Source organism: Falco cherrug, chromosome 3, assembly GCF_023634085.1.
Source record: "Falco cherrug isolate bFalChe1 chromosome 3, bFalChe1.pri, whole genome shotgun sequence".
NCBI classification, from domain to species: Eukaryota; Metazoa; Chordata; class Aves; order Falconiformes; family Falconidae; genus Falco; species Falco cherrug.
The window spans coordinates 92643121-92931478 of NC_073699.1; the positions used below are offsets into that span (position 1 = coordinate 92643121).

At 40.7% G+C, this 288358-nt stretch overlaps 2 protein-coding genes across 3 annotated transcripts; one reads left to right on the plus strand and one right to left on the minus strand.

Annotated features, from left to right (window-relative positions):
• The first annotated feature begins 91318 nt into the window (after window positions 1-91318).
• On the plus strand, window positions 91319-224919 carry EXOC2 (exocyst complex component 2). 2 transcript variants are annotated; one of them, XM_055704147.1, is made up of 28 exons: window positions 91319-91430; window positions 105724-105879; window positions 111169-111345; window positions 112723-112849; window positions 122701-122814; window positions 127729-127853; window positions 140468-140548; window positions 144440-144585; window positions 144683-144764; window positions 145243-145345; window positions 148274-148392; window positions 160031-160156; window positions 164022-164146; window positions 168137-168205; window positions 168461-168618; window positions 171667-171788; window positions 175472-175533; window positions 178226-178306; window positions 179279-179338; window positions 180211-180272; window positions 181163-181229; window positions 183160-183276; window positions 186784-186925; window positions 213414-213469; window positions 216560-216682; window positions 219022-219083; window positions 220851-220910; window positions 223148-224919. In XM_055704147.1, the coding sequence occupies exons 2-28, from the start codon at window positions 105762-105764 to the stop codon at window positions 223239-223241; spliced, it is 2778 nt and encodes a 925-aa protein (XP_055560122.1). In that variant the 5' UTR covers window positions 91319-91430; window positions 105724-105761; the 3' UTR covers window positions 223242-224919. The 2 variants fall into 2 exon arrangements, with proteins under 2 accessions (XP_055560122.1, XP_055560123.1); XM_055704148.1 differs by lacking the exon at window positions 91319-91430 and adding an exon at window positions 102784-102914.
• Window positions 224920-253895: 28976 nt separating this feature from the next.
• On the minus strand, window positions 253896-267822 carry IRF4 (interferon regulatory factor 4). The gene is made up of 8 exons (XM_055705821.1): window positions 267510-267822; window positions 266819-267005; window positions 265997-266085; window positions 265296-265437; window positions 263427-263534; window positions 261751-262104; window positions 257774-257886; window positions 253896-255732 (listed from the first exon to the last, which is right to left on the minus strand). The coding sequence occupies exons 1-8, from the start codon at window positions 267711-267713 to the stop codon at window positions 255589-255591; spliced, it is 1341 nt and encodes a 446-aa protein (XP_055561796.1). The 5' UTR covers window positions 267714-267822; the 3' UTR covers window positions 253896-255588.
• Between the last annotated feature and the right edge of the window lie 20536 nt (window positions 267823-288358).

A 288358-nucleotide genomic window follows, 5' to 3' on the forward strand; every position in this document is an offset into this window, starting at 1 on the left:
GGTTATGAGCTGCTGCCTTTGATAGCCCGGAGGAGAATGGATGTGAAGGGAGGGCAAGGCTGGGAAGGGCAGGGGAGCACCTGTGAAGCGGTCACAGCAGTACCAGCAGGACTGGTGAGACTGGATGGCCTTTCCTCAGAAGAGGTAGCTATCTCAGTTCACCTCTCCTTTCTGTTATTGCCCTCAGTGTGGCTTCTTAACACATCTGTCTGGTGTATCGATCATCCAAAATTCAGAGGCTCAAGTCAAACGAATGTCCATATCCAGACACTTTTCTCACACCATCAGCAAGTACTTTCAGAACTGAATGTAGCCCAGCTGGAAATAAGACGAGAACAGATTTTCTTGCGAGATTTCTCATGCAGACAGCTTTTGGCTGGGTTGGAGACGTTTTGAAAGAAGTAATTTTTCATGCTATTTCAGCATTTTTTCATCCAGTCAGAGCCAGGAAGTGCAGGGATAATAATTTTAAAAGAGAAAGAGACTGAAACCTAATTGCAAAGCTACAGTAAGTGACAAAATAAAAACATGATAAGCAGATTTTTTTATTTGGAAAAAAGTAATGGGGGTTTCAGACAATCTGTGATATTAATGAAGACTCGAGCAGGCCACTCCTCTGCAGCCTGTGGCTCATCTTCATTTAACATACAGGGGTCCAAACCAGATCCCTGCCCCTAAATATTTTTAAACTTTGAGGCTGTTTGAAATCTCCATCTGCAGTATGCTTTTCATATAGTGAGAGTATACAGCTCACCTGAAGTGAAATCTAACGAAGGGTACACCAGAATTTGGAAGCACCTTAGAAGAGCAACACTGGAAAGTGCCTCCTTGGTGAAGCCAGGTCCCAGGGACCACCTGTACTCAGGTAGAGACGCTGCCCTCTGACACCCGGCATGTAGCCTGAGCTCTGCCTTTGTACCCGCTGAGTGGAGCCTGTAGTTCAGCGTAGGTGTCTGAAACATGGATTTTGACATTGAGGCTTGTACCCCTCTCTGTTTGACTGTCACACGATAGATCTGTCTTTCTTTTTCATCTCGAGTTTGCTTTCTTCTCTTCTTGGATTGTGATACCACACTCCCCTGACTCTGCTCCTTCAGATTTCGATTTCCCACCTTACTTTTTCTAATCCCTTCCTATCTAAGCACTTTGGTCATGCAGACACTCTTTATTCGACCCTATATTTTTCTGAAAGTGGTGGGAAGAGGAGATAAATATTGTTCTTGTGTGTGAACTTGGGTAAGCATTATCGTATGTGTTCTTTAGACTGCTAAGCCATGTTTCCTGCTGGCTTTGTTACCCACAGGAGTATGTAACTTTCCTTCCTTTGTCCCATTCAAACTCTGAAATCAATTCAGAAAGCAGTTATAGGTTCACAATTCCTAAATTTTCCTCTTTCCTTCTTTTTCCTTACCTCACAAGCAGATTCTTTAACTTTATGAGAATAAACGCTCACCCTGGCTTATCCGTGCCATGACAGAGGTGCTCAATACACATCTTCAGTTTCCCAACATGAATACTCTTGTCCTTTTTGACCACGGCAGGTTAAGAGTAAAAAGTGATGCTTCTGTGCTTGTGCAGCAGGGTGCTTGACATTACCGTGGCTAGAATAGGACAAGAAACAGCTTTCCTGTCCCACAGCTTGGCTTGGAAATCATGGCCTTCATCCCAACTGCAATCAGTTGGAAATTTTTCCCCTTGGACTGTAGACTTGCTTTTTCACTATAACTACCTGGTAGCCAGGAAGATTTTTCAAACAAAAGTAATTTTGAACTGAAATTGGCACCTGTGTGAACTTTTTTTAAATACAAACAAAATATTTTGTTGCTCTGGAAACTTCTTTTTTAGCATTTTTCAAATTGTGACATTTATCTAAAGTGATTGTTTCCTGCAAAAAGAAAAACCTGTTTGTTTTTGACAAATGGGTGTTTTCGGACTGGGAAAGTTGTATCAAGAAATTCCCAAGTGGCTTCTCTACAGGCTTACGGATTTAGAATAGTGACACATTAGAGAGCTGTTTTAAAACCTTTAATTTAACAATTCAGTCAGTAGTGATACAAGTTTTACCTAAAGCCTGGTCCAAAAGTTAGTCAGCCACTCTTTGCATTTAGTGGACTTCACACCTGGAAAAATCAAAGCCAAAGACAAGAATTAGTAGCTATATGTGCCGTCTCTGTGGAGCTTGGTGAATTTTCTCAGTTTTTCAGATATTGAACCTGAAGCATGCCGAAGGCAAAGAGATTTGCTCAAGGGCATGCTTTGGGTCAGTAGTGAGATCCTGAACAGCAGCATCTTATCACTAGGCTTTGCCCTTCAGAGTATAGGACAGAAAATACACACCAGGACAGCAGTAACGATCTTGATATTCAAGGTTTTCACTCATTTGTGATTGCAATGGTGAGTGCAAGTTTAGGACGCGTTAAGTGCAAGTGGATTAATGAAGTCCTGTGCAATGCTTACTGCTGCTGCAGTTCGTGGGGGACCACGCACACTGGGCAGGAGAGCACAGCTTCAGAAGGAGCAGCACGGCCTCAGGGATCACCTGCTGCTCTGAAGGCATTTATGAAAGAACCGCTTTTTTCCATAGGCAATTCTGGCTGGCTGTGCCTAATGCTGACAACAGCTTCAGAGTCTCAACCCAGCCCCAGAGTCTCTCTCTGAGTAGCTTAAGCCTTTAAGGCACGCTTCTTGTTACTATAATTTCTTTTCAATGGAGAATTAGCAGTTAAAACCCCAGCAACCCAATAGCTGTAACACAAACTATAGACTGTTACACTCCCTCTGTGGGGTCACATCCTGAGCAGTTGTTCCAGCAAAACATATTTCATGGTCTGTAATTCATCTAGACAAGGCTTTTGAAATTAGATTGGCTCTTACCAAATTTAGTTTGTTATCCTAGTCTTTCCTCAAAGGATGAAATGCATGTGCCTTCACCATCAGCCTCGCTTAAATTTGCCTTGCAGATCATATATTTGGTAGCTGGGAAAAAATAAATGTAATTGCACTTTTTTCAAAATGTTGGCCAGGCCCTTTCTGGCAAAGACATAAAAAGTGTGCAGTCAATTCAAAGTTATAAAGACATCGAACCTTTTCAATGCATGGGTTAAAATTACGGGTGTCCTCTTTCCCTGCTAGAGCTCCTGATGTCTCAAGCCATCAGTTGTCAGTTGCTACTGTACTTTTCTGTCAGAACCTGAACTTGTAACTTCCTTGGACAATTTAAAAGTTACGTTTTCTGGAACAGTTCTGGGACATCTTAATTCCTCCCGTACTCCATCTTCTTACACTGTTCGTGCTCCATTAGACCAGCGAGCCACAAATTTCCCAATATGTATTTCATTATTCTGAGCAATATATCTATGTCTTCTTTATCAGGGGCAGAACTCAACTGAAGCATCCCTTGATGTGTTGCCTTTTTTTTCCCATAGAGGCTTTTCCCCCTTACACACGTTTTTCTTGTTATCATCAATCTAATTGTAGCACAGCATACAGCACCTCTGTTGTTTTTTCCAAAGTTTTTCCAAAGCTCTAACCATGTTCTTCCACTGGATTCCCATAGTCAGAAAATGCCGCCTCTGTTGAACTTAATCCCTATTGTAGATTTAGGGAGTCTAAACCCTTGCCTGTTCTGATGTAACTCTTGTGTCCTGAAATTAACCCAAAAGCATTTTGAGGAAACACTGTCATATCATGTGCTGCACCTGCCCAGACTTGTTGGGCATGGTCACGGTAACCATTGGTGGGCACAATGTCATGAGTTACAGGGGCCACCTCTTGCTGGGTTCTGTCTTAAACTGCCCTTCTGCCTTTTACCCCCAGTCTTTTGTCATCTATTGGCTTTCTCAGGTAGATCTATGGAGTTCCCTTACTTTGGGTACATCTGAGCACATTGTCAAGGTCTGTTTGTGAGTCCTCCAGTGTTCTGCCTCTGAGTGCTTCGCTCCAGGCATGAATGAGTCTCTCACACAGCATCCAGATTTTCCCTTCCCAAACACTGTAAGGCTCTGTAGCCCGGCTTCAGTTACAGACAGGCATTATTTTTTTTTTTTTGTTCTATTTGTATTCTCCGTTCAAGAACTGCCATCTCTCACATTTCATTTGTCCCCTGGAGTATAGCAGGCTTCATATTTTTGTAATGTGATTTCATTTTTTCTTCTTTCTGTCTGGATTAATTAAAGACTGTAAAAATCTACCAACTGCTTCAGAACCCACTGTTGTTAGAAACAAGAAGATATTCTTATTAATGTTTTTTCCTCTCAGACTCAAACAAGTTTTTATACTTTTTCCAGCTCAGCGTAATCTCAGAGAGATTCAGCTCCAGTGGAGCTTCTGGCTGTGCCATTTTGCCAGCAGCAAATTGTCTTACCTCTTTCTTACCTATAGCACTGGAAGCTCAGTGAACACTGGGTGCTTTAAATTAAGAAGCCCATTCTTCTGTGCCTGGTTCCATCTGTCCATAACAGGAGTTTGACAGAAGCCTAAACAAACCCTCTGGAAGACTCAAAGCATAAAGGCAAAAGCCTCAGTAGTAAAAAGAAATGATTTAAGCGCCACTCACTGAAGGCATGGAAATCAGTCCAGCTGATGAGGGTACCTGTGGAGTAAAAGAAATGTGGAGATGTCACCAAAAAAAAGCTCACAGGTGAGCCAGGAAGCTGTGTGGTTAGCTAGGATGTATGGTATCTCAGTTACGGATGAGGCACACTTCGGGATAACGAATTTAACGTCATTGGGAAACTATGTACGTGATCATCACAGAGTGGAGGTGGGTGTTACCTAGCCCAGTTTATTGCCTGTTTCACTCCCATGGCTGCTTCCTGCTTGTGCAGGGAACACTGTAAGAAGCATCCTTAGGTGTATGTCGGTTTTAAAAATTCCTGCAGAATTAACCCATGAAAGAACAGGAAGGACTGACTTGTTACAGTCTGTGGGCAGTCTGGTATTTAGGTAGTGCAGCACTGCGTTGCCATCTTTGCATCTTGGGACTGGGCTACCTCTTTGATCCAATCCACAAAACCCCCACCCTGTAAATTGTGTATCCTGCATAGTCCTTAGCACTGAGGAGAAGGAAGGGATTTTCTTTGCCCCTTTCCCATCTTCATACTTCAGACTTGGCCAGCTGTGGCCAGGAGCAGAGCGTGAAAGTGGGAAGTGGAGAAAGGCAGATGGGTATGAGAGGGCAAAAAATGCCACGACTCAGCGCACTGTGTGTAAAAGGGAGGTCTAACACCTCTAAAGGGGATAACTCTTTTGAACTACCTCTGGGGTAAGAGCAGCAACATGCTAGCTATCAGATAAGAGATGGAACAGTCAGATATCTGCTCCTGCACCAGCATCAGCCTCCAAGCAGTCACATGAAATCTCCAACTGGAATTTTTGCACATTGGCCCAGAAGAAACTGAAGATGATGTGCACAAGCTCTGTTGATTACCGCAGTTTAAAAAGCCATGGCTGCAAGCAAAACCTGCTAACAGGCTCTCACATTCATAGTCTCCCCCGTCTGGAAGGACAAGAGATTGTGAGGATAATGGCTTAGCGAAGCAGCTTTAGAGTTACTCTTTATGTATGACATGTCATACAGTTGTTCTTTTTTTTTCCACATACATACACTTTGACATTGACTTCATTGTCATGTGCATAATTACATACCTGTCTTGCAGGCATCTTATCCTAATTTCTAGTATAAGAAATTCTAGTACAAGAATATGCCTAATTTCTATTACCAAAGCAGCTCTGGGACTTAGTCCAATACACATCACAGTGTAACAGGCAATCCTATCTTTAATTTTATTTCCTAATCAGCATAAAGCTCTATTTCCCTCCCAGTATGGAAAAAGCGAATTGCCACACAAAGCCTTCTCTTACTTATTTAGTCCATGCATATTGCAAAACTCCCTCCAATTAGGCCTCCTGGGGCAGATATTTTTCTTCAATTTGCATTGCTGTGTTGCTAAAAGCCTGGTGTAGTGAACAATACAGCAGGGATACGATTCATGAGATTCAGAGCTGCCCGCTGTCTCTCTGCATTTCATGCCGACCCAGTTCTGGAGAGGGATAGAGTGTGACAAATAGAAAAGCCAGATCTGAAAGAAATGGTGACTGACAAAAACCCCAAGAATGAACATTTTGGGAAAACTATTCATTCATAAAAGTGTAAATGCTCTAGGACTTATTCCTTGGTTTATGTAACAATTTCTACACCATCTGTTAAGTGGTTTCTAATTTGCCAATAAAAATCAGCAGACAGAATAAGTTAACTGCCTGCATGACTCTGAAATATGGGGCAGCTTTGGAGCACGAGTGAGAAACAGCCGTAGGTTTCTGCAGGACATTATGTTTACGGTGCCACCAGCCTTCCTAACCTGCAGAGCAAAAAATGAAGTTTCAATCAAGTTAATGTAGAAAAGGCATTACTAAAAGCCTGCTTATTTGTTTATTTTGTTACTGAACTTTGTTCCTGCTTCTCTTTTAATGTGTTGATTTGATCTGTGTTTTGGTGGAAGATGCACTGTACGTGCTTTTCTGACTATTGGCACCTCACAGGCGCTCCAGCTAATGCATAGCAATCATCCGAATGGGATTCTTAAGACTGAGAGCAGAGTGCCGTGGGGCACAGGACAAAGCTTTCCCCCCAGGTTGATGAAAGGCCCACCCTCAGCTCCTGCTGGAACGCTGTAACTCTCTTGGAAAGGGGAGCGGACAAGATCAAAGGCAAAATACTGCCAAAGAACAAAACTTAACACAGATTCCTCACCCTGCCTAATTATCACATCACACTGTGAGTCAACATGTGAGGCTGCTGGTGCCAGCTGTGAAAAAGGCAATTAATAACTTTAAACCGAGCCCAGCTTCAGGCTTAGGATGAGAAGCTGTGAAGAGCTATGTACAGGTAATGGGCCTGCTCTTTTCATCCCCTGATGTGGCGCACTGCTTGTTTCGTGGTGATGTAGTAGGGGGTGGTGGAAAAAGCCTTTGAGAGACTTTGCAAAACATGGTGAAGTCTGGATAGATTTTGAACGGGCTCTGTTGATCCTAAAAAGGTAGTGATGGCATTTGAAGAGGACAAGGCAAGTGCTGCTCACATCATCCCGGCTGGAGCGCTGCACTGCAAGCGCTGCGAGGGGAGCAGCAGGTTTGTGTTCTGCTGTCCTGAGGTTGAGGTGAACTTTCCAAAGAGGAGAGGGCTCTCTACCAACCATCCCCAAAGGATGCCAGTTGTTTGCAACCAGTCTGATGCTGGTGTTCATCTGGGTTCAAAATCCTAGTTCTGAGCCTGTGCCGGGGTTGTGTCCGCCAAAAGAGGGAACTGTCTTGGCACTGAATGACTCGCCCTGACTCAAAGAGGAAGGCTGTGGCTGAGTGAAGGGTAGGAATCAGGTGTCTTCACTTCGGTGCCTGTCCTTGAAATGTGAGTTCTTTATTTCCGCTTTTTAGCATGTGAATAACCTGCTCCACATACCTTGTAATAATACCTTCGCACACCACACACCAAGCATTTGGCATCAATGGCAGCCTTGGCAGCCAGAAAAGTGTTCCCCAATACCTGATGTGTGGTTTATGGAAAGAAGGATTTCATGACCAATTTTACTACGCATTAAGGGCAAAAAAACGCTCAAGTGTGTTTTATATATACGTCTAGAAGAAATCCCTGGTATTTCTGAAGTTGTTTCTAAGCCACCTTGTTTCAATTTGAGATTTTGCTATAAAATAAACCTTCTTAAAAGCTGCATGTCGTTATGTTTTGACTTAAAATTAAAGGAACATTGTAACTCCTTTTATTTTGCTAATATTCCAAAAATAAACATTTTTACTTATAAAGCTTTTAGGAAAATTCATTCCTGTTTACAGTCCCAGCACATGCACCATGCTGGTTCCAATTCTGTCAGCCAAGCAGCTGTCCTGCCATTAACGCTCTTTAGCAGCTGTGTTCTTTCTGCTACCTGGGGACCTGTTAAAAAGCGTTTACAGAGTTTCGTGCAGACAGGTGTCCCTGCAAAGGCAATGCCGCCTGCAAAGGAATGTAATAAGAGTGACCTCTCTTCCAGCATCCTCAGATATTTTAGATATTTTATTTCAGCAATAAAAGAGAAAAGAAAATTATTAAGGTGTTTTACCCACCTACCGCTCAGGTAATTTAAACAAGGAAGTTGTAGAAGTTGTACCTTTTCAAAAGTGTCCACTGGCATGGAAAGTCTGTCTGCCTCGCTTTGTTTCTACAGCGCTTCTGAAAATGAACTAGAAAGGTGCTAATGAATAAATTAATGCAGCATAGATATTGTATGGCCCTGGCAGCTGCCTTCTTGTGCAGCCTAGCACAAGTGAGGTGTCTTCTTTCACACTCGGGTGTTTTGAGGACAGGCACCACAGAACAGTCACACCCAGGCTGGGAGACATAAACTGTCCTTTTGTTTGGCAAAGGAGTGCATCTAATTCTCTGTCCTATCATAACACCAAAATATTTTTGACTTATGTTAAAATAAATTCAGTGTCAGAACTGGACATGACTGTGGTCTTGAGAGAAATAACTTGGGTTAATTCTCAGCAGGAACTGTGAACTAAATGTCACCATTCATAAATGTATTGGTCAGGCCAGGTCACCAAATTTTCAAATTTGCAGGATTTCCAGAAGCAGCATAAAAAGAAGCTAACAGCCAATGTTTTCATTCATCAACCATCAAAGTTAGGCACCTCAGCAAAAGTCATCCGAGGTACAGGCAATGCAGAAATGAGCTTGTTTCCCTACAGTCAGTGTGGCTGGCTCCTGTGCTCTCGGCAAGTTCTCCCTTTGATACTGGGAAATGGAGCTGTGGTTGTTTTGCTTGTTGCTTAATATTACTGTAAATCTTTAAGAGACCATTGAAGTCCTCAAGGGTTCCTTGAGAGCCTGATGGACATAACTAAATCTGTGTTGCAGTGCCTCTGTGATGCTCAAGTGCATCATGACTTGTACACGTTGTGGGTGATGGGTGCCATTGTGAGTGGCCTGGCAGCAGCTGCTGGGTACAAGCAAACTGGCAAAAAGCCTTCCAGTCAGGTTTGCCTACCTGCAGCTGAGCTAAGAATGTTTTGTTATGTCTGAAATAAACAGTCTCCGAGGGAAGGTTTTGGCCCATATGTGGTCTAAGTGCCTCGTGGAAGTCCTTAGGCTAGGCAGGGATCTCTCACAAATCGGAGGGTGACCCATTGTACCTGCTGAGAGGTAGGACATGTACACATTGCCAGAGCCTTTCCGTAGAGGTGGACATGGGGTGTATTGGTGACATCTGCACCAAGTATGGACCATCCAGCATCTGGGTGAGTCCCCAGCCTGCTGGGGTAGCTGCCTCAGACCCCAGGTGCGGTGCAGCTGCGTGAGGAAGTCTTGTCCGTGGGCCCAGAAGCCCTGATTTGTAGACCACTTGTGTGAGACACGAGGACCTTTGATCCGGGCCTCTCTTCTGCACCTGCGAGAGGTTAGATCTAGACAAACATACCTGACATTGCTGAAAAAAAGTCCCTGGTTTCTGGACTGTTAGGTAAGGGAGCAGTAGATGTGGTTTAGTCTGGCTAGTCCCCCTCACATTTTCAACTTCAATTATTTGAAAAAAATCATAAGTAACTATATATCTAATTCTCTAGCCCTCTCTGCTGGAAAAAAAGAAATCAGAGGAGGACAACTTTGGCAGTCACCCAGGCAGGGGAAATGTCTTCTCATCTGTGTAAGACCATAGGACCACAGAGATGTTTGTTGAGAGCAGCCTCCAGACCTCCACTCAGACCTCACCACCAAAATCCTAAGCTTTATGTCATGGTTTAAGAAGGTAGTTTTGTACTTGTGCTGTACAATTTCTTCACATCTAGTTGTCTGCCTGACAATAAGACACCGCTGAGGAGTTGCTCTTTGCTTGTCAGAGCCTGTCCTGTTTCCATCGGCTTTACAATTTTTCTGGCTAGCTACGGTTGGATCCTCTTTTTATGCAGCTCCCTAGCATATCTGCAGTTGGCACATGGCAATGCCAAGCTGCTCTTTGCAGATGGTGGCTACAACAAAAGGAACACAGAAATTCAGGGAGAAAGGCAAAACCCATCAGTTCACTTGCTTACTGAGGCATCTGCAACTGGAAAAGGACACACACTGGCATAGCATGATACCACTTGGACCAGCTTCTTCATTTTCAACTTTACTTTCAGGGTTAAAAATTTTCAATTGAAGAAAAATAAACAAAACTGGCCAGCATTGCTCTCACAGACATGACCAAAGGGGTTTAACCAGCAAAGGAAACAAGGCTGAGAGATTATCTCAAACTTCTTCCCTATTAAAACAATTCATTTCATATATTGCCACAATGCAGCAACTTTATCTGAACTTCCTTTCAACCTCTAGAAACATGTCCTTAAAATAAACGCTCTGAATTAATATTTGAAAAATATACTCTCTCTGTGACATCGGGGAACATTTTTTGAATAGTAGTAGTAGTAGATCTTGCTTTGAAACAAAGCATTGCATTATTGGATGAAAGAGAACTTAGTTGGAAGATATGCCTAGTGTGTAAACCAGCTGTAACCTTAATGTCATTTTTTCTGTCTTCTAGTGAGCTTTGTTGCATGAAACTGAGGTTTGGATCTAACAGTTGTTATGAGCCAAAGACTCTATTGAAATAGCTTGAAAAAATCTGTGTGATAAGATGGATAAGAAAAACTATATTGTTTTACCCGTGATATACTGAAGTGAATCGTAAAATCTTCTGTTAGGGGATATCCCTTTTTCATCCTCAGTCCCATTCTTTGGAACACGCAATGTGTTTTCAGAAAGTGAGGGGAAAAGGATGAATTGAGAGTCAAAGTGCCTGTTTTAGGTACCCACTCCAAGGAGTGACAAAAACCGGTGCTGTCATTCAGCAAGGGGACATTGTGTTGTTACCGCTGAGGCTGTCTGGGAGGGCTCTGTGTAAGAAGTTATAGAAGAGGAAGTTTCAGATATGCATGACCTCAAAATGAATGAAGAAAAAGAGGATTGTGTATTTAGCCATTTTATTGCTTTAGCTTTTAAAGCTCGTAAGTTTGGATTCTGCTTTGATTCCTATTACTGTAATGTGAGAGCGTGAGTATACCTGCTGTGTTAACCAGAGAAAACTGTTCTGGGGAAGCAGCATGTACAACAGAAAACTTAAGATCGTGATTGAGGGAAAGACTATCAGGATCCCAGCCTTTCCTGTGGCTTTTGCTCTCCATCTCACAGCTTGCTGCCCCAGCCTGGCTTCCCTCCCTTCCAAAACTGTTGCAGTGCGCTCCAGGCGGATTTGACTGCATTGGGGCATTTGTAGATTTTTAACATTGTTTCCTCAAGATCCGTAGTCCAATTTCTTGCACCTTAAACGGGTATCAACTAATCAGTGCGGATGAGAAAGCACTATGGTGCGTTTCAAGTTGGGGATGGGTGGAACACCTCCGCCTCTTACCCCAGCCATGCAGGCGGGCTGTGCTTCTGCGAGGGCACCGGCATTTCCAACTGGTGAGGGTCTTTGTGTGCCCTCGCTTGGCACGCCGTCGGGCAACTAGATGCCAGGAAGGAGAATAAGAGCTGCTGCTTTAAAAAGACCTTCAGGAGGTCTCACCCCAAAGGCTCAAAACAGCAAGGAATGACCCTCAGCGCGTGAAAGCCATCCCCGTACAGGGATGCACGGGCAAGCTCAGCCAAGCCCAGTGCTCACAACAAGCTCAGCTTATTTTGAAACGAGGGCTGGGTCAGCGGGGAGACCCCTCGCCTCCCGCCCCGCTCCCCCTTCTCTTCCTGTGTGTTCCTGTTTCCCCGGAGGGGATTTTATTTTTTTCCTTTCTCTGGCAACAGCTCCTTGGTTTTACTCTGCCAACAGCAGCAGGCAGCAAATGCTTCACACACCTTGAAACAATTTCTTTTGCAGGCCACACTGCGGAACGAATCTGAGCAGCTGAGGTGCTGCTGTCAGTGTGGAGGAGCTGGGTTTCTGCGCGCTGCGGGGCCACGAATCTGCCTAAATCCCACTGACCTCAGCAGGAGATGGTTAGATGTATATTTAGGATTTGGGGGAAAGCAGTGAAAGAACCGGGAGAGAATGGAGTCCTAAGGAGTGGGGATTTGGTGCTGAATTCTGAACTCCTGTGTTTTTCTAAGTAAAAAAAAAAAAAAGAAATCACTTGGAACACTGAGGTGAAAATTGGACACGTCCAGGTTTAGGAGGAATATCTTGTGCCCCAGGAATGCCAGGTGTCCAGAGGACTGATTAGATCCCCAGAGGCAGTTAGAGGAGCCCAGATGGTGGTTCTGGGTTTCCACCCCTCACTCCAAGGACAGTTCAGCTGCTGACGGCAGTCTGGACCAATTGCGAGACCCTGCAGTGATTTCCTGTGCAGTGAAGTTTGCATTTGGGTCTGGACAAACATGAATGATGGGAACTGAAAAACAAGTTGAAAGAAATCATGTTTTGTTGCCTGTGTTATTACATAGGGCTTTGGCATGCTGGTTGCTTTTGGTGAGAGAGGAAGAGGCAGCTGCCAACACGATGGAAAAAGATCCTACAAATAACAGGACAACCTACAGGGCACAACACCTTGGATTGAAATGTGAAGATTTAAATCTAGAGTACTTGAGTATAAGCTATGTAGCACAAGGTAGAGGTATCTTAATTTTGAACAGCCATCTAAATGTCTTCCATCCAATATTTAAGTGCTGTCAAGACGTTTGTCTCGAAGTCCCTGTGGAAGGAAATGCTGCATTTATGCAACGCTACAGCCTTGCCTTGCAGATGCATTGAAACCGTGCTGTTCCTGTGCTGTCACAGAGCTGCCTTTTCTGTGTCCCCCTTCTCACTGATCTCCTCACCTGCACGCCCGCCTGCCCGCCAGGCATTCCCCCCTGGAAGATGACGGTAGCTTCATGCTTGCACTTACCTGGAGAAGCTCATTCTAATTTTCTGCTTATCTGCCAGAGGAGTGTGATCAGACACGCTGTTTGAAAGGTGCATTGGGGTTTCTAAGCCTCATGAAACAAAGCAGAGGTTAACCCAGGCAACCATCAGGCTGCAGTTGAAAATTGGCCTGCCTTCAGAGGATAAAAGAGCGGTGGGAAGGTCTCTTTAGGCAAACACAGCTATCTAGTGAATTGCTGCAAAACCTTGATCTTCAAGACAGAAAGAAGGAGCTTTCTGAACTTGGAGAAGGTTGGTAAACTGGAGGTTGACAGTGAAAGGTTGGTGCCCCCCCACATAGAGTGGATGGGGACTGTGTTGCATGGATGTGTTCCAGTTGGAGGAGAGCTTTGCTATGAGTGGATGCTCTCGGGTCAGGTGAAGACAGAGGGATTCTTGCAAACCAGATAGGTAAGTCAGCTCCTCAGAGCTGGATTTCAAATGAAACCTGGACCCGTTCATTATTCCAGGGTGGAACCAGGAATTTCCATGGCTTTGATCAAAATCCTACAAAAGTAATGGTTGTGGAGTAGGCTTGCTTTGAAGTTCTGAATATGAATTTTGAGAGAATCCAAAATGCAAACTGGAATAGAATGAAATTTGTTTCAATAAAAACATTTTGTGAAAAAATAAATAAAAAAACAAACTGTGGACTCTCATGGAAAGGAAAGTGGTTTTAAAATATTGTTTCAAACTTGATGGAAAATGTACATCATGTTTCAAATAATCTTCCTGTTGAAAAGATGTAAGGCTCTTAAAATGAGGAATGATGATGTTTTCACTGAAAAGAAGATTGGCTTTTACCCACTACGCTTTCTCTGATTTATTTTTGTTAATAATTATTTTAACCTCAGCAGAAAGAATACAATATAAACTTTCTTGTGTACCTGATAACACAGTGGTGTGAGGAGCAAGGTTAATAATTTTCTCCCTATTTTCCAACTTAAAGAAATCTTGAAAAAGATTAATAATCTTCCATTTATTCCCTGAACCTTTCTTTGGGAAAATCTTTTAACCTTTCAAACATTTTTTCTTCTGTAAAAATTCTTATGAGGAAAAATTCTAACTTGATGTTTATCTCTAGCACAAATGAAACATAAAATCACATTGTAGAAACACTGTTGTTCAGAGATGGCTGAGCTTAGCTTTGCTCTTCCTTCTAGGGAAACTGCTGTAACTGTGATTGTTGAGGAGGCAGGAGAAATGTTTTAATGGAACTCCAGATGTGGTCTGTGTCTCTCTGTGTGTGTATGTGTGTGTGTACACAAACATACATATATATATATAGGTACTATATACTAAATCAATGTGTGCGTGTATATGTATGTGGTACACAAACATACATATAAAAGTATTATATACTAAATATATGTGTGTGTGTATAAGTACATGTATATATATAAAGGACTTGGGGTTGTGTTTTCCAGATTACTGGGAACTCTTGTATCAAGACACCAACGTTTGCATCATGTGAGAAGAATAGTTTACACACAGCTGAAGAACAGAGTCACTATTTAAATTGTAAAATATTCTGTTTCACGCCACTTTCATCTTGATGGACATTAATATAACTTTCTTTTGCCAAGATGAAGATAAAGTGTTTGTCTTGCAGTCTCATTCCAAAATAGAAATGACTGTAAGTGCCTCACCCCTAAAAGGAACAGTATGTGATGAAACAGAATATGCCTGAACTTATATTTAATTTTGCTGACAAATGTCTTTTGAGTGACTGGCTGTTCCTCAGCTTCTTTTCCAGTCCTCTATTTTTGTGATATATATTTTTTTAAAAAACTGATCTTTCCACAAACTGGTGACACAATCTCAAGATTGGAATTGGTCAGAACACGTTTGATGAAATATATTTTAGCTAAAATATGCTGCTTCTTGGATGCCAAAAGATTTTGTAGAGGTGCTGGTGCTGATGAATAGGGAGTTTTCTGTATCCCAGGATGAGGTCTCTGGTTATGTCTAATCTGAAAGCCTGATTGAAAACTTTATCTCTAACTCAGAAATAGACGTTTCAACACAATTCCACACCCTTCCATTTGAAAAGTTTTTGTTTTAATTTCAAGACCATACGACAAAATTGGAAAACCTGCACATTTTTGGAATGGGTTTATTCCACTGTCACCCAGCCAGCTCTCATTGAGACCTTCTCTCCCACAAATGGCTGTGCCAGATTTCCAGAAAAGGCCATGCTTCAGCTGTAGTTTTTTTCCTCAGAAATCACCTGTCACTTAGACTGTAGCTTGAGCTTCAACGTACTTTTTCTTTTCCACTGAGACAGGCTACAGGCTGTCAGAGCAGACCACAAGCACGTGCACAGACGGAGCTGTGACTTGGCTGTTTGGCTCTGGGTTGCTGTTGCAGCCGTCCTTGCTGGTTTCGGCAGTGTGACCACTGTGGCCAGTTAAAAAACAACAACAACAACAACAAAAACCCAACAAAAGCAACCACCAAAAAAACAAATCAAAAAAGTTTATAAATGTTTGACTTCAAATTCCTGCACAAGGGTTACTTAATTGAAACCCACACCCGGTTGAACAAGGTTAGGCTGTGCCAAAGAAAGCCTCTGTGCCTGTTTCATTTGAAACCTATGGAGGCAAGGTAGATTGTTAAGTCTGCGGTCTGGAGAAATGTCTCTGATGTGGAGCTAAACATTTTTTGTTTTGAACTCTTGTTTTGTTAAATGAGTGCAATGTTAGTTGTACAGCCTGAATTTTAATGACCCATTTCTTGGTTTAAAGGGATGGAGTCACATTTTCAACCTTTGAGGCCGTGGTTGGAGATTAAGTAGATAAGCTAAAAGCCTGACCATCTCCCCTAATTAGGCTTTGGTTCTTGCAGTGTATGCTGAACATTATTGGTCATGTTTCCACTCACTGAATGCTCAGGCCATTTCCCAACATACTTTGAACTTAGAGTAAAACCTGAAATACCTTATTGGCAATGTTTTTTCTTTGGATTCCTTGAAAGTGCTAGATTTAATCTGGAGAAAAATACTTGTTAATTTTTTTATTTTTTTATTTTTTCAAATTAAGGCATTCTTTGAAATTGTGAATAGTTTTGAAAAGTGGCTCCTTGTTAGTCAAAACATTAATGGTAAATGCTATGTTCTTCTTTGCGAAGTACAATGAACAGCAGTAGGCACTTATATCAAAATTTTCTTCCATAGAGGACCTTGCATTGCCATTCTCAGAAATACATAAGGGGTGAATTCTCCAAGAGCTCATAACCTGCCAGCCGTACCAGGAATCAAATGCCTAAATGCTGCTTGAGGAGGTGGCCCTTGGAAAGTGAAGCACTGGTGTCTGACTGACAGGCTGTGGGAGGTGGGCTCCAGGTCCTTCAGACCACTTCTGAAAATGGGACCTGGGGTGACTGAAGTGCTGTAGGAAAATGGGCTGCAGACCCAAAGGTTCCTTCTCTAGACCTTTGGAAGGTGCATCTGTGGGGACGGTCTGTGCAAATGGTTTGACAGTGGTGGCTGTAAAACTGAGCCTGGCAGGTTGCATGGTTTTTACCTAGCTCAAATCACCAAACACACATGCTCTGCAGCTGGTGGGCAGAAACCAGAAAGGAGTTTATAGGGGATGTCACCAAGATGACTGCAGTCCATTATGGGGAAAACATCCAGCTCCACCTTCTCAAAGCAGGAATTTATCATGGTGCCTAGCTGTTATGGTGGGTGGTCTCTGTACTAATACTATGATGTAGCTGTTAGAAAGGTATTCCCATCCCTCATAATTTTGTAGTGTTTACTTACCCTTGCTGTGACACTGCTATTGACTCTGCAGTTGTAATTATAACTAATAATTCAGTATTCCTGGTGATATATGGCAACAAATTGACCAATGATTACATAGGAAACTGTATTGTGGCAGTCACTGGGAACTGCCTAGCATCAGACAACTTTAATTAGAGATGACTAATACCTTATCCTGCCTTCAGGGTGGAGGGGATGCTGAGTGCTAAATGCTAACATTTTTATTAATTTACATGATCTTGGGAGATGGCAGTTTGCTAATTGTTCAAATAAAGGGATGTCCTTTTGCAAAAAAGACTGTTTTTTGGGGAACGGAGGAACACCATGTCAGTTGCTGTTAGCTCAGCTGAAATCACCAGCATCCTGGGTTGCCAACATCAGTTAGTTCTGTAAGGAGAAGTGCCTTCAGAAGTGCCTGGCTCCTCCACAGCACTAGGTTGAAATCTCTTCTTCCTGTATTCAGAAAATATTTTAAAATTCAAAATATGTTTGTAGCAATTACAGTCAGTTACCCAAAGAAAATCTGTGTACCTGAACAGGAGAAGAAAGCTACCCCTTTCCACTTTGGCCTCTGCAAGAATAATGTTTCTACTTTGGTGAAATGTGTGGCATGTACACTGTTGTTTTTTTTTTTCATGTAATAGTGAGATGCAATGTGAGAAGCTCTTGGGATTCATAAGCTACTTGTAAGGGAACTGTAAACTACCAGCTAGGAAAAGATGGTCCATATATTCTGTGCACAACCTCAAAACATATCTTCACTTACTTTTGAAAATTTGTAATTGTCCACAAGGAAATCACAGTTTGCGAAAAGCATCGTAGCAGAGATGAAGATACCTACCTGCCTGTTGTGTGGAGGGCGGCCATTCAAGGTATTGCTGCGCTTTCCTCCACAGCACCCCTAATACAGGCACCGCCATCGTCCCTTTCTTCCATTTAAACTGCTTTCCCATATGCAGCTCTTACTGTGAACCAGCCCCTGTGCGGTGGCTTCAGAGCAGTGGAAGAAATGCATTCAATTCCATACACAAACATAACCATGAAAAGTTAAAATGGGTTCAGCTTCTCCCATACCTTTCTTATCTTGCTTGTTTTCTAAGCTTTGGAACCAGAGCCTTGTTTAAACATAAGTTAGCATAACACCCTAACTTTAAATACGGACCTGTAGGCAGCAGTATAACATAAGTGTTAATACAATAACTTTGACTGCAGACCTTAGCTGAACCCTAGAGCCGTAGTCATTCTGCAGTACAAATACAGTCATTCAGGGGTGATCCTTTGCTTGGATAAAATGCTTCCATTCAAAAGTAATGACAGTGTTTAAATTAATTAAGTTATAACTGAAGTTTTTCCATGATGCTATCTTAAAATAATAACCTTGCAGTTGTACCCACAGCCTAATCAAAATCAGGCTTTGTGGTTTTAGGTGATATACAAACGCTTCTGTAGACCTGAGTTTAAAAAAGTGGAGCATTTCTGAGGGAATTAAGAACCTCAAACTCACCTTCTAAAGTAATTTTGCTACTTAGGACCAGCTTTTTCAAATAGTTGATGCATTGCTCCTTTCAAGAGTAGCAAAGGGTAAATGATAAAAAGAGAGCTGCAAATTATAGGTACTGATTTTGGTAACCCAGGCACACAGCTGCTCACACCTATGTACTTTTAAAAACCTGAGCTTAGATACCTCCCTCACTTTTAAAAATGAGAATTAACATCACAAAGCCTGAGCATGAACTGAGCAATGTGAGCCAGAATAGCTTTAGAAAACAATTTTCAAAGGTATATTGTTACCTCAGGTTGTAAATAAACTGCCTGGGAGAGTTTGTTACCTGAGATTCCTTACAGAAGTAACTTGAAATATGCTAACAGGCATCTTCCTGTCTGCTTAGCTGGCACATTGTTTGGAAAACCGGTGTACTAAGCACTCCACACGTGGTAGTTGGGCTCCTAAGTCACTGCTGAAAATTGCCTTTAAAGTTTCCCTGAAGGACCTGTACTGTACCTGGGAAAAGAATGCACAAAGGAACAGAGCTGTTAAAAGCAAATACTTACAACAAAACAGATCTTTTTATGTTAAAAGAAATGGTATGTCTTGTGTAGTGTGCCTTCAAAATGTTAGAAGCTTTTCTGTCTGAAGCAGTCCTGTGAAGCGAACAGAAGGCAGAAGGCAAGCTCCTTAAAGGCTCAGGCTCACTTTGAGCTTTCACTTGTCTAAATGTTTTTTGACTGGTGTCTTTGTATAAATTAATTTAGTGTCACTTGTGTTGAAAGGACACGTTAGCTTTTGATCTCATTGCTCTCAGGCACTTTTTTCTTTATACTAGAGAGACAAGAAAGCATCCATCACACCACAGCATTTAAAAGGAAGAGGCAGAGACGTCTCTCTCCTTCCTGCCTCCACTCTTCAGCCACAGGAGTTTCTGAAAGCGCTGTCTTGCTGCTCCCCACGGCTTCCCAGCACTGTCCTACTGTTGAGATCATCCCTAGCACAACTTTGCAATAGAGGTGTACTGGGCTGAGATGAGATTTAATTAAGCTGGTGAAATCAGGAAGAGGGCTTGAGCATTGAGGGTTACGGTGCAGGATATACTTGAGGGATTTTTTACTGTGTCTGAACCAAGCTTGAGTTAATCCTGAAGCTAATTTGAGATCAAAAGCACAGAGACTGTTTGAAATCTTATCTGAATCAGACTGCCAGATCATCTAAGGCAAACCTTAAGTAAGATCGCTTCAATTAGTCCAATCAATCAATCTTGCTAACTGAGGTTGGGCTATTCAGATCAGGGGCTGATCCACTACTATTAGATTAGGGTAGTAAATAGGGTAAATTAACTGGCATCTATTTCTTAATGCTGTGGCTAGGCACCTGCAAAACTACCTCCTCCACATCTGGATGACACCATGGCACAGCTATAACGTGGGTTCACGAGTCCAGGGGTATTGTCTCCAGCATCCAAAGGGCTCAGAGTCAGGGTTTGAGTTTTGACCCACTGTCAGTTTGGGCACAAAAAAATTCTCACCTTTTGAGGGGCATTGCCTTTGCAAATAGAGTTACACTGTTAGAGAAGAAAACAGTAACACTTTGTGATAGCTGAGAGGCCATGGGAGGTTTCACTGTGATATGAGAGAGTTATTAAAAATGTTTTAACTGAACTTAGAGTACACTCTGTTGCTGGCTGAAACCTTGACAAAATCAAGCTCATTTAAAAATGCACCTGTGAGAGGAGGCTGGCTTTGTATTATCCACAGTGGTTTGTGTAAGGGGGTAGATAGTTCTGATATTGGTTTATATGTACAGAATTTTGCAGCTGGAGTTTTTTGGGGTTTGTTTTTGGGGTTTTTTTTTTCTTTCTTCTTTTCATGATTGGTTTTGGCTTGCAGTTCCTATGGTTTAGAGTTCAGGTTGGACAGTTGGAACTCTGGTCTGAAATTCTGGGGCCACATTTCAGGTCTCTACTTTCCAGTGCCTGCCTCAAGTAAGGTCCCTGGGTACATTGCTGCCTCTCTTCTCAGGCTGTAAAATGACTGTCAAAGCATTTGTCTGACTTAAAAATGAGTTGAAGCCTTTGACTGACTCCAGAAGTGAAAAGGGCTTTTGCTTTTCCCTGTTTTTAAGCTGTTTAGGACCTGTACCTCTTAGGCCAATCTTTCCTTTTGGTAATTCCCTCTCTTTCTTGGAGTAAGAAGAAAGTATAAAGAAAGTTGTTCAAGAAAACATTTGTTTCGGGGGGGGGGGGGGGGAAGTGGTTGCTCTGATTTACAGATTTTCAGCTGTTAAAAATACAAACTCCTGGTTCAAACTAGAGCGAGACATAGCTATCTTCTTGTTCCTTGCTATGCGTGCAGCTGTTTCTGCCCTTGCAGTGAGGACTATATGCATTTTAAAAGGGAACATGGGCTCAGTTCTGAGAGTTTCTTTGTGCGACTGTGGAGCTACCTCAGCCCTTTCTGCAGAGCCCACTTTTGCAGGAGCCCTGAGCATGCTGGAGGGTTTATAACATACCCGACTGGAGGCTTAGGGTAAGGCCACCAGATTCCTCAGGCAGGGTCTGAATGCAGATAAAAGGCTGAGGCCCCAACCCACCAAGTCACCCCAGTTGTAAAAAAGGATGGAGGAATCAATAACATATGTAATTTACAGCATAGCAGTTATAGTGGAATTTTATAGTGGCTTTCAATTATAGCCTTGAAATTGATTTCTTTACCTTCTGTGTATTAAATATGTGTAACACTTGCTGCAGTACAGGACTGGAGCAAGCCAAGCGATGTGCATGAGATCCTAGTACTGCAAACAAGTCTCAGAGTAATGTTGCTACCCATTTATTTTGGGTGCCTATGGCATATGGCAAGCTCCCATGGCTCAGAATGCTTACCCCTCTTTCCACATGTATTTCACAAGTTCACAAGCCATAGCTGTTAATAATACCAGCAAATTCTTGTTAAAAAAAAAAAAAAGGCAGATTCTTTTGTAAATATAAGCAACATCTGGTTGTGATTGGGGAGGAGATTGGTATTGGAAGTCATTCTGAGAGGTTTATAATGCTTCTCCTAAAACTGTCTACAAAATCCCCTCCTTCTTCTGCCCCAAGGCCTGAAAAAAAAAAAAAATCTTTCTTTTTCCCTTTGATATCTTGACACTTTTTCTAAGGAAAGCTCTAGTAGGGAACAGTGCTTAAGATCCAAGGGAGAAGTTCTTATCTGTTGCCTCAAGCTAGAGCTTTTACCTGCTTAACACCTGTACTTTGATTGATAACACTTTACAAGATGTGATAAAGACACTTAATGCCATTAGCAATATTCTCACACTAGTAATCTTTGCTCAGAGTTATAGGTTCAGTCATTACCAGTAGCAGTTTCTATTTTCTGCTGCAAGCTGATTTATCAGGGTGTGCAAACTTCACTTTGAACATGCAGTCCCGGTACAAATATGACCCAGCACATTCTTGTTTCATGATTAGATCTGTATGAAAATCAGGAGCAGTGCCTCCAGTCACTTCATATTATGGAGTAGCTGCGGACAAACTTGTTGCTGTGACAATGCGAGATAACAGTTGAGAGATTTGGCACATAAGCTCACAACTAACAAAAACATCCTCATTTCATTCTGTGAGACTCTTCTCAGATGTGAATTACAGCCTGCTGAGATCCCACATGGTTTTGCACACCAGACTTCAGACACCTTTGGGATATGACAGGTATTTTGTCAATAGCACAACCCTGTACTTCATTCTGCAGTTTTCTTGGTTCAGAGCCCCACATTTTCAGCACTGATGGAATGCCATACTGGCACAGAGAACCTGGTTTTCCCCTGATCTAGCTTCTTGTGTGGTTACTGTTTGTTTGCACAAAATGAGTGCATGCTGCTCTGTAGTGCTGTAACTGACTTTTCCCAGGTGCCAGGTAAAACATCAGAGGATCAAACTAATAAAAAATAAAAAAAAAAAAAGAAAGAAAAGAAAAGAAAAAAGAAACAAACAAAGAAAGAAAATCAGAAAGCAAGATCATCTTAATGTCCCCTGGGGCTGTACTACCATACCAGTGGGAAAAGGAAATTTCAGCTCAGTGAGTCTGGGAGAGAGGCCATGCAGGACATGCAGGAGTTGAGGGCCATCACTTGGACCGCTGATGTTTAAGGACAGTCCTGCCAGATGAGACTTGGTAGCATTTTACACCTACCATCCTACAGAGCAAGACAGGGAAGGATCAGCTCCAGGTCCTCTGAGCTTGCCAGGCTTATCTCTACTTTGATCTCCTTCCAAGGCAGCACTGCTGTCTGTGCCTCCACGGCATCAAATCCCACCCTCGGAAAAGTCCTTGCAACCACGGTGGTTGTCTGTAGAAGGCCACCCTGCTCTGACCAGCTCCTGGGGTAAAGTTACTAATGAACCAAGTGTTCCTGCTCATTCTAGGTGAAATGGTAGGTGCCAGCTGGCTGGAGCTCTGCCTGGAGAAGGAGGCAGAGGTCTCCCTCCCATCACTCTTTTGCATCCCAACTTCTCCAGTGGGACACAAAGAGGGACAATGTTTGTAAAGCTCTTCCTGAGCACTCGTTCTGCAGGGAAGTGCTCTCAATTTTTTTGTGTGTCCGTGTGATATTTTTAAATAGTAACATCAATGATCTTTGTAAACGACAGAAAGTGATGCCTTAAATACCTGTTCAAAAAGCAACTTTATTATGATCTCCTCAGCAGGACAGTTGTGCTTTTTATTTCTTCACTTCCATCGTGGAGAGTTGCTAATTAAAGATGTCATGTAGACCCACAAAGGAAGGAAAGAATGTCACAAAATATCCTGTTTCCCACCCGTCGGATGGGAATAGAGTGGGGGGAGAGAGAATGAATCAAAGGATGAGCACAAGAATATAAAGTTAAAACTGCAATAATGACAATAAGGGTTTGTTCTTTTCCACAGGAGCCTGTCCCAAGAAAGGATTCCTGATGGGACATTTCCTGTTCACATTGCCTTCTTTCTCATGAGAATCCACTCTCAGACCCCGTGCCTCCTTGTGGACTGTGACAGATGGTGGCATTCAACTGGATGCTGACTGAGCAAAGTAAGGAAGAGTCAATGACATGAGACAGTGCTGGTGGTGCTGGACTGTGAGATGTAAATCACAGCCAACACTCATGTCACAAGAACTGCAGCAAAAATAAAATATACGTGATTGCTTGTGGCTCTTCCAGGTAAAAAATAATGCAATATGTCTCAAGAATGCAAAGATACTTCAAGGGCAGCTTTATTCCATTTTGGCTAATGCGTGTCCAATTATACCTATGGGGTCCTGTTCCTATGACAAGATTTATTGAGAAGTGTTCAGCATATCTGATGCTTATCAGGAATGCTTAGGAATGATCAAGAAATATTTGGTGCTCTGTACAGTTGCCCTTGGAATAGCTGTTCCGCCAGTGGTGCCATTGGTCTAAACTCCTACTCCCATCCATTTTGAGTGAAGAACCCTTTATGAGAGGGTTTGAAAAAACAGTATTTGCTAAGTAGATATTGTCAGGATGCCACTGTTCAGCTGTGTAGTGGCACGCTGCACCTCTGTACTGGTACTCTGTGTATCCTACAGATAAACTGGAAGAAATGGGAACCTGAGAACCACTCAATCCTGCCATTAGTAAATCACGTGCTCTGGGCTTGGAAATCTCTGCCTTTAACTTGGTTACTCTTGTAGATGCCAAAAGAAACTTATTCAGACAAGACTTGACCTTATGGAAGGTATCCAAAATTACTTTTTTAAACTGTTAGCTAGGTTTTCATAGAAGGAAGGCAAAGAATCTCTTTCTTCACCTATCCTCTCACTAGTAAACCCAACTTATTAACCAGGTGTCTAACTCCAAGTTTCAGAAGTTGGGTAGACACGTAGACATGGAAGACAGGTGATTATGGAAAGCCTTGTCAAGACATCTTCCATATGGAAGCAGTCTGGGCATAAAACCATTACAGAAAGCATGTGAGGCAGAAATAAGAGACAAATTTGACAGGTCTGATATTATTGATGTTTTTAAGTACAAAAGGATGCCTCTAAATTCTAAGAAAGATGTATTTCTCTACTCAGTAGGACTCAGTTACCAGCTAGTCCTAGAGAAATAATCTATAAGCCACTGAGAAAAGAAATAAAATGCCTTTCCCCCCCAGCAAAATAACCACTTTTTGGAAGTACCTTTTATTCCCGGTAAGTTGGCAGAAACTTTACAGGGAATTGATAAGAGAATGGCAGTGCTATCCTTTAGACTAAGGAGTCTGGTGCTCTTGTCCACTGATAGTGATGCCTGCCTGGCTGAGCGCAGCCACTAAAGCCTGTCAGTGCCCCATCAGTAAATGCAAAGCCAGAGTCCTGCCCTGGCAGGGAGCACGAGGCTGTGTTGCTCCAAAGAAAGCCCTAGAGACACTCGTGGAATGTTTCTTGTGAAATTAAATGTATGTTTGAATTGCTGCTTCTGTTAAACTGATACTCTATTCCCCTACATTTCATGAAAGTTTTTATGTACTACTAATCTTAGTTGATCCCATTATTGAATAATAAATGCAGATGGTGGAAAATTGCCAGAGGCTGGATTTTGAAAAACATCATCACATGCTGAGGTTTCCAGTTCTGTCCCTAATGACACTGGCCAGAAAGCTGTGGCCTTCACAGGAGCAAAGACTTGGTCATGCGCTTTTACAACAGCAGGTGTGCATTTGCTTTTTTTTAGACCTTCAGTGGTCTCTGTGGAAGAAATTGGTAACAGTTAGAGAATACAAGTTTTCCTCAGAAAACAAAAATGAAAATACTCAAAGGCAATGTAGTACATAAAATCTTACAATTTTCTGTGTATCTGAAGGGATTGAATATACTCATTTCATAATGGCAGAAACACAGGTAAGCTGGTTAAAATACATTTAAATGCTCTCTATTGCAACTTAAAGAGCAAAGGAAAACTAACAGTTTGGTTGGAAATGGATAGAGCTAACTCAGAACAAAGGTTTCTCCTTTCAGAATTACTTTCCTGCCACTGTTGTTCAGGAATACTTGCAGAACACCTGTTCTATGATAACACCCCTTGGGGATAAACCTGCCAGTGGACAGATGAATATTTTCTTTTAATTTTCATATCATTGGTTAAAACCAGAGGGAATACACAGTTTCTTATTGCATCTGTGAGTCACACATCAAGATCAAGATCTCAAAATGCAAGAGAAGATGCCTGCAGGTTATGGGAGGTGAGAAGAAGCAAGCATTACCAAAGAGAAGTCCTAGAGACTCTGTGCTTCACGGGCATTTACGGTTATGCTCCCATATTTGCATATTTTCTGTTCCAAATCCAGCTCAGGAAATGTGGTTTTATTTGTGGGTTTTGCTCCTTTCCTATTGACCAATTGTTACTTTTTACCTGAAATCACTGTTTATATCATTCAGTAGTTTATCACCAGGAACACCTGTGTGGGAACTGAAGGTGATAAAGAAATTTTCAATACATCACTGTTTCCTATTAACAAGGTGCGAGCATGTATAGAAGTCACTATCTGTCTTCTGTTTAAGTAAGATAGGGGAATTATAAAACGGGGTGTGTTCTACCTATGGTCAATATGTAAAATCCCACCTGAAGAGATAAACACTTGGAAACTGTAAATTAAATGTAAAAACAATGTCTCAAAAACGTTCACTAAGGGATTTTATCATGCATTTGTGTTCCATAACAAATCTAGTTTTATTTTCTTTTTTCTATAACACTTGTTAATGGCCATACCACAGTGAGGTATTCACTTATATTGCACTTCTCAGGAATTGTGCTTGGGCTGCTTCTGGTTTTTATTGCAAGGATGTGTAGTTGAATACAAATGTAGAGAGAATCCTAAATATAACAGAGCGGTTCTGGACAAACTAAACTTTGTGGGCAGCAGTGGCCTGGGAATGAGGATACCTGTCATGAATTTTCACAGCTTTTCCTTTCCCTCACAGGTAAAAAGTGCCTAAATAGTGCCAAATTCAATAGCCTCAACTCCTTTGTGAATCTGTGTGTCGCCTTCTTATTTTTGAGTTCCCTGATAAATACCAATGGCACTGTTATAATCTATGTGTCTCACTTTTTTAGACCGAAAGCTTCCAAACTACTCTTGCCCTGTGCATATTACTGTGATAATGAGACTGATCTGCTCCACTTGAACTGATGTAGCCAGGTGCCTGTAGCATACCCTTCACACGAACAGCTGAAAAGTGTTATATGCATAGAAACCCTGTTGTCTGACCTGAGGTGTTCTCCTGCCTCCATATTTAGTATGCAAATACTTAGTCTGGCTTTTGGATCTGTTGAAAGTCTAGAGCATCTTACTGTTCTTTGAAGAGTTGGTTCTGCTTATCTTACTTTCTTGAAACTTCTCCACAATCTGCTTTTGTCCTGCACACAAGACTTCGCAATAGCATAACGCAGACCTTCTAGCATGCCAGCCCATCACTAGCTGGGTTTGGAAGACCTTGCCAGTCTTGCTTTGCATTGGTCAAGTTTTATCACTGTACCTCTGCTTCTTAACAGAGACTCTACAGAAGCCATGTTTCCTGGGACACAAGACGACCAAGAGACTTTTCTTCTAGGTCGGAGATCTCAACTCTGCTTCACTGGTCAGCCCCATGTCAAAAAAGCCCTGTCACTTTGCTGCTTTTTAGGGTTCTTCTCACAGCTCCCTTTGTTTCCAGTGTGAGCCACTATCTTCTAGTACCAAACCAGACAAGTCTCCCTGGGTGAGCTTAGCTCTCTCTGCCCATGTCAGGCAGCCTCCATTGCTAGCAGCTGTTTGGCTGTATGAAGTGACTGAAGTGTTGCTTTCACTGAACGCAAAGAGTGGACTTGGCAAGCTCATTGGCTTAATGAGCTCTGCAAACTGTCTTTGAATCCAAGACTCCCATGATGGCAATTGTTAGCAATTTTCAACACAGCGGTCTTTATATGGGGTAAAATATTCAAAAGTGCTTAAGTGAAGGTCAATAAGACCTAGCTATTAAAATAAATAAATAAATAAACCCCGGACCCATAATTAACAGATGTTTGTGGTCCTACAATAAGTGAAACTATTTTAACAGCACTTTGGTAGAAACCAAATGCTGAAGTAACCCTTTGGTTAAAGAGCAGCATAGCTGTGTAGCCTGATGGGAAGGATTCCTTCCCTGAGAATAAACAACCTCTGGGTTCAGGGAACATCTAATTACTCAAACAAACCAAAATAGGACCAAAATGAGGGTGCTTGGAAGCACTTCCACCCCTAGTGCTGTACCTTGGGGGAGCATCTTGCCCGTGGCTTTGGAAGCAGCTGGTTCTGGCTCTGGCACCTCACCTCACCTCATTTTCCTGTGTGTCCCTTCCATGTTTGGGACAGCACAGAACTGGCAGCGTGGAGGAATGCTGCACAGCTGGTGGGCTGCATGGCAAGTCACAATCTGGTTGTTCTCCTTAACCTAAGGGATGGTGAGTGGCATCCTCAGGGACAGGGAATAGTGGCTTCAAACACCTCAGGAAAATGAAGGATTTATCTCTTGCATCCTGGCTATTGAATACAAAGGGGGAGAACAACAATTCTTGCTTTGTGAAATCTAGCCTTTTCATTTCCTTTGCTTTTACTACATGTGTCCAAAAATGAAGTGTTTCATTTTGGGGGTCAGAAGGAGATTTTCAATGCAAAATGAGGTTATCTTTTTTTTTTTTTTTTTTTTTTTTCATTTCAAGTAAAATAAGAGAGCAGGAGAGAGAGGGGAGTTGCATCAGTTTAACCCAAGATTCCAAAAGATTTCCAATTCAGCAGCCGTGCTGAGAATAAATGCAATTAGTCATGTAGCCCTACTCACTTTGCACACGGTAGTAGTGAGATGGTACACAGCTACATATATTTCATTTTAAGGCATTGGTCTATACAGTGAAGTAGCAAGACTAAGCACGGGAATGTATATTTCAGATTCAGGGCCTGGATTTGTGAGCACATACGATGGGCATAGATGATAGAAATAGATCCCACCCAAATCTTAGTTCCTCCTCCTGGTAAAACCTGCACCTTGTGCAGCGTAGCTGATTATTACTTGCTTTAATAGCAACTACCTGGTGTGGGTTGAAATCAAAGGTTTCCACAATAAACCTCAGCTCTACTGACCTGACTAGCTTTAACACAACTATTAGACTGCTTTCTACTGCAGGCTGTGGAGGTATGGTGTAAAAAGAGAGAAGCGTTTGTCCCTAGGTTGAGCAAATGAAACCCAATTTATGGCAACAAAACCTTTGGAGGCTAACTGGCTATCCCATTTACCCTTCTAAACGTAAATGAAAATCACATGTAAAATATTATTAATAAAACAGCTGGCACCTTTGGTTATTTTAAACCTGGACTCTGCCAAATGCAAATACAATAAATAATTTTAGAGAGAAAACTGGGTAGGCTAGTCCAAAATCTGTTTTTGTATTTTTTTTATAGAGATGCCAAGACTGTTTGATCAGCATGGGAGAGCAATTTGTTGACTCATGAACCTAGCTCTCTCTGATTACTGCTTACATAGCACTTTGGAAAGGTTGGCCAAATACCTTCAAGTCAAGTACCTTGTTATTATGAACATGAGTGCCAGTAACAAAGAAAAAATAGCCTACATGTCACTGAATAATAAATCATGGAGGCAAATAAATGGCTTTTCTAAGAAATGCTCTATTTACATTTCATCATGTGACATGGCTTTGCTTATGCTCATGGATGTGATAACACTTAAAAGAATATTTCCTTTTCAGTGCAGCATCTTGGCATCCATCATCTTAGTGCAACTGCATGCTCTGGGATCTGTTTGCAATCAGGCAAACGAAGCGGCAAGGGAGATTTAGTGGTAAGACCAATTTTAGTTTAAGTGATGAAGCTGTATAGGTAAACATAGCTGGCCTTATTTAGCGGTCATAAACTACCTCCCTCACATGAGCCTTTGGCATAATTACTCATGCAGAACAGGTATTCATCCTCTCTAAGCACCACATGAATGAGGCCATGGTAAAGTTATGCAAAGGGAATATGTATCCAATCTGATAAGAAGTCCCTAATAATTGCTGGTATTTTCCATAATATTAGTTTAGGGCTAGAGCCACAAAAAAGGTTTAGGCATGTAAGCTCTGCCTAACTGCCTCATAGGCATTTGCGGCCAATATTTAGATCCTCAAAACCCCTGTTCAGCTACTGCCTAACCCTGGAGGCGTCTGAAGTCTGCAAGTGCCTAAGTTCCTGCCAGTAAAATTCCTGAGGTGCCCAAAGGTCTGCTCCTGGGCATGCCTGGGACTGCCTCTGGTTTTTTGTTTCTTCTTCCCCCCACCCCCCCCCTTCCCTTCCTGAGCTCAGCAAGTAGACACCCAGCTCATGTTTAACCCCTGATGGCACCCATGAATGAGAGCTCTGACAGATGTCCCTTGAGAAGCCTCTATTGTCCCCTGACCACAAAAAAAAAAAAAGTAGTGCAGCTGGTGGAAATAGTGGTTTAACATCAGTTCCATGATGGCAGGACACCCAACTTCAACCCCCTGCCAGAGAGGGAACGTCGTGCCCCTCATCGCTGTACTCCCAGTGGAAGGCAAGGGTGGTTGTCTAACCTGGGGCTTCATGAGGGCTCCCCAGCCAAGGCTGATGTTCTCTGTCACAGGGGCAACCTGCCTCTCTTAGCTGGGCGAGGGGACATCCCTGGAGCCCTGCCCCAGCTGGCAAGTGCCCCCATGCCCCCCCTGCCTGGCCAGCTGTGCCATTCAAGTGCCCCGGGGAACACCCTCGGGTGCCAGGCACAGCACCAGCCTCAGCAGGGAGGGCCCCGGGAGCGCTGCAGCCTCTCCTGCCTCCAGCCTGGCCATCCGGGCCTTCAGCAGGAGGTTCGGGCTGCGCTCCTGGGGCAGCCCAACCAGCACCGTCCCTCCCCGCTGCCGGAGTGCCCTGCTCCCTTGCCCCACCATCATGAGCCCTGCCCTCTCTGGTGAGGGTTCTGGCATCGCTGGCCACTGCTGAGGCAGTTCCACTTCGTAAAATGCCAGAAGGACTTTTTTCCTCTCCTCTTGGTTTTCTGCAGGTTTAGTGAGTTATGTCACCCCGCGAGGGGATCCAGCCATCCCCAGAGCTGGCTGGGAGAAAGCCACACGAGCAGCCCTGCAAGTGGTGACCAGCTGTCACCAGCTCCAGCAAAGGCTTTCTTCAGGCACGCTAGAAAGCTAAGTAAGAAATCTAACTTCTTTTCTTTTCTTTTCTTTCTTTTTCACAGAAACAGTTCAGGGGCCAATCTGCAAACTCAGCCTGTGACCATGCTGTACAGGAGCTGATATTCGTGAGAAGGGGCTGACATCGGTTCCCTGCATCAAAGGAAGGTGCAGGCCAACCTGAGACAGCTACTTGGTTCTGGCAAGATCCTTGTTCTGGTACCTTTTCAACTGCCTTCAGGTGACTTGCATGAAAGCAGGCATGGCAGCTGTGCTTCAGAGGAATAGAAATCCTGTGAATGTATGGAGGCATTTCGCCCTTCTTGCTTTCCACTCTGCCAAATGAAATCTTGGAGATGAGCAACACAACAAATGCCAAATGTAGCAGGTAGGAGACCCAGCAGAAGGAAAGTGAAATAAAGAGTCAGAGCAGAGCTAGGGTGAGGAGGGAGAAGGAAGAGCCCATGGCCTTCCAGGTGCTTCCTGGATTTAACACCTGACTGCTTTGCAGTAAGTGGCCACCTCCACTTCTCTAGTTAAAAAAGCCAGATAATCTCACAGAAGTTTTGTGTCCTTCCTGTTGGGCTTTTAGGTAGGATACCTTAGTCTGGACCTTGCCTAGCCCAGTCAGGTATAGCTGGGTACCAGCATTTAGCATGCCCAGGTGGCGTGCAAGTGCCTTGCTGACTCAGACATGGAGCTGAGATTCACCTTCCTCAGAATGCCAGGACTCCTTGGAGGCATGTTGTTGTGCACAGGTAGGTAGAGCTGCGCGATTTCAAATCTGTTACTGATCCTTCTTTTATCTTGGTGACAAAATTGTGCAAGAAATATTGTTTGTGGCTATCCAGACTTGGATGACATGCATGTATGTGTACCTGCCTGTATAGTTTCCTGTTCCTGGGTATATTCCTTGACTGTGGTTGCACTGGTAGCAGTAGGAAGTGAATCCACATCTTTCCAACAGATAGCCCCATATCAAGTACATAGCAGAGGTGATATTCAGGCAAGTGACCGGGGGAGTTGACTGGTATGGCCAATGAGGTTTAAGTTAGCAATGCCAAATGCACAGGATGCAAGTGCAATGGAAGCAGGACTTGCACCTCGCACCTGCTGCTGCCTCCTTTGTTTAATGCCAGCTCAACTATGTGATGTCTCTGATTTGGCCCCAAAAAGAAATACTTCATTGTTGTGGCTTTTCAGTTTGTGGTCCTCTCACGTAAATATTACATGTCTTCATAGATGTGCTACTGAATAGCAGGATATTTCTATCTCATGTAGGCTTACCTTAAAATTTTCTGTCAGTGGTGGGTACTGTACAGATCCTTCTGTATATCTGTGAATACCTACAGCACCTGCAAAGGCAGAGCCCTAACCATCTGGGGGGCCTTCTTGGTGCTACAGTATTGCAAAGGGTCATTAATAAGCAGCATGTTACATTGAGTGAGAAAACAAGCAAAATGCTTCGCTGCTCAAGTGTCTACTGCTTCCAGCTTCTGCAGTACAGTGGGCTTAAAATGCCTGGGATGCTTTGCTTTTTTCCGTATCTCACCCAATTTCAAGCCACAGTTTTTCTCAGTCAAAGAATTAACTTTAGGATAAATAAATAGTGTTGTCAGCTTCTACCTCTTACAAGAGTTTTAATTTGAGACGTGTATTATAGGTCTCCGGTGTTCCTCCTCTCTCCCTCTCTCCCAACGCTGCTGCTTGGTCTGTGAGAAAATGTGCCCTCCTGGTAGTGCCACATTAGAAAGAGGGGGGCGGGGGGAGTGTTTCCTGTCTAGGGGAGCTATCATCAAGTTTCAGTCCAAATAAAGCTGAAAGGGTCTGCAGATTGGGAGGCTTTTCTGGTGAGACTTGCTCTGTACATTTGTTTTTATAGTACTATAGCTGCCAATCAAAGAAGCGAGCAAGTCACCGCTTAATCCAATGCAGACTAAACAGCAAGGGGACTGGCTATGGGAATTTGCTTACAAAGAGATTTCCTGTTCTGTTTGGAGGTCGGTCCCAGCAAAAATAAGACAGTGGAGGGATTTACTTGGTCCCTCAACATATAAGTGTGGAAGTGATAATCCCAGTTTAGTATGTGAAGAACATGGGCAGGAATCTACAAAGTGCCCATGGAGAGAGACTTTTTCTGTCACATCGAGGGGGGTGTCCTTTCAAACTGACAGACAATCCATGCCTTAGTTTGGTCTTGGTTTTCTAAGTTTTTCAGACCGTAACAAGGGTGTAGATCCTTGAAAGACAAATTATGGCAGGTTAGTTCTTTTGCAATCGTATTGGCAAGTTTCTCTTATAGTGATGAGTTAAACTGTTGGTTTTACAGTCTCATTCACTTTTAGTCGTCTTAAATTTTCATGTAAATGAGGGAGTAGTCACTCAAACAAAAACTCAAATTCTAGGTGTAATTTTAGAGATTAGCTAGAACATCTAATTGCTTCATCTGATGCAATTACACTCTTCCAAATGGGTAGAATAGAGCAGGTTTGTCATTTGTGTTGCCTCAGGGGACTCCAGGGTATGTTTTATGTAATTAAAGTACCGTATGATGTTAGAGGGTTAGAGTGAAGGTGAGGTCAAAAGTGACCAATGTAGGACACTCCTGGGCAGCAGTGGTCAGTGCACAGAGAAGCACAGCCTGGGAATGCTTGAGTGCTTTCCATGAAGCAGTGAGAGTTTGCTCCTTCCATTATGCTATGAGGAAGTAGAGCTGGAGTTGCTTTTCCAAAGGGGGTCGCAATCTAACACCCTTTTCCTTCCTGCGTCATAGTAAGTCTTGCAAGAATAGCTGCCAAGGATGGTCAGATTGCATTAATAATTTTTGGTTGGAAATGTCCTCTCATTAACTCGTGATGATTTGCATGCAAGTAAGCTGTTTCATGGGAGGGGCTATTGCTAACGAACAGTATGTTTAATCAATGATAACAGTTGTTCAGCTTATGACTCATTCACGTGCCTTCCCATTCCCTCCGAGGAAGGGAGCAGAGATGAGCTTTTCCACTTCCAGGTTTGAGTAAGCATGGCCCAGATGGAAACAGCAAGGGCAAGAGCTGCAGATAAAGGGCTGGGAAAAAGTGAAAGCCACAGTTCTCAGTGGAGTTACTTCTAGCTATGAGTTAACACAGAGGAAGGAATTCGCAACACTACTCAGCAAAGTCATAAGGGCCATGATTACAGCCACAGCCCTGTTGTCTCCTTTTTACTCTCCCCTTCCATTAAAGAGCAAATGTGCCAGCAAAGGAGTTCTGAATTACGAGTTCTGTCCAGTCAGGGTTTAGCTCAGCCTGCATCACAGGTGAACCATTCCTATTACATGTGCTACTGGTATGAGCAAGACCATGAGGTCCCATCTCACTCTGGCTGCTCTCTGCTTGTCCTCTGTGTTATGAAGCCCCATGCATTTTTCTTGTGCTGAGTAGTGTTTTCTGGCCCTGCTCCCCTATATATTGCTTTCCTAGCAGATGTTCTATCTTATTCTTAACACACATCCTAGAAATTTCCTCCTACTTTTCTGGATAGCTTCAGAACCAAAAGTTATCAGATTCACCTTGATGCTTGCCAAAGGTTTGTTCCATTAAATGTGTAACTATCTGCTTTCAGAAGGAAACAGACACCTGTTTTTCTCTCTGATGTATTTCCAGCCTTCAAATCCATATATCAGCATAGAAATAATAATAAAGTTGAAAATCTGTAGTTTAGTTTTTAAGATACAGACTCTTGATGCAAAAATCTAGTTTACTGTGGTGCAGTTGTTACCATTTGTGACATTAAAATTCCTTCCATATTTCAAGATTCATTTCCCTCAACTTCTTCCACAGGCTGGAGTTGAGATCTGCCAAGGTTCTTGTTAGATTCTTCTTCTGGGGTGGGGTATGTAGAGATTATAGCAGATCATTTCTTTTCCAAACGTATATTTGAATCTTTTCTTGAACCCTGGCCAAAATTTTTGTCTGTACTTGTATGTACAACAAGTTGTCAAGCGCATGAGCTATATATTATTGCACTCACTGTTTCTGTGAGTCTCCTGGTGCAATATTGTCACATCACATGATACTTGTGTTGCATTCATCTGCACTTTGTCTTTATAGTGACATTGATGGCAAAGCCAAACAAAAGCAATGAGAGAAGGCATCCTAGTTTGACAATGGTGTCTGTGCTGCATTTCTTTAATTGGTAATTTGAATCTTGATACAAAACTTTGCTCATATCAATTAACTTTGCTTGTATACATTAACTTGGTCAGTAAGTGCCAATTTCTCCAGTCATTTATTTTACTAAATCTTCCATTTCTTTATTTGGATATAAGACATAATGCTTCATAGTTCTGAGTGTTAATCTTGTTGTCTAAATCAATCCCTTTTTATGACATTGATCTGTTTGGCATGTCTTGAAAGCTTTCAGTGGATTTCGTAGTCTTATTCATCCTCACTTTAGGTTTCCTCAGCTGAGAACAATTACACTTTTAGTGAAATACACAATGCTGTTATGTGGAAAGAGCCGTGACATATCAATATTGACTACTGGTGGTGAATCTGACTGTAGTAACTCACATTTGTTAGTCTCCTCTGTTTGAAATTACTGCCTTTATACTTTGTGCACTGTTTTTTGTTATTAGTTTCCTTGGTGTTTCTTGGGCTGGTGGATTATTTATTTATTTTTAAGTTTGATCTTCACTTTTGCCACATGCCAATTAAAGTAATTTCTCAGTTCCTCTATAAACTTAGATATCCTGGAAAGCTGATTCAAATTTCCCGATATAGCACAGGTCAGCTAATCTGGCTGGTAGCAACTCTGCCCCAGGGAATTCCACGTTCTCTGGTGGACACTGTTGTTTGGGAATGTTTCTCTTCCAATTATGAAGGGGGGCACCAGCCCTGATTTCACCAGCCTTCTGAAATTATGATAGGGCAATAAAGGTTGTGCACGTCTCTGACCTTCTCAGTGGCTTCCTGTAGGCTGATACAGAAGGTGGCTTTGAGCTCTTCAGTTTCTTGGTTTCATGGTACAGATGCCATTTTTCAGGAACTGTTTGGTACCTACCTTTGGGCAATTGATTACTGATTTGCTGTTGGTTTGCAAGTAGTTTCTTTGCTTTGGAAGATAACCAACTATGGTCCCCGAAAGATATTATTTTGAAAAAGAAATTATTATTTTAGAGTTTAAATTGTTTTCTTTCATCTCTGGCTCCCAAAATCCAGCTATCCAAAACTGAAGATTTTGAGTGTGTGTTAATTTCCTGTCATTGCTTATGCTGCTTTTATAACTTAGCAATCCATCTTATGTTCCAAAAATACATTTTCACAGTTTGTTATGGTACTGGTAAAGAACTTATTGATCATTGCTTTCTGTATGATTTTTTGCTGAGACTTTTTAAATGTGCTGGCACAAAATCCATTCCTCAGAATGGTTACATGATTTCTGTAGGGTTTTTGGATTTGGATTGTGTCTTGTTTGTTTTACTTTATATAACACTTCACTGTTGCTTCTCTGTCACTTTGAAAGGACCTCAGGGTTTCCCTTCTGTCCTCACTGCTGCTACCTTGGTCACTACCCTACCAAGCCAGGTTACATTTTCATGTTTCCCTGTCCCCACGAGTCTTGGTGCTTGCCACGGGGATTGAGGACTGTCTGAGGGTGAGCCTCCACCCAGAAGAGCTTGAGGCCCAAGAGGAGGTAAAAATGACAGTTTCAGCCCAGAGACATGGCTGGGACCTCTGCCTAACCCTGGGTTGAGAAATGGAGGCACCACCACACCTGCCTGTTCCCCAGGTGAGGAAGGCAAACCCAAGGAGCACTGGGCAGCATGTGCTCCCCGGCAAGGCCAGAGGAGGTTTCTGAGGGGGCATTTGAGGGTCACTGGCTCTTAGCAGAGGCCTGTCTGAGCCAGATCTTTGAAACAAAAGCTGGTAGAGGTAAACAGCCCTTCCGCAGGTAAGGTACCGTCTCCCCAAGTGCCAGGCATCTCACTGCCCGGCATCAGTGCTCTTTGCCGAACCTAGCCCTCCATCTTTACTTTTCCCGTATATGAAAGCCAATTAGTGTATATATTAAACGAGTTGCTTTGTTTATTTCTGCCTCACTACCCGGTTGAACTTTGTCTTAAGTAATATACAGTTCTGTGCAAACTAACAATAACACTGCAACTTCTGTACTCAATTTCTCCCCAAGTGGCATAGTCTCTAGGTCTTTACGGAATTTATTATCCTTTCTTCCATAAAGAACATTTTTACTTTCAACATTTTGTGTGCTTGAAGTAGCAAAATATTTCATGTGATGTTTGGGGGCAACAGTAGCTATGCAGTCTTTCTTAAAAAAATCTCTTTTGACAGTCTCCATAAGCTTTCCAATATACTTACTTTGAAATTATTTTGGATTCACTATGTTTCTTACAAATCATGTGTTGTATTAAGTACTTGATCTCCCCCCAAAAAATTCAGCTACTTTCTACTCAATAGCCTGTCCAAACAATGAATTAGTTTCTTCATTAACTGGATAACAAAGGCCAGCCACAACATATGTTTTTTTTCTTTTGAAGTGCTCTTTTAAAAAATACCAGCTTACATTCAGATGTTTACCAGTTTAAAAAAAAAAAAAAAGTTTCCTCTGACTGAGATGTATCTAGGGAATTTTAAAAGATTTTATTATTATTATCACTATTGTAAATTTAGTAACATGCAGAACCAGGGACCCCTGTAAAACTCTGAAATTAAGGAAACATGAAAAACAGCATGTTCTTTTGCATATAACTCTTCATCATTCCCTGAAATACACAGTTTTAAAAAGTGACTAAAATAATGGCCTTGGCTACTAATGGATGTTAGTGAGTGCCCATATTAAAGGTTTGGTTCCCTTGGGCAGAATTTTAGCTACAGAAAGAAACATGCAGACATTCATACAGAAATCCACAGAACCAACATTGTTGTTTTAAATATGGTCGTAGAATTCATAAAATGAATTCACTTTTAATTTTCAGTCTACCAGAGTGGGAAGATGTAATAACAGCACAATATACATTTTAAATATTACCTTTCATCTAAGGATTAAAAAATGTGCCACAAAAGAAACACTGTCGGTATCATAATGCCATAAGTAAGCTGCCTGTAAACAAAGGAATATTTTGTGATGTACTGTGTACCTTAAGATGATGAAGATTCAAATAAAAAATAGGAGTTATTCAAATATGGATGTTATCCCAGAATAAAATAGGATGTTAAAGGATAACAGATTTTGGAACAGCTGTTCTGTGACACACAGTTATGAAATGAGATTTTTTTTTTTTTCTTGTTTAGCTCAAAACAGTTTCAGAAATTTCCCACTGTATTGTCAGAACATGTTCTGCCATGTCTCTCCTGTAGGACTCTGTATGTGGGCAACCCCTGATCCTGCCAAAATGTTTTGAGACCTGGTTTATCTTCCACATGAGAAGGGATAGTGAAAAGGTTTTCTCTCTTGAGTTTAAAAAGGGAGCAGTTAAAGGTGTATACGTATAAGAAGAGGTAGAAAGAAATTGTCTAGTGCTCCTGTTTGGTCATTCATAACAGAAGGGTTAAAGAACAGTTGGCAGGCTTGAAAGGCAAGAAGTTTGAACTCCTAAAAGAACAACAGAAAGTCTTCTAAGTAAAATACAAAAGTTCCAGTTTAAAAAAACACAGCCCTAATGCATTATTTTCCCATTGAACTGTGAGACAGATCAGTTTTAATACTCTTAGAGCTGATCACACCACTTACCCAACTCATTTATTTTGCTTTTAAGTTATGAGTCAGACATTATCTGTTGAGCTGCTTGGATGGTAGAAAAGGACTTTGGCAACAATTTATTTGAAGAGAGACCCTGATCTTTATGGATAAACCTGCTGGAGGGAGGGGCTGTTCCACCACTAGGTAGCTGGGAAGATGGTGAGTGTAAGGGTCTCCCTCAACAGCCTCTTGTTAGCTGGGGCAGCCCAGGATGGGAAACGAGATAAAGCATGCCATATCTCACTAGCTCCTCTGTGTGTGTATCCCTCCATCAGCTTGAAACTTGGCAGGGTACATCCAAACCGCACCAAGGGCAACCCAAGGGCAGGCAGGTTTGTGGTCCCAGAAAGAAACCCCTCGCCAAACACAGCTCTGAGTCTGCCCAAAGAGGCCAGTCTGGCTCGTGCTCCAGCTCGTGTGATTGTCAGAAAGTTCCTCCTAGAAACTAAAGATCATTGAGGCAGAAAGAGGGAACAGCTCTGCCTGCAGCATCTTGCTCTGCCTCCACAAGTCGCCAGGTCCTCTTTCTGCCTGCTTGGTGATCAGAAGTGGAGAGGTGTGTCTGTACCCCCTAATGGGCCTTCTTTTGGTGCAAGTTCCCTGAAGGTGTGTTTTGCAATGTTTATGGATCTTTCTTCTTCCACGGGAGAAGTTCAGAAAGTTCAGAATTTGAAGACTCAGAAAATGTGAAGGTCAAACCACTCCAGACAGACCAGGATGAATGAAGAGAGGAGGTGTTACCCAGTCCATGTTCACGAGAAAATGATGATGTACCTCTTCTCATCTCCCTTCAGTTTAGGGGTGATAAAACTGCTGAACCATAACTCGGTCATCTCCAATGCTCCTCAAAAAAACAGACAGGCCAAACTTTTATAACTGGCTGGAGTAAAAGATATTTTTAAATAAAGAGACATAATAGTAGCCAAAGATGTACTTTTAACCACTTTGGTCAGAAAATGGTATACAAATACAGTGAAATCCTATCACATCTGGCTTAAGGGATACATTTTTTGTTCCAGTATAGCAGTTCCTCTCCTTTTCATTATTAATTTTTAAGCTTAAAAGCTATGTTATGAATGGAATACAGGACTCCTAACACTATACTTTGGCAGCACTAAGCATAATTCACCTCTGACTTCTTTTAAGAAGCTTCTGCCTTTCTGTTTCCTTATAGGTGTTATTCATTGTGAGGAATTACCCTTAATTTTAGGGAATAACTGTGGATTTAACCACAACATACAGAAATTTTATATGAAATTCTTCCTTTGTTTACAGTGGCATAACTCATACTAACCTCAGTTAATGTGGAAAAAAAAATCAAGACTTATTTTAGAACTCATCTGGGTTTGGGATCTAGGTTTAGTTGAGTGAAAATCCTAATTTTTGAAGGAATTTATTTTGAAGTCACTGCATTTGATTGGAGCTATGTGTTTAAATACCTTTCAAAACCGTTAAGCAATGAGACATGCTTTAAGTCGCACAGTCAGAATCGGTCCTCAAGGCAGCCCTGGGTCATTTTCTTCTATTGGTCTCTCTTCCCACCTGAGCTCTCAAACTTCCCTCTTCATGTTTAAACAACAACTGGTGACTAAGCAGACATTTTCACACTAAAGAGGTATAACAGAAAGCAAAGAATGGCTTTTTAGGTGAAGCAATACTGGCTCACCAGGTGTTCAAAAAAGAAATAAGGTTTGGGTGTTAGAAGATAGAGATATGCGTATAAAAAGTAGGATCAATAGAAAGTTCATCTTCTCCCTTCCTCAAGAGATGAAAGGTTGCTTCATACATGAATGCAAAAGCCAAGAGACTCTGAATTACAGGGTTTGCGGAAAGCAAACTACTATCTGTTTTAATTCTGTCCCTGATATCAAATACCAATTTAATATTAAAACCACCAGAGCTTCCTTTTTTATCACGTTATTCTTTACACCATGAAACAGTCCCAACCCCTTCTCCAATCTCTTTACAAAGGACCATCACCTGTACTTACAGGTGGAGCAGAAGATGTGTCAGGTAGCACAGAGCAGGGCAGGGGCAAAGCCAGGAATGTGTCCTGGATGGGTGGCCCCTTTCCCTCCCTTCATCCCAGAGCACGTGGCCTCCTTCACACACAACCCCTTGTGTCTTCCTTGGAGGCGGACCGTAACAGTATCAAAACTGCAAATAAAGACAAGTTTACATTCTATAAATGGTATTTTGACCATTGTTTTGGTAATCATTTGGGCTGTGTCTCCGTTGCTGAATGACACGGGTCCAGGGAGCATTTGAGCACTGACTGCCAAGCAAAAGTGTGTTCCCTGGTTGTTTTGGCCTTAGCCAAGTGGTGCTCTCTAAGGCAATGCCTAGGCCTAGCACAGGGAAAGCAAAGACCAGAAACCATATGTGATGGGGATTATAGATAAGACTGAACCAAGTTTAGGTGTCTCTTGCCAGGACAGACCTCTGAAGTCTGGAAGGCTTTGCACCTTCCAACATCTGTGTCCTCATGCAACACATGCATCAGGTTCACGTGATGAAAATACCATCCTGGTGGACCCGCATGTTATTTCAGGCATACTGAACTGAAAAAACACACCAATATTATAACTACACTTTAGGGCCACCATCACACAATGTAAAGGGTAAAGGTGAGGTGGTGGGAGGGATCAAGGCCAAGCACTGTAGATGCAGGCAGATTGGCCTGCTGGCCCAGAATGCTCCCTGGACCCGATTTATTTAGCAGTCTTGACATTGCCTTAGAATCCAGCACAAGTAAGTTCTTCCCGCTTTAAAGTTTTACTGTAGTAATTGCTACTCTTCTTCTTATCTGACTTCTTTAGTCTTTTAAAATCCCTGTGCATCATGCCCACACACCTTCATAGAAATCTGCAGGAAAATGAACCAAAGTTAATGTAAAACAACAGTTAACCTCCCCTTTTTTTCAACCATGCAGTGTAATTTTTGTTAAGGTTTAATTAAGTTCTTGCAGTACTTCATTCAATATTAAATATTAAGAATTTTCAAACATTTAAGTAATAACAATAAGTCAAATTTAATATCTTCTGAGCTTGCATGATAAAATATTTGAAGCATTTTTAAGTTTCTCTATAATTTCAGCCACCCCACCCCGGCGTTTCCAGAGTGCCTTTAAGATCTCAGTTCAGAAATATATTAAAACCTCAAGACCTCAAGAAGGCCTATAGCAATTTCACTCTATTAATATGTAATCTAGAAATAGCAATCTTCTTTCATTATTCAGGCAAAGCATAGCTGTCATAACATTGATTTATAGGTTGTAATGAATCCTTGTCTCACAATAGGAAACCAGGAGTGTTGCAGGTCTGAGGTTTTTCCCATTATCCAGAACGCATCTTAAGAAAAGCTGTTCCTGTGCTTAAAGAATAGCTGCTGTTTCCAAGATGGGAGATGTTCATCTTGCCCTGCTACCAAAAGGCAGAATTGCATCCAGCGTGTAAAAAGCTGCCACGATCTTAGTCTGGTAGTGTACTTGTAAATACTGCCCTCAAAAGCACATGCACAGGCTTGTGCATTTAAAGGTAATAGAGATTCTTTTCTGTGGGTTCGTCCTTAGGAGCCCCAAAGGTTGCATGATCTGATGGGACTTTGTAAAATAAGGCTGGTGTTAATAGAATTTCCTTATCCTTTTGTCTAAATTAGCCCTGTAGCTTCCTGAAACATGTTTTCACCATTTGGGGTTTAAACCTTGCCTTCAGCTCTGCTGCTGTACCAGAAATATAGGTTTGATTGTTCAATTTTTTTGGTGTCCCCAAATATGGCTAATGTAGCCTCAGTGAGTTGCAGATAAATGCTGAGGACATCACAGACCTGGGCCCAAAGGAACGTTAAAAAGCAGCTGTTTCAGGGTACAGTTTAAGGTTTGGCGTTCCCATGAAGAATGTTTCATGAAAACAAAGAACCTTTAATGTAAATATTTTGGAAGCTTGGAATATACTTTAATCAATTGTAGCAATTTATAAGGGAGTAAAAGTAAGTGAAGGTCTGAGTCTTACCACTGAAGATCCCAATTCCACGGAATTCAGTCCTGAAATCCGCTTAAAATCATGGGGATCCAGTTACCTCTGAGACAAACCTGGCTGACTTGAATCAATGCGTAAATTTCAGTTATATTTTTATTACTTCTGTTTGTTTATTTAAACTTGTTATTTCTATTAACTATTGTTTCAAAACACCCAGACACATCAGTTCAAGAAAGCACAACAGAAGATTTTTTTTTTTCTTTTTTTTACTCTAAATTGGTTCAATGGTAGTGTCTTTCACATGAAGGGACATGCTTAGGTCAAGATTGCTAAATCACATGAAGGATTAAAAGCAAATTGTAATTTTATGATGAACAATATTAGCATTCACAGTTTAACATCTGTGCAATATATGAATCAGATTTTATTTTTCTGTCAGAGAAAATATGCAGGAAAATTAATTTCTCTCCAAAATATCTTGGAGAGAGAGCAATTTTGAAAGAAGTAAAATGGCAAACTAGTTCTCATTTTGTTTTTTCCTTTCAAATACGAATGTTAAGGAAGAACAGGTAGAAGCAGTGTGTACATGTTTCAAAAAGATTTTGCCATATTGTGTGGCACAGTAGGTGTGTTCTTTGTCAATTTACTTTTTGATCTGGTTGATTCTAAATGTAATAAAGGTGACATGCTGAAAAAAAAGAGCATTAAGGCTCTTCGCAATCAGTAATGCAAAAGGTTTGTTTTGTAGCTTCATTTCAAGGCAAACATAAATATTTTTGTAACAGTGCAATTACTCACTGCAACGTCTTAAACTCTCTATTTCTACCACAGGTTATTACATTCCCTACAAAATTTGTGAAGTGAAATCCTAGGGTTGATGTCTTGCAGGAAGGCACTGTGGCTGATCATCGTGTTGACTCCTGGCCACAACTTTTTAAAGCCTTGAAAAGTTTCAGCTTGACAAACACAACCCAGGACGTTTGCACTCATTTGTCTGACCTGGCCTTTTTGTAAATGGCAATTTATTTACGTGTAGGGAAGGTGCTAGGTTAGATTAGGGGCCATTTTGTGATTGCAATGTTTTAGTCTGCTATGATGTACTTTTACATTAAGCCCAGATGTTATGTAGTAGATGTAATATAAATAAAATAAATGTGTTTCAGCTTGTCCAGTATTGGATTCCTTAAGCTCTGTGTAGTTGCCTCGGAATAAAGAGCAAAATCCTTTTTGTGAAACGTGGTCACAAGGAGTGGGATTTTCAGAGGGTAAAGTTCTGTTTAGCTTTGTTCAGGTGGCTCTGAAGTCTACTCCCATCGGCTTCAAGGAAGCAGAATCGGGTCAACAGAGAGTGTTCCTGATGGACTGATCTTAAAGCAGTAGCTGTTTTCTGTAACAGGTCTAACCTTTCTGCCTTTGGTCAGAACTGGCTGTCTTGCTCTGAGCTGCCCCTCAGCAGTCTAAGGGCTGCTTGTTTTGTGGGATGCTCTGCGAAACTTTAAAACAGAAAGTGCTATATCAGCTCTGTTGCTTTGCTTATGCTGTTTTTTAAACAGAACCTCTGGAATAATGACTACTGCCCATGTAACAAAGCTTTTTCTGAAAGTATTTCCCCATTTTATGGTTTGTTTACAGTTCATCCCGGTGCCTGTACAGTCCTGTTGTTGTGTATTTGGACCCATTGCAGGTGTTTGAAAACAGGAATAAGAGCAATATTTCTTTGGGTTGTTCACAGTCAATGGAGGGAATAGGTGGACGCCAAGGCCAGCAGCTCAACCGGTGATACATGTATACTCAGTTTCCTCTGAATGAGTGTGGGTTGAAAAATAAGCCTGTGCTGGAAGTGAAATATCATGAGGTTAGAGTGTGAGCATCACTCCTAATAGCAGGAGTGCTATTCACCCAGTTCACAGAATCAGATCTCAGTGTTGATCCTCCTGTCCCAAAAAGCAAAGCCAAAGTGCATATACTACCTTCTATCCTCAATAAGGATCCCAAAAGCAGGGGTCCATCGTGAATAAAGGGTCAACGCATTTTTTTCATCTGTGCTGTCAGTATCCATAAACTGGAAAGTATCAAAGCTATTCCCGAGTGTTTATGTTAGGTTCCCTCCATGCAAGCAGGGTGGCTCTTTTGCTCCCTGGGTCAAGGTTAGTGTTTTGAAAGCTGAAGGCTATTATGAGTTCTGGTTATACATGGCTGGCTTGTAAGTGTGATGTCTGCTCATACAATACGTGGCTACAGGGTGAGCCAACTGCATCTTGCCCAAAATGTTTTCCAAGCATGTATTACAGAGGCCAAAACATTTCTGAGTTAAAAAAAGAGGGCTAACCTACTTTATAGAGCCTGTTACACACCATACTTTAAAGTTGCTCTCAATTCACATTCTAATCATTTGGAACATTGATAAACATTGTGTAGAAACCATCTGCGAGGCTGAAATGTATCAAGGTCGAGGGCATAACTTGGAAAAACTCACTGCCCTTACTTTATAATTCTAAAATACTTGGAATGTCTCTGAAGGGCACTATTTTAAATTCCCCCTTCTTGCCACTCAGGCTTTCCTTGGAAGTCATATGAGTCAGAAGAGTAATTTTGGAGAGTCTGGAAATGTAATCATAAGATCTGGAAGAATGGCCACATAAAACATGCTGCTAGCTTAAGTAAGACTTGAGATGGAGTTTTTTTCAATGTGACAGTTTGAGAAAAGTGTTGAAATAATGAATAGAACCTATTCTTGTTTTTTAGTTATTATAATTTATAATTATGATCAGACTGTATGCCTTTCTAGTTGCAGTTACAAAGGAGAATGCATTCAAGATCTCCACCATGTCCTGGGCTGTACAGATGAAATATGCATTCTATGCGGTAGTCTGTAGTCTAATCTCAGCATTAAAGGCATCTCTTCATGAAACACCAATGTCTTACCCTAGAATGCCTTTTACAACCCATGGTCCTTCATAAAAACCTAGCAGTTCAGGTACTGTAACACAAAATTTCAAGGACAGCAAGTCTAAGTGTATTCTCTTTCTACCGGCAAGAATTTCTACCTGTGCATAGCAAATGTCTTAGTCAATACTTCAGTGCTATTTTCCTGTTTAAGATACTAACTTCCTGAAACGATGCTCAGGGCTTATGGCCAGTTTCATTTCAGCTCTCAAATAATAAAGACACAGGCTGTTTGTATTAATTCAAACTGTCTTGGGTAAAATGAAAATAAAACCCAGACTTTTTTCTACCCTCAAATAGCCTTTATTTATTTATTTTTACATAAAACCCTATTTTGTTGAAGTTAATATAAAACTAAACTGCTGCAGGGCAGACAACATGCTGCAGAACTCCCCGCAGCGGCACTTGCAAGCTCTTGGTTTCCCGTTGTAACAGGGTCTGGGTGGGCAACTGCACCGTATGGTGTGACCTTTGCTCTGCTGGCTCCACCTGCATATGGCAGAGGCTCTTTCCTCCTGCCCCTTCCCTTCTTCCCAGCAAATCTGTGCTTGTCACTGTTGATTCGAACTGTTGCTCTCTGTGCCATCATGTCCCACTTTCACGAAAGCGTCGGAAATGCCGGTAAAGCACAAATCACTCGTGTTGCTGTTATAATGTTTTTCATCTCTTTAGCACTGTCACAGACAACTACTCAAAGTGCAAATCAGAGGAGAAGAGGGCATTTTGGTATGGTTTAAGTTTGTCCAGGTTCATAGGGTTCCTTATAAATTCAGGGTGAAAAAATGTTAAGTCCTTTTGCTAGGTCAGTGGTCTTCACCACATCGTTTAGGGACTGAGGCTGGGAAGCCAGACCTTGGAGAGGTGGGCTTCACCTTCTGGGTGCTCTGCTTGAGCATCCACCACCAAAGCACTGTGAGACGTACTTAGCATGACACATCCAATTCCCAGCAAAGCACTTCAGCGTGTGCTGAAGCGTTTGGGTGAACTGGGAAGGACTATGAAGGTTTTAGGTGTGGTTTAGGTTTTTGTTGAATGAGGCTGTTGTTTTCTAATAACTTATTTACTTATTTTCATAAAAGGAGCATGTAGGTGCTTCCTACTTTGTTCAGTTTGAGGCTGAGAGCCCTTTAGAGCTGCTAAGCACTCCTCTTTTCAGGAAGATTCAATAGGAACAACAAATGCAGAATCAGACCTTTCCCAGAAAACAGTAAAAAAAGAGCTGGAATTTCTGAAACATTCTGTCTTTAATGTATAAAAGAGAAACCACTAAAAAAGAAATCTAGCAAACTCTGCTCCTAATGTATCAACACAGTATCTCTGATTTCAGCCAGGGACAAGTAAGCATGAGAGGATACAAGTTTCCCCGAAGCTGACTTGGGATAGCAAGTGATTTATCCCCACATTCAGGCAAAGTGGATTTGAATGAGCCTCCATGAGCCCAGTCATCCTTTGGACTTGAGTCAGGGGCTGCTGGGCTCAGGGGAAGTCTTAGTGACCCTCACCAGGTCAGGTTCTCCTCCTATTAATGTTAATGGGAGTTTTGCCTGGATTTAACTGGCAGCAGGTTCAAGCACAAACTTGTCACCTATAGGAAAACTCACACACACACATGTATACATCATACTATAAATACAATATAAATATTAGTGAGAAGTTTAATTTCAGTATATATTTCCCAGCTCTCAAACAATAGCCTCATAAGAAATAAGAATAAAAGGCCTTAATAAAAGACATATGCTTTTGTAAATATATAAATAACATACTTAAGTTATTCTTCAGTCATATTTTAAGACTTGCCCTTTCTAGCACCCTGGCTTTCCAAGAATATTTCTAAATTAATTGAAAAGAAGGGTGGGGTACAGCCCTGAAAGCCTTTTGTCCACCATATCCCAGCGCTTTTCTCCATTTCGGTGGTAATCATGGGTCCCAGATGCCGAGCCATACTGGATATATTTCCCCAACAACAGCATCTGGCTGCCTGGCAGAACCTCCCAGCCTGTTGCACTGACAGCTGTTAAGTCCCTGGGAGCTGTTTCATGCTCCAGTAGCAGCACGGCTTTGCTATTCTTGGTCTGTCTGAGCAACCGCGCTCACATGGATGCTGTTTGCCTTTGATCCTCTTAGCTTAGCTCTTGGTCATCTTCTAGCTCTCTGCAGAGTTACGGATCTCTTGCTGGGACTCTTGGGCGGCAGTTGTAATGCAAGAAACATGCCAAAACTCACCATGTGCATACTGCAGTGTTCTCGTTGGTAGGGACTTGTGCCTCAGCCCTACTGATGCGCTCTGCAAACACTAGTGCCAACTTCTTCTCCTGAAATCCAAATTGCTTGGATAAAGGCACAGCTCCTTACCCCAGCCCTAGGCAGCCACAAAGGGAGGGTCTCTGTTGGTATGCTGGGAAGCAGAGGTCAATCTAAAGCAGGGCTTGTCAGAGGAATGCAGCTAGAAACACCGACAGCAGCAAAGGGAGGGAGGGAAATAACCCAGCAGCTCCTTTTAAAAATACACACGCAAGTATGTATGAATATTTGTATGTGCATGCATTGCTGTCAGCTAACTGTGCACTTCTCTGGCCTCCTTCAAGGCTTTGGGTCACCTGTGCTTTTGTCTCGAGCAAAAAAGAGAGTAGAATTGTCAGAAATTTTCTACTTCAGACCTTGACTGGATTTTTCTCTTTGAAAGCTTCAGAGGTGCGTTTGCAACGTCTCTTTCCTCACCACCTCCTGTTTGCAACAGGCTGTAACGGGAGGAGAATATTACAAGGAACAGGAACAGTTCTGGGTGTGGAAGAAAGGGTTAAGGGAGCTGAGATCTGAGAGGGAAGGTGCGAGGGAGTTGGAAGCAATGCAGTGTGGAGAAGAGCCAACCAAGTTGTCCAGTAGAAGGAAAATCTCATATTTTTTTGCCAGTAATGACTGACATGTCTTGTACTGTGTTTGGAAGTAGCGGCACATGGCAGGCAGCAGGTAGGACATGCTCTACCCTCGCAGGACTGCTGTGACCAAGCAGTTAAAATAAGAAAACCAAACTTCCCTCAACCATTCAGCTACCTCTGAACCCTGTTACAAACCCTGTGCACAGCAGCGTTGTTGAAATCTTGCTCTGACACAAGATCCTACTCTGGGTCCAGTCCTCCAAAATACAAAGTCTGCTTAATTTCATTTTAAAATTTCCTCAGTTTTGAGCAATTTCTTACACAAACGATGATTCCCAACAAAGTATTAAAACTTCACATGAAGCACGTCTTTCTAAAAGTATTCTGGTCATGTCTCTTGTCTTTGATGGAAAAGGGCTACAGCTGTATCAAAAATATAACTGGGAAACTGTGTGAGCCAACCCATGAGCTAGTATTAATCAGCACAACTCCACTGAACTGGCTTAGCTTCTTCTAGGAAAATATAACCTAGAACTTGGTTCCTCACCATTGCTTCCTAGAATCAAAGATTTATAGCAGTGGTCCAAGGATATTACAGAAATGGAGCAGCGTTGTATAGTCTTGCCTGCTAGAGCGTGAGATGCCTACATTTTCTGCAGGGGTCCAGATACCTAAAGGCTGTGTTCTTCTGGAGATCTGGAAGAAGGTATTCACTGCCTTTACTTCTACAGCTATGTAGTACATAAATGCCTACACACATACGTATACAGACACGTCAGATGGGGAATGGCTGTTGAGGAAGTCTGAATTTGCAAATATTACAGCGAGCTGGATATAACTTTCACAAGTGATGTCACCCTACTGTTCAATCTACTTAGTGTTGTTAGCTTTGAATGTATGCCCAATTTCAGCGGGTCAGTGCCTGATCCAACTAACTCTATCTTTACGTTGGCAATTGCTACATTGATAGAACTATGGCTCTCAATTTTCTCCAGTCTTCTGCATGCTGAGAAATTCTGGATATAGCATGGGCTGACTCAAGCTTAGATCACAACCATCACTCCTGGGGAAGAGGCAGAAATGCTTCTCAGTTACAGTCATTTCATGAGCACTCACAAACAAAGTCAGAACTTTATAAGCTGGAGGTCATCTTTGTTATCTCCAACACTGAAGTAAATAGTTCTACAACAATTATATGACTCTTTTCTAGCTGAGACAGGCTAAAGCTATAATCGTGTTTTAGATAGATACAATACTGCTTCGTCTTGTACGAACAAGCTGTATAGTGAGCAATGTTACATTCAGAGTAAATAGTTATTATAACTGAGAGCAGGAAATAAGTTTGAATGTGGAGAAGTTCTTTATATTACAAATGTCTTATTATATTTACAGTGTTGTATTTAATAATAAAAACAGTTTGTATCACAGCAGGAGGGAATATATAAATGTTCTAAATTATGGTAAAACATGCAAGTAAATTGTTTTTTTCCAAGTGCAAGCAATTTTGGAGCTAGTCAGAAAATCAGAAAAATCTTTTTTTCTTTTGATGTATTTGATTTAGTTTTCAATTTGCTAGCCTGTCACTAGTATTAACTGTATTATTGTATTTGTTCTGATAAAAAATTATTAGGGAAGAAATCCATCCTTAAAAAAATTATTTATGTAAGGCATAAAAAATATATGGGGGAGGGTATGTTTATGAGCATATATTTTCTTTACATGAAAAAGAAAAGCAGCTGAATATTAATTAAAATATCCTGATTATTAAAATGTTCTAATTATTACCACAAACACTGGCCCTGCTTCAGGGAAGTGTTTGAAAACATGTGGGTTTATTTTTTTTTGGTCTCAGGGACTTTCCTGGGTTCCAGTGTGTGTGCACAAGCATTCTTCCCAATTTCAGATCCTCTCCTTGAATTAGTGTTGGAAAAAATCTTGTCTCCACATGCAAAGAAACCCAAGGTTCGTAACGCAGGTTCAGTTACAACACACAATTTCTGTATTGTGATTCCACAGCTCCTCGCTTGGGGAATATAAGACCAAGATATTTTCATATGATGCAAAGTTGCACGTTTAACTCACTGTTGTTTTAACCCCCCTGGAAGCTTGAGGCTGCAGGCTGTTTCCTTGCTGCTGCAGAAGCTTTTCTGTTCTATTGTGTGAGTGCCCTGGGTTGTTTTTGTAGGGCTGTGATCTCAGGCTGTTTGGCTAGCTGTGTTTCTTTTTTAGTTTTAGTTTGGTGAAGCATTTGATCTTCAAGTGGTGAAGCATTGAACAAAGCGAGCTATGTGTGAACTGAATTAAAAGAAAGTAAAATTCGTTGCCTGGTACCACTATATCCGTGATTTCTGGATAAAGTTTTGGACCTACTCTACCCATAAATTCTGGATAAATTTTTGGATGTACAGACATGCTCCCCACACAATAAATTTGCTATAGATTTATTTTTTATGTTATATTAATATATAAACAAATAAAGGGGGGGGATTGCTTCGGTCCCCCCTCAGCCCGAAGAAATAGCCAGAAATACATCTCTCGTGGGAGTTTGAAGATAAGCAAAACTTGCGGTGCTTCCTGCAGCAGGCTGCGACCGCGTTGAGCACAGAAGCCCTGGCGAGCGGACACGTTCAGTGCAGGAATTGCCGCATAACTGTGGAAGGGAATAAAAAAAGCTAAAGCTGTGTGCGTGCTCTCTCATGGCCTCCTCTGCACGCAACAGCCCAAGAAATACCTGTTGGGAACAGTTAGGAAGCGTTCCAAAGGCAGGGACGGCTCAGCAGCGCTGCGCCTGCAGCGATCCCGCACCTTGGGCTGCTGCTTCACCAGAGATGACTTTGCATCCTTGCGCCGCTTTTTGTTGTCCTGAATTTGTTCTATGAATCTGTTCTGAGCAATCCTAAAGAAAGGATCTGATTTTGTCTTTTTCTTGCCTGAGTAAGTCAGGAATGAATGGAATTACCCTGGGTATTATATAGTGCTGATATCATACAAGTGCTTGCAGATCCTGTCCTGCTTTGGTACTCAGGACGGGAACAAATCTTATGTGTATAATGCTTGGTTTTAGTCTCGCATACAGTAGTTTCTGTGGATTTGTCATATAACTTACATGATGTGTGTATAAATGAAAGGAGAAATAGGTCTTCTGCTTAGTTGTTTTTTTTTTTTTTAATACAGAAAATCTGTAGAACTAAACTGAAGCCAGTGAAATAACAGTAATCTGCACTGGTAAGCACAGCAGCAGCACATCACATATCCTGCAAAAAGCATCTCCCTGTTCTTTTTTTGGTTTCCATTCAGGATTGCCAAGATACATACGGTACATGTAAGGAAGCCTTCCTCATCTGAATCAGCAGTGCCAATTTGTTATGTTGCAGTCTCCCTCTGCTTTTGAAGGGACTTGCTGAAAAGGAAATCCCACAATCTTGTCACAAATATAAAGATAAGTAGCATTCCCACTGGATTCATGATCAAAGAGCTCAGTGCAGTGGTATTCCCACATTCTTATTTCTCCTTTCAATGTATTCCAAGCTCTTTTGCCTTTTTTTTTTTTTTCCAGCCTGAAAGTGTTGTATATTTTTCATGAGACCTTTCTGACCAATTCCCAGTAAATCAGGAGGATGAAGTGAACATATCTGGCTATGTTACAACCTTCTCCTAGTGGGCCATTTGTGGAATCTCTGCATTTTTCATATGAAACTTCTAATGGTGTTAGAATCATAATACCACACTTACCTGATTTCTGTGCTGTTTCCATGCTGCCACAGTTGCCTGGCTGACAGAGAAGCCATTATAGCAAAGCAGTGATGGGCTCAAGCTGCAGACTCTGATCCAGAGCCACACTTTCTCAGCCTGTGTAAGGCCCGAGTTAGGTTTCCACCCCCTTGCTGATGCCACTGGAAAGCTTAAACCGTTTGGCACACGTGTCTGTATGGAGTATTACCCGCTTGTGTGCGCTCCCATTCCCTGACCAAGGTGCTCTAGGATGCTTTGCATACACCTTTGCAAGTACCACTGCCAGTTACAGCGGTGTAGTTGACTCTGATGTGAGGCTACCAATGTTCAAGAAGCAGAGAAGCAGGACTGTGTAGATGTACCCACAGAGGTGTAAAACTATCCAAACAAAAGCAGTCAAAACACCAAGCAGAGGCTGGGGTTTTCTGATGCAGTTCTTCCGCCCTTCCAGTCATTTTTATGCCTTCTCACCGGTTCCCTTTGCACCACATGTCTCTGCAGTAATGAACTCAGTCAGCAGTGTTATCTAGATATAATCCAGAATTTGGCCTCAAACTGTTTAAATGACTAAATTAGAAAACCTTGTTTATTGGCAGCTGTACCTTTATTTATTTTTTTTATTGTTTGCTTAAGAGATGGAGGTAGACTCTCGGCTCCTGCAAGTTATGGAGCTTCATTGTTGTCTTGTGGTATAATTTGTACTGAATAAGGATGAAGACGAGACCCTTTGGGTTCACCTCTGCTGGGTCTCCCAGCTGGTGGGTTCCAATTTGGTCCCTGTAAGGTGGGTAGGCTCTTGTGTCAGGCCTCACTTATGGGACATCACACTCACTTTGCACAGATATAAAGGCTATCTTTGGCACTAAAAATTCTCAGGTTTATGGCATATGCCTGTCCTTTGAGTTTAAAGACTTGTGATCTTTGATTTGTATTGCTATGAATTGATTTTGCTTTATAAAGTAAGCTAAAATCCGGGAGTCATGCCTTCCATTAGGCTGTAGGCTGTAAACACCATGCCATTTCATACCCGGTGCAGACAAGGCTCTTTACCTTAAGCAAGTTTAAAGCTGCATTAGCAGTATCATTGAGTAGTAGAGGATGTAGCTGCACCTAAGTAAGATGACCTTCAGGTCCTTGTTAGGTTTGACGAAAAATCCTATCTGATGAAGCTGTACTCTGAGGGAAGTGAAGGACAGAACAAAAGATGACACAGTTCTCTCTGCTCCTTGTTTTAACCAAGTCTTTGGATGATGCAACTGTTATTTCTTGTTTGCTTTTATAAGCAGCAAAAGTGGTTTGGATCTTAAAAAAAAACCATTCCAATTCGGACACTATTAGGTAAGGATCTATGTGGCACAGCATGAGGAAGGTCAGCCTTGGCTGACTGAGGTGATTCCCTCCTGGCCTTAAAAAGTGTGAGAAGCTGTGTGCTTGTAGTGATCCCTGATGGTGCTGATGAATAAAGTTAATAGAATTTTTAATAAAAGATACAACCACTGGAATGAAATTCACCACTGTTTTAAAACATGAAGTAGATACTTACCTTATGAAGCTAGAAAGTGTTTGGTTAGTAGCCATGACAATTTACAGGTGTTACATTAGCCACAATGGGACTGCCTAGTTCCCTGATGCAACAGAAATATTTTGAGACTTACAATGAAAAAAAATTAATAAAGCCCTGCAATATGAAGAGTATAAAGTTCAAACAAGAATGGAGAGTGCAAAGTTATATCTGTATTTCTATGAAATTTCATAAAATGAGATTTTACGCTGCATAATACAACCTGCTGCTTCAACTGAAATAAGGAACTTGGTTTGATATTTTCATTAAATGCGAAGTATTTGCGGATAGTGGTGGCAATTAGGTGCTGCAAATGCAGTCATCAGTTTGAAACTGAGCATATAAAAAGGTATTTTAATAAAAAATACAGTCACCTTGGTACCTGAATCTACCCTTATTGTATTGTATGGCAGACACTCTATCCGTTAGACTGCAGTCACAGGTTAACAAGAAGGGAAATTTCAAGGCATAGAATTAGCTACAGGAAAGCTCTCCTATTATTGAATGAACGCAATAAAGACACAGCAAAATTTACAAGGAAAAATTTAATAAAATATTGACTATAAAGGCTACAACATTCTATGTCTGCTCCATAGCTTATATCCAAATCTGTGCGTGTTCAAAAGTCCATGCAAATTGGACTTAATTTACTTTGCTTTTTTCTTCTTCAAGAGTATAAAGTGAGCACAATAATTTTCCTTTATTTTATCTATAAAGGGTTTCCTAAATGGGAGCTTATTAAAAAGGAGGCAGGGTTAGGCTGTCCAGGATGTTAGAGTGATTATGTCTTGGCAGCACCAGAAGGGGCTGAGTCCAAGGGCTTGACTGTTAGCATCTGGCCAACACCCTGGACTCCTAATCAGCTTAAGAAACACATGGACAGTGACAAGTGCACTCTTCCCCAGCTTCATTTTCATCATTGCTGCCAGCTGCCCGCTAACAGGTTTTGGTTCGTTATTTATCTTTGGCTGAGTAGAGGACTATTGGAATTGCCATACCCAACTCTGACAGGGATCCCCATGTTTCTCTTATGTTTCCATAAAGAACAATTTAACTGCAAGTGTTTCTATTGTGAACCCAGAAAGGAAAACAGAAATTGTTTCTAAGGCAGGCTGTGCCTTCTGTCCTTTTTCCCAGCAAATTCTCTTAAGAGGTAGAGAACAAAAATGGCTGTTCTCTAGACAGTTTTTAAGAATGTAAAGGTCCAATCCACAGACATAAAAACTAAACCAGTTTTTGACTCACCTCTTAGACCCATAATAAATTTAGCCAGCTGTAGTTTACCAGTTGGTACGGTATTGCTTTTCCTATCGCATTGCTGACTGTTCATCAGCGTGGCTTGGACTGGAGCTGGTTGTGGAGAGCCGAGTCTACCAGCTCCTACCTTGCACAGAACCACTCTCCAGCACGCAGCTGTGGTAGGGTCCCCTCCTCTGGCACCCTCAGGAGGGGATATATTGGCACGCAAGAAACTGCCAATTACACTACTACAGACACTTAAACCCCAACTCTGCATAAACAGCAAATATGTGTACGTCTCGAGTGTCTGAGAAAATACACGTAAAGAGCAACAGATATATCCAAGTTGTCCCAGAGAGGTCTGGACAATGTTCTAGATTCACTCCAGGTTAGAAGTTTTCCTGTGATCACATAGTTTTCTGGAGGACTTATCTGCACCTAGTTCATACCATCATGGGAAGAAACTTGCCAACTCGAGAGGGATAATGTGTTAGGGGTACTGATAGCACTTTATCATCCATGGGCCCAGGTTTCAATGCCATCTTCCAGAAAAAAAAACACATGGAAGCCAAAGGAAATTTTTGGCCCAAGGGAGACATTCAGTATGAAGTGTTTTGTGCGGTTTTGTTTCTGCAATAGTTTATAGATGAATGGGGAAATAATGACAGGGGAAGGTATATTACTTAAGTGTAGACTGGTGCAAATGCTTCTGAGCCTTATCTCCTGTTTCCCTGCGTCCTTGTTATCCTACAACCCATGGTGGTCCACAGTGAAGTTTGCCTGTATCCTCGGCCACTAGACAAAGTGACTTTTATTTACTTAAAAACCTGTGGTGTTGGTGTGCCAGCATTGTCAGTGACTCAGGCAGTGATTAAACACAGAACTATCTTTCCCTACATTTACGAAACATAAAGATATTTGTTTTGATTCCATCACTGTCACCTCATTAGGCACCAGGAAAGTTAGGTTATACAATGAATCAGTTTTGCACTTAGTTTTGTTTACTTTTCATAAATTAACATGGTAATTCACTGTAATAAAATTCTTCGTTTACACAAAGATATCAAAAGGCATCGTCCATTATTCTCCTTAATGTTACAGCTTTAGAATGTGCAGCAAAAAGCTCTGTTTATATTGCAGGGGGATGGAGCACTTACCACAGAGCGTCACATCCCAGATATGCTCTGCTTTAAGAAACAGCAGAGAAATGCCAAATAATAAAAAACCCCCACAACACAACCCCAAAAAGGCAACCCCCCATGCAGTTCCCCCCTCCCCTCCAAAAAACCACCTCCTCCATTAAAATGTGTCCCATCTTACTGAATTACTTATCCTACACTCTGTCTCCTTCTGTGTATACTCCTTTTTCTTGGTCTAGCAGGTAGCAATGAGGTATGCTCCTATAGGCAAGAGAAGGCTGAGCCCTGCTAGCTGCAGTGTGCGGAAGGGCTGTCCACAGCCATCAGAGCAAGAAACCTCTGCAGCGGAGGCAGCACAGAATTCGGACAGACACTGCGCTTTTATCACTAGCAAACAACTAATCCTTCACCGTTGCAAGGCACGAAATGCCCTTCAGTCCCACTGTCCCTTAGCAGGTTTTGGATTCTCGGTGCCCTTCCACTACTGATCCAAAGTGCTCGAGTTCCCTGGAGAGAAAAGGGTTCACACTGCCTCTAATTCCTGATGCCGCTTGGCATTTGCCAACATGTTATTTTGTTCCGCTACGTAACTGGTACTGAAGTTGCAGGCTATAGAAGAAATTACCCAGCTTGCTCACTTCCCACATGTGGAAGTGAGGTATCGAGAGCAAAACAAAGCTTAGCTTAAGCTTCTGTTTCTTCTTTTCTCTCTCTTTCCTCTTTTAGGACTGTTTATGTTTGTGTGAGCTGCAGGGGAACTGGAAGCTGGTCTAGCAAGGCACAAAACCATCACAAATATCTGTGTGCTTTATTTGTGTCTCCTCTGAACTTTTTTTGGGAAAAGAAATAAACCAGTCAGAGAAAGGGAAGGATCTGATGGGTTGAAAATTTATTGTGCTTTACATCAGATAACATTCTGGCCACACCACTGACAGCTAATTCCACTGAATGGAGAACACACAGCAGATGAGACCTGGCCACGCTTTGCTGTAGCATACAATAAAGGCACCCACAAGAAAAGATCTTCTGTGCAGTGCGCCCATGATGATTTTTAAACAAGTATTCCTTACTGGGTATTGAAAAGGGATTTCAACATTGACACTTTAAAACCCAGGAGGGATATTTTGAAAGCCCATTTTTTTGCACAGTTCAGAAAACGTTTGCAGAAGTTTTATGAGCATGTATGAAATGTATACTGTTAGGAAAATGTTAAAAAAAATCTTTCATGTTTAATTTTTGAGATTAAAGAACAAACATTATGGAATTTAGAAATAGGCTAATAATTAAACCTTTCATCTAAAAGATACAAGATTTTTTTATCTTTTTTATACTGATGGATGACATGATGAGGAACAGTAATTTTTGTCAAAATTAATATTATCATGATAAGGGGCAATAGATCAACTATGTTTTGGAAATCAACAAGTTATAGAAAGATTTATCACACCATTGCCAACACACGGTTTTTGGAGCACTGGCTGTACATCAGCTACTCGCTGGCTGTCTTCACCCAACACACAGAGGGTTACATTTGGCTGTAAAGCAGGAGGGATCTAACCCCTACGGCAGGTAGGGGTAGGTATAGCAGATGTGCTGGGCTGACCTAACTCCTGCAGAGGCTGCTATCACAACCACTGGCAACCCTGCCTGCAATGCAGGCAAGCAGTTGAGCTGTGAAGCAAAGGATAGTCACTACAAACAGGCCTGAGATGACATCTTCAGCCAAGTTAGGAAAAAATATGGAGCAAGAAGTATTGGGGCATTAGGGAGCAACCGTACCCAGGGAAAGCTCTCAGCACAGGAAAGGGTTAGTGTTCTGGCAACCTCTCCTTGTGGAAGGACCCTCCCCACCCCAAGGGTCATGTCCCCATGCTGGCCAGAAGCATGTTAACAAGTGGCTGGGACTGTCCTTTTCCAGCCAGATAGTCCCTCGATGCTCTCCTACTTCCAGAGAGACTCCTCTTGCCATGCGGGCTTCTTGTTGGACTTGATCCCAAGTCCACACATTTTATGGAAAGATTCCTGCTGAGGTCAACTCCTTTGGTTTGTGTCACTGCACAGAGGTGCTCTTGAATTTCAGGAGTTCAGAGTGGGGTCCTGAGCCTCCATCAGGTGTCAAGAGAGGTGATGGGGACGCTGATAGGCATGGCAATGTCTGTGAAAAGCCAGAGTTGCTTGAACTCGTTCCCTACCTTCCCCCTCCCACATTTTAGGGACTTTTATGGAAAACACATTTGTAATGTATTCGATTGCATCTATGCAGTGGAGAATTAGATTGGCATAAAGGTAAACAACTGGCAAAGTATTCATAACTCAAAATCTGCCTGGTGTCTTTTTGTTCCAAAACTTTAGAAATTAGAGACTGCTCACCAGATGTTATAAAAGAAATTACTAATTTAACTGCTAAACTGCTAAAAGGCTCACTCTGGTAATATTTTCCTGCAGAAAATGTCTGTGTCTTGTTAAATGTTTATTGAATACTGTAATTATATTACATTTGCTGTTAAACGATATTGACATTTTTGAATAAAAAGGGGTTTTTTTGTTGCGTGGTTGTTTTTTTTTTTTTTTAATCCAGGCAGGATCTATAATGTGAACATCTGGTTGCAACCTAATGTGTGGCACTGAAACAAAAAAAAATAAAATATCTCCCCACCCTCAAAGAAAAAAGCCTTCTGCCAATGTTTTTCTCTGTGTATTATTTTTTCAAAGTAGCTCCAGCTTTTGTAGCACCAGCTATGATTAAGTACCAGGACTTTCTCACTATCAGCAAATGTTTAAAGGCAAGTAACCAGCAAAGCTTCAGCAAGCTGATGGCTGGTGAAATAAGGATATATTTAGCAATGAAACAGCTGTTTCTTGAGCAATAACCCAGCTGTTTGGCTTTGAGAATACCTGTTAGAGTTATTAATCATATTAAAAAGTAGGGAAAAAACCCTGACTCTGGAAGGCATGAAACTGACATTTTAAGGGCTTTTTTTTTTTTTTTTTTTTTTTTTATAAAAAGGTGGCTTTGTCACTCTAAGGAGTGTAAGAAAAAAAAAAAGGGAGCAGGGAGGGAGAGAAGTTGGGAATCTTTTAGAAGTATATAGGTGTTTCAATAGATACACTTAATATCGCTGTCAGCTACCAATCAAGCTTCTCTTCTTCATTTAGTAGACAATGCTCTTGTAAAACACTTGCAAAACACTTTGTATCATAGTGTTTTCCATATCCATTCCCTCCCCTAAACCGTTCTGTTGAATTACTGGGAAAGGGTTCAGATGTGATGTTGGCTAGCTGCACCACTCAGCGTGCATTTATTTTTTCCCATTTCCTATTGGGTAATGGAAGACAGAAATTTGGCTCCCTTCAGCCTTGGGACCTATCCATAACTCAAAGAATGTGATTTCTACTGGAGGCTGGAGTAAGGAATACGTATAAAATTCTACCATCTAGCTGGAACGTTAAAGACAGACTTTCGTTTATAGGGTTTCCCTGTCACGCAGTAGATTTAATCAAGAGAACCAGTCAATTACAGTATGCTTGCGCCAAACAGACGTGAGACACAACTCAAGTATTTAAATTGCAACTTGTGCTATTCATAAAGGTGTTGCTGGCTGGGACCATCTTCAAAAGCAAAAGTTTCCTTGTATGTAGATAGGACCCAATCCTGGCTGCTGTATATGCATAAGAAGTAATTCTAGTGGCTCCATTGTTATTCCAGGTGGTCCTATGCTGCACAGCTGGAACCACCACAAGAAAGACCTATGTATGTGCAAAGCACATGCTCTTTGGACAATGCACTAATTCACTAAAAAGTGGACAGATACATTTCTTTTGGCTAGGTTTTGGGGATTTTCTGACTTAGAGTATTTGATTTTTCTTTGGCTTGATGTCTTTTTAACGAATAAGTAAATAGAATAAAACTCAGATATTTTCAACATCTTGGACCTGAGCTACTTTTTTTGCAGCTGGACCTGAACGTTGCAGTGTTTTTTAAGCAGAATGCAATATTTTGATCTGTCAAAATGAAATGTTTCAGTTAGGCACTCTGAATTGGAGAATAAAGACGTTCTAGTTAAGTTATACATTTTTATTTATATCATCAATTTTTATAAAACCATTCATATGAACAGAAATGTACCGTTCAACAATGAAAATAGCTCAGTCTTCCATCAAAGAATTAATTCATGCATTGAAGGCTACATAGACTATCCTAGCTAAAATCTGCTCCCATTTATCATGGTTTACATTTTTTGTAATAGAGTAATCTGCCTGTTGTGCTGCAGAATGACTCAAGAGTCTGGCACCGTTCCCTTCCAGCCTCATGTGATATAGGATGAATGAGCACACTTTTGCCCTGGGGCTGGATATATGTCCCTTGCCTCACTGGATGCAAACTTACCTTTCTCCTGCAATCTTGTGATTTCTCCACACTCAGGAAGGTTTTGGGAAGGAGGCAATTAGAAGAGCACATGGTTAGCCTTTTTTTTGGCCCACCAGCATAAACCTGTCAATGACTCCATGGCATCTAGAAGATATATCACAGAAGCTATATATAGCACAGAAGATACATTTATCAGCAGCTAAGCATATGATAAAAATGTGCTTGGTTTTGGTAAATACTATGCCACAGTATCGTGTCCACATACATACAAACAGCTCACACTAAGACAGATCAGCACTCATACTAAGATAATTTTATAGAACAATGGAATCATTCTTAGCCTGCAAAAGATACTTGTGTTTTCAGATTCTCCTTTCCCCCCAGAACACCATTACGACCTGGCTTGTCGTATTTTCACTGCAAGGGTTTCTTGCAACTTGTGGCAAACGCAAAGTTTGCGTTGCAGGCAGTGCAAAGGCCCACAGGCATTTCAGGCATGTGGGTGCGTGGAGTCTACATCTGGTCTTTATGTTCAGCACATTTTATCCCATAGTGATGTACGCACACTGGTGTTATAGCACCCCACGTAAAGCAAACATAAATGAGCCAGGGAAGAGGGTGCCATAGAATGGGTAGCAGGCAGTGAGGAGCAGAGCTTGTCCCCATCACACACCATGTTGCTCCATGTTCCTTTCAGGGTTGTGTGGTTTCATCCGAGCCCACAGGGCCCTCAGCAGAGAAGTGGAGGGGGCATACGACATGTTTTCGCAGCGGATGCCAGAGGCCCTGCCAGGCTCAGTGTGAGTCTCCTGCTGGCTTCTGGAGAGGGTGTCAGCTACAGGAATAGCAAAATTGGTCTCAAGGTGCCACCAATAGCAACAGGTCTGACATCATCTCTTTGTCCATTTTTTGTCTCTCTTAAGAGGAAAATCAAATCCTGGATAAAATTTAACACTGTACACTGTGTTTCTGCAGCTCTAAACAGGATATGGGAACATAAGTGGCTTGGAAATACGTCATCCCTTTCTCTGCAGGTTGGTGTCCATCGGGACAGATATTTACACAATGTTTTTTCTGGGCTGATAGTGCAATTTAAAAAAGGAATTTGTTACACAGAGGGCTTACCAGGGAGGTTTTGACAAGCACCAAGGTTTGAATCATCTTAATGATAAAAATAACTTTTGAGAAACGGCAAAGCTTCATGGCTTATTCAGCAGTGAACTGAACTACCAAGTTCCTAAAGACCCATCTGGTGCCTCCAGCGGGGCAAGAGAGAAGTGTGAAGTGGCAGGTCTGAAGTACAGCCGAGCTGGCTGGACACTCAGCAGTGGTTTGCCGACTGATAAGCTGCGAAGCAGACCGCATCACATTGCTGCCTTACATTTCTGTCCTACGCATTTAATTAATAGGAAAACCATTGCCTGTGAAATATTGCACGAGACTGGCCTGGGAGTTACTGGGATAGAGGGAAGAAGGAGGTCTGACCAGACAGACAGCTCATCCCAGAAGCTTCATTTCTTTAGGATGCCTCACTAGAAATACTGCTCTAATTTCAATGGCATATGCAAAAACATATGTAGGTATAACTTATACAATTCCATAATTGTGTGACAGATTTTTAGATGTATAGGGAAATATCCCATGTAAATTATCTTTATATGAATTGTAAATAACAATAATAATAATAATAATACATTAGAAGTGCATATCATTATAATAGATTTATTTTATTATAATTGCATTTATATTTGTATAAGTTCTAATTATATTCATATATTTATGGATGCACACATACACATACTATACTATAGCTGTGTGCATGTGTATCTTAGAGAAAGATAGACAGAAAAATCTTGATAATATTATCTACCTGAAAATGTTAAAAAAAAACCCAAAAAAACCCAAAACTTCATTCCCTAAGTGTAATCCTTGAGAAGATTGTTTGTTGTTTCTGAGCCTTCTTCACCACTCTAGAGAAAACTTAGATATCTATTTCTTTGTGAAGATTATATGGTGTGTCACAAAATTCTCCAGAACTTTTTGACCAACCGAATCGTTGCTCAGCAGCTATCCAATAAGTCAGAGGAGAATGAAGACATTTGCCAGTATGTGAAACAAATCTGACAAATAGCCTGTCAGAGTTCCTAAAGGAACCCTTCCCAAGGACTGTTCAGTCTTCTTTATCCATCCTATGGAAAACCACAAGCATATATTTTTATATCGATGTAGCTGTTTGCTCCTTGTAGGGTGGGTCCCAGGACCAGAGGGGAGTGTCTGTTCTCATCTCCCATCCTGAAGCTGGATTGTCTGCCTACAAGAGACAAATAGTGAAAAATGTTAAAGGTTATTGCCATAACATAACCAATGTTTTCATCATATGTAAAATGCCGTCTTTTCTTGTTAGGCATTCCATAAAATTAGCACTGTATTATTAATTTATCTGTAGTTTTAGCTCTTTTTTGTCCTCATATTTCCAGGCGGATCACAGTTGGAATTTCATTTTGCAGAACTTTGTGCATTGATTTCTAATGCACAACATTTTATATTACTTGTTTCTTTTTCACTCGTTGCTAGCCAGTTGAGAGCACTGTTTCTGTTGCCTGGCTGGATTAGTGTGCAAGAATTCCTTCTCAAATACTTGTGAACACATCTCTGTTAATTACATTAGAATGGGAACAGAATAGTCTCCAAATGGGTGTAGATTTATTTTTAAAAGACTATACCTTAGTAACATTTATTAAATCTCTGCCCTCTCATCTAAATTCTAACAACATTTCATTAGTGTTCTTATTTATTTATTTACTTTCACAGAGCAAGGATACGAAGTTAGGCTTCAGGACCCAAAGCTTTGTTTTATATAAAGTTACTAAGTGCAGCTGAATCCAAGGAAAAATATACTAGAAAGCAGAAGGAGCCAACTGTTAAGAGCATTTTTTTGCTTGGATAGTTTTGTTCAGATACAGTTTTCTTTTCATGAAGAATTCAAACACGCTTGCTTGCGCAATGCCATCTGCAGGCTTTCTAAAGACAGTGATTTTGTTCTTTCAGGTCTCCTTCAAAGATTTAGCTCCAACCTAAATGTTACACTTTGTGTTTGGTCCCATTGACATAAGCAGGGCTATCTACCAGTCAAAGGGGTACGTGGTGGGGCTGCAGTGGAAAGGCATGGTTTGCCATCCCTTGCCAACAGATACATTAGACATACAACGTGCCATAAATGTGTATTGACCAGCGAGACGTCTGTCTGCCTTGTAACTTCCCACTGCTGGCATAAGAAACCTGTTAAAAGCAGCCTGTCACACATGACACTCAGAAAAGAGAAAAAAAAAAAATCCTGTTCGCTTCAAGTCTCTGGGGACAGCAATCCCCAAGCTTCTTTGGAATCAGGAATGGTAAACGAGGACTCCTCTTGACAGTGCAGATGACAGACAGGTTTTGTGCCTCATTCTCCCAGTAAGCCTGTACAAAGAGGTCAATGACTGTAACCTTCCAGTTCAGCTCTTTCCACAGTTTAGCTTGATGCAATAAAGGACTCTTTATTCTTTTTACCTGAAGAGTGATTGCATACTTGAAATCTTGTCTATTTTTTCAACTATTTTAGATAGTCTAATAAATACACACCTAGCCTTAGTTATACCCCTAGATCATCCTAGCTACAACACTGCTTATAAAACATAATGCATCTAAAAAAATAACATGTCCATTTTTTCTTTTAATTTCCTTATCAAGTTGAAGTGAAATGTCAACATTTTTATAATCCATGAGTACCATGAGCAAAAGCAGGATGTAGAAATGCTGGTGGTCTAATCCCTAATTGGTTTAAAAGGCAATAAAGACAGATTGTTTCTTTTAAGACGCTGCAGTCACTTTCTTTTCCTAATTCATAGCACTAATCTCTCATAGCACTGATAGCGCTGCATGGTCTGACTCCTTGAAAAGGTCCTTATAAGGCTTTGTAGCTCCAAAACAGCTTTCTCTTAGTACCAACTTGTTCTTGGAAGAATCTTTTTCATCATGTCACGCAAAGCGACACATTAGAGTCAATTCCTCATCTTAGCACTCAGCCATTATGTCTGTGAGCTAGGAGGACCAAGGCATGCACGAGGTATTAAACGCAATAACATTGTAAAGTTAGAAGGAGCAAATGATGCGCAATCCTTACCAACAGAAGGAAGGCTGGAAGTCCAGAGAAGGGCAAACTGTTTATCCATTTTCAGGTGTTTTGTAGGCACTGGGACAGAGGTGAGTTTGCATCTGAAATGAAATGCAGTACACAGAATAAATACAAACCAGGCACAACATCAGAAAATGTGGAAGGAAACAACTCTTCCTGCTACCAAAGCTAGTTCTGGGAGAACATCCTGCTAAAAGTCCACACATAAGATCTTTAGAATAGGGGTTGCTCTCTCCAGCACCATAGCATTTGCTGGGAAAGCAAAAGCAATTCAGTGCTTTTGGTCTGTGATGGAAGTAATAGGAAATCGGTGGAGGTTTAGGATGTTTGTTTGAGGAACAGGTCTACATGAGAGCCAGAAGAAAACAGGTTTTCTGAAGGCATTGAAATCAGATCAGTAGAGAAACTAATCTCTGAAACCGTCTCTGGATGCAGCAGGTATAAACCAAGCCTACAAGAATAAATGAGATGTCTCTGGGTCAGGCTAGGTTTATGCTGCAGCTGAAGCACTGACAGACAATCTAAAGATAGAATTGAAAAAAACCCTGTCTTGCTTGGTTTAGGAGCTTCAGGCATGAGCACTGAATCTGACCTAACATTAGCCCTGCCTTCAAAGGTCCCTTCCCAACTAAATCATTTGGTGATTCTAAGTACGATCTTCTTATGCTGTAGTGTCTTTTGCAATACTGGTGAGTTATAACAATTTCCAAGTTACAAACATTCTACATCACAAGGGATTAGTTTTGTTCAGCAGCCTGTACGGTGGTGGCTTGGGCACTAGCTTAATCAAATCTTATTTTGCTATTTTATTGTGCATGCTCCCTATTGCAGAGTGGTTTTTCAAGTCTTTAACCCAAAGAAGTCTGTTTTTGCAGGTTCTCATCTCTTTTCTCTTATTCCTCGTACCATGTAATGTATATGCATACACAAAATGAGCACCACTTTCAATCCTTCATTACTGACATTACCTACACAGGGACACCTATCCACCAGTTATGCTCTTTCTTTATAGAAACACTGTTATGGAAAGCTATAGCTAAGCCTCATTTCTTTCTTTCAAGACTTGGAAGGACATATAAATCATCACAATGGGAGCTAGTAAAGACTGTATTAGGCCAGTATCAACCTGATGTAAATATTTCTTTGACAGAACCATCAGCACTCAAACCATTATGCTCACTGCTTATCCTCTAGAACTGCAAAACTATTTTGGCTAAAATATATGGAAAGCTATAGAAGTGCCTTTCACCTGATATTGTGATTATCTTAAGGCTCTTATGTAGGATGTTGGTCTCATGGTTACAGCATGGGGCAAGAAGACAGAAGAGCTTGCTTCATTTCCAGCATCACCCAGATTTCCTGCAGGACTTCAAAGAAGTCATCAGAGGTGGTGGAACTGGATGGACAGTGGAGGGGTCTGGCCAGCATTCAGTATGCACAAACTATGGGGGCAAGAAATGAGGGAGGCAAAATTTTCTCTGCCTTGGGCACCTACTTTCCTTGCCTTAAAGTAATGGGATATACTTTACTGTTACTAAATATGACATTTAATTATCTCACAGTTATATCACTATAGCAAAGGAATGTTTTCTAGATTGCACTGCATTAGTGGCTTTCTCTGAACTTTTGTAGACAACTGCATGTGCCCTTTCCTTGTCTTCCCCCCACCTTCTTCTTTTCAAGTTATCCAGGAAGTTTTCACGAATCTTTAGACCTATCACTCTAAAATGCCTTGTGCTGTCTGGCATCAGAAAGGTAAAATGCCTGAATCCATCAAATTAGCATTTCACCATTGAAAAAATGAGCTATATTGTTATTAGAGATGTAGATACTAATTCATTGCTATTGCTCCCGTATTATATATATATATATTTTTTTCCCAGTGCTTCTATAAACCTCCAAATGAGGTTCCTTCTGTTGAGAGACTTAATTGTTGGTATATGTTTTCCATGGGAATGATGAAAGCCAGCTAGAATTACTGCTGAGTGAACTACAGGAATCCAGGATTATGATGAATGGGAGCAGTGAATGATCAGTGACTGATGTAAGCAAAGTATTACTGAGTTTGAAGCATCTATAATTAGAGGGACATGATACCTCAGCATAACATTGCCATGTCAAACATGGGACAAACACAGTATTTGTCTTTAAGTACTGAAAGCTTTTGAGCAAGAAATCAGTTAATCACAAAATAGCATGTGGTTCTTACACAACAAGTGAACTCACCCATTGCACAGCTTCAACAGAACAGGTCTCATTTACATCAGGGCTGAATTTGGGAAGCGAGGACTAAAACATTGGGAAATGTTCCTTCAGAGCTTGAGCTGACCCTGGTCACACAGTCCTGCCATCCCATTACAAAGTTTTGGTCTCATCACTAGCCAGGAAATGACTCTTTCCTCCTACAGCTTCTCATACTTGCTAGGTTCCTCCCTGAGACACCTCGTGAAACACTACTTTGTGCCCAGGTTGCTGCCTGGAAAGAGCTGATTTGCCCTCTTGAATTTGAATGAAGTTTGGGTTTTGGTTTTGTTTTTTTTTTATTTCTTTGTCCAGCAGGAGATATGGCTCACAGACTATGGGGTGGCTATGTCAGGGTATGTCAGGCAGCAGCTGGAAAGCTTACCTCTAAGGATGGGATTTACAGAGCTGTTGATCGTGCTTGAAAGCATGTTACCCATATACAGGAAATCACGGACATAAAGAAATCCTGTTTTTCTAGTAAAACTCATTTCTGGTGAAATCTAAGAGTTTCTGAGGCATAACTCAAACCTGATTGTGGGCAAGAGTAGGCTATAATACAACATCACTTCTGGAGGAGAAACCAAGCAGGTCGAAGTAATTGGCTTTAATTAGAGGAGACAGAAAGTGGACAGAATATTGGTTTTTGAAGGCAGGACATCGAGAGTGCAGATCTTTACCTCCTGTACAAAGCAGTATGTATAAACAGAGTACTGGTGGCGTACAGTGGACCTCAGGTTCACCTCAGTCCTCATTTCCTTAGGTTCTTTTGACACCACTGAAGTGTATTAATGACAATCTTCTCTGGCAGTATTTCAAGAGAGAAGGGATATTATGAAATGCAGCAAGAGTGCAGAAAAATAAATGATCATCAGCAATGTCCTTTTAACATTGTGTGAGTAGAGGGGGAGTGTGAGCATGTGCAGGCATGTAAGTAATCTGGATTTAAACTGATTTTTAGATAAAATGCTGTCAGATGCACAAAATGAACGGAAAAAATTGTTTCTTTTCTGTATTGCCCACATTTGGGTAAGCTTGGTTGGTAACAACTGTAAGTAAATAAAAATACTAGAAGAGCAATTCGTACTGGTGCTGCCCGGGGAAGCGGTTGACTTGCTATCCCTGGAGGTATTTAAAAGACATGTAGATGCGACACTTAGGGACATGGTTTAGTGGTGGCCTTGGCAGTGCTGGGTTATCGTTTGGACTCGGTGATCTTAAAGGTCTTTTTTCAACCCAAACAATTCTAGGATTCTAATGCTCCTTTAGGAGAAATAACTGGTAACTGGTCGTGGCGTTTCATGCAGGCTTTGTTACATTTCTTTTCCTTTGGCTCTTTAAAGGAAAATAGATCAGGGCCAGCACGCTGTATATATTAGCAGGTTAACATACTGGGCCATACTTGCACTTTATTGTAAATGTTTTTGGTACTTCTTCTAAGTCTGTGTTTACCTTGGGTATTTTCTTAGTTCACACGTGAAATAACAGCTGGGACTTGCCAAAATATAGCAGTCAAGTGCTGTACACGTAGTAGCTTTAAAACTAACACAGGTGTCCTAGATCCCTTACGCAGAATAAACAGAAGCACACGATCAAGAGTGTGTCTAACTACTCTCTTCTGGAAATGACGTGTCTTGAAATGCTTGATCTGACAATTGCTCTGGTCTCTCAAGAAAGATGCATCACATAGGTGAAAGCTGTTGATTTCTACAAACAAGTACACCATCTTTTCTTTTTTTTAATAGAAATGTAGTATCATGACCCGAATCCGCTGATTTCCACCCTTTTACTTTTTTTCAGAGGAATGGCAAGTACATTTAATGAGCTCAGTTCACTCCTGGGTCACACCAGGAGCGGAAGGACAAGACCTCGATCCCTGGAAAGACCACCCAGAGAGGCAGAAGCTGCGCTTGCCTGGGAGGGAGGTAAGGCAAGAAGGTCCCCATGGTTTTCCTCCAGAGCCCAAGCCGTGAGTACCAGCAGCCTCACCAGCAGAAGCCCAGGGGCCCTGGCCGTGCCGAAGGGGCCTGTTTCTTTTCAGCGTGAGTACACCTCATCTGCTTAGTGCCGGCAAGGCTGCCTGTGAACAGCAAAACACAATTTGCAATGAGCTGCTCAGTTTTTTTATGGTAGCTTTTTCTTTTGTTGAGAGTTTTTGTTTCCATGATTTTACCTTGTGCTGCTGTTTCTATATCTGAAAGAGAAATAAAAGGGGATGTGGTACAGCAATGGCAGCTACTATACATGGAGGAGGAACCTGCTGTGGGCTTGCACAGCTGTAGCCAACTGGGATTGAGTAAACATTCAAGAATCCCACTGATAATAATGCACAGGAGGAATGGGAATTCAGGGAATTTTGTTCTTGGAGAAGTTTTGGCTCCACAAAGATGACATACATTAAAGTGATATGCCTGTGGGGACACCTGGGCCATCTCGTTACCTGTGTAACTGACTGGAAGTAGGTAAACAAGCCTAGGCAAACAGGAGAAAGAGCAGCTGGCTGCTTCTGTCAAAGTAGTATTGCTTTGCAAGGGTACCGTTCAGAGTAGCATCCAAAATATTATGAGTGATGACACTCACTTGGCAAGTTCTCTCAACAGGAAGTTGCATTTTGCATAGTAATTTCATTGAATTTCTCATGAAAGTGTATGATTCATATTGTCTGTAAGGATAGCAATTAAGCTGTTGGAAAAGAACTGTTAATTCTCTGGAATGTACTCAGTTTAAGAATTTGTGAGATTGGAGAGAGATTTCCAATACTAAAACTACAGCTAATTTTGACTAATGCATTTGGATTACTAGCTCTAGCATACAAGATCCTATGGAAGTATCTGGGGTTTTACTTCATAAATGAAAACCTGGGAATTTATTTCTAATTACACCATGAAAAGGTTTTCCATAAAGACTATAAAAAATTACCTTAGAAGGGTTAATTATGTTAATGTCCAATGCCAAACCACTTATTTTTTGCTGCAGGACTAATGTAAGCTAAACTTCAGATGTTGCCCATAGCTGTGCTGGGTCTCTGCCTGAAAGATTGTCACTTTTCCCAGCTGTATCAGTTGATCTGATGAAAGATATTGCTTCTCCTCAGGGCTTACCTTGCTGTTTTTGTAGATATCGCAGCTCAGTAAATCTACTGTTTCATCCTGATCTTTCTGTAGAGGTAAAAGTGTCTTGGATTCAGATCTAGATTCCCGAATACTTTTCTTGTAGGCAATGTAATACATTTAGTGTTCCACGTTGTGCCTGGCCAGGCCAGGATTAGCATGGCATTAATTGATCGCAGGAGATCAAAGAAGTGGATTAAAGCTGCTTCACAACCAAGAGAGCTGATGATCCTGAAGGTAAACTCCTCCACTTGGGGACACGAGATGAAGAAAGCAAGATTTAATGAACTGCTTTGAGAAAAGGGTAAAGCCAGTCTATGTCCCGGTTTCCCGGTATATTCCAGTTATCCCTTGGGATAACTATATTTTAATACAATGCCAGCTTTCTTTTTAACACAATCCTTGAAATTTCTTTTAGGCCACCTAAAATGTCATGGCTTTTTCCTTCATCAATCAAAACATATTTTTTTAACTGCAGGATGTTTGTTCAGTAGAGCTTGCTGTTTTTCTTTCATTGATTTTCTTTTTAACACGCAGTTGTTGAAAACTTAATTTTTAGTTTAGTCAGCTTTGTTCAAGATGCATTGCTGTTCCAAGTAGAATTTGTGGTATGTTTTCTGCAATCCGGTGTAAGGGACGTACAGCATGATGGATGATGTTTGGAATGAAAAGCTGAATGAATACAGGCATTACCAAAGCTGCTCTCTTGATTTGAAAAGAGAAATCCCTTTCTTTATTACTTCTTGATAAGGAATTTACAGGGACACAGTGTAGGAAAAAAACTCCCTCTGAAAAATAAACGCTACTTTAGATTTAGCAGTAAGATGTAGTTTGTGGGTTTTAGCTTTTGTATAAAAACATTGTGAACATAAAAACATTTTCGAAGTGTCTGTGGCGTGCTTCTGTTTCGACTTCATGGTCACTTATTAATCGTTCTATGTAAAATTGATACTTCTTCCCCTGGAACAATTTGCTCCTATCCATATTAGTGCTGCCCACCCAACGTTAGTAGCAAGCACTGGTTATTGCTACTTTTTTATTCCTGCCTAGCAAAGCCCACACAGTCTTCTAATGCCTGACAGGTTAATTTGCTGCCTTCGAAAATGACATATAGTGGCCCAAGTGAATGGTGCTAAGTTTTCAGCAAGGCCAGGATGTACTATTACCATCAGGTAACCTCCTGAAATTCAGCAGTTTGGGGATTTTCTCTTATTCTCAGATGGGGAAAAAAATGACCAGCTTGTCCTGCATCAGGGTCCATGGAAACGTGGTCTGTGGGCAGTAGGGCTCTGTCTTGTGGCAAAACCAGATTGTAGCTGATACGGCATACAAAGCTTTAGTAGGACTATTGTGTCAGTAATACACCCCCTCCATCTAGTTTGGCTGCTGGGTTATTTTTCCTCTGTGGATAACTCAGAACAGGGACCACAGCTGATTGCCAGGGTGTTCCTCTTAGTAGTGACAGAGGAGCACACACTCTCAGTGCCTACTCAGTGTCATACCCTTGAGAGCCGTTGTCTACATTTGTACTGTTGGAAAACAAGGCCTAAGAGCCTAACTGCCATGCCAGTTTGGGCAGGCTTTAAGAAATGAGGAACTGTGGGGTACAGCCTGCTGCTCCTACCTGCAAAATAGATTTGCATTGCCTCCATATTGTTAGCAACTGGCATGACTTGGAAAGGATGTAAGTGATGTTCTTCAACCACTGTTTTTTTATCTGTATCCCTAGATCACTAGGAAAGCAAGCATGGTGTCAGCAGGGCTAATGTCATGGTATCAGATCTGTGCATCCAACACATACATGCCAAACTGGCCAGGACTGAAACCCACTGACCAGAAGGGATGCAGCTCTGTAACTGCAGGATGGTGACGCATGGGAATCTACACACACAGTTTATTTTCTCCGTGTTATCTCTCAGTTGTGTGGTGTATTTGGCCATGAAAAGCATTATAATGTTTGAGAATGGAAGATAATAATGAAGCAGTATATTTCAACACCACATCAATTTGTATGCTTAATTTAAATACTGCAGTTGTCTGCCCGGTGGCTTAATTAGCACAGCATGAAATTAGCATGAAAAACTGCAAGTTCCTGCTGTAAAACAATCAAACAAATTATCTCTTCCACAAGCAAATTCTTGTTATAATTTCAACAGGCTGAATTTTCAGCTAGTGTGAACCTGCATAGCCTCCTGTTCCAGATGTGATTTTACACTAGCTGAGATTCTGGCCCCAACAGCTTTATGCTTCCTGCCCTAATAGTGCTGCATGGTAAAGGAGTGATAACAGATTTACACGTAGGCAAAACATCAGGCCGTAAGGTCTCAGAGGTCCTAGAGCAGAAAACACAGCCTTCCAAGCAGTTTGAAGGCTGGGGAAGTCAAAGCACACTGATCCAACAGCATAATCTCGAAAATACAGTGACAAATAGGAGAGTTAACTAATAACTTCATTCTGAATTGCTGAGCACAGGCAGAGTTGGCCTCCATACCTGCAAAATAAGTTGTTAGCTAATGTGATTATCTTGCTGATAACACAGAAATCTCCCAGGGAACAAGCTGTGCCTGAACCACTGCTCAAATGCTGACAGGTTCCCCCCCTCCACCTCTCTCTCCCCTGACATCCATCTCTCCTGCCCCTGTCTTTCCTGGTGCTAGTTGCCTGTGAGGGGCAGGGATATATGTATCTCATATATAGGATATATATATCTCATGCAAGGGAGAGACACTAAGAGCCTGGAGCTTCCCAGGGGATGGCACTGGTGGCTTGCTGGAGCAGCTCCTGTCACTGTCACTGATTTCAGGAGGGTCCACTGCTGCTCTCCGAGCAACACATTTCTAACTCTTCTGGTGGTAGAGAAAAACTTCAAAACCAGAATTCCTGACAGCTTGAAAAGCAAAGGATAAATAAAGAAACCCCATTTTTCAAGTCAAAGCTGCTTTGGTTTCACTTGCTTGCCTTCCCTCCAGCTGCAGCTGAACCCCAGGGCTGCAGCACTCTGAACGAGAGGCAGCTGGCACATGGAGCTGGGGCTGGGGCTGGGGCTCTCCCTCCTCTCCTCTTCCCTCTCAGCCCCACACCTGCGGGCAGGGGACAGGGTGAGAAGCCCTCCACCACCACCCCCCACAGCTGCAGCATGTAGCGGAGGACGGGAGGAGGTTAGTGCAGAGCTGTGCACACTGGTGTGATGGGGATGCAGAAATGCTCTTGGCTGGACGTCATCAGACACGAGAACATGCTGCTTCCCAGAGGCACTTTTGTCCATCGATAAGCAAGCCCAATGCCCGCTTTCAGAGTAGGCTTTCAGACGTACCCCTGAAAAGGAAAAAGGAAGTTTTGAAAGGTGGGATCTGAGGGGAGGAAGTGACTCATGGGCTCAAAGAGAGACGGGCAGGGAGCAACAGCCGGCTGAGGCAGCAGAAGCGATCCCCAACTGTGCCGAGTCGTGGGAATGGGGGTGAGGAAGGAGCCCAAGGCTGGGGAAGCTGAGCTTCAGGAACAGCTACAGTCCTACGCTTGCCTCCTTGGGCGTAGGACTTTTAACGTGTCCCCTCGCAGCCAGCTCCCAGGCTTACCAGCGTGCCTGGCTGCCCTGTGCATGTGGTTTGGAGGGGACTCCAGCTGCCCCCCGGCCAGCAGAGCCGCAGTGGGTGCCATGGGGTGCTGGCCGCCGTGCCGAGAGTGCAGCATCCATGGCACAGCCACCCTGGCACGGCCGCCCTGCCTTCCCCAGCTCCGTGGGCACACCATCGCCTGCCCCAGCGCCCCAGCCGTGGCTGCAGCCCTTCCTGGGGTGGTTTGAGCAGGAGGGAGGGCGACTGCGAATTGGGTGAAAAACAAGAGATTTTTGCCCTCATTTTACATTTTGCCTTTCGTCACTTTTAAGCAGTAAGGGCAGACGTGGGTTGGGTTTTATGGGGTTTCATGAGTGATATGACATGAGAGTTGCGTTTCGGACTTTTGCACTGGTACTTTGCAGAGCTGCTCTGTCACGGTGGACTCTTCTCCATCGATGGGATGCCCTTTTTTGCCTGACTAAGGCATGAGCTCCTCTCCTGCACCCTCTTCTGTACCTTGTAATCTGTGGAGCTTCTGGTAGAACAAGTTTTCTCTCCTAATGAGGAAGAGCTCTAATGGTCAGGGCTTTGTGAAAACTAAACGAGGAATTTCCTGGCTTTCAAACAATTTCCCCCCTTAATTATGATGTTCTAATAATATCTTCTTTTTTTTTAATTAACTGATCTCTACTTGATCCCTCATGTGCAGGGTGCTCAAATAATAAACTGGCTGCAATTCTGTACAGTGTCTCCTAGAAAGGAAGTGAGGCCAGAGATAACATGATGTTACCTTTTGTTCCTTTTATTTATTTATTATTTAAGTATCTTTAATGAGTTGTCCTATGGACCAAGTAAGGTAGGTCAGATAATAGTGCTCATTTTGAATATTGAATTAGATCCTTTTTTGTTGAGATCAGTAGTTTTACGGGACTCACTCACCACTGTAGCTGAGATGTGCACTACGGGAATATTACCAATCTAAGTTTTACTGGCTTTTGCTTTGTGGCAATGACTTGCCTATTTGTAATGTGTGTGTAAACAGAATTGCATACTAATGAAGCACTTCAGGTATTGTTTAAAGCATCTTCTTCCCCAGAGGACTACAGAGCTAGAACTGGGAAAGAATGATTTCCTCCATCGCTGAGGTCACAGGAGTGGAATTAAAACAAATGGTAAGTGTTTGCTGTAAAAGCTGAATATAATGCTCTACAACTACATCTGCAAAAGCTGTAGGTAATTATGTTCTGTGTGCACCTCCAGAACCAAAGCATCACAAACACACACAGCTTCCTGCAGACAGCTTTAGCCAGTTATTAGCTGAAGCCTGATTTGAAAAATGTTGCAATTGAAACCTGTGAGTATTCATTGGGGGAAAAACGTGTGCAAGATGTCTTTTCTTCCTATGCCCAGAAAACACAGTAGTGTGTTGTAGAGCCTTTTCTGAGAGTTAATAAAGGTTGACATTCAATTCTTGGCTACAGCAAATGGAGCTCATCTAATCTTCATTAATTTTCTTGGTTGTTTAAAGAAACAGTGTTTTCATGTGTCAGATCCTGCTATTGTATCTTACCTTTGTCCGTCTAGGCTTTTCTGTACTTTAAGCTTTTCATTTTTTCCCATATCAATAAAACTAGGACTTGCATCCTGAAGATCTTGACCTGGCAAAGGCAAACAAATGATTTGCTATGTACTGTATCATCATGCCAAACTTCTTGGGCTTTTCCTAGGATCTGCTTTTGTTTTAGTCAGACCATAATGAACTGGAAGAACCTTCATATCTGGTAATTATAGTAAGGAATCATGACTTATACTTGATAATTTTAGTCTTCTCTGGTAAAAGTGCCTAATCATTGGGTCTGGTGAGTCCATTTTGACCATCTGCACAGTTCCTTACTTATTTTATATTCTAGTCAAAGTAATGCTTAGTTAGATCAATCAGTGACCAGCTGATTGATATCCAAATAGCATAGCACACATAGATAGCAAGTCATATGGTATGTCAGTCAAGATTCTGAAGTATTTCTCCATGCTAGTCACTGCAATCACTAATGTTTAAGGTGTAAATACTTGTAGGATCACCTCAGTGCTCCATGACACTGTGGTCCTCACCCTTTCATCCAAAGAATCAGCTTTTCCGCAGTGATTCCGTTAGCCATCAGCACTTACAAGGGAATAAACTCTGGTAATCATGTGAAGCAGTCCCTAAGGCCAGCTTGTAAATAACATCACTCATGTTTTCATGCACCTAATGGTGTTACACAGATGCAGCAGTAGAGCTCAAAACTACGTTCCTAAATGATTATGTATTATACGGTATTTGGCTGCCTACACCATTCCATCCTCACCTATAATGTGTATCTGTTGGCATACTAGAACTATTATGAGTTGTACCAATAACTGTCAGGACCAAATTTAAAACGGTCTTCCAATACAGTTCTATGTGTCACTGTCCAGAACTTTTGCATCTATGTGGATCTTGATGAATCAGAAATTAGTGTATTTCTTTGGAACCCAAACACAGCTTAATTATTACTCCATTTTTTCAGGAAAACCCCAACATGCTCTTACTTATATTTATGAGAGGTTATGGGCTCCCTCTGGTGGTTTTTCAAAACCAGAAAACTAGTAGAGAACATAAATAAAAAACCCAGTAGTTTTGTGCATAAAAATTGTTGATCATTTGCAGAAGGCTGCATGCCTAATTCCTCCTCTGTCTGTCACCCCACTTGTTTTTAAGTTGAGATAGTTTCTACTATCAAGGCATTTTACTGTGTTGATGTAGCTTGAGAGAGGAAAAATGCATATTGATGCATCAGAGAGCAATAAGGTAGATAATTCTGCTAAGGGTCTGTGCCTTCATTAATGGTTTCACCAGCAAAACCTGCATGTTTGTTAGTCCTTCAACTCCTGCATTGGATTTGAAATGGCTCTGTAGCTATTTACAGTAGAGAAATATTGTTACATTATTTTTTCTTGGTAGCTACTGTGAAAATTAATGATAACATAAACAGAGAGTCAGACCTCACTCTTCAATAGATGTTTTCTTAATGTAGCATTTATACCTGAAGGCTGAAAGGGAAACAAAAGAAGAAAACCTTGACACCAACAATGAGTTTCTCTCTCTCCCCAGGCGCAAATACATGGATATGGCTTTTGCCGGTGAAAAGAGAACTTGTATAGGAATGTTCCGCACTAATTCACAGCTAATTACAAACATACAGAACATGCAAGGTGAAAACTGCTTCTAATCATGTTCTGCTTCTGCGCTGGCTTGCAGGCGGTCTGGCAGCAGGCTAGAATTTCAGTACAGGCGAGCACGTGGGGGCCGAAGCCCCAGCTCTGCAGCAGGGTTGCTCAGATGCCAGCTGCACATCTGCTGCGTGACTGCCGTGGGAGTGTTTGGGCAGCCAGGTGATTATCAGAGCCCAGGAATGTCTCTGGGACAGTCCCCTCACCCTTTACTATCATCAGTCCCCAGGTTTTTTTCCCAGATCAATTGCATGATAGTCTAGAGAGGAAAACAGGGAACTACCTTTGATCTGTAGGAGTCCAGAGGCATCGTGGTTACGCTTCCTATCGGTTTTCCTGCCTTTGGAAGTAGAAAAGCTTTTTCCATTGTGTTCAACATAAACAATAGTTGCAGGGAAGGGAATAAGACTTGGAATTGAGAAAGAGTTTTACCTGTGCAAAGGTGTGTGGTTGTGTTCAAAATACCTCTGAGTTACTGTAACTTTTTGGCTGACTAATTTGATCCTTCTGTCCCGTTTGATGAAAATTCAGGAAACAAATCAGTTGCATTGAAATAACATGACTTCCACCTTTTTTATTTTGATTGTATTAAGCTGATATTATGGGCTAATTTGGTTGCTGGCCATAGGAAATTGCCATTTAATTTAATATTAAAATCAAATTCAGAGTTAGAAGAAGGATGAGCAAAATCCTGGCCTTATGACAAAAATGGCAATGCTCCCATTTTGTTCCATAGAACCAGAACTTCTACCCACTGATTTAGCAAAGTCTTCTTGTTCAGCTCTGCATATATAATTATATTTCTAAAATCTGTAAGTAGCTCCTATCAGGTGGTCCCCCTGCCTTTGAGGGTGAGTGTTACAGGTGTTATTTGCATATTACAATTAGGAAACATGCCTTTTTCATTAACAATAACTTTTACTCCACCTAAGGAATTTGTTTAATATTCAGACTTTCTGTCGTGAGTGCCAGCAAAGGGCTCAGTCCTGTACGGTGCTGAACACCCTGGCTCCCATCTAGCAAGGCACTTAGGCATGTCCTTAATCTTAAACATGGCTCTAATCCTCAGGACTTCACCCAATAAAGCTAAAGAGCTCAGTACCCTGCAGATGCGACCCCCAAACTTCCTCTGCATTGGTCTTCCATAGTTTTGTTATAGTAATATGGTAAGAATTAAGCCAATGGCATTTAAGGTATTGTTTTAAAAATACTGCACAAAGATAATACATGCTATATCATACAGTGGATCAATTTTCAAACCAGGAAAATGAAGTTTTCTGCAAGCTTCAGCTCCTTTGTTTTTTCATACAATAAGGAACACTCCTATAGCATCTTACATGGTTTTGATTATAGTATTTGTGATTCTTTAAATATTTATTCTTCAGCAGTTAGGAAACTTGGTGAAGGGGAACTTTATAAACATTTATCATGGATCGAGTGTTCACGTGGAAAGGAAATGAGGCTCTCTCTTCCTATAGGGTAGAAGTACCTTTTCTTAAAAGCTGTGGCCTGAATTTGGCAGAACATCTTGATTCAGGACAATGATTGAGCATATACCCGGCCTTACACATGTCCAAGTTCTGTGAAAGTGCTCCAGACTCCCCAAAACACATAAATGCTGCCCTGAATTGGTGTCTGTTCCACTTGGCTGCCCACGGATCACTTCAGCAACATTAGATGTGCCACTGGGCAGTCACAGCACACAGCTCTCCAGACGACAGATGAGTAAACTCTCCCTTCACCACCTGAAAGATTTGTTTGCTTTGCGGTGATTGGCAGTGGTGTCATGTGAAATACCACCAGGCAAATTCCATTTGATTAAATAATTATCACATATGACCAAAAAATGTACCATTATGTGTGAAAACAATTTCAAATTCCCCAAATTCCCTCCACTTCCTTCCTTGCTCTGTTAATTCCTCTTTCATAGGCAAGTGACGGAATTATTGACTTTAAACTAAAAGGGTTCCAGGATAGGTACAGTACTTGGAACTTTAATTATTCTGTGATGATTAAAAATTTTACATAGCTTGTTTAAAACAGCTTCCCCAAGCAGAGGCGGCAACTGTATCACTTGATGGACCCCAAGTAGTTTTCAGCATATTCAATCCCGAAGAACTTTTCCTATGGAGGGGCTGGAACTGGAAGGAGATGGTTTCTGCCTCCTAAGGCAAATAATTAAGGTCTCTTATTGTGGCCCAGTCTTTCCAGGCTCTATCTGGGCAGAATTCCCAGTGACTTCAGCGCAATTAGGTCTATTAAAAAGACTTGCAGGATGGCTTCCAGTTCTCCGAACGGTGAAAGACAATGAAAATGGTGTGTGCCTTGTAAATAAATATGATCAACCAGGTACAGGCACAGCTGTGATTTAAATGGGTGCCTGGGGTCAGGGCAGCACAGCTGGGCACCACTGGCTGCTTGCTGTGACATGGGATCATGCCCACACTAGTAGTGCGGTAAAAATGTTTCTAACTGTTTAACTCAGGTGATACTGAGATGGATACACGGAGAAATCTTGGCCCCACAGAGTCTGGTGGAAGACCCATCATCTCTTCCTGACTTCCAGCCGTGGCTGCACTTCTTTTGTGTGCCTCTCTGCCAGCCACCCTCTGTAAAGACAGCTGCCTCTGTAAGAGGTAGTATGTGAGTCTGGCTGGTGGGATGAGGGTCTCCTGTGATGCTGCAGTGCCACCCTCAGCTGACAGTCGCAACATCAATTGGATAGAGTAAAATAGGAGGGCATCTGTTGGGAAATGTGGGCTGGTTTCTTTACCTGGATTGGTCTTCCTCTTCAAGGTTCTTTCCTTTTTCATTTTGTTCTTCATGGTTTAGGCACTTGCTTTCAGGATGAAGGCCTGGCACAGCTCCTTCTGTCATCAATAGGAACCCTTCCTCTGACTTGCAGAAAGAAATGCAGTTCTTTTGTGCTTTTTGGTTTTTTATCTTCTGAAGTGCTTTGTCCAACTCAGTCTTCAAATACCTTCCAAATACTGCTTTGTCTATAAAGGCTGTGCTAAAAAGTGTTTCATTCCTGCTGCTGTGTGCATTTGATTGGGCAACATTTCTGGATTCCAGGCAGATTTACTCCGAAAGTGGCATCCCTCCACCCTGGTCAGTATCTGTTGATGGTATTACTCCAGACAAGCCTGACCTGTTGAAATGTGATGTTTCTCATACTAGCTTCCCAAACTAGCAAAGCTGTTGCTATTTCAGGTGGCTTAAAAATATGTGCACAGTTTGTACTCTGAATGTTTAATAAGCTTAAAACATGAAATATATAATGCAGCTTGAACTTTCTAGTGTTATTTCATCACCGAAAAAGCAAAGTCTTGAGGCTCAGCAATTGCCTTTGTCAGAATGTAAATTCCAGCATGTAATACCCAGGCTGTATGTTTCAGGAAATCAGTATTAACCTATTAGCATGCAGTTTTCCTTGGAGAAGAGCCATCTTCACACTGAGCCTGTATTCCTGCTTCAAACCTTCCTGTCACTGTTCCGTATCCACGACCCAGCCTAAGGCTGCCTTTGACGGTTCTCCAGCCATTTCCTGCATACTGCACTAGCACTAATTGAAAATTTGGGTGGCCTTGCTTATTTATTTTCCTGGAATGTAGTGGGTTATATTTTCATGGCACTTTCTCAGCAGTGCAACGTTTCAATTTCAAAACCGCTGCAATATGAGGAAAAGTACCCCCCAAAATTAAAAAAATAACAATAAAAATAGGCATACCTTTGATTAATTTTTACAGTAGTTCTTTTGTAAAAATATATAATGGAAAAAGAATTCAGTGTTGTTTTTGTCTTTCAAGATCAGAGGCAAGAGCAGCAATTTAAATACATGTACGAGATGATCACATGCAGACACAATAAGGCATGAAACTTTAAATGTACAGATGCCGTGGAAATGAAAAGATAATATAACATGTATTCTTTGCAAGTCTTGCAGAGTTCAAAAGCTACATAATGTGTGGGGAGAGAAGAGAGAAGCAGCCCCCCTGCATGCTCTAGGAAAATTCCAACTATGTCTGGATGTGCCATTGGCACTAGAGCTGTACTTTGCCTCCCTGGATTTCTGCAGGAATGTGACTCCACAGCATCCAGGGTTAGTGTGTCATGGTTACCTCTGTGCTTGGAGGTACATGTGCTTGGGTATGGGCGTCTGCGTTAGATTTCAAGTTTTGATCAAATATTTTCCCCATTCTGTCCCCAGAATTTCAAACCTACATTTTTTCTTCTCTTCTTGACTAATTATTTTGTTTTATTGCTATTTTTTTGGTGTGTGCAAAAATTAAAGGTTGGTGCAACCAAGGGGACCTCAACAAATAGTAGCCTGTTTGGTTTTTTGCTAATACATTTAGGTGCAACTATTGAAGCCTTTTGGGCATCATGTTTTGTTCCCTGGCATGCAGGCATACGGAAGTGTTTAACAATAAATATCCCATTAAGATGCTCATTTGTATCTCAGAAGTTATTTGGAGGAAAAGTGAACTGAAGACAGAGTTTGTTTTTTACCTACAGGCACATACCTTACAGATTACCCACCTATTCAAATTTATAGATGTTTCATAATGGAGACAAAACTGGAGGCTGAAAGGGAGAGAAATTTTAAAAAAGAAAACGTCTGCTCCTATTTCTGAGTTTTCAGGATGCCATTTTTCTGGTTTTGCCTATAACTGAAATTTGGAGACTTTTTAGTCCAGCATTTTCTTGTAAATGGGCAAAATAACAAATAAGCAGGGTGTGTAGGGGTGTGTATGTTTGGTTTGTTGTGGGGTTTTGTTGTTCATTTTTAACAGAGACAGTCTCAAATCAAAATGTCAGCCTTAGCATCCTCCCGTTTCCATTTCCTTCTCTGAAAAGACTAGTTCTCCTTACTGGGGTAGTTCAGATTTGGAGTGGACCTCTCCAGCCTGTTCCAAATCCTATTTCCAGACTCCCTCACTATATATTTCCCAGAGAGAAGGTTGATTTTGGCAGTTGAAAAGTGCCCCAAGCTAAAGGTAGTGTAGCAATCGATCAAAGTCTATCTTGCATGTGCATGTTGTGCTTTGTTACAATTAACAGTGAATTCTGGTTCAGCTGGATATTACAAATTCCCTGAAGTGTAACACAAGTGATTAAATGAACACTTACCTTTATATTTATGGCTGGTTAATTTTGCCTTGTAATCAATTAGGAAAAATGGGTTAAAATGGAAGAAGATGGTGCTCTCCCGGCCCTGTCCCCCCGCTGCACTGAGGGTTTCTGTTCCTTGTCAAGGGTGCAGCCGCACCATCAGCTTGGCATTTGGTACAACTGAGGCACACCACAGCATGGGAGAGACTCTGTGGTGGGCACAAGGGGCACTTTTAAAAGTGGGTTTGCTGCCCATAGAGGGAATTCTTGTTGTTTGATCACCAGAACATAATCTGCTTTAGAAGATTCTTTCTCCAGGCTTTTTCCTTTACTTCTGATGAAAACAGCACCAAAGGGTTTTGGGGTTTGGTGGTTATGCTCTGGAGACAGCAGATACATTAGCTGCAAGTTGGATCTCTTACTGTCCTGAACAATAACTAGCGACTATCACATTTGCAGATGACCATCGATGTACTAAAATCCTCTATTTTTTTTTTTCTCCAAATATTCCTTTAAATAAAACACCAGGATTTCTGTTAGGTCATGACTGCTGTTGTCTTTAGCTGCAGCTGATAGCTTTGGGAAATGAAAAAGGGAAATGGAAATTAATCTTGCCAGTTTTCACATGCCATCTTTTTTCTGTTGCTATAAATACTTGCACAAGCCAAAAACATTGTCTAATCCTGCCACTTGCTCATAACTGAATCATGACACAGGTCCTAAGTGGCCAAATGCAAGGGTATCAGCATAGAAGGCTGGCAGTGTGTAGCAAGAGCCAAACACAAGCCTGATACTGATTCTAGCAGTTGCACAGGGCTCTAAGGCACCTTATGAACTTGCCTAGTACATCCCACCAGGAATAGCATCGTTACTGTAGGTGCTTTATCTAGCCAGTTCTTAAAGGCTTCCAGTGAAGGAGGTTCAGTCCATGTCCTAAATAACCTATACCAGTATTTCATTGTCCCTAGTGGTGCAGTTCTTCCTGTTCTCTCACCTGAACGCTCTCAATAAGTGTCTCCCGTTTATTGTCCTGTGCCTCTCAGATACGGGAAACTGACTCTTCACCACTGCTTTGGAATTTTCATCAGACCTTCAGAAGTGGGCAAATATTGCCTGCAAGTTGGATTTGGATGGGCAAAACACAATAAATAATAATAATAATAATAATAATAGCAATAAACAACAAGTAGAGACAGGACAGAATATTTGTTCTAACTGTATTTAGATATTGACCATAAAGTATATTTTAAAATGTGTGTCTCAAAGCAGGTTCTGAAAGTGTGTCTGATGGGCACTTGGCCCTTTTGAAAGAACAGGCCTGAAATCTGTAATATGCTTGAGTAATTTTACTGCTATGACCAGTCCCACTACCACAACAGGGCAAGCCACACGATTAAAGCGAGTCAGTCTTGGCTGTGGGCAGAACGGGACTGGGGGGTGTACATAAGGCTGAGTCCAACAGGCTACTTCATGCGCATGCTTAATTTTAAGTATTTGAATTCAGCAGTTTTGGTAAAGTGAATAATAGACCTGACTGTGGTTTAAAGTTAATGGGAACATGTAAGTGCTTTCTTGGATGACAGCCAGAGTGCTCAGAACATTGCTGGGCTAAATACAGATTTAACAGTCTAAATTTAGGCCCCCATCTTTTAATACACTGACCAACATTCTTTTCAGAAATTTCTGTGGAAATTGCTGTAGATCTGAAGTCAAAGCCAAACACCTCACGCAAATGTACTTCTGCATCTAAGAATAAATGTCAGTAAGAAACACTAAAGACTAGAACTGTAAGTTCATTAAAATCAAATATTGTCATCTACTTAATGAGTTTCAGATTAAGCTGTCTGATCAGGTACCTTTGATTGTACATTTAAGGCATAGATCAAAATCCACATTTTAATGTTAATTGCTTGTTTGATATATTAAAATAATTTTTGTCTCTAAGAAGAACTTTGTAACTCTATCTAATTGATGTAAAATGTAACCTCTTGCTAATAGCATACAGTTGTGATACTAATTTGAATGCAAATTACCTAAAAAGTTAGTTTTTGAAAGAACAATTATACTTGGCCCAGATTCTATAGTCTAACTAGCCACTTTTTGCCATTCTTGTTCCCTTTCCCCAAGCCCTATTTTGTAATTTTCCCTTCACTTTTTCAACACAGAAGAATTAGACATCAGGAGAACGGAATGAAGAAGAGAGAAAAGAAGAAGAAAAAGACAGACAGGGAAACTTAAAAAGAAAAAAAAAAATACAGTCAAGAAGGGGTTTAGAAACAGATGGAATTTTATTTGTAATATTTGTGTTTATACAAATATCTTTATTTGTGTTTACACACAAAACCTTGTATCATTGTCTTTAAAATATGAATGTGGTTTTGCAAGTATGTGTGTATGTGATACACTTAACTGTGTTATCAGACCTGATTATTTATTATTATGTACCGATTGCCAAAAAGCAGTCCCTATTGTATTACATATTGAACAGCTGTAAATGGATCTGGTCCCTGAAATACGTGTAAAATAAAGCCATGTTCCTGCAAGAAATTGCACATACACATGAAACTACAAGCTGATAGGCACTCTGGCAAGCAAACAGTGGCAGCGGCAAACGCAGCTGACCTTGGGCTGCTGGTTATGTCTTCTCTCTACAGACGCATGTCAGCAGAGCCACTGAATGGGGCAAGTGAGGGAAACAACTGGGTTCCATCAAAATGAGCCCGACTGATTAATAGTTCCTTGTTACTCCGGCTGATTTTCACTAGGATGTATCGGGAAGTGCTGGCTGCTACTGGAGCAGAGGCATGCTCGCTTCCAGTGAAGGGGAGCCGGGGTGTGCAGGCACTGATGGACTGTCCCACGGGTACAGTTCAATTCAGAACATGAGATCTGATCTCTGCCCTCGCTCAACACAATTTCAGAAGCCTGTGAAAAAATATCTAACGAACATGTTTATTCCCCAAAGTATGGAAATGAAAGCAGTTGTGCCAGAGTTTCATCTTGTGGAAAAGAGGCACAGAATTTGAAATCTGAGGGACAAAAACTGTCAAATGCTCTTTGGAGTGTTCTTTTTTTTTCCTTTGAGAAAGAAATGTGGCAAAATTTTGGATTGATTTAGGCTTCAACTTCCTCCCCCACCCCATCTTTTGTTTTAAAATACACACAGTAGATGAAGGTTGGTTGCAAGAAGTATTTGAACTGATGCAACTTAGTAGTGACACACTTGACAGAGCTGTAGTATTCAGCATTTAGTATTTTTAGCTGCACGAAGTAATTTAATAATTTGTTTCACTGGTGCTGTTTAGAGAAACAATGCCTCTGGGTCAGCAGTGCACAGATTCCTTGGATAGGCCTTGAAAGGGAAGAATTAGGGTGGTGTTAGCCAAGAAAGTAAAACAGTGAGAGAATTTTGTGTACTGTTGGAAATGGTTTAAAGTGCAAAACACTGTATTTTTTGTTTGATGTGGAAAAAGTGACTGTATGTGTTCTGGAAGAAAACTCAAAATATTGTGTGCATTAATTTATATGTTGTTTCTCTTGAAGCATACCAGAAATCATCTGGGGGAAACAAGTGATCAGTAAGTTGTTTCTTTCTCTCTCGCCTTTCAGCTAACATAAATATATTTCACTTCATAATTAAGGTTTCTGGCTTAAACTCCCGGATAATGGCCAAAAATTCTGCCAAGGTCAAAGAACTTATTCCTATACCTATTTATTTAGAAAAGAAATAGAAGCTTAAGATTAAAGAGCACTTCCTGGATGTTGGTTTGACAACACAGATACAGGTGATTTTCAATTTAAAAGGAAGCAGAAAACAGATGGCCTTGGGAGCATAACACAGCACAAGAAATCTTGGAAACTGAAATATCTGTATGAATTTTTCATAAAATCTATGGCAGCTGCTACATGCCAACATCTGCAGGAATGTTCCATCAATGGATCAAGAAAATAAAGGCAGGTGGAACCAATGAGTTAAATAAAGGTTGTGCAGGAATTATAGATTTGTTAGAGCAGCCAAGGACAGGTTGGGCTTCTTGGCTCTGCTTCTGGTTCTAATGCCACAGCTCTGGCACGTTACTGATCTCCAGTTCAGAAGACATCTCTCGTGGTCATGGGAGCAACCCTCTTAATTTCAATCAGGCTTAAAGTTAAGTAAACACAGGAAAAAAAGGAGGAGCTGGTGAGTCACAGTTCAGGTAGCTTCAGTTTGTGGAAATTATCAAGTGGACCATCTGTAAGCATTAGAAGACAGACAAGTAACAGTGAACATGGATTTGTCAAGAACAAAAACCAATCTGATTTCCTTTTGCAAGAAGGCAATTGGTGTTATGCAAAGGAGAGAAGTATTAAAAAGTCATGTATCTTCATTTTAGTAAAGCTTTTGGCAATGTTTCTCAAGAATAAACAAAGACAACAATGATCCAGACTGAAAATTCCATGGGGTCAGAGAAAACAGGACTGAGGAAGAGTTAGCAAAATGGGACCACTATTAAAATGGAGAGTTGTATTGAAAGAGGTTCCTCGAGAGCCTATCCTGTACCTGATACTACTCATAAAACATCTGAAGAACAGAGCAGAGACTAAGCTTATTATGTTTGAGGAGGATGTGAAGAAGAGAGCAGCTAAAAGCATGTTAGAGAATAGAATTAGAATTCAGAGGGATTTTGTCAAACTGAAGATTTTAATTTTTTTTTAAAGAAAACGCCAAAGATAGTATTCAATAGGTGCAAGTGTAGTCTATTAGACAGAGCATCATCGGTTCCCCAGATACAGGAACAGGAAAAGTAAACAGGTTTACAGTTGCATAGAAAAACACAGGCTAAACATAAGTCACTGCTGTTAAACTGTTGTAAAAAAGCAAATGCCATACGAGGGGGTTAGGAAGACAGCCTGTAAAATAGGCAAAGCAATTCTCTTGCTCTGTTAACCCATGATGCAACTTCAATTTTAGTTTTTCCTTTTTAAAAAAATGTTTTTCACCTGAAGTATGCTTGGCTTGGGATACTGCACTCCCAGAATGACATTGAGTGACTGGAGAAGAGCTTAGCAGAGGTAAAGCTTGATTACTAGTCCAGAAATCATTAAATATCAGGATACTAATATGACTGTTTGGATTAATGAAGAAAAGAACATATAGAGCCTTTAAATATGTAAGAGGCTGTTACAGGGAGGAAGCAAGAAATCCATTTTCTGGGCCCAGCAAAGACAGACCTTTCACTAACAGACTGGAATTGCAGTAGGGAATATATTCAGAGTATACATTAGAAAAAAGACCTTTAGTGATAAGGGTAGGGAAACACTGCAAAAGATTGCCTGAGGAGATGGCAAAAGCACCATACCGGGAAGTCTTTAAGAACAAGACTGAAAAAACAATTTTGTTTTAACAAAGGAGTAGTTGATCCTGTCTTGGGGCAAGGGAAAGGACTAGAAAGGGTGAATTCTTAAGGTCATTTTCAACCTCATGCTTCCTAGCTTTTTTCTGTTCCTTAGATTTCTGTGGTTGTAATATTCACCTCACAAATTCAAATAAAAGTAAGGGAAGGTCTGCTTTGGATTCCACATGTCAAAAAAGTAAGGCAATAGCGGTAAGCTTGAAGGCATTCAGAAAAGGGAACAGTTCTGGAAAGGCGGTTATAAAGTGCAGAATCAAAGTTAATCCATCCAGTTTATCAAGAGAAGGTGAAGGAGTAAATCTGCTGTATGTTACAAACATCTTCAAAAGGAAGATATTTCTGTTAACAATAAGCAGGCTTGCAATGGTGAGACGCTACAGCTAGATGAATTTATCTTTTCAAGCAACCTTTATATTTCTATCAGTTATTTTTTACATTTTAGGGTAGCATGGTACATGTGAGGGTAACCACTGGGAAATCTTCAAAAGGGCAATGATGGATTTGCCACTTCTCCAACTCTTTAAAATAAAATGAAGATGTCTTTCTAAGAAACAACTACAGAAAGATCTTGGTGTGGGAATGGCTGGAGGAAGTTCTACAGCTTTCAATATTCAGGTTAGACAAGATGGTCATAATAATCTCTTCTGGCTTTCAGATCTGTTTACTCAACTTTGTAGAGAGATGTAATGTTTACAGATTACTGTCAAAACTGCATAAATGGATTAGAAAAAGGCATGAATGAACAATTACTCTTGTGACCTCTATGAGGTGTAATACTTACTATTTACCAGGTCTTTGTATTACAACTTGTGATTTCTTTCCTCAGTTTTAAAAGCATAAATTAATCTCTTTATCAGTATCTGGAGTTCCATGGAGTAATATATTACGAGCATTATATATGTCAGCAAATATATACTATATATTATGGTATACACATATATATTCATATTTATATATATATATATATATTCATATATAAGTTCAGCTAAGGCATATGTAGGGTCCTGCCCTGGGAAGGGACAGCCCCGCGCACCAGCACGGGCTGGGGCTGAGGGCTGGGAGGCAGCTCTGCAGGGAAGGACCTGGCAGTGCTGGTGGGCAGCCAGTTGCCCGTGGGCCAGCAGTGTGCCCTGGTGGCCAAGAAGGCCCACGGGACCCTGGGGTGCGTGAGGAGGAGCGTGGCCAGCAGGTCGAGGGAGGTGATCCTGCCCCTCTGCTCGGCCCTGCTGAGGCCGCACCTGGAGTGCTGGGTCCAGTGCTGGGCTCCCCAGTTCAGGGGAGACTGGGAACTGCTGCAGAGGGGCCAGCGGAGGGCCATGGCGATGGTGAGGGGGCTGGAGCACCTCCCTGGTGAGGAAAGGCTGGGAGAGCTGGGCCTGTTCAGCCTGGAGAAGAGAAGCCTGAGAGGGGACCTTATCAAGGTCTGCAAATACCTCAAGGGCGAGTGCCCAGAGGCCGGGGCCAGGCTCCTTTCAGTGGTGCCCAGCCACAGGGCAAGGGGCAACGGGCACAAGCGGCAACACAGGGAGCTCCGTCTGAACAGGAGGGAAAACTTCTGCACCTCGAGGGTGCCGGAGCCCTGGGACAGGCTGCCCAGAGAGCCTGTGGGGTCTCCTGCTCTGGGGACATTCCAGACCCGCCTGGATGTGACTGTGCAGTCCTAGGAGACCCTGCTTCAGCAGGGGTTGGGTAGATGCTCTCCAGAGGTCCCTTCCAACCCTAACTGTTCTGTGATTCTGTGATTACAAGAGCTAGAAATCAGCTTTCTTATTTGACACCACACAAGTAATTGCCCCAGAAGGGTAACCTGGGCAATGCTACCGCACAAGGATAAAACGTGCTGGCGAGAGAGATTGTGCCTTCTTCAGAGACTGTACCAGGATTAGTCCAGTTGTGTTGCTGACTTTGGAAGTTTTGAAATGTAGAACAGATTTTATCCTTGTGAGATAGAAAATTTGCTGGGTTTTTTAATTATTTAATTAGTTTTGTAGTGTTTTAATTATTACAGAGTCACCTCACTGTCTGAACTGTACCACCTTCTCCAGCTCTCCAGAACAGGTGGATGGAGATGTCTGAAGAGACATGGATGGAGATTCCCTTCCCTGCACAGGCTCTGCTGAAGAGGGTTACAACAGGTGTCTACCAACATTTTTTAGCTCAATGGTTCAGAGTTGTCTGGTCTCTATTAATTTATTTTCAAATCTATGTCTGCCTATATTTGTCAGGTTCTAAAAATAAGTAGCACCGTTAACATTTTGAATTTTAATTATCTACTGAATATCTAAAAAGATAAGCTGGAACGGGAAGCCCCTCTGCGAGCAGAAGTACAATCTAGTTAAATGAGTGAAATTTATCAGAAAAAATGAGTAATAAGCAGTGAGGAAGACTGTCTCACTTGCTAATTTTACTTTATAAATTATCTGATTTGACATTCTGTGCTAAAAATCTGCTTATGAACCAAGAAGAGCAAGGATTTTGTGCAACCTGCTCTGGGTGAACCTGCTTTAGCAGGGGGCTGGACTTGATGATCTTCAGAGGTCCCTTCCAGTGTTGACAGTTCTGTGATTATAGGCTATAAAGAGATGTGTGGGGTGACCCACTTTTCTCCAGTGGGTCAAATCTACAGTCGGTCACCATCAGCTTTGTTCTGGAGTCACTGATGGGGTAGGTGATGTGCCACCACACATCAGCTGGGAAACCCACCCACAGCAGAGTCAACAAAGTGCAGTGCACAGGAAGTTCTCGATCAACAATATTAGCCAGGTCCTCTGCAGATCGTAAGAGTCCTGGATACTGCTCTTGGCAGTAGGAGGATTTGCCTATGCGGATGCCTGTGATGAACCTACATACACCATTTATACGGCTTCTGTCACTGCAGAGTTTAGCCTGGTTGTGCTGTTCTGACAGGTTCTATCCTGACCAAGATCTGGATAAACCCACTGCTGATCAGCTGTTTAGAAACAGCAGGTTAAAACCTCTAAAAGGGGAGTCTAGGTTACATTTTCAGAAACAAAAGGCCTCAAAGATTTTTCTCACTTCAGCTCATGTTGGGGGGTTTGTCTCTTCTCTCTCTTAATGAGCCACCTTTTAAGGGCTCTCTCTTAATGAGCCACCTTTTAAGGGTATTTGCAGCTACAACAGAGGTGAAGATGCAGCCAACTCCGCAACAAAACTTCAGTCTGGCACTGAAGTTTGTCACTTGAACTACATCTAAATTAATGATTTAACAGGAGTTAAGATTTTAAACTAATTGCAAAACCTTTTCTTAAACTCATTACAAAATCTTCTGGGTAGACAGCTCCCTTTATGGACCCCCACTAAAGTCAATGGGCTTTTTGGGCGCAGGTATCCACTTCCAGACAGCATCGGGCAGGGCTGGGACCCAGGTATGCAGCGTGCTAGGTGGGGCCTTCTGTATCACCCAAACCTTTCAAAGCAGTGGTTTTATTTGGCACATCCAGTGACAGGCTTTTAATGGGAAAATGCAAACAAGCTGTCATGGAGAAAAAACATAATTTTGAAATGGGTGACAAATAGCAATTTTTTTTTTTTTAACCTGATGCCAGCTTTTCTTGGAGGGCCGAAGAGCTCTCTTTCTGCATTTGGGTATCAGCAGAAAACTGCAGAGTCACTAGTAATGACTATGGAGATAATTACAGAAAAGATAGTTACCAGATGCTCCTATTTTTCCCCAGAGAAATGCTGTGCAATGTTTTACAGAGCCTAGAGGAAAGAGTCAGAAAAGTGCTGTTTATTCATGCGAGGAGATATTATAGCCTATTAATTTAGCTTGAGCGGCTTTAACCTCTGAAAAAAAGTGAGGAAAATTATGTTTCTTGGCTATAATGCTTCTTATGGTTCTTAAGTTCTCTGAGGTTTTATGAAAGGTAATTTGTTTTCCCACTAATGTCCTGGTTTAGGTCTGGTTTGGCAAAACTGAGCAATGGATTCTTCCATCTTTGTTTTTTCTCTCATTGCTTTTCCTCTCCTTCCCATCAAGATTTTGTCTGAACTTGGCTTTCACAAATTAGTTTTGAACAATCCAGCAAAAAGGGGAAAAGGAGATCTCCTTACCCCATCTAAAAGGAAAAAGAGCCAGTGTTCAGAGCCCCCTGCGGTAGACAGCATATTTGGTAAACGACATCTTTACTTTTATTGTTGGTAAAGGAGGACTGATGCGTGTTACCCAGCACTGACAGCCTGCTTGCACCTGGGCCTGTTTCCACCACCCTTCCTCCTTCCACTCACGGCAGCAGGGCCTCCAGGCCCCCTCACACCGCAGGGACCTTGATACGACACTCGGGGCGGCTTTTTTATCACTTATTATTGTTGCTGTTGTTGCTGTCAGCATTGCTATTATAATTTTATTTTCTTCTTGTGCCTCTTCCAGGAGGCGAACAACCGTGCTCCCGACCCCATCACCGCTGCCCGTTCAGGGAGGAACAGGCACACGAGCGCACAGGGCGGTGCCTGTAAGGGGGCGGGGCTCGGGGGCACGGCGACGGCCGGGAGCGGCTTTCCCACCCAATCGATCGCTCCGCACTCCATCGATTTTCTCGGGCAGCGGCTGGTGGTGCCTGTGCCCGCCGGACGCAGAGGCGCTGCTGGGAGCGGAGCTGCCCCAGGTGCCGGATACGAACGCGGCGGCGGCGGCCGGTGAGTGACAGCCCCTGGCCTCCCGCCCCGCTCTTCCTTCGCCGGGCTCTGCGGAGCCGGGTCTCAGCGGGGCAGCTCCGGCTCCTTCCCAGCTCCCCGGGGCGGAGGCCGTCCCCCTCCCTTCGGCCTCCCCCCTTCTTCCTCCCCCGCTCCCCCGGGGGGTCGAGGCTCTCGCCCGCCGGGCGGGGCCGAGTGTCGCGTCCCAGGCCCCGCCCCCGCGCGGGGGTGAGGGGGGAAGCGGGGCCGGAGCTGTGATTAGCGGCCGGTGGGGCGCGGGGGTGTCGCTGTCCCCCTGCTGTCCCTCGCATCGCGGCTCTGCCTCAGCCTGCTCGAGGCACCTGCCGGCCGGCCCCGCCCCGCCGCGGGGGCGCGCCGCCCGGCCCCGCTCGCCTCCCCGGGGGCAGGGGCTGCGGGAGGACGGCGGCTGGTCGCCGGGCCCTGCCGAGCCGCCTGGCGAGGGAAGGAGGTGGCGGCTTCCCGGTGCCGCAGCTCGCGTCCCTCCTCTCCCAGCCCCATGACAGGAGACGGGGCACCGCCGGCAGGGCAGGGGGGTTCCGCGTCACCTGTGAACCCCCGGGGAGGGGGGTCACACGGTGCCCCGCTGGCGGGTGGGTGCCCGCTGGGTGACGGTGGCTGTGGCAGGCAGCCCTCGGGCCGCGGACCGCGGTGTCCGGCCGTGGGCGCGCTGGTGAGGGAGCGCTGTGCAGCGCCGGCGGGGCTGGCCCTGCGAGCCCCGGGCCGGGCAGCCGTGCAGCGGCTCCTGCCCTCGTTCGCTTTGCTGACAGCGGCCGTGCAGCGGCTCCTGAGCCCGCCTGTACACGGCGGAACCAAGTCGTTCCTGAATTAAGGAGGCTGAATTAAGTCGTTCAGCTTAACGAAGTGTGTGTTTGGGTGTGCTGGGTGGGGAAGGAGAGGACATAAGGGAAAGGTGAGCTCTGACCTCTGAAGAGCTGATTACTTGGAGGTCTGATTTTATTATTTTTTTTAACTTTGCATTCAGTGCTACTGTGAAGTTTCAGAAATAATTGCCCCAAATGAATGTGTACTTAGGCAAGTGTAGTAAGAAAGTACCGTAGTAAGGAATGTGGAACAAATCAAAATAACATATACTGGTTGAGAGACAACTGTTTTCATTGATATCTAACTGGAAGTGTTACACTTCCTCTGTGACTTAATTTCCCACCCCACCCCCCCTTCCTACCCATTTCTGCATTTCTCCCTCCTTGCAGTCCAAGAGTCTGTGAGCTGGGTGACCAGATATTTCTTCCTTGTCTCTTCTATATCTTAATTAGGAACCTCAAAAAGATCTCTTACCAAGAGGAGTAGGTGTTTGAAATTGGGAATGATCCCATTTCCAGAAGGGAGTTTCCCATTCTGTCCAGATTAAATCTAGACTACAAATACTCATTCTTTAAATTGAGTTTAAAATCGTAATCTCACTTCAACTTTCCAGGCTTTCTGATCATTCTTAAAATAAGTAAACAATCTTCTCCTGTTGTGATTTGTGTGCATTTCATTACTGTAAACTTTGTGGGGTTTTTTGCTTTTGATAAAGTTGTTGAAACAGTTAAAGGTTTGTTTGGGGTTTTTTTATGTAAACTGCAAATAAACAAACTTGTGGCTTAGGAAAACAGGTCTGTTTTCTTCCTTTACCTTTTGCTTACCTGAAGAAGAAAAGCTCAGTAATTCTTGATTCCCTGTTTCTATGGTATTTATCACAGCTTGCGCTGACCTAGAAAGAAGCAGCAAAAGGCATCTCCTGCTTCTGATTTCTTTCCCATGGATAGCTTAGTTTACAGTTTTAGTGATTTATGCCCACCCTTGGACAACAATGTTTTTACTTAGATGGGATTTCTGTTGTCTTAAACATCATTTAAAACAGGATGCAATTATTTTCATTATCCTGGTATGACTTATGTCAGTGAAAATACCATTCACTTACACTGTAATGGTAAGGGGTTTTTCTATATGGAAAATATAACTTTTTTTAGTATGTGTCAGAGGTGAAACTATTTAATTAAAAGCATGTTACTAATCAAACTTATGCTGATTTTTAATTTTTTCTGTACAAACTAAGTGTAAAGTTGTCTTGTGTTTTCTTGGTCTTCATTCAATAAATTACGATATTTTCACTGACTTGATAGCTTTTTTTAAAAATGCTGTAATTGCTTTATCAGATATTAGCGCTGAATAGCTAAGTTAATAGACTTTCAAATTAATTCTAGAGAAACTCCTTAGAGTTCTAAGTAATGAACTTTAAAAACAAATAAATTTAAATAAGTCTTTAAAGTAAAATTTTTAACACCTTGCCCTTTGAGCAGTGGATATTGTGTGGAGAAACTGTTTCATCATCAGTACAAAAGGTACTATTCACTAAGTATTTTTTAATCTGTAGTATTCAGATTTTAATTTTTTTTTTTAGTTGTATGATTCCTTGTGAATATAAGCAGAGGGTGTTTTTCTAGCTGTTGAGAGCATTTGAGGCAAAACTAGACAATAAAAATATTTTAATATGTAATCCATCTATTGTTTTCCTGAGGTCCTGTTAGAAAGAAACTATATCCACTGACAGACCATTCTTTATTATGCTGCTCCTCACAGTGAATCTGGACTAAAGCAAAATAAGTGGGTTGACTAGAAAGGCAGAGGCCACTGACCTCTTTTGGTGATGAAAACTTTTAGATATGTTATGGTAAACCATACTTAATCAATTTCTTTCAATGTACTGATCTGTTTAGTTGTAAATCCAGTAAGTCTCAAGTACTGTACTGGAAACTAAACATCAGTTTTGAGTTATTTTAGTTCTGTTTACTCTGTGCTTTTCTGCTTTCCTACTTAAAAAAAAAAAAAAATAACATCTCAATAGGATGGTGACAGAAGACTGAATATGAAAAGCATTCTTAAAAAATAGATTCTGACAGCTATTGAAAGTACCCATGAAATAATCCACAGTTACAGTTTTGTACTCCAGGATGAAACAGCCTGCGCAGCACAGACAGACAGTACCTGCATGTATTTTGAATGGCTGTACATTACTACTTAATTATGCAAACAGGCACAGATCTTCCATGGGAGAAATCAGTAGTACTTCATTTTACAATGAAGGGTAGAAGAGAATACTCAGAAGACCGTACATGTTACAATGACTTGTATTTTCTATATGAGTTTTTCAGTAAGAGTAGAATCTGCTGCTGTACATAAAAGTACACTGAAAGTTCAAAATCTGAAAGCAGCTAAATTAATATCTTTTGGCAGAAGTCAGATGTTAGCTCTTCAGCTTAACTTTGACCTTCTGTCTTGGACCACCTACATTCTGTAAATCTGTGCTGTGCAACATTGTCTTTCAAATTACTTTTCCCAGAGGAGAAATACAGTGCTTGGTAATGGGGGAAATCTTGTTTGTAAAGGTGCTTGTAGGATGGGGGATTGATTAGGCAGCACATGCATAGCGCAGTCGTCTGATTGATGTTTCATCTTTTGCGCTGAACATGAAAGCAAAGGTCAGTGTTTACAGCTTGCAAAGTATCAATTTAAAAATAAAGTCGATTAAAATTTTTGTATCTCAACCCAAAATTTTTCTAGAATTCCTGTCAGTATTTCAGTTCAAAAGCAGTTAGATTGCTCTCCCAGTGTCAAAAGTCAGAGGAGGAGGGAAGGGCAGGAGGGAGAACTCGTGGTTGTGATCTCTGAGGGTGGGGGGGAACCTGAAGCAGTTTTCCTAGAAACTGAGTAATGAGGGAAATACCTGAAAAAAAAAAGGATTAATTGTATGATTGGTATATTACATGCTTTGCAGAGAAAGGTAAGCTAAGTATTTAATATTTTAAACTACACTAAGTCAAACTCCTTCCCCCCCTCCTGTGGAGAAATTGTTTGTAATTGTACTTTTTATATTGTTTTGGAAGTATTTAGTGCTTTTTCTTCAAAAGGAAACTGGTCTGTGTAGCCTTTTTTGACAACAGAAGTTGTTAATCAATCTGCAGACAGTATGTTCAGCATTTTCAATTAAAAATACTGTGATTGCACTCAGTGATGGGTGTGAAAGGGTTTCTAATTTTGGGGGGTTTATTTTTAAGAAAAAAAAATTCTGAGACACCAAGCCCTTAATGGATCTGCTTTTCTCTTGACCTTCAGGGAACTACAGCTTCCAGATTTTCAGCTTAATTCTCAAAGGCAGACCCTAGGCTATATTACACAGAAGCCAGTGGGGATTCTGGCAGTATAGAAACGTCTGGATCAGATTACAGTATAAATCAGTGATTTCTAGGTGTATTTAGACTTGTATTTTATTTTTTTTTTGTTTCCTTTCACTTCATGGATAATCGGAAAGCGATGTACCCTGTATTTGGAAGTTCATCAAAAAGCCTGTAGTAGGTAAAGATCTAGGGCTATGCTGAGCAAAATCTCCCTTTTAAATGCCCACCTTTAAATTAAGGACAAACTAAACTGATTTTCTGAAATAGTCCTAAAATGTGTCAATTAAAGAAGCAATAACTTTATATTTTCTATTTAAGAATTATGTGAATCCTGTGACATTTTGTATCTTACTGTGGCTTTAGCATGTACCTTGCTTATTACTGGAAAACTGAAATCAGATTTTTGGTAAAAAGTTAAGGAGCTCTGTGTATAGCTGATGGGTTTTCCCCACATTTCCTTTTCATCAGCATAGAAGGCAGGGGATCTATTGTTTCTGACAACTTCACTAATCTGAAAGCATGGTAATTCCATAGAGGAGGTGGGTTGTTAGGCAGATGAGTGGAAATGAAGACTGAGAGTATGTAAGGCAGAGTCAGGCTGAAATATATCAGAAAAATACCTGTGCACACAGGCTCTCAGACAGTGAAATACTTGAGTGCATTTGACCATGTGAACAGAGAAGGATGCTATAGCATGTACCTTGAGTATTCCCTGAACAGATGCCAGAAAGAGGTGTTCAGGAGACTGCGTTAAAAATACAGGAATCTCAGTAACACAAGTGCATGCCTCATCTTTTAAATATTTTTGAAACAAAAGTAATTGCCAAAAAAGTCACACGGCAAATGTTAAATTTAGTGTTGCAGTCTTACCTACGAGCACCCAAGTTAAAACTTCAGCTATATGAACTGTATAATTACAGTGGTTATACAGTGTTTTTATAAAGAATATTGTGTATAGTTACAGGGCTTAGAAAAAAACCTATGGTGTCTTGTTTCTTTTCTCTAGGAATAAAAAAAATGCCATCCCATTGGGATTTATTTAGTTTATTTTCCTGAACTTCTGGATCTTTCTGAATACATTTGCATAAACGTATTTGAAAGTTTTTGATGCCTGAAGTATTGTTTTCAAATTTCTGCCTGTGAATAACGTAAGAGGGAGGGATAATGAGGGTATTAGGATTCTTTATGGTCTTCCTAATTGCTAAAATAATGCACAGAAAATGATGAACAATTTTAGAACAAAAGAGGTGCAAATTGTTTAAGTGGAGGACGGTAAGGCGAATGACTTGTAGATGAAGCAAACTGCTGGATGTTGGACGTGGAAGCAGATGTAGGAAAGCATGTGCTTTGTGAGAATTTAGAAATTAATGGGAGATTTATGGCCATCTGTGATACGGTTTTGTGTAAAGCTGAGTTAATTTTTTTTCTGTGTATGTGTTTATATATAGATGTTTAAGCCTTTTCTTCACAACTTTGGTAGATTATAGTGATGTGTCACATAATAAATACAGACGCTTTTAACCAAGTAGATAACTTAATTTCTGGGGAGTTTTAATGCAGCATATAATAAAAATAGTGGAAATTTTGGGGAGAAATGTCTGTGTTCAGACTTTCTTAAATTACATTTTCTTCTATGCTATCACCCTTTTCTAGCCAATTTGATATGACTAGAACAGACCTTCAGAAAACCTAAATTGGTTTGACTTGAGTCTTGGTAATGAATAGTTGCTGTAACACTGAATATACTAGTGGAAATGTTCGTTTGGGAACTGGTATAAACCAGTATGCAGACCTGACTAATAAATTGGGGGAACAATTAATTTTCAGTGTGAAGTTATGGAACTTTGAAGCTAACTTTTTTTGAAAATGTGTTTGATAAAGTGAAATATTTTTAGGATTTTTTTCTTAAGGTTTTCCTAATCCAAGTTTATAGGGCTAATATTGACGTGGATTATTGTAGTATCAATGGTTTTGTTTAATAATGCCACTTGGAGATTGTCATTGTCACTTAGGTAAACAAATTTTGTGCTGAGGTGAAAATGTGACTCTGGCTCTGGGCTGTTCGGCCTGTATATGTGGATTAAATTAAATTCGTGTGCTGGTGAGTTTGATGGAGGAGGTATGTGTGTTCACTGTAGCAGAGTGGAGGGAAGGGAATTTTTGTTTTCTGTAAAGTAGACTGACTAAAATGGATTTAAAAATTCTTCACAAATTTTATTCAGCTTTTTCTGTTTGAGCAGGTGATATAATTGGCAGATGAAATGGTTTTCTGAACTAAAAGAAACAAAGACCCCCCCCTTTAAAAAGTATCTGTTCATGTGTATTATAGATTAATGTTCTTTTTATTCTATTTTTAGAGGTTTGCTATTTTTACTCCTTGCTGATAGCTCACAAACTCAGTGTTGTACGTAGGGTCATTTATTTCTTCCAAGTTGTTTATAGTATAAGATACTAATGAACAAAACTTCATATTACAGTGGAATGTTTGTGGAAAAATTCAGCGTTTTGATGTAATGGCATTTGTGTGGTTAAGTGTTCTTTGTGGGGAATCTCTTCCCTCCCCAAATAAATAATGTGCCAGAAATCCTGATGTAGATATACATCAATATATAGGTATGCTGTTCATCATAACTGATAAGATGCTGTCATTTAATATGTACAAGGAAAAGGATTTATACTAGTGTAGATTTTTTTGTGACATGTGATAGATAGAAGGTTAATTGATGTTAAATGGATGCTTTGTTAGCCCTTCATCAGCTACTAAACTAGTACAGGGGGAGTGCAAATCATTACTACAAAAGGCCAAGACCAGTATGTTTTCTTAGTGAGGTTTACAGGTCTTTTTTTATCCCTCCCTTCTTTCCCTCCTTCCCAACCACACAAAACATAACCAGCTGTAACGATAGGAGGAGAGAGCAAGCAGCTTTCCTAAACCCACGCACTCGCACTCCTGCCCCCCTTTTCCTCCTCATACCTCAGCAGAGTGACAGCTTCTAGATGTTGCGTGCGAGTGAGTTCAGCTGGTGCTGTGTGGTCTGGGTGTGTGGTCTCCAGCTCAACTGAGAGGCTGCTAACAGAGTGGATGAGAGAGAGCAACACTGTTTACTTTAATTTATTTCGGATGCCGGAACTGTGCCCGGAGTTTCTCCTGAGCTGGGTTCCACAGTGAGCGGTGTCAATCCCTCGCAGCTGCAGCGGGCGCTGAACTCCTCTGCCGAGGGCTCTCGCAGCATCTGCCTCGGGTCCAGCCTTTTAATCCCTTGTGACTCCGAAATGTTAATGGCATCGCTGAGTGCTGCGATTATTTTGCTTTCGCTCTGTCAAGATATATAGCCATGAAGATGTACCTTGCTGGGTTAAGGAAAGCAGGACTTCTGCGATAACGGAGGAAACAGGAGAGCACGGCTATTGTGAAAGCAAAACTGCTGCGCTTATTCCTTGGCTACCCTAAAACTAAAATTGCTATAATGTATAATAATTCGTGACTGACTGGAATATTCATGAGCCCTTTTAAAAAGAGGAGGGTGTCGTATTATGTCATTTAATACTCCAAATCTTTTCTTTTTGTGCTCTCCATTGCAAAACTTGCACATCTTCCCAAATTGAAACTGATTTTGGCATGTAATGTTGTCCTGTAGGGTGATGTGTTTGTCAGTGTTAATATTGGCTTGAATCAACATGCCGGATATGACAGGGCAAGACAAATGAGGCTTTGTTTTTTTCCTCTGTGACAGTGAAATTACCCCCTTTCTTATGTTTGTTCATCTTTTCATTATAAGTAGCTTAGTGGTGTTTTGAAGAGGTTCGCCCCCCTCCCCCCAAATGTAAGATTCGTGGGCACTTCTTGTTTAAATTGACAAGTCTTCTTTTATTATTTAAATAAACATGCATAGATTCTTAATATCACTTGGAATTTCAGCATTGTTTAGCTTATTCACTTCCCAGTCTTTTCTGGCAGGCTTGCAGAATGGACTTTGTATTATTAATGCAGTGTTGAAGGCTGTGGAAATTCTAGGGCACTTCAGATCTCCAGAGGGGTTAATAAATGTCAGTTATTTTCACAGTGCTGCTTTGTGGATGCTTTCAAACCTTGGTTTATGTGGATTGTCTGTCTGAATTTATATTGTTGGGAAGATAAAGCACAGAAAAGGTTGCAATAGTGTTTTCCATCATTTTGTAATGGTTTTGAGTACAAACGCAGGAAACTTTTTGCTTTGTCATCCTTCTTGGGGTCATTTGCTGTGTCCCTTCACTGACTCTGTCATAGTGTGTTGTACTCAGGGGACTTCTTGGGTTTTCTAGTGAAAACAAATTATTATATTTATTTAGTGGAAGCACAAGTTTGTGTAGTTTAAGGTGAAAAGGCCAGCACCTAGGTTCTGGAATCTGCGTATTTATTGCTTGTTTAAAAAAGGGTGTTTCATAAATCTATTCATTTGGAAAGCATTTAATGCTGCAATGTTAGTGTGAGAAGAGTACCTTACCTACTGTTTTCAGGTTGGTTTGTCTTTTAGAAAGTAAACAACATCATCTGAGGAATACTGTAATTTGAACATGGGTGATGCTTTGGTTGTTCCTGCTGTTCCTGCCTGAAAAATTTTGAATTTGTATTCTGTCACGTATATATGAGTGAGAACAAATAAATAACTGTTACCTGAAGACTTGCATGCTTGCTTGTAGCTTTAGACTTCCTCAACAATGACAAATAGGCTTTTTCTTTCCTCCCTTCTTGACAGCTTAGATTCCCTTTGCTAGATGACCATGGCACTTGCATTGACCTTGAGTCTGTCTTCCTCCGGGAGAGTCTTTTACATTCAGTGTCTATGACAAACTACCGCTGAAAACTTAACTGGATTTTCAGTCACTGGAACCAATTTGCTATCTTATTTTTGAAGTCAGAAACTCCTTCACTTCAACTGCCAATTTTTCCACTGGTGAAATTTGTAAGGTGGCACCTGATTGTTACTCATCTTCTGAAGTTCAATGTCTTCATGATGTTTGTTGTTTTTCTTTTGCGTTTTGAACTTACCAGCCAATTTAATATCCTTACATCCTGAACTTCTGTTGTTTGCTTATTTCATATTCTGGTAGTACTTCCAGAGTGGTAAGCAGTACTCTGCCTTACAGAACAGATATGGTAGCTATTGGCGCTTTGTGTTTCTTTTCTGCTTGCCATTGAAAGTTGAATGGGGAAACCTGTTTAAGAACTTTCCTTTTAAACCAGACGAGGGTTTTCAAAAGTCAAAAAAGCAACTAGACATGTATTTTCCCGTATGTTGGACAATATTTCATTTTTTCATTATTTCTTTTTAAAGTGGCTTTTCTTAGGATAGAGTGAAGGTGTCTCCTCTTTAGCAAGCTTGTAATGTTCAGAGTAGTCTGGTTTTCTTATTTTTTTTTAACCAAACCTTTGTGAGAGGACAGTTTATTTGAGAAGCTCATGTAAAGACAAAGAGATGTTTATGAAAGGCATTTTTCAAGATGGCTTTGTAGTAGGTGGTCTTTGCAGAGGCTTTCTAATTCCTTGCACTTTCATAACAAGAATTATGACAGAATAATATAATAATATGGGTAAGATCATGGGAGCAGTCAAACAGATGTCATCCATGTTAAACTGTTGGGGAGATATTGTGAGGAAATGAAGGTTTTTTGCAAAAAAAAAAAAAAAAAAGGTGGGGAGGACTAGGAGGGAGAGAGACCTCGGTTAGTGTAGAATAACATTGCCCATTCCAAAAAAATAGATGTGTTAACACATTTCTTCAGTGAGCCTGGCTCCTCAAAGGAAGTATCTTGTATAGAAAACGTATGCAATTGCCCCTAGTCCGTATAAGAAGCAGTCTTTCAGTACGAGGGTTGCTTGGTTTTGTATTATTTTACACATAATACATATTTGTAAAGAATATAATTTCTCTTTAGGGCAGTGCATAGAATTGCAACAAAACCTCTTCATTAGATTATTGTATCTTTTCATGAAATGAAAAAGTAATTATTTTTTTCAGCTTTGCTTTGAAAAAAAATTTTTTTAAAAATTAGAAACTTGCTTTTGGGCTGCAGTAGTATACTGGCTAGGCTTCCCGATAAGCAGTTCAGTCATTTTAACTATCGGCATGTTTGTCAGGAGGAGGAGGAGTATAAATGAATTGAAGGCCCCCAAGTGTTTGTTTGATGTTTGTAGTAAGGACAGATTCCATAGAGTTCCTTCACTCACTCTTTGAAATAAATGAATCCAATTGCTGTTTAATAATAATAGAGCATCTCAGTGCCGTAGTGCTTTTGTAATGTGTTGAGATTTACTGTGGTATTCTCATTCCAGTCAGGTATTTTAAAGCAATTCTGCAGTAAGTATGGAAATACTTTAGAAGAAATATTAGACCTTGGGAGGCTCAGCATTTTTATTACATTTATTTAGCTCATCATGAAGGGGGATCTAGTGCCAATTTCTGAAATCCAGAAAAATATGTTGTAATATTAGTTTTGAGTTTTGGTATTGATTCAAGCCAATTACCTGTGTGCCTAGGTATTTTGAAAGAAAGAATGGTTGCAATGCAAGGGAACTGTAACTTTTTTTTTTTTTGGCAGGGGGAGAGAATCAACCAAATAATACCAAAGTAGCTTCTATTTCACTTGTTTTCCTCAAGATTTCTTTCTCTCCATATTACCACTGAGTTCCTCAAGATGGCTTTTTTACATCTGTGTTACTGACTAACATTCTATAAAAATTTTTACAAAAAATTGCTCACAGAGGTGCTTTATGTTGTCTTACTGGTATCTAGACACGTGCTGTTTCCTAGCTGTGTATGTGGGGATATGATCCCACTGTTTCTTTACAGCTGTTGTATATCCTCAAGCTTTGCTGAGGATCTGTGAGGACAGCTGCAAAGACCGTGTAGATAAGATTACAAGGAAGAGATGCAGTTTGTCCTCCTTGCTGTAAGTAAACTTGGGCACCTGATGCTTCTCTGAGATCCTCTTTGCACAGGACTGCAGAGGAAACTTCAGACTGAAAGGTCCGAACTTCTGTGCATATGTGTCTTGTACAGGAATAAACAAGACTTTCCCTGCATTTTTTGGATTCTGATTGCTCCAAGTAGTAATATTAGGTATAGCAGTGGGAATTGGAAGCTTAATTTCTATTGTGCTGCCCATTGTTTTGGCAGGTGATGCTGTGGTAATGGCAGAGTTAAATGCAGCACAGATGAGAGGAGAGCTGGGCAAGCATTGTGGCTCCAGGACTATCTGGGTCTGTCACTTTCACCTGTGGCAATGACGTGGACCAACAGTAGTGCAGGTGGGCTATCTAGACAGGAAGGCTTGGGGTAAGGAATGGGAGGTAAGGAAGGGGAATTACCAGGGCGTCTGGATTTGAAAGGAGAATTGGGATATTAACACTCCTCTCCCTCCCTGCTTGAATTTACGTATAAAAAGTCAGAGGGCGAATCGGCAGGACAGGAGCAGGAAGTAGTTCAGCTGCAAGACTAGGACCTGGCCTCGGATTTGAAGTGAGGCAAAGACTGTCTAGATGTCTCTGCGAGGAGGGAAAAAACAGTGTTGGGAAAGAAGGAGTAGGTTATGAGGGAGCAGGAGGGAGGGGACTGCCTGCCAGAGCACAGCCTTCTCTTCTGTACTGGAGATGACTGTCAGCAGATTTCTTTGTAATCTGCTGGTAACAGTCCTCCTCTCCTTCAGTGCTGTTATACCCACAAGGTTATAGATTGCATCTGTTGAGTACTCAGTTCTCTAGCCTCATGTTGGGTTCATGTTAAAGGTTCCAGTATTTTACATACAGACTTACGAGAGCATCCATGTGGCACTAAATTCCTGTTCTCATCAGTTTGTTTTTGCGAAAAACTGGGGAATTAATGTTTTACTAAAAACATAATGTAATTTTTAATGTTGTGAAGTCAACCAGTCAAGAAATATTATGTTTGCCAGTTAAAAACACAAAACCAAAACAAACCACCTTAGTTCCCGGCATATGTTGCGTGTGTTATCATGGGCTCTTACCAGACTTCCTTCATGTACTGGACATGGCTCACATACTGCAACTTACTGTGTTCTTGCTTGTTCAACAGGAATCTGCGTCTCTTATGAATTGTGCACTCTTCAAATGTAGTCTCAAAAGTTCTAGTAGTTTTATGGTGTTCAGAGTACCTAAATCCTTCTTCCATATTAATGAATTTGTATGTGAAATGGGTATTTAAGATCAAATGTATTTTTAGATTTGAGGTGGTTTCTCAGGAAGTGAGTATTTTGGAGCATTGTACAGCATTTCCGATGTTCAGGCTACATTTCACACTGACTCCAGCTGTGACTTTGGGCTGAAGGTGGACACCCAGAAACTGAGAAGAAAAAAAAAAAAAAGTCATTGTAAAGTTTTATTATAAGTGACCTGCTATGTATCTGTGATATAGATAGAGACACGATCATGTCCTGGGGGCACTATTCGGTTACTTTCACCACAAGATCTTCCTCCTTATTCCTGCCTTTTTGATTTCTATCTTCATTTTCAGTGTGCGTTCCAACTTCAGAACATGAAGAAAGAAACCCATCGATGGGAGCTTCTTTGATCCCCATGGCAGATCTATCTAGTAATGATGAAAAATTTGGGGAGGTTGTGTGGAAGCAGGGTGTATGAGGATACAATGAATCTATTTTGTGTACGCAGAAGTGGCTGAAACAAAGATATTCTGGTATTTCCTAAATGTAGGTGCTTAGAAACTGCAACTTCACTGCAGTTTATTGTTAGGGATGATTTACAGAGGTTCTGGTTTTCAGGGACTTAACTATTTGCAAGTAAAAATAGAAAATATACCTTGATCCAAAATAAAAATAGGTTAGAGAAGCCTTATGAAGCTTGGTTATATTCCGTGTTGATTTTTTTACCAACCTGAACTTTTAAAGTTGTGTACACTAAAGTGTTCTATATGTGTACCTAAGATTTTTGAATGCTGACCTGTTTCATCATTCCTGAATTTTCTTAGAAATAAAAACATTGCTTCCTGTAGGTTATTTTTGGTTCTTACCTTTCCAATCCAGATGAATTCCTATTAGAAACTGATTATAGATAGCTAAATTCCAGAGTACCAAATTAAATTTTTTTTACTAGGAATGTTAAGGATGATGTTGTCTCTTAGCAGAAGAATTCAGGAGTCATGAAATGCAGTAGGTGATGCAAAATTACTGTGGAAATCCTTCAAAGAAACTTTTTTTGCCTGCCTTATGACTTCTGTAAGACCTGTGTACCTATGGGCAGGTTCTATGTTCAGTTGGTGATGTAAAAGTGGAGAAGTTGGTGGGATCTAACGTGCTTCAGGTTCTACTAGTTTGCATCTTACAGCTGCGGAGCTGTACAAAGGAAACTGCTAATAAGCCAAAGGAATTTGTGATCAGTTGCATAGTAAACTAAATGTAGGCTGCATAACATGCCTGCCCTGTTGGTGTTTGTATTACAGAGCTAATTATCCTGACTGGAGTTGACTCCTGTAATTTCAGGTGCAAAGGAATATTCTTCTGGAAATGCTTCTTCAATAATTTTATGTACATTTCTGTTGGGATATTATTTGTTTTGTTGATGTTCTCTGCTACTGTAGTGTCTGTAATGTTTTAATTTTCTCAGTTTACGTTAAAGTTAATGCTTTGTACAAATAAGTGCTGGGGGCTTCTTCCCATGGGACTGTCTGTGGCAGTAAGTCTAATTTTGATGGGGAAGTTATCCGAATGTTTACTCATGGTCTATTACTTAGCTTAGCAATTCTAAACTTTCCAAGGAATACAATAATAGCTTTCTAATAGAGGATTGAATAGGCTTATTAGAATTCTGACATAAGTGATTTAGAGTGTGTGTGATAGTTTCATTAAGCATTTTGAGGGTTTAATATTTTTCTGAATATATTTTTTATTTATAGTTCAGAACTAGAGCTGTAGTTAAAAAAAAAAAAGTGCAAAGGTGCAGGTATTCTTTGGAGCAAAAAAGACTTTGAGGGTGATGTTCCACACTTCCATTCACATTTCTCTACCATTTTAAAGAACATTTTAAAAGTTTTTAGTAATTTTTACATAATTACTGTTTCTTTAAATGATTGTTTCTTGCTGAACAGACACAAGCAACTCGGTTTTCAGTAACTGAGTAGACATCATGTCTCGAGCACGGCAGCCTCCACTTGTAACTGGCATCTCTCCCAATGAAGGCATTTCATGGACAAAAGTGACAATTAGAGGAGAAAATTTGGGGACTGGGCCTACAGACCTCATAGGTAAGTTGAGGAAAAAAAACTTCTTTTGAGACTGTAGACTATCACATTTGGAATATGATTAGAGATTTATTTTTTTGCATGGTAGTCATCTGTGTTGTGTGTTATGAGGAATGCCCTTTTCACAAGTATGTGCTTGAATCCACAGGGATGCTGGCCGATGTATAACTCATCAGAATGATCATACTTTGCTAGATGAACCCCTTAGCCTGACTTGTCTCATGCTGAACACCAAGAGTGAATGTCTATGCAAGCATACTAGAAGAGGGTAGATGTAATGACATTATCCTTTGTTACTTTCCCTTGCACTGAGAATTTCAGCATGAAGACTTTCGTATCAGAAGTGTTTTCAACATACTGCGAAAGTCACTGAGTGTTGCTATTCCTTGAACTAGTACAAAGGTCAATTTGTGTAACCACAACAGTTTTGTCAAAGGGGGTTCAACGATTTAAGCTACACATTATATGAAGAACCATTTCTTTTGCTGTTTTGATTTTAACAATGTAACTTTATTTGAATCATCATAACTTTTGTGTTGAAAGAGGGAACAAACAGTTTTCTCTGATTCTCCTGACCATACAGATCTTGATCATCACTGGTCTGTTGCTTTTTTTTCCACACTGAAAAGTCCTGGCATGTTTAAATTTTCTGCATGTATCTTTGACCCTTCTTGTTGCTCTTCAGTGAATCTCTTTTGGTTTCACTACCAGTCATGGGTGAACATCATTTTGGTTACATGCGGTGTGCAAGATGTGAATACGCTGTGGCATAATACTGTACTTTCACTTTTGTTTTGTATTACTTCCATAGGACTCTGTTTTATGTATAGCTCCTGCTAAGCATTGAGCTAATGTTTTTCATTGTTCTGCCTATTAAAGGCCCATGATTTAATGCTTGAGGGTTAGTAGTTAGTTTGAGCCTGTCATCTGTGAATTTAAAGTTTTGCCTGTGTGTATCGTGTCTTTGTTCACTAAATTTCAGCTGTGGTTTTATAGTGCATCCAGTCAATCACACAAGGCCTGTTCCGCATTTTTTCTAGTTTTTACGGTCTTTACATTTTGAATAAATCAATGTCATCAGCAAACTTTGTAACTTCTTCATGTTGTCTTTTATGAATATCTTGAACATAAGTGATCCCAGCCCATGCCCTGTGGAAACTTTCCTCAGTGAAAACACACCATTTACTGTAATCCTGTTTCTATCTTAACAAGCTGTTTATCTGTTTGAGGATCATATCCTATAGCTGCTTAATTTTCTTAAGCCTTTTGCGAAGGATTTCGTAAAATCTTCTGGAAATCCAAGTTAACTATTACTGGAGTTTCCCTTATTTCTTTTGTAAGTTAAGCATATGAGTACTTCAGTATTCATGTTAGAGACAATTTATCTAATTTGTTGTGGAACCATGACTCCTTTGAAGTCCATTGGAATTTTGTTTGGCTTTGTTAGAAACAATATTTCACTTCATGGCTGTAAACCAAGATTCCTGAATTCCATTCATGGTCACCACAATGAACTTTATGGCCAAGCATAAGTTACTACAATTTTCCCCTTCACTTCAGTTTGCTGTCTCTCAGAAGGGGAAGTACTGTTTTCCTGAGCTGCTAGGCAAGGTTGTGGTATACTAATGAATCTTTATTGAGAAATAATCAAATAACTGATGATGTTAAAAGGTGAGTATGTTTCTGTGTATTTGTGTAGTTGATGTAGTTTGATAACCTCACTAGTTTGTTGGTATGATCCTCTTAGAAGTGATCAGTTCTGGGTTCTGGGAAAGAAGACATCTTCTGTACTGTGCCTCAATATTACAGCTGACTTAACTGCTAGTGTTTTTTTCTCTTATGTTTTTGGAGTAACGCTTGTAACATAGAGCTGCTAATAACCTCACCCTTGGAGGTAAATATAAAAAAATAATGAAATGTCTTTTTTTTTTTTTTTTTCCCCCTTAGTTCAGTTCTCAGCTTTCTCCAGTATAGTGACTAAGGCTTAAGACATGTAAAGATTTCTTTTCATGGTTGAATTAGGCATGTAAATATTCCCTGTGACTTGAATGGAAACACTTGCAAAAGTGAGCCTTTGTAGGCACAAGATTTAAGCAAGTTTGAGTGAGGGTTTTATAATTTGTTATTTGAGATGCATTAGAGTAAAATGAAAAACAAGAAACTCTTTTATGTATCATAGAACAGTTTGGGTTGGAAGGAACCTTGAAGATCATCTAATTTAAAGCCCCCTGCCATGGGCAGGGACACCTTCCACTGGACCAGGTTGCCCAAAGCCCATTCCAGCCTGGCCTTGAGCACTTCCAGGGATGGGGCATCCACAGCTTCTCTGGGCAACCTGTTTCAGTGCCTCACCGCCCTCATAGTGCAGAATTTATTTCTAATATCCAATCTAAATCTACCCTCTTTCATTTTAAAGCAATTATCCCTTGTCCTATCACTACTTCATGCCCTTGTAAAAAGTCCCTCTCCAGTTTTCCTGCAGGCCCCTTTTAGGTACTAGAAGACCACAGTAAGGTCTCCCCTGACCCTTGTGTTCTCCAGACCGAACAACCCCAACTCTCTCAGTCTGTCTTCGTAGGAGAGGTGCTCCATCCCTCTGGTCATCTTTGTGGCCCTCCTCTGGACTTGCTCTAACAGGTTCATGTCCTTCCTACGTTGGGGGACCCCAGAACTGCACACTGTGCTCCAGGTGGGGTCTCACGAGAGTGGAGTAAAGGGGGAGGTAGATACCTGTTTATATATAAACAGAATATCAAATAATAGAACATGCCTTTTTCTTTCTTTTAAGAGAGAGCCTTCTAGTAATCTCTTTGTATCTTTGTATCAAATAAACTTTTTTTTTATTTGTAACTATAGCTTGGTACAAAAAGTCAAATCCAGGAGATACCTGTAGCACTTGTTCTCTCAGGGTTTAGTTTGTCTCTTAGAACATTTGCAGCTGCATTTTGCAGGCATTGTAAAATTGTCAATATATGAACTTAACCAAAATTGAAAAGTCTCAGTAAGAGAATTACTTGTGCCTACTTGCTGAAAGGCACATGAAAGATTGAACCCAAGTGTGATGTTCTCAGAGATCTTTGTATCATGCAAAAGATTAAAACGAAATTTTATTTTAAAGCAAGTTTTCTCTTTCTGTACTATCAAAAGGTCTCCTCCAACATACCTTTATTTGTTTTAGAAATTGTGCCATTACTGTATCTAGTGCGGTACATGAAATGTTAATAGACACTTACTTTCTTTTGCATTTAAGATGCAGACAAAGGCTCTTACCTTCCATTTCAGAACTGTCAGATCTTGTGATCTTGTTTTCTTGGGAACCGTACAAACCTTCAATGAGTAGAAAATAATTGGTACAACAATCTTTAAAACATTTGTTCAAAGCTTTTTTACACTGTTAAATTGCTATAGCTCAGATCTTGATTTTAAAGTAGTACTTAATTCAAGCATGAATCCAGACCTTTGAAATTCCAGGGTGAAAACTTCTTTATGAAGGGTTCAGACAAATTCTTTCAGGTAGTCTCAGTTCCTACCACAACCTTTTTTTTTTTCCCTCAGAGAGGTTGCTAGCATAAAACCAGAAGAGATGTAATAATATAACGTAAGGTTAAAAGCCATGCATCATAATTGTGTGGGTTTTTTTATTCCCCTCTGAAAAATAAAAACTGGCCTGATTAGAATGTTGTAAATAAATAACATCACAAACTTTTTTTTATTATTTTAAGGTTTTTTTAACGTGTGTGTATCCTATTCCACCTTCGTGCGCACACACACCCCCACACCCACCCACCGTCTCCCTTTATTCAGGCATCTTTTAAGAAACAAATCTATTGTCCTTGTTCAAGTAAAATTGCTTTCAGTTGTAATAAGATTCAGTGCCTTTCTGTTTTTTGGGGGTTTTTTATTGAATTTCATTTTGAAAGTAGTTTTTGGCAGGGAGTAAGGCATTTTTACATCTGACAACTATGAAAACTGCCAAATTTGTCTGCTGTATAATGTCAGAGACTTAAACTGTGAGAAAAAGTAAGTGTGAAGCTTTGGTACGGAGCCACATGTGCTGACCCTTTTGTCTGTAAGTATTTTTGAAATTGATCAGAGCTTTCTAGAAATTAAAAACAAAAGCCAAGCCAACAGGGGAGGAACTGCTATGCCTGACTAATTTATACTCCAGTACAGCCTTGTCCTTTTGGACATAAGGCAAAATGTTTCTAGGTAAGGGTGTTACTAAAGAAGAATCTAATGAAGTTCTCCAAATCGATGCTATAGAAATTGGGGTCTTGCCAATTCTTCAAATCAATAAAACTCTGATTAGGAATATGGAAATTGTTGCTCTGGATCTGAGAAAACAGTCCATCTGTTCCAGCATTCAGAGTCTTGATCTGACCAGGATTGGTCACATTGATCAGTCAGCTTGATCAGCTGGTCAGACTGATTTAACATGAAACCCCAGGAAGCGCTGGACCTTATATTAAGGTGTACCTTGAAACTTAAGTGTTAAGAGGTGTTCTAAAACACTAAAGCTTGAACATACTAAAATATGCCACAGTCTTCCTGTGAGAGAGCTTCATGGCCAAAATGTATGTTATATTGTTATTTCATGACTCGTCATTTGTACTTCTGTTACGAGGAAGTTTAGAAGAGGAAATAGATGAACATTACATGACTATTCTTTTATAAAACAGGGGTAGTTTATTCGGCAGAATCAGTCTTGCATCATGCATTTTGAACAGAAAAGACTGGAACAGACTATCTGTCAATTAATACTTTTCTGACCAAAAAATGCCTCCTGTGTCCACAAAAGTTTAGCTAAACAGATAGGGTTGAAAAAAACATTTTTAATTCTGAATATTTTGCAGTGATTCTTTTTTTTTTTTGCTATTCAAAGTCATATGGAGTGAACCTATGAAAGATTTTTTGCATGCAGTTTTGATGAAAGTTTCATAGAAGTACAATATGGAACAGTAGTCCTCTAGTGTCTTGTAGACAGAAGATCTATTGTATAACATGAAGTAAAAGTTGCAGTAGAACAGCCATAACTGGTGGAAAAGATTAAAATAAGCTTCAGGCAGCGCTTGTGTGTATCATATGAAGTGTCGCTAGGATAAAAGACCTGAAATCACTTAGGGAACATCTGAAACATGTTTTTGTGACTTTCACTGTAGTTGGCTGTAAGGGATTCGAGAAGGGTCATATGTTTATGTAAAGTATGTGAAGCATCATAAATGTACTTGTGTTACAGAATTTCAAAAGGTACTTCTATTCACGGTAGCGTATTACTTCTTTTCTTTTTCCCAGGTTTAACAATCTGTGGGCACAACTGTCTGCTAACTGCTGAATGGATGTCTGCCAGTAAAATTGTGTGTCGAGTTGGACAGGCTAAAAATGACAAGGGAGACATTATTGTTACTACAAAGTCTGGTGGCAAAGGAACTTCAACTGTTTCCTTCAAACTGCTTAAACCTGAAAAAATAGGTATTTTTCTTGTTCAAATTCACATCTGTTTTCTTTGCTAAACAAATACATGACTGAGTTCCTTTTTAAATAAAATTCATGTTTAAAATGGATCCACCTCAGGACAGTTCTTCAATTGTCTAGAAGCAGAGTGTATCAATAAAATGTGCAAATATATACATAGATAAGCTCATGGTATACATGAAATTAATCCTGCTATCTCAATATCCTGCTAAAGCCCTCAATGACTAATGAAAAGTAGCCCTTTATTTTTCTGTAAGGAATAGCACTAAGCTTCTAAAATTTAAGAATTTTTAATTACCTTAGGTGTACTAGATTAATACAAAATATAAACCAGCTCATGAGCTTCACACCTGAATCCTGAGCTGACAGTTAATCCTTTAAAGAAACTTGAATCCTCAGTGCCATTTCTTATTTGTAATTCAAACCATCCTGAAAGATGGGAAGTCTGAAGTATTTCTCATGAGATGCTTAACGATTGAAATGATGTGGCCAAGCAGACCTCTGCTTAATCTAGAATCCAGTCTAAATACTCTCTGGATTGAAAATATTTCTTTCAGAACACTTCATTGATGAAGTTGGATGGTTATCTTTTCTAACATAGGGGTTCCCACAAGAACCATTTTAGACTTTTTTCTCTCAGTTAAATAACACCCGATTTCTCCCAAGCTGTACTAAGATCTTAATAATAGAAAGGTGAATCAAGTGCATATGTCACACAGTGAAGCTTTTGGTGATGGGCGAGGAGAATTGATATTTAAAAAACAGGTAAATGGGGTAATCTCTGGTGCTGAGCATCTGATGGGTATATTAGAGAAGGGCATGGCCAAGAGTAAGGCTGGCTGCACTTTTGGCTGAGGGCCAAGACCTATTGTGCCTCACCTTTATGCTTTGTTGTAAGTCAGTCCTGTGTCCTTTGAGTCATCCATCTTGGCATGTGGCCAGAGTTTACTTACTTTTTGGCTAGTGAGTGGCACAGAAAACCAATCTTCCCTAGTATATGCAAATAAGATGACCTCCAGGTAATTGCTCGGTTTGAAAGTAATAGATGACAAAATTTGGACAGATATCAAAATAGTTTGAGGAATGAAAAAATATTAATACTCTGTGATTAGGAAAATGCTCTTTAGGTATATGAAACTATGTGCTCTGTAAGAGGGTAATATTTGATACCCAGCCATGAATACCTTTTCAGCAGCTATAATAAAATAATTTAGCGTAATTGCATCCAGGTTGTTTTGCCATGTATCTTCCAATATATTACCTAGGCATGCATTTTATATTTATCAGGATTTTTCAAATTAATTCAGTATGTCAGAAGTTGATGGTGCTGGACTGCCCTTGTTGTTTTAAGGATCTGTGCTTTGTTTTCTCTAGGTATCTTGGATCAGTCTGCTGTCTGGGTGGATGAAATGAACTATTATGACATGCGCACTGATAGGAACAAAGGGATTCCCCCCTTGTCCCTACGTCCAGCTAATCCGCTTGGTATTGAGATAGACAAGTGAGTACCAAATGCCTTTAATCCACATTTTTAGTGGTTTTCTCTATATGTGCCTTAGTGAATTCCAGAAAAGTTTAATGGTTTACAGGGTAGGGAAAGATTTAAAAAACCCCATACGTATATTAGCTGTTGGTGTGCTCTTTGGTGCTCAGAAGAGTTGTTAGTGCACATTCTATCCTGCTTCATAATCCTCCTTTTTGTACCATCAATTAGAACTGTAGATAATCGAAAAGCCTGATATATTGAACCCCAGTGGTGTTTAGATTTTGAGGATTGGTAAATAACCTAAGGCTTTGGATTTATACATTGTAGCTATGGAATACTTACTGTTGCATTTGAGTTTCATGGGGCTTTTAAGGATGTTTAGATTGCTATCTGTTGCTAAAATTGCACTGTAAAATGTGATTTATTATACCACATCAGCTAGTTTATTGAAATATTAATACTGTTTTCCAACCCACAGACTTCCTTACTTTTGTTAGTAAGTACGGTGGAATTTACGACATACTTTTTTTCTGAAATAGAAACTTTATAGTGAGTGATAAATGGAATTAGAAGGCTTTAAATGGGACACTTTTTGGGCTCCAAACCTGCCCAACTCCTAGAAATAGCATCAGGAATAATATTTCTTTTGATCAAGATACCAGCCCTACCAAAACCAAAGGGTATTTAAAATTTAACTATTGCTAGGGGTCTCCTCTGCTGAATAGTCTGTGAGGGGGAATGCATTGGAGAGAATCTGCAGCATCTGTTGTTACCTTGTTCTGATGGGGAACCTGCGCTTTCTCAAAACCCATATGGGATTTCCAGTGGATCAGTCATCACCTTCCAGCCTCTGGCTGTACGTTTTTTTTCCTAGTTTGAGTATGTATATTTCTTTCTTTTCAAAGTACTAACCCAATTTTTTTGTACTACATTGAAGATTTTGTCTCTTTGTAAGTATTTTTCTCCATCTCGTGATGTAACTTCTGACAGGTACTACTTTCATCTTCTCCAGTTTTCCAGTCCTGTTAAAATGTTGACTCTAGGACTGTGGACAATATTCCAGTATCTTACTAGAAGACTTCCTGTCTCTCCTCCAGTCTCCCTTTCCTGTTCATAAACTAAAAAAAACAGTAATCCTTTTTACCACAGTGCTGCACTGGTAACTAGCAGTGAGTGGCTTGTTAGCTGATTCTCTGAGTTGCTACTTTGCTGCTGGCACAATTGCTCGTTATTCTGTAGGGATGGCCTGGATTCCTTTATCTTGACTGTTTCTTTTTGCATTTGACTGTGTTCCTCTATTTGTTTCTTCGTTGACATCTTAGTTCAGATGACAGTCTTTCTACTTAATGTTTTTACCAACTATTTATAAAAAAAATCTTGGTCATAAAGGTGTTATTGGTGATGATGCAAATACTGGTGAAAGAGTAATGTGGGCTTTAGTAAAACTTTACCTACATATGTTCTCAAGTTTGCTTCTTCAAGTATTGGGTGTTTTGGTTTTTTTATAGTTAGTACTTCAGTCCATGTAACGTACTGTTCTATTGGCATCGCATAAAACTATGTCTGTAATCAGTCTTATGGTAGCAAGTCTCCTTTAAACTGATATACTAATTTTGCCTGGTTACTTTATTCAATGAAGCACTTAATCTCAAAGCCAATATAATACGTTCTCAAACATTGTAACAAACAGGTGCGACTGGCTGACATTAAAACTGATTAGTTGAATTAGTTGAACCCTGCAACAGCTTTTCCAATATTTTATCTGGGATTTAAGTCAATATAACTAATTTGATTATGTAGTCCTCTCTCCATAGGTTTCTTACAATACTTCTTTCTGTAAATACAATGGTTATGACATAGTTACTTTTAATTTGTTCTTATTTTAACAAAATGTCTAATGTACTATTTGGCATCATAACCAAAATTGGTAGTTCTTACAGTTCAGACAGTGTTGATGTGATAGATTAAGGATTGTCTTCCAGAAACCTAATAGCATTAGTTTGAGATTTGTTTAATTTAGTAATGTTTGGATGTTTGTTAAATAGAAACCCAGTGATACTATATTTTAAATGTTTCATCTAAAAGCATTAGAAAATACCATGTTAATGAAACCTCAGATTTTATGTGGGAAAAAAACCCATCAGAAATGTGTAAGTACAGATAGGAAATAACCTTTTTGTGAGGGGGGGAGAAATAGGGAAATCTTTGGGCAAGTATAGTATCAAGCCTCGTTTATTGGAGGTGAGGTGTGAAGATTATTGCAAGCAGTGGTGTTGAAAATTACCTGTTTGAGAGAAGGAACACTAGGCAATATAACAAGTAATTTTATAGAGGGATTGAGGAATAAGTTATGGAGAGGGGGAACTGGATGTCAATTGGAAGTCAAATACTCTCATTGGGAAGGAGAGGAAAAGCCTGGTCTGCCCTTGTGCTATGGGTGAGCATGGTATTAATACTTGTGACTGTAGATGGAACATCCTGTGTTATTAATTAGAAAGTGCCCCCTCAATGGAAAAGCTTTCATAATTTCCTTGAGAAATAGGAGCAATATATTTACTTTTATGAAATAATCTCTACTACCATACGGTTTAACTAAACTTACATGTTTGCAAATACTTGATGTGATGGGTGAGTAACGAGAAGTTGTACAAGGTAGTGAAAAAAAGCAATTATAAATTAAGAAAGGGAGTAGATAAGCAAGATACTAGCATTTACTATTGCTAGACATGGGAATAATCTGTCACTAAAGTGATAAATTGTTAGAATTTTGGTGCTTTAACAGAAGGGGATGAATGATAGTTGCGTATACAAGGAGATGGGACTCTGCAGCATAATGGATCTCTCTTTTGTTAATACCTTTGGCTTCTTTAAACTATTTTAAAATGTGTAAAATTTGGGGTGTATTTTAATTTTGAAGCTGAAGCATTCAGCATTGATCTGTCTTGGTGGGATTTACAACCCTTGCACCGTAATGGCTGCTCAGGGAAAGGAGTGCCTTATATTAGTGCTGCAAATAGTAAACAAAATAAACATTTGCAGAGAGGACCAGGGAGAAAAACAGTGAAAAACAGATGTGAGAAAATAGGATAGGAATAAGCTAGATAGGAGCATGCTGAAGAGAAGGTAGGAAGTGGCTAGACTGCAGACTGAAGTAAGTCCTTCCTCTAGAAAGTGGTTGTCAGTCATCAGCAAATGATACAGAAGAGACAATCTGCAGCATGGGAAAGAGGTGTATCACCTATCTGTTGTGATTTTTTTTAAAGTTTTATTTCTTTTTAATATGGGTTATGCTTAGTTCTAAAAGTTTCTTTTATGGCTTTTTTAAAACATTGTTCATGTTACTTTGTCCAAATAAAATGTGTTTTAAAGTTAATTGTGGCTTTTGAATCATTCAGATGGATACTTTCAAGGTGTTGCAAATGGGACATGGGTATACTGCAAAAAAGATCTGGTAAGGCGCAGAAGTGCTTTAGTACAGCATTTCATTAAACTATTAGGCAAGCACAGAGACAAATACGTTTATGCTGACTCAGTAGACATAACGATTGGAATTTAGTTGCAAGTGACTGGGATTTAAGTGAACAAAAAGTTTCGACAGTAAATTAGATAACAGGGGGTCTAACACATTCTATTAATTAGAATACTGCCTGTAGATGCATTGTGGAAGTAAAATATATTCTCAAAATAGGCACTGGAATCTTCTTTTTACATTCAAATGTTGGAAGGATGCAAAGTAAGAACTATGGGTATATACTCATCCTCCTGGTTGTTTTTTACACAGTCAAGTTATTTTAAATATTATATTTATATGCAATGTACAAGCCATTATATCTTGCAGCCTACATGTTTAACAGGTAGTAGGTATATGTAATTTCTGGCTGATAAGTTCTTCATATTTTCTAAGAATCAATTGTTGTTCTCATGCCATACAACTAAGAATCTCACTTGCTGAATAGTATCATTTCTGTTGTAATGAAACTTGAACTTGCTGGTTATTATGTGTCAGTGGTGATCCTGAAAGTCACAAATGTTTTCCTAGAAGAATGTTTGCACACATTGGTCTCCTTCCTTGCTAATGGTTCTGCGTTCATCTTTCAAAACACAGAACTGATTCCATTAGATGAGGTTTCTTACATTGCAGTCGCTTACTGCATATTGTGTGCGTGCTATGAAGTATTTCATTCACACCAGAAGATAGATACTTAAAATATTTAATCTTTAATTTCTAGTTTTTTGGTTTTCAGAGTGGAGTAAAGACTGATACAAAGCTTTAGTTTTCCGTCACCATCTTTATGCTGGCTTTAAGTGCAAAGCAGGTCTGTGCCACCTTCCTCCCCAAGGAGTGTTCCTGGCTGTGGTGTTAAGCATACGTAGCCAGGAACGCTTACGGAAAGCTTAAGTAACTTGCAGGAAGAAAAAGAGTATACAGAGCAGTCGCCTCAGACTGAGAAACGTGGAAACCTGGTGTGAAAATACTGACATTTACAGTGGTGTTGCAGTACTTTGGTTTTTGCAGTTTAGAGCTGTTACAAGAGCAAGTTGGTAGTTATGTCCTACCAACATAGGATTGTTCAGAATTTTGAGTGGTTCTGGGAGGGAATATGTGATGCTTGTTTCGTAACGGCACTGGTTGAAATCTGTTGGTGGAAAATTTAGTTATGTGTAAGACTGGTGAATGAATTGCTTGCTCATTTGTACCACATACTTTTCCTCTCCAGCACAAGTCCTTGCTTAATCAAAGGTTCCCTGCCTCTTTTACCTACTCTGTCAGACCAAGAAAATCCATTCTCTGCAAAGCGGTAACAGCAGTCAGACCTAGTGGTGGTTAGAAAATCTTTGAATAGTGTTTGTTGTTTTGCATGTAGCAGAGGTCATTATGGTGGATCCATCTCGTACATGAAAGCAAATACTGACATGCTAAGTACATTCCACATACTTCTGTATCCACCCACTCAGTACAGATGCTTCCCTCTTCCCACGACGGCTTCCAAAACAGTTCATCTGGGAGGAGGGAACAGATGATCTTACGCTGCCACCTAATGGTAAACATCAGCTTGCTACCATGAGATAGGAAAAGACTTTCTGGAGACTTTGATATTTATTTATAAGTGGCTTGTATGGAAACGCAGTCAGTTTCATCCTTCAATGCGATGGGCTTGTGAAAACGTTTATCAGAGATCCACGTGGAAAAATTATGAAACCTGCAGGTGTACACAATATATATGTGTACATATGTACATATGTATATGATGCTGTACACAGTATATAGTCCTAGTTTTATGACTTTAAAAACATAGTAGCACTTAACTGCTTGTAAGGCTGATGCATCGCTTGCAGCTACCAGCCTGTAACCTCTTAGTAGATATCTCACATTCTGCCATGTCTCAAATATGGTTGTCATTTTGTTGTCGTATTTCTGATAAACCCATGCTACTAGGGAGTAATTGCCAGAGGGCATCCTTGTCTTTTTGCTGTTGGAGATCTTTGTTAACACCTCCTGATTTGTTGTGTTTAGTCTACTCCAGGGTCCCTTATGCTGGTCGTCTTGCATGCATTATGAGCACAGTAGAGCTACTACAAAGCCTGCTTCTAGGAGTCTGACTGGTACCAGACAGAGGGAGGAGTGTACAGCAGCTCTAGCTGGAGCTTGTTTATGCTGGTTGCTATTCAGAATCTGTGTTTATTTAAAGTTGCTCCTTTTGACCTATAAACTCCTGTGGAATTGAGGTTCAAGTTACCTTTTGGTGGCTGTATCCTGTTTTGGGACCTGCGTTTAATCTGCAAATGTTGTCATGTATGCTGAAAAGCATACTATGAGATTTTGAAACTCTGGGAGGAAAATAATCTTGACAGAAAAATCACACCTTGCTAAGCTGCATTCATAGTCAGGCTCTGCTCATGAGTATCCATTGCATTCTGTTGTTGTTACTCAATTGTGACTACTTGGAGGTTGTGATTTACCCATGGAGATACAACTAATCTTAAACCTCTGCAGAATATAAGTGCTCTGTATGTGCACAAGTTCTGCAGTAGAATTTGTAAGAGCCAATATAGACTGTGATGTTAAATTAGATTTATTGAGTGTCAGGCTATAGAGAACCTAAAGTTTGGGCTACTAGAGGGAGTGCCTTGTATTGTTGGGCGCGTGCGGTGCAAGTGAATTGATTGTACCCTGTGTGTTTTGAATACAAAGCAGACATGCATGGCCTTTACATGGAAGTAAGGACCACTACATTTAATACCGCATGACTGTATTAGCTATACTTAAAATATGTTTGAGGGAAGTGAAAGTGTGTAGTGGACTGAAACCAAATTTATTTTAATTCTAGTTCTTATGAATATAAACAGCATGTGAAATCTTAACTACTTTTATATTTAAAATCGTTACTGATGGATGAGTGAGACTACTTAAAAATGTTAACTACGTGTCTTGTACCGGGTCTGGTTCTGTTTTAAATAGAAGTCTACCTAGCAGAAAGCACTACTATGTAGATCCTATATGTGTACCTTTGCTGAAATTATAAAGGTAGTGAAATATGTGGAGTTATCAAGGATGGTGAACTTCTCTCTTCTTTTTCTGAGGTTTTCTGAATTCAGTTTGTGGTTCTCAAGTTTCTTTTACAGTGATTGCTTTCTAGTCAATGATTAAGTATTCAGAGTTGCTTCCTGAAGTGATTCTTGTATAATGAGCAAATCAACAGAAAAAAGATCAACAATTTCATTGCATGTCAGCTCAGTCTCGGTTTTTGCTACTAGTTCATATTTGCCCCATAATGTTGAAATGAGTAAAACAGAAATACTTTCTCAAGTCACATATGTGCTTTTTTATAAGTAAACCGTAAGCAGATTTTCATGAGAACTTCCAAGGACTTATTTAATTTACTAATGGAAGTTAATGAAACAAACTTGTGTATATGTGGAATCAGTCTCTTTTTAGATGCATCTGGCCAGGCCAGACATTTTAGAAGTACAGTTGCTTTCAGTTTGAACTTTTTAGTGAGCAGCTAATTGTGAAGACAGCTGTACCAAGTCATTACAAGCTGCTTCTATCTGTTAGTGGAAAAACTACTGGTAAAATTTATGATAAAAATGAGGATACTACACCACAGAGTATAATATATTGTTAACAGACTGCACACATTCACATTCATATTTCTACTCTGTTGTGACTATGTCTAAAATATGTCTGCACAGATAAAAGTACCCATAAACGCATTGATAATTTATGGTTCTGCACAAGTACATCTGCTGGGAAAAAAGCTCCTAATAACTTTTCAATGCAGCGAAACATCACACTGAAGAAACCCCACCCTTCATTTCTGCCCCACTGTCTGTGGGCAAAAGTAATTTGCAGGAATTTATTACATCCCTGGCTAAATTATTGGGGTTTCTCTCCCCCTCTCTCAAATAGGGTTTTTTCCCCTAGGAATTGTATAGCTCATGCATAGGCTTAAACTGCTATGCGTACGTCTTACAATCTTGCAATGAGTAGCATTTGGTAATGGTATATTTGTTGAGTGAGTGTGTGTGCTTTTTGTGTTATATCTATTCTTTTGTCTTCTGAGAAAATGTACTGATGTTCTGAAAAATATGAACAGAATTCTGCTTCTGTATTGTGTGTGTGCACTTATACAGTGCTTGTACTGGAGATCTGAGTCTCTTCTGAGGTAACTGTAATTTTTTTATTGTTTCTGGGTTTTAGCATTAAAAAATGGGTTTGACCACAAAGATGCCACCATGTGTGGATTTAATAAAAAAGCTTTTTTGGACAGTCATGCCAGGTATCACATGTGAAGTACCATCCTGTAGATTCATGTGCCTGCTGGGCACTTCTGACTACTGTGTGTGAAAAGTAAGATATCTTTACATGTCTTTAAAGGAAGGATAAATTAAAACTTTCTTCGCCTTCTTCCATGCATTGGCATTTTCTGTGCACTAACTGGCATTCATGAAATGCAACGTCATTGGTAATTCTGAATCTTACTGCTTATGTTTATATATTTTTATATTAGTATTATCACTTTTTCATTGAACAGAGAGAAATATTGGGACCCTCATTTTTAGTTGTTACATTTGCTGCACTAGTTGCTACACTAGTTTCCCCTGTCTCTCTAGTTTTCATATGTCATTGCTTTTCCTTGCATCTAATTTGATTTTTTTTCTTGGTTTTAAAAAGTATTGTTTAATGCCACTGCTGTAATCAAGTGCTACTGATGAAAGACTTCTGTGCCATGTCATTATATATGTAAGTCCTTTGTATCTGGTTGTGCTAATGGCCATTTGGATATGAATAGAAACTTGTACAGAAAACAACTATTTTTTTTCTGTATAATTGTACTTTTTAATGTGCCTGCCTTTAGATTTGCTTCACTTCGTCTGCTGTTCAAGATAGCTTTAGCTATCTTGAAACATGTTTAGATTACAGAAAAATTAAAACTAACAAATCACTGCCTTCGTGTCCGTTGAAAATGGCTTTTCATACTATTAAATGTATTTCCAATAGCTGACTCCAGATTGCTACTCCCACCCAAGTTTGATCTCAGATGCAAAGTATGGCAGGTTTGCATTTGCATACAGTGTGCTTTGTATAGCAGAGCTCACCTAGCTTGTGAGCATCAAGGAGGGATTTTTATTGACTTGAGTTTGACATTTGTAATCCAAAAATCCAAAAATTTTTAGAATAGAGTATTTCATTTGGAAGGGATCTACAGGAATCATACAGCCCAACTGCCTGACCAATTCAGGGCTTACCAAAAGTAAACTTTTGCCACAAAAACAAAACCTTGTTTGCCACAATTAGTTTCTGAAGATGGGATGCAGCTGTGGGTAAAGAATAGAATGGTGAGTGCACCTGGTGATGTACTGGGAGCACACGATGGAATGAATGTAGCCAAGTGTTAAGTGTGTGTCTGGACTGCAGGATGAAGATTGTCATGTTTCATGTTTTCATCAAAAAGTGCTTTAAATATTTTTATTACACTGACTTTAAATGGAATACATTTTCTGTATGAGTATCTTAGAAGCTACTTGTAATGTCAAATACACTGTTATAAAGAATCTGCTTTTACAAGGAATTGGCTCGCATGCTAGCTTTATGCATTGTAAGACTGAATAAAAACAAACAAAACATGCTGTTTCTCACTCGAGACATGCCCACTTTTGTTTTGTGTACTATGAACAGAGATGGATCAGTATATTCTGTTTTGCAAGAGGGTGATTTTAACTCAGGGTGTTTGTATATAATGGAAGTATGTTCCATGTATCTTCCTTTGTGTTTCCGTGGGACTTGGGCTGCACATGGACCAATAGACAGTGATGGTGCGAGATCAATTACTAGCTGTCAACTGGTGATGTCCTGTCATTTAAAAGTTAAAGATACTGTTCCATGGCTTATAGACAATATTATTTCTTATTTACTTGGTTTGATGTACTGATTTTCCTATTTAAAAGGTAAGAGTTGACTCTGAGTACATCCAGCATTAGTGGTCCTGCATGTGAATATTAGTAATACCATGGTGAGTCTGTCTAGTCTCATTTTCTGAAGGCAGCAGTTCTCTTTCTTTAAAAGCGTTTTGTACAGGCAATATTTCTGTCATGTGTAAAGGTGAAATCAAAATGGTAAAATTAGGTTTACTTAATTAGATTTCAATCTCTTCTTTCCCAGGCAGGCTACATGTGTGTATAATACCAGATTTAATTTCATGGTGAGATACAAGTTTATATTTACATCTTGTTGCAACATGATTTGGTTGGTTTGGGTTTTTTTTGTTTTGTTTTGGTTTGGGTTTTTTTATAATGTGGCATTACTAATTGTAAGCTGTTCACAAGAACATGTCTCACTGAAGAAATGAATATTCATTTTTCAGAGGCAGATTTCCTCAAAAAGATTTAGAGGCACTGTTTCCTGGGATGAGTGCTGATTTCACTAGCGAAAACTTTTCTGCTGCCTGGTATCTGATTGAGAATCATTCAACAACAAGGTTTGTTACTATCATAAAAATAATTGTTTTAAGTGCAAGTCACTCAATGTTATTTCATTATCCAATAGACGTGTCATTGGTGGTTGATGTTTACAGTAATAGACCTGTAGTTTCTACTGCCTGTGATGTTTCTGCTTGGCTAGAAACGTGAATCAACAAGTTTTGCTCAATGTGGTTATGAAGAAAACTTCATTTTTAACCAGATCTAATTTATGGCTTGCTTCCCCCCCCTCCCCCATGTAAGATGGGGAAGAAGAGAATGTCTTTCTTCAGGCTAAAGCCCTCTGTGTATGAAGAAGTTGGGCAGCATGGCCTTAAGTGGACACTCCAGGGGTTAAGTCATGACTAGAGGCTCAGGATCACTGAACAGACTAAGAGTAAACCAGTAGTATCAGTTAGCTTTTAGTTAACTCTTGTGGAAAATGCTATAGTAAATTAAGTTGGACAAATGAGTAAGATCTTTGAGGTAAATCTCTCAACGTCATTAATGTCTTAATTTTTAAACCTAGTTCATAATATGTACTTACATGAATGCATTACATAAATACATTTTGCATGTATAAGTGAGTTCTGAAACTTTTATCTGCTGGTGTTTGGATAATACTGGAAGCCATTTTTAGTAGAGAGGATGAGCCTTTTTTTTGTTGTTGTTTATAGCTGGGTATTCTGATTAGCATTTTGAAAGGCAATACCACTTTGCAGATTTAATATGTTTTTTGTTATCTTATGGTAGAAACAAGGTTGGATTTGTTTGAGGTTTGGTGGGTTTTTTGGGGGGGGTTTGGTTTTGTTGTTTTTTGGGTGGTGGTGGTTGATTTTAGGAGCTCCAGAAATAAGCATTAATCTGCTTGGGAAATTCCTCGCAAAGTGGTGGCAGATTGAAGAGGCAAAACAACAGCAAGAGAACATTATTATCTAATACATATGAAGTGACGGCATGTTTTTATATCCAATAACTAAAAGAGGAGTGATTCAAAATGAATTCTACCTCGCACAACCTGATAACTTCAGGGATCACGAGGTTTTTAAAAAAGCTGGGGGGTTAACAGTGAGAAGGAACAAACAGCTTTTGATGTAACTGTTTTATGTTTGGCACTTGGACTGTTGCTGTTTTGTTGCTCCTTCATGTGGGCACCAGTGACACTGCCAAGGAAGATGTGGAACAGATCAAGAGTTGATTGCAAAACCCTGGGGGCAAAAGTGAAGAACATGGGAGCCCAGGTATTCAGTTTCATTTACATGTGAAGGAGAAAGCTTCAAGTGTTAGCGGATGCATCCCGTAGTTTCAGAGGTGGCTGTACCGCTGGTTTCAAAGGCAGCGTTTTTTACTCCTGTAGCCATGGATCCATTACTAAAGAACAAGGACCGCTAGTCAGAAATGGGATTCATTTGAAGAAGTGGGGCGGGAACATCTTTGTCAGCAGGTTTGCACTTTGGTGACAAGGACTTCAAATTAGGAATATCAGGGGATGGTGATAACAGCTTGAGTTAATGAAGGGACGGAGTGCTACATACGTGGTTCAGTGATGGCATTGAGAGTGCTGTTGGGAATTGCAAAACCAGCTGGAAGGATCTAACCTCAAGTGCCTTTACACATGTAGCCTGGGAAACAAGAAGCCAGAGCCCCACATATGGGATTAGACAAGCACATCACTGGAATAAAGTGGGGTAGCTCACGTGCCTGGTGTTCTATGATGGATGGGAAGAGGCTTTCTCAGAAATACATCCAAGAAAGAACAGATGGACTTGACCTTTGTGTGAAGGAACAGCTTGAATAAATACATGCTCCCTCTTATGGAGCAGGTAGCAGGATGGTTGAGAGCTTGTTAAAGAGGCTGGAAAGGCTAACATCGCAGTGGGATGAGGAATTGAACAAAATCTTCCTTAAGAAACTTGAGGAAGCCTGCACAGAGCAAACCCTGGTTCCTGTACAGGACTTTAACCTCTGTGATTTACAGGAAGGGCAACCATCCAGGAGGCTTGTGGAGAGTCCTGGGAATGTCTTCTAACGTAGCTGCTAGGTGGGCAATCAGGGGTGCTGTTTTCCTAGATCTGATTCGTGCAGGCAAGGCAGGGGACATGATAACCAGTGGCAGCCTTGGCTGTAGCAGTCACAAAATACTTGGGTGCAAGGCTCTAAGGGATGTGGGGAAGGCAGGCGACAGAGTACGTGCCTGGGTTGGGCAACAGTAGTATAGAAGAAAATCTGGTGTTTGTAACATGCCAGAAATACCAGTTGGCTGTCTAGTCCATACCATCTTTTGGGGTGTATTAGCAAGGCTGTGTTATGTAAGATATGGGGATAATTACTCTGCTCATTGTTACTAAAGCTGTAGTTGAAGTGCTCTGCCCAGTTTTGGCCACTGGTTTAAAAAAGATAGGAAAGCAGAGACACAAAAACAGGAGTATGTAAGTATCTGTGGGTGTACAGCTTGAATGAGTTATGTGCCTTTAGAAAGGAAACAAGATTAATTCAGAAATAATACATTAATATATAATTTAGGTTAGGTGCAGATTAAAACCAATATTTGATTGCTTAAACCCTGGGACTGTGTAACTGAGTGCTGCAGAATCACCATTATGGAGAGTGCTGAGATTTAATTTAACAGCTGTCTGTCATGGGTGGCTTGGGTACATTTAAGGATGCTGTAGACCCAGAAAATTAATTAAATTACTATTTAGACTGATTTAAGTTACTCTTTTTATCAGAATTGCCATGGAATATGAACGACAGCATAATGTGGTGGTTGTAAAGCCTAGTATGGCAAGGTGTCAGTAAGAACATTGATTTTTCTGGTCATCAGTACTATGAGTTGATAATAAATAATTACATGAGCTTGCATGGTGCCTTTTTAACTTGTACTGTGCCAGTGGGTCAGTGCCTGAGTGTCCATTCTCATGGACTTTTAAAACTTCCTATTAAGAAAAAAAATATTCTTAACACTTTGTCTAGCATCAGCTTAAATACTTCATCTTTCTTGGGGGAAAAAAACCCACAAACAACTTTCATTCAAGTCATGAACCCATCAGTCTAGTGGAATAAAAGATACTCATTTCTGGTTTTAAATGAAAGCTGGGGGTTTTTGCATATTAGCTCAGTTTATATTGGTTTACAAAGTCTGAATCTTAGTGTTGGACGTACAAAAGCTGTATAAAACTCAACAGGAAGAATGGCTCAAAGGGTAGGGTGAATCCAGTCATGTTTTGAATCTAATTATAAATAACTTTTTAAATAAAGAAGGGGAAAAAATGGATTTACTTCTTCTCACTTCAAAATGTGTAGTCTTAGAAATATTCTGGAATTGTATAATTATCTGCCTCATATCATTTGTGCTGTTTTTGCGGAAACACACAGCAACAGTTTAGTTCTTGTCCTCTACATAACCTCAGGTATTGGGAATGCTAAATTTGTGGTGCAGTGATGTTTTGGTTAGCTTATGTCTGTTTTTTCCTTGAAGGAAATTCTTTGTAAGCAACCAAAATAACTTTTTTTTTTTTTACCTCAGCAATATTCTGACAAATATAAATAAACTATGCAGACATAGTATTAGATCATCAGGTAAGGTGAAACAGTGCTTAAAAGATAACTGTACAGATTTTTTTTAGTTTGAAAATGCTGCTGGTAAGTACTTCTTGTATGCCCAAATAGACCCATCCAGCTATTGAATAATGTGATTTCTGTCCAGCAGATGGAAACAGGAAATAAAACAAAATGTTGTGACATCATTAATATAAAAAGGAAAATGCATGTAAGTGCACCAGTGTGTTTTGTCTTCCAGCAGGTGGTGACAGCTTTCCCACTGCCTAGGCTAAAGTTTGGTTTGTTGTCTTAACATGTCTTTTTCTACCTGTTTAAAATGGGCAAAGAGTATTGGTGGAATTGCCTTATGCCTTAATTTCCTTACTTCATTGTTTCCCTCTCCTCACCGAGGTATAGTGCAGTTTTTTTGATTCCTTTGTGTCAGGGAGATGGGTTTAGCCTGCAGGTAGGAGAAATTACTTTAAGCATGAAAATCATGTGTTATATTTGTGTTTCTGAGCTTGTTCATGATAGTGCTTTTGTAATTAATCCAGCAGCATAACTACTGAGATCATATTCATAGTCATCAACAAAAAGATGATATGCAAGTAATGAAGAATTAGTCATGATGTAAGACTTCTAAAGTAATTGCAGCTGATTGCAAAAAGTAAAAATGTGAAATCAAATGTAAACTGGCAGTAATCTGGAAATATTAGGAAACTAAGATAAAAAGTAACCTACCATACAAACAATAGTGATGAGTTGGCAGTTAATACTGCCCTGTGAAGTGTCTTTCAAAAATAATTCAGTAGACTATATATAAAAAACATACTTCCATAAAGCAGGAATCCATTCAGCTTTTCTTTATTTTTGCACTAATATTGTCTTCGATTCTGAGCTGTATGTCCAAACTCATATAAAAATATTGAAGGAATTCAGAAACAGAAAGTGAAAAAGGTTTGTGAACTAAGCTGCAGAGTTAAACAAATAAACAAATATCTCTTATTAAAGAGACTTCTAACATGCCAGTTACATAACCAGTAGTTAATCTGGTGTGCTAAGTGTAGTGAGTTGGACTATCACCTATTTAAGGTAGTACAGTTAAGAGCAATATTGCATGTTTAAAAGAAATTTCTTGACTAATTTGTGTTACAAAGAAATCTATTCCATCACAAGTGATAGAAACCCTCCATTTGGGATTAAAATTAAAACAGGAAAGCTCTTTGGACTAAAAGTAAGCTGTCATCAAGCAGCACACTTTTTCGCAATTACTCAGTCATTAATAGTTGTTGCAGAAGTAGCTGGCTTGCTTTTCCAAGTAGTTGTTCCATTTATTCATTAGCTGACCTTGTTCGTTGTTTGAACGTCACAGGGGTTTTCTTGTTTCTTTTCAGTTTTGATCAGCTCAAAATGGCTGTTGTGAATTTGAAGAAACAAGCCAATAAGAAAAATGAGGGCAGTCTAGCTTATGTGAAAGGAGGTCTCAGCACATTCTTTGAAGCACAGGATGCTCTGTCAGGTAAATATGCTTTGTGCTTACTAAATGCAGATACTGTCTTTTCTTTTATACTGCGTGTGGTTGAACTTAATATTAAAAATACTGTTTTTCTTCACAGTCCCGTCTGAAAGTGTATAACAAGCCCAAAGTCTGTATTGTGTTGCTCAGAAGCTGGGACTGGCTGGCTGATTATTGTGGTAGTTTTGGAAAAGATGGCACCAAATGTTTATGGAGGCATTTGATGAAACTGCTTAGACCACAAATCCAGAAAGGAGAAGAAATGTTAAACTGAGGATAATATTAAGATGACTTACAAACTGTAGCAATATAAAAAATAGTTTTTATGATGACTTATCCCATAGTCAGACTGCAATATTTATATGAATATTCATTACACTCTGACTTGGGAAATCAGACAGCCTTTATATTCTGCTTGCCATAGGGAAAATGCAACACACTAGTGAGATTAACTTAGTTGTCTGTTCCATTTTTATATATAGCTTTATTTTATATATACACACTTTAAAACATAAAATGTCTCTGAGGTAAAAGCTCATTGTGGGCTGCCATAGCCCCGTCTAGTCAGGGACTGTGCTGGATAAGAAAGTGACAGTGCTGGGCCATCCCCAGTAGGGTTGACACTAGCACTATGCAGTTCTTCATAGCTACGGTATATTGCAGGATTATCATTCCTGATCATTGATCCTGTGTAATGGGTACCATGGAGTAAGGAAACTTACATTTAGTCATGGCCTCAGCCAAGCTAGTGCTTCCATTGGCTTTAGGAACACTGCTTTGGAGAAGTAAGAGGTTTTTCTTGAACTGCTTGCAGGCCACTCGCTGTCTGATACTTTCCACGCGTCAGGGAAAAGGGAAGGTAGTGCTGTCTCACCTGGTGGTCCACCTGTATTACTGCCCCAGGCAGATTAACCTGTGACCTGGCCATCAGATGACAATGTTTTCAGAAGTGGTTGCTGGCTTTTGGCTACCTGCCTAATTCAGTAATTTTTAAGAGAACTTTTTCCACAAGTGCAAACATACGTGCTTTGGTAGTTAAGACCTGTTCTTGAGACATCTGAAGGTTCTTGCTGTGAAGAATCTTTTTAATTCCTAAACCTCTCTATTACCCCACCCAGAACTGACCTATTACTGATCTGTTTTGGAAAACCTTGGCCTAAATCTAGATAGGCTTAATAACAGAAGAGGAGTATTAAAGGATTTAGTGGAAATACTAAAATATGTGATAGTAGTCGTAGGAAAAGACTCTTAAGAAGAATCACTGTTCGGCATTCTTTACCTTTTTTTTTAAGCTGAGTTTGTATTAAATGCTAGGAAGAATGATAATAGGCTATTTGTTTGTAAGTCTTAAATATCTTGAAAATGTTGAAATCCTAATTTTTCTTAAATAGTTCAAAATCCTAAATAATCCTGAACAAATACTGAAATATGATTTGTTTTTCACAACCAAATCTGCTCTGCATATAGAGTATCAAATAGACCAGAAAAGTTAGTAGGATTTACAAAAAGCTAATGCAAACTATGAATGTTGTGAGGTTTTAGAAAGGCTGAACACAACTGACAAGTTTTCTCTTGTCCCATCTACTAAAATGTAGGCTTCTTGCCTATTCTATCTTGCCTTTCCTGATCATTATTTTATTAATATTTTTATGTTCCTACTTGTTCTCTTAACATCTTAATTTATCAGGAACCAAACACATTTGTTTCACTAACTACTATGTTCTCAACCTAAATAATAGCTGCTATACTGTTCTGCATCTCTTATCTGTATCAGTGTTATCTTTACCTAAAATTTGAGTTTATCAGTGCAGTCCTTTAGATAAATTATGAACTCAAACAACTTGGGATGACTCATGTGGTACATGGTGCCACTTTTCATCTGTAACCAAAATGGCTTGGTTTTGTCTTCCTCCCAGTGATACCCCTTAGGTGCTCAAAAAGAAGCAGACTTGTATCTTGTATTGTTATGAACAGTGAATTAAATAATACTAAGAAAGAATGGCCTTGATGCTGTTGTAGAAGAAAATCAGAAACTTGAAGTCTTAATCACTTACAAATCCAAAGCTATAAAACTGGAGTTCAAGAGACTTGTCAATACAATATTTAGTTGTTAAATTCTGAAACCAAATTCTTAATGAGGATGCACTGCAGGTCACAGCTGCCTTGTGTAGCATTTTAGTATGCATTTTTCGTGTGAAATTTCCTATTAAATGTGCCTGCCAAAGTGTTTTTGATTCTTTTCAGTCAAAAAAAAACCAACCCAACACCCTTATTGCCTATCAATTTCAGCTTTGTAATGCAGAACTGCCTATTTGCCCTTTTTTCCTCTTTATGCAGAATATTTTTGAGGGAGCAAAGCTGGAAAAATTTCATCATTTTTGAAAGACTTGAACCTGTGATAAGTATAATCAGCAGCTAAGTTGGATGTGGAGAGTGTTCCACTAGTAGGAAGAAAAAAAAGGTGTCTTTGATGCCACCATCCAGCCCTCCTGCCAGATGTCAAAGCTTTTCTCCAGAACATTTGATCACTTCAGGTTTCTGAAACACAACAAGACTTAAGCATAAGCATTATTAGCATTGTTCTAGAGAAGCAGCTTAGATGCAAAATTTTAAACCCCCCACAAAACAAACAAAACCCCCATTAATTCTTAGGCATGCAGTTTAGAAATTCAAGCTCTTTAAAAGAAGAATGTTTACTTAAAAATCCCGTTACACTCTGGTATGGTGGGTTCATCCTGGCTGGATGCATGCCTGGTGCCCACCAAGCTACTCTGCCACTCCCTTTCTCAGCAGAATAAGGGGAGAAAGTAAGATGAAAAAAAACCTGTGGGCCAAGATAAAGGCAGTTTAATAAAGTTGTAGCAAAAGTCACACATGTGGAAGTGAAGGAAAACAATGTTATCCTCTACTTCCCATCAGCAGGCGATGTTCAGCCACTTCCAGGAAGCAGGGCTTCAGGATGTGTAGCAATTGCTCCGGAAGAGGAACATCATAAATAACAAATGCCCCCCGTTCCTCCTCCTCTCTCTTAGCTTTTATATCTGAGCAGATGTCATACGTTACGGAATAACCCGTTGGTCAGTTTGGGTCAGCTGTCCCGACTATGTCCCCTCCCGAGATCTTGCCCCCCACCCCAGCCTGGCGGTGAGGGGTGGGAAGGCTGGAGGGGCAGCCTTGATGCTGTGGGAGCGCTGCTCAGCACCAGCCGGAGCACTGCTGTGTTATCACCGCCTCTCTGGCTACCAAAAGAGAGCACAGCACTGGGAAGGCTGCTGTGGGGCTCAGCCAGGACCAGTACAAACCATTATTGAGCATATGTAGTCTGTCTTCCAATATAACTTGAATTTCCTGAGCTGCTGCTTTTTAGTTTGGATTTATTTTTTTTTTTTTACTCAGTTCCTTTGGGAAGATTTCTACTATCTGATGTGTTTTCAGAAGATAGGTTTTTGTTGATGGGCAGAAATTTAGGTTCTCGTGTTTCCTTGTCAGATATCCTAGAACACATCTTCCAACCACAAGTTACGCTTTATAAACTGCAGATCCATTCTGCAGTTGTAGTGCAGAGCTATCTGTCTGCAGTTATTTCTCCTAGGTCTCCCTAACTTGGTGCAGTATGTTACTTTTCATAGGAGGCTCACTTTGAGAGATATAATACTGGCTTTACCAGGTACTTCATACTCATCTATTTGCTTGTCTGTTTATACCTGCTTTTATAATTCATACACATTTAACGGTGTTTGTTTCAAATACATGAACTTGATCTGGGAAATCCTGTTATCACTGATTAAGGTGCAGCTTTTTTCGTTACTTGTGATCAGTAAGATTGGTCTGATCTTAAGTATGCTGCAGTCTGTATTACGCATTTAAATGGGTATTAATATTTTCACAAGTAAGCAACAAAAAGATAAAAAGTTATCCTGAGATGTGTATTGTATTTTGCGATTTAGAAACTGTTTACTAAGAAAATAAGAGGTCAAATAGGCCAGAACCCTTGCTTGGTTGACTTAATTTCTTGGAAAATAGAATAGCCTTATCAGATCCTCACATCTCTCTGCCTGTTAACTTGGCCGACAGTTTGACAGTGACTTTGCTGTGGAGATGTTCAACGGGAAGTTTGTTTCGTCAGCTGAAGGGAGCTGTAAACTGACCTGGGGGGAACTGGGCTCACCTCAACGTGACCCACTTGACCAAACTCCAGTGTTGGGGAGTTCAGCTAATTTATTTCCCATAATTCTCGTTGCAACCCAGAAAGCAACAGTCCTAAAAGGGCTGCTGTTCATATGCTCGTAGGCAAGTTGTGTTTTATTGTCGTGAGCAAGTCATGTCCTGCACCGAAGTCTTTGGAAAGTTAGCAAATTAATTTGCTTCTAATATACTTTTTCAGAAGTGCTCTTTACAAAGAGTCTTAGGCTGCAGAGTTTCTTTTTATTTAATTGAAAAGAAAAAAAATAGGGAAATGACCACTTCAGTCACTCAATTATGCAAAAACATGCAAGTGTGAAATTTGTATTGGCAAGTAAAGAAGATGCTGTGTTGTCTTTGAAACACTGATACGTTGAACAAATTTGAGGTTTGGATTTGACTCTCTAGTTTGCTATGGCAACAGCTCTTGTGCAGTTACAACTACAAATATGGTTTATATGATTTTCAGAAAAAAATCTATACAAAAGAAGCACTGCTGGCTGCTACAGCACTATTCCTTTTTTCCCTTTCCACTCCTGTTCAGATGTGTGGCCTATGGGAATGCTAGTATGATCAGAAACTTGAACTGCAGTTGACCTTTTGTCTAATACCTAAATACATATGTTAGGTTAATGTTTACGTGGCTGAAATGATCCTATATCTGGTCAACGCCTATTTTTTGGTGATTTTTTTTTTTTTTCCTTGCTGTAGAATACTTTTACACTTCAATCCCCTAAGGCCTGTTCTGGGATGAGCATGTCAGTGATCCAGGATCTGATTCAGTATGAATAAGCGTATTCTGTTGCCATTATGTCTGTTAAATTAATTTGCTCTGAAACTAAAACAAAAGAAACCACTGGATTTATATTGAACTCTGAGTCGGACTGGGAATTTCAGAAACTAAAACTTGGTGCTCATCTGTGATGTAAGCTTCTGGCTTTTGAGGAATTGTGTCATGTTTGAATTTCGAGTACATACAGCCAATTTTTCATTAGTGATTCTGTTTGTGAGCTAGACTGATGACTGACTAATTTTGAAGTGGTTATACACTGCTAGCTCTTATCTTAGTTCACTGTCTTTTGTCTTTTTGTTTATTTGTCCAATGAAATGCTAGTCCATAACTTGGTTTTGCTGGGTAGTATGGCATCAGGCTGTTATACCAAGTTTTGCTGTTGTCACACTCCTGTTTTGTCTTATATACCTTTTCCAAAATGGTATGAATTTTTATTAAACACATGGATTTGGGTAAACAAATTTCAAACATACAATTACTACCTAAATGTTATGCAGCTGACTTGAAATGGCTAGAATAGCTCTGTGTTGAGTGCTTTGTGGTGTGTGTCTATTAATGTTATCTTCCTCATCCCATATCAAGTGATAAATGTAATCTTTGCAGAGTAAGAACAGCCTGCTATTGTAGCTAGTTATTTTCAATATGGTAATTCCTAGAGGTGCAGAAGGAACTGGGCCATGGAAATAAACAGGCAAGGTGCTGCATGTGTCAGGCATGTATCTAACAGTCTGTCAGTGACTTCAGAGTAACAGTTTACATGCATGTATGTACCCCACAGTAGATGAAAGTTAAAATTATTTCAGTTTAAGAATTCAGATCCTGCCTGCAAGTAATCATGAAGCAATACTGATGTGCTCTAATCTCACTGTCTAGCTTTCCAAGTGGATGGTCGTGTCTGAAGGTTTGAGTTATCTTTGTGCAACACTTCAGAGACAAAAGCTGAATTAGAAGCAGTTGCACAATCATTGCTACCTATTTTGTCCTTACATTTATGAATAAACAGGCATGATGATTTAAGTTTGCTTGTTGAAAACTTTTTTATTCTGATCTCACAGCGCTAAATAACTAGGCGGACATTGCAACAAGCAATGTATGCCAAGAGATGACCTGACAAAGGAGTGTTAGCAAAGTGTTTTAAGTGGTGGTAAACAGTTTAGTCAGGTGGATGCTTCCTTTTCATGCAATGCCTACAATCAATTTCTGTAGCAGACCAATTAGTATCTTAATACAGCTCTAAAAAAGCAAAAGTTCTGTGATCATGATTATTAAAAGGTTCAAACTTGCCTTTCATGCAGGTTCTAGCATAGCATTGTCTAGGGGGTGGTTTTTGTCTCAAGCAAGAGGTGACCTGATTTGAAAAAGTGTGAAACAGCAGGAGTTGTCTCAGTCCATAGTGAAAATTCTGTGCTCAAGCCTGTACCTGCTTTTATGCTGACTGCTCACATAGCTTCTTTTAAATCAGAAGCTCTTTTAGAGGTGGAAGCTAGTTACTAGCAGAATTGCTCCAAATGGATGCAGTCGTAGCTTTTAGCTGCTGTGTGGCTGTCACATTTTATGAAGTTTTTGTTTGCTTGCATTTGAAAAACAGTAAATCATCAAAAAGATTAGTTTTGCAATTACAGTTTTCAAATAGCAAATACTGCAGTTCATTGCAAGTGTGCAGAAAATTACTTATGATTAAATTTGAGCCAGACTTGACCTACAAGCTATAAAATGAGCTTAATTTTATGTTACATCATTCCATTTTGATTTCCATACCACTTTTAAAATACATGCAATATTTAAAAGCTGCTTTTATTTCTACCATTAGCTTTTTAGATCCAGAAGGTTAGCACTGTGTCAGTAAAAAGAGAATAACATTTCCTATACTCTAAAATTCTGAAGTATCCTGGCAAAGGCCTGGGTCCAGTCCCGGAATTTTTAGTGGATCTATAAGCAGAATAATAAACTATGCTTTCCTGTCTATTTCTGAGCTATTTGCGTAGAAATACCCCACTTGCTTAAATATAAACCTGTGTGAGAACAAAATTATCAGGCCTCATAATGTTGTTAGACTACAGTTTTTAGTCTCATATTTCTATAAAACCTCCCTTCCTAGCACTATGCTTTCATTACTTTTTTTTAAATAATTTTCATTCTGTCCATTTTCTTTTGATTTTTGCTACTGTGTTGAGTAAACAAGCTTGAAAAAGTAAATGCTAGTAAAACAAAACACAAAAAGGCAATTAGAGGCAATACTACATTTAATATTTTGTAATTCTTGCTTGGTTTAGTAGTGTTTACCAAAATAAAGCTAAGTTTTCTATGCAGTTTGCAAAAAGATCTAGAAATGTTGGGGGAGGGGGGGAAGCCCAAACCACCCACCCCCCCAAAAAAAACCCCAACCAAAAACAACAACAAAAAAACCCCACCAACAAACAAACCCAACACAAACAACCTTAAAGTATTGACTAATGGCCATAGTAAAGAAACTTTGGGGTTTTAGGTTTTGATAGTGTAATGGGTTACTAGCTCTGTTCATGACATGCTGTCTTTACATGTTGCTTTGCTCATTACATACAGCTATGCACTCCTGTTGAATCCATTCAGAAGTTTTTGCACTACATAGCAGTGCTGTCCTCATCTATAGCCTTCTTATGTTTTGTTCAAATGACAGAAAATTGTTAATCTTTCAAGAAAGGAAACCAAAGGCATTTTTATTCATGCATTGGCGTAAATCATGGCAGCATGTTAACATGTGTTCTTCATCCCTCCATTACTGTGCTTTGGTGGGAAGTTCTTTATAGTTACCACATCAGATCCTCAGAAATACTATGCTGAGTCAGTCTTTCCTTTTTCTCGTGGCCCCCACCTCCACCCCCCACCCCCACCCCCCTTATTTTCTGCATCTGACTAAAAAGGGTCAGATGTGCTGACTGCTATGTGAGCAGTCAGCATAAAAGCAGGTACAGGCTTGAGCACTAAAATTCATTTCAGGTACTTTTTTTTTTTTTTTTTTTTACCATATTTCTGTGAAAACGGGTAAGATTTTCTGATACACCAAATGCATTTCCAGCCATCTTTTAATCAGAAAACGGTTGAAAACTTGCATCAATGTTGCTTTAAGCTGAGTTAAGCTGAAGAAGTTTTGAGAAAGGCACTGAGTGATAATCTCAAAATACATTTTAAAAATATCTAATGAGAATGAAACTTGCAAGTCAAACTGCATGACCATGGCAAGTGTGGTTTACTTTGTTAGATTTTTAGCTGCCAAGTAGAAAACCATATCTTTCCTTAGAGTAAATACAACTCTTTTCAACACGAGCAGCAATGAATTAATTGCAGTGTATTTTACTAAAAGACCTGTACTATAGCTTATTTGCTAGATTGAACTTTGCATGTATTTTGACCAATAATAACTAATTCTGAAGTATTCAGTCAGTTTAGAGATTGAGAGCTCTGAACTTAGTCTTTGCACTAGTATCTCACTGCAACTCTCAAGTTTGCAAGCCTTTAAATACTCTGATTTAGCTGGCAAACTTGAACACTTACTGGCAAAGGTGATACAAAATACAGTTAGTTTTCTGGCCTCAGGTGAAGCATCTAGACTCAGCCTCTCCTTATCTTTATTTATTGTATGCTTCTTATGGTAAAGCTTCTCAAAAATAGTAAACAGGCTCTCCTAAGCTTCTAGCTGCTGTTCCAACTTGTATAGTCTGTATTGGGTAAGGCCAGGGTCACAGGCAATTCAAGAAAAAAATGCCATCCATCCTTTACTTCAGGCCTTCAAAAAGCTAACATTCTCCTCTCTCTTCTTGCTGCAGCCCGTGATGAGTTGAGGGTATGAGGTTGCATTTGAAGGTAACCTGAACTGCTGGCCACTGTGAGAGGTGTAGGCTGGCTTTCCACCGGCTCTGGGCCCTGCGATAGTTCCCTTTCCCTTACATTGCAGTGGTGCAGCTGGGGCAAGGTTTAGACAAGCTCACTGATCAATGAAGTCTCTTACTGAGGGACTTTTCCACAAGATCTTCTCACTGCATCCACCTGGCAGCTCTGTGATTGCTAGATCACGCAAAAGGAAGCACGTGAATGCAGGAGGATGGGGATTGTCCCAGACAGCACCATCCCACTGTTACATGGGTTTAGTACTCTTAAAATAAAAGAGTAACTTGAGTATCTCTAGATTCCTTCCAATCACATTAGGTCTGTAGATACTTTTCTTGACTGCATATATTTTTTCTTGTCCAAACTGCTAACTTTGGAGACTTTTTGTCTTATCCACATAGAAGGGACATGTCCTTAGATTTTTAAAAATCAGTTGATGTAAACTAAGTAAGCTTATGCTTTCTGATAAAGCATTTTTATAACATTTTTCACTATGAAAACTTAAAACTTTCCTCAACTTTTGTATGCATATGAATGCACTTATTGCTAAATCTAAATACGATGTATAAAAATAGCATCAGTACAAAAGGAAGTATCACATTAAATGTGGAAGGAAATACAGCAAATCCTATTGTGTGTACACAGAGTAATTTAGGTAGGTCTACATTTTTCAGTATGTCCTAACTTATTTCAGACAGTGGTCCAAAAATACCTTTTGGTTTACACTACCAGTTACAAAGGCTTTGTATGACTTTACCTGTACTCTGCAGTGCGTTCCACCTTTCAGGATCTTAATGCCTTGTTTTATTTTTATTTTTTGCTCCACTGACATCTTTTTGTCTGCCTGAACACACCTGTGAGTTGGCTTAATCGGGTCGCTCTTCCTGGGTTTCCAACACCACTATTTTCAAACTAAGAATTTCAAGTACTTTGTGCCAAGCCACTAACTTTAAATGCTACCAGTGTGAAGAAATGTTATCTTCCATATTCTAAAAGCAAGAAGAGAGAATAGTATTGCTATTGTATATTCTCATCTAAAGGAGATGAGATGGGGAAGTGCTTTGGAGGTGACGTGTTTTAAAACTTCCAGGAACTGATTAATGAGCATGATACAATTTCTAAATAAGCTCCTTTCAGAATAAAAAACTACAGTTCATGACTTGATATTTTTGCAAGTGTTAACATGGTAAATCATGCTTTGCCAAATCTTCTTGTTCTGTACATGGTAAAGAAATCTTCATGTTTCACTTTCTGTTGCCAATATATGTGCTTTGATAGAGGTTTAGATGTTACAGTTCAGTTTTGGAAATTCTTAGGTGCGTCCCCTTCAGGCATAACATTATAGTTACTTGGTCAGTAATTAATGGTTCCAAAATATTAAATTTGAATATCTAACTCTAGGGTTTTTTTATCCACATCCATTTAGAAAGGATCTTTCAAAAATATGCTTCATAGTATTATTTCAAAATACGTAAATTAAAATCATTACACTTTGATGCAGTTCCAATAGTACTTGCAACATTTGGTTTTAAAATATCTGTTTATGTTGTGGTTGCTGTTGTGATGAACTTGCCTTTCAGTATGTAACATTAATTGCAGTACTGTAATTGGCCACCCCAACCAAAACTGGTGTATATAAATGGAATAATATCATTAAAACCTCTAATGTTTTTGTTACAAAATTGTAGAGGCATTCCTGTAGGTAAGTGGTGTCCACATAATTTATAAAATCTGTGCTACAGTTTACTATGCATCATTTTTTAAGATAGACCTCTTAAAATATTCAAGAATCTCTTATTTTAGTTCATTAAGTGTTGATTGTCCTAAGAAATATGGTGTCCTAAATTAGATTTATATTTTTCACTTCTAATGACTTTAATAACAAAAATAAAGAGGCATTTTCAAGAAAGCAAAGTTTCCTGAAATTTTTTGTGTAGGATCAAGGGATTGAAGGGTCAAATTGAGATGTTTGAGAATAATGGAATTCTCTCCCTCTCCCTCTTTTTTTTTTTTTCTTTTTTTTTTTTTTTTTTAAATATCAAACCCATCCACCCCATCCCCTACGTGAAAATTCCTTCTTTGAAGGAGGCTGGAGACTTTCCAAGGGCCATCCTGTCTCAGAACAGCCACCCTCTTTCACTGCTTATGGTAGGACTGAGGTCACAGAGCTGCCTTACTAAAGGTAGTTTCTGTCCTTGTTTCCTTGAATTCTTAATTGACATCTGTGTAAGGGATAGCATTGTAGAGGAAACCAGTTTGTAATGACTTTTCTGTGTGCACATTATATGCAGTTTGGGGTGGTGTTTTAGACTAGCTTGAGTATAACCAAGTGGGCTGAGTTCCAGGTATCTCCTGGAGCTCATTCGGTAGGTATAGGCATGGAATGCATCTTCTAGTTTTGTTTCATCTTAAAAGAACCCTGCTGACGAACTTGCATTTCTCTGCCATGCAAACCAAAGCAAGGTAAGCTGGGACAATTGGGAGAGTGGTTTCAAAACTGCATTTGTGTGTTGACCAAAATATATCATTACTCACTTGCTTCAAAGCACTGAGCATCACTGTTTTCAAAGGCAGTTTAGTTTAGCTTCACTTCATTCTACTGAGAACCGGCAGGAAGCAGTAGGAGGCAATTTTGAAGCCTTAATTTTGTCTAAAGCAACAGCAACTGATGGCTATTTGATATAGCAGATTTTACATCTGTTAACAGGTTAAAAATTTGAAAAGAAAATAATATTTTTAAGTAATTGTTTTGTATGTGCTGTATGCATATATATGGGAATACTACCTTTAAAAAAAAAGGGGGGGGGGGCAGAGAGAAAAGGGAAAAAGAATCACTGATCTGTGCCAGTTGTACTGGACAGAGAAAAGGAGGGAAGGAAGGCTGTGTAAGAGAGGGGAAGTAGAAGAAAGGAATATTTACACTCTATTCACTGTTCGTATTTCCAGAGTGGTATAGAATAGTCAGGCTATGCTGGTAAATATCTCTCTTCTGGAAAAATAAAGTATAATAAAACAAAAAACTAATGCAGATACTATGTATTTCCACATCCATTTGTAATACCATGTGGAAATAAGAATTGAGGCTTTTGGCATTTTAGGACAGGAAAAAGATAGCATCTTAAAAAAAAAATAAAATAAAGCAAACTCCTCTCTGTTTTCATGTTGTTTTGAACAAAAGCATGGCAATGCTTCTGTGTAATGGTTAATGCAGTGTGCTACAAGATACTCTTAAATGGTGTATTTTGAGAGTGAATTTTTATAGGTGAAAACAATTGGTAGGGAAATGTTCTAGCACTTGATTTTGGGGTCATCCAAATTCCCCGTGACTTTTTCTACCAATTAATTATTGGTAATTTCTTTTTGGTGAGATCAGTGTAAAAACTGCTTCACAAAGCAAAAGTATTTTGTACTTAAATGATTCTTACTTCTCAAAATACTGAACACTTGTAGTACAAGACAGCCAACTGGGATTATTCTCTCTATGGTCGTTTGGGTCTTTTTTTTTTTTTTTTTTTTTTTTTCTTCCTTGAGCATGACTGTCTTGTTCAAGATACAGGAAGTCTGTGTCAAAGTAATGGTTAAAATTCTGCAATGTCTGGCTCCAAGCCCTGTCATCCACTAGACTCTGCTGCCATGAAGCGTGTTTCTGTTTTTTATGTCCAACAAGAAAAATAACACTTTTATTTTTAATTTTAAAAATGTTTTAAAGTGTCACTTTGATATAATGTATTCCTACCTATTAAAACGTTCTGCATTTTAACTAGACGTTTTATTCCAGCAATCCATCAAAAACTGGAAGCGGATGGAACGGAAAAAGTAGAGGGATCCATGACGCATAAACTGGAGAATGTACTGAACAGTAAGTTTTGTCCTTCCAGCAGCAACTATTTATGGACTTTGGACTTTCTAACAAGCTTTAATATATTCCTAGGAATATGGTAGAAAGTAGAAAACAGTACAGTCTCCCTTGCCTTTTTGTGTTTGATGGTAATGATTTTAGGGTGTGATAGTACCCCATTTGAAAAAAGTAGCTTTTGCCGTGACTTTCAGTAGCATTTGTGATAACAAAGAGAATAAATATCAAAATAAAGATGTTCTAAAGCTTTTATTTTAAAAGAATTTTGGTGGCATCTCAACTTGGAGTGGACAAAGAAAACAGAGGAGCTATATGGATAGAGAACTGTAGGAGGATGACCAAAGCTAAGTACCAGGATTGTAAGAAGTTTGAGCTAGAGGGGAAAATAACCCCAACTACAAGCTGTTTGCAGTAACAAGGTCTCTGAACAGAATCTTTTTTACTTAATGTGCTGCCATTTAGACTACTTGGAATTAGCATTCTATTTAGGAACTCTGAAAAGCTGTCTGTACTGTCTTTTCTGTTTCTCTGTGTTGGTTCTAAGGTTGCATTGAGAGAGATGGCTTGAATTTGCTGCAGTTCAGTATGCGTTTCATCAGATCAAAAAGTTACTTTTTTTAAAAATTCTGGGACTTCTGCCAAGATAATTTTACTTTGTTTCATTGTGATTTTTTTCACAGAGGAAGGGATGTTTCCCTTAGTGCTGTATCAATAAGCAGGAATGACATGCAGATAGCTGACTCAGTGTTGGAAAGTCTGAGTGTGTTTTATGAAATCAAGAAAGTGACATGGAAGTTCACTGTTTTTTCTTCTCTTGTATGAAGAAAGCAGTGACTGTATGTGTGTTTGCATGGGGAGCATAAAGAAAGCAGGGGGTTTTGTGAACAGTTCTAGCTCTTTTCAGTAGAGATACATTAATGCTCGCAATGAAGTTGTTGTTGGACCATTGTTGTTCCCTTATCTTGTTACCTGGAGTGCAAAAAGACCCCAAAATCTCAAAAAAACCCCCACCCCAATCAAAAAACATACAAACCCCCTCACACTCACTATATGAAGACTATAGCGTGTGCCTATGTGTGCAAAATATTTGAAACATATAGGATAGGAGGAAAAAGCATTTGCTCAAATTTGCCAGTGCAATCCTCGGTGCTCTGTGCTCTGTATACCATGTAATGCACCAAAGCACAGATTCCTTGGAGGGCACTTTCCCTTTGGCAAAAATGCATTATAGATTTAAAATCAAAAAGCAAAAGTTTGTCTGTGGCATTTTCCTACACATAGCAATATGAGACAAATCTACCTATAATATATAATCACTGCTTCATTTCATAAATGCTGGCTGAAATCTGTATGCAGATAATGCAGACTATCTTTTTCAAGCTGGATCTGTAGAGGAGCTTGTGCCAGGCACTTCAGAGTGGTATTAAGTTTGGCTCTGCTGTGAAAAGAATTGGCTGCTTTTCCTCCTGATACTTTGCAAGTCATGATGGGTGGGAGGTAGAGGAGTACGAATACAAGGATTTAAAAAGAGTAAATAATATTATGCAAAGTAGTGTAGGATCAAAGCTTTGTTTCTTGTCTGACCGTTGAAAAGCTTCCATAATCCATGATTAACAGGGCCTGCTTTCAAAAATGACTTCAAATCTTTAGTTGAATTTTACATTTTATGGACTGTAGATGCATATTTTGAGAGACAATTGGTGTTGCGAGCTTGATCACAAATTCCTAAAAATAAGGATCTTTTCCACAGCATCTGAATGTACATTAAGATTGTGCCAAACTATTGCATTGAAATGGCATGGAACAGTAGAAGCACAGTGTAGTGTTATAGGTGGAATTATAAATATTGGGATTTTTTGCTAAATTGTTAAATTTAATTGCTAAATAAACTCTTAAGTATGTATTTCTAAAACCACATGTTGTTCTATAATGAATTTCATGAAGAATTATATCTTAAAAAAGGTCAGTTACATTCCATTATGTGGTGTTTTTGTCAGGCTCTGTGAAAGACCACTGTTGGATAACTAGAGCTTTATTTTGAATAAAAAATTTGCACACAGTAGGTGAATCATCTATTTTGAAAACATCGTTAGGCAATATAGGATCTGAATCTTTATCCATGGATTACTTCAGGTTAGATTCCTCATCAGTAAAGAAGAGATAAAGATTGTTAACGTAGAAAGGATTTGGAGGGGTGAGGAGGGAAGAAATTTTGCAGTATTTTCTTAAGTCTAAAGAGACAAACCTGTTTTGCATGAAGTACTGGATTTCATTAAGACAGTAATAAGTAATATGATGTACTTCAATTTCTATCTAAAACAGAAAAAATGCCAGTAGGAAAAAAGTGAAATTGTTTACTTGAGGATTTATACAAAGTAATTCATAAAGTTATGAAGATATGTGGTTTTAAACTAAAGATGGAAATCACTGTGCTTTTCCTGCAGTTGTCAACCTCTTAAACATTTGCACTGAATTAAAAAAATGCTTTGCGAATATTACTTTTAATTCCCAGATAGAGTCCACTGCTTCTTGGCTGTTAAACGAACGGACAAGAGACATGAATTCAAACAAAACAAACGTGACTTACTAGAAGGATTTAAAAAAAAAGCATTTATTATAACCTCAAGAGAAAATTCATACTTTTATCAGTGGTCTGCATTTAAATGTTCAGCTAGCTGTTTTCATTGTGCCTTTCTCCTTAATGGATTAAAGTATTCTATGCTAAATAGTATGCAGTAGAAATAGCTATCCTGACAAAACTTTTTTTACATCAAGGCTTCAAAATTTCAACAAAGTTTAAACATTCTTTAGATATAACAATTATTTTACAAAGACTACTTTTAACATGAGTGGGCCACCCACAGTGTTGACTAGAGAAAATGGCATGCAAGCCACCCAGCGAGACTGATGTAATTTTTTTTCAGCTTTGCTTAAAGTATAGTCACTAGACCAGATAATGTAAAAACTTATACATGCAACGATCAAAAAGGCTAGAACAGTTCCACTGGGGGTTTTTTTGTTAATTAAAAGTAAGTCATGAGTTGAAAAATGCAAATATTCATATGTGATGTAAATAATCCCTACTATACAATAAATTCTATTATTCTGTGTTAGGAAATAATCCTTATTACAAAATAGAATGCTTTTTGGTCTGGATAGAAAAGATTTTAAGGCTGTATTTAATGTATTTATAGAAGAATATTCAGAGACAATACAGAAACTGAATTGGGTGAAATTGTTGACCTTGATGAAAGGCTTGATCCTGTATGCAATGAAGCCAGTAAGATTTTTAATGTAATGTGAAGACAATTTGTAATCTGTTACAGTGACCAGCTCATTAGACTTTTTCAGTCGTGCTATTGTCTTTGACTTAATCATCGGTACTTTTCAATGACTCACTTAAATATCAAACATTTTTAATAATTTTTAAGACTTAATTTGAAAACAACAAAATTGTTTGCAGAACCCAGTGATAACTCTTAAAGCTATGACATTAATTAAAGATAATGAAATTATACTTCTCTAAAAAGAAAACTTGCTATGACTTTTTCCATATCCTGAGATGCATAATTTCGTTGTAAAATGTAGATCTGCAGCCAAAGCAAACTATAAAATATCTGCAGTGAAGTTAAGCATTTGAAATAGGAAAGAGTGCTTGTTTTTAATTGCACAGGGGTCTTACCACATTAAAATTAAGTGGTTTACTTTGAAATAGTATTGTGTCAGTTGTAAAATGTTAACACAGTTGAACAAAAAAAGTATAAAAAAATTAGCAATAATTACTCATTTGCTCTAAAAAAAGCCTGAATGACTCATTAAAATGAGGAAAATCTGTATGTCATTTGAACTGATTACTCACTCCGCTTCTTCTTATATTCATCCTTTTAAAAATAGGAGCCAGTAACACAGCAGATACCTTATTCCAAGAAGTGCTGGGTCGCAAGGACAAAGCTGATTCAACAAGAAATGCACTTAATGTTCTCCAGCGTTTTAAATTTCTTTTCAACCTTCCCTTGAATATTGAAAGAAATATCCAGAAGGTATAATCCTTTAAAAATACTTTTGTTTGCTGAAATTAGTCTGTTACCTTTTTCTTGACGAATCTAAATGTTTGTTGTTTGTCTGTTTCTTTTTAAGGGCGATTATGATGTAGTTATTAATGACTACGAAAAAGCCAAGTCACTCTTTGGAAAGACAGAGGTTCAAGTATTCAAAAAATGTGAGATACGAGTTCTGTTATTTGCTGCCTTTTTTGGGTTTTTAACTTAGGGCTTAAAAGCACATAGTAGTCTAAAGAACATGTGAGTTTTGTGGGGGTTTTAATCCATAAAAATTATGGATTTATAGGAATCAGTTACTATAAGCAATATTTCTGGCAAGTTTTCTGAGTGAGGTACATACTACACAACTTAAATAAAATTGGCTGTGATTTCATTTATTAATGCTTGGTTGGATGTAAAAAGCAGTGACAGTGATCAAAATGTGACTTCAGGTATCTCTTACTTGGCATATTGTTGGAAAGACTTCAAAGACCAATTCTGCGTTGTTGTGGAACTGTCATATACAAAATTTTCAGACGTAGCTTGGTTTCCAGATTAACTCCAGAAGGGTCTGATGTCCTAGAAAAATAACATAATTGTCAGTTCGTACCAGTGCTGAAGATACACATAGGATTTATTTCCTCTCCCTACTCCTAGACTATGCTGAAGTTGAAACCAGAATTGAAGCTTTAAGAGAACTTCTGTTGGATAAACTGCTGGAAACTCCGTCAACATTGCATGATCAGAAACGTTATATAAGGTAATCATTTGACTAGTGTCTTTATCAGACATCTGGTGTTAGATGTGTATTTAAATCTGTTTCCTAGACAGGGTAGTGACCATTTTTACTATAGTTGAAATACTGATTTTAAAGCTGTACGTAGGGTATTTTGAGATGTTATGATTATGTAAATAATCACAATGGATTGGTACTGGGTTGTTTATTAAATGATGAAAAACAGTTCTTGAATGAGAACAATTTAATGAAGGATAATAGAGTTTTGAATTTTTAAAAAATATTTAAGGCATATATAGTTGCTGTTGCTTCCTCTAAACTATTATGTTGTGCAAGCTGTGTCTGAAGTGATCCCTCATAGGTTGCAGATCTCAACACAGATGCCTTATTAACATGTCTTGCACTTTAGCTTGGCTTGATGTTGACATGGAATCATCATGAGCCAGATAATCGGGAGGTTTTAATCCAGGCTGTTGTTTAAATTTGGGTTTGGGTCTTTTACTACTCAGTCAAAATACTGTAGTGCCTTTGTATTTCATGAACATTAACCGGTTCCCCAGTTTCCCTTCAAATTCCTAGATTTTATGTCATTCGCAAAGCTGATGTTGAAGTCTGTTGTAGGCATACTGATATGAGTTGGTTGGACCTTCTACTGGGCGACCTTAACCGTCTTTACAGCCCTGGGAGCCAAACTAGAGTACTCTGGAACATTTGATGGTTTGACTTAGAAAGCTTTTAAGTTTTCCATGTTACTAGGTCTCCTAGTGTGGCTTGAAATTCTCAGTGCTTTTTTCAGTTATCTTAAAATATGTAGACCATGAGCATCATTCTTAAAATTCTGACACTGGCATGAGGCCTTTGATGTTTTGTATGCTCACCAGGCCCAATCGCACAGGACAAAGCGTGGTATCAGTATATTGGGTCCCTTTACATTGTGAGTTTATGAGGACAATGGCCAGTGTACGTTTATGTATGGTGCTTCTCATTCTTTTGGGTGCTATGTAAATATTGCCTATTTATTGGAATTGCGTTTTAAGGTAAGTAGTTAAGCATTTTGTGTTTCTGAAGAAGTCACTACTGTTTCCTTTCTATGTAAGTCCTGAAAACCTTACAGAGGAGCTTCTTTATCCAAGTCAAGTGTTACGACCTCTTCTAAGGATACTTTGGAAGAATCAGAGTTGTATGTGTTTTGTGGGTTTGATTCTGGGGTGGGTTTTTTTTCTGGTTTGCTTTGTTTTTCTGTAACCTCTCACTCTGAAGCATTGAATCTTTAAAATATGCCAGCCTACATACATTAAAGCAGACCACGTTAATGTAACTACCAAATGTATTCCACATACAGAACAGTATAATGAAGGAGAGCAGCAAGTGGACAAATGTGGAATAACTTAGTGCTAATGAATTAACAGAATTCCAGCATACAAACTGATTAAATTACTTCCATTACTCTAGATGTGCTAACTTAGTTCTACTAGTGTAAATTTTCTAGAGGTAAGGTGTGAAGAAAGTTTTCTTCAGAGTATTTCAGCTAACAGGAAATTAACAAAATCGTAATGTAAAATTATTTGCATAGCATTTGCTATTTATACAAGGTTTTTTCTTCCTTGGTATGTTTGTTTTATGTGCCTTCAGTGTCTTAAGGCTGAACAAGATCTGAAATACTGTGGGTTTGCCCCTCAGGTATTCAATGTTTACAATTAGGCATCAATTCATATTTTCCTCTTTTCGTTATGGAATTTACACTGATAATTGTTTTATACTGTTCAGAAGCAGTTTACCATATCACTTAACAGCCAAACAGATGTATATTTTCCAAGACCAGTGGTAATTTTTTGTTGAAATTTGGTGTCTAGGCAAAAACTAAAGTCCCCCTTGACACGGAGGATAATTCATAAATGTCACCCTGTCAAAATGGTTGGTAGTGTAATGTTTGCATCCATCCAACCAATCCTTCTTTGACAGTTTATTTTTTGTTTAAGTATTGCAGACAGTTCTCAAAAGACAGAATTTTGCAACACAATCCTAATTAACATTAGATAATATTGTAATACAGCTTTTGTGTAGTTAAACATTTCCCTGCCCTACTTAAGGTAATAAATCAGTTTACTTCACCTTGAGCATCTTGAATTTTTTAATCTGTCCTGAGTCTCGTTAATACAGAATGTAATGGAGCACATTAGAGTAGCTACTGCTTTTTGAAAATACTCTATTGAAAGTGCTTTTTTTCAGTCAGTCTTGAATGCCATATGTATTACTTCTGTGTTTTCTTTGAAATCGCAACAGCTGCCTTCTAATACTCCCCTCTTAAAGACAGAGCACGTTTTACTTCTGTGTATTAGAAGCCCCAATCCTTTTCATTATCACCCCACCCTTTTTTTTCCTTCAGACTGTGTATGATAAAAAAATAAAAAAAATAAATAAAAAAACCCTCACCCCCAGGAGCTTGGTTTACATTTGTTTGTGCATGTGTGTGCTAAAATTAATGAGCTGCCAAAAACTAATTCCTTCTGTACTTACTTGTTAAGGTTACATGATGATACAATCAGGACATACTAAGTTGGAAGAAAAATACCATATTTTATGTGCTTGAGATGTCAGCACTGATTCCAAGTGAAACATGAAGTACTGCACTGCAACCTCGGCAGATAAAGAGCTTGCTTTTCCAACTACTTTAATAGAGGCACAACTGAAAATACATATTAATGTGATATTAAATATATATGGTTTTATTTATTTCTACAAGGGTTTTTTGATGGAATTTTGCCTCAGTCAATGAGAAGGGGAAAATGTAAAGCTTGTGTTTGCTTTGGGTATAAGTGTATCTTAACTATTCTTGAATTTTTAAAATTATCTAAAAAGAAAGAAAGTATTTCTGAGTACATCTTTGGTCTGTTTTAATGAGGCCTTCAGTGTGTCAAGTCAGAGCTGTGATTTTTGGACTGGGTTTTACAGATATCTTTCTGATCTTCATGCGCCTGGGGACCCTGCTTGGCAGTGCATTGGCGCTCAACATCAGTGGATTCTGCAGCTCATGCACAACTGTAAGGAGAGCTATGTTAAAGAACAAAAAGGCAAGGATGTATTTTTATTTTATATATATATATATTTGACATTTAGGAATTTGGCATTGCCTTTTATTTGACAAGGTTTAGTGTACAAATGATATTTGGGTTTTCCCCCGTCAATTTTGATAGCTTTTTACGAAGTTTTGAATACTGACTTGTATTTTTTTTTTCTTTATACTATTATAGAAACAAAATAGCGGTTGGAGTCTTCTTTTTGTTTAACTTAAAACTTTTAAGCTCTTTACTTGAGAAAAGCATTAAATTTCAATCACTTATCTGAAGTTTACTGTCCTCTCAGAATACTTCTCTGAGGTCACATGAAGTTTGGATAGTTGTCTGACTCTGCCAGTTAGATTTCTTTGTCACGAGATGTTCCATTAGTATATGGATATGCAGGGCATTGGAGCATAATGAAATAATGTGTAATTTCTTGATATGCAGTGAATGGGTAACATGGTGATTTCTTGTTCTTTGCTGGTGTGAAGTTTCAAGATTCAGATAGCATTGTTCGGCCACAGGCCTGTGAAGGGGACAAATGAGATAGATAATGTTCTATTAAGACCAATATGAATACTTAGCTGTATTATGTCTCTCTTTGCCAGTGTTGCTTCTTAAAGAAATGTATTGGTTTTGCTTTCAGGTATGGCAGCAACTTAGCTACTAGTTAACATGATCCATCACATCAGCATGTTTTCAAAAGGGAATAGGTGGGAAGCTATTGGCCTGGCATTTCTAGTAGTAAAATCTGAAAACTAGATGTTTAAATTAGAAAATGACTAGTAGTGTCTTGTTTCTCAGGAAGTCTTACAGAGTTTGCTGCTATTTCTGAAATGAGTAGGCATATTGGAATCTGGCCTCTCTTGCCTTATAGGTAACTCCTGTGTTTAGTGTTGGTGCATTTGCATCCCAAACAAAGTAAGGTGTTCTATTCTGAGAAACCACAAAAATTTTACTGAGCTGCTGCAGAAAGTTGCTGTAAAATTGCTGCAGGAGGCTTAAACTCTCTTTAGCAGAAATTACTACATCAGGTTTGGAGTTCACGGAGTGCATCACATATGACAGTGATGTCAGTTAAGCTGTAGTGTGCACAGACAGTCTTGGTTCCACAACACAGTGTGAAGTGCTGTGGGACCAGCTGGAACAGCAGGCTGGTTGCTTGGCCTCTTGGTCAAAATTCAGAATGTTTCCAAAACCTCCCCATCTTCCCTCCTCGTCAAAACCCTGAGACACCACTACCACCACCCCCACAACATACAGCTATAGGGAGCAAAGCACACTTCTAAACATGTACATGGTTAATTAATTCTAAGCCTTCTTTTTCTCCTCTCACTTGCAAAATGTTATATAGCCATCTCTCAGCTTCTTAGCAAGAAAAATAGGGGCATGAATATACTAAGTGCTTGAGACTTTTGTTTTAGTAGGCTCTAGTAGATGCATGGCAAATACATTTAAATGCCTTGGCTTGTCTTGAGTATCTCAACCTGTTTGGTGTTTTTCTTGAACAAATCTGCTTACCTCAGCCTTAATATCAAAGGGGCTATTATGCTAGCAACTTTGTTTGGCTTACAGAAGAGGGAATTTAACTAACTTAAATGATTAGTAAATGCATGTATGAATAGTTAATATTTAATGCATGTATGAAACAAATGCTAATATATTATCACTACAGAGCTCACTGAATTTAACTGGTTTTCTTCCAACCTTTTATGTTGTCCTTACTGATGTAGTTTTTGTACAGATCGTAAAATATTCAAGAACATATTCTAGTTGATGGGATTTTTCTCTTAGTATCTACTAGGGCAAAGGAAGGTTGTTGAATGTGACTTTTCTTTCCATAGATCTTTAATTTTGACATATGCCGGATGGGAGAAGGCAAAAAGAAAACTCGGAAGAATTGTTTTTAACTGCCAAGTAGAACAATGCTGATTGTGATCAGAGACATGGAATGTGTTTTAATCTACTTTAATAGGTGGAGGGTTTTTTTAATAGTATGCTTTTCAAACATTTTCAAACAGGAAAAGTGTGAGGTTTTACTCATAGATATCAAATTGGTCGTGCAAGACCTTGCAGTAACAAGTTAGAAATGTGGTTTATATGTTCATAAATTCACAGGCTATTTTTAAGAGAAAATAGTAATAAAATTTTAAACATTAAAGTCCTTCAATTAAAACATGCTTCCAAAAAAGATTCCTTTGGATATCAAGCATTTGGAGGAAGAGGCAGGTCATAAGGCTGATGCTCTAATGAAAAGGGCATTAATTTTTTCTAGGGTTTTCTTTTTCAAGAGGGATAATAGGCATTGTTTCTAGCAGATGGTAGTCTTCATATTGTGTATGCTGGAATAAGCAGACAGTAGTTCCAGTCCCACCTGGAACAGACCAATGATTTCTGGCTAGTGTTAGCTTAGTTCTGTGAGTTCAAACTGACTGAGTCAAAACTTTTCAGCACAGTAATCTTGAACCTCAGTAGCAGATTGTATCTTATTTTTGCATTTGTGCACAGTTTTTCAATTTTCAACTTAGTTTGTGCCAAAGCATTTTGCTGCTATTTTATTTATTTTCAAAGCAGAGCTGTGCTCTGAGTCATTACACATGGATTTTACTACCTGAAATGGATTTGGAATTAGACTAAAGCCTTTGCTTTTCTTACCTGGAACGTCTTTTTTGAAAACTCTATTAGATATTTTGGATAGGATTTTTGTAGCTGATTGTCAAACAGTAAATATTTTGAAATAATTTATTTGCTGGCCTTTATATGTTCAGGAAGGGAAAGTTAACATTGCAATTATTTGCTAAACAAGCTAAAACCCAAACTAAAGTTAATTCTAAGGAGAACATACTCCAAATTCAGTCACTGATAGGACAAGCCAACAGTGTACTCTGGGGCAAAATTGTTCCAGTTGTCAGCCCGCTACTAGAAGGCTGACCCTTTAGTCATTACAACTTAAATAATTTAGTTTTCTTATGTAGACATAGCATCTTCTCCTGTCTTTTTTAAGAGATTTATCATCTCATCCAGGCCACTAGTAATGGTAGTCAGAACAAATTCCCAATATTCACAAGAAAGAAATCTGGTTTTTTCCATTCTCTGTATCCTTCAATTAAAGTATAGTTGAAGAGCGGAGTGAGCTGATGTACATGCTGAGCTGGTTTAAGGTGCTGTCAGAAAAGCGTGTATTAGAGATGTATTTAAATACATGTTTGTTTTGGTTTTGTATTCAAATATATATATTTGATCTAAGTGTGACTCCTTCACTCTCAGTAGTAGTATGACAATGAAAAGTTGGTTGTTGTTTTTTTTTTAAAAAAAAACCACAACCTCTTTGCTTGGATATTACTAGAGATTAACTCTATTTTGTAGAAGTACTCAGCAGTTATAAGCATGTCCTAGAAGTACAATCTCTGATGCATCTTGAAAGAAGCAACTGTGGCAAGTTTACAGGGCTATAATGGTCTTTGGAGTTCTCTCCAGGAATTTGTTTCAGGGGTTAGCAGAAGTCCTATGTGTTTCAAATCCTTTCTTTTTTTCAGTTAATCCAACTTGTGTTAATACTATTTCCAAAAACTGAAAGGTATATCAAGTGGTGCTAAGCATTGTCAGATAATTTGGCCATGTGACTTAAAGGGTGAAAACTACCAAAAGCAAATTATTCAATTGGATGTTTCTTTTGATTTCAATAGACAGTTATTAATTGTAAAAGATGCAGTAATCTGATTTTGATTGGTTGCATTTATTTCAATGGGTACAATTAGGATGGGGAACTTTCTCAAGTCCTGTGTAAGAAGTACTTTACAGCAGTGTTTTGGAATATATTTCCCGTGAGGAATATCTCTGTATGTCTAATAATGTGCTGTTTCACATCAGTTTAAACAGCCCTGTTGGTTTGCTGATTAGTTTTGAATTATGTAGATTAACGTTTCGTTATATGCTCAGATACGGTTGTTACTTACCCCTCATTGTCTTTAGCCTATCGATCTCTTGCTCTGTGTAGCCGTAACAGACCTTCATCATTTGTGAGGTAAAAAAAAAATAATGCAGGCAGATGACATTCATATTATGAGAGACTGTTGGAATCCAAGCCCACATGTTTTAAGGAGTGAGTATATATGTATAAATATGACAGTGTATATATATGTGTGTGTGTGTATAGATACACACATAATATATATGCATATATGACAGAAGATCAAACTTTCTCCTGCTGTGAAGTATGAGCAGTCAGGAGAAAGAGACCAAACAGCATAGCCAAAGTCATAATGGAAGCATGAAGCATTACAGAGGGTGCCCAAATCATGAAGCTCCCATGCTTGTGTCCTTAGAGTAAGCATCCTCCTGCTTCTCTGATGGTCAGATTATTTCATTAAAGGTGCAGCTGTAGATACAGGACCCGTGTGCAGCTGGCTGGAGTTCTAGCTCTGCTGTCATAGCAATGCTTGTAAATATATGGATTTATTAACTATTTATGTCTTCTGTTTAATGTATCTGCCTTACTAATGGAATAGGCAGTTGTCCTCTTTATTGTTTTTGAAACCTTTTTTTTTATGGTTATGAAGTTATTTCCTGAAGCATTGATGGATGCCTTTTATAAATCTGATTGCGTCCCACTATTGCAGCCCACTGGAAGGACCTGAAGTAGGTAAAGTCAGTTTGTTGCTGTTAATTAATATGCAGATATGTGAGAGAGAGGGAGATGCAGGAGACTGAATGGATAGGAAAAAGCGCATTTTTGAAGGCTGTGAATATAAGCTTAACATGGAAGAGCACTATGTTCACTCAAAACGGTATTTCTTAAATCTCCAGCAAGAGATAGTTGAATGATAAACTGAATTGTGCTGGTATTTTATGCCTTGTACTGGCTAAAGTTTGAATTGCTGCCTCTGAACTTTGAATTTATAATTTGTAGAAATCTGGGGACTTTCAAACCTGGTACCTGGATAGTAAATGGTTTCTTTCCATTAAGATTTTACATATTGGTAACTTTTAACTGGACTTGGCAATTCCCCTATTATTAGAGCATAATTGTAGATTTTCACTATGGTTTATGCTTCCCAGACTTGTTGGAATATAGGGGAAGATGGGGGATGTAATGACATAAAATGACATGAAAATAAATGCAAATAAATGAAGTTTAGCTTAAAATTTGCCTGAGGCACTGGGCACATAGCCAAAAGGAGTTAAGCAATGGGATTCTTAACATGAGTATCAGCAAAAGAAGCTATGGAGTTTAAGACTGTTTTCTGTGTGGCCAATGTTTTTTGCTTAAACTTTAATAGTGGCTTAGTAGGTTTCATGATCCTTTAAGCTAAAATGGATAGGGACTCTAATCCAGCTATCTTCAAACTGACTGAAAAATTCTTCATTTCTTAATGGGTCTTTCTGAGGTATTACATAAGATCATTGCAAGTAAGCTTTCTGTTAATACCCATTAGAAACTAAAACTGTAAATGGAAACACTAACACAGTTGTAGTGTCATCTTTCTGCTGCCCTTTGGGCTGCAAAATATGTGATATACTACTTATTAAAGTTCCCAACATGGAGACAGCTCTCAAAATGGGAGTGTGCTAGTTCAGTCACTGTGATGTTTGTTGTAATTCTTATTGCTGGGAAAAAGAACAATTTTTGCAGTACTCAGTATGATGCAAAGCTCCCCAGATACTGTAAAAAAGCTATGCAGTTTTTTTCTGTGCCAGACTAACAGCAGCTGTATGTAGTGTGAAGGAGAGAGATGGATGCATAGAGCACATTGCTCGCTCTTTGCCACGCTGAGATTCTATTCACCTTGCAATGAATGATCCATCTTTGTTAGATCAGGCAGGCCGGCAAGGCTTGTTTCAAAAGGGCCTTTTCAATTTGTTATCCTAGCAGCTGGTTCTCTTCCATTGCCTTTGCTTACTGTACATCTGGAAGAAGAATTCTTGCAGCTGGGAGCCATTTCATGTCTAAACCACATCCCCTGTCCATAGCAGAAATACTCTTTTGACAGCAAATGTCAAGCAAACCCTTAATGGGTTATTAATTAAAAAAAAAAAATCAATCAGTACAAAAATTGACACTGAATTTGTTTTCCTCTTTTACCACCTGTATCTGTAACTTTGCTGGGTTTTAGAATTTTCAGTAGAATCTGACATGTTCAGAAGTGCAGGGGTCATTATTATTTTATAAAATACTTTAAGGTATCATAAATACATTAAGTATTGTGATTGAAAAGCTGCACAGGTCGTTTAGAATCAAAATTGAAAAGGTTAGTACTACTGAAGATAAAGTGAAACTCTTCTGTGGCCCAAATATTACCTTGGTGTCTGCTCTAGACTTTTAAGTCCTTATTCTGGCAATTTAAGTTAAAGCAGCTTGTTGCTGATGATCTTAGTATCCACTGGAGCTGGTGCTAGTGAAATGACATCATTTTTATTTATGTGCTGAACTTGAAGTGTTTGGCTCTTGCTCCAGTATTTTTTGGCCTGCAGGACTGACAATAAGGCTTACCCTTAGGCTGTGAAATACTTAAAACACCACTGGAAATAATAGGCCAAATTACCCTTTTTGTGGTAAACTGAAAAATGGTTTCATTATAAATATATTAGTGTAATGAAGACTAGCCGTAAGATTATTTTTTTTAAAGTTTATTTTTTAAATGTATTCCAAAACGACGTTTTCCATAAAGTGCAGCAATTTTAATTTTCTGAACTCACCTCTGTGCTAGAAATACAACCAATTTTCTTTAAAATGTCAGAATCCTCATGAATGGAAGGTTAGAAAGAAAACTTACTCAAGAAAAAGAACAAAATGCAGTTATTCATCTGTTGAGCAGGTTAATTTTTCAGTAATTTCTCCTACTCGCCTAATTTCTTGCCTAGACAAACCGAAATGCTCAGTGCGGTGTCCTTGAAAGGAATCTTGCCCTGGTTGTGTCGGTGCGGGCTCCAGGCGCTGTGTGTTTGGTCAACAAGCAACAGTGGGTGGTCAGGCTGTAGCACAGGACAAGGGCCTGCTGTGCACAGGAAAAAATGTTCAAAGGTGTTTAAGGGTGGTAAGGAAGTCTGCCGCTCTTCAGAGAATCTGGAGGCTATAGATCAGCCTCCCCTTGCTATTGTAGCCTGTGAGAAAATTCACTGTAAGATACATAACGGATGAAAGACTACAGTAACTGTATTCACCTGGTTGCACATCTGTAGGGTCTTTTTAATTTAATCTTGCTCATATACATGCTGTCTATGAGCAAGTCTGTGTAATGACTGATGTTTGACTTGCATTGGAAAATTGCACAGAAAAACTACTCAGCCTGAGGTTGGTCACTTTGTTAACAATTTTCTTTGTCATGGCCAAAAGTACTGGCACTATGTTATCCTTCGATCAACCAGTACCTTTTTTAAAAATTTTAGGTGAATGTCATGTAAGTGATGCCCTGGGCTGGCAGAATTGCAGGCTGGCTGAGGCTGGGTTACAGAAAGGAGGTGAGAGATGTGTGACTCCAGGAGAAACCTCTGCCTGGGAGAGGAGAAAAAAACAATATTTGTGGAGCGGTGGATATTGCAGAACAATTTTTACACTCCGTTTGGTAATAGTTTTGAAAGCTTTTAAAGATTTCAGTCATTGACTGGTTTGCAGATCATGGAAAAATCTATTTTAGGCAATTTTCATGTTAGTTGTCTTTTTTTATTGGAGGCTGTAACAGGCCGTGTGCCAAGAGCATGCAGGTAACACTCAAAAAAATGGGGTCAAGGAAGCCATAGGTACTGTAGTCACATAAGTACCCTGTAGCAACTCCAGTACTGATAAACTTAGAGTAAACCTACAATTAGGGGTCAGCATAGGTGACTTCTGATTTACAGAAAGTGAAAGCACAAATTAAATGACCTTAAAAAGCATTGCACTTTTTTTAGATCCTTATTTTGGTGAGATTTTACTGGACTGGAACAGAAGAGGGCTGAACAAAACTGTTGAACTATTTGTATTTCATATAGTAGCTGAATGTTTTTATTTCATTCTGTGCACAAAAAGTTGAAACCCAGTAAAATCCTTTAAAAAAAATAATAAAGCAGTGTTAAGATCCTCAAAATTCTGTATTTGATCTTCTCATGGTTTTACAGCTGAAAATGTAATAAGGCTTTAATTATAATGCTGGTTTGTCTTGACTGTTTAGTAGAAGACGAGAATGTAGTACATTTATTTTTCCTGTGTTTCCTTGGTTAAATATACATTTGGCACTGAAGCCACTGACAGATATGCTCCATGTAGATGGTGTATTTTGGAAAAAAATACTTCTGTAACTTCAAAGATGTAGTATATTTTTAAAAAAATGAAGATCTGCTAGGAATGTATTGTTCATGCTGTTTATAAAACATCTTAAAACTTGTTAGCACAGTAAAAAGTTAATTTCTTGAAACCTGAGGTTGTGCTGTCCTATATTCAGGATCTAGGAATGTAGAAATAGTACACAAAGCAAGTAATGAATAGGCAGTAAATTACTATTTAGGTAGTTTATTTAGGTTTATAAATATTATTGTCTACAGTCCATACTAATATTAATTTATTGTATTACATTATGCTACTAAATCTAAGCTGCTGGCTCCAGAGAGGGGATGAGTTGGAAAAGTTGTTTGTAAGTTAACTCTCTGTATTTTACAAGATTTATGTGTTAGTGTGCAGTCTTCAAGCGCTATCTTCTGGTAGGGTGAAAGCAAGATCAGTTTTGCTAATGTAGTCCAGATGTTTATTAGTCCTGAGGGTATATGTGCTGTTGTAGTTCCCTGCTGCTGTGTTATACTTGCTTGTAATGCTAGACAACCAATTAAGAAATTAGTTCATGTTAAACTTTCTTTTCCTGGTATGGCTGCAAACTGATGATGTGGTTTTTCTGGTGGAACAAGAGAGTATTCTTTATGTGTTTTCTGTTACTGGTGAATGTATAAACTATTTGGGTGGTGTGGGGTTAGTGTGTTAGCAGCAATACAGAATTTTCAGGTTTTCAGCTACCTCAAGCAAATGGTTTTAATTGAACTAATTCACATTAAGATGTTTTGGTAAGTGAGTCTGTTTTTCTTAATTCTGAGGTTTAATTGGTACTGTCATTTTTAGAGACCATCTGTTTACAAGAAATTCCTCATATTAACAAGGTGTTTGAAAGGTGAGAACCTAAAGTCTATGTGAAGACATCAAAGAGGGAAGTTTTGGCGTATCAGGGTTCTTTTTAATTGTAGCTTTTGTGAAAATGGCATTGCTGCAGTCTTGGGTGGGGTTTAGTATTATGTTTTAACTAGCAATGCCTGTGACAACTGTGACAACTCAGAGTTGTTCTTCTTGTCATGCTTTTTTTTTTTTTTTTTTTCCCCAAACATAATATAGGTATGTTGAATCTGATTCTTACGGAAGCCCAAGGACTATGTGACACACTTAAAATTTCTTGGGGTCTTCTATACAATTTTCTTTTTATTCTGGGTAGAATGTCTGTAAGATATAGAATACATGCCTTTTTTTTTTTTTTTTATCTGAAGAGGAATCAGTTGTTTTGTTTTTACTTCATTCTGTAAGGTTGCTGGAATGTGTTCATGGAAGTTAATTACTGCAAATTTACAACATTTAAGATATGTTTTAGAAATCATAGCTGTTTAAATCATAAATGCCAATGATGTGTGACGTTACACAGATGTCTGCTATACAGGTAGTTGCATAGTATCCATAATAAACTGTTCGTACTTGCAGCATACATACTAACTTAAAAAAAAAATTCTGAAAGCTTTTCAGTTTTTTTACTTTCCGATTATTTTGTATTTTTAGTTCATTCAAAAGGAAAAGTCTTTCCTTAAATTCTTGTTCAAACTCATTGCAAATCTTGTCTGGAGTGACAGTGGATAATACACTTAAATCACTGCAGCAGTTTTCATATTGCTGAAAACTCATCAGTTTTAAAGGCATCAAGAAGGTGAGTTGTTTTTAATAAGGGATGTAGGAGTTAAGTGGTGAACAGAATCATAATACAGGCTAAAGGTAGCACAGATGGGTTCACCAAGGCAGTTAATGCCCTGCGTCCGTCAGGATTGTGAACAGTGTAGCAAATTGGATCTATTTATTTAGGCGTCTCATAGTATGAACGGTAATAAGATGGAGGAACTGACAGCTCGGTAATGACAATGCCACAGTGAAAGGCCACAGAAGATCTCTTTAAAAGCCCTTGAAGATTTATGGGAAGAAGAACTTATTTCAAAAGCAACTAAAACCCAATACTGTCACCTATTGGAAGTTTGCAATAGGTTTCACAATACTATTGCTGTTTTTTAAGCCCCAGCTGTTGAAGTGACTAGGTAAATCTTTACAGCCATGCTGGTCTGACAGCAGCATAAATTCAGAATAAATATCCTTCAAATCCTTTTTACTTTGTGTTGCTCTTGCATCTGAGCATTACAGTGTTACAGCTGGTGTTCTTGCTGTGTGGCCTTCCTGTTATTTTAAGTGAATGTAGGTAGTAAAGGAAAAGATCAAGCAATATAAGCTCAAACACCAGGATTCTCACTACAAAATTCAGCATGCATCACCAGGAGAGGTTTCATCTAGGTATAAGAAAGAATTATTTTTTTTTCCTGTGAGATCAGTCACTGAAGTAACCTCCCCAGGGATGTGGCAGGTTACCATCGCTGGAGGTTTTCAAGATGCAACTGGAAATTGTGCTAGATAGTCCATGTTCCTTTTCCCATGAAAGGCTGGACCAGATGATCTTTTGAGGTTCCATCCAGTCTGGGCTGTTCTGTAATTCTGTGAATTGTGATTCATTTAAGTTTAGCTGTTACAGCTCAGTTGGCCAATGCTGAAATAATTTTTGATGGTTACTTTCAGAAATGTATTTGTAAGGTGAAATGCATAAAGCAGCATCTTAGACTTTAAAAGAAATATTGGCAGTGTTACAGTACATTAAAAAATCATCATGGCCTGCTCATTACTGTATGGTGTTTTTCCAAAATGTACGTTAGACTCCAAGTATCCAGCTCCACCAGATTAGATCATTGCTTAGGACTTGCTGATGGTGACCTACATATGAACAGGCACACAAAGGAAAAAGATAATTATTTGATACACTGGGAAAAATCTTGTGTGTTTGTAGTTGTGTGTAAGTACAGATCGTTTTACAAACATGCACAGGCATACAGTACCATTAGTTCACCTGCTTCATGATGGATGGATTCTTCCTGCTGGAATTCTGTAGAAGTCAGGCAGCTAAGAAGTAGTTGAACACTCTGCCCTTAACTGCTTCAGCTGGAGGCAGAACAAACTTTTGCTGTTGAAAAGTATATCTAGACATATATGAGAAAAAAAATGTGTGCCATGTCACTAATGGCATAAATACGTATTTATCCATGGCTTTCAAGCAACTAATTGTAGGGCATTAATTAAATTAAAACCAGAGAAACGTACAGACCAACGAATGGTGCTTGTGGTTCTGGCTTTTCTACAGGAGTCAATATGACATTATTGCATAGTGTTGATGTAGATGACTAAACGGTCTAAATAAGCAAAACTAAGAATGTTCCTCTGAATAACTTTTGTCTTCTGTCACTTCTGAATTAAAATAGAATTTCACATGCAGCATGCAGTTTCATGTCAATTGATGTGCAAAATCACTGTAACTTTCTTTCCCCTTACCCTTCTCCCTAGGCAACTCATTGCTCCACAGCCCCATGCTAGACCTGGACAGTGATGTGCGTCCGTCACCAATTGGCCATCTCAGTCAAACTGCATCATTGAAAAGGGGTAGCAGCTTTCAGTCTGGCCGTGATGATGGTAGGCATCGGTCTTATCTGGAAAAACAAAGCTGCAGTTTCCTATGTCCTGTGTGCAGCGTAGTCGAAGAAAGCCAAATGGAAATCCACACTCTATGTGTTTGGTTTGGTTTGTTACCAAATAAAATTCTTTATTCTCATGCATTACCATTGCTTACTAAAGGGGTCCTCTGTGTTTTTTGCAAGCAAAGTGTAGTTCATAGCTGAAATCTGGTTCTTAAAATATAGTCAAAGTAAGGAGTATTTTTTTTCTACAAAACCAGATATATTATTTTATATATATATATACACATAACCGCCTACTGACTACTACCTTTTGCTGTTGTTACACCTTTTGTGTATGTTTACTAAGATGTCCCTCCTTGCATTTTCTCCTTCTTTGACTTGACATATCTGGTCCTTGTTGTCTAATTCTGTAAACCCAGAAAAGGAAACATAGTGTGTGACTAAGCCTGAGCAGTGTGTCCACAACCAGCTGAGCCCTTGTGTGTTGTTAAGTGTCTTCAGCACCCTTGTCCAGACAACTTCATTTCAGGAGTCTTTCAGCGGTGACGTCACGAGAGACACAAAATGTTTTTTTCATAGGATAGGTCATTTCTTACCAAAGTAATTTTTTGCAGAAAGCAGGTTTATGTAAAAAACTTTCTGCCTTTCATCTGCTTTGATGTTACTTTTCTCCCAGTTCTGTGGACTTCCTTGAAGCACCATCTATAAATATCTGATTATTTTTAGGTTTTTTTAAGCAAAAAGAGGAATGAAGGGAATCTTTCAAGAACACCGAATGAGTAATGAGTATTGTACATTTTTCTGCTGCCACAGCGTATCTTCATGTGCAAGACAAATTGCATCACAGCTTGAGGTCTAACGTTTGTATTTCAAAATGTAAATTACACAGACTCTTCCAAATATACATGTATACCAAGTAATTACGTTACTGCAATACTGTTACCCTTGTCCTTTCTCAGCCCAAAGCCTTGCATGAAGTTGATTAACAAGTGTTACAGAGCAAAGCAGTAAATTTTTGGTTGCTGTTGGATACTATCCACTAACAATACACATGCCACACTTAATGTAGCAAGCAATATCCACAATTCAGTTTCTTTTTCCATTATATGAATTGTTTTGCATGCGTTTCTGCTTAAATAGTTGTATCTACGGAAGGCAGTTCCAATTCAATCAGTTATCTTGCTTTTAGAGTCTTAGTTATGGATCCATAACCTCTTACAAACTGGAAAAGATAAGTCTTAAGTAAGCTTTGCAGATTCTTTAGCGACCACTTTAAGATTCAGTAGAAAACTGGAGGACTGGAGCATCATAATAATCCACCACAAAGACCCTAGAGTGGAAATGAGTGGCCTCTGAGTTGAGGGTTTTTTGGTACTTTGCACGTGCCTACTGCATGCTTAGAAACAATTGAAAGCTCTACTCAGACTGGAGAGCTAAAGTGAACCAACCACTTAGGATATATGTGCTGGAGCTGCCATTGCAAATATGCCGTGATGTGCTCTGTCTTCAGGTTGCTTGTGTATCCTTTTGGGGTTTAGCAAGTTTGAGGAATGACATCTGAGGGGTTTTTGGTTTGGGGTTGGGTTTTTTTGTTTGGTTGGTTGTTGGGGTTTTTTAGGTGTTGGGTTTTTTTCCCCAATATGATTGACAGTGATTGTCCCTGAGATTGTTTGAACAAATTATTTTGAATTCAAAACTGCAGCATTCAAATAACATTCAGCTCTTTCTTCAGCATATGTTCGTGAGGATATGTAAACAGTAAGTCTAGTTTCATCTTTAGAATGTTATAGCAGAGATTATAATAGAATAAAAGAAAATTTCTGCTTTAATATAATTGGAGCTTTCTTTAGCAACAAAGTCAAAATATCCTGAATTTATTGCCAGAATGTCCTTTTGACATGATGTGCAGTATCTTATTCTAATAAAAATCTGCTGTCTGCAGGCTCAGGACTAAGCCTGAACTATAATTCCTGGAGGGGAAAAGAATTTCATACATGAAGTAAATCTTGCCAGTGTGTTTCCAGTTAGGAGCAGACATCCCTGATTATAACCTTGGGTTGTTGCTGGAGCTTTTGGCAAATATGAAATGGTTTTTTGAAGAAGCTGAAATCTTTTGGTTAGAACTTGGGGTTTGTTGGTGTTACAGAGCCTCTGTTGCTGTAGTACTGTTGGCACAGCTTCCTGGCATAGTCACAGCTTATGTTAATAAGAGGGGTTTCCCTGCTTCTGAGTCTAGACCAGTTCCCTGACAGTCATAAACCAAGCTGGCAAAAGTAGTGCTCTGGCATCCTATCTGTGTCCACCTTGTGAGCTTTGCTAGTTGAGTGTTGAAGTTTTCATGCCTCCTAAGCAAATGCTTCACTATCAGCAGAGTTACACTTTAGTTATGTCAGTCTCTCTCCAAATTTTGAGCTTCCATTGTGATATTTTAAAATAAAAATAAAAATTTCAAATACTAATCCAGAGTCCCTAAACCTTTGGCCATGAGGAAAAAGAACATTTTGGGTAGTGCAGCTGTTTATTCATCCACTAAAGAAATGGACCAATATTTGACCCACGTCTCGACAAATGAATGCTGCTGGAGGCATACTGTATTTCAAGGAGATTAAGGGCTGACTACCAACACGATAAAATACTGAGGCTCTGGTGAAGCCTACTAGTTACCTAATGTGCTATTAAGGCAGCTATTTTTGCCTAACTGGTGAGTTTCTGTTCTGTGTGGACAATATTCTTTAGCAAAGGCAAAAAGTGCTGTTTCATCCAATGTTTTTCTGCATTTCCTCAGTTATGATAACACCATGTTTTTAACTTTATAATGTATAAAAGACCAGATTTTATATAAAAAACTGCGCACACCAACAACAATTGACCTCTGTAACTGTGTGTGTTTTGTTTTTCAAAAATATGCAATTTCTTTTTCCAAGTATTTTGAAGTGGACTCTAATTCTTGAGGTGAAATATAAGTCTCTTATCGCTATTATACCAATACCTTGTGTATTATTGAGAAAGCTTCAATGGAGAAAGCAGGTTAAAGGAAACTTTGTGAAATACTTTTCTATATTTTCTGTGTTAATTAGTACTTTTCTTCTGTCCCTGTTCAGCTTTATTTTTACCCCCTCCCTGTCCCCAACCTCCCTTTGCCCCATTTGATAACAAATTGAGAAAAGTTATCTGCTGCCAAAATGTAAGCTGTTTTCCTGATGTGTTTTAATAGCCAGTGTAGTAGGTTTGTGAAGCGAGAGATACCACAGTTACATGTTATGATTGTGTTCTTCTTCCAGGAATCTCATTATATGATTAGCGATACATTTATTGAGTTTTAACAATGATGTTAGAATCCCCTCTGTTTTTCAGATAAAAGATTTTACCAAACAAATGAAAATAAAGGTGAGAGGTTAGCAGCTTGCCCCGGGGAAATAAAGCAGATTTTCCAGTTTCCGTTGTCTGCCTTAATCACTAGCCCGTCCTAGCTGCCCTGTTTCTTCAGCACCACCACCTGATCATTTGAATCTTCTACTGTCTTGATAGCTTTCATGTTATCTTACCTTTTAGAGTGGTTTGAAGACAGAAGACCAGCTGAATGAATTGAAAAGATACCCCTACAAAGGAGCCTATTCTTTATATACTGTCATAGCGCTAGCATCTTGTAAGCATATGACAAGAAAGAGCTTATATATGTATACTGTTTATATTCACATATGTGGACTGGGCCTTAAACTTTTTCATTCCTGCCTGAAAGGTTTTGTATTTACTGCTTAGTCATTTATATAATACAAAGCAGCGGCAAGCTAGTAGTACAGTCTTTATTATTCGTTCAAGTTTTTCAATTTTGCTTTTTCCATCTTCTCTCCCACTTTTAGCTTGGCGATATAAAGCTCCTCAGCAAGTTGTATTTGTTGAAAAGTTGACAAAACTTGTTGTAAGTCAGCTGCCCAACTTCTGGAAGCTCTGGATTTCTTATGTGAATGGAAGTTTATTCAGTGAGGTATGGGTTATTCTATATAAATGACTTTTTAGTAACAAGCTCCATAATAATTATGTTTGAAGTATTGTATTTCACTGGAAGGACTGATGACTTATTTTAATTAGGGAGGTTTATAAAGCAATAGACTATTACACATTTGAGAGATGCTACCTTGACTAGTAAGATGTCTAGCAATACTAACTAAATATAGAAGTGAGATCTTTATTTTAAGTTTTAAAAGAATAAAAGCATACAGTGGAATTAAGAGTTCTGCCAGTAGTGTGTGTTCCAGATGCTGGCATCTATATCTGTGTAGTTCCACCTCTTACTCATAGCTGGCCAGCTGCCCTTCATCAGTGATCTGAATAGCAAATTGCATGAAGGATAGAGATACATAAAAGACAAAGTCATATGGAAAAATATTGTTTCCTTTCTGTGGAACAAGAGTACTCATTTCTTGATCTTTAAGTATTTGGAAGTGAGGATAGGTTCAAGACCACAGTTGCAGAATGACCAAGGCCCAGAGTAGTATACACAGACATACTGTAGGGACTCTAGTCTGGAAGTGCAGTCAGGTGCAATCAATCACCTGTGCTTCTAGTCCTTCTTGCTCAGATGATCTGAGTTTTATAAATTATGTAAATATAATCTTGATAATCCAAGGGGGGGGGGGGGGCGCGGGGGGAGGGAAGGTAGTGATTCATGATGTTCTAGTTTTGTATGTACACTATTAACAAATTTTGAAAGGATACATTTCATAATCATTTGATACGGGTAATAGTCAATTTACCATCATAATCATTACCGGATAAATACAATAGCTTTGTGGTTTGTGTTATTGCTAAAATTTGGTCATAGAATTACATTATATTTTACAGAGAGTTCACTTCTGGTTCTCAAGCCGCGTTGTTTCTTTTCCAGAAGGGGAACTATAGTGATGATGTACTCCCAAAGGGCAGGTCTGACAAAGACAAACACATCATTGAAGTGTAGTGAAAGGCAGCTCTCTGTTCCATCAACAGATTCTAAGGCGCTAATTCACACCTCATCTGCATAGCTATCACTGGGAAGTCCTGCTGACTGCAGTTTGGATTCACTCATTCTGGGCCCTAAAAAACTCTGAAGACAAGGTCTATAAAGAGATGTAGAAATAGTTAGGACAATACAGAGCAGGTGGAAAATAAGCAAGCTTTTGGACATGTCTATTATTCAGATCACCTTCTATATCGAACCTAAAAATTTATGCATCTAAAACTGTTTAACTGTTGCTATATCATCTCATCTTTCAAGATTTTTTTTGTCCTTACATGCTTACACTGTCCTGCTGTGCTTAATCCTTAAGTCATAACAGCTACAAAATCATCCCTAAAGCAGAACTGCAGCTTTTGGTAGAAAATAAAACAAAAACCTTGGGAAAAGGAAAATTGGAAGTGAAAACAGTGAAAATTTTGCCATTTTCCTTTTCTCTAACTAAAGAATTAATTTCTCAAGCAGTTATTCTATTTATTGCCTTGGTGTGTAAATCAACAGAATGTTTTCATATGATGATACTAATAGGTGCTATAGCCCTTTATATGTTGAACACAAACTAAAGAGCGTTATAGCTCCAGTGAAATCGATTCTGTTTGTGATCCTCATTGTACATGAAACAATCAAAAGAAAGATATGATATTTACTCATAATATTCAGTGAAGGAAGTAGAATCAAGAATAAACCTTAGTACTGTTGACTTTCAGAAGAATAATTAATTTCATAAGGGAAATGACAGCCTTTATATTTGACAACCATATCATTGGAAATTAGACTTTACGAATTCACCTGTTAAGTTATCATAATAGGTTTTTCAGAGTACAGTGAAAAAGAAAGCAATTTCTAGAGAAACTAAGACTTGAGCTGTAAACAAGGTTGAGAAATTCTGCTCATGAAAATGACTGCAAATGGAAAATGCACTGATCTTATGTCATGTCTGAAGAAAACTGTTTCCATGTATTTAAGAAAAAAAAAAAAGAGGAAGAGGTAGTTAGGTAGTTTTCCTGTTAGTCTTTAAGGCACGCTTACTCTTCTTCTGTTGGGCCAGATTCTGAGCTTGTGAGAAATTAATCCCCATACGTTTGATTTCTTCTGCTCCTTTGGTCCTTACGGAAGCCCCCCAAGTTGTTGGGGAGAGAGGCGGGATGGTGCCCTCAGTTCATTTTGTGTGGTCTGCAAGTCACGATGCACTGAGAGTGAGTGTGAGGAGAGAGTGGCATAAGCTAGAAGACTTCTTCTAGAGCACCTAAGAATATCTGTTAGACATCACATTCAAGACTCAAGGTTTACATGTTTTTCTATCAGAAACCGTACAGATTTTAATTGTCCACGAAGAAATTTCTTTTACCACATTGCTTGCTATTTATTGTCATTCAGGAAGCAAGGTGATTGCTACAGTTTTTTAAGAAAAGTCCTGTGAAAAAGGTATAGAGGGTCATTTCAGTTAGCTTATTAAGTCCTCAAGACATTTGGAAAACATGAAAAGAAAATCCACATATATGAATTCCAAACTGTATTTTCTCTTGTTCAGTTTATAGGGTTTTGGGGGTATGTGGTGGTGTTAGTTCTGAAAGGTCAGCTATATGCCTTAAAACATTGTCAGTTAAAGATTTACGTGGTATTTTCAACAGTTTAAAAAGTTGAGTTCTTTGAATCACTCTAGGCGAAGTCACAAATGTGAGTAGTAACCGTTGGTCTTACCACAAGATGGTTTTGGTCTGTCTGTGCAGGAAAGGTGTAAGGTTGGTCTTCAGTAAAACCACTAAGAAAAAGAAAAATAAAAATCAAAGATCTGTGAAATTATATTTTTTTTGGTGGTTTAATCCAGCTGTAAAACAGTGTGAATTTTAAGTTGCTACCTGAGGTTTAAGGGAGTGCAGCTTATTTCCTTTTTAAGGCATTAGAAGACAGAAGTGAATATTACATGCAGCAGTAACTCAAGTGGTGTTCTCAACTGAAACTGTATAATTCGGAGCCTTAAAGTATGAGTTTCATAGTATGTATTTTCCAAAACTGTTTGACAATTTTATTTTTCTTTTAGTTTTTGATCACTTCAAATTATTTCACCTTGAAAATCCTTGAAAACCTGAAATGCTTTAGCAAAAGAGGGAGTTTGAAAAATACAGCTTTTCAAATGAGTGACTTGAAAGCGAACCGATTCTCTTTGAGAACACCCTCTTCATGGTGTTGCGCTTTTCGCCCAGTAGATGTTGCTGTACATACATAAAAGGAGATTTTCTAACTAGAAAATCCTAGATCTGCGCTCAACCCAGTATTTGAAATAACTTTTTCATTATAATTTACTGTGTTCTCAGTAGACTCCACAGAAGGCTAGAACTACAAACAGGAAGACTATTAGTCAAACCATGGTTTTTTTCAACTCTGTCTCATGCAAAGTACTCGTGTTCCTCAGTTTTCAAAGAAGTGAACTGTCCGTGAAGATACGGATTATTTTACATTTGTTACTATTACAGAACTCTTTAAATGAGAATTGTCAACAAAATGCTGTTGCTTAAACAAAAACCCCTCAGTCCTCCCCCTCACATGTTACCGTTCCAAATTGCCCTCATGCCAAGAAGTATCTCCCATGTCACATTGATGTCCTTCTCCAGGCCGCTTTCATGCTGAGGAAATAAGAGTTCCTTCATATAAATTTGATCCACAATTGGGCTATATATGTTTTAGCTCTCACTGACATGGCAGTGAGAAAACTTCAACCTCATGAAGTTTGTATTGCTTGAGCTACTCTTACGCTTGTCTCTGACTTTGTCTTAAAAAACACATTGTCCCTCAGGTTTAAACATTAGCACATTTGTTTAGAGAGAGAAAGTCTTTTCGTATTGAGATGCCATGAGTTAGTTTTTATAATTGCATCATAAACTCATGGGTTTTCACTTCTTCACCTTGAAACCCCTCTTTTCAGAATTGTTTTAACAGTGGTTATGAGATACTTACACTTTTCAATTTTCTCATTTTCACAAGACTGCTGAAAAGTCAGGCCAAATGGAAAGATCAAAGAAAAACGCCAGGCAAAGACAAAACGATTTCAAGGTAAGTTATGGGGGGAAACCCTTGCTTTCTTTCAGTTGTCCTTCAGAGGTATATACTTTAGTGTCACCGCCTTGAAAATTAGATTTCTTAAATCATCTATGTGCCCTGATACCTCCTTCTCCTCTACTCCCTACCATGTAGAGCCACCTGTATGTAAATAATACATTCCAAGCTGGTGTGTGTGGCAACTACATGGCTGTTTAAGTGCTTTGATAGAGTTTTTGCGTGATTTTTCTTTCCCTTCTTCTGATGCAGAAAATGATTCAGGAAGTGATGCACTCTCTGGTAAAACTTATCCGTGGAGCTTTGCTTCCATTCAGCCTCAGAGAAGGAGAATCAAGACAGTATGGTGGCTGGGAGATGAAATCTGAACTGTCTGGCCAGTGGCTAACACATGTTATCCAGACTGTAAGGTAAATGGATCTATGGACCTACAAAATTATGCTAGTCCTGGAATATGTGTGTTTTTAAAACCAGTTGTTTTGTTTATTGTGTTAAGTACCCTGAGTAGTGAGAATGTTAACATTTTCAAAAAATAGGATTAAAAAAATCACTTATGGCAGATTTAGGATTCTGTGTGCAAGTATAATTAATAATGTCTCATGATATAGCTTCATTACATAATAATAGATTATGTTTTTTCATTACCATCTTATGAAAAAAATTGAATAAAATACTTGCTTGGCACAGGGTAAACGCTCCACGAATGAAACAGGATTTGGTTCTTTAGGGTAGAAAGCAATTAATCTGCTTCATTTACTACAAGTCTTCCCCATCTCTGCCAGAATGGGTGAAAATAGAATGCTTCTTACTATAGTATCATTCTTAAATTATGTTTAAATCATTCTTAAATCATAAAAAGTTGTTTTATGGAAGGTGATATTCCTGCTTATAATGTCATTCTACTTACAATTATATTTGTTTATAAATTTAGTAATGTGCATGTCATTAATTACAAAATGTCTCATTAATATACAGAATGTGCTTCTATTTGTCTATGGAGGATATAAGAATTGTCATTATTTTTTTGGAAACTTGATTATTACCTGGATATGATACTATACTTTTTATCTGCAGTTTCCAAAGTAGGTGACAAGCGAAGCACAGAGGAAGAAGAGAAAGGGGTATAGTCACATACAGATATTCTTATTGCAGATGGATGCAGACGCATCACAGTGCTACATACCTGTTAAGTCTCCTTGACGCTTTCCCAAAGTCTGTTGTCAGTTACATTATCTGTACTTCAAGCATTTAGAAAAAAATTTTCCATGTGAAGTTTCTTATTCTAGCTGAATTTTATGGAAAGCTTCCAATTTAAGAAGGAGCTGACTTGGCATTTGATGAAAAGATCTAAAGGGGCAAGGGAACAGGCTTTGGCACCAGTGTTGCCCTTTTATGAGAAGCAATCCAATTTCACTGAAATTATAAAATTCTAGAATTTAACAGTTGCACATCTGTAATATCGACTTGGAAAATTTAACCAACAGATTCTCTAGAGGTTGGTTGTGCTGCCGAGTCCTGCCATCCAAGGTATGATCCAGGCTGTGAGGTTATAGGATATGTGAAAAGACTCTTTTTTTAGAGATTCTCCTCTCGCTTTCTGGCCACTGCCCTGGTAATCAATGACTGAACTGAGAGCTGGGGGAATTTTCTCTCCCTCCCACTCTTTTCCCCACCTCATGTTCTTACTGATGCCTGTGCTGGCACTTTAGTAGTGAGCTAGACTTTAATGCAAAGCAGTCAAAAGTAGAGAAGAAAAGGGGCAGTCTGGAAGAGGAACTGAACATACCGTGATGGGGTACTGACCAGTGATGACCAGTTCAGAAGCTTTTGCAAGTGCTGCAATTCTTTTTGAGCCCACACACTTTGACAATCCGATAAAACCTTGTGACACAACAGCGATGAAGGTGAACTCTTCTCCTGAAGAGTCTACACATTGCATAAAAACCTTATTTATTGCAAAGTTATGTAATAGCTTAGGTCTTATTTGTATAGTTTCTAACATAAAGTCATTATGAAGTACATGACAGAATTTCACTCTTTTCAGCCATCTCACAAATGATTTACAGTTCTATTTGTATGGAAGAATGTTGAAACTTACAAAATTAGATAACGAGTTGTCATTACATCTGTGTGATCTCAGTTTCTCTGCTTGTTTATATGTATAACACAGCTTAAAGTGGGGTGGTTGCAGGGTCTTTCCCTTGTACCCCATTCTGTCATTGCCCAGTATGAATAAGCTCCAGAGGATAAATTAGAGCTATGCAATAAAGTGAAGCTATTCAGAAGCTTTAGCTTTACTGTAAGGGTAGAAAGGTATGTATTTGTTAAGGTGAGTTATAGGAAGAAAAAGATTACCTTAGGAATGTCACAGCTGTGTGCTCCCTTAGAAATGAAATCAATGCTAGACTGCACAGAAGTCCTGTACTTAAACTTCTCATAGATCGGTATTTACGTGTTGTGTTTCCTGGATGGCTGAGATAGTAGATTACATAAGTCTGCACTAATTCAGTAGTTGTGCTGAGTAGATAGCAGCCTTGTTAATCGTAAGGTTTATGATGGTTGGTGCGCAATACCAGGGTAAGGAACTGAAGCCCGCAGGTGGATGATTGGAAACGTTCCAGTTAGTACTCAAACTTGTTTGCTTGTGCCTTCCTGCTTCTGTTCCTTGGCATTTTCTAGTACCTGTGCAGTAGGGCAGATGCCAGTGGCGGCATTTGAATTGTCCTTGCTTAAATATGCAAGAGTCAGATAAAAGCAGTGAAACTCACTTTGTGCCCCTAACTAAAGTCTGAGCTCAACTGCAGGCTTTTAGTTAAAAGCCAAAATACTATTCGTCACAAGCAACTGCTATGTTACTATTTCTACAGGAAGAAATGGAAATGAAATGTTTCCATCCTCAGCTACAGTAGTTGGTGATTTGTGCCCAGTCAGAGTTGGGGGCAAAACAGTGAATGAATGCACTCTTCACTCCTTAAATGTGTATATTCTTGGCAACCTGATGCACAGCCACATCATCATTTATGGCAGTGACTGTTGTAATGCAGATAAACAGTATCTTGGAAACCCTGTTGTGGACCTAGGATTTGATCTAGGAATTCACATAAAAACCGCAAAAAAGCTACTCCTGCTCCAAAACCATTACTCTTGGATCATAAGACAAGAGATGGATGCAGAAAGGTAGGCAGGGAAGTGCAAGAGGTCAGTGTGAAAAGTTGGCATGTTGCTGTGATGACATTAATTATTGTAATGTTACAGAGAAATAAATCTGTATTTGCAAGCTTCTAAATTAAGTAAATAATTAATCTTCTCTGAATAGGATAACCAGCTTTCAAAGATACACTACGGATGGAGCTACTGCATTCGCATGCACAAAAAATGTCTTAAAAAGTCAATGAAGTTATATTAGCTTAAAAGATCCTGCAGATCTACACTTCAGTCTAACTTTATTTGCTTTCTAGGCTTAGTTCTGAATCTCTTACTGCACTCGAGATACCCAACGATATGCTTCAGATCATCCAGGATCTTATTTTGGATCTTCGTGTACGTTGCATTATAGTGACCTTACAACACACAGCTGAAGGTAATAGAAGGCTGCAGATCTCTTTGCTTACTGTCAATTTTTTTTTTTCTCTGATTAGGCCAAACAATGTTCTGGAAGACAACCATGTTTGTTACAGGCATTGTAGTGGCAATGGATTCCACTGAGTTCTGTAATATCTCACTAATGTTACTCAAGTATTTCACTTTTCTGACAGAAATGTGTGTTAGGAGTTTTTTCTTCCCTTAGTTTAATGAATACAGTAGTTTAGGTCTGTTTCCTTTGGGTTGAGACAGTTTTACAATGCCAGTGATTTATCTCATGATGCAGCTTTTCCATATTGGAAATATATTTTATTTTCTTTTTTGAGTTCTCGAATGAAGTGAAGAATGAAATAAGTAGTGTCCCACTCCCAAGAAAAAAAAAATCCCCATCCCTTTATAAAGTATTTTAGTTGTGTGTTTTCCAAGGCCTTTTACTAACATTATAATCCCTAGGCTTCCTGCTGTGTACACAGTTTTTGCCATAAATGTCTGGATTGTCAAGGGCAGTAACACATTCTCTAAATCTAATGTGACTGTATGTGCATCAGAGGCCATTCATCTTACCATTCTTTTATTCAGCTTCGAAACTTAAATGTGAATGAAGTAAATCTTCCAGAAATAAATGTGTCTCTTAAAATCAGGGCAGATTGATCTACTAATTCACTTAGCTTCCAAAAGACTAATTACCTTCAATGTTAAAAAAAAACAAAACTAGGGCTTTTTTAATCTTAAAGTTTCATCAGGTTTTAATCTTTAACATGTGATTCATCATTATTTTGAAGGCTGACATGGAACTAAGTTTTTTACTAAAGCCTGAAGTGTGCAAAGCACGGGTGGCTATAATAAGCAAATTTTTAAATTTTTGGTGACATAGCATCATAAAGCCTCTGTAGTTTATTTAATATAATTTTGATATGAATTGTATTCTTAGATATCAATACTTTTATTATATCCCATTTCAATGTTAATGTTACTTTTCTGCTTTAATATCAAGCTAGCCATACAAATACATAGTCTTGTCTCTTTAAAACTCTATACAGAAAGTATTACCACTGTTTCAGATGTCACTTGAAGTATGAGGATGTCTTTTTTGCTTTTCTTCACTTAGCACAATTGAGATCAATTATATATGTTATTTTATTTTATTTTACTTAAGAGGTAGGTGAAACGGGGGGGGGGGGGGGGGTGGGATTTGGTTGGTTGGTTTGGTTTTGTGTTGTGGGGTTTGGTTGTTTGTTTTTAATTGTACCATGAGGATGGTCCTATTGGACTGACTGCCCTCTGTCCAGCAGTTGTGACTGATTCCTCAGATGACCCGACTGTTTCAAAGAAAGAAAGTATCTAGCTCCAAACCATTTTGCTGACAGTTCTTAGCTTATTAAATCTCTGAGCATCTGTCTAGCTTCTCCAGTGCAGTCCAGAGAGCTCTGATAAGTGATTAATGATGAAGCTCTCAGCAAAAAAAGTCTGCTGTCTGACTAGTTTTGCCTACTTGTTGCATCATGATGATAGCCTAGTTCTTTGTTCAGATCCAGTGTTTCTGCTGCTTACATACTGATTGCTGGCCACATGTGTTCTGTGGAGGAAAAACTCTTGTGGTAGTCTGTGCCTTAGGTTTTTATAAAAGATTTACCAGTCTATGTGTGTACAATTCTCTGTATGTCTGAACATCTTTATTCATACTTTTTTTTCTCCTTGAATCAAAAGAAATCAGATCCCTTGAGATTCTAGTATGTTATGTTGGCTGGATAATGTATCTCTCTCTGATCTAGCCACTACCAGCAGCCTTCCTTGACTTCTGCTTCCATCCCCTATCAGTTCTGTGTGTTGGCTGTATCCTCAAACAGGAGAAGAAAAAAAGATGCCTGCCTGTATGATGACTCTCATTCCATGTTGTTGCACTGTCTTATCTATGGAACCCTTTGTTTTCTCTGTTGTTTTTTGCCGGCTAAAGCAAAGTTGCATTTGTGCTGTGTGTTTAGATGTGTTTTTCTGGACAGGACCAGGTTAATCAGGCCCTTGAAGAAACTTGTTTTTAGGGAACCAGTGAAAAAGTAGTTAATGGATACTCTCATGGAGCTATGTAGATGGATCTCGGCTGTAGTTATATCTTTAAAACGTAAGTCAAAAAGGTGCCTCCTGGACTTGAATCTCAGCTCTAGAATCTCTCTGAAATATGAGCTGCATAGACTGCTGATAGAAAGTTCAGTCTCATCTCCTGTTGCAGCTTGTAAGTTGGTAAAGGCATTCAGATTGGTTAAAATTTTTAACAGAGCTCTCTAATGGTAGCTATTTAAATAGGACACATCTGCCCACACACGGGGTTCTTGTTGTCTTATGATAAACATTATATACTCACACTGGTCCTGCGAAGCAGCCTGTGTTCTTTCCCTCTTATATGTGTTCAATGGTCATAAAGGTCATGAAAGTCAAATTATGTGAATGCCAGACTAGACAGGGGGTTTACATGAATGTATCTGACTGGAATTCGGTGAGCAGTGAAATACAAGAAAGACATTTGTTGTATTAGCTCAGAACAGAATGCAAAGTTGAGCAGCAACAAAAGCATGTAAAGGCTGATAAGTGCAATCTAAAGCCTTGCAAGAATATTGGTTGAATTAAGAGGTTTACTAAATAGGCAAATGAGTAATTATTCTGCACAATCCTTTAATACTTTTTGTCCTCACTAAGCCTATACTTCCGTAAAATGTAGCATTGCAGGGTATGACACCATAACCAAGCTTCTTAATTTAGCTAATTAAATCACCAAGGTAGTGAAGATACCTTTCAGCATGCATTAGTTATCCTCTTTTCCTCGATTTTGGGGAGAGATGGTAATTCACCAAAATTTTTGCTCATTTAAAAGGGAGTTTCATGGTGTACAGACAGTTCTGGTGAGTAATTTGTGTGTGAAAAACTGTATGTCAAAGCCCCCATGACCTGTACACAGTTCATCTTTGTTCTGTTTACAAGTCAATTAAGCCTTAAAAAAAGTGATGGTGCAGAATGCGTGCATCCATAGAGGAATTTTGTTTACAGTGCATCAACTTTTGATTTGCATCTTGACTTAGCTCCTGTTAGCTTCAGTATGCCTATAGAAATTGGCACCTTCTGATTAGCAGAAGAGAGTGTTTTTTGCATATGCCTTCATGTATTTTTGAAGAAACTCTAGCAGCATGTATTCTTGACCCCAAGTGGGGACCCTGTGCCTCTTCTATAATTGTTAAATATGAATTATATGCTGCCCTTTCTGTCTTTGCTAAAATACTAGGTACTTGCTCTTTCCTTTTTAATTGAACTGGAGTGTAATAGACTAGAGACCTGGGTTCTTAAGTGCAGTATTTTATGTTGTGATTAAAAATTTACAAAATAAGAACAAACCCAAAGCCTTCACAATATTCCTTTAATTTTAATCTTTCCAGTAAAAGATGTGCTTCATGCAAGTCTTGCCATGTATCATAGATACGGTTCTCTGTGTGGTGTCACCAGCATACCATGTATGAGTTCCATTCTTAGTCACTTGAGAATGCTGAAAGCTTTGAAGCTTTTAGTGCTATTTGCTTGTATGCCTAGTCATTGCAGTCCCAATGTCTGTGGTTTAACTTTTCAAGTTCAAGGAGGTTTTAATAATGAAAATGAATACCTTCTCCTTCCCCCTCCCCCTCTTGCTCTGTCTTACAGATATAAAGAGGTTAGCTGAGAAGGAAGACTGGGTTGTTGACAACGAAGGTTTGACATCGTTGGTGGGTATACTTGTGTGTCTTGTAGGCACATTCTTTGCTGTATTTTTTTTTTTTTGGCAAGTGTAATGAAACTGGTTTCTGTATTCTCCAAAAATTGGGTTATTTTGGACTTTTTATGTGTGCATACTGGTATCTCTAGTTTTATTAAAATATGAAAATATAGGAAGATTAAAAATACAAACTTTTTTGTGCAGATGGTAGCTTACTTACAGCACTCTTAACAGATTCCCAACACCAAACACAAAGTTGCTTTTTTTTATTTTCTTCCTTTAACAAAATTTTTATTTGTACTCCTTAAACCATTAGGTCTGAAGTAACTTTTAAGTGATAACGCTCGTACTAGACAGCAATATTTTTGAAGGTACAAAACAGAAGGAAAAAAATATACATAAAAGCTTTGCGAATTTGTGAGACATGTAAGAACTGGGCACCAAAATATGTAGCATGACTTTCTGCTCTAATTAGGGTAATTAAAATGTATCAGTATAATTACTACTGACCAGCATGATTTTGCTGAGATAAACAATAATACCTTTCATTGTTAAGCATCTTATTTTAGAGATGGTTTCTTGAAGTAAAAAAATATTTTTGAGGTCACAACAAGTTCAGTTCACATGAAAATGCTTCATAACTTAGTAGGCACACTACCATGGAATTGGTCTGTAGCTAGATAAATAGGTCACTTATATGTTATAATGAGAAATTGAACTGAAAAGCAACTAATTTAGGAGATTGCCTACACACAAACAACAGATGAGTTGAAACCAAATTCAGATAAATTAGTGAGATGCTTTCTGGAAATAAACAGTAATGAGTAATGCCTAAAACATAGCAAGCTCGTTGTAGGTGTGACTTAAAAACAATCTGCGAAAGCAGAAAGGGCCTGTGGGAGGGAGAGTTGCTTTGTGTATTATCTAAGGCAATGCTCCACAGACTGCTTTAGTTTTTCTTATTTGCTTCTATAAATACATGTTTGAAGTTGAGTAGGAGGACATAAAGCAGTCACAGTATACACATTTGTAGGAAGGAGTGTTGTGGGGCAATTGTAGTATTATAACCAGATTTACAGCCTCTAGTCGAGGTTTCAGTTGCCGCAGACTTGGGCAAGTCCCTTAACTTTTCTGGTTTTTACTATTCATCTGTAAAATGGAAGGAGGAGGAAGGATCTTCCACAAAAGCTTTGTTTCTTTATGCTTTTGCTGTATCCTAACCCATCTTTGTTTAAAAACTACTTAAGTCCTTTTTGTATTCAGGAATTGCCCATGAATTCCTTGTACACAGCACTTCCCGAGATACTTTTTTGAGGCTTGAGACATGCCAAATTGTGATGGTGCGAGTTGACTATGTGTTGTCATAGCAGTGTTATTTATCTACTAAAGTAGAGTTAGTTCATTATGGTAATGTTAGAGCAAAAATTGTACCAAAAATTAACCAGTATAAACAAGGACCAGGCAGTCTCCTTGGGGGACGTTTTAGATTTAAGACAGAAACTGATTTTAAGTTTACAGGAAATACTGGTTGATAATGCCTTCGGCACTTATATTCCAGGTAAAGGATACAGTAAGACACAGAACCAACTTCCCTCAGTTTCATAATAGCCAAAGAGTAACATACCTGAACAGCTTTATTTTCCTGAGGTGTGATATGGTTTTTTGTGTGGAAACAAAAACACAAGAGCAGCTTGAACTGCTATTCTCTTCTTTTAAAAACAATTATTACAGATTGTCTTAGTGGGTTTTTTTCCCCCCGTGATTTTTCAGGTTGCCATGCAGGCATCACTTTCATGATCCACCTCCACCTCAGCATTTACAGAAATAAAAGTTACTTCTAAACCTAAAGCTGGTGACAAGCCATAAATTATCTACTGGATGAAAAACAGGTTTACACTGTTTAGAAGCTTTTTTTGTCCACCTCTTTGACCCAAATCCAATAGGATGATGTCCCTCTTTTCTAGAGCAGTGACACTTCTGAGCTTCAGTTGCCCTGTACAGCAGCTTCCTGCCTAATGCCAGCAGGCAGCCTCATTTAAAAAAAAAAAAAAAAAAAAAAAGTGTGACTTAACAGGGAAGAGAGAAGGACAAGGAAAAACTGACTAATAACTGATGCTGTGAACTTGTTCACACTTATAGAGTGAAATTGATCCATGCATCAAGACATTTGTACTTGAGGTTTGGAAACCTGAAAGTAAAAAAAGGCCCCCAAACGAGTGGATTATTTTGCTTTCACATGAAGGAAAAATTTCAGATGGGTTTTCTTAAAAATCTTTTGCTGAAATCAGGTGCAGAAATATGTGATATCCCAGGTGAAATTCGATCCCAACTTAATAGGGGGGAGAAGAGATGGTGTCACAGGCATCTATACTCTAACTGTCAATATATGCTACCACAAATAAGCTACAAAAATCTTTCATAACCCTTTTAGAAGAGGCTGTTTGGCGTAGAAGTCTCTCATTCAGATTAAAAAAAATGTATGTTGATCTATGGTAAAAATTCTGTGGAGAAGTACAGAAGTACATCACTACAAAATGGTCTTCTGGTAATACATGAATCAGATTTTGGGGCAAGGAGTGGGATGGGGCATAATTTGAAAATAAAAGGCTTCCTAGATGGCATGGAGCATGGAGATTTCAATGTATTTGCGTAGTATATACTTGACATGCTTATCTAAAGCTAACAAGTAATTTGCCTTTCAGCCATCCCAGTTTGAACAGTGCATTATCCATTCCTTGCAATCTCTTAAAACTGTGCTGGACTGCAAACCTGGAGAGGCCAGCGTAAGTTTTGATTTATGCTGCTTTTTGTTGTTCATTTTATGTAAATTACTATTGGGTTTCAGAACAAGAACTCTTAAAGAATGATACAGGGGTATAACTTTCCTCCTTGTGTACACCCTTTTCACTGCTGCTGGCCTTTAGAATTCTGTTTGTATTTCCTTTGTTAGGGGTAATTGTGTGTGTATGAGGCAGATTGAACCTATATTTAAATCTTTAAAGCTGTTGTATTGGAAAAAATGCTACTACTGTAATTTTCAGATCGCAATAGATGTTATTTTATTTACATGGAGGGGGAAAGGGAGGGGCCATTCCTAGGAGCTACTCTTCACTTAATGTTGCATCCAGACTACTTGAAGAACTTAAATTCAGGTTTTTACTTATATAAACTTTATTCTAAATCAGGAGTCCTGATTGTCCCCATCCACTGAATACCTTGAAGACCTGATGGATTGTGATACTGATGTTTTCTTTCAAATTTCAGTGATCTAAGGGAGTTTAATACTTTTCCAAAGTCCCTTGAGCCCCTCTATGTGGGTATTGTTTCTCTCTCTCCTCCCTTATTTTAATTTTTATGCTTAGCTTGTCTAGTTTCTTAATGGACATTACTCAAAAGAATATTCAGTGCATGGTGAATCCTTCTTGTTAGGGTGCAAAGATCTTTGAATATCCTGGGAGCTTTTGCTGCAATTCAATTAGCCAACAGATACGTATCACATGTACTAGGTGCTAGGACTTCTTTCCTTTTCAGCATGTTATCTCTTCATGCTTGTCAAACTGTTTGTTTGGACTTGTATTCTCTCTCTCCCTATTTTTAGAGCGGGGAAGAATTGAAATTGATCCATGAGAAAACACTGTGTCCCGGCAGCTATTCCTATAATTGCATCATCTCTTTAGGGATAGGTTACTCAGGCCTGCCTTGAGAATAAGGCCATGTGAAACTGTTCTGCTAAAATAATATGCTTGCATCTTTAGGTTTTCCAGCAGCAGAAAACACAGGAGGATGTGTGCCAGTTGAGCATTGGGATCATGCAGGTACCTTAAACGCTTTTAAGAATGAAATTGTGAATGCAAGTGATCAACAAAAATGTGTGCTTTGTACCCTGCCCACCTCCCAAAAGGTAGCTTAAGTTGATGACTCTGTTATTCCTCTGATACGCTCTGGGATACTGAGAAATGTTTGACTTTAAAAGTATATAGAACTTACTAGCTGAATCTAATGATATCAGATCCTCAGATGGTGACATATTCAAGTATTTTACTGATTGTGACTGTTCAAGATTTTACTGACAGTTGAGGGATGCTTGCTGAGCTGACGTCATCTAACATCGATATACTGCAGCAAAAGGAGCAGTGCTGGTTTTCATCAGCTGAAGATCTAGCCTTTAATTTTTTTATCAGAAACCAATATTCTTTGTAACAAAGTCTGATATTAAAAAAAAAGATATAAAAATATATACATAATAGCATGCTTTAGGCTTTTGAAACATTTTTATAGTTTTTTCAAATAAGAAATCATAAGCCAAAGCAAAAAATGGATTGTAGTGATGCTTCTGTGATGTTTACTTGGGGATCAACTGTTCAGACTGAACACCTGAAGACTATTAATGCCTTTTTTGCATATCAGCAGATTATCACTGCATAATTTCAGACATGCATGATGAAATTCACTCTAGCAGGATTAAAAACTCCTGTGTTTTTTACTATAAGTAAACTGTGATGCATATAAATTGAAAATATGCATTTAAAAAGTGTAACTAAAATGTTACTGAATTTATGTAAGGTTAAGACAAAGAAAGGTGGTGATGATTGTTCTGCTTCTATTAACTATAGTAAAAGTAAATTTAAGAATATTTTATTTTTTTTTTAGTTCTGGCAGAAAATGTAGATCTTGCTTTGTTTCCTAGGTCTTCATAGACTGTTTGGAACAACTGAGCACCAAACCTGATGGCGACATAGATACAGCACAGTAAGTGAAATAAATAGGACCTAGGTGTAGTATCCTGAAATTGTGAGTGCAAGTCTCAAATTTGAGTGGTGGTGTGGTTTTATCCCATCTGGTATTTCATATTTCTTGTGAATACTTTTGCCTCTGATTAGTGATGCTTTGAAATAAGAGCAGATACTTTTTATGTCAAACAATTGAGTGACATCACATAATAGATGTTGTACAAGATAATGACTTTTTTTTCATTTTATTCAATGACAGGAGTTCTGTGCTGTAGAAGCGGGTATGTTGGTTTTGACATGATCTTACACAGAATGAGTTGTCCTTGTCCCCAAGTAATGTCTAGTCATGGAGAAACAGCCTCTGCTGTTTTTTCTTCCCTTTTATTTTGGCTGGTTCTATTGGTATTTCTGCTAAATTCTTGAAAGTTTTTGTTTGATAACTGCTTATGAGCCATTTACTTCAGAGACCAAAACAAGTCAGAATAGCCCAAGTTTACAAGAATTCTTTGTGAAAACCCAGAGGCTTGGCAAATATTGGTACCTGCAATATGCATTAGAAAAGGCAAATTAGCTGTGTTCCTAATGCCACTTTTTCTTTACGATTTGGATGACTTTGGCTGGATAGGCATAAAACCAGAACAGAAGACGTGGCAAACCAGAGAAATCATAGAAAATTGAAATGCTTTAAGAAGGAAAGGTCTGTAGCAAGACTAGTACTGTCTGTTCACAGAGTTCCTGCAAGCTTTGTGGACATCTTAGAAAAACTGAGAAAATTGGCCTGCTGCTTTATCTGATGTGAGGGGGCTTGAAACAAGATTCTTGTCTTCTGTTCCAGCTGTTCATTTGAATCCACTGTGAATCAGATAATCAAAAGCACTATACTACTCACTTTTTAAACAATTTTCCTAGCCTTTCAGTTGACGTTTCATCTCCAGATTTGTTTGGAAGCATTCATGAAGACTCAAGTCTTTCTTCAGTAAGTTTGGCTTCTCTTTCTAAAAGCTGGTGTGAAACTTAGTATTTTTGAAAGTTACAAGAATGCAGTCCTTTTTTATTATTGTTTGGGTTTTGTTTTCCTTTTTTAGAGAGCAATTCTGTATTCTAGAGACATTCCCTAGGTACATATGTATATAAGCATAAGAAAATACAAGGATATAAGACTCTTCTTAAAAACACTGTTTGTTTATGATACCTTAGTGTACCATCTTAAGCTAACTAGTAAAGACATTTTTTGAAACCAAATCCTTCTCAGAAACTAAAATGGCATCATTGAAATCAACAGAAATAGCACTGATGTTAAGACAGCTGAGGATTTGACTTTTGATTTATCACCTTGTATTAAATGATAAGAACTGATCTGATTATTAGTTGCTTTTTAAAAACCCTTGAAGATACAGATACTCAGTAACGTATCTGAAATTACTTTAATAAGAGTAAATTTTGATTATTTGTTTGGATTTGGGTTTGTTTTTTAGGAAATAAAAAAAGTTTTTTAATATTTTTGGCATTTTGACTTTGGTTAATTCTCTTGTAGTCTGGTGCCTGATGAAAAAATGTAATTGTTCCGTGCAAGAAACCTAGTGAGAACCTTTTGTGAAGTTAATATTCCTTAGCACAGGTTTTAAATGTTGTCAGAAGCCCAGCGTTGCCTCGTTTACAAGAGCAATAAACATTCCTGCTATAATAAAGCATCCCAGATTGCCAAATCAGGCCAAGTTTCTGAATTGCAGACTATAATAATTAGTTCTTTATATCGTGTGGGGTTTTTTGCAATGCATAGATTTAAATATTAAATGTTGACAAAGTAGCTTTTTGTGGCCGTGACAATCTCCCATATGTCATAGGTATGAGTGTTTAAATAAAAATAAATCAATAATTTTAAACAGTTTAGTTTCCATGGTATCATATGAATTTTTTTCTGTAAATCTTCTCTTTCCTGATTAATAAGAACAGAGAAAGTAAGTGACAAGAGTAAGATTTATCGCTGTATTTTTAAAATTCTTAATTTTTGAATAGTCTGTATACCAAATGATTATAATTTAAACTAGTAGGCAACTGCACATCTCAATACGAGTCATCATGTTACTGGAATATGAAACTGTCAGAAGTTCTTTTGGGTCTGAAACCCAACACCATTCTTAATCAGATAAGTGCTACTATGATTACTTCAGTGCCACATACTTTTGTTTTCAAAATGTTTGGTGTTGATTTTGTATTTCCATCAGAGGTTAAAAAATGTTTTGCCATTGGGAGAAGGAGAGGGAAGGAGGGAAGGCCAGACCTATTTAAATAGTAGTTCTGTCTTGTTTGGTTCTTAATCTGTTTGGAAACTATACCTTGTTGCACCATTCTTGTCATTTTAAAAAAATCATTGAAGAACAGATAGCCACCTAATTTTTTTACAAATTAACAGCTGAAATTACATCATGTACTTCTGAATCTTCTGATATTTTAGAATGGGTGAGTGCATTCATTCAGTACCTGTTTTGCTTCCCTTGTGTTAGCCAGCTTCATGTGCAAGTGAAGATGATATTTAGTTAATTTTATGATGGTCATAATTCTTAGCGTATTTCTTGAAACAAAGTAAAAGCCAGAAACAGCTTCCTGGAAAGCTGTCCAAACCTAATTTTTTTAAAGGAGTCTTAACCATGTTTCTGTATTAGTCACAGCTGTTCCAGTGAATGCTCCAGATCCTACGTGTTCACACTACATGTTCAATCATCATAGCTGATACTCACTCAGTTCTTGGTTTTCTATTGACAAAAACATTTGTAAGCTACGCTTTATTTATCAGCATGTTTATCAGGCACAGAATCAATAAAATAATATACATTTATGGTATTGGTCATGCTGATACTTCTTTTTTCTAACTGTATGCTCTTTCTTCTCTTAAAACAAATTTTTAGGAACAGAGGCTTTTAATTGCACTCAGTAACTGCCGTTATCTGGAACGTCATACCTTCCTAAATATAGCTGAACATTTTGAGAAACATGGCTTTCAGGGTGTTGAAAAAATAACTCAAGTAAGTGAGAGCACTAGAATGAAGTATCATTGCTTGAAGGAAACAATTCTTGTTTATTTTACTTCCTGTGGAAATTAAGTGCAAGTGTTCAAATGGCCAGAAGGGCTCTTGGCTGAGCTTTCTACAAATGAGTGGGACTCCAAGCATTAGTTGGACACAATAACAACAACAATGATATGGTTGTATGTGTTCCTATAAGGCTTAAATAGCTGGTAGAGAAAATAGGACCTCTTGTTTAGGACTTGTGTGTTCAATGGCAAAGCTTATCAGATTTCTTAGTAAAACTGTTTAATGTCACTGTGTTTTCTTAATGCAGAAAATAAAAGAGATTCTTATCTCAGAAATATACTTGATAAATTATTTCATCTGGCAGTCTGCATTACTGATAGCTGTTGTTCATAAACTAGTTCAGCGTTTTTGTTGTGCTTTGGGTTTTGTTGGGTTTTGTGTGTTGTGTGTTTTGGTGGGTTTTTTTTTTTTTCGGAGAACGAAAATGTCAAAGTGGGTGGCAGTAACTGTCTCATTTTCCTGCCTTTTTGTAAAGATTAATCATTTTTTATGAGAAACGTTGTGACTTAATCCTTAGGACCATAAAGTTAGTTTATTTCCAGAAACATTTGTTGGTTGGAAGTAAACATGTTATCTCTTCCAGTACAGGGTACAATATTTCACTCCAACTGATGCTGCTACTGTGTAGTAGATCTTTAGTCCTATTCTGCCTCAATGTTATTTGAATTGCTGTGGCTGAAGTAATGTTGGATAGCATTTAAGTGGGTTTGATATAATTTGTATGGTTAGTACAGTATGCAAAATTACTCTGGATATTGCCATTCTTTGCTATTGAGACAACTGAGAGTTGAGCTAGGTATGGTTAGTGTTGTCAATATAAGTAAATAAGACATCTGTTACATATGTATTCAGTGCTCTGTACAGCCATTAAATACAAAGTATTGCCATTAAAAGTCTGGTAGGTTTATAAATGACAAAATTCAAGTAAGTTGCAGATTAATTTCAAATCTGCGTTAACCCTTTGAAAGCACTGACTGCATGTATGAGAGTTATATCGGTAATGCTAGCTGGGAGAGTTTGGATAATTATTCCTTTTAAGCGGGCAATTTTTGAACACTTCATTAATTTGAAGGGAAGCTAGAGGCTCGCAGAGGTTTAGAGTCACTGATGGATTGTTTCAGTTTTTTGATCTGTTACCTAAACTTCTCTATGTTTCTTAATTTATTTAACTGTTTATTAGATAAATTTGCAATAAAGAATTAACAAAAATTTTGAAAAATTAGTTTTTATCTGAGAAGACTTAAACAAAACTATATTATTAAATTCTTTTAGCTTTTATAAATCTAATTTTAAAGTGAATTTTGTAGTGTATGTTGGTGAAAACTATCTGTTGTTTGATTGGGGTTTTTTTAAGTTGCCTTTGTTGGCAGGGAGATCGTCATTATTACCTAATATTCTGGAAATACAGAAATCATAAAATGGTAACAAAAAACCATGTCCTTACATTCTGCTGGCTATTATTTCCATTTTCTTCTTAATGTACCAAATATGAAGTTACATAAAAAGGCCAAACTTTACACTTTGCTTTAGCACGTGCTGTCTTGGCACACACTTATGGTACTCTCCAGTAATTACATTTAATTTCTACGTAACTCTTTTAAGTGTTTTTCTGTGGAGATTCTTTAATTCAACTTTTTATCATCAGTTCAGTCAATTCCCCCCCCCAACCCTGCTTATTAATTATGTATCCCATAACATTCATCCTAGCTTATTGATAAAGCTTCTGAATAAAATTGTTTCCATAGTCCTGATGCTTAGATAAAGCAGAGGGGTTACTAGGATAGAGGCTCAAAATGGGATTTAATACAAAAATTGAAAACTATAGTTACAGGGAATTTCACAGCAGAAAGATACTAATGAGAGATTTCTATATTTTTATGAGCATTTACCCCACCTGAGAGTCAGGAAAATGGATATATACAATGGACCTTGTTGTAGATTTCTACTCTGCCTCACTCCCCGGTCCTGGGCTCACAATAGCATTCAGATGAATTGTTCTTTCCTGTAATCTTTCCACCAGCTGAAAAACAGGGTTACCCACCACTATCTTAATTGTGCATTGAACTTGAAACAGCTTGAAGAGGACTTGCATGGAAGAAAAAACCTGTACTGAATGTACAGATGATCTTTTGTATTGAATGACTGCAGAGTGAGGGTTGTTTCATAGAGTCTTTGAATGGGTCCATGTTTGCAGGGACTTCCAGCTGGATCTTGTACTTTGTTTTTCCTAGTAGTAGTACCTTATTTTTCCTAAATAGGAATGATCTAAGGATAGTTATTCTCCCTAATCATAAGAAATTGAAGTGAAAAATGTCTTGAAACCCATTCTGGGTTTACGTTTCTGTGATCCCGTGTAAGGCAGGGAAGAAGTGAGAATTCTGTACATTTTTTGGTGTGGTGTTCTTTTTCAAGTCTTGAATGTCAACGGGCTGTCAGGTAGAAGGGAAGGATGAAGAAAAAAATAGCCTTCATCATCTCCTGGGACCAAATTCTCAGGGCCTCATGAAAATCCTATCTTTGGAATATAGGTCCTCTTGTGACAAATTTAAAATTTGCTTTGCTATTTCTTAAGCTTTTACTCCTAAACATAAATACATTTAAGTAGAAGTAACGTGATGTTTCTCAGCGTATTTTATTTGCATTTGGCATCCATCACTATCCTAAGATACTGACTTTCTGCTTTCACGTTTTACGATATACAGGGGGTACATACGTTTATTAAAAGGTCTTGTATCAAACATAGTTGTTCAGATACAATGAACAAACTGGGCATATCCCTTTAGTTTTCAGTGTGGTTAAGTTGTGTGAATTACTGAAAATTGCATAGAGAGCTGTTAAAGAGAAAAATTCTGCAGATGTTGGTGAGCTGCAGCTTATTGTTGTACAGAAGTGCCTTGAAGTAGGGTGGAGAAGTGCATGTGTACAGTTTCAGAAGGCAGAGACTCCTAAATAAATCTGTGTATTTTTCAAATATAGAGCAGATAGTGAGAAATTGTAATATTACAATTGGTAGATGTTAAGTATTATATGAGAATCTTAATGTTTCAGGATGGAAATTATTATGGGCATATTTTAAAGCATTGACAATGTTCAGTTGTTTTACCTTACAAGACCTCCTGACATGCACTGGAAAAAAAAAAATCATGCCATTAGATAACTGTGAAGTGATCTGCCTGCTTTGGCATTCCCTGGACTTTTCCCCAAAATGTCTGTTGCTGAGCACAATCAGAAAAAAAAAAATTATACTGAGTAGGATGCACAGGTAATATGGAAGTTCCTAGGTTTTTATATAAGTAGTTATGAACTGAATTGCTACTCTTTACTGAAAGTTAAAGAAGGCATGAGATAATTTTGGGGGGTATGTGATTCAATTCTTGTAGCTAATGACTGTTATGTTCTTTTTCTTCCTTTTTTTTTTTTGTTTGTTTTGTTCTTCAGGTTAGTATGGAATCCTTGAAAGAGCTGGATCAAAGACTGTTTGAAATGTACATTGAATTCAAGGCAGATCCGATAGTTGGGTCATTGGAACCTGGCATTTATGCAGGATATTTTGATTGGAAAGATTGTCTTGTTCCAGCAGGTAAATATCTGCTTATTAAACTCTGAAGTTATTTTAACAGTGATTGATAGGAGCTAAAATATACTGTACAATTAAAAACTTTTTTCTGGTCTGAGTGTTTAACTTTTGACAAGTTCTTATTATAAGTTCTTTCTCACAGACTTTACTTAATTCCTAAATAATTTTCCAAATGCCCCCAAATGATTAAAGCAGCTTTTATCATTGATAATCTCTTTAATACTTGTTTTTTGTGATTATTTTGCTTCATTGCTTAAACATAATAGAAAGAATTATAAAAGACATCTTTTGCTGTTTTTGTATGAAATTCATTGAGATTGTTTGGGACTTTTTCCGGAGAATCTGGCTACTTTTGTAATGGATGTAATTACAGTTCTGAAAAGATAAAATTATGAGAAAATGCAGACTATAACAGTAGTTCAGCAACGAATGTTAAACCGCAAAAAAAGGGCAGTTTCGAGGTATTTATAATGTCTGAGATGTTAGTCATTATTTAGGTGCTTTAAGAGCCTCTGTTTTAAGGAAGCATACAATAACTGAGTCTGCCTTTAAGTAGTGAATACTGTGCACATCTTAACATTTATGTCCGTTGAACATCTAATTTGTCAGATCTAAAACTAATAAATCTAAATCACTTATCACATGAATGCCTGGTTAATACCAAGTAGAAATTAATTGCAGTAATACAGTACATGGCATTTTGAAGATGATATTATATTAATTTTTGACAAATCAATGATTGACAGGAGAATTTGTACTTGTTTTGTTTGTTTGTTTCATAGAGTTGTATATGGCAAGCTTAGAAATTTTGTGGTACTTCAAAATTTGATGGGGGTAATTACAAGAAGCAAGTTTGTGATCTGTGAATCAGGAGCTGCAGTGCTGGCTCCCTGGGCCTTAAAAACAGAAAGATCTTAAGAGTTTATTACCCTTGAGAAAAGCGTCTCTTCTATTTCTTGTTATTACTTTTGTGCTCAGAATATACAGTTTATAGCGGAAACAACTTAGATTTTAATCTTGCACATTTAAATTTGTATCTGAATAATATATAACTTCTCATCATGTTTGAAGTATGGTTTTGCTTGGCGTGTTTACATTCCCACCAGCTAACAAATACAAAGAGGAAGAAGTTGTATCAGCTTTTTATATGCTCATTTCTTGATCTAGTGAATTGGAATCTACTTACTAGACCTACATTGCCTTTAGGATTATTCCGTAGTATTTTTTGCATTTAAAGGGAATATTGAATTTTTATTAGAGGTATGCCTTAGCCTGCTTGTTGTCCAGTTTATTGCTGGTCTTGTGTACTTTTTCTGCAACTTGGAAAAAGTCAAAATTAATGTGGTGGATATTAGAGGCTCTTCTTCAGGCTTACATAATTATAGTGTTGGCTAAGAGGTGCAATTTGAAGTAATAAAAAAGTTGTTTGGTTTTGTTTCATTTGGGGTGTTCTTTGTTAATCCTCAAGCTAGACATGTTAAGAAGGAACATATAGTCACCTCTTCAGTGCTTCTCCACCTTGATGAATAATCTTTCTGATGGATAAATTCTGTCAAATGTACCTTGCTGGCTATTGGTATAAAAAGTGTTGTGGTTTAACCCCAGCTGGCAATTAAGCATCACACAACCACTTGCTCACTCTCACCACCTGCCACTCTCCTGGTGGGATGGGGGAGAGAATTGGAAGGATAAAAGTGAGAAAACTCGTGGGTTGAGGTAAGAGTTTGATAATTAAAATAATTACAATAATAAGTTGTAATGAAAAGGAAAATAATAAAAGAGACAGAAATAAAATAAGTAATGCAAATGAAAAACAATTGCTCACCACTGACCAACTGATGGCCAACCTGTTCCTGAGCAGCAGCTCACCCAGCCAGCTTTCCACCTAGTTTATATGCTGAGCATGACATCTTATGGTGTAGAATATCCCTTTGACCAGTTGGGGTCAGCTGTCCTGGCTGTGTCCCCTCCCAGTTTCTTGTGCCCCCACCAGCCTCCACACTGGCAGGGCAGCATGGGAAGCTGAAAAGCCCTCAACTTACTGTAAGCACTGCTCAGCAACAACTAAAACATCAGTGTGTTATCAACATTGTTCTCATGTTAAATCCAAAATGCAGTACTATACCAGCTACTAGGAAGAAAATAAACAGTCCCAACCAAAACCAGGACAAAGAGTAACTTTTGAGTACCTTCAGTTTGTCTGGTTATAGCAGTGGTTAGTTGACCCTGAAAATATTTGATGCTCTGAAGATAAAATTAGTAGGTGACTGGTAAAGCCTCCCTCTTGGAGGAGGTAGATGAAATTCATTATTGAAAAGGACTGGGCGGGGAAAAGCCCCCACGTCTTCATGGGGCGTATGAGAATCTCACTTTTTCCAGTATTCAATCAAAAAAATAATAATAATAAAATATAATCGCCCAGCAGGCATAAAATTTATTTTTCCCAATAAACTAGTTTTCACAAACAACATTGTATAACAAGATTATAGCTGAGGAAATACACACAACGTAATCTAAAAGATGCAGTTAGTACTGCTGTAGACATACTGTTTTTTCATTTTCCTTTTAGAAAAACCCAGAACAAACAAAGCTGTACTTAACAGTTTCTCTTGAAGTACAACCTGAAAAGTATCTACTGTATTAAACTAAAACAGCATACACATGACTGGGAGTGGGTCACGCTGAGTCAAAAACACAGGTCACATACATTTGTTAAAGATAGTCATTGATTTGTTGAGGGGGAAAAAAAATGACTTGTATAGTAGAAGGTATTATCTGTTTTTCACTTATCTTGGAATGCAACATTTAAAGCTCTGATTTGAGTCATTTGCCTGGTTTAGATCTTGACTTTTGTAGCCTTAATTTTAAAAAAGAAAACAGTTGATGGTGTTGGCAAGGCAAAACATTTAGGCCTCTGTTGTTTTCCTGAGTGGTACTGTCAGTGATGTGTAGTGTTGTATAAATAATGTTACTCTGTGTTCCATAGTGGATACAACTGTGCCTGATAGCCAAGACGTAGTAGTTTGGCCTGCCTTTTTTATATGGTGTTTCTGCATTAGCTTTCAAATAGTACTAGTTGTAGTAAAAAAGCAAATTCATACAAGAACAGTGGGGCTTTTGCAAGGAAAGAAGAGGGCAAAGACATTAATTTTCCCATGTTTAAAAAATAAGGTAAAGGCAAATAATTTCCCTGATGCAGTTTGAAACTTTCAAATGTTCCAACTGGCAATTGAAAATTTTACCAGAGTTGGGGCATGTTGATGCCACGGATGTATCTTTTACAAAGCACATTTTGGAAAAATGTGAGTGTGAAAATACTCGAGAATTGGTTAGGAATAACGTTAAGAATTTTCTGATGATGAATTTCCCGTGTTGCTAGTGCAGCCCAGAGCTTTGAGATTTTCAACAATTGTACTGGCCAAGCACTAGCAAGTATTCCTTTCTTGATGCTCCCCCTGCTGTTACCGAGCAGAATGAAGAAGCTGGAAGCCTGAATAAATGCAGAAAACGCCTTATCTGGGCTATCAGGAAGATGGGGTAGGTGGGATTGTTCATGGGGAGGATACCAATGCTGGTAGAACATAAGGTAACTGCAAGGGAGGGAGCAGACTGGAATTAAAACCTTGTGTTGTGAAGACTGGTATCAAGCAAGGAATGAAGGTGGAACAAAGTAGGAAACCAGGACTGGATGAGCAAGACAGAAACATAAATTAGAGTAGGAATTAGAAATAGAATTAACATGGAATGAATTGCAAGGGATTATATAAAAAGACAGACTTGAAGTGCAAGTAAAGGGGCAGAGAGGTCTGATACTCACTAGATCAGTGAGCTTACCGAAAGCTGCAGTGTAATTGAAGAAGTCCCCTCAATCTTGCACTTCTGTCCTCTAGGGATGAAAGCCTATTAACGTTACTGATCACTTTCCTTGCAAAGCTGACAGAAATTACGTATGTATGCCTATATGCTTATAGTAACATTACAGGCAATGCTACATGTTATATAAAGGCAGTACCACTGAAATACACAACAATGGCCTAAATGTTTTGCCTTGCCAATGCCATCAATGTTGTTTCTTTTTTAGAATCAAGGTTACAAAAGTCAAGGCCTACAACATCAGCCAAATTACTCGAATCTGTATAAATCTACTGTACAGAAGTTACATGTATGTATTGCCAATTCTGTTCTTGAGCCATATGGACCAATGCAGTAAGAGAATTTTCTGGTTTCCATTCTAGTTTTGTATTTGCTTTCTTTTCAATGTCAGTAAAAATTATGTACAGAAAAAAAACTACACAAAGACAATCAGGTATTATCCAATCTTTAATTATTTTTTTTCCCCATACGGTTACACTTGACTTGCTTCATGAAATGGAGGCTGTTTTAGAGATAAAACTGGGTTTTGTATTAAGTTGAGCCATTACAGGCAAAGATCTATCCTCAGCTGTTACAGGTATTGAGAAGTGAATAAAGCATAATCTGGGAGGGGTGAAAACTGTCGACAGGATTCTGTCTGCAGAGCTTTCTATATCATGTTAATAACTCAAGTATTTTTATCTTTATCTTTAAAATGCCTTCTTTGACTTCTGTCAGTTTGAACATTCGTGTTTAATTTGACTACTTAAGGTCTTGTAATGTATAGAATATTCAGAAAAATCTTATCCAAAACCCTTGATCTATTTCATTGGCTGCTTCACAGTCATCAGTCTGTAAGTACTGGGGACAGTACTTCCTTGCACGATATAAATCATTGTGGAAATAGAAAGGAAATAGAAGAATAAATGAACAGTTCTGAAGAAGAAATTAAGAAGTCTGCCTTTTGAGCAAGCTTTGAAAAATAATGTAATATTAAAGTTTCATACAGTGTTTCAGTTGGAATATATGCCTTGCTCACTTAAGCAATTGTCCTGTAATTATCAGATATATACTTATACATATGGTTTTTGTTACAGTTTTAAATCTAAGGAAGGGCAAATTGTTTGCATGGGGCAAATTTTAATTTAGCCTATGTGCTAAAACTTTTATTGTTTAGTTTTTAAAAATACATGCTCTTTTCAATATGAAAGTTCTGAATGTCAGAAGGAACTTGTGCACAATGTAATTATATATTTTCCCCTTTATTTTGATCTAAGGTGTGACTGCTGGTGTTGGAAGGCAGTATTTTTAACTTAATTAGATTTATTGTTAATAAATAACTTTCATTTAAATTTTCACTTTAATTTGTGTCGACTTCTGAGTCTTTACAACAAAGACTTCAATTTTAACATGCAGCAATGATGAAATGTAGTTTGGTTCTCTTTTCTTGTTTGAAATGTTGTTCTAATTTAATCTACAGTATTAACAGAATTAAGAGATGAAAGGAATAATGTGAAACATAATGTTAATAAGTTGCCGAGTATGTTTTTAGAATTTTTTTTGTGTATAGTTGTCAGTCTGCTAGTTCAGCACACAAGGTTTGTTCATTTTGTTTTTTCATCGCTCTCGTTTGGTAGTTGAGTGTTTTGTTGTTTTTCAAAAATTCTGTTTTAAATGCATGTATTTTTGTCTCAGTCACCTGACAAAATTGGCTCTGTGATCTTCTCTGGATTCCAAGCCTATAGTGTTTTGGAGGGTGAACAAGGTGGTTGCATTACTCTTACTATAGTCTCAAATTTATGTAGTAGTTGTCAGTGTGGCTTTGTTTACCACACAAAAAGTGAGTGTTCATTTATTTTTCTGAGGAATTCCGGTGGTGCTCTCTTCATTAATTAATTTGAAAAGCTGGCTGCTTTGCAGTCTAGCCATTTACTCGAAGTTCACAGCATATGGAGTTGCAGAGGCTAGTCTAAAAATCTTTTTACAATATGCATCTTCTGTGTTTCACTGGTGGAATCAGATATTGGATGATTGGTGGGTTGTTTGGGGTTTTTTTCATAGTATTTAAAATTTCACATGCATTGAACGTTTCAGGTGATTTTGCACTTTCAACTGAAAGTTGATTGTTTTTCAGATATTCATTCTGTACTTGGCATAAATTGAATATAGTACGGTTAAATCTGCATTTATTCTTATTTGGCATGTTTAGGGAGCATTGTCTGAAACATTTCAAATATATCAAATGCCACTCTTACAGTAAAAGATTAAGTGCGTCAAATCTGCTAAATCAGATTTTATATACTTGTCACATCTCTTATCTGTTGATTGTCTGTTTTAAAAATGTAATACAAAACTTCTAATGGCAATAGCCTGATGAAAAGGTACTCAACAGTTAAAAATGAAATATCAAAAGGCATATTTAATTTGTAGTTGCACAGCGACATACTTGTCAACCCTAACTTTTCTTCTTTTGTTTAATTTGGGGCACCAGCACCCTGCTTACATGGAAGATGACAAGTGCATTTACATCTTAAAAACATTTGGATATAGTAGAATATTTTTTTCTTTTTAGAAATAGGCAATTACTTTTTGACTGAAATGTGCAAAACAGTTTGGTTTGAAATATCTGTAACCCTTTAGATTTCATCTAACGCTTCAGAATTACCCTAGATGTAGGGGATTTTGAACTCCAACAGATCTCAATCTATGGATGATGTCCCATGTTTAGGAATTTTCTGTCATTTTATGCTTTTAGTAAGGCCAAATTCTGCTATTTTGATGCAGGAAATTATGATTTTGCAGTTCTATTGCATATAAAAAATAAATGCCGTAATATTAAGTGGGGAGAAAAAATGCTTTTTTGCATTGGCAAATAAAGTTGCTAAAGGACTTCTCAACTGTGCTTTTTTTGTTACAAAATGCCAGTTGTTTAACTGTTCGTGACAGTCACAGACATATTCCACTAGCTAGTTATTATTGTCTAGCTACTGGAGTAGGAGAAAGGTACAGGCTTAAGCCTTACGTGTCTTACAGCCTGCACATTCTTGCATTGTATTTAATTTTCCTGCAGTGTTTCTCAAGTTGGAGTTTAGAGTGCACAAGGGAGCTCAGCCAACTTTAGCTACTGAAAAGGGAACGTATCTTTAACTGGTAGGAATTGAAGAAACAAAGTAATTTCTTCCCCCTGCTGCTTCCAGCCGGTCTTCTGGGACGTTGGTATAAAGTATAGCTGGGTCTCTTTTCTTGCATCCTGGAAGAACTGAGCTGCAGCAAGCTGATCTAGGAATGGCAGGGGGAGGGGGGGAAAAAACCAAAAAACAAAAAAGAGACCACATAAACACAGAGCTGCATAGAAGGAAAGCAGCACTTGCAGAAACAACTGTGTATCGGTGCTGGTGCGTTGTACCTTTGTGGAGAAACTGTTCGGAACACCAGCACGTTCTTATACACAGTACTCTTTTAAGTATTCCAGTTAAAATAGGCTATTTTTCATTTAAACAAATGGCATTTGCAACATACATTAATAAATTGATTTTTTGTCATTCATCCTGGTAGGGAAATATTAACTATATTTTGTATCAACAGTGGAATTTTTATTATGATGAGTTGAATTCAGCATCCTTAAAGGACCTGTTCAGCCAGCGAGTATAACAATCCATGTGTTGCATGACTGCATTTGGTTTACCACACATAATCCTTCACAGAGTAGAATCATGTACTAAAATTTCAAAGTCAGGTAGCCTTTAATTAATTTTGTCAAAACCATTATTTTGCCACTTGAAATACAAGCACAAATTTCTCTGCATGTTTTAAAATACCTTCATTTGTGTAACTTAATTTTAACCTCAGACTTTTCTTAAATTTCACTTTCAGACATTCAGGTTTCATTATATTTCTCACTTCTGACAACAGTTAGATTTCTGTAACTTATTACATTGGTGTCTGAATTATAAATATTAAGAGTCATTCTAGCTGGTGAAATGGAATGGACGTTGTACCTTCTCTGTGCTTGGAAACGGTTCCAAAAGATGAGAACAGATGAAGGAGCTGTTTCTCCAGCTTTCTGTAGTTTCTGCTGACAGGTTATCTTTAACTTCTGGCTATTCCAGAAATCCCAGTAGAAACTGTCCTGGAGAGATATTACATTTTCTGGTCCCTGCCTGGCACATACTGAGTTGCACTTGCACATAGACTTTATTAGGTGCTTCTTGTGCTTCTGCATACTTCTTGCATGCAAGATTTTTTTGCTGCTGGTTTTGAATTGGATTTCTTGTTGGCTGGTCTCAGCAGACTCTAGGCTTCACATGTGCAAGTATGCAATAGAAGTTCATCTGCAACTTCACTATTTTATTTCTTATGCTCCCCCCTAGTTTGCATGTCTGCCTTTACTCACAGTTGTGCTGTATAGTGTTTTCTGCTATTAAGCCTACCAGTAGTTGTTTACTGGACTGTCATCTAGTGTGGATAGTGTGGAGATACAGATATATATCTCTCAGCTTCTCTTTTGCTTTACGTGTTAAACCCCTTCCTGTAATGCCTTGTGGCATTTCTGTGTATGCTTTGCTAAAGACTATCAAGCTCCAAAAACATTTTATCTTCATTCTCATTTTTCATTAAAAGTTGGAAAAGCTACATTCTTCTCAAACTGCAAAATTAAGTGATCAGCAAATTTGTAAATTGCCTATTTAAAGCAGGGTGTATTTTTAAAAGGGATACAATATATAATACAATATAGGGAATATATTGTAATACATTACAATACAATAACACAATAGAGGGGAAAAAAATTATCATCTGAGAATTTTGAAGACGTAAGACAGGCTACGTTTATACTGCTTAAGGGATGGGAAGAGCATGAGTACAAAAGCGTTGTATCTATAAAAAGAAGTCTTGCAGTGATTCCTTGGTCAGATTGTACCCTGGCCTTGTAGCTTGAGAATTGTGTCTGCTCATGTATCCTTTCTAACTGACGGTATTAGAGTGACTTCTAATACCCAAATGAGATTGTAATTATTGCAACTCCAGAGGATTTACTTATCAGTAATGTCTGACAACTCAGAAGTCTCTTTTGTTGTCTAGCCCATTGTAGGAAGTTGTGCTGTACTGGTCTCCTGTTTGGCATTTCAAAGACTCATTTGATCTTAACCTAGAAACTTGTCATCAGTTCATTATTTTCTAGTTCATGCAGTGTTAGTTTGCAGTCCATCTCTGGGTGGACATATGCTAATATCCACAAACTTTTTTTTTTTACTTTTGTTGTTACAAGGAAACCTAAATATTCTTTTAGACCTTCAGACACACTCTTTGAGAAACACTCAGAAGATATTTTAGTATTATTTATTATTTTTATTACTGTATTTGATAATGGAATCTGATCTCTGCATTGCTCAAAGCAGAAAATTAATCGGGGCTTGGAATCAATGGTAATGTAGAAAGGAGAAAGGGCAAGCATCACTTTTTTCCTCTTCCAGCACGCCTTATTACATGCATGAAGAAGGGGATAGCCAAACAAGTTTTGTACTGCTCCAAACCCTTCAATAAAACTTAAGTAGTAAATAAATCATGTCATCGGCAGAACAAACTCAATGGTCTAACATACTGTCATAGTGAATGCCTACATGTTTACTTTGCATTTGATAGGCACAAATGCCATCTTAGTATTTACTGTTTGGTTTACTGATTGCTGTGGGTGCTACAGTGTTACCTGAACGGGGCAGGAAACAGTTTTGGAGCACTGGCAGGCTGGGTTTGCAGGTTGGGTAAGTGAGTAGGATTTAATGGATGGAAGTGTGGGAGAGGAAGAGCTCCGTGGTACTTCAGGTGGGATTGGGAACCAGAACTGAAGACCAGGGAGGTGAGGTATGATAATGTCATAGTAGAAAATGCCAAAAGCTTAAAACTCCCAAGTCAATAGTCACTATTACTATTATTTATTTTTATTTGATTATTAGTATGATTATAAGCCAAAAAAAAAAAAAAATTAAGACCTTGGTTGTGATTGAGTGGGCTCAATGTTAGACTTTTCCTTTAAACATTACCCTTAGAAACTAGATATTTATTAATTTTTTCATCCTGGTAATGCTCAAGATAGTTTCAAAGCAATCTTTAGCAAACTGAGATGTAGTGAAACAAGTGGAGTGAGGAAAGGAAGTCACATGACAAGTAAAAGTACCTGTAGTCCCAAACTGTGGTATCAGGTCTGTCCAGGACTCCTTAGGCTTTTTAACTTAGGCTTATTCTCTTCCTACAAAGACTTATTTCCACAGGTGTGCTCACTGTAAGTGCTTTGCTGTTTTTCACGTTGTATCCAGTTGGGTAGTGTTTGCTGCTAAAATGCCTTGGGACTGCTCTCTTCTTGTACCCAGACCTGTTTTAAAGTCCCTTTGGCAGTCTCTAGCCAGACTCCAAAGGCATTCCTGCTTACACTGCTGTTGCGTGGTTCTCAGTTAGCATATGGGTCTTGGCCTTCTCTATTGACAGAACTAGGTTTTGACTGTATAGTATTTATCTGATGAGAGATTAAGTGTGTTCTCTGGGTTATCTTTACTTTGTACTTAAATGCATTTACTCTCTTGGAAATGTTGCGTTCTTCGTATTGTACTGGCTAATGCATACAATTACATGTCCTGTTCTGAGGTTCTCAGCACTGCGGAGAAGATCCTGTGGAAATCAAGGCATCCATTTTAAAAGTTGGGTTCAAGGCAAACTGATACTCTGTAGAAACTGTGGAACTTTAAACTGGGGAAGAGTTTTTTAGATCACGCTGAGATCATAGTCACAGTTTCAGAAGACAGTGTGCCTGGGAGCCACTTTCAGAAGACAGTGACCTGTGAGGTCAAGAAGCATTTACAGATCATGATTAATATTTGGGAAACTTTAGCGTGGTGGTGTTACCGACTCATAGGTGACTGTGGCTCTCATTTAAGGGTAATGGTTGATCTGTAGTAGAGGCTTGCTGCTGTTTGTAGCTAAGTCATAGTCCTCCAGCTCAAATTATGAAGGATCAGAGTTTTGTGTGTGATATTTAAATGCGAAGTCCCAAGTTTAAACTTTGCCATTGGTGTAAATAAACGCAGCTGTATCAAAATTGTGGGATTTGTCAGTGCAGGGCACTGCCTCTGGGGTTCCTACAGTTCACACTTGTGCTTAGAGAGCGGTTTTGTCTTGTTAGCCTTGAAGTATTAGGTACTAGTTAGAAACAATCCATAACAGTGTGTGTTTTCTCCTGATAAAGGTGCTTAGTGTCTCGTGGTGGGGATTCTTCAAGGGCTATACAAAACAGAGTGTTGCAGTACCTCCTGTACTACCTTTGCAGATGCAGAAAATCATCTTAAAATACCTGGGGTTTCTCTCAGAACTCAGCAGGGGAGGTCCAAAAGCCTTGATGCCCTTGGTAAACCCACTGGTCAGTTCACAGTCTTGGTTATGGTTTGAAGTGTTGCATAGGGGGTTTATGGTCAAGCATAAACAATGCTGAATGCAAGATGAAAGAGGAGTGATAAAAACAATTATTTTCTAATCCTTGAATGTGTGCAGTAGTTAGGGATGCTGTAGTTATTAACATTTTTAAAACACTGTTGAAAATACAGGCTCCAAGATGTACCTTGCCACTGGACAGCTGCTGAACTAGCAGAATGGGAAAATAGCTGTCTGCTCGTTGCTTCAGCATCTTTCTCTCCAGGGGTGTGTGCATGTGTTTAAGTTGAAAATTCTAGTGTAAGAAGAAGTCTAAGCTTTCTATACAAGATTTCTGTACAAAATTCAGCCTGGAGCGTGTTCTCTCTGTAGCCAAGTTATCAGGCCCTTGAACTCTTTGCTTTTTAAGTGGGAAAATATGATAGGCTGCTAACAGTACAGCAGATCCATTGTAATAAAAAGCATTTCATTAGCTTAAAATTTCTTTACATGACGAATAGCAATTTAAATTTAATGAAACACTTAAACTTTATTGATGTGTGGATGAAATTATAGTGTTGGACTTGTTCAGCGGTTGAAGTAATTCAAAATTATTAAAAGCCTTTACTTTGAACTGTGAAAAATCTTAAGCTTTCCAGTTATTGTGGGTCACTCCTGAGTCCAGATAGCTTCCAAATGTTAATTTTGGACTTGAACAATTTTTAAGGATCTATTGTTCAGGTCATGCAAAGACATTCTTCATTTCAAATCCATGCCCTTTTCAAAATGCTGTTGGGATTCAGTGAAACTTGGAAGTGAAAACCAATGAAATAGTAACACTGGAAGCCAGTGCAAGTTCTCACCTTCAGTCTAATAGATAGGATAGATATGCAGTCTCACTGAATATTGTGCTTCACAACAATTTGTGATGAAGTTTTTCTTACACGTATTCTATACTGTGCTTCACAACAATTTTTATATATTTTTTTTTCCTTTTTCCTAGCAGAGTAGAGGGCAGTAAGGTGGGAGCTTTTTGTTTTGGTTCAGTTGTTGGGGGTTGAGGGTATTTGTGCTTGTGTTTTTTTTTACTGCAGTAACATCTCTACAAGCTGATGTGGTCTGGTTCCAACTCACTAGTTATTTAAACAAATAAAATTCTATGTGAAATCCAGTTTATGGCATTTTTTGCCAAAAATTTAAGGTATACTCTTGTGTGTAATTATTACTGATTTGCTGATCTACGTACCTTGGACTGCAGTACGTGGTGCAGTTTTAAATACTTACATTGGTAGAAGTAAGGGCTGGCTGAAAGTCAAAATTATGACTCCCTCTTCAAAGTCATTGTAAGTTACCGGGGGGGAGGGTGGGGAGCAAACCCCAAACAACTAGATTTTACCATCGAACTCAAATTTGAGAATTTGGTGAAAAGGAGCAAAGCGTGACCTTGCACTGTGTCTTCCAAGGAATTCACTGCCTCTGTAACCAAGGTCCCTTTCTCCGCTCACATCTTTCCCGTGACTCGATACTACCGCCATGCCTCCAGAACACTGCTACCTATTAGTGTTTGCTTGTAAGCTAATACCCTGGCTTTGATTTGTTTGCCAATTTGCTGAATTTAGTTACTAAGGACAAATAAAAATTCCATGTATCCACAAATGGTACACAAAGCAATTCGGAAGAAAGTATGTAAAAATATTAACACCCAGTCCTGTGGTTTCTTTCAGTGTGGTGGCTGACTGCTTGAATTGTTTGAGTTAAGAACATTCACAGACCTTTGTAGAATCAGGTTCCAAAAGAATTGCGGCTTTTATATTATATCTGTGCCGTCTGCGTGTTACCATTGCACTTCTGAAATGATTCAATAGCAACTTTAAAAAAAAAAAATCATTAATTGTACTAACAAAACTATACTGTAAAAGTCAGGAAAATTGTGTATCTTATTGCTGCTAGTAATCTTTTTGCTCAAAGCACCACTTTTAAAGTTTCTTACTTTAAAAAAAAAAAAAAAAAAAGGCAAACACCACAAACTAAAAACCAAAACCCAAACTTTTAAAAAGTATATCTGTCTGATGTTGCTGTAATAAACACAGGACGTGTGTCACTGGTGACTAAGGTATGTTTTCTCTGTAGCTTGAAGGTTAGGCAGATGCAGGACATACCTGGACACTAAAATTATTAGTGTCTGTATTGTTCCAAATACTTTCTTTTTGAAATTGGTCTCTTTTGGATCGGTTGGCTTCAGTTTTCTCATTTCTTATAATAATAATATTTGAGTGACAACTGAAGTAAATTCATAAACATAGTATATCTCTAAGCCCATTCTTCATTTATGAAATTGCTGTCATTTTGCATATGACAGGCTATTATTACAGTACCAGTGACTTCAGGAATTATGAGAAGAACACACAGTTTCCTGAGTGAGTCTGTGTTTTGAAAGGTTTTAGTAATTTTAGGTTTTATAAAATCATGAAAGAACACCTTCAGGGTGCCTTAAAAAATGATGTGTTTGAAAGAAAGAAATGAATATTCCTGCATGCTATGCTTGGTTTGTGTTAGTGAAAGGAAATATTGCTTGAGATTTTTGGATTCAACTGTTCTCAGTTTTGATAGAGATGTTGATTTTTAGTATACCTTACAATTAAAGAAGTGACTTGCTTTTCCCATTGAATTGGTCATTCCGTATCTTTATGGTACATATAGCTACCCTCTTTTATCTGTGAAACACATCTTTTTGAATTGATGCTTCTTGCCGTTACATCAATCATCCTGTATCGGGGTATCTGGGGGCACTGTGAAGGGCTTAGTCTCTGTTGCTGACTTTAACCCCTACTGACACCACCGCATGTGTGACCAGGCATTAACCTGCACATTTGTAAAGTGAGAGATATCGCTGGGATTGTCAAGGACCACCAAATACGATGAGTTATCACACTCAGACTTTTGGAAGCCTATGTTAAAATTGTGAAGTGAAGGGGTACAATTGGTTTCCTTTTTCTAAATGGCTTAATTGTGAGGAATTTGGAAAATGCTTTCGGTAAATGACAAACGAGGTACAGTACTGGCAATGATATGAGTACCAGGCTTCAGAAATATGTAGGTACTAGTTTTACAAGATGATGATACTCTTAGTATGTCCAACATATGTCCACAACTTTGTGCAACAATTTCTCTCTTTTTCTTAAATCTGGAAGAAAAACCCAGAGTTTTTAAGCAGCAAAGCAGTGTCTCGGTCAGCGCGTTCTAACTTTATTTCATGAGAAAACTGCTGATGCAGATGGCTTTTTTGAAAATATGTCCAATATGTATCAAATATGTATTTGCAGTCTGTCCCCTTTTTACTGTATCTTGCCTTCAGTGTTTCCCTTGCTTACAGACATTGTAGACTTAAGAATGTTCCGTGGCCAGAAAGGAGCCATTAAGTTCCCATTCTGCCAGATTTCTTGGATATACACAGAAGGATCTCAATCCTGCATTACAAGCTGCTAAAATCGGTGGGAACAATCACAAGGGACATGTGCCCTGCTGATTTTTTAGCACCTTGCATGTTAACGCTCTCTGCTTTGTCAGAAGAAAATCCTTCAGCATTAAAATTGTTCTTATAGTGGAAATCTACTGATAACAGAACTTACATACAAAATGCTATGACTATTATATGCTGAAAATTAGGGGGGGCAGAGGGAGGGAATTTGTTAAAAACTTTCCGGGGGGTGAATAAGCAGTATTTGCTTAGGAGGCCATCCTACAGCTAATGGATTGCTGGTAGAAAAAGTTCAGGTAATACTGAGACCTCCTTAAGATGTATTAATTTTCATGTCAAGAAGGAGGGTTTGTTATATCTAAGTGTCTCACACACAAATTTCATTTTTTCAGACCTATTTTTCCCACGCAGGAAGAGCAATGGTTTTGGTTTGGATGGTATATATTATGTTGTAGTTGGGTGAAATGTCTTTTCTTGAAATACAATTATTTTTTTCAGTCTCAAACCAGCTACATCAAGTATCTGATAGTTGTGACTATTCAATACTGTTGGGTTTCTCCTTAAGTCACACATATATAGCCACTTAAATTCAACCAAAAAAAGACTCAACAGCCCCAACACTGTTACTACTGTAGAAGCATTTTTTTCAAGTGCTACTAAATCTGTAGGGCAGCACACTGTTGGCTGTGAAGTCTTTGTATCCCTGTTCTGTCTCAAGGTCACATTTATGGGTTACAGCCACATGTTGATGGGGCAGCTGCGCATGTAGAGCACTGTTTAATGGCTGTAACTGTGCCAGACAATTTTGTTAAAACTTAAATGAAAGCAACAAAAAGACAAGTTTCTATGCATGTATGTCTCAAGTACTGAGCTTAGCTAAGGGTCGTTGATGCATTTGTTTACAAATGGTGACTTGAGTGAGCTGATACCTGTGTATGCTTAGATTAAGAGGTACAGATGGCTATAAACTCTGAAGTAATTTTATTTTATCACATTAGGTGCTTTGTTTGGTTTAAAGGCGTTTGATTTTTTTGCTTTTGCCATTTACATTTCTTGTTACCAGATTAGCAGGTTGAAATTTTGCTTAATCTGCAATAATTCAAGTAATTTGAGTCTTTATGGTTCAATTCTCAGTATGGTATGCAGCATCCTTTGCTCATGACCTTCAGGTCTGGGTTGGTAAAAGGCCTTTGACACTTTGTTACTGTCTTTGAATGGAATAAATGAAAGTAAACCCATCTCTTAACAAAACTCTGCTAAGAAAATGTTTACAAATGCATATCAAATTGGTCTTCAGTAACCTGCCCATCTTTTAAGTATGAGATGCTAGCAAACATCTCTTCTTCCCAAATGTTAAGCACTGTTGGGTTTTGCATTTCTTGTTGTAGTGTTTGGCCTTTACAGGTTTTGCTCCTTATCGTCTTAACAATAAAGCAGGTTGTATTCTGCCCTAAGACGCAGTGGATTTTATAGTGTGTGGTAAGGATCAGGAAGCAGCAAATATTTGGACTGAAGACTTCTTCAGCTGTCCCTCAAATCCTTCTGGCAGTTTAGATGGAGAAGCAGAAAGTTCAGAACAGCCTCAGCAACTTCTCTTTGAAAGACATCTTACTTTGGGCTGTGCATGAGGGTACAGAACCAGTATTATTCCCTTGCTGTTCTCTTGTATACTGAAGTTCATGTGTAGACAAAGGTGTTAAACACAGGTATTGACAGTCTTTAGAGCTCTTGCTGCTCCAAGCGAGCTGAAACACAGAAACCTTCAGGTTCTTTGAACATCATGACATAATTTCTATTGCTTGAGTCAAAATAGTTCAAAAACTACAAGTAACGTAAGTCGTCTTGAAAGCCTTCATGTTTAATATTTTTGGAAAGTAGTTTTGTGTCAAGGCCTTCAAATGACATCCGCTGTGTTACATCTACATAGTGTCACGGCTGTAAGTAAGAGCAAGACAACTAATTCAAATATCTAGTTCGCTGGCCTTCGGATCTCAAAATATTTAGCTAGGTTCTGACTCTTAGCGCTCAGGCTCTGTCCTCCCTTGCTTCAGAACTATGCTTTGTAAAACCACTTTCCCACATAGATTACCAGTAATTTCTTCATTGAATTTCAGTTACCGATAGCTATCCTTTAGGTGACTTTTTCTCTGGTTCTGAAGGTGCTGTATATTTATAATTACCATGAGCTATGCGGAGAAGAATTTCAAGGAAACTAATCTGATTCACAGTTTAATTAGTATGGAGCTAGTAAGAACAATAGATTTATCAAAACATTTTCAATTTTACCAAGAAAGACCTGCTAATGAGCTATTTATAGCACACTTGTATCTATTTTTATCAGTAGTCTAAGGACTGGCTTAGGACAAACGGGTTAAAAAACAGGAAATGTGGTTAAATAAGTGGGTAATCTCTCCAGAGAGTTTCCAGTTTGCCTACACATTCACATTTTCTTCTGAATGTACTTTCAAAACAACACTTCAGTACCTTGAAATCCATCTCCGTTTAAAGGAGGGAATGTTTCCAGCAATAGCAGGAAGTGGCCTAGTGAAAAGTTTTACATTCTTTGTCGAATTCAAATGAGGTTCTGGAGTCCCTGTCTGTAAGTGGTTTTTTTCTGCTTAAGTAACATTGGAGCAGTTGTATGACATTTCAGTTAGTTCAGGTGTATTATATGAATCCACGAAACTCTGTGAACACTGTAATTGTATCTTCCATTCTAGACTGGTTTTAATTACTTTCCTCCAACTTTACTCTTTCATTTACATGGGGCTATATTTATTTGTTAATATACTAAGCACATAATTTTTTAAAATATATATAATCATGTTTGGAGGTAGTGAAAATACTGTTATTAATCAGACTTCATAAATCTTACTGTGAAGGAATTTACTGAACATAATGTCCATTTAACACTCTAAGAGGTGGTGTCCATATTTCTTTGGGCAAAGCAGAAGCAATAACTAGATGAAAGCCATTCTTTGCACTCCTCATTACTGGTTTTTTGACAGCTACTAATTATTAGCTTTTTTAAAATCAACTTGAAAATTATTTGTGAGTCAAAATGAGGAGGGACTATAATAAATAAATAAAGCTGCCTAAGTGGTGGTAAAGGTTATGACCTGGCAGAATTCTGGTTTTAGAGCTACTGCCAAATAGATGTGTTCTGCTGTTAGCATTCTACAGTTTTCTAAAAATGTTTTTATCCAGGGCAAACAACAAAGCGTGATAGCAAATATATTTTTAGTAATTGGAAAGAAATAAACAGGCTTGTCTTGCAACCTTAATTTAGAAAACAGGCCACTGGTAGTACCGGTATTTGAAGCTGATTTCCTATCAACCGTCTTTGAAGGGAGAAACCTGTGTGTTGTTGTAAAGAGTAGAGGTGAGCTGCTTTGTTATGTCCATGGGGAAATTCCAAGTCACATTTCTATTTTATTTTTTTTTACCTTTTTTTTTTTTTAATATATTTTTTTCAAACATCTAGGGGGTGTCAGGTTAGATGATACCACTGTGTGGGTGGGGACGCTTCAGTAAAATAGCATGACATACTCACGTACCAGTGCTGCAGTTCATGAAAGGCAAACAAGTTAGGTTTCTGTCTATTCCACAGTTAGGAGACTGTCTTGAAAAGTATATGCTTCTTGGAGATTAGAACACTTTTCTAAATGAAGTATTGCATTCACTGTAGTAATTGCAAAGAGTAGCTAGCTTTTAAAATTATTTTCCAGAGACATTAAGTGATTTAGGAGGTTTTCTAATGGGGCAAATACAGTTTGTTGTTCTAGAAGCGTACAAGTTTTCATTCATAATGTAATTTTATTTATTTCATTTAATTTCTATATTAGAATTAAATGGACTGTCAGCCACATTATATTTTCCCTGATTATAAAGGTTACATTGCTAAATCGTTTAGGGAGACAACACCTTTATACAAAAGTTTTGTGTAGCCTTAGGCGTACTCTTGGTCCGCATGGGTAGCAGATACCACTCTCTTCTTTCATGTCATCCAGGGTGCTTAATTCTAAATCCAAATTGCTTGTCTATTATTTTTTTTCAAATTCAAGTTAAGTGCCCTGGCAGAGTCAATAAATAAATCCATACCAAATAGCTTCACAATACCAACACAATGTCAAACATTTTTGCTATACATACTTCATAGCTCTGTAGCCTCACTCTCTGAAGTATGTGTCATGTAAGGTATATTATAAGTCATGTTTATTTGGAATGCTGCATAGTAAAACTAAGAGTATTTTGGTGTTCATTTTAATTTTCACTTTTAGTCTGTGCTGCTGCTTGTTCATTTCTTAGGATAAGGTAGTTGACAGAGCTTCATCATGCTCTGGGAAGTGTCAGGCAGTCATCTGTAAGTGTAGGAAACCTAAGAGCTATTCTGTAGATCTCTTAAATTAAAATTTGTGTATGAAGGCATGTCTGCACGGATGCTGTTTTTTTTAAATTCTTCTAGCAACTTCTGCATGCAGACAGTGCTGAGTACTCTGCTGACCTGCTGCGACCTCAGGCAATGTTTTACTACTTAGTGCCTCTTTCCCCTCCTACCCATTCTGTCTTACCTGTTTATATTTTTAGTTTTCAAAAAGAGTTTAGTTGATTTTAGTCGGAAGTTATCGGCTAGGTTAGATTAAAAAGTGAAATCCTGTGGTGTGTGTCAGGCCGTCGGGTGGCTTCGTGTGTCAGGAGGCATCCGTCTAACCTTGAAATGCCCAAGGGGGCTGCACGGGGCAGGACAGTGCTCGCTGGGTGCATTGCGTGACATGGTCTGCCTTTCCAAGAGCTGCAGAAATACAAATAACAGTCTGCCATCCCACAGGGTATCCTGCTAGCCCATAGTCCTGCTTTTGTAACATGAGTTTCGTGGAGGAAGAAGTGTCCTGACCACACTAGAAATCATGCTAGAGTAATTGTAGCTGAAGCAGTTGTTAAATACTGCTGTTGCTTCAGCTGCATTGCAGCCAGAGCCTAGAGGAAATGTAACAGTTAAATCAGACTGTTTAAAGAAGTTACATGGCTTTGTGGATACCATTCATTAGTTTCTTTTTTAATGTGCAGTACACAGCACTGATTAACGACTTGCAGTAGATGTGTGCAGTTTTTTTCCAGCAGTTTCATATAGCAGATAGAGAAGAGCTGCAGGAGCTCAACTGACATACAGTTCAAAATACTTTGTGTATGACTTGCGGTAAAGTTCAGCACTGTATATCTGAAGCTTGAAGATGAACGCTTCCAATATCAAGTCAGCTAAATCTGGCAATAGGGTATAATGTAACTGAAAAGCATATATATCAAATAATTTAAGAATCGGGTGCCTGCCTTAGAACAGAGCAGATGAAATAATTTTTTTCTATTTGTCCTCTAAATTTACTATCAGCATAGCAAATGAAATGTCTAGGAACAGTCAAATGTCACTGCTGTGCATCTAGGTATAAAAAAATATTAACCTCTTTGGATCACCAAATTCTGTTTGTTTGGTTTTTTGGAGGAAAGTTTTTATTAAAAAGTAATCAGGGGAAAAAAAGTTTTCAGACTGATTAACTGTTACTGGCATAACTCACTGGACAGAAATAAATTGTAAAAATATTGCATACAATTGGATGGGTTTGAAATTTGAAAATTCAAACTCCCAGGCATCAGTTTTGCTAATTCTACCAAGTCATGTTCAAGGCTCAAGGCCAACAAATTTAGTGCGCTTTCTTCAGAGGCACTAAGAAACATTGCTACCACCAGCAGCAGTTGCTTGCCCATGCAAGTACTGACCTCCTGCAGGGGCCAGAATGTGCTCTGTTGTTTCCTAAATTGGTGGCTCAGTGCCTGCCCAAGACTCATTTATGTTTCAGTCCCTCAGAGCCTAGGTTTCTAATAAGCCAGTCAACTCAGTGTTGAAAGCAGGGCTGGTAGCATGGTCAGCATATAGAGAACCATTCATTGACCTTTGGTGAATCCTTCTCCTTCCTTCCTTTTCAAAAAAAAAAAACCAAAAAACAAAAAAAAGGAGGGGGGGGCAGGCAGAATGGCAGAATTGAGTGACAGCTGTCAAACCGTAGAACTTCCTGTGAATGGTTTTTCTAATCCTCCACAAGAAGAGCTGCAGCTTTTATTCCTGCCTGATTTTTATTATACTGTGAATTTGCCTAAGAACTTTTTTCTTTTGACCCTTCACAGCCTCACATCCTCGAGTCTGGTGTGGTTTGCTGCTGATGAGGAGAGGTACCTGCTGACACCACCTACTTTTTCTAAACAGTTCTGTGCTTTTATCCTCCCCTCCTCCTTTTTGCACAACAGGCAAGCTGATGGGCTTGTTCAGCAAGAAGCAGCAGCCGGGATAGCTTCCCAGTTGTCCATCTCGAATGAGGTTCCGATCTCACAAGAGTTAATGTATGTCAAAGCCAAGCTGCCTGGTTAAAATTTCCTGTGTGTTTCAGTTGTCTTAGCTGAACTTCAGTTCATTCTTTGAAGTCTTGAGTCTGCTGAAGACGTAAAAAAGTTTGATGCTCATATCCTCTCTCTCTATCAAGTTACTCTAGAAGGACTGGGAACATGTGAAGACCTGTGTTGGCTTCTGACACAGAAGCAGCATCCTGATGTATTCGGTTTTACCGTGTGTGCAACTTCTGCTCTATTCATGCATGCAAGTTTTTGTAGCCTCTTTGTGTCTTAAAATTACACATACAGTATTGCAGTTCCAGCTTTTGCATGCTTATTCAGTTGCTTTGGAGGTTTCATAGTAGAATGCTGTCATCTAAGTACTTGAGGGAAACATAGCTCTGAGAACTACATGTGGGACACTGGTAGCCTTACACCATCTGAAGATCTCTTGAATGACTCTTGCATTGGCAAGCCAGAAGTTTAGTTTCTGTTACTCCTCAGAACCACAGATCTTTCTCCCTTCTGCTTTTCCCATAGTTCACATAGTCATCCTTGCTACAGCTTTACAGTATTGTTAAAATTGCTTGTAAATGTAATTTTTCTGACATTTAATTTGTGGGAGGAAAAAAAATTAATAGGTGATGTAAACTAGAGATTAAATTTAATGGGAATCTTGTTAGATGTTTCACCGGTAAAAAGTACAGTGGAGGGCCCAAAATTGGAAGGTGCTATTTTAAAGTTTCTGTCAACCATTGTGGTAGTTGATGGCTGAAATTGTCCTTCATTTTTGTGTCTTAAGTCTTCCCATCCATTTTTCTTTAGAGCAGTATTGGGTCTTTGTTTGTGGCAGCTAGAATTCCGGCAACTTGAGTCTTCAGTGTTAAGAATAGAGTGGGAGTGGAATGCACTTATGCTGTAACAGAATAATAACATTTTCCTGAAAGAAATTGCAAGGGCTTGTTGAGACTTTCTTTAACACATTTCTGTCAGAAGCTATAGAAAGGCATTGTATTTGTGCTTCAATATGCTAAATAAGAGGTATTTTAGACTTAAGAATGTTATGTTTCACTTGATTAGCCTAAATGTTGCAACCTACAGTTATATGGTGCATTAGCTTTCAGTGCTGTATAATAGGACTGGCAGCATGGTGTCCCAAAAACTGTAATTGTGTGGGCTGCTGAACAGTCGTAGAGAAAGCTGCACAAAAATTCTATTCTAGACAGAATTTTTTCATTTTGAAATGAATTTCACAACAAATTCACAGTTGGATGCCACCGCTTGTGTTTCCAGTGAATCACACTCCAGAAAAGTAATACTTTGCTTCAACAAAGCCTGCCATGAAGTGTGGTGATATAAATCAGAAATTGGATATTTTTTAATTGTAATTTTTCAAAATATAGTACAGTTATTAACTATGCCTGCAGGTCCTGACATTCAGATACGTTTGGTTTTGTCTCTACACACAAAATGAAAATCCTTCACAAATAAGACAAAAAGAAGGGCTGGGGGAAATACCCTTTTTACTTATGCTCTGTTCATGATAGGAAACTGACTCCCCAACAGCAATGGTTGTCACAACACCACATATTTAATAGCATAGTCAGCGCAAACCTGTAACACAGTGACCTTTAATTTCTAGCCTAAGATAACCGATGGTCAATTCATTTCTACCTTTCTTTCTTGTGACAGTATTTTTCTTCAGTTTAGCTAGTTCTCCCTTCTCTCCCTGTATGGATCAGCTTGCTGGTGCTTTTGGAGTGTAATTTCGGCTTCTTTCCATCTTTGTTTTTTTTTTTAGCTTACCAAGACAAGGTCTTTTAGACTATTAGATGCTGCAATTAAGGGAACTAGTTTCATATACATGAACTCTTTAAACTGCATAGCTTTGCACAGTTTGTGCTGAATTATCTGCTCTTAAATTGCAAAACCTGTCTAAGAAACTGAGTAAATACTTGAGGCGATGCTGAGCCCCCTGATCCTGCAGTCATAGCAGGACTGGACCTGCTATGAAAGGTCAGGAACACCTAATTAGTGCTACTGGAATTGCAAGAGATAATCTTCTTTAAGCTCTTAGTTCACCTATTTGTCCTTGTATGTGGTGCAAGGATGCAAGATAAAATGTGTTTGCTTATGCCCTTTCACTGAGATTGAAGTTAACAGTTTTATCACGCAGCTGGGATGGCCTAGCAATATGCAATACCAAGCTACTGTCACTTTGTTTTTACCATAGATTCCATCTCAATTCCATTTAGTCAATTCATTCTCAGTTCTTCAATTAGAAGATGTAAATGAGCATGTTTTAGCTGTCCACCACCAAAGGTATTTAACACCTGGTGCTAATGTTGCTGAGTATTTCATGCTTGTAGAAATCAACCATACGTGGTTATGGTAACTGGGTGACTAAGAAATATCTTATGGGAGGTTTCCACAGACATAGCTGATAGGCAACTTTTACTAGCACAGTCAAAAGCTGTTTAATTTGGGTGCTCTCAGCAGCAGCAGACAGAATTAGCAGCTCCTATCCTGAGGCAAGCTGCATGAACACAGGAGAAAAAGCACGCTACCTCAGGCGCTGAAGTGGGATGGGTGGGAAATGAGGATTCTTCCTTGGAACCACATCACCCTCTTACCCAACCCACCCGCTTCAGTCTCTGTACACTCCAGCTTTTCACTCACCTCCTTGATAACCTTCTTCCCAGCTCAGCCCATGGCCTCCTCTCTGCAGCCCCCCTCTGTACTTTCATTATGGCTTCCCAGCTGTGCCAGGGGTTGAGTGAGATGCTTCATAAGAGAACAGTCAGTTGGGGCAGAGAAGTGCTGCTTAGTTCAAGAGTGAAATTTTGATTGACTAATGAACATGTTCTAGCAGTGATCAGGTATCCATAGAGAAGGGAGACCAGCAAAGTCTTAATGGTGCGCGGTATTTGTGCAAAAGTAAAAACACACAGTTTCCGCATGAAAGGTCCTACTGTTACAAGATGAGGCTGGTAGGCAACCAAAAGATGAATACCACACAGATTTGCAGAGCAAAATCAACCCTTTGCACCCTGAGATTAACTGCAAACCAGCTCCCAAATTTGTCATGTGCTTCTTGATGTGATTTGCATACCACCGTTCGGTGCCTAGTGCAGTTGTATTTGCTTCTGGGACGTGATACAAATTTTGTCCTCTGTGATATGTAAGCCTGCTGAGGATTTAAACTGGGGCAGAGTGAAGTAGAAGAAGGAAAACAATAGAAGAGGAAAAAGGAAGGGGGTGTTGCATTTCCACATACACCTGTGATCTTTTGGTGTGGTTCGAGTACTGATGTGTAGCGTTCTTTGTTTTGCAGATTACAGGGGAGGAGAAAAAAAAAAGTCAAGTTTTATAAAATTTCTGGTATTGCTCTATTTCTCCCTTCCTTGTTGCAAAAAATCACTAAATCACAAGAAATTATAAGCTTGCGACCCAGCATACTATGCTGTTTGACTTGTCGTTGGTTTAGCTTAGATGGAAAGAATGAATGAGATTTTTCAAGAAAAAAAATACAGATAGCGAGAAAAGGCATTAGAGATGTTTTGGAATGTGTGGGGAAAGGCTTGTATTTTTCTTTACCTTTATCGGTTATTTGCATCTCTGCCAGTGTGAAAAATAGAACATTCCTTCTTAAAAGGTCTGAATTCTTTTTTATGTTCAGAAACCAAACTGCTTGTAGCGAGAGCATTAAAATCTTTGATGCTTGCCTGTTTGCTATGAACTTTTGAAACGGAGGCTGTCTTGATACACGGGCCTGTGTGCAGAGCTCAGCTGTGTCCTGACTGCAAGCTGGAACAAAAGTCACCACTCTTGTGCTATTCATGGGGTTGTTCAGCGTATCTCCCTGTGCTTTCCCCCAGCACCCTTGCTTCCAACTGGAGACCTGTGATGCTCTCCAGTAAGCACCCTCCAATTTAAACTCCAGGGTGCATCGCATAGTGTAGATGCAGGCAATCAAAGTGTTCCTACCTCATGCAAGAAGGTCCTGTCACCCTTTCATCCTACTCTTATAAAATGTTTGTCCATAACTGTCTAAGTAAGAAAGAGCTAGCATCTCCTTTTTAAATTCTGAGGTGAGTTGTAGGACCAGTGGTTAAAAAAATGAGCACAACTGAGATGGCAGTTGAGACACTGCTCTGTTCTCCCATAGAATAACTCATTTTGATGATCTTGGATAACTCCTTTTAAAGCTGTTTTTCACAGAAGGATTAAGTTGCTGCATTGGCGTTGTCGGAGGAAAGGTGGAGCAAGTAAGATGAACTGATGAAAGGTTCACTTTGTGATTTTTATAACAGAAGCCTTAATCACACTGTGATCTCTGAACTGTGTGCTCTCACCAGTCTTTGTCCATGATTCTTATCTTTTATTGTGGATTAAATATAGTGAAGGGAGTGATGGGGTCCTTGCACTATCTCTGATTCATGCTAGAGAAATCAAAAGTCATGTGGATCTGTAACCCTCTCATTACTTTGTTGCACTTCCAACATTTATGCATACTTATTAAAGTTAAATGCTTTCCAGTTTGCCTTTGCCTACAAAGTGAAGTGCCTAGAAAAGCAAATGGGGCAGTTGTACATTTTTGCCTATTTTAGATCTTATACAACTGGAGTCCACGTCTGGGAAGTTACTCCAGAATTACAGCAGTGTAGGGGATGAAGAGTCTGTCCTAACTAAAGCATACCCTGCTGGATGTCCTTTTGTTTAGAATTTCCTTTTTAGTATAAATTGATAACCATTTCATGTGCTTGGTAAATAAAATGCTTACTTGACTTTTCCACCCTCCCCAAGAGGAAATTTCTGCTAAGGCATGGCATATCCCATAAACTGCCATGAGTAATATTTTTGAAACAGCATTCAGAGAAACAAGAGTCCTTGCTATTTCTATCTGTAATAATAATTTACAGTCAGAGAAGCTGATAAAGTAGTAAGATCTTCTTGAAGACTCTTGTACAAACAAAAACCGTTGTCTTCCCTGTTTCTTTAGAACTTACCGAGTTGTAGTGCGTGTTCTGTGCCATGGTATGTGTATTCTGGTAAGACATCTAGAATTTATTTTTTAATAATGGTAGGGGTTTTTTTATTAAATTGCAAAGTCGGTGAAATTAATTTGCCAGAGAAGAAGAATACCGAAACAGGAACCTACTGGCTTTTTTAACCTTTTGCTGTAAGGAAATGTACCTTTCTCCATTTGATTTGAAAAAGGAAATAGACTGGTGGTGTGGCTATGGAACTTTCTCTTTCTGCCTCTGATTGCAAAAGTGCTAGTAAAAGAATGAAAAGAAGTAGTACAGTATTGAACAGTAGAACATTATGGCTTTGTTGAGAGAACAGAATGAAAGTAATTAATTCCCTTGTTTGGTTTTGTTTCAGGTGTTAGAAACTATTTGAAAGAAGCATTAGTGAATATCATTGCTGTGCATGCAGAGGTGAGGAAAAACTTCAGATTGCTTCACGCTTACATTCATATGAATAATTTCAGTGTACTCTGTGTGGTAGATCCTGACTGTCATCACCCCTGAAAACTGTACCTCTGTTGAAGTGTCTTCGTTATAGATGTGAGTGCTTTGGGTTAGATTCAGCCAACCAAGTATGCAGCTGCTAACTTCTTCTAAAGGCCGAAGGAGATCAACAGTTCCTGTTTATCCTCTGTAACACTCCATTACATCTTTTTGTTTCCACTATCTGATGAAGAGGAAAGCTGAAGTCTAAAGCTCAATTCTTCCCTTTTCATGCAGATTAGATATAGATCGGTACAATGCTCACTTTCTCTGATTAGCTTTGTTTTCCACAACATACAAAAATGTGCTTGTGCTTTGCTTTGGAAGAGATGTTCAACATATGCTGCTTGGTCATTCTCATACATAGGATAAAAGTGAAAACCTAAAATCAGAAAGTTTTATAGTCTTTGTACAGCACAAAGTGTGTTTGAAATACTTAAGTAGGTAATGACTTATTATACAGAGTGTATATTAGAATTAAAATATTATCAAAATAACATGCTTGCAGAGCTGCAGTTATTTGGCTTTTTGTGATAATATGCAGGAATTTTCTATAGTCCTTTAAATTACAGCCTCTGTTCTACATCTTCCTTCCTTCTAATCATCAAGTATTACCAGATTACTGTTGCTCCTGGTATAAGCATTGGTAGTAATATTACTCTTACTTTTAAAATATCACAAGTATAGCTACGTATCTTCTCAATCTAATTAGAATCTGATGAGATTCATTTGAGGCTTTTGTTTAGTTTATTCCTCATTAAACTGCAAGGATTCATATATAGTGAGATATTTTCAGAAACTTTAAATTTAATTTGCAATATTTTTGATTCAATTTTCTGTGTTTAATTGTAGCAGTTTTCACAGAAGCATTGCTGATTTTACCAAATGCTTCTGAGTGAAGGAATAAGCAACTCCAAAAATATATACCAACATGATATTAATTTTTAATGTTGTTTTTCACTGTAGTGGAAATTAATAAAAATGAAAGCGATGAGAGGTGTTGCTTTAAAAAATTCAAAGGCATTTGTGACTTAATAAGCTAATCTGTAAACATGTATACTCGTTAAAATGCTGGAGCAGAAAGGTGCTCTGCCTTGCTGACTTCATTAAGACCGATACCGATTTTGGCCCAAATAGTGTTGCCTCATAAATTTCTAGACATGATATATTACAGAAATATGAAAACATGTGTCAAGATGAAACTCCCATTTCCACTGTTTTCTGGTGAAATTCTGTAAGCTGGGTCAGATTTAAGTTTAGTTAGCAGGGGTGCAAGTTTCTGTAGTTTGAAACAGCAAAAATTAACCATCAGCTGAACGGCAAGCATGGACTGGAGTGGAAAGAAAATTGTTTCTCTACCTTTGAGTTCAAATTTAACTGAAATCAAAATAAGGGCTTCTTGTTGCAAATTTGTGATGATTCACCATTGCTGAGAATTTTTTTTTCCTGGATTCTGTATAGTAACTTCAAGAGTGCTCGTTGTGGGCACAAATAATTTCTTCTCAGTAGAAGTTTTTTGGGCGTGTTCCTGGTATATTTGTGTTGAATTGCTCAGCAATATCTGCTGCTGAGTAAGATGACCCCTTCACAAATCGTTACTGGTTGGGTTTCCCTTACCGTACAGCTATGTATGTCACTTACTTAGCTTTTGTGGGTCAAAATAGTTAAAAACAGGCTGCACATTTGAATTAGCAATAACAGCTAATAGCTGTGGTCAGTGTACTTAGCCTGTGGTACAGACCTGCCTTTTGGAACGGTCAGCTTTATGGGATCCCTGATACATGATTCATTATTAAACCACTGAAAACTGTAGGAATCCTGCATTCTTCCCCCCCCCCCCCCCCCCTTGATTTACTTTTATACACATGTATTAATATTTTCTGTCAGTTACTATATTTCCTTGTCAGACATGAGATCTAAACTTCACATAAAGCAAAAGTATTCTAGCAAAAAAATCATTCCACTACTTAATTTGTTAGACCATTTTAAAGCAGAAATTGGGGGTAAATATTTAAAAACTCTGTGCAGTTCACTTTCTTTCTTTCTTGCACCACTCCAGTCACATCATCTTCAGTTCCTTGTGTCATCTTTTCCCCCAACCCACTGCAGTTTTAATGCAGCTTTATCATCACCTTTATGTCTTGACACAGGTTTGGTCTGTCTAACCTATAATCTCACTTCCTCCTATATTCCAACCTCTTGGCCTGCATTTTCCCCAATTCTGTGTAGAAAAATCTTTTTTTTTTTTTTTAATTCACCAACAATTTCTCGCTTCCTTAAAGGTCCCTTTAAGGAAGATTGGTTTCTTCATGCTTTCCTTCAGACATAGGTCTGATGTTCAATTTGTGTTGCTGTCATGATGCAGTCAATGTTCTGAACCTCCAAATACCACTTTAAGAAGTTATACAAATAAGTAGTTTAAAAAATGGTCTTGTTGCATAGAAAAAATAGTAAGGTGTAATGTTTTTGCCAGAGAACTAATAAATGGCAGAAGAATGGTGGAAGAATCTAAATGAAAATCCATTAAAGGGCCATATTCTCAAACCCTTTCAAAGGCTTCTCTCTGCCATAGAGCATAGATACTAGCCATTTGACAGTGGTCAAATTCACAGGATTCTAGAAGAAATAGCAAAATATGTGGATAAATAAGGCTGAATGTATAATTGGGTCAGTCAGTCACACAACCCTGAATTAAAGGTGCTCTCTGCAGAACAGCAGTCTCTGTACAACCACTTCACTACCTGCACCCGTCAGCTGAGAGCACACGTTTTGAAGTCGAGCTGCTTTTAGGCATTGTGAGAAAGTTGTCAGTATCACATGCTTTTAACAGAAGTGATTGGTCAAAGCACAGGGCAAGCATCAAAAAAAATCCTTCATATTCCAGTTGCTGTTGAAAATTTTTTGTTCATTGATAAAAATTAAGTGGTCCTAAATTAAGTGTTTGATGATTTTTACTGTAGAAAAATATTTCTGTTGCTATAGTTATTGTGTTCATGATTCTTCTTTTGTAAAAATCAGGTGTTTACCATTTCCAAGGACTTAGTTCCTCGGGTAATGTCAAGGGTTGTAGAAGCAGTCTCTGAAGAGCTGAGTCGACTGATGCAGTGTGTTTCATCCTTCAGCAAAAATGGAGCTTTACAGGTACCCGAATACTTTGTACTGTCAAACATCTGTATCTAGAAAACAGAATAACAGAGATATATAATCTGTGTTATTTTTTGGATTTATTGTAGCAATGAAAGCAGAGATAAAAAGGATTAGTATCAACCTATTTCAGATTTATGAATGAATTCCCTTTGGGAGACTGGTTCTTGGATTTGATTATATTTTAGTGTTGCCCTTGTGTCTGAGTGCTTAAAAGGTTACCTGTATCCTGTGAGATAAAAAGCATCATAATGGTATCTGTTTGAAATGTTGTTAACTGTCTTTGGCCTATCATCAAGAAATTACTTTAAAAGAAAATAAACAAATTTGTGATATTTTGAGATTTTAAAATCTTGAAAATACGACGCAGTAGGGTCTTGCAAGTCTTTGCCAAACTAGTCACTGTTATGCTATTTCTACATTAGCACTTTGCAGCATGGGTAGGACAGACACTCTTAAACAGCCTTCTTCATTTACGGCTGGATTGGTGGTCATACTTGCTATTGGATAAATTTTAAAGGACTAAGAAAAAAATCTTTTCTAAAAAAAAAAAAAAATCCCTTTGAATCAATGATTGCTATGGCTGTAACAGGCAAAAAGAGCAAACTCCCAATTTCCATTGTGCATTTTTGTATGATGATGGGAAAATAATTATCCAATTGCAAGTCTTATTTTCCAACTGCTGGTAGTAATTGCATTGGACAGAGAATTAGGGTAGAAAGATCGCAACCAAATAAGATTGATTATTTAAAACCGAATCAGTGAATAGCACAAAGCTACCCATATGTCACTTCTGTTTGACTAGATAGCCCGCTGTATGAACTCGCTGCCTAAACCCATAATTGAAAAGATTTTCTCTCCCTACTGTAAATTTGTCACTCGTGGTCATTTTCTGTTCCTCTGAACGTAGAAAATCCTGTTTGGCAGGCAGCAGGGGTGTGAGAATGATCTGAGCCTAGTCAGGCTGATCAAAAAATACCCGTTCCTGAAGAGGAGCCTGAATCTGTATTCCCACTCCCATGACCCACAGTTTTGCAGGGTTAGCCCTTCTGCTGTGTTTATTTAGGCTGTCATATCTGAGAATATGACACTTCCCCATGGTACTGCTGCCTCCTAAAACTTAGGAAAGACTCCAGAATCTTATGCGTAGGACTTCAAAAAAAGTCCAAGGCTGTTCAGCTTGGAGCACCATACAAAAAGAGGCGAAACATTCTGTGTTGAGAAAAGCATTTCTTTGCTTTTATAAAGCAAAAAAAAGTATAAAGTATAGAATTGTATATAAAGCTGGTGGGTGGCTGTGTCATATTTTGTGCCAGAAAGTTCTGGCGCTAAAAAAGCCTAAATTTCAGCTGGCTTCCTACCTAGGGGAGAGATGAGGTTGAAGACCTAAAAACCAAAGCCTTTCATTAGAACTGGAATTAGATGTCTGTGTTGCATTATAAAAAAGTTTGTTTTGGAAGATTAATGTCATATTAGTTGGGTGTAAATGTAGATCAGTTTCTGTAACGGCTAACTGGTTTAAATTTTATCTTTATGACGAACAAGAATGGAATGTGAATTTACATGAAGTTTACTTTCTATTTTTAAATAAAATGACTTAAACTATTGATCACATGCAGAATGTTTCAATTTCATATCAAACCTGTGATGATAATGATTGCTTTTCAAAGACTAAAGGATGACCAATGAAATCTGTTTAATAGTTGCGTTCGTTCTCCACCACGGTTTGCCTAGGTGAAAATTAATACCTAGTGCAGTGCAGGAGTAAAATCCTCAAGCTTGTGTGCCCACCAAGTTACAGAGAAGCAGCAGAGCACAACCATTTTACTTCCTCATCTGATGGAAAAAAAATAAATTCAACAGGAAAACCAAGAATAAAATGTGTATCGACAGATTTTTGTACTCTTGTGTTTCCTTCCTCCCTGGCCAGACTGTGCTGTGAGAAGTTAAGCTCACTGTATCTAATTTAAAAAAAAAATAATAATCAAAGTTGTATCCTTCTGTCTTTCTATCACACTACAAAAAAGACAGAATAGAATTGAAGATTTATTGCTTTTACTGAGTGACAAGCCAATGGTTTTTAGACTGCTACGTAGTGATTGTAGAAACAGTTTGACTTGAATCAAAAGTGTGAAATTGTTCCTTTTAGCAGTCTCCTGACATCACAGCATGGCAACAAAAAATAACAGGAAACAAACTTTTGAAAGCCAAGTCAGCTTATAACTGCAGCATGCAATAATATTTGGCTCTCAAAAAGATGAAACTTTGGGATACTGGTATTCACTTGGCAAAAGGACATTGTGTCATTTTTTTAATATTTGTGTTTCTGTCTTTAGGCAAGACTTGAAATCTGTGCATTGAGAGATACCGTGGCCATATACCTAACACCTGAAAGCAAGTAAGATGTACTGTAATGTCTGGTTTTTCAGTGTAATGGAATTCTTGATAAACATGCAAAATCATATAATGTAGATTAAGGATTAAGAAATTTTGCTTCAAATAGAACATGTGATATACTAGATAAATACACGAAAAACAGATTATTGGCAAGGTTTTAATAGATAACTTTTTGGTTTTACTTGAGTTTTTAGAGAAAAACTAGTATTTGCCACTCAAAAAAAAGGAAAAAAACTTATGAACAGCAGTACAACTGCTGAGGAAGATTACACTAAAGCAAGACAAAAGCAGATATCACTGACTTTTATGCAGTTTTTCATAGCAGTCTCATAAACCATATGGCAAAGAACCAGCCAGACCAGTCAGAGAAGCTACAGAACCAGACAGTGGCAGGATCCCCTTATAGGGATATGGAGAACTAGGGCTCTGTGCAAGCTTGTACAATACCCTGCTCCTTCACACAGCTGATCAGGGAAAGTGAATTCAGCTTCACACTGCCTCTTAGAATGAAAGCCTTCAAAAGGCTTTCAGCAATTTAGCATTTCTCAGTGAGGTGCAAGACAAAGATAAATAGTGTGGGACACACACATTAACATAGAGAAAGAAAAGCATTAGCAGCATCAGTGGCTGATGCAGTCAAGGCATGTAAAAACAGGCTATGATAGCTGTCAGCAGTTTTGAGTAAAGCTGATTGAAATTTCTAGGTGATTATGTCAGGAATTGGATATGGGCAGGTTCATTCATTATTTTAATTACCTACATTTCTGTTAGGGTTGGCATTACACGTTCCTGCACATGGCAGTTTGGTCATCTTACCTAATCAATGCTGTAGGAGACACTGCAGGGCTTGAGGGCCTAGTTTGTCCTCATAGTGTCACAGATAGTGTCTTGTGGTGTCACTGCATTCAGTTAAGATTTCCCTCTCCTGAGTGTCTGATATAACGAAGACCTCTACGTGAAAACTACTTGGCACTGGCTCAGATTGGATAAAGTAGAAGTGGTACTGTCCCTGATCGGCATGGGGCAAAGCACAGTGAACCCCGGGAGCTGGAGCATCATACATGCCTTTTTATTCCTGGACTTGCCACTAGTAGTAGTTGCCACAATTCACCGTGTTAATCTTTTGTTGACAAGATTGTACCTATCAGTGAAGGTCCTGCATCATTCCTTGTACTTCTGTTATCTGTTGCACAAAGAGGGGTGAAAAGCCCATCTTTGGAGTAACTCGAAACTTGACTGGATAATGCCCCAAGAAACTTCTAACCTGAAGTTGGCCCTGCTTTGAGAGGGGGGATGGACCTAAAGACTATGAATCTGTGTTACCTCAATGCAAGCCTACTGCAACTCTCTCTGTTGGCCCCCTTCTGCAGGGGAGAATGCAGTGACCTATCTACTGAGCGTAGAAAGCCAAAATCAGAGTTTTATCTGTGCTTCACACTCTGGTGGTCATTTAGTTTGAGGCAGAAGGCAGGCTGGCAAGTGTAATTCTTGAAGAGTCCAGGATGGTCAAGCACAGTCTTAAATCAGCTGCTGATTTAACATTTCCTGTTAATGTATGGGATTCGTCACATAGGAGACCTGCTTGAATCCATGATCACGTTATGTTCCATTTTTACATGAATTTCATCGTGTCTCAAGTTAATGTTTTGTTAATTCATTGAAATAAGAATGGATAAAATATAGCATATCTCCATGGAATTCATAGAGAGAAACTGTGAATGCTGAGATTTGTACCAGTGGAAAATGAGTATTTTTCTTTTCCTTGCAGCTCAAGCTTTAAGCAAGCTTTGGAAGCCTTGCCCCAGCTCTCAAGTGGAACTGACAAAAAGTGAGTATAATGCACCCTCATGGCTCAAAAGACCAGAAAGGAGACACTGCTTTTTACTCTTATATCAGAACTTTGTTATGAGAGAGTTAATGTTCACTAGTTTTGACCCTTCTGAACTACAGAGCAGAAGCCCCTTTGGACAGAGATAAGCTAAGTCTTTGTTCGTCATGGCCTATTAAATTACACAGAAGAGCCAATGGCTTTATAGCATATCCCTCTTGCCTGTCCTAGTCTTATCAGTTCAGTGTAGCTTTGTATTTCTTTTGCAAGTTCAGTCTGTTTTAGCCTTTGTTGTTAAAGTTTCTGTGAGGTCTTTGTCTTATCTTACTGCATTTAGCAGCAGTAAAGAAAAAAGGCCAAGGAGCCAAGTCCAAGCTTTTGCCAGCTGATATATAAGGAACTCTCAAAACTGGCCTGTTTCATTTTAAAAAAACAAATGAGAAGGGTCTGTGGTCCTTCCTTAACATCGGGAGGAATTTTGGGTTCCTCCTTCCCCACCATAGCAACCTTTGACAACCAAGCTGTTTTGGTGCATCTGACCTAGTATTTGGTAGGCTGTTTTACAAGCGTAGCTTAATGAAGAGTAGTACGGCAAAACTAGTATGGGTTTGTGATGAGAATATTAGTGTAAGTATAGATGTTTTGAACTTGAGATTAGTATTGTGGTATTTCGGGGAACTGAACTGCATCAAATCAGTTTGCACTTAACAGCCAGAATTTAGAGTATTTTGTAGACACATGAAGAGTTGTTTGTGTAGCCCATGGTCTACTGACATGCCTTCTTCCAGATGTCCCCTGTCTGTTTATTCAAACGTGCTCCTTGCTAGTCGCAACAAGTCTCAGGATACCTCCTTGCCTTACTTACCTTTATGCTTTATTAAAGATAGGAATCAGTTTTGAGTAAGGAGAGTTCTTTAAACTCAGACTTTCTGAAACACCTGTAGAATTTTTTTTTTTTTTTTTTTTTACTTAGTCACAAGCATTTGAGCTTCATGGGACAGATGATAATCAATAACTGCATCATTTTTACATCTACCTCAGAGTTCTGAGCCCTAGACAGTGCAAAACTTGTTCGGTTTCCAGGTCGTTACACCACAATTGTCACCGTTGCAGGCAGCTCATTGTAATCTACACATATTTGTGTAAAATAACGCACGTTTGTGCGCTGATTTAGAGCTGTTCATTCCCCTTCATTCACAGTCATTACTGTGATACTAAATGATGAATGTGGCCATAGTCATCTTCCAGAGGACTTGCTGAGGAAGCAGATACAGTTTTTGTGGTTCAAGTTGTTGTTGTTGTTGTTGGGGTTTTTGAACATACAGTATAATTTCTTATCTTACTGGCTGCTAAATAATCACAGCTTGCCAAAAAGTTGAGGTGATATATGTCTGCCCTATCTAGCTTGTTTCTGAAATAGAGCAAAAAGTTCAGGGAACATATTCTTCCCTAGAATACAGGGAAAATAAAACACACAGGCAAGACCGTAAAACTTCATGATGCATCTCCACTGTTACAATAAATATCCCCTACGACAGAGCCATCAACATGCTTAGTCCTACACCTGTAGTTTCTGGATTATAATAAATTTTATCCACTGCACCAAGTACCTTCTTGGCAGCTATGTAGGTGTAAACAAACCATAGTTATGCTCCAAAATGAACTCAGACGTAGTTTGTTATCTATAAAGAACAAAAACACATGGTTGTCAGTGAATTAGTATTTCTTCTGAAAGTCATACCATCTCTGATCTTTCAGCCATGATACTTCAGAGAAACCTATGAATACCTTCCAAAGTTTGAGAAAATTCACAGTTCAGCTACACACAAAAAGCCATAGTCTTGATAGGGATAATGGTTTTGTGGTACATAGTCTGGCAGTTGGGATTTTCATTACAGAAGTATGTTATGATGCTCTCTACCAGTCCTTTTGCCACTGTTTTGCAAATACACTTCTCTCAAGATGATGATCTTTATCTGGAAGGAAAGCCATATAAAGGGCTATATTATCACCCTGATAAAATCTCTGTGGCTAAGTCATCTTCTGGCCACAGATCATCCTCACACATTTGGTACACTTCTAAATACCTATAATGTTCATGTATTTTAGTAGACCCAATTTTAGGCCTTTTATTTAAACAGAGAATGTACTTGAAGTCACAGACGGAATAGCCAGAATTTTTGGTAATTGTTACCTTTTCAGAATCTGCCAAAGTTGTAACTATTTTCCTTTTACAGGTTACTTGAGGAGTTACTAAACAAATTCAAAAGCAGTATGCACTTGCAGCTGACCTGTTTTCAAGCTTCTTCATCAGCAATGATGAAAACATAGACAACGACATAATGCAGGCAACTCAAGACAAGTGTGCTTAAACATCACCCCTCTTGTCTGTACTTAATTCCTTTCAAGTGTCCAAAGAACAAAAGGAATTTCACTGAACAAGAAATTTGAGATAGAATTCTTTGAGAGAGTAATGGTATGGGGTATTCTGCTGAGTGAGACTTCTGGTCATAAATACCTTGATAAAATGATTTTCTGTCTACTGTGTTTCATTCTGTGGAGGGGTTTAAGCAGATTTTTGTTTACATACGCTCTTCTGGGCTGTACGTTCATGGAGAAATATTCATTGGTGTACTGCAGTCTGTTTCATTTGTTAAGGTGACATTTGTTAAAAACCCATTTCAATGTATTTTTAAATGTGAGTATTACTCCTGTTCTTCAGTGTAACAATCTGTTACTTTCTAGAATTAGTGATACTGATGTGAGTGGAAGACTCAACCTCTATAAACTGTTGAGAAGTATCTAATAAACATTACTACATACAGCTAATTAGTGTTCAGTTACAATATGGAGAAGGACACTGCTTCTTTGCATTTAAAAATTGCCATTTTTTTGTTGTTATCATCTACAATTTTGGTGGTTGTAAGTCTTGATTTCTTGGGAGGTTTTATTTTCTTCCTTCTTTTTTAATTAAACATGTTCCTGCTTCTTGTTTCTCCTTTCAGTTGGAGTATTGGTGGTAACTTACACATTTGAAATAAGCTCTCCTTTCATTGGCAGTTAACAGAAAAGTGCTCTGAGTTTATAAGATCAGTAGAAATTAAAAAAAAAAATCAAGTAAAATATTCTTTGGTGTTAAGGAGTGGAATAGTTAATAGCCTCTTGCATAGTCAAAAATAAGGAGCAGCACCATATGTCACTGGTTTTGCTGCTTCCTTCTTACTCATCTTTTCTTGTTCTTACAGGCTCACTACCACTGTCTTCCTCTTCCCTCTTTTTAGTCAGTCCATTTTTCACCACCAATTATTGAATTTGTGTGGAGAAGAATAGGGATTCAGGAGGAAAGAACAGATTTGCCGCCATTAAGATGTAGTTACACAAAGATCAAGAACCGTTTTCCCAACAGGGGAGATTTGACACTGACTTTCATTTTAGGACTTGATACAAGATCACAAAATATCTGCAGGAAGCTATAACAAGAGAGCAACTAATAGAAAGTGGTCTTCTTTTGGGAAGTGAGGAGCAAGTTTAATTTTATAACTGAAATCATGACTTAAATAATGCAGGAATAACTTATTCTTTCTGTATTTACAGTCATTTGGAGTGGGACTTTTCAGAAACAATACAGAGTTTTCAAAGGTTTTTTTAATGTCAGCATTTTCTTCTGCCAGTTCAGTTTACATGCTTTAAAAATACAATGTACAGTCCTTTTAACATGAAATAACTGAAGAAACAATTTGATGCACATGTATTTACTCGTTAAAAAAAAAATAAAAATATGTGTAAGTAGTATTAGCATGTTGAATGGAAGTGTGAAGTTTCATATGTCATTGTTGGCTTTCAGGGAGAATTGTTAAATGCCTGGAGCAGTGTTGTTCTGTTAAATGTTGTCCATTCTAAGCTGGTCATAGTCTCAGCTGCTGGTATTAACTGAACTAGTCATCCAGTTAGCTCAACTTGTTAAAGATTTTGCTTTGGAATAATAAAATATTAAGAAATATGGTCATAAGTTCTTCTTTAATTCCTCACTTTCCAAGAAATGTGGTTTCTTTATATATATTGCTAATCTACATTTTCTACATTTGTATCAGACATGTCCCAAAGTATCGAAAACATTTTATCATCTGTACTGAATTAATATGTATATTCAGGCATCTCTTTATTCTAATATTATTCTCTTAGTCATCTTCTGTTACAACACCTTGTTGCTTGTCTTTAAAACCTGAAGTCAGGTGTTTGTGTTTAGGTGCTTTTCTGAAGTAACACTTCAGAAAATGTCATTGACAGCCGACAAGAGAATCTCTAAGGGACTAAAATGTTACTTGAATTCAACCCAATATGAAGTAAATGCTCGCGGTTAAGTCAGAGCACTGTATTTCAATAAATCCACTTGGGGGAACTAAGGAAGTCAGCGAGCATCATGCTGCAGCACTATGTTGTGGAATCCCTTTGCGTGGAAGGAGCTGGGACTGCTGAGACTTCATAGTCAGCCTACAGCAGGCTGCAGTTCCTCTGAAAAGAAAATTATAGAAAACAAGAAGTGGTCCGTGTGGGTTTTGCAGAAAAAAAACCCAAACAAAACAAAACACAGCCCAAACCTGTTCAAAGATACACTGAGTTTTAAAAGTGGAAAAAGATGGGGAGACCACAACAAAATACACAATCATTTGGGGCTTGCAGAGAAAAGAGAGGCAGCAAGGAAATCAAAGTAACAGAAGTGAAAGGTTCTGACATTTAAAGCAAAGGTAAATGCTGAAAACAGTACAAGAGAAAATAAAGTGAATTATTACATGAACTTTGAACCTCTAGAAAAATCTAAAAATACAGACTGGAAAGAAATTGACACAAATAAAAACCTGGGGATGTTTTTTTCTCATTTAAAAGGAAAATTAGGAAGTAACAAGACTGTAGAATATATCTTGCTAAAAGTAGGTAAAGAATTATAGAAAAATTCAATTGTAATATGCTGTGTTGAGATATTCAGCCTCTCAAGATGTTAAGGCATTCTCCTGTTACTGTATTTTCAACATCTATTTTGAATAGTCATGAGTTCAGGAGGTAGGCAAAGAAGTAATAAAAAACAAGTACTGTATCAGTGTAATGAGTGTGTGGTTCATTTGTGAGTATTTTTTTATAATTTGTTTCTTAAATTCCCCAGTAAAAGGGGGGGGGGGGTGGGTGGGTGGAATAGGGAAAAATTCATTATATGCCTGGATGTTAACTTCATGAATAGGTCATATAAGCAGCATAAAACAAAGAGGAAATCCTGCCCCTTCTCATCCACAAAATGTTTCTTTTTAAAATTTATATTCTTTAGAAAATGTTATGAAATGTGCTAGTAGTATGTCATTGTCAAAGTTAAACACCTTCCTATAGCTTTTTAAAAGCCACTTAGAGAGTTTAAAAATATGAAAAGAGCCGTAGTCCTGCTAAGTTTCATGCATGTGCTGAAATTCAAGCACACGAACAGACATGAGACTTACTTGCTACTTGCTCAGAAGATCTTCAAATGTTGCACACGTGCCTGTCTTTTGAGGGTCTGGGATGTTGTGTTCTGTGGGCTAAACCCCCTGTGTCTTCCTCTAATTGCATAAGAAGACCCAGGACTCCAACCAGTTTAATTTCACTATATGGCAGCGAAGGAAAGGAGAAATCTCTGCTGAGCGTTGCAGAGTGACACTTTGTAGGGGCACTTTCGGCTGCAGCAATAATGTGTGACTGTTGCCTTGTAAAAGTACGTCCAGCTTCCCAGCCTTCACCAAAGCTCCTGCATCTCCCTGAAAAGAGGGTGCTTTATGTTGGAGGTGAGATTTTTATTTTTCTTTCTACCTAGACAGCCTTTTGCCATCCAGAACTAAGGAAACATTTCTCAAGTGCTACCGTATTTCTGTGGCTGTGTTAGTAAGTAGAGAGATGGAGGTAGAATAGAGCCATAAAAATTAGTGTAATACTGTACAGAGTGCATGGAGCTAAAAAAAGATAAACCTAGTTATTGTTTATTCTGATTCTGCTTTAGTTAAAAATACTTTTACATATGTTTGGAAAAAACAAGAATAAGAATTGATTTTTGATCTAAAGGAAGGTGTAATGGCAGTGAGTGCTTAAAAAAATTATGATGATAGAAGAATTTCATGAAGCTCTTTGCTAAGCCTGCTAAATGACAGGCAGAAAGTCCCTCTCCTGCAAACATCTAGCATCTAGCTAGGCAAAGCCCTAATAAATATCATAAAAATATTCACAAATTTAACTGCTTTTTAACTTTGAATGTAGTGATGGGCATTTTCTGTTTCTAATCTAAGAGAAGGTAGAAGATTGCCTTCTAGACACAGTTTTGGCCTTGTGAAGAAGGAAACATCATGAATCTTTTGCCATAGTTGCGCACAGTCATCAGAGACAACACCACACAGGGGCTTTATCCTTCCCAACCTGCTGCCAGACCATGTTTAAGTCAACTCCAGCCAACTTCTTTGGACCTGTCCTGCTAAAATACTCTTGAAGCACTGTGGTTTTTCCTGAGAATATTAATTGATACAATATTGATTATGTCAATGCATACAAATAATGATCTTTGTGTGCACACAGGTGTCCGGACTCATTAGCAATGAGGGGGTTAACTTGTTTTACACACTATAAACACGCTGCTGTTTTGGTCTTTTCAGTCTATAATATTTCTAAAAATTAGGAGATCCTTAACCTCATCAGAATACCTCAAAACTGCAAAAATTATCTCAGTGCTCCTGCTGAAGCTGAAGATTCTGAAGTCAGATTTGAGTCTTTTAACGTGGTAAAGCTTTAGCTCTTTGGGTCTGGTTGATTGGGTGCATCTTACCCTGGGACAGAATGAGGGACCCCTGGGGTACGTTACAGCTGCAATCTATATCTGTCAGGAATTGTAGCTCCTGCATGGCACTTAGCATGTTAGCATCAGTCAGGAGTTAGTGATAGGCTCTGACTACTGGGAAAACAGGCAACAGCACGTGCATTGTTTAACTGGTAAGATATTAAATATGTTTTGAATCAGTCAGGCTTTCAGGTCGGTTGGAATATTTGTGGATTTGTTAAACGTGAGGATAGACTTCAAACAGGGCTTTCGTCCTCTGGTCTTTCGGCATTTCTGGCTTAGCAGCGCGCCTTGGGGAGTGCCGGGTGACAACCCTTAACCAGAAAAAGAAAATAAAATTCATTGTAACTTGTAAATTTGTAAGATTTTTAGGAGGGAAACTGGTGGCTTTACAGTTCAAGGAAAAAAACCCAACCAAACAAAAAATCCTGCTTGAATATTTATCCCTAATTACATTCCATCCTGTCCATATACTGCTAAATTCAATTTACCTGCTATGTCCTCTTTAGCAGTGTTTCTGTTCTGCATTAGATGTTAGCGTTAAGTATGCACACATTAGGGTGTTCACAGAGTTAAGACTGCTTCTGCAGTGTTAACATGTGACATTGTTTCTCTTAACATCATTAAAGGAAGCCATCAAAAAAATGCTCGATGGTGAATTGTAGGCAAAAATAATTTTGTGCAAGCTGCGTTACGTGGTATGGGTATTTTGGCTTCATGTGGTTGACAGCTTGTTTTCTGACTTTGCAGTACCTAGTAGAGGTTTTTTGGCATGAAATAAAAAGGAAAACTGGGAATAAGAGAGACAGAGTTTCCTTAGGGAACATGATAGCCATGTCTGTCTTCACCTTTTTCAAGTTCCGTTTTTATAGAGTGCTGTCAGAGATTAAAGAATTCGTGCAATTCAGCTCCCTTTCTCTTTGTGCGGTTGGAGCTTCAGAGCTCCAAAAGCTGGTCTTTAATGAAGATATTAAGAGAGCATGTCCAAAATGGTGTATTTCTTTCAGAACAAGGTGTTTATCATGTAAATTATATACTTCATTCAGTATTACTTCACAGCCCAAGGGGGCTTTCATTTGGAGAGTCATCAGTGCACCCTTGAAGTACTGCAAAATAATGTGTGTTGGTGAGTAACTGAAATGACACAGTTTGCAACATTCATCATTGCACAGAACAGTGAGGGAAACTTGCTGCTTTTGGAGTAGCAGCACTGACAGGTCTGCTGCGGTTTATTTTTGGGATCAGAGGGGCTGGGGGGCTCCTTTATTGCACCTAATTTATTCTAGTCTGAACATCCAAGAAGACATCTGTGTTCCTTTTCTCTCATGCCTTCACTGTTTAAGGCTTGTAATAGATTTTGTACAACTCTTCTACAAGCAGCCCTCCTTGAGGTCAAGACCAAGTAAGGGAAATCTTCAGCCAAATTCCTTTTGAATTGGAAAATTTAAACAACTTGAGGAAAAAGGAGTAAGACAATGGAAAGTGGAATCCAGCCTTATTTGTAACAGATGCTATTAACACATGCTTAGTTTTATAGTCTATTTTGGCACCCTTTCACCTCTTTCTTCTGAAATAACTTCAGTATTAAAAGTTCATTGCCAGTCCCAGGCAAAAATGTCTAAATCAAATGAGCTGATAGTCTCAATATAGCTCATTAAAAAAGCATTAAATACAAGTTAAGGATTAAGAATTCTCTTTTCCTTCATTCCTGAAATAGGCTTGGGGGTGCAGGTAGGGTGCAGGACAACTTTGCTTTGCACTGCTGTGCATTGATGACACCTGTGCGGTGAAATTAGTGCAGTTCTGATGTGACTGCGGATAACCAGGACAGCAGGCTCTGTGTAGACTCAGACCTGAAACCCAGCATACCTAGCTATTTCTAGATACACAATGATCTAGAAAAAAGCCACGAGAATCTTCATTTCAGTGCCAGGGGGTTTCATGCTGAAGTGCTAATGCAGCAAAATTTTTGTGGCCACAGATTCTGCTTCAGCCAAGTGGAGTATGTCCCTTGCTCTTCTTGGTTCATAAGCAGATTTTTAGCACAGAATGTCAAATCAGATAATTTATAAAGTAAAATTAGCAAGTGAGACAGTCTTCCTCACTGCTTATTACTCATTTTTTCTGATAAATTTCACTCATTTAACTAGATTGTACTTCGCAGAGGGGCTTCCCGTTCCAGCTTATCTTTTTAGATATTCAGTAGATAATTAAAATTCAAAATGTTAACGGTGCTACTTATTTTTAGAACCTGACAAATATAGGCAGACATAGATTTGAAAATAAATTAATAGAGACCAGACAACTCTGAACCATTGAGCTAAAAAATGTTGGTAGACACCTGTTGTAACCCTCTTCAGCAGAGCCTGTGCAGGGAAGGGAATCTCCATCCATGTCTCTTCAGACATCTCCATCCACCTGTTCTGGAGAGCTGGAGAAGGTGGTACAGTTCAGACAGTGAGGTGACTCTGTAATAATTAAAACACTACAAAACTAATTAAATAATTAAAAAACCCAGCAAATTTTCTGTCTCACAAGGATAAAATCTGTTCTACATTTCAAAACTTCCAAAGTCAGCAACACAACTGGACTAATCCTGGTACAGTCTCTGAAGAAGGCACAATCTCTCTCGCAGGCACGTTTTATCCTTGTGCGGTAGCATTGCCCAGGTTACCCTTCTGGGGCAATTACTTGTGTGGTGTCAAATAAGAAAGCTGATTTCTAGCTCTTGTAATCACAGAATCACAGAACAGTCAGGGTTGGAAGGGACCACTGGAGAGCATCTACCCAACCCCTGCTGAAGCAGGGTCTCCTAGGACTGCACAGTCACATCCAGGCGGGTTTGGAATGTCCCCAGAGCAGGAGACCCCACAGGCTCTCTGGGCAGCCTGTCCCAGGGCTCCGGCACCCTCAAGGTGCAGAAGTTTTCCCTCCCGTTCAGACGGAGCTCCCTGTGTTGCCGCTTGTGCCCGTTGCCCCTTGCCCTGTCGCTGGGCACCACTGAAAGGAGCCCGGCCCCGGCCTCTGGGCACTCGCCCTTGAGGTATTTGCAGACCTTGATAAGGTCCCCTCTCAGGCTTCTCTTCTCCAGGCTGAACAGGCCCAGCTCTCCCAGCCTTTCCTCACCAGGGAGGTGCTCCAGCCCCCTCACCATCGCCATGGCCCTCCGCTGGCCCCTCCCCAGCAGTTCCCAGTCTCCCCTGAACTGGGGAGCCCAGCACTGGACCCAGCACTCCAGGTGCGGCCTCAGCAGGGCCGAGCAGCGGGGCAGGATCACCTCCCTCGACCTGCTGGCCACGCTCCTCCTCACGCACCCCAGGGTCCCGTGGGCCTTCTTGGCCACCAGGGCACACTGCTGGCCCACGGGCAACTGGCTGCCCACCAGCACTGCCAGGCCCTTCCCCGCAGAGCTGCCTCCCAGCCCTCAGCCCCAGCCCGTGCTGGTGCGCGGGGCTGTCCCTCCCCAGGGCAGGACCCTGCACGGGCCTTTGCTGAACCCCATGAGGTCCCTCTCCGGCCTGCCCAGACCTCGCTGAATGGCAGCGCAGCCTTCGGGTGGATCAGCCGCTCCTCCCAGCTCTGTATCGTCAGCGACTTGCTGAGGGCGCTTCTGCCCCTTCGTCCAGGTCACTGATGAGTCAGTTGGACAGGACCAGACCCAGCAGTGACCCCTGCGGAGCACCGCGAGCTGCAGGCCTCCAGCCAGGCTCTGCACCGCTGAGCACAGCCCCCTGAGCTCCGCCATTCCGCCAGTTCTCAGCCCACCTCGCTGTCCCTCAGCTAACCCACACTGCCTGCGCCCACCTGTGAGGGAGGTGCGGGAGACAGCGTCAAAAGCCTTGCTGAGGTCAAGGTAGGCAACATCCACCGCTCTCCCCTCACCTACCCAGCCAGTCATTCCATCACAGAAGGCTGTTAGGCTGGTCAGGCATGATTTCCCCTTGGCGAATCCAGGTTGACTGCTCCTGATAACCTTCTTTTCCTCCACATGCTTAGAGATGACCTCCAGGATGAGCTGTTCCGTCACCCCTGTAGTTTCCTGGGTCCTCCTTCTTGCCCTTTCTGAAGACTGGAGTGACATTGGCTTTCCTCCAGTCCTCAGACACCTCTCCTGTCCTCCATGACTTTTCCAAGATGATGCAGAGTGGCTTATCAGTAACATCTGCAGCTCCCTCAGCTCTCTGGGGTGCATCCCACCGGGGCCCGTGCATTTGTGGGTGTCAGGTTTGCTTAAGTGATCTCTAATGTGATCTGCCTTGACCAAGGGAAAGTCTTCCTTTCTCCAGGCTTTCTCTCTTGGGTCTGGGAGACCCTGAGGGCCAGCCTTAGCAGTAAAGACTGAAGCAAAGATGGCATTCAGTAACTTCACTTTCTCTGTATCCTTCATCACCAGGGCACCCACCTCATTCAGCAGCAGGACTGCATTTTCCCTAGTCTTCCTTTTGCTACTGATGTATTTGAAGAAGCCCTTCTTGTCCTTGTCCTCCCTCACCAGATTTAATTCCAAATGGACCTTAGCCATTCTCATTGCATCCCTGCATGCTCTGACAACATCCCTGTATTCCACCTAGTTACCGTCACATTTGCAGGGGCAGGTGCCTGCAGTTGAGTACTGCTGTTAGCTACAGACATCCTGCTACACTTGAAATGTAACTGGAGCCCTAGAGCTGAACTCCCGTACCCTTCCGCAAGGCAGGACCCCCACAAACATGCTGCAGTCTGGGTCTTCAAGACAAGACCCTAGGTAGAGCATACTCTCAGGCAGTGGATGTCTCGTTTTGCGTCCTCCCTTGCCTTTCACAGCCATGTCATAGCTCCTCTGTTGTAGGTTGTGCTGGGTTAGGGAGTCCCCATCCCCATGGTTTAAGCTGTGCAGGAAGGAATCCAAGATTTCTTTAGCCTGAAAGCAGGAGCAAAGTGGTGTTCAGTTGTCTCGTGAGAGCTAGGGACAGGGAAAGACCTACATTTCAGTTTTGAAGACTGCTGAAATGTTGTGGCTAAGGCATGTTGAAGGATGAACTTCTGACTTCTCTTAAGAACTTGTGTAGGTGCATCTTCAAGCAGCTATGTGTTCTTGAGACACCTTGTTAAGGTGCTTTTCTTAACATGTTAGGAATGGATTCTGCTGTGATACTGAGGCATTGCAAAGTTGGACACAACACATGGCTCTGAGGAGTGTGAGACTGCTGCATCACAACCCTGGCCCAGCCCTCCACCTTTGCCTCTAATTCATCATCATTTGCATCAGATTGCTGAGCAGATGGTTGCCAAAACACAAGGGCTGGTGCAAGGAAGAGGGCAGGGACAAGGGACACAGAACATATGGTCCAAAGCTGGATGGGCTGAGAGCATCCCTGCTTGAGGTCAACAAAGTGCCCAGGGCTCACCTCCTGACACGAGATCAGCCTTGGTGCTTCCCCTGTGATCACATGCATTGATGCCAGAGCAGAGAAGTCCTTGAACCTGGAAGTCCTTGAGCAAAGTCATGGTACTTCTGGTTGGCTAACACATGGTAAGCCTTTGACGCTTTAGTGAAGGCAGCATTGCTTTAACTCAACCAATACCCTCATGTGCAATCCATGAGCATATTGAAAACTCCCTTTCCAAATCCAGCATAGCTTCTAGTTGCACCCTGGGCCTTTGATCTCTGACTGGTAGTGCGTTTTGCAGGGATAAGCCCCAGAACCTGTGAAAGCCAACAAACACCGCCCATCAGCTTTAGTAGTCCCAAAATCACATGCCTGACACTAGCTAACTGAAACAGCAGAACTGTCCCACCAGGTAGGCCATGGTGTCCCCAGGAGGTGGGGAGCGGGGAGGTGACTCACCCCCAGCCAGCCGGTGAGTCAGTGCCAGCGGCAGGGATGGAAGTGAGATATGCAAAGCCCTGGGCCTCTGCTCTACCCAGCAGACCGCACCCAGCCTCCAAGGCTTCCTGCCAGCCCTGAATTGTGTCAGGTTTTATCTGCAAGGTGGGTTTAAAAGGGGAGAAAGAGAGAGAAGAAAAGAAAGGAGGAAAGAAAGAAGGAAAGAAAGAAGGAAGGAAGGAAGGAAGGAAGGAAAGAAAGAAAGAAAGAAAAAGAAAGAAAGAAAAAGAAAGAGAGAAAGAAAGAAAAGAAAGGAAAAGATAAAGAGAGAGAAAGAAAAAGAAAGAGAAAGAAAGAAAAAAGAGAAAGAAAAAGAAAGGAAAAGAAAGAGAGAAAGAGAAAGAAAGAAAAAGAGAAGAGAAAGAAAGATGAAAGAGAGAAAGAAGAGAAGAAAGAGAAAGAAAGATGAAAGAGAGAAAGAGAATAAAGAAAAAGAAAGGATGAGAAAGATGAAAGAAAGAAAGAAGAAAGAGAAAGAAGAAAGAACGAAAGAAAGAGAGAAAGAAAGAAAGACCCCCCCAAAGCAAACAACCCACCCCACACGCACCCCACCCCCAGTTCTCATGAATGAAAAATCACCCAGGCTTCAACTTCTCAGCTTTTCTGGGAGCAGCATATCACTCAAATAACTGAAGAAACACTGTGGGTTGTCTCTGCCTCCTATGACCTTAAGTCTGACTAGCTAGCTTTTACCGAGGACAGCAAGTGATAAACGTTCACTGTTAAAAATGGTTCAGCCTTTCTGGGGACCATTTTCATCAGGTTGACCACTTTGTGTTGAACAGCTCACAGATTTTGCTCTAAGCATGACAACTTCGGTGTGCTACAGAAATGAAGGATGAGTCAAAAGCTCCCCCGCTCCCCCCATACCCACCTATATTTAAAGAAAAGTAAAACCTATACAGCACTAGGGCTGTAATAATCAGACTTGTACACGATATGGTCAGCCCTGACTGACCACGTGGTTGTAAACACTCATCTGGAAATAGAAGTTTGAGGCTTATTGGGAGGTGTTATCAATATTCATAATGTTACATTCTCTATAATAGAGCGTTTTTCCCATCACCCGGGTCCAAGATGAACTCTGTTTGCAACATCAGTCTGGTTGCTTTACCAGTGTTGTTCTTTTTTTTTTTTTGTTTTGGCTTATACAAGTATGAGTGAATCTCACTAAATGACTCCCCTTTGAAAGTGGCTGATGACCAATCTGCCATTGAACATCCTTCCTGTGCTTTTATCATGCTGCAGAGAGCAGGGAGGAGAACAAAGCTGCATGGGGCTGGTGGAGTATCATCTGAAGTGACTTACCACACCACAAAATTTTAGGCTTTTTGGAATGATGCCCCAGGCATTTATTTCCTTCTTTTCTTCATCTTGTTGGGATTTTTTTCCCCCCATTTCCCATATCTGTGTTTTGTTTGGGTTTTCATCTACTCAATTCACCATGTTCCACCCAAACCCAATGGCTGTCCTTTTCTCAGAGTTTTAGGGCTGGTTGGTCCTTTTGCGTTTTGGGTTTCATTTGTTTTCAGTTTAGTTTGGTTTGCTTGGACTTCCATTGGGAAGGGGTTGTTTATGTATTTGATTTATTGGAGGGTGGAATTACTTGAGGGGGATTTTGCAGTGCCAATGTCTTGTCTTTTTTAAAAAAATCCACTTCTCACCAATATATTGTTTCAGTCTTAACTTCAGCATAACAAAAATTTTCTCTGGCAAAAGGGAATGTGTTTTACAAGATGTTCTGTGACATAAGAAATTGTGCCATTTTGACCCTGGGATAGAAGAGGATGTGCAGTGGCAGCGACACTGGCAGGAGATAGGGGTGAACAAAGGCTCAGTTTCCTCAGACCTGTCCCCTGGTAGATCTACACCTGCTCACAGACACAAACATGCACTTTTGCTTTGATGTTTGCCCCACAGGATGAAAACTCGGTCTAGGACTGCTCTAAAAAGCATGATGCCTTCCTCAGCATGAGGAGGAATAAGCGCTGTAGCTTTAGGAGACATAGACTGCCCTTCCTGCCTACCTGGTGGGAAATGTCACTGCAGCATCCCTGCAGTTCTTAACATCTGCACAAGATTACATCAAGATATTTTTTCCTCTGCTGTGCTGCTGAGCTTTTCCTGTCAGCACTATGGACTTACCAGGCTTTTACTTTTTCTGTGGAGCTATTGCCTCAGCAATACTCTGTGGCAGTGAGTCCATGGGTTAACACTGGAGAGAAAGTGAACACCTACAAGTTTTTTCTCCTGTGCTCACGTGCCATTTAGACTATTATCCTAGCCTATGCAAAGGACTGCGTGTAACACTTTAGCATATACATTTGCTTTTTTTCTTGTGGGGGACAACTTTAGTGCTCACTGTATGTCTGAGTACTACTAAGCATACTGGGGTGCTGCTGTTCCCATGCCAGAGCATCCCCTCGTGCATCAGCTGTTCCCAGTTAAAGCTGCAGCAGCCAAGGCCCATGGTCTCCAACACACACCTGATGCTTCCTCTTTCTGTATTTGCCCTAGGCACTGTGCAGGTCAGGCTGTGGTTTTGGAAGCACTTGTGCATTCTCATTCCATGGGGATGGGATTTGTTGCACATCCTTACTGCTTCCCACCCTTCCCAGTGGTGCTCCAGGAAGTACCAATGAAGGGGAGAAGAGGGACTAGGACACGAAGGGAGGTTATTGAAGAGAAAGAGAGAAAAGACCCAGAGGAAAGGGATGGAGGTGAGTCAGAAAGCTTGAGGGAGAGCAAATTAGTCAGTAGTCCCCAGGGCAAGTGCACGTCATCCCTGGTGCGCAGTCCAGAGACACCTTCCCTGCTCCAGCTTGGGGAAACCGAACTTTTGGTGCCCAGGTGGGGTGGGTGATGCTGCCCAGGAAGCCAAGCCCGGACATCAGCAGGAGGGTGTGCCGGCTGGGATTGCAACCCCACAGTGTGATGGGGAGGCAGCCCTCCTGCATCCTGTGCGTCTCAGGGCACCCTGCAGGCCCCGAGGAGGAGAAGCAGAGATACATGGGGCTGGACTCTGAATGTGGGGGCAGGCAACAAAGAGCGTGGCAAGCCTTTTCCTGGGGCTGCTCAAAACCTCCTCAGATGCCCCAGCAGGTCCGCAGGACTCTGCCCAGCCCAGCTACTCGCTCAGCAAAGGTGACCTGGGCAGGACGGTCACTTGTCACCCTGCAGCAAGTCGAGAGATAAGGACGAGAAACTCTCAAATACATTTCATGGAAGCCAGCTCAGAATAAAAGGCAGCCCTTCATTTCAGGAAACCTCATTTTTCATTTGTAAAACACTTTCATTCAGAAAAAAAGGAGGTGGGGGAAAAGTGGAGTGCTACTTCTTCCCAGCCATAGCAAATACACCTGCACAGCAGCTTTCATTCTTTGAAAAATGTCAAAAACATGTTTTAATGGGGCACCAGCAAATCCAGCAGTTGCCTGTTGCTTCCTAATTACAGTTGCTTGTAATTTTGTCAAATGACAGTTGTTTGGGCTAAAATATCCCAGGTTGGAGTCTTCCCCAGTATATTTTCTCTGCCTGGAAATTCTAAGCGGTTGCTGATTGTTTAGCTGGAAGAAAATATGTTCTTTCTTTCCACCCCCCCATGTTTCAAGAAATTTGGTGACCTTTTCTTCATGCCCCCAGGCTTTGGAAAAAGGACTTGAAATGTGGCAGGATTTTGGCTTGTGTGTCAGGAATGTGCTGCTTGCCTGGGAAAAACCTCCATCCAAATTTTGCCAAGTTATAAGCCTCTGAAGAGATAAATCATCTTTCTCACAAGCGCTTGCTAAAGCTGGACAGCTAAAAAAATCCTCCCTAGCTTTATTCCAATCTCATGGCTCTGTGTGAGCACCCGGAGGTCTGCATCTGACCTCAAATCCGACCCAAGTAAGTGAAACTTGGTGTTGTAGCCCTGAGGGGCTTTGTCCTTTTGGAGTCCTGGCTGGGGGAAGGTCCCACTGCCGCAAGCCCAGACGGCGCCAGGCAGCAGCAGCCTGAGCCCCGGCAGTGCCCATGGCAAAGCAGAAGGAGCTGGAGGGGAGGGCACGCATGGCTTAGGGTGCTAGGGATGAAAGACAGAGGGAGAAATTGTGCCTTAAGGATGGTGGTCGTGGGCCAGGGAAAGCAGTGAAGGAGCAAGTGCCTGGAGCATGTGAGGGACACACTGAGTGAGGACTAATCACGAGGACAGCAACTGAGAATACTTCTGTGAGCTAAAGCAGCAGGCTACAGCCAAAGGGTCCAATATAATGTAACCACATCTAATTGCTTGAATTTGCGCTCTCCCTTCCACTTCTGTCTCCTTAAGCTAAGGGAACCACACACCCAGGCACACAAACACCACACAGAAAAGCCCAATGCTGATATTTCTTAACTCTTTCCCACGTAGCCTCCATAATTTTCTCCTCTGACTGGATAATAAAATGCAAAGTGCCAAATAAGAAAAAAAAAACCAAACCCAAGGCAAATAAGCAATCTGAAACTTCTGTGATTGAAGAGACTTCCTACGAGAGTTCAAGGCAAGGTACTTTCATCAACAGGATTGTAAAGAGGTGGGCTTGTAAATGATGAGTGAGGTTGTAAATAAAGGGTGGATTTTCTGACAAGCTGAACACCCACCACTTCAGAGCCACAGTGCTGACCAGCAGCTCTCCATCATGGGCCATGAGTCCTTCCTGTACTGAGACCTATACCAATATGATCCCTTATCTCTGCTCTTCTTTCCTAGCTTGACAGAGAGAAGTTTCATGTGCTGCAGCTGCATTCTCCAGCTGTCTCTTTTGCACCCAACGAGGTACCTACCACCAGGAGGAGATGGTGGTTAATTCCTCTAGTCAGCCCCAATCCTTGTCCAGAATTCTGGACTTTCCTTTGTAATTTGAATAATGGATGCAATTGCTCAAAAAAAAAAAGTTGTTGGGGGTTTGGGTTGGTTGGTTTTACTTTAAATAGGTCTATTTTCATTACCACCATGATCCTGGTCCTTTCCTGTGGGCCCATCTCTCCAAGGCATGGTGGAGAAACCTTCTTATGGAGCTGAAAGAATGCAGGGGAGCTTGCTTTAACTCCCAGTTTAGCTGCTGGTTTTCCCCTCTGACCACTAGCAAGTTGCTTGGTCCATTCAAAAGCAAGTTCTAAGAGAACCCCAAGCCTACACCTATGTTCTCACTGCCACCACACAACTGCTAGGCACCATCCCATCACCGGTCCAGCCAGCACCTCAGAGCCCAGGTGACAGGTTCAGATTGTAAAGTGGCCCTCCAAGCTCCCCACCAACCCCACAATTCTGTATGCTCTGTCAAGACCTCAGCTGTCAACGCAGGGCTAGAAAAGCATCCCACTAGCCCTGCCTGCGGCTACATGCGTGCCTGATCCCTCCTTTCTCAGCTGCCCATGAGCGTGGACAAGCAGGGAGCAGCAGCAGGATCTGCTCCTGAAAATGCTCCCTTCAGCGCCAGCTAGGACACCACTACCCAGGAAAGGGTAGTAGCTGAGGTTGTGGGCTCACAGGGGGTTGCCTGGGGCTGGGCACCTGGAGGGCTGGTTACAGCAGCCCTCAGTACCCAGGGAAGATGCAGGTCTGGTGCCTACGACATGAAGGGGTCCCTGGTGTGATCTCCAACACTTCTAGACATATGACTCTATTCAAAAATTTCTGCCCTTGCATTGAGTCTTTTTTTTGAAAATTACTAAACCCTTGATCTTTTTGTTATCAACCCCTTCTTTGTATCATTTTTCCAAAGGTGGCAGTGGAGGAAGAATCTAGTTAAGTAGCACTTCCATTCTCCTGCCGCTTGCCCCTTTGATTTAGACAGGAAGCTTTTGGGGACAAGAAATGTCCCTTATTAGAGCCTACTGCACCAGGTAACCTCATTTGGTTTGGTGTCTAGACAGTAAAGCAGAGGAGAGCATTAACAAAAACCAAGCACCCAAATGCCTGAAAGTTCGTGTTTGACAGCCTCAGGCTCACCTTCACTGATGCTTTTTCAGAAGTTAGGCTGTACCACTAGAAAAAGAAAAAATCAGGTTGATTCTTTAAAGTGACCAATATAGAAATATGTCCCTCACTTTTAAATTCCCCAACTTGGAGTAGAGCAGCTTTAGTGTTTAAAAAGAGCAGTTTCTGTTTATCTCTGCTTATAACAATGTGGGCCAAAATCTCATGCCTATGTGAATCTTTTCTAGAAAAATACTTCAGGCTGCTCCAGTGATCTTTCTGGCTGTTATGAATCTGTTTACGTTGCCATAGTTTTGTAAAAATGCCAAGAGAGAAAGAAATTGGCCTCCTATTTATGTGTTTTGAATTGCTGTCATAAGCAGAGACCTCGATTCGTCAGTTTGGGAATCCATGAACTAAGTGCAGCACCTCCTGAGCCGTGCTGGGGAAAGGGCAGCGGGAATGCTGCAGCTCCTCAAGGCATTTGGTTGATGGGGCTGGTGATCTTCTGAGCTGCTTGCAAACTGAAAGCAACCTGCTGCTGCCTCCAACCTCAAGATGCCTGAAGGTACACCATTGCTCTTTCCTTCCCTTTAAATATGGATTTTGAGCTAAGGTGTGTCTTGGAGGTGGCACCAGGCACCTCCCTTGAAAAGGCTGGAGGCTAATCCAAGCACGTATTGCAAAAGCTCTGTGTCATCCTACAATGCAGGGAAACAAAGCTCTTAGTTTTTTTCTTTCTTTTTTTAAAAAAATAAAATTTCAAAGCAGCATAATCAAGCTGCAAAACTAACATCAGGAAGGAAAACACTAATGAAAAATGCCAATTCCCTAGGGGAAAAGAGACACAGGTTTCATTTAAGGTAACATTAGCCCCCCACACACACCAACAGCTGCCTGGTGGGTGAAGGCTGCTCTCCGACACAGCTGCTGCAGAGGGAGCTCCCCACGTCCAGCAGCAAGCCAGCAGCTCCAGCCTGGCCAGCAGCGCTCGTTTATCCCCACTGCCCTCCCCCTCCCCACCGCTTCGGAGCTGCAATTCATATAGTGACTGCTGAAGTAAAATCAGGAGAAATGGGGACTACTTGTAAAAGAGCTGGAGTAAAGGCAAGTAGCACCTCGGTTCTGTTTCTGAGTAAGCCTTTGTTTTTAGAAAAAGCTGGGTGATGCACACACAACCCCTGAGCCAGCTCAGACCCCTGCGCTTCCACGCGCGCCTGCTGCAGGGCTGCCAGGAGCTGCTGGCTTGCAAGGCACAGTTTTCCCTGTGGCCCCTGCCTCACCACCCACAACCACGCTTCTGCTGAGCCATGCAGGGCCGATCCTGGCTCCCAGCGAGGTGCCCCTCCAGCCGGGTGCTCCTCAGAGCACCACCCCAGGCAGCAGGGATGCCGCCAGGGGGGCTGAGCCTCAAAATCGCTGCTCTTGGCAGTGGTGAAGGGGCATCCTCCCCACCACTGAGCCTCAGCTCCATCAAGTTCAAGCCTCCCTTCCTCAGCCTTGGCCACAAGCAGCCATCCTCTAGGGACAGAGCTGTCTGCTCTGCTAAGCCACCTGCACCCACGCAGGGCACAGGCGTCCACACCAGAGTGGACATGTGTCTGGGTTGGGCCAGCGCTTGCATCCCAGTTCCCCCACTGGTGCAAAGTACTGCCCAAGATTTTTGAGTGACTGCTGTTTGATTGTTATTTATTTTATTTTCCCTTGTTTCTTGGAGGTTTCTTTCCCCAGGAAAAATCTTAATGAAATTTTGCTTTCCTCCCACCCCTCACTGATTTAAAAAAACACAACAAAATCCCAATCCTCAAATGTCACAAAACTCACTGCTTCTTCTGCAAAACAGAATTCTTATTGTCCAGCAGCCCTGACTTATTGACAAGCAGAGGCAAAGCAGACAAACCTGTGACTGCAGTGGGGGGGGGGGGGGAACAAAACACAACACCAAAAAGCCCCAAGAATGAAAAAATACAAACACTCTCCCACACGGACGCAGCTCCATTCCTATTAATGATGCTGCTGCCACAAGCATGGCTCAGGCCACAGAGCTGTGAGGTGCTGGGGAGCTTGGGGCCAGGGACATTCCCATCACCCAGGACAAGGGCTTCTCACCTCTTGCCAGGCTGGAGAGGGGTTTAACATGGCACAGGGCTATGTAAACACCGGGAAGTTTGTTTTCCTGACTGTGTGAGACACAACCCGAAGTCAAGCCAGTGCAGGCAGCAGCAAGGCAACTGCTGCAAAAAAGTGGCCACCAGTAAGGCACGTTGCCTGCCTCCCTGCCTGAGCCCCATCCCTCCTCAGCCAGTAGGGCTGAATTACAGCGAGGCAGAAGCAATGAGAATAAACAGATGGTGGGGTGTTTGCAGTTTGAGTCCAAATCAGTTTGCCTCATACAGGGCACCAATTGTTGCAGCACAAGCAAGCTAGCAAGCTGCAAAAGGCTTTACCGTTCATCAGATTCTACCGTCCATGCTGTTTCTCCACCCTCCAGAGGCCAGGCCACACTACTCCTTGTCTCTGCTACGCTGGAGTTTTCCTTTGCTGCTTCTCCTTCATCCAGGACCTCCTCTCCCACACGCCTCAGGGCTATTTAACCACTTTGCAGGAACAAGCTACAGCTGCACATCGTCCATGTCAATCAACCCACCGCCTTCGAAGCAAGGCCACAGCTGCATATTATCAATGTCAATCAACCCACTGCCTCCATTCTCCTACAATGGGGGTAGAAGGAGGGGAGAGCAGGAGGTAGTCCCATTCAAACCGGGTAAGAGAAAACAACTTTTTTTAAAAAAAAGTCACTGGTGTGAAGTTCCTGATGCCAACCACAGAACAAAAGGAACAGCTTTTTTATGTAAGTAAATGTGTCGAGTAGCTGCTGTCTCTGTATGGCTGGTTCACAACAGCTACAGGGGGAAGTGAAGCATCCTGGTCCCTCCCCAGTGATGCTCACCTCATGCAAGCCCCATTACAGAGCAGCAGGAGCTGCCTTTCCAGGGGTGAGAATGACAACCATTTCAGACAACCAGGATGCCTGATACCATCAGCTGTGGACATGGTCTGAGCGCACAGGACTGAAAAGCCCTGGAGCTGTGCAGTAAGACACCATGCATCACATGGTCACATGCATCGCTCTTGCTAACTTTGCTTTGGGCACATCCTTGGGTTATGATATTTTTTAGTATGAAAACCCCTCAAGCGATTTGGACACCCATTTCAGGGGTATTAAGGCATCTCTGACTGCACAGGAGACACTGCCTCTCCTCTCACGTTTTCCTGGAGATGATTCCACAGCTGGTAGTGACGTGCGGAATTAGTTATCCCCATTTCACATTATTTCTCCATATCAGTAGGACTATCCCACAGGTTGTTGCAGGACATGCTTCCTGCCTCTGTCTTCCAAGACACCCAGCAAGCCTGGGAGGGCTGTGCTGTACAGTGTGGCAGCAAGTGTATGACTGTTGATTTCCAGCAGATCATGCTATAGCAATGCTGGTTCTTGACTGCATTTGACAACATACACCCTGCCGTGTTCTCCTGGTGCGGCCGGTCCTTGTAGCATCACACCGTACATAGCTCCCAGCTGGGCCTGTCGGTTCATGGTGCTTAGTGATAGAGGGATGCACGTGCACTGTACCAAAGAGTTTGTAGTCTAATTTGAACCAAGACACAGACAAAAAGTCACCAAAACCATTATGGGAAGATCAGGATGGGCAGAGGGGAGGCCAGACGTGATGCCAGTTCAAGGCTGAGCTTTTCCAGATTTATGCCACTGTATTCATCTTTGAAATGACAGAGGTGAGTCCGGAGCATCTCCCCTCTGTTTAAATTGCCAAAATATATTAGCTGGGGTAGGAGGGGAAGAATCTATGTGTTTATTTTATTTTCACTGTTGTGCATTTGAGGAGAAACAAGACCTATTAGGAGGCTGAGCCTGACCCACAGTAAGGAAGGAGTGTGGTACCAGTCAGGGTGGTAGTTTCCAAACTAGGGTAGGAGCTGTAAATAGGAGCGCAGGGCCGCAGAGGGATCCCTGCTCCAGTGCAAGAGGCATCATGTACTTGTCAGCTGGCGCCTCATCAAATACAGGCCAAATTTCTGTGCCGAGAAGCTCCTGCCTCCTCTTCTGCACACACTTACTCAGTTCTCTGCAGACACATAGCAGAGACAGCTACAGCCCCGACTCCCCAGCACGCTGCTCCCCCAGGGACCCAAGGGGCAGGGGGCTGGCTACCTGCCATTTGCTGCAGGTGAGCGGTGAGGAAGGCTCAGTCTTCAGGCCACCATGTAGTGCTCCCTCCCATGCAAATCATGTTCCCCTCCATCGCTGTCACACACCTCCATGTGTCATCGAGCCATGCTCCTACCAAACTGGAGGTACCTGCCGTGCTCCCTCCCGGCCGGGAAGGAGGAGCCAGCCCATGGGTGGGGGCCACGCCGGCAATTCTGCATGTCCTGGTGATGGGCAAGGGCTGCCAGCCGCGCTCACTGCCACGCTCCTGCGGGTGGTGGGCAGAGCCCAGGAACTCTCTTGAGATGTTCACTGAAAGACTAAGCCGCTGAAAGGCTGGAACTAATTATCTACAGACCATTTTCTTTTAAAGTGAGTTTTGATAAAGAAGTGTTTCTCCTTATGCAAAGTCACCTGAGGTGATCGGAAGGAAATTAACATCCTATAGGCTGTCCAGCAGAGCGCCCAGCACCATTGCAGGTGGCCTTTTTAGCTTAATAATGGGGGAAAGATGAATAAGCAGAGAGGCAGAGACAGTGGAGGGTGTTATTACACACTTTTGGATTACCACGTTTGATACGGCCATCAGGCAGAGTCTGATTCACTTCTGGAAACACTTCAGCCCGACGCTGCAGCCAGACGGCTGAGCCTGTGGCTGCCACGGAGGCCGACAACTGCCACAAGCCTGGAGTGAATCAGCCGTGGCACGGGCAGCCTGCTTCTAGGTACGGGGCACCAGCTGGCAGCAGGCGGTGGGAGCCCTACCACAGCGCGGAGAAAGAGAGCAACTCGGCACTCCCAGCACACAAACTACCATCTCCAGCCTACCCTGTGCGTGGCGATAATATTTTTTCTGTTTCACCCACAGAGACCTCGTCTGAGTACCCGCCGCACCAGCGCGCGCTTTGCAGGCAAGCTCAGGGCGCTGTCTGTGCCCCGCGGCACTGCAGCATCGTTCCCATGGAGGCCCCTCATCTTTTCTTGTAAAAGAATCAATTCAAGTAAATTCTGACTCTATATTCCCACCTTTGCTTGACAAACAGAACAGGGAAATGCCATTAACACGCAAGCGTTCCTCAAACCACCTTGTTTTTGCTAGTAGCTCACTGCCAGTCACAGTGGAAACAACACCACTTCCTCCCACATGCTGTCAGTGCCTAGGCTGTAACTATTCGCTTTTAATTGAATTAGCCAGCCCATTGCTTTTTTGTTATCCTATACAAAGCAGCTACGTTCTGCAGACACCTTGCCAGAGTGACTAAATCAGACGGTGAGATAATTATTTCCACCACATCACTCGCTTTGGTTCCAAATTGGCCATCAAAACACAGGCGCCTGTGAGGTTCATGGGATGTCCTCAGCAGTTACGTAATATCACAGACCTGCTCCCAAATAACTGAAGTCGTCTCTGTTTTTCAAAAACTCAGACTTTACTACCTGGGGTGAAGTCTCAGCCCACAGAATCAGTGGAATCAGGATTTCAAGCCTCCCCAGCCCCCAGCCCTGCCCCACTCCAGCTTCTCAAACTATAGGAATTTCACCAACACCTCAGTTTCCACTAAAATACTGCTAATTGCTGTTGTTACTGCCATCATTAACATGAGTGAACACAGTTCATGATACTCCACAGAGGGGAAAAAAAAGCTTTGTTTTAACCTTCAGGATAAGAAATGTGAAATGTGCACGTTTGCTTTGTGTATCTATCTTAGAACTCACCTGCTTCCAGCGTGTTTAAAAGCAGATCTAATTAAGTTCTTACATACAAACACAGGACTGTTTCAGGGGTGGAAGGATGGCTTTGGATAGCCTTTAATCGTGGGTTTACTCTCAACCTACCATAAACTTTTATCTGCCCCTTGGCAAACCTTGCCAAGTGTTTCCCCACACACACTGAGGGCAGGATAACCTTCTCGCTTACCAGGCAGAGGACCTTGCCCCGTGCTTGTACAAGACCCAAAACACAGGGGCTGTGATCTTGGACAGGTTTTACAGGTACTGCCATCAGCATGAAACCTCCTCAAGCATTGTGTAGGTGCCCTTTGCCCAGTGCATTTGGCCTCTCCCCTCCACCCATGGGATGGAGGAGAAGAGTGGTGGTTCCCCCAGCCCACAGAGCAGCTGCAAGGGTCTCGAGGGGAGGTGGAGATGGCTCAATGTGCAGAGTTGGCTGCCGGCTCGTGGAAAGGAAAGGATCATCTCTGCTGGATCAGCTGGTTCAAAGCAATCCCATGCGTGCTGGGTGCATGCGCTTCCTTGCACCCATGCAGCTTACATCAATGCCTTTTGCTGGGAGTATGGTCATGGCATTGCTGGTCCAAGGGGCTGACATTTCCCAGAAATCAAAAAAGTGTTGACTAGCAATGGCAGCTAGTACCTTTGCATCACTGGTGATAAAATTAATGATTGATTAGACTATTCACTACTGAAAATCAGCCTTTCTGGCCCATTAAACCCTTTGCAGTCTTGATGAGTTTCCCTGGTGGACTGAGCAGGAATTGCTGGTTTTGTTCCAAGAGTAATACTCTTTGCTTTCTCCCTCTGAACATGGAGCTGGAGAGAGCTGGGCAGGAGCAGGAGCGTGTGGGTGGCTGCGAGGAGATGTTTGCCTGAAGCCAAAGGAGACTCGCTTGACACTGTTGAGGAACTGAGGAATTATTCAACATCCCACTTTCACTAAGTCTTCACCACACCAGGACCACTTGTTAACTTTTGCTCCTCTTAAAAATGTTCTTCAGGCTGCTCACTGCTCCTTATCTGATCTCTGGGCTCTCAGTTCCTTTCATATGGCCACCACCTTCTGTCCCTCAGCATCATCTTCTTGTCCCTCTGCCTGGCCTTGCTGTGACCTCAGCTGTATGGTCATGGCTTTGCTGCTGTTTTCAGCCTCCCCTTGCACCTCTGCACAGCTAAATTCTTTCAGGACCTCTCCAACAGCTTTACACCTACTGCTTTTCTCTCTCTAGAACTGGGTCCATTCTGTTTAGCTATATCCCAGTTCAAGATCTGCTTTTTCCCATTCTCCCAGTGTGGGTGAAACCCTCCTGGCAAGACCTTCCAATAACCCTCTCCTCCAGCTCCTCCAGACCTAGCCACACAGCACTGACTCCTCTAAACACAACCAGCTCCTTATTTCTGACCATCACCATCCTCTTCCCTGGCCTCCCTTCCTCCTGCTTGCCAGACAACCAGTGGCTGGAACATTCCTCTTGCTGTGCTATGCTGCTTTCTGCCCCTTTCATCCTTCCAACCTCTTGCTCAAGTTTCTTCCCCTATTCCAAGCATGACCCACTGCACCGTATTCCTCAGACTCTCCCTCGCCCTCCACTTACACCTCCACTTAGCAGCCCCACTGCTGCCTTCCCCCATGGCTAAAGCCACCACCATCCCTTGGAGAGCCCTTTCTCTCCCTATCCCCTCCTCCATCCTCCCCTGGGGTGGCCTCCAGGCTTGCTCCTGGCCCACTCTATGGTGTCGCTCCCTCACCACTTGCAGACCTCTTCCTGACCCCGTCACAGCTCCCATTCCCCTCACCCCATAACTGACTTTCCCTATGCAGCCACAAGCAGCAGCTCGTACCTGCCCTACTCTTTTTCCGGCCAGTTTTAGTTTCTCTCTTCCTTTTTTTGGTGGGGGAGGTGGAGTGGGAAGGCTGTCTTTATGCATTGATTTTTATTTTTTCCATGCCTTTCTCCACATCTGCACATGCTACCTTATTTCTGAGAAACAGCTGACTTCTCCTGGCCAAAACCCACTTCTCCACTCCAGACCTGCTTGCCCCTTCACTTGTGAAAAGCAAATCTAATTCACCTTAGCAGCATTTAGGGCCTAAATGGCCTTAATAATCCCCAGCTAAACCTGGCAACTGAACTGTCCTCCACACCTGCTCCTTGCATCCACTGGGTCCACGCCTGCAGCCACCCTGCTCTGCCTCATCCATCTGAAGATGGAGAGTTTTTCCCGGGGAAGATGCAGTTTGGCCGGTATGGTAAAGAGCAATGCTGATAATCCTTGCATCCTGCAAGAATAACTTCAGTACCAGTCCATCCGCAGGGGTGTGCTGGAGAGGCTGCACATCAGCCCTCACCTTCCCCTGCCAGAAGCCCAGCCCACCTCCCTAAGCTGGTGACCAGGGGAAGGGTTTGTTGGGACAAGAGCTAGTCGTCATCCTGGGAACACCAAACATGTGAAAGGAGGAGAAATGGGTTTATTGGGGCCTTTGGAGAGTGTGGTTTGTTTTCTGCAAGGCCTCGCAAGAAAGATGGACTTTTGGAGCAGCACAATTGGCTGCCCATGTCCTGCAATGCAGTCTCCAGGGTTTAATAAGGCACAAGGCATCAATGGACACTCCTCCCCAGGTGAAGTCTAAAAACTTAAGTGCCTAATATATGTCAAAAGCCTGCAGCAAATGCCCTTTTGCATGGGCTCACTTGATCTTTCTTTCTCTCCTCTCCCCAGCCCAGTATTTTTATAAAACTTCTAGGGTACGATTAGCACCCTTTTCCTAACTCACATGGGAATGAACCCGGCCAAATGTGTAAAAAATCATTTTAGAGGGTGAGGGTGGCCTGCTAGCTGCACATGCGCACACATATACTGTATGAAAAACCTTCATGTTTCACTTAATTATTCTAGCTTTAATATGAACTTTGCAAAGAATAAAAAAAAATAATCAGTCTTCATAATAATAAATGAAGCCAAGCCAAATAACCTTGCAAGTATCTGCACCTAGCAGGCTGCAGGATGGTAAGTGGTGTAGGAACTGTGCTTTAGATGTAGAAAAGAAAAAAGAAAAGAAAAAAGAAAAAAAAGAAAACCTTTCCCCCCAACTTCCTGCATTAATCCTCTTTGCAACCCACCCTGTGCACTGAAGAACCCACCACCACCATCTCCCAGAAATGAGCTCACTGGTTTCCAGAAAACACTGCGCAGTCCCCGCCCCGCGGCAGGTATCCCGGGTGCCCGGGGTGCCTGCAGCTTTTGCGTGAGCACAGATGCCCCCACCACACAGGTCTAGACCGCCAGACGTGGGACAGATCCCCACGTGGGTTAAGCGTGCAGGGGAGCCAGCGGGGAGCAGCTTGGGGGGGTTGGGTTCGGTGGCTGTGTCACTGCTGTAGTGGATGATGAAGGCTCAGCATGGTCCCTCGGCAGGAGCTGACCTATCACAGCTCCAGGCTGATTTCAAACTTCCTTTTTGCGGTTTATGTCGCCTCGATTTATTCATTTCCTTGTAATTTACAGATAGACATCAATGCTTGCTATATTTAAACAGTGCCTGTATCTGTGTGGGGATTATAGGTAAGCCATTTTATTTGCAGAATGATGGTTTTAAAGGAAAGTGAGACTTCAGAGTCATCCTTCAAGCCGTCACCGTCTTGTGTGCGGGTATGACCTGGATCCGCGCCCAGGGATGCCAGGCAAACCTCTCCCCAGCCCACAGTGCCTGGGACGCACCTCACAGCTCCTCCACCTTCCTGCCACCCCATCATGGAGAAGGCTTGTCCATCTCTCCCCCTTCTGCTGCACCAAGCCCAGCGACCACCCAGGCTAATTAGTCTAAATAATAAAATTATTAAGGTGGTGCAATGAAAACTTCCAGGATTTGGTTATATTGGGGCTAGGAGAAGCTCTGGAGGAAAAAAAAAAAAAAAAGTGTTTCGTTTCAAAGTAAGAAGTGATTTTGCACTACTCCCATGCAAACAAGTCATTTGTTTCACCATTTTCTCTCGGAAAGTCCAAGCCTGGTGAAAGCTGCCATGACCAGTGCTTCAGGATGGTAACCTATGTTAAAAATCACACAGCAGCAACTCCTTTGAATGGAGGGTGTCCAAATATTTTGGGAAAAGATGAGATAAGGCATGAGGATAGCATAAATTTTTCAGACCCGGTCTGGGTTTTTCAGCTGTGTTGTGAAAAACCCCTTGCTCTAAACAGCTCTGACCTTTCCTATTTCTTGGAGACTGACGTTTCTACAGTAGATACATGATGAGGTCACTCACCCTGTTTTTGAAGTCTTTCTCTCTCACTACTCCTCACATGGGTTTTTTCTGTGGGAGGGGACAGTCATGAAGAGGGCTAAACCTCCTGATCATGTGTGAAAAAAGGAAATGAAAATAAGTTATTGGAGATGTAACTAGACCTGACCTGTAACTTTAGTTTCTGAGGATATAAAAATTATGAAACCCAGGAGAAAGGAAAAACGTAGGGCATCTCGCTCTAAAAGTGATTTTATCTGAAGCTAGATGCTCTGTGCTAGAAACTGGAAATGCTCAGCCTTTGCTTTTACGAGAGAATTATGAATGGCTGTAACAGTAGCGTGAGAAACAATTGATTCAATCACCTCCTCAACAAAAAGTAATTTGAATGTGGTGACTAGGGCTGAAAGAAGCTGCACACCAGCTTCCTATGGGAAAACCTAGCATAAATGATTGCCACAATTACATTACTTAGCATTTCATGGGTGAGCATTTCTGCATTCTGCTGAGCATTTTCTAGGGTGAGAATCACAAGTGGAAAGACCCAAGAACATCCTACTCGTAACTACAGGAATTGTGGTGTTGTCTAGAGGCTCGTCTTTCAAGGTGGTGCCCCATCATGCCTGGCACTTTGCAAATAGTAAGACGCACTGCCTGCCTTTAGATCTTGCTATCAGTGTAGAGGAAGACTGAGAAAAGACCCAAGAGTGAGCCAACAGTGTTAGCTAGACCCACAACAAGGTATTTGGCAATGCACATTACCAGATGGCTGCAACCACCAGTAAAGAAGAAAATTTCTTCATGACTACGTACCAAGGCTGGTAGACCAGGAGGAGAAGGCATAAGGCTACATGAGATAAACAGTGCCCTGATATAGGAGTAGGACTTACCCACAAACAGAGACAGGCTAATGCATTTTGGAGACAAACTGCAGAAGTGCTTGCACCTGAAAGTGTCTGACCTCTTGCCTGCGCTGCGCTGGCCATCCCCGGCTTGGAGAGAGATTCTGCATCTTGCAGAGCTGAAGAAATCAGGGCATTCCTTTAGCTGCTTGATCCAGATTTCAACATTTGCTCTTCAGGAAGGGAGAACGTGCAAGGTGGACAACATGGTGAACATGCGATGAAATGCATTTCATGCACATGGTGATGAACACATTGCCCTACTACTGATAGAGCTGAGAGCTTGGCAAGTGTATTTGCAATTATCACCTGCTCAAACCTCACCAGGTTCACGTGGACATCCGCAGCACTTCCTCTAGTAGGTGGTTTCATTGATACGACACAGACAACATTTCTGCCTGGCCAGGAAAGGGATTAAAAGCTGGGGTGAGTAGCCAGGCCAACTGGAATCCACAAGTGTTTGGATCTCAGACTCTTCTAGAGCAAGAATGCAGAAGTTGGGTCTTGAAAGCAAAACGGACCAAGCCCAAGGGTCAAGGATGAAACCACTTCCCAGGACACACATCACCTGTGGTTTGTGAAAAGAAGCCACCTAAATCTGTCTGCTCTCTTAGCCTGAGAGGCAAAATTTGTGCATAATTCATGACCCGTCTTTTGAAGGGAGCAGGAAGCAGCAGCCAACGCCTGGGAGACCGATTTCAAAGAAGCGTCCAGCACACAGTCCCATGCCTGGCCTCAGCCAGCAGCACTGTAACTGGAGGGGCAGGAGACTGCCAGCCAGCCTGCAAAGACGCATGAGGCAGCTGCACCAGCACCGAGGAAACAATAAAAATGCATTTGCAAAATGCAGTCCTGTGTTTCATCACCATTGTTTCCAGGGCATGAAGCTACTCCTCTCTTAAGAGCTGAAAATAGGGACAAGGCTCTACCCTTCCTTGACTATTGCCTTTTTGCAAAGCACCACCCTGCACAGAGCCACTCAGACATCAGCTTTCAGGTCAGACTCGGCTAGTGCAAATTGGAAAGAAAGATAAATCCAAGCCCAGAACCAAGGCATCTGGTCTGTTTTTCAGCTGCCACTTGAGCACAGGTGATTGCCTTACCCTCTTGTCGGTTGCCAAAAGGGCAACAGCAACCCATCCAATCTGCAGGTTAATCAGTTATTTGATGTCTACAGTTCAAGGACTGTTATTTTGAGACACCTAAGTTAGCTTCTCCTAGACTGCCATTTCAGCAGGGTCAAGGCACTGAGCATTTTGCTGGCACTCGGGCAGCTGGTACCTGTAGCGCAGCAGTGGAGCTGGTTGTGGGATGCAGCGGATAGAACCACCCTGCTGAGATGCAAGGTGGTTATATCTGCTGCATCCTGGCAGGGTGGTTATATATATATATATATATATATATATATCTGGGATACACCAGGATGTGTGTGCCTGGCTACACACTTGCAAGCCAAGTGCTCGACTGAGCTGCACACCAACTGCTTCCTAACTGCTCCAAGTCACAGGGACCTGCCGACTCCTCTTTGGAGCCGACCAAACTCTCAAGCATTTGATTGCAAATAAATAACTCTTAGCCTCTTACTAGCCAGATCAGATTTCAAATAAAACACACCCTGGCAATCTTTAAAATCCTGCCATCCATGTTCAGCTAAATCTGACATCTAGTTCTGCCTGGAAAAGGAGATATGATTGTTTTGAACTAACTGGTGTTGTTTTTTTTTTTTTATTAAGTACTCTTTCTCTCCCCCCACCCCCTCTACAAGTATACACAGACAGTGACCTGAGAGCATGCAAGAGAAAATGCTTTACTTTTTCCTGAAAGCTCTTTGCTAAAAGTGGTGTTTCCCCACCTCCACGCTGCTGACAAATGCTGATGTAAACAGCATGCATATGCCCGCCTAAAAGGCCACAGGGGTTTTCACGTGAATCCTGTGTTTTTTCCACAAACCCTGTTACACTGTATTTCAGCTTAAAATGTATCTTCTCGTTTCTGGTTAACCTGCAATTCCTTTAAGGCTAATATAGTTCACAGCAATGGGCAAAACCACTTAGCAGAACCGAATTTTGAATACAAGTACTTCAGCTGCAGAGCTCTGGCGCGAAACACTTTCAAGAAACAATTGTAAGTGTGGCCATATTAAAATCAGAGAAACCGATACTGACACAAATGGCACGCTGAAATCATTTGAAAAAACATGAGCTAGGTCTTCAGTGTTGATGGGAGTAAAACATGTCATTTATAACGCCACCGAAATCATAACAGGAAGGAAGTAGACCTCAGAAACTATAAACAGAAGTTAAGAGAGGTAGGAAGTACTTCAAATGCTTTCACGTAGTGACTGTAAAAAAAAAGATACTAAAAGGAGAAAATGTTTTCAGGGTTTTTCTAGTTTGCTTTTTTTTTTTCCACTTTATGTATCCATCAGCTGTTTTGAACAGTAAGAGATGGCCACAAAAGTCCAATGCAGCTTTAAAGGCCTCACTTGCAAAATAATTTAGGATACAAATCAACAGCTTGATTTTCCCTCCACTCTTCCCCCTGCCTCATCCCTCCAAAAGAAATAACTCAACAGCTTTCCTTGGTTAAAGTCAGCCTTTCACCTGCATCTCTGTGCATTCAAATGAAGCCATTTGTGTTTGGCCAGAACACAGACGGTACTCTCCTCCCTCCCTCTTCACAGCTCCTGACTACCAAATTCACTCCTATTCTTAACTTCACTATTCTAGTTCACTTGTCACCCTCCTTTTCACCTTTTCCCTGCATTTCTCACTTGAAAGCACTCTGGCAACTACAGCAACCAGTAACCACCACCTCCAGCTCCAGCTGCCAGCCCAGCAAGCAGCAGGCAATGGGTTGGAGGGTCCCCGAGGGTTGTGCTGGGCAGGGGGGGCACCAGCCCGGTCCCCAGCCCTGGAGGGCCCAGAGGGGCAGGGGCAGAGCCCTCAAGTGTGTGGCAGCACCAGATCCCCAGCTGCAGGGCTCTGCTGCATCATCTGTGGTCCAAGAAACCAACCACCAAAGGGCAACCTGCCTGTTTTCCCTTTTTCTACTAACTGTAGCTAGCATCACAGACATTTTTGTAAGCAAAAATCCTTACCTTTTGACCTTACTCTGCACTTCTGGCTTAGAACACAGTTCCCCATAGACTTAGCCAGCAGTGCTGCCCAGGTTCACAGTGCACATCCGCACGCATTAGATCTGCCCCGCTACTGAAAACAACACAGATGAATCGAGTTGGTAGGGAATAAGGACTTTATTCTAAGATGTGAGCTGAAGCAATGAGCATATGAAGCAACAACCACTAGAAAAAAGTGAAAACCACATCAAATATTTGTATTGTACCAGTTCAGTTTGAACACAAAAGTTCGCTTTCAGTAAAATGTATGCACAGGCCAAAAGCATATGCAGAAGCTCTGAGGGTCACCTAGAGCAGTGCTTCTAATGCCTAAGAAAGAGGTCTCCCCTATGAAAATCTTTAAGCCAGGAAAAACACTTCAAGTAACAAAGTAAAAATGATCTGTTAATTCCGCTTGGCACTGTGGAGAAGGAGGGGGATAATATATCCCAAAAGAGTATGCATCTTTAAGATGTATAAACTCAAAGTCCCTAGAACACAAGTCTGCTGCCAGACCAAGTACCGGTTTTTCTTCCTCATTTAAAACGTCAAGTGAAGTAGGTCTGTTAAGCACAGGGAGACTGTGTCCTGGAGTTAAAGCTACTACGATCACGCAGTCTGCTCACCAGCAAGGAAATTTCACTGACATGCATACTCAACAGACCTCTTCTCTTTGAATTTGTAACGGCAACCTATCATTAAAAGCTGCAAACTGCATCAAATTATACTTCTGTATTGAAAACAAACGGTAAAACAAATATTTGACTGTCTTAATATAGGAAGCCAAATGCTGCTCTCCTTCAACTCTCCCTTCACATTTGTTTCAGTACCACTGGGAGAAAGCTGCAAGTGCACATGAAGAGCAGAGCTGGCTCTGTAGAAGTCAGAGGTGGTGGCTATTTTAACCTGGCTCATTTTTGTGACATCAAAAAAGGGCTAGCAGGACCATTTCTGTGCTATTTTCAAGGTCTGCCAACTTCATTCTAATGCATTATATATATATATATATATAAAATGCATAGTACCTTTCAATTATAAAAAAAAAGTAATTTATTTTTAAACCTGCTCTTTGGGACTCTAGAATTTTAGTGGTTAATCCACTAAATCCACAGGTAATACGAGCTGAATGGTCACTTTTCTTAACACAGTACCATAAATGCATCACCTTAGAAACTGCTTATTAAGGGAGTTAATCCAGTAACAACAGTGGTGGCAACAAAATTGTCAGGACAAATGTCAGTCAGGCATTAAAAAAATATGTCTCTGAAGAATTGCATTGTTTTTAAAAAATACACTGAAATATTCTATACAAGAATATAGGCATCACACTTACAAATCTAAATTTATAACCACTTACATGTATTAGCTATTCTCAATAAACCATCTACATTTGCTACCCACCTATAGTAGCTAGTTTCAAATTGGGAACACCACAAATTTATGTACCTTCCCTGAGATCAGTAATCCAAAATAAATAGCCCTGCAAATGTAACAGTGTAAACTCTGGATTTAAGTCTTCTGTAAGAATCAGTCCTCAAAACCCAACAAGAACATTAAGCAAACGTAAACATAGCAATCATTTTGTCAGTTTTGAGTTATTCCCAGCGACAGTGGAACCTATGCAGGATGTAGCATCCAAACATTGAAGACCCATCATTTGTATCATACAATATGGTTGTCCCCGTTCACTTTCCTATCATTGAACACCTGAACATGTCCAGCTGTGATGTGGATCTCCAAATTGTGACCCAGATCTGTCCCTTCACTCTGCATAATCTTTGCAGTGCCTTAAAAACACTCTTTCTGAAGATCTTATTCTTGAATAGAGGAATGGCGAATAGATCTGTGATAATCCTCTGGACTAGTCACAAGTTCTGGTAAATCATAGCCTCTCAGAAGATGTCCACTGTTTTGCTGAGCAAAGTAATACAGCTGCCTGGCAAACATTGGTTCAACCTTAAGAACAGACAAAATGTTAATCAGACATGTGACAAAATTTCATGCTCCTTGTCTTAGTTATTTATGGTGGGTTTAAGCTAAAAACATGGCAGATCAAAACAGTTCTGCTTACCAGAACGGGAAAAGGGTTTCAGTGGTCTCACTAATCTCTGTTTTAAGCTAGACCTTGCCTGTTCTGCTGCCGAGTGCCTTGCACACACTCCTTACCTCCACGGCCTTCTTTTAGAAGGGCACATACCAGTGACCCCAGTGATGCATTAGCCACTGCAGTCCCTTGCCAGCCCCTGGCTGTGGGTGATGCTTATGGACCACACATGTCCGCAGCCACTCCATGTGCTCAAATGCACACACAAAGCACTGAAAGTCTCATCTGCGTTGTAAAGTACTTTACGGACTTAACCTGAAATGCTGGAGCCCTAGGCAGACTGAGATACATTGCCAAATGACTGTGTTTGAAATTAGACTTCAGTCTAACACCAAGGATACTCTCATTTCTGCTCATTCAAGCTCTGATGAGGAATCTGTTCAACCACCACGAGGGATCTGTGTGATTTAACGCTGCCTTCACTTCTGTCTCTTCAGAAACCACCACTCCCCCTCAGGCTTTGGGCTCTGACTGCAAATATTTAAGTTGCACATTGAGAACAAACACCTGAAGCTCTCTTCACCCTTGGGGGATGGACAGGTTGGACAACTCTTCTCCACAATCCTCTCCTGCTGATCAGCCAGCCCCTCCATGTTAAGACATGGGCATCATTTTGGAGGAAAAATAAACAGTCTGTGGATCCTGCTTCTGGGAAGGGAGAGAGCCAGAAGGGATCGCTGCCTTGGAGCAGGCCCACCAACCTCCTTTCCCTACCCCTCGTTGGCATTCACAGGCAGCTGAGCACCTCCTGTCTCACCATGGGGGAGACAGGAAAGCAGCTGGGCAGGGGAGCCACAGCTGTTCGGCGGGATGGTGGAGCTCCACCATGAGTCCACAAGCCAAGACAGCCCAAGGCGTTGAGCAGGTTGAGGAGCAACTGCTAAGGGGGAAGCAAAGCTCTGAAAAAAACAGGAGGTACAGGCTCATAGAGAAGCTGCCAGAACAGGAGATGGAGAAGGGGGCTGGAGAGGGGTTGCTAGAAAGGAGGTATGGATGAAAAGCCATAACAGGGATGGAAAAGAGTTTAAGGAGAGACAGGGGTGGACAACTACCTCTAACCAGCCATTGCATAGCTTGGGATGGATCGGGATGAGCTTCCCAGCTTCCACCCCAGAGACTCACTAAGCAGCAGTGAGTGGTACAAAAGCCAGGCAGCCAAGAGGTGGCCATGGCTTACAACAAAAGCCTGACTTGGGACCCATGCTGCTACTGCAGGGGCTTTCAAAAATGAAGAGATGACAGTTTCCTTCACAAGGATGCCATAAGCTAAGCCCTGCCGCTAACGTGTGCATTATCACCTCTCTTGTGGTTTTATGGGCCAATACAGCCAATTTAGAAAGTACCTGGTCTCAGTCTCTGTCATCACCCTCTCCCAGATAGCATCCCGAAACACGAGCTTTGAGTGTGTGCGAACTGTGGTCGGTCAGCCCATGAGCCTGCCTGAACCCTGAAGCTGCACAGGCAGTCCCTGCATGCCGGTAGGGGCTGAGGTCCCTGAGAGGCAGGCTGGGGTTCTGGGGCACCTCCAGGTGCAGCGGTTGTGAAAACACCACGTCTGGCCTGGCAGCCCAAGGAGCTGCACCACTGGGCTGGCAGTAACAACACAGCCCAGCTCTTCCAGGGTACCTTTCGGCTTTGGGTTGTGAAGGGATTTGCGAGGGATCACAGATGGCACTTATGCTCTGCAGGGAGGGAAATCAGGTGTTCCACCCCACTGAGGGCTACCAGTCAGTCCTTGGCAGATCTGGGGATTCAGCTCTAGTCTTGATAGTGCTGCGTATTCCACGATTTATTACCTCCCTCACAACCCACATGAGGTAGAAAGGCCTGACTGGCAGATTCACACCCTCCGAGGAATATGTTTCTTTTAGGTAAGGCAGAAGTCCTACTTACATGGGCTGTAATTAGTTTCCTCTGCCTCTGTGGATCTGGAAATTCCTCCCCAAAGCAGAGAGCGACCTGGTACCTCGGCAGCGGACGTCCATGGTGAGCAAAGGCTTGCAGCTCTGGGAAGAGAGAAAGGGCCACGATGTGGGTTAACCCCAGCAGGCAGGCAAGCACCACGCAGCCGCTCACCCACCCCCACCACCAGGACGGGGGACAAAATCAGAAGGGAAAAAGTGAGAAAATTTGTAGGTTGAGATAAAGACAGTTTTATAGGTAAAAAGAAAAAAAGACAAAGGAAAGGAACGGAAAACAAGTGACAGAAAAAGCAATTGCTCACCACCAGCTGACTGATGTCCAGCCAGTCCCCAAGCAACAGCAACCTCTGGCAAACCCTCTCCCTGCAAGTTTTACTGCTGACCATGAGGCCGCATGGTATGGAATATCCCTTTGGTCAACTTGGGTCAGCTGTCCTGGTTGTGTCCCCTCCCAACCTCTTGTCCAGCCCAGCCAACTGGCTGTGGGGGCAGAGTGAGAGCCCTGACACTGTGCAAGCGCTGTATGGCATTAGCTAAAACATCCCTGTGCCTTCAGCACTGGTTTGATCACGAATCCAAAATAGCACCACACAGGCTGCTATGAATAAAATAACTCTATCCCAGCCAAAACCAGTACAGACCAGTAAGAAAGACTTTGTGGATGGCTGAGCTCCAAATGGATGACCCTGCAGCACAGTGGGAGAAGACAAATTAACTCTAGGGGAGGATGAGACAGGTCAGGAAAAAGACAAGCGATAAGGAGAAGATACTGAGTTTGGAAACTTTCCCACAGATCAGTGGGAGCTAGTTATAACAACACATTTTTTCTATTTGCTTTGCCTCACAAGTCATTCCACATGCAGAAAAAATGGGATGCCTTCCAATTAGTATTTCTGTTGGGCTTCGGCAGCAGAACCTCCTGGAGCAGACACTGGTGGTAGCTGGGACCCACTTAAGTGGACACCCAACAGCAGCACTGAAACCAATGGCTCAGTAGAGCCAGAGACTCCAAGTACTGCCAGACACAACGTTCAGGCTCAGCTACACACAGTCGTGGAGCCATTGTCATCACTGTGCCTAGTCAGGGTCGGGGAGGCAAGGAATGATGAAGGACCTTATTTAAGCCATGCACTGAGCCAGCAAAAGAGCCTGTGTCCTCTGTGCTCCTGCACTCTCTTCACTAACCCACACCCTTGCACAAAGGGAAAAGGTCAAATTATATAATTATTCCAATAGTCAAAGTGTCCCCTATGAAAGATAGCAGGGGTGGCCTTTATAAGAGACTTCCACTCGGACCAAAATCACTATGTTGTATTTTAGATACTGCATTTCCTTCCAGAAAAGAGAAAATTCCATCTAATGCAATATCCTTGTTAAAGTCTGCGTTATGTGTAGAGTATTTCTACACAGATGATTGGTAAAGATTTCATTTTTATTTATAACTATGTTCACACTTTCTGCAAAAAGTTGAAATTAATATTAAAACCTATGTCTTATAATGAAGCGCCGCCTGCTAGACAGGGAAAGGAGAGTCTTTCAACTTGGCATGACAAATGCATCTTTTCCCAAAATACACCCCTGCCATTTCTACTGTAACTGCAAGCTTTTCAGACTATGGTGTGAATTCAATGACTACCACAACAGCATTCCAACTCTGGCTTGGGACTACCGGTCATACTGGGAGGGTCAGTTATAAAAGTAAAGTCTCCCCCAAGCCCCCCTAAAAGTGCTGTGAACTTTCTGGAGCTATGCCAGCAGAGATGAGATATTTTCCATGGGACCCTGCTTCCCTCTGTGCTGCCACGGGACAGGGCAGGTTGATCCACCCAAGGCCAGTCCAACCATACTGCTAACAGGGAACTTCTTCCATCCTCCTCTTTCCCTGTTTTACTTGGCCTCAGCAATTCTCCAAATCCTGAACACCTGTGGGAGTGCCCCTGGCACAGATCTGGAGAAGAAAGCCCCTTCTGCCCCCCCCCCCAGGATAATCAGGGCTTGAGGTCAGCCTTGTGCAAAACCCTCCACTCTCTCCGTCTCCCTTTCCAGGCTCAAACGCCTTCTCCAACACCGCAGGGCTCCCCACATCCCTCCCCAAGCCTTCCCCATCTCCTGCTGCTCTAGCATCAGCCGCCCCTCCTTCTGCCAAGCCAACCCTCCTCTGGTTGCCACCTTCACACTCCCAAATTCTCTTCCTCTATCCTCCTATTCTCCGCTGATTTACCGTGCTGATTACGCAGTGCTCCCCAGAGACCTTCCACCTGGCTGCTGGTTTATTGCCATTTGAGCCTGCTCAACAGTACAGGCTGCTCAACGCAGGCCTTGATGCTCCAGTGCAGTCTGCAGAGCAGGGTCCAGCCCCTCAACAGGGTCCTGATAGCTGCAGTCAGTAGCAGTTCTGCATCTACCCCTTTCTCTGCTGTTCAAGATTTCCTCTCCTGGTAGAGATCTCCTGCCTCTCTTCCCAAGGACAGCCCAGTTTCTAAGGGGGAATCCCTAAGCTTGCCTGCAGTCTGGGATCTCAGTACACGCAGATGTGATACGCCTGTGGCAAGTCACTGACAAACCCAGCTGAGCATCAGCACATGCAAAAACCCACTTTGCACACACCACAGACTGTGACTTCAACCACATGCTTGGGTTTGCACAGGCATTGGTGCATAAGTAATTTAGGAGGGGGAAAAAATAACTATTGCTTGAGCTTATCTTTGGGGTTAGGTGTCTAAAAGGAGAGGTCCTGTGAACCGTTTGGAAGAACCCAGAGTACATCTAAAAAAACACCTGAGAAAAGGGAAAGGGATTTCCAAAACCATCATCAGAGGCAGAATTATACATCTTTAACTTAGCATGTGATTGAAACCTTAGCCAATGCCCTGACCTCAAATTCCCCTTTCTAACTGTCAATTCTCACATCCATATGAGATTTTTCTCCTTAAATGCACTTCTTGCTTCATCATTCTGCTAGGATTGTGCATCAGACCTGGAATATAAAGTATGCTTAAGCTGTTGGTTTGGGTTTGGTGGGTTTTTTTGAATTTTGCAAGGCATTAATTGTCCTGAGAGAGTCATGCCAGTGCTGGCATCCTGTTCTAATGGGAAAACACGCCAAAGCACGGGCACACTGTTCACCTATAGTGATGCTACACAAAAGGACCAATGTGTACTCCTGCCACCTGAGCTGTCCTCTGGGACAATGACCGGCTCCCACCAGTTTTTCTGGGTGGGCAGCTTTCCTCCCTCTAACCGCTCAGAAGAGCTGGGAAGTGGGGCTGAGGCTCTGCCCCTTCCCTCCATGGGCTGGAAGGAGGTGGCACTGCCCCAAAGCATGCCCTTGCCCCCTCTGTACTGCCCTGTGCAAAACCAGACCCTCCCACGGAGCTCTGGAGAGGTAACGCACCTCTGCGCTTAGGAACTCCAGAGCTTGTGAAATCCTTTTTACCCCAAGATACCCTTCAAACACTGGCAGAGACAGAAGAGGTTTTCTGCTGGATTTCATGTTAGTATTTGTATACTCTGAGCAAGACCTCAGGCTCACTCTGGGTCAAGCTAAGAGCAGCGCGAGCGCAGACCACAGACCTACCCCAGGACTTACATTAGCAGATCCAAGATCAGGATCCACTTTCCTCTGTCACTCAGTTTGTGGAGAGACTATTTTGTTAGGTTCCTCCTTACGCTTCTTAAAGAGAAGCGGGGGTTTTGAGTGCCACTAGCTGAGCATCAGTTCACTCCTAGGAGCTGGTTTGTGCAGAGGCATTTGCATGTGCACAGAGAGCAGGATTCAACGGGATTATTCAGGAGTCAGCTACCCCTTGACTATGCTTGCCCAGAAGTGAGCGGCTATTCTAACTGTAATTCATCAGATAACGCAAGAAGAGCACTCTTGTGAAGCTGATGTGGAGAGTGACCAGGTGACATCTCCAGAAACAAGATCAAAGCCATAGTGGGAATTACCTGCTAAGAACTGCTGAGTGTCAAAGAGCTTGCAAGTTTGGTCCCGCTCCAGCTTGTTGGGTCGGTCACTGCACAGCGCCAGAGGCCCATCCCAGTAGATCCTGCTTTGGCAAAGTCTCTTAGCATAGAGGCCATCAGGTGCCATCCACAATATTACTCCTCGTTCCAGATGGTTCAGTAGCTTTTCTATGTTCTTCCTCTGGCCATTATCCTCTGGATAAGGGAAGATAACTTGGTCCAGGCTGCTGACCTCATAACTTTGGCCATGGGATATCCTACAACCTTCAGGACTAGAAGTTGTCACCTCCTTTACCAGTATTTCACGGTAATATAAGCAGATGTGGAGTCGACAATCTATAAGAAGAAGAAAAAAAAAAATCATTGTGATATGTTAGTATGAATGTTTTATATTTCAGATCTGCACTGAGGACAGGAGACAAGTCTGCATGAGATTTCTGAGCCTGGAGGTCACCACCACCCAGAAGCTCAGATTAGCAAAAATCATATAAAGAATATAAATACTAAAATTTTGGGGGCACGATAGCATTAATGCTCTCTCAGCATATTAGATGGGCTGCTGATGTGAAAATTTGGTAGGAACTAACATCCCGCAGACTTCACATTTCTATTCAAAAGGAAAAGCGCACACATGAAAAGTTGTCACATTTTCCAAGTTCACATCAGAATGACTCCCCCGGCTCAGTACACTTCCTCAGCCTTAACCAGGAAGTAGCTCTGCTTCTCCCCAGATTTTGCATAAAAGAAGCTTCTGCACAGGGGACCTGCAAACTTGCACCCAGCTACCTGACGAGAAGCGACTGCTGGCTCCCGCTCCAACAGGGCTGGATCCCAGATCCCCAGCCTTACTTTCAAAGGGCCGTTTGGTCAACTTGGCTCACCCCTAAGATCTCACACAGCACTGAATATACATATATACACACATATATACATACATATATATACACACACACCTACACACAAAATATATGTGTGTGTGTACAATATATGTTTGTATATATGCATATACACAAACACATCTATATATACACACATACAGACCCTGATTCAGGAGAACAATCCCGCCCAAGGAACCTGCTGAGCGTCACATTATAGGTTTATCCATTATTTCTGTGAAAAGCACATTCCCACACCCTTCCCCTGAGTTATTCTGCCAGCATCCAGATGTCTGCAGACCTGGCTGAAATATCTTCCCTTTTCTTTCCTGAATGCCTTTCTTTCACCAGGAATAATGAGGCAGAGCAAAGCCAGATGACACCAGCAGGAGCACAGCAAGGTACCCAAGCAACACCAGTTTTTGTGAGGGTTCCTCCCTAATGAAAAATAGAGCTAAAGGTCACTGACCCCACCCCAAAATTTCCAAACTCCCCTGGGAAGACCGGATTTGGAGACTTATCAAAGCAACCCAGCACTAGCACTGTGAGCCAGCGAAGCACTTCCACTAACTTTAACCACCTCCATCCCTTGGAACTGGGGCTAAAGTACCCTGGAAAACAGAGGCTTAAGACCACACACCTAATTCATTCATTAAAGAGGTTTTTTTTTCTTCTTCTTTTTTTCTTGTCATCAGAAAGAAGAGACGGTGCCAGGGCAAGTCAGAAGTGGGGCTCTCTTATCAAGCTCCCCAGAAAGTCCAGGGCATTACAGACCTTACCTACCTGACAGGGCGAGGGCTTCACCAGACCTTATGCTTGGCTCAATCGGGATTCCAGGAGTCTGGGACTCAGGAGGGGCACAAGCGTAAAAGGTTCCTGTCACTTGACAACCTGTTTTCACAAGCAAAAGTCAGTGACAGCTGCCTAAATCCTGGAAGAAAAGCTTGGACAGAGATCACAGCGATGCAAAAGTGAGTTTTTCTGGGCCCCACCAAGAACTCTCTCTTTCCCCTTTCTTCTTAAAAAGGTTCCTTTTCCCGACTTTGCCAGGTATCCCAACCCTACCAATCTTTCCAGATGCTACTTGGACTGTACTTTGATGGGGGTCTGCATGAAATACTCCCTTAGCATTTCAGTATTCCCTCTTTTTCCTTAGCTGATGTGTTATTCTATTACAGAAGTAATTTACATTTTTAACTAGACTACAGTGCTCTTGAAAGTTGCCTGCATAAAGCAATCCATTTCGTATAAGGAATTTTACTGAAGACGAGTATAACAAAAAAGTTGGATTTAATGCTATTTAAAAAGTAGGTAAAGAAAATTGTGCAACAGGAGATTCTTAGGATTTTATTACCAGGACTACTATTAGACTGTTCCAAGAGATGCTTTTCAGTAAGTGTACTATATCATGGCCGATTGATGTTTTCCTCTGTCTCTTAATGTCAATAAAAGTCTTTGGAGGATGACATAAGTGGCTTGGAGTCAAGCACATGCTACCTTTCCCAGTGGCAGAACCCACCACGATCAGCAGCCGGAGCAATGCGGAGCAACCAATCTCACTGGGTTATTGAGCCCAGTGAGAAACAAAATACCACCCACTAACCACTGCTTCCAAATTCAGCAAAGCACCCAAATATGTGTTTAACTGCCACAGAGGATGTACTTCAGGGCAGAGTTCATTCAGCTTGCTACCTCCATTTTTTATTAGCAAACAGTTCAACTGAAAGCAAAGGATTCTGCCTAATAATTCCAATATACTGCCAGCGAAATTTGCAGTGCACTGAGCATTTACTTTTTAGCAGACCCAAAGATTTCTCTGCACTAAAACCTCTGGAATGGTGTCCTCTGAAAATGTAGTATCTGCTCTAAGAAGTCCTTTCTCATTTCCCATCCTTTCCTGCCCTTCTGAACCAGCTGCTTCTCCTCATGAAGCAAATGCCTGCGTCCTCAGGTGAGTTATCCCGCAAGGGTCTACAGCACACGGTTCTGTTGCTCTTATGTTTTATCCCCTGCAGCCTTCAGCATTGCCAGTTTTCACAATTCAGGCTTTTTCCTAAGTATGCAGAGCTTGGAAAGCCATGATTATGTTAGGCTCTGCTACTGTGAGATCCTCAGGGAATGGAATGTGTCATTATTCTGTTTCTGCTGTACCAGCCCCAGGAGAGACTCAATCCATGACAAGTTGTCCCATTGCTGCAGCACTAAAATAAAGTAATAATTTCAGCCTTCCTCTCAGAAGAATAATGCCATTCTAATCCACAAGGCTGGAGGGAAAACCTCACTGATGTGTGTCTCAAAAGGTCCAAAATCAGAAAGCAAAGCTAAAGAACACATTCCCGTTGGGGTTTTTGGGGGGAGTTGGTTGGTTTCTTACAGCTCAGGACTTTTGCAACAGCTGAAGACTTTTGGGGACTGACTTGTATCAACCCAGAGGACTGCACAGCCCCCACACTGCACATATGGTGGCAGTGAAAGCAAGGGCCAGGGCAAAGGCTCTTGCCACAGATGCCATGGCTCTCGTTGCAGGGAGCCCAGCACTCCTTTCCAGACACTTCTGTCAATTCCCATCAAAGCCACAAACAAAAAACCTGAAATTTGTCATCCTTCTAGGTGAGCAGCCTCAGCAAGCAAGCCTAACCAGGAGAGTCTTACCATTTTCACAGCCGGGCCCTTGCCAGTGGTGACTGCGAGCTGCAAAGGGGACACTGGTGCACTGGTAGGGGATGTCGGGATGTGGCTGCTCCGGGGCAAACTCCCTCCAGTTCCGTTCATGGGGCACCATGTAGTTTGGTACCTATTCAATTTAATGAGATAGTCTTTTACTCAGCAGCTATCAAACCTAACGCTATGCATTGCATCAGCTTTCACATCTCAGTTCCTTGATTTTCTCTGCCAAACCCCGTGGAAGTCTAAACATTGCCCAGGCTACACGAACAGCACTTTGCCACCACCACCAGTGAGGCTTTCAAATGAACTTCTCACCACTGGTGTAAATAATAAGCAGGGTGGAATAACAAAAGGCCGTCAAAGCATTGCTGGTAAATGTCTGCTTGGAAGAGCAAGGCTTCATTGGGAGCTTACATTCTGGCATGGACAGAATGGCAGTGCACTAGTATCTGTCATCCAAAAGAAAAGAGCTATTACTCAGGGATAAACAACACCAAGGGAAATAAACTGCCCTGTGGCCTCACATGACATTAGAAAAGTTGCTTCTTGATTTCTCACTTTTCATAATAAAGTTTCTTCCCAGAGAGAACTAGAGCACCATGCCAGCAAAGAGACACAGCACACAGCACAGAAATTATGCTGCTCAATGTACAAGGACCAAGTGAAATGCGTAACTAATGTCATACCTGAGATGGTAGTGAAGTGTAAGGAGATGTTATTGGAAAGGGATGGTTCATCATTAATGGTTGCTCCTCTATGCTGATCTGTTTTGCACCTATGTTCACCAGAGAGATGAAAATAAATTATGTCGACCACATCTTAAGGAAATCTGAAATTGGCACATTGAAGACAAATCCATACAACCTTCCTTTGAACAAGCAGAGGACTAAAACGCCCTCCAGCCCCTGTTTGGGACAGGATTCCCAGCCCTCCCTTGCAGGCAGCTCCAAGAGGCAGTCTCTCCCACTGGGCTCTCCAATGCCCCACAGGGAAGTGCTGCCCAGCCAACCCAGTGTGCCATGATGCCCTCCCTGGGCCCTGCCAAGCCTTTGCCTCCCACAAGACTGGGCATCCCTCGCTCCCAGCTCTTCCCCCTGCACCAGTTACCTACTGTCTGGCTCAGAACACTTCTGCTTTTCCCTGTATTCTAAACCTAGATCCAGCAAGCAATTTTTATTTTTCCCCTGTCCCCTGAGCCGCTTGCTTGGCTCTTGCTACACAGAACTGGCAGGGAAGCTTCAGCTAAAAGAGCAGTTCCTCCAGCAATGTGCCTGTCTGCTTCTTCCGCAAAGGCTCCCTTTCAAAGCTCCAACTCAAACGCCAGCAGTCCTCCTGCAGACGCAGCCTCTTCAGTCATCAGAACAAGCTGCACTTGAGCCCTGCATTTTGTCTCCTTAAAAGACTTAAAAAGACTGCAGGGCTATTCCAGAAAAGCCCACTTCACTCCTCATATGCTTACAATGAAACATATTCACACTCTGTTACACAGGGAATTTGAGATGCTTTACCTTTTTTAGCTCCTTCTGGCACAATTCTGTACACTTTATAGGGATCTGAGATGTCCAGCTGGCTTCTCTCCACCAGTTCTTCAAAGTCATTGCTCTTGTTCAAAGCACACCTTAATCTTGTCTTCCAGGTAGGGGGATCTGGTTTATCAATGCCCTCTCTGAACTTTCCTTTAAAAAGAGCCCAAGCCTGGAAAGATTTCAGATAATCAAAAGAGCAAGAAAAAGAAAAAAAAAAAAAAAAAAAAAAAGGGTGAGGGGGGAGAAAAAGAATCAACTACAAGGTAAAAGTCCACAATACTTGAAACAGCATAGATGTGTGTGCTTATATGTGCATGAATTTACTCCCATCAGGTTTAGGCTAAAGAAAAAAAGCAGCATGGTAAGGCAGGAAAAACACTTAAGCAGGCACAAGAAAGAGGAGAAAATGATCCCAGATGAACGTGGAAATAGATGTGCTGCAGTCCCACAAGCTTTTAGCTCCCACAGAGAAGTGCGAAAGGGCGGGTTGTCTCATCCTGCAAACACAGGGGCCAGCAGGGCACAGCCAGGGCCACCAGGCGGGCAGCCAGCAGCAGCGGGCACCCAGCAGAGCCAGCCTGCAGGGGCGGGTGGTGAGGACACGGTGGTGAGGGGCCACTGCGGAGCACCCCTCCTGCCCCAGCTGTGTCCCCGACCCCGGGCTGAGCCCTACCTTGAAGAGGGCGGCATCCTCCTCGCGGTTGTAGTCCTGCTTGCCTGCGTGCTTCCAGGGGATGCGAAAGATGCTCTTCTCATCGTTCTCCCACACCAGCCCCGGGTACTTGCCGCTGTCTATCTGGTCGATCAGCCACTGGCGGAGTTTCCCGTTGCCGCAGCTCACCGAGTTCATCCCGCACTCGCCCGGCTCCAAGTTCATGCCACTCGTGTCAGGGCTCAGGTGGGGGGTTTTGGGGTGCCTTACCAAGCCCACCTCTCCACACACGCCCAAGCACCAGCTCTGGGGGGGGGGGGGGGGAGCTGCAGAGGAGGGGAAGAGAGGCAGGGGAGGGGGAGAGGAAAACCCACAGGTCAGGTGCTGGCTGAAGTCCCCGTCGGGAGCCCTACCAGCAGTCCCCAGTCCCTGGTGCCACATATATCATGCCAAACGGCAGCCACAGCATGCGAGGGGTGGGGGGTGGCGGGAAAAAGTACAGAGCTTCAGGAAACCGGCCACAGCCCCCCACAGCCCTCCCCAGGCACCGCTGGTGCTGCAGACTTCGACAGACTTCCCCCCCGTCCCGACACTGTTTTGCATGAACGTACATGCGTTGTTGAAATTTTCATTGCAAGTGACTTAAGGCACAAACCTCTTGCCCTTCTCAGAGCTCTTTTTTAATGAAAAAAGAAAAAAATCCATACAAATGTATTTGCATATGACAGTGCACGTATGTAACGTTAGACGTGCACGCACTTTGGAGGGCTTCACATGCAGTTACGATTTATATGGCATCTAACTATAACATCGAAGTAGTTTTCACAAGCTCACTTAAGCAAGACACATTTGAACACACGATGTCCTATACATATCTACTCCTCCAACTGCTCCCAACACACATATATAGTAACATTCAAATCTATACACTGCAAATACCTAAAAGTGGAGACAGCAGCCCACGGAGCCTGGCGTAAGGACGTTATCCCCAGGGGTGCAGGAGCTTGCAGCCAGCCACACTGAGCCCTAGCTACACCCAGGGATGCACACACGCACTGGGAGCCGTGCGGCTCCACAGTGATGGGCACCTGCTGGAACAGTCCTAACGTGAGGACACCGACACCAGTGATGGGGACCTGGCGTCAGGTTTGTCTCCCTGATCTGGAAAAAGCGCTCTGTTTATATAGACTAAAATACCCCAAAGCATACTTTGGCAGGGTTTCTTTCCCCCATTACTTCTAATAAAAAAAGCAATCCCTCACCCAGCCTTTGCCCTGATACACAGGGCACTTTCCGTGACCCTTGTCAGACAGGTCCACACTACTGCGGGCACATGGGCAGCTCCGCACACCTGACCTCCCTGCACACCAAACCCCATCCCGCAGCATCTCCCCTGGGCTCGATGTGCCTTGGGGGCCGCGGGGACCGCGGCTGCCTCGCGCATGGCCCACCGAGCCTGTGCAAAGACCCCCCCCGAGTCCCTTCCCCACCCCACCCCTAGCATGAAGCGGATCCCCCCAATCCGTTCCCGTGACCCTCCCCAGGGGCAACCGGCAGGGCCGGGGTCCGGTGCGCGCCTTCACCTCGGGAGCTGATAACGGGGCGGGTGTTATTTTTTTGGCTTTAAATTAGGGGAAAAATATTAAATAAAAATAATTTATAAAAATGGCCAAGCGGCTCGCTCAGGTGCCGAAGCACCCGGAGAAGCCCGGAGGGGGGATGCCGAGGTTCCCGCAGCGCCCACCCCCGCCCCCCTCCGCAGCCCGGCGGTCCCGCGGCGGGGCCGCTCTGTGGGGGGGGGCGGGCGGGCGGAGCGCTGCGGCCGCGGCCCGACGGGGCGGGGGGCGGGGGGCGCCGCCGCTTACCTCTGTCGCGGCGTTGGGAGCGGGCAGGGGCCGCCGGCTGCCGGGGCGGCTGCTGAGACGGGGTGCACCGCGACTGGGCCGGCGGCACCGGGAAGTTTCTTTATATGATGGAGGGCGTCGTGCCCGGGCGGGGGGGAGGCGGGCCCCGGCCCGGAGGTGGAGCCGGCGGAGGGGAGCGGGGACTTTGCGAGCTGGAAAACATCTGAGGCAGTGACACATGCCCATTGCTGGTAAACACACGCCGCGGGGCGGGGGGGCGCGCAGCCCGGCGCCCTCTCTGCATCCGCGTGGTTTTTTTTAAATCTATACAGACAGATACATATACATAAATAGCGCGGGGAAACTCCTACCTATGATAGCCAGGCGGCTTTTACTGTAAAGACTCAGCCAGCTACACCCACCAGAAACGTGCCAGACGGCGCCGGCCGGGCCCCCGCGCAGCTCGGAGAGACGGCGGGGGCATCCGCCCGCCCACCCACCCACCCACGGACCCACGCCGCGCCCCGGGGCCGGTACCCCCTGCCGGCATCCCCTGCGACCCAGCCCGGCTTCGCACGGGCCACGGAGCCGGGATCGCGGAGGGGGATGAAGAACCGCACACGCACCCTCCACACCCCCGCCCGCCTTGCGGAGACGAGGGGCGAGCTGGCGGGCTTGGGGGCTTTTCCCTGGCGAGCCCGCCCCGTGCTTTGCAGCCCGTAAGGTGTGAAATGGGGGACAAGGTGGGGGGCAGCAGCGGCGCCCGGCCCCGCAGGCAGCGAGCTCCGACGGGGTGGCGGCAGCCGGAGCCCGGGGCAGCCGCAGCCGGGAGCGGCTCCCGCCCCGCTGCGCTCAGGGGATGCTCCCTCGGGAAAGCTCCTCTGAAGTACCGGCACCAGAGCCGGGCTGGGCGGTGGGTGACCCGCTCGCTCAGCTGCCTGCAGAGTCCCCTGCGCTAGCGTGGTGGGAGCCGGGGGGGATGAAGAAGCGAGGTCCGGGCTGACATGAAAGTCTTTCTTACCGCCTTTCGGGTTTCAAACACGTGTTTCAGGCCACGGCACTTTTCTTGTTGTTGTTCTGTTTTAACGTCTCCAGCACACATCCACATCCTTTCTGCCGTAACGTATCAGATCAAAAAAACAGTCCGCGCGCTGTGCTGGCAGGCCGCCGGCGTGGAGGGTACACGCAGAGTTTAGGATATTAATTGCAAATCTTCAACGCCATCTTCTGACATTTACATGTAATTTTTGCCACGTTTTTGAGGGAGAAGTTCAGGCATTTTCAGGTATCGGGTTTATAACACGCTATCCATCCTCTAAAGAAAGAACTGGCAGTGCCCATCCAAAATCTTTTCAGTCACGAATTAAGGCATCTTCAAAACATTAAAATAGATCTTTGAGATTGGAGGTGACTGCCACCATAAATCAAGAAGAGCAACCGCAGCTTTACCAAAAGGCATCTGAAAGGCTTTCTAAAAATCCAGTTTCGATCCCTAGGCACAAGACTGTGTAGCACTCAGGGTACCAACTGTAATTTCATTAAGTATAAAACCGCCCTAATATACATCACTACAAAATGAATACTTCTAATGCCTTCTCTCTTTTGCAGCTTTTAAGACAGCAAATTCTGGGCCAGTGTGAAACATGCAGATTTGATCTGCATTAGGGCATTTCAGGTGAAAAAAACCACCTTTCTTAAATGCTGGAGAATACTTTGGAAATAAACAGTTGTCCTAAGAGAACCATGTATATAAATAGAGAGGTAGATGAGTTACACATTCAGAAATCTTTAAGAGAAGACGAAGTCAAACATAAAAACCCCACACATATGTGTGTACATATGTGGGAAATTACCTGGGTGGTTGGTTGCTGTTCTTTGTGCAGTGAGAACTCTTACCAGAACTTTACCTCCAGTTGCCTAAATGTTAGAGGGGATGGGATGCTTAAAGCCAGATGCCACATGCATGCACACTTGGCCTTTGCAAATAATTCTTCTCATAAGTGAGACACGTTAATGTCATTAGCCTTGCTGACTTCCTTACTCAGGGTTCCTGGACATCAGCCATTTCTATTTAAGAAAGTAAAAAAAAATTAGGACCATCATTTTGGTCTGTAAAGCAGAAAACTCTGATCAATAACACAACTGTGGTGTCTGCATTAAATGCTGCAGCAGTGTGCCGGTAAAGTTTCGTTGGGTGTTTTTTTGCATATGCTAAGAGGCAATTCCTCCCTAACTGGCCTTGCTGGTGATCTGAACACTTAACAGCACCTCACAGCCTGCTCATCTTTTTCTAGTGATTTCCTCACCATTGCGAGTGCCTGGCTCTTCAAACCTCACCCAAAAGCCCCACTGCCTTCATGGAAGTTTTCTGTGTCGATGACTGAAGTCCTCTTGTGAAAACACTCTTGCTGCTGTTTAACCACGGCAGTCACTGCTGGGTCCTCTGTGTTTCACACTCTTAAGGTCACACTGACTAAAGGCATGCCAGGAAAAGTGACTGTTTCTTCTCAACAGTGGCTCGCAAGCCCTCAGCACCTAGAATGCTGGCTTCTGCTTTCACCAAGCCCCTCTGAAGTCCCAGCTGACTCACCTGGGAATTGCACCCAAGGCAGAAAAAGAGAGAGATGTCAGCTCAGACCAGCTGCTGAGGGCTCTCTGAAATGGGTCCTTGTGGAAGGGTTCAGTGCTGAGCCAAAGGGCGCGTATGTTAAATGCTCTTGCACTCAGGAGTTTACTCCTCCTTTCCTTCAAGAAGGTCGCCCTTGCTCTCGGGAGGGGGAAGGCTCTCCTGCCTCCTTAAAAAACCACCAGGTAAACCCAGTCTCTAAGCCAGAGGGACTGTTGGACATACGCTGGAGGCAGTCCGCCCTTTGAGGATTGTGGCTCCTTCTGGGGCTCTCCCTGCACTGAAGACCATGAAATCCCCTTGGGCACCAGTGCAGGGGGAGTTCCTGGGGGCAGAAGAGGAACCTGCTGAGGAGGAGCAAGGGATGCCCACTCTCTCGTGCTGCTCCTGCCTGGGGTGGGAGGGCTGCACCGGTTGCACTGGCCACCCATCTGCCTGTGACGCTGGTAGGACCATGCTTGCGACAGCAGGTCCCAGTAGGCAGTAAAGGTCCAGCTCACCACACACTCACTGAAGCCCAGAGCAAAGCTACCAGTGAGCAGGAGCACACCAGCGAGTGAGCTCCTTCCCCAGTGGTCCAGCTCTAGTCTTGGCTCTTCAGGAACCCAGCAAAGCTTGTGCTAAAACGGTTGACAAATGACATTGGTAAATGCATTTTCAGAAATGTATTAAGCCCTTAAAAGTGGTTTTGAAAAGCCCACAGCTGCTTTTCTACATCTTTAACTGCCCCAAATCCCCTTTCCTGAAACGGAGGTGTTTGAAGGGCTCAACACCTTGCTGTTGGCACTGGTTTTCACTTGGTGTCTGCTTCCCTCAGGAGTCCTCACAAATCCCTGGTTGCAAGTCCCTGTGAGAAGATGCCCTCCACTGCCCAAAGCAGCAGTGCAACCAGACCCCAAGAAGTGGCACTTATTAAAGCCTCACAACCCCATGCTTCAGTCAACAGCTCTGAGGCTTGGGACTGAGTTCACAGGTTGCTTACGCAGCAGAAAGACCTCTATGGATGGTATTGATGGAATTCAGAGACACCATGGAAATCTGGGGCAGATTCCCAATTGCTTTGATTTATTCCAGCAAAGCACCTGGGTCTATAAGCAGTCTAACCTGAGTTGCAACAGGCAGTTTTAGGCATCCTCTGCTGTGGAAACTTCTGGTGTCATAAGCACATTTTGGGAGGGTAATTGCAGTTCCTCCATTTAAAATAGAGACTCTTGAAACAGTGTTAGTTTGTCATATATCTTCCATATTACTAATTACACAGTCATTTTGAACTGTTAGACATAAAGCAAACCGGTGTGTGGCCATGTCTTTTAATCAGAAGAGTCTCACAGTCCACTTGAGATTATTTCGGGTGGATTTGGCGTACATTTTGTTTTCTTCTCACGTACTTCCCCTCTGCTTCGTAGCCAAGAATATTTCAAACCGCCTTTCATGAGGCTGCCTTCATGCCTGTGTCTGGGACTGAAATAGCCTTTCACCGCATGTCCTAACACCTGAGATATCCTGTGCCTTTCCTTTGAAAAGGAAAGTTTGTAGTGCACATCCAGCCAATGCAGCACACAAGCAGCAAGGCACGCTTCCCCAGTGCTGGGTAGCCAGGCCAGGAGCTTAGAAGCCCTAGGTTGATACCTTCACCTCTGCAAACCAACAGCAAAATTTGTATGGACTCCCTGCTCCCCAGGGAAAGAGGTTCCTCACCTCCTGGTTGAGCAGCAGGCTGCTTGGGCAGCTAGCGTTGGGCTGACGGCGTTTTCTTTATTGAACAGTGTTGCTGGGACTAGGGGGTGAAAGGCTTTAGCAGTGTAGGCATCACTGCCCCATCTGCATCAGCCAGCCGTGCCCTGAGGGCTTGGGTCCCATCAGGCACCTGAAGGGAAAGGTCATACCATTGGCATCACACTACGAGAAGTGAGAGCTCCACCCACAGCAACACTGTTTGCTGGATGCTGGAGACTCTTTTGATAATAATGTAATCAATATATTTCCATCTTATGGCACTTCCAAGCACTAATTTACTTTTTCTGGAAATCAGAGGTTTTTCCATGCTCTCTTCCCTCCCCGGCTCTTATTTACTTTTCTACATGTTTTCAGGGACCTCTGGTTATTCTTGGATCATTATTAACTCCCTTCCCACCAGAAGCCTGATAACATTTCCATTTTCCCAAACACCACACTGAATTGCTGAGCTAGGATCCGGAGGGGTACAACTGGGCAGCCCTTCCGTGACCTGCTTCGGATGCTCTCTGATACTCCCCGTGCAGACTGAGAAAGGAGATACAGGCAGAATGTGTCTTAGGAGCATATTTCTGGAAGGAGCAATAACTCACGTTCAGATTTATGGAATATTTCATCAATATGCAGAAATGTGTGAAAAGCCATACAACCTGGAAACATCCATTTTAAGATAGTGTAACCTTGAGGGCAAAACCTGCTGGAGGGTTGCTAACATTTATTTGTTTCTATTGCAAGTACAGGAGGTAATTAACAAATACCACTGCTGTCTGAGGAAAATGCCAAGTGCCCTGAAGGACTGCAGGGAAACCGAATGGTAAAGAAGGGATTTTGATTTGGGAAACCAGAGGAGCAAAGAGGAATATGAAGGATAGGAGCTGGGTATTGCTCCAGCATCCCGACTCCCTGTTATAGCCATCTGGAACCACAAAGCATGAACATTTCCAGTCTAAAACTAATGGGAGGAGTGGGCTTTACGCTTTGGGTGCTCTAAGTTTTATTAATTTTGTAAGGGAGAAAACCCTTGGATTTTGTGTGTCTGCGCACACGCTCACATGCCTGCATTTTGCAGGGTGCTGGTAACGATGCCAATTTTGCTAAAAAGTTTTTTTTAAAGCTCATTCTGTGCTCCTTGAAAAGCCACAAGGCAGCTCTGGATCACTGCCCGCTTGTTGTCAGCCCAGGCACAACAAGGTGGAGCTTCCTGAAACTTTAAGAAACCCTGCAGTCATGTTTGTGCTGGATACATGAACCTGATGATTCCACCAAGCTGAGGAAATCAAAACGTGAGTGAGTAGCGTTGTGAATCAAATCATCAACATTATGAATAAAAACAAAATCAAGAGTTTGCTGCTGAATGAGCAAGAAATTGGGCTTCTTCTATGCCAAGGCTGGATGTGAAGTGCAGCAGCTTACTCCAGAGAGGCATCATTTTCCCATTCTCCTCTTCTGCGGTGGCTCTATTTCTGAATATGGTGTCGTCCTCCCTCCCCATCTCCCCAGAGCAGTTCAACCTATGCTAGTCCAGCCACTTTCATCAGCAAGCAGCAGTCCTGGACCTAAAAACTAGATGAAAAATTTGGGGGTGGGGGGGGTGGGGAAGAAAAGAAATCGTAAGTAGTTTTCAAATAAAAAGAAAAAGGAAAGCATGGTTGCCGAGAAATTCATTTAACAAAGTGAATTTCTGAACAGGTCTATAAATGTATTTGTGAAGAATATGTTTGCTTTGTCTTGCAATAATGCATTTAATGTCTTGAAATAATGCATTTAATTCACAGGCATATTTGTTATTCGCTATTACCACCTACGCAGCTGACATGTTGATGACCTTCACCTCTCTTCCAGCTCCCCCAGATGAGCTGAGGCAGGGAGGGAGCAGCTCCCTGGGGACATGAGCCCCGAGCCCCGCAAGGATCTTGGTCACTCACCTGGTGCTGAAAGGAAGCTCTGCTCCCACCTGCTTATACTCTTCCGTGTTTCTTTGCTTCTTGGCATTTGGATGAAGAAACCAAAATCTTTAAGTTTTGTGGAAAGGGGAAACACTCAATTTTTTTAAAACCTCAAATTTTTACCAGTCACCATTTCCATTCTTTAAAATACATTGTATTAAATAATAGTAAGTACCAGTACCGATCCCTGTTTTTTCAAGGATCGCCCCAAACACAAAAGCTTTGGAGATACAGCCTAACCTGATGAAGTCTGGGGAGGTGTCTGGGCCTTAAAATGAAAACATAAAGTTCAACATGATGTACTGCTGCAAGAATTTAAAATTTACAAGAAATATAAAATTTTATTAAATAAAATAAATAAATAAAATTATAAAATATCTCCATCATGGAAGCAGGTTAAGAAAAAATCAAATCTTTTTCCTGACTACTTGTAAAGAAGAATAGAGAACATTTTTAGACAAATATTTTTTCAAATTGTTCAGTTTTCATATGAAAACTCAAAACCTAATGTGTCTGATATTTGACAAAACTGGGGAAAAAATGAAAAATCTGTTAGTGTTCTCTTTTCAAAGCTTTAAAAATGTATATGTGTTTATTTGCTTACCATAGGCAGAACATTTTATCAACTTTTATTTTGGTGCATTCTGGTGGGTTGGTTTTTAGGTGCAAAAATTTTCATTTCCTAATGACCTCCAGTAAACACTTAAGCATGTTCTGGTGCTGGCCAGGAGGTGCTGAGAACAACCTCTCCCTTAACTCCAATAATTTAAAACTTGCAGCTCTGCAGGGTGGCTGTTAAGGACTGCCCGTGACTGCTGGTATCAAGGCAGGGAAACCTTGGCCCTTTGCCACTGACGTGGGGCACAGAGTGGCCACGTGTCCCCTGTTCCCTGGAGTGACGTGTCCATCTCAGTCCTGCTTGGGAATTCCAAGCTAGTCTTCATCTGGCAGAAGGGGTAAATCCAAATTACAGTTTCGTTTTGCGTTTTTTTTTAATTTTTTTTTTTTTCATATCCAACCTTCTTTGGAGTTAAAAGATGGAGTGGACAGGGGGTTAGATTTCAGACCATCAGTCCACCTGGCCAAATTTCTTCAGCTATGTTGTGTCCTTAGAACATTTCCCTTAAATGTAGTTTACACACTGCACTCAAAGACTTCCCAAACGTGATAAATGCTGACAAAAACACTTACTGGATCTCGTTCACAGAAGTTAAACCAAGGTGGGGATGGTATCTCACTGGAGTGGAGAAGTGGGACTGCTCCAGAGGTGGTACCCAATCTAAACATGATTTATGAAAGTGAAGGACAAGATAAAGGCTGAATTCATGCCCTTAGAAAAACTTCCTTTGGGGAGTGAATTTCCAGATTACAGAACACAGGCAGAGGGCTGGGCTGGCTGCTGTGGGAGTGGGACAAGGATGCACCCAGTGATGCGGGGGCTGCCACCTGGGTGTGTGGGCTGGGGTGGGACCCCCAGTCTTGAGTCCTTTCCTCCATCAAGGAAGAATTTCCAGGGATTTGGGGCACACTGAGCACTGGCCGGCACGTTGGTTGATTCCTAGCACATTTTGAACTTCTCAAGAGTCTGTGGCTGGATGAAACCCAGGATGTCTTGGATATCCTGGGATGCTGTGAGAGTCCTATGCTCAGGGGAAGGAAGGCTTTCATACCAGCACAGTGTAAGTATTACGCTTCTGTTCATTTATGTCGAAGTTCAAGCCCACCTAATTTCTTAGGTTCAAAAGATCAACTTGGTTTTGCGTATTTTGTGGTTGAAGTTCCACTTCAGAGAAACTGAGCTGCAAGGAGCTCAGTTAAATCAGAAAACAATTCAGAGAGGGAAGGGATTAGGGTGACACAACAAGAAAATTCACTGAAAACTAAACACTAAACATTAAAAAAAATCACAAGATCTATACTGTATATGTATCACCCATTCTGCTCCTGCTACCTACTACAATCCTCTATTGAATATAAAACTGTCTGGGTTTTCTGTCCTTTGGAATTGGAGCATCTTTGTGAAAAGCAATGCAAAGCAGGAATTTAAACGACAGAGAAAACAACTCAGAAGGGAAGGAGCTTTGGGAAGTCTCACAAAAACCATAGATGGAGGGGCCACTGAGATTTCCCTGCTTTGAAGAAACTGGGAGGGTCTCCTCTTGTCTGTGGCCATCATAGGGGGGAAAAAAGTTGTGGCACATATAGCCCTTTGGAAGGAGATGTTTCAGAGACCATAGATATAACATACCCTGTACAATTTGAAACATGATTTGGTTTCATCCTATCTTGATTAGTGAGGGGTAAATCCTCAGCCTGGACTTACTGAGCAGATGGCAATGAGATGCAGATGGTGGTGAGAAGGAGGTGGTGGAGATGGTCTAGCAGTTTGTGTTACCTTCTTCTTTTTGATAGACAAAAGAGGAACTCACAGCCCCAAAGGAAAAATATTCAGTGAGCAAGGGGTGCTATATTCTAAATTATTTAAAGAAAAAAAATCCATTTATTAGTTGCTCTTCTTTAGGCAGCAACACAAATAACCTGCCTGTGTTTTTCTGTTGAGGAGAGACCTGACTCGTCATTCACAGCAGCACAACCCAAGTTTGGCTGTCATCTAGGGGAGTGAATGCAAGTCCTAAATGAATATACAGTGGTATTTCACTTTGAAAAGAAGCGGGTCAGCCCCATTAGATGTGCAGAAGAATGATTTAAAAAGAAACAAGTCTTTCTAAACAAGGATTTCGGTGGAGGGAGAGAACGGGAGATAGCAAGCACATCTAGTCAGAATTTATCCTGCTATCAATGATCAGTCTAGCACGTACATAAAGCAGTGAATGCTTTCTGAAAGTTTTCAAAGACATGAAACACCTTCATCAGCCGCAACACCAACAGCAATCAAACGTTGCTTTACAGCATGGCACCAGATGAACCACTAGGTCCTCAGCATTTTCAGCTCCGGTGCTCGGATCACGGGGCAGCACAAACCGCTCAAGAGGCCAGCTGCCCTAGGCAGAACCTCTGGTGCAAGCTCTTGCAGGTGGGACGTTGTCCTTCTGCAGCCCTGTGACAGTCAGGACATTTGTGTTGCAGTCCTCCTTGCCAGGTGCCTTTATAAATGAGAGGGATCGGGAGCATGAAGAATGTTTGACACTATGAAGTTTTAATAAATTGCTCACAGTAACCTATCTCTTCTGGGATGCCAGTGTCTTTTGGCCTAGAGCAGCTTTGGCCTGGGTTTTCCATACCATGGAGTAGGGTGGAAGGGGCAGTGTAACCAGGCTTCTCCTCCTCACTGATGCTTGATCACCCCAGGCACAGGGCCAGGTGGAACAAGGAGGTTGTAGTGGGGCTCCCCAGGGCTCGCCTTGCATCACACCCCACAAAGGAGCCTGCCACACACAAACCTGCCAGGGAAGAGGTGAAAGCTGAATGCACAGGGGCTTTCCAGGCAGCAGCTATTGCCAGGGGCCAGGAGAGCAATGCGGAGAGCTTCTGGGAGATGCACGTGGAGATGCATGGCTGGTAAAGCCTGGTGGAGGGAGGGTCAGGGATGCTTCTCCTTCCCTGGAGAGCCCGATGGCACAGTTTTCATAAAGCCTTATTTCCAAAGATGCTGAGAGCATGTCATAGTCTGCTAAGAGCAAGCAACACTTGGGTGATGAAAGGTAAGAACTACCAAACATGAGGGAAAATACACAATAGCTGAAACGTTGTCAGGAGGAAACTTCACAATGTCGTGGACACTTCGGAAAAAGAGACTTGGCTGCTTTTGGAAACGTCTCCCGGAAGAGTGAATACATGAAATTAGAGCAACATTACATTACTGCATCTCCTCCCACCTTCCTCCTCTCCAGGTCACAGCAGCTTTTGGTGTCGCCACTTAAGGAAGGACCATGGCAATTGCGGCGCTGCGTCCGCACTGAGCTGGTCTGGTCCAGAGAATAGCATTTGGGACCCAGTGAAGTTTAGGTAGAAGAAAAATCTTACACCAGCTGTTGGTCTGCAGAGGTGCTGGCAGGAACTGGGAAAGCCCTGCACAAGCAGAAGCGCGCACACACACAGGGTTTCCTATGGGCACTGTTTGGTTTTATGCTACTGGCTTCACAGCGGCTGAAGCAAAGCACACTGACCACCAAGGGCAGATTTGCAAAAGGAGGGTGGGAGATATGCAGCGGCAGTAGGGCGCTTCTTTCCTTTTAGTGACATGGGAACCGCCCCCCCCCCCCTTTAAAACATTGTCCACCTTGCTTTGCTTTGCTTTATCTTAGGAAAATTCTGAATATTCTCTGAATTCCGCCTGACAGTTGATGCTGGGCCACAGTGCCTTCTGAGGAGTTAACAGCTGCAGCAACTGTTGACAGCTGATGCAGCCTAGACAGCCCATTTCATTAACTTTTGTACCAGGTTGCTCTATTCTAATGGTTGAAAAAAAAAAAAAAAAAAAAAGGAGAAGATCTCTGCATGCATGGCTACTCTTGGTTAGCATGAACAGGAAGGATACTCTGAAGGGTGACTTACTAGTATGGGTGAATGCTTCCCTTTTGAAGCAAAATAAAGTTTTTTCACATTGCCAGTGATGCAAGCTTGGACATGCACACTTCTACTGAAGGTGCTGCATGCTAGAAAACACCAAGAAATTCCCTCACCCTCTTAGCATTACTTAGCATTATTATTTTTTTTCTTTTGCTGTGGATTGGGTCAAAAAATACTGTGCCTGTTAAAAAAACTAAAAAAAAACCCCAACAATCAAACAACACAAAAAACCTGTGTGTTGCCTTCTTTAGAGCAGATGCAATTCTGGTTGTGACTGAGCGAGAGGGCACCATGGGCTACTGGTCTGAGCAAGATGGCATGGATAACTTGCCACTGGTTTTCCTGCAGCACCCCAGGCCCATCATGGGACAAGTTCATCCTTCATTATCACCTCTGGATATTCAGACCTACCAGACTTACGAAGGCCTCCCAGATCCCCTTGCCCTGCTCCCCAGCTCTTACTGCTTGAGAAGCATACAGATCGCTGCCAATGCTTGCTATAAAGAGCGCATTGTCCACACTGCTAGGGTTTTAAAGCTTCTCTAACCTGTTTCACAGGCATTTAGTCCTTGCAGAAGGGAGAATTTATTTGCAATGTAACGCAATGCAGTGCAATGGTATGAGAAGTAGAGAAGCAATGTGATTTCATCTTACGTAAGGAAAAATCCCGTTACATCTCTTTATTACTACATTTGCCTTTCCACCACGCTGGTGCTGCAGCAGGCTGTCTTGAGAAGGGAAGGGGTGACGAGGGGGAGGGGAAAAAAAAAAAAAAGAAATGGCCACTTGGTGGCCTTAAAATGCTGCTCAAAGCCCCAAAAAACCAGATCCTGCTGTCACTGAGCTCAGGAGTTTCTCCACTGGCTGCTTCACTGGGGGTGAAGTGTCCGGGCCAGGAGTTGCTTGTTGCATAGGGACAGACAGTCCCCGTCCTGCCAATGCAAGGGGCTGCCTGCTGCTATCCTGCCCCAGCAGCTGTGAATTATGAGGTTTCCCTCCCCAGCTGCAAGGCAATGACTTTTTTAAAGACTTTTGGAAAAGGACAAACAGCAGCATTTAAAGGGATGAGGACAAAATTCCCTGCTGGCACAGCACTTCTTGAGTAATGGTAAATGCTCTACATAAAATGGCACACGTATCGGGGCTTCTGAGGCATCTCCCAGCTGAGGATTTTACTGGCACAGTTACTTCCAAGCCTCCACAGCACTGACAGCACCAGATTACTAACAGCAGTCCCAGGACACAGCTTCCATGATGTTGTTCCCTGTTCACCTTAACTCCAGCCTGAAACCCAGACCAATATCCATTTAATGTGTAATGTAGCTCAGTTTGTCAGGGCAAGCAGTGTCTACATATTCCAGTAATCCTATGTTTGGGGTAGGTGTGTGTTTCCATATCGGATAGTCAGATACAGTCCTCCCTGCTAAGGGCTGGGAGAGCTCCAAGGAATGGTGCTTTATTTTTGTAAGGCGAATGAGGATCATATATTGTTGGAGAAGCAGCAGTACAAGCTATCCTCACTAAGTTGTTTTGTTTTGTTTAAAAAAAAAAAAAAAAAAAAAAAAGAAAGAAAGAAATGTCTGACAGGGACAAGGAACTCAAGAACATCATTACTGCCTGAGGCTCATTTGGGAATCCATATTACAAGTGCTGCTCCAGCTCTGCTTGGGACCAATTCCTTCCTCTCCCCCCAAAGGTCCCCTTGAACCAAGTTCCTATGATTTTGATGCTCGGCAGAGGTTGAAAGGATCCTCTGGGAACTCCCAACCTATAAATTTACTTTATAAATTACTTTAAAATATTAACTCGCATTTCCAGAGCACAGGGGCCATTCAAAAAAGGTCCATAAGGCAGAACAGTGTGTTGCAGCATGGAAAAGTGATACGGAGTGGCACAGGAACAGCAGAGTGTCACCCCCCACCTTCAGTTTATGAATGCACAAAGCAGCTACAGCACACAGGACTGACGAGTGCAGGTGCCTCCAGTGCCTCAGGATGAGGATAATTGTGGAAAGGAACCGATGCCATACCTGCAGAACTGGGAAAAACTAATCAGCTCAGCGCACACTTTAAATGAAGCTCCTCAGAGCTTAAGAGAGCAGTGGCTGTCCACCTGCAACATCATCTTCCAGCTACATTTTTGGGTTCCTTTCACCCCTCCACGTACGCAGAACTTTAAAGTACAAAACATCAGTACAGAGAGTGGAAAGCTGGGCCTAACTTTCCACTGCACAGGAGAACATCAGGTGTCAGCAGAGGCTCATGTAACCTACATCTGCAACTCCTAAATCTTGTAATAGAATTATAGAATCACAAAACGCCAGGTTGGAAGGGACCTCAAGGATCATCTGGTCCAACCTTTCCTGGCGAAGGCACGGTCTAGACAAGATGGCCCAGCACCCTGTTCAGCCAAATCTTAAAAGTGTTCAAAGTTGGGGAATCCACCTCCTCCCTGGGGAGACTTCCAGTGGCTGATTGTTCTCATTGTGAAAAGTCTTCCTCTTGTGTCAAGTCTGAATCTCCCCAGGAGCAACCTGTAGCCATTACCCCTCCTCTTTTCTTCGTGACTCCTTGTAAACACGGAATCTCCATCCTCTTTGCAGCCACCCTTTGAATACTGGAACACGGTGATAAGGTCTCCCCCAAGCTGCCTTTTGTCAAGGCTGAGCAAACCCAGCTCTCTCAGCCCTTCCCCACATGGCTTCTTGCTCCTCTGATCATCTCTGTGGCCCTTCTCCGGACCCTCTCCAGCCTGTCCACATCTTTTTTGCACAGCAGGGACCAACACTGAACCTGGCATTCTAGGTGCGGCCTGACAAGCACTGAGCAGAGTGGGATAATGACAATTTTAACTCTGCTGGCGATGCCCTTGATGATGCAGCCCAGCATCCTGCTGGCTTTCCTTGCCGCGGCAGCACGCTGTTCACTTGCATCGAGCTTGTGTCCACCAGGACCCCCCGGTCCCTTTCCACAGAGCTGCTCCCCAGCCTGTGCTGCACTGCTGGATTATGTTCTCCCAGGCGCCAGACCTTGCACTTGTCCTTGTTGAACTTTGTAATTTTCCTGTTAGCCCACTCTTCCAGCCTATCCAGGTCTTCCTGCAGGGTGGCTCTCCTTTCCTAAGTGTCCACTCCCCCACTCAGTTTGGTATCATCATCAGACTTCATCAAGGTACACTTGATCCCATCATCCAGATCACTTCTGAAGATATTAAACAGCATTGGGCCCAGTCTTCCCTACTGGTGCAATTCATGCTCTCTTCTCACATTCCCACTCCTCACCTCAAGTATTACAATGGTGCTGGACCATTGCGCTGCCAAGTACAGCTCACTAGCAGTCAGTTTGTCTATACACTCTGGACCAAAACCATCAGTTTGGTTAGTCGTTGTGTTTTCATTTTTATTTTTTTTCTTTTGGTGCATCGAGGTACAAGACTCCTTGAGTAGTCAATGTAATTCTCAAAGAGGAGCCGTTTCCCTTTCATCTTTCTGTTTACACCCAATAAGCCATCTTTCCTGCCCTCTCAGAAAATCCAGAACAAAAAAAACCCCTTAACTCTATCTGACTGTATCATTCTTAGGAAATTTACACTGTTCCTGAAAGTTCCTCCAAATTTTCCTTCCAGCTCCCACAGGTGCCACTATTTGCTTGTAGAGCTTTCCCCGTGATAGAGCAGCAGGAAACCAACAGACCAAAATCAAAGCTCTGCTTGGCTTTCCTCTAAAAACATAATTATGCTTTTCTCTTACCTTCACTGAGCCAGGCCACTACAAACCCCATCAAGAGGAGGTTACAACTGTTGCATCTGTTACAACTGCTCACCTTCAGGGTCTTAACAAGCATGCCCTGTGACTGTCCAACACACCAACCGCGACAGAAACTGAGAATCATTGGTGCAAAGCTCTAGAAGACTGTAGGAAAAAGAGAAATTTCATGACAACCCAAAGTCATACAGTGATGGCGAGCTTTTCTTTTCCACCACATTCTATATGTTACTTCTAAAGACTATCACAGCAGGCATCTGCATAAGTCAAACGACTGCCACATTTATTGTTCAAGCTATCAGGTGCCAGGAGGATTTTAAACACACCATCTTGCTGGAAGTTCTTTTGAAACAAGATTAGGCTATACTCTGTCCGTAGTCTCGCTTAAATAAATTACCCCTCTCTGGAATGTGATCTTCATAAAATCATCCCACACCTACTTATTATTGGCAGGCGGAAGGGAAGGTGTATCTTAACAGAGGTGTTACTTTTTCTGACTGCTGTGACTTCCCTCCAGGAATGACTTTGCATCTGTGGGGCCTGATAAAAATCATCCCTGAAATGTGAAGCTCCTGTCCCCTAAAGCTGCAACAACGTGTGACAGCCCAAGAATACTGATCACCCCGCTTTAAAGCGTGGCTAAAAAGCAAAACCGCCCAAAGCATCATTGACTTCTGGAAATGAGCATTAAAAGCTTATCTTAGGATTGCACTCGATGTTTAAAGCTTCCCCTCCAGGTCTTCAGGCTTATCCTCTCCCAAACAGAACACGTTCAACATTACCAATGCACAATCAGCTCCCAGTTGCCTGGGGTACCGCTCATCCATGCCACCAGCAAAGCACGCCATGGGGCTGTGCTCAGCGCAGGCTGAGCTGGGCAGGGCCCTTAGCTGAGCCCTGTGCGCTCAGACCGGGGACGCCAGCCTGCTGGGAAGCCAGGGCATGCCTGCGTTAAGCACAGAGCCAGCTGGGATGCATGGGCAGCAATCCTCATCGCTGTGCAGGTTTTACTCTGGGTGGTAGAGACACAGCCCTGTTTATTACTGTTTCCCAGGAGATGACGACCATTACGTGCAACTTCATGGCCAAACATTCGGCAGGTTCTGTTGAAATGGGGTTTCTAGTGTCTCATCCTGTCCCTTGTCAAACAAATGTACTCCTCAACCACAACCTAGCACAGCTTACAGAAGCTCTGCTTACTTTAATTGCAACTACTTGCTTAAAATATCCACTGCCCATTTGCCCTCCCTCTCCCCCTGACACGCACACGGGTGGAACTTCTCTTGCTCAGAGGTTCATGGGACCTCATGAAACACAAAATTAGAATATGGCTTCTTTCAAGAAGCTACTAATGCCTTTCTTCTGTGACCCACAAAGCATTCTTGTAACCAAAGCCACAAAAAAGGAAGTATTTTTAAATGAGCCATGTGGATTGATTCACTGATTACTGTCTCATCCTCATTATTATTGTTTCCCATCAGAGCTGGCAAATTACTCTCAGAGCACTCACCAAACCATGCTCTCCTTACTCTTACCTCGGCTATTTCTGCAGCCCAACCCTCACCTGAGTTATTTTCAGCTAGGTAAGTCATCTGCTACTTTCCAACCACCCTAATACGCATGCTTCAAATAAAAAAAAAATGGATAAACTGACTTGGTTGAACCAATGCACATCAGCAGCAGCAACCATCTTCACTCAGCCTTGAAGGGCTGGAGGGGTTGAAACAGTCCTAATCACCCAGCTTAGTGCTGGAGGCAACCATGGAGAGATCAAGGAGACCTTGGCCATCAGCAGAAAGACAGAGGGTTCTCCAATACACAGTTTGCATCTACTCTGGTTGGAAATTAAAGGCAGTTTTCCTTTTTAACGGAGGTGCCCACAGCGCTGCAAGTGCCCCAGCGCTGCTTGATGTTCAATATGTTTCAAGACACCAAGGCTACCGAATCACCCAAACTGAGGCACGAAGGGTCAGCCCCCCTCCCCCCACTGACCTTCCCCCAGAAATGACCCGAGAAGTGGCACTGACTGCATTTCACACAAGCGCAATGCATTTAGAGAAAAACAGCGAAGTCAAGGGGGAGTCCCTTCCTCTGCTGCCTGGAACTTCCAAGCTGTCTTTGGAAATGAATCAAATTCATGTCTTCCATGAAACAGTCCAAAAGTAGCAGCAGCAGCAGCTTGGCCAAGGAGGCGCTAATTTTGTTCCTCCTCCAGTTCTCATCTGCCAGAACAGCTTTGATTAGATGTATTCACCATATGCACTTTCTTTCCAGAACAAGCCTAAGGGAAAATCAGGACACAACTTACTTTATCATCGTAACCATGCATCCAAATATAGGAAAGAGCGGAGATTCCTTTTTTTTTTTCCCTGCAGACTTTTTCCTGGAGTGCATGGAACGTATCTCATCAGATCTGTCACCAGCCTTTACCACGTCACATTTAGGTATTCCAAGGCTTTAATTTTTTCCATATGTTATTCCTCCTCCGCTTGCCCCCCCCATCATTCTTGACATCACAGACACATTACATATCCTTACCATTTAATTTTTAACCAAGATTTATGTTCAACAGATGCACCTGTGGGATGAATTTTGTCTAAGGCAGTCACACCCAGAATTCCTCTGGACCTCTACTTCACTCCATCTTTTTCCATATGGAAAGACAACAACTGCACTTTATGTAATTCATGTTGGAATATAGCGACTGGTACCCGGGGAATCAGACCTTGATTTTTCCCTATTCCCATCAACACCCAGCAACCATCCCATGCAGCACAGTGCTTCCTATGCAGGTGGGACTGGGGTGCTGACAATTCGCAAGAACCCACCACAGCTCCTTACCTGGCTTCAGAATCTCCCTGTTACAAAGCTATTTTAATACCCCTCAGATGGGGGGGCAGATACTCCATTTAACAATACACAACCAACATTCATGCAGTACTTTTCATCGGGGCCTTCACAGAACTGTACTAGGGAGTCATAACACATCTTCCCCGTTTTACCAGAAAAATGAAGCAAATCTGAATCAAAGCAATTTGCCTAGTCACACAGCAAGTTGTAGGAGATTTGGGAACAGAATCTCAAACGCTTTCTCAGTCCAGTGTTTTATGGATGGGACAAAGGTGGCTGGCTCAATATGCCTCTTTGATAAGCCAAACTCAGAAGATTTTTGCATCAAAAAGGACTATTGAACTTCTTATCCTGTCTTACTGCATTCACAGGTGCTCCTGTAACCCTTTCTATGCCACTTCGGAAATTCACGTGCGTATCAGGGATGTATAATTCTAAGAGAGAAAAGCCCAGCTAGAAAGACATGAGATCTCACAAGACATTTCTACAGTGCAAGCAACTTGATGTAAGGTGACAACCTCAGGGAAATAAAGGTCAACCCTAAACATGTCAGCAGCCCCACCTCAGTCCCTTGAACAGAAACTAAGGTTAAGGAAGAGGAGGAGTATTTAAGATTATTCCAGTGATAGCCACGTGCAGAGCGCACTTGCAGTGGATTAGTACGTTACTATAATATATCCTGGTGTGTTATGTATTGTGACAAACGTTTTCCCATTCCTCCCCCAAACTTATTACCGACGGTTAACTGCGGAGTCATACAGCCTTACCCAGCTGAGAAAAAACAGAGGTGTTCACCCTTGCACAGCCTCAAAGATCTGCAGAAATGCAAATGGGTTTCAGTCCTCTCAAACAGAAGAATAATTATTTTCCCCATGGTAAATAGTAGCACTAGCCAGCAAAAGCCCAGTCGGTTTACTTGTGTGCAACAGAGGCATCCTTCCACATCTTGCAGGGCCCAGGCTGCAGACTTCTGCAAAAATGAGGCTTTACTCAGAGGACACAAGCTGTTGCATGACATATCCTACCTCCCAGAGGAGTGGAGATCTTTATCAGGTCTAATAAGGACCTCACTGCAAACCAGTCATTAGCGAGTAAATAAACACACTGCAAACTAGTCATTAGTGAGTAAATAAACAATCTATGAACAGAATCTCATGTCCAAAATCTGAGGATTTGACCAAAGTTTGAACAGCACTATGATTTGGGGTTTTTTTTTGGGGGGGGGTGTGGGGGGGGGGGGGTGGGTTCTTTTCTTCTTTTGAGACATTGAGGGATTACTTAAATAGTTTTGCTGGGAAAGTGACATGCTGTAAGGCTTACTTGCAAAGACTTCCAAAATGGAATCCTTGGGAAAACAAGCAGTAAGCATGCATAAACACAGCCGTAATTCTGACATCTTCAACGCACACTTTCTCCAAGCACAGGGCAGAGTTTTCCCTTACTTCCCAGCTTTCAAAGCCCCATCCTGCCTTAAAAAGCAAGGAATAGCAGAATCAAGCAAAACCGCTGGTTTTAATCGGCAATCTGTATAGATCCACCAGTGAACACTGGCATACAAATAAAAGTTTAATATCCCC

What these genes read in the sequence shown, in the direction of transcription:
- EXOC2 (XM_055704147.1), top strand. Translation starts at nt 105,762, where the DNA reads ATGTCTCGAGCACGGCAGCCTCCACTTGTAACTGGCATCTCTCCCAAT. An exon ending in CTTACAACACACAGCTGAAG is followed by an intron (nt 171,789 to 175,471) that starts GTAATAGAAGGC and finishes TCTGTCTTACAG; the next exon opens with ATATAAAGAGGTTAGCTGAG. An exon ending in GCAAACCTGGAGAGGCCAGC is followed by an intron (nt 178,307 to 179,278) that starts GTAAGTTTTGAT and finishes TTGCATCTTTAG; the next exon opens with GTTTTCCAGCAGCAGAAAAC.
- IRF4 (XM_055705821.1), bottom strand. Translation starts at nt 267,713, where the DNA reads ATGAACTTGGAGCCGGGCGAGTGCGGGATGAACTCGGTGAGCTGCGGC. An exon ending in ACACTTCACTACCATCTCAG is followed by an intron (nt 265,438 to 265,996) that starts GTATGACATTAG and finishes TAAATTGAATAG; the next exon opens with GTACCAAACTACATGGTGCC. An exon ending in TGAAGCCCTCGCCCTGTCAG is followed by an intron (nt 262,105 to 263,426) that starts GTAGGTAAGGTC and finishes TTCTTCTTATAG; the next exon opens with ATTGTCGACTCCACATCTGC.